At 43.4% G+C, this 265,827-nt stretch overlaps 35 protein-coding genes, 4 non-coding genes and 2 pseudogenes across 43 annotated transcripts; 19 read left to right on the forward strand and 22 right to left on the reverse strand.

Annotated features, from left to right (window-relative positions):
* Positions 1-15,545: 15,545 nt before the first annotated feature.
* On the forward strand, positions 15,546-20,106 carry LOC127778595 (probable trehalose-phosphate phosphatase 3). Its single transcript, XM_052305213.1, has 11 exons — positions 15,546-15,919; positions 16,048-16,188; positions 16,365-16,436; positions 16,921-17,034; positions 17,333-17,386; positions 17,546-17,647; positions 17,732-17,809; positions 18,099-18,168; positions 18,553-18,623; positions 18,740-18,832; positions 19,282-20,106. The coding sequence occupies exons 1-11, from the start codon at positions 15,683-15,685 to the stop codon at positions 19,348-19,350; spliced, it is 1,101 nt and encodes a 366-aa protein (XP_052161173.1). The 5' UTR covers positions 15,546-15,682; the 3' UTR covers positions 19,351-20,106.
* A 6,424-nt stretch (positions 20,107-26,530) lies between these two features.
* On the reverse strand, positions 26,531-30,485 carry LOC127780888 (UMP-CMP kinase 3). 2 transcript variants are annotated; one of them, XM_052307877.1, is made up of 10 exons: positions 30,338-30,483; positions 29,422-29,482; positions 28,923-28,977; positions 28,698-28,815; positions 28,433-28,589; positions 28,193-28,273; positions 28,004-28,111; positions 27,809-27,877; positions 27,545-27,605; positions 26,531-26,835 (listed from the first exon to the last, which is right to left on the reverse strand). In XM_052307877.1, exons 2-9 carry the CDS (start codon positions 29,455-29,457, stop codon positions 27,597-27,599), a joined length of 633 nt encoding a protein of 210 aa, XP_052163837.1. In that variant the 5' UTR covers positions 29,458-29,482; positions 30,338-30,483; the 3' UTR covers positions 26,531-26,835; positions 27,545-27,596. The 2 variants fall into 2 exon arrangements, with proteins under 2 accessions (XP_052163837.1, XP_052163836.1); XM_052307876.1 differs by lacking the exon at positions 26,531-26,835 and having other exon boundaries at positions 27,545-27,877; positions 30,338-30,485.
* A 1,979-nt stretch (positions 30,486-32,464) lies between these two features.
* On the forward strand, positions 32,465-33,368 carry LOC127779853 (SKP1-like protein 11). The gene has a single exon (XM_052306771.1). It carries the CDS (start codon positions 32,486-32,488, stop codon positions 33,071-33,073), a length of 588 nt encoding a protein of 195 aa, XP_052162731.1. The 5' UTR covers positions 32,465-32,485; the 3' UTR covers positions 33,074-33,368.
* A 3,310-nt stretch (positions 33,369-36,678) lies between these two features.
* Positions 36,679-37,407, forward strand: LOC127780309 (SKP1-like protein 1). The gene has a single exon (XM_052307216.1). It carries the CDS (start codon positions 36,679-36,681, stop codon positions 37,156-37,158), a length of 480 nt encoding a protein of 159 aa, XP_052163176.1. The 3' UTR covers positions 37,159-37,407.
* A 9,609-nt stretch (positions 37,408-47,016) lies between these two features.
* Positions 47,017-48,030, forward strand: LOC127780475 (SKP1-like protein 13). The gene has a single exon (XM_052307389.1). It carries the CDS (start codon positions 47,076-47,078, stop codon positions 47,766-47,768), a length of 693 nt encoding a protein of 230 aa, XP_052163349.1. The 5' UTR covers positions 47,017-47,075; the 3' UTR covers positions 47,769-48,030.
* Positions 48,031-51,043: 3,013 nt separating this feature from the next.
* LOC127780310 (uncharacterized) lies at positions 51,044-52,036 on the forward strand. The gene has a single exon (XM_052307217.1). The coding sequence runs from the start codon at positions 51,044-51,046 to the stop codon at positions 51,827-51,829; it is 786 nt and encodes a 261-aa protein (XP_052163177.1). The 3' UTR covers positions 51,830-52,036.
* A 3,561-nt stretch (positions 52,037-55,597) lies between these two features.
* On the forward strand, positions 55,598-56,502 carry LOC127780513 (SKP1-like protein 11). The gene has a single exon (XM_052307433.1). It carries the CDS (start codon positions 55,677-55,679, stop codon positions 56,199-56,201), a length of 525 nt encoding a protein of 174 aa, XP_052163393.1. The 5' UTR covers positions 55,598-55,676; the 3' UTR covers positions 56,202-56,502.
* Positions 56,503-62,627: 6,125 nt separating this feature from the next.
* Positions 62,628-63,488, forward strand: LOC127780495 (SKP1-like protein 11). Its single transcript, XM_052307412.1, has one exon. It carries the CDS (start codon positions 62,695-62,697, stop codon positions 63,304-63,306), a length of 612 nt encoding a protein of 203 aa, XP_052163372.1. The 5' UTR covers positions 62,628-62,694; the 3' UTR covers positions 63,307-63,488.
* A 2,981-nt stretch (positions 63,489-66,469) lies between these two features.
* On the forward strand, positions 66,470-66,964 carry LOC127780949 (SKP1-like protein 1; the record flags this gene model as incomplete). Its single annotated transcript, XM_052307943.1, has 1 exon — positions 66,470-66,964. A coding segment is annotated over one exon (495 nt), but the record flags the coding sequence as incomplete, so codon positions are not given.
* Positions 66,965-68,749: 1,785 nt separating this feature from the next.
* Positions 68,750-70,904, reverse strand: LOC127778884 (non-specific lipid transfer protein-like 1). Its single transcript, XM_052305528.1, has 3 exons — positions 70,371-70,904; positions 69,894-69,923; positions 68,750-69,119 (listed from the first exon to the last, which is right to left on the reverse strand). The coding sequence occupies exons 1-3, from the start codon at positions 70,717-70,719 to the stop codon at positions 68,965-68,967; spliced, it is 534 nt and encodes a 177-aa protein (XP_052161488.1). The 5' UTR covers positions 70,720-70,904; the 3' UTR covers positions 68,750-68,964.
* A 6,959-nt stretch (positions 70,905-77,863) lies between these two features.
* Positions 77,864-78,756, reverse strand: LOC127778732 (uncharacterized). Its single transcript, XM_052305351.1, has one exon. The coding sequence runs from the start codon at positions 78,728-78,730 to the stop codon at positions 78,227-78,229; it is 504 nt and encodes a 167-aa protein (XP_052161311.1). The 5' UTR covers positions 78,731-78,756; the 3' UTR covers positions 77,864-78,226.
* A 271-nt stretch (positions 78,757-79,027) lies between these two features.
* LOC127779655 (uncharacterized) lies at positions 79,028-84,005 on the forward strand. Its single transcript, XM_052306492.1, has 6 exons — positions 79,028-79,310; positions 79,409-79,497; positions 80,211-82,124; positions 82,473-82,667; positions 82,748-82,899; positions 83,118-84,005. The coding sequence occupies exons 3-6, from the start codon at positions 80,216-80,218 to the stop codon at positions 83,580-83,582; spliced, it is 2,721 nt and encodes a 906-aa protein (XP_052162452.1). The 5' UTR covers positions 79,028-79,310; positions 79,409-79,497; positions 80,211-80,215; the 3' UTR covers positions 83,583-84,005.
* A 276-nt stretch (positions 84,006-84,281) lies between these two features.
* LOC127779768 (uncharacterized) lies at positions 84,282-87,791 on the forward strand. The gene is made up of 12 exons (XM_052306666.1): positions 84,282-84,604; positions 84,717-84,804; positions 85,100-85,199; positions 85,282-85,355; positions 85,450-85,518; positions 85,641-85,718; positions 85,940-86,064; positions 86,163-86,235; positions 86,512-86,570; positions 86,654-87,031; positions 87,138-87,240; positions 87,336-87,791. Exons 1-12 carry the CDS (start codon positions 84,501-84,503, stop codon positions 87,546-87,548), a joined length of 1,464 nt encoding a protein of 487 aa, XP_052162626.1. The 5' UTR covers positions 84,282-84,500; the 3' UTR covers positions 87,549-87,791.
* Positions 87,792-88,044: 253 nt separating this feature from the next.
* Positions 88,045-90,595, forward strand: LOC127779769 (uncharacterized). The gene is made up of 5 exons (XM_052306667.1): positions 88,045-88,375; positions 88,727-88,801; positions 89,392-89,531; positions 89,684-89,821; positions 89,902-90,595. Exons 1-5 carry the CDS (start codon positions 88,138-88,140, stop codon positions 90,121-90,123), a joined length of 813 nt encoding a protein of 270 aa, XP_052162627.1. The 5' UTR covers positions 88,045-88,137; the 3' UTR covers positions 90,124-90,595.
* Positions 90,596-93,386: 2,791 nt separating this feature from the next.
* LOC127779603 (probable inactive receptor kinase At5g10020) lies at positions 93,387-97,929 on the reverse strand. Its single transcript, XM_052306418.1, has 3 exons — positions 96,836-97,929; positions 94,353-96,023; positions 93,387-94,146 (listed from the first exon to the last, which is right to left on the reverse strand). The coding sequence occupies exons 1-3, from the start codon at positions 97,761-97,763 to the stop codon at positions 93,566-93,568; spliced, it is 3,180 nt and encodes a 1,059-aa protein (XP_052162378.1). The 5' UTR covers positions 97,764-97,929; the 3' UTR covers positions 93,387-93,565.
* Positions 97,930-106,289: 8,360 nt separating this feature from the next.
* LOC127779485 (putative MYST-like histone acetyltransferase 1) lies at positions 106,290-111,109 on the reverse strand. The gene is made up of 9 exons (XM_052306276.1): positions 110,754-111,109; positions 110,303-110,391; positions 110,063-110,122; positions 109,640-109,852; positions 108,893-108,961; positions 108,535-108,696; positions 108,282-108,375; positions 108,033-108,175; positions 106,290-106,683 (listed from the first exon to the last, which is right to left on the reverse strand). The coding sequence occupies exons 1-9, from the start codon at positions 111,067-111,069 to the stop codon at positions 106,480-106,482; spliced, it is 1,350 nt and encodes a 449-aa protein (XP_052162236.1). The 5' UTR covers positions 111,070-111,109; the 3' UTR covers positions 106,290-106,479.
* A 584-nt stretch (positions 111,110-111,693) lies between these two features.
* Positions 111,694-112,444, reverse strand: LOC127780311 (uncharacterized; annotated as a pseudogene).
* Positions 112,445-112,553: 109 nt separating this feature from the next.
* Positions 112,554-113,249, forward strand: LOC127780312 (peroxidase 47-like). Its single transcript, XM_052307219.1, has 3 exons — positions 112,554-112,591; positions 112,701-112,772; positions 112,898-113,249. The coding sequence occupies exons 1-3, from the start codon at positions 112,554-112,556 to the stop codon at positions 113,247-113,249; spliced, it is 462 nt and encodes a 153-aa protein (XP_052163179.1).
* Positions 113,250-113,566: 317 nt separating this feature from the next.
* LOC127779484 (15-cis-phytoene desaturase, chloroplastic/chromoplastic) lies at positions 113,567-115,336 on the reverse strand. The gene has a single exon (XM_052306274.1). It carries the CDS (start codon positions 115,201-115,203, stop codon positions 113,650-113,652), a length of 1,554 nt encoding a protein of 517 aa, XP_052162234.1. The 5' UTR covers positions 115,204-115,336; the 3' UTR covers positions 113,567-113,649.
* Positions 115,337-119,997: 4,661 nt separating this feature from the next.
* Positions 119,998-127,470, forward strand: LOC127779239 (E3 ubiquitin-protein ligase RKP). The gene is made up of 10 exons (XM_052305975.1): positions 119,998-121,877; positions 122,353-123,174; positions 123,744-123,904; positions 124,296-124,434; positions 124,521-124,604; positions 124,956-125,234; positions 125,359-125,490; positions 125,819-126,018; positions 126,303-126,507; positions 126,627-127,470. Exons 1-10 carry the CDS (start codon positions 120,390-120,392, stop codon positions 126,954-126,956), a joined length of 3,840 nt encoding a protein of 1,279 aa, XP_052161935.1. The 5' UTR covers positions 119,998-120,389; the 3' UTR covers positions 126,957-127,470.
* A 410-nt stretch (positions 127,471-127,880) lies between these two features.
* On the forward strand, positions 127,881-132,152 carry LOC127780598 (4-alpha-glucanotransferase DPE1, chloroplastic/amyloplastic). Its single transcript, XM_052307520.1, has 16 exons — positions 127,881-128,355; positions 128,890-128,952; positions 129,028-129,116; positions 129,190-129,250; positions 129,432-129,510; positions 129,840-129,976; positions 130,066-130,224; positions 130,318-130,394; positions 130,482-130,621; positions 130,719-130,750; positions 130,843-130,917; positions 131,200-131,272; positions 131,391-131,479; positions 131,590-131,634; positions 131,716-131,868; positions 131,959-132,152. Exons 1-16 carry the CDS (start codon positions 127,927-127,929, stop codon positions 132,061-132,063), a joined length of 1,806 nt encoding a protein of 601 aa, XP_052163480.1. The 5' UTR covers positions 127,881-127,926; the 3' UTR covers positions 132,064-132,152.
* A 170-nt stretch (positions 132,153-132,322) lies between these two features.
* On the forward strand, positions 132,323-134,359 carry LOC127780599 (protein FAR-RED IMPAIRED RESPONSE 1-like). Its single transcript, XM_052307521.1, has 2 exons — positions 132,323-132,560; positions 132,640-134,359. Exons 1-2 carry the CDS (start codon positions 132,391-132,393, stop codon positions 134,120-134,122), a joined length of 1,653 nt encoding a protein of 550 aa, XP_052163481.1. The 5' UTR covers positions 132,323-132,390; the 3' UTR covers positions 134,123-134,359.
* Positions 134,360-141,885: 7,526 nt separating this feature from the next.
* LOC127780508 (transcription factor MYB88-like) lies at positions 141,886-146,618 on the forward strand. Its single transcript, XM_052307429.1, has 12 exons — positions 141,886-142,242; positions 143,122-143,168; positions 143,261-143,317; positions 143,442-143,514; positions 144,108-144,163; positions 144,256-144,435; positions 144,663-144,856; positions 144,945-145,084; positions 145,174-145,316; positions 145,396-145,544; positions 145,631-145,995; positions 146,111-146,618. The coding sequence occupies exons 1-12, from the start codon at positions 142,129-142,131 to the stop codon at positions 146,213-146,215; spliced, it is 1,623 nt and encodes a 540-aa protein (XP_052163389.1). The 5' UTR covers positions 141,886-142,128; the 3' UTR covers positions 146,216-146,618.
* A 1,202-nt stretch (positions 146,619-147,820) lies between these two features.
* LOC127778642 (uncharacterized) lies at positions 147,821-151,285 on the forward strand. The gene is made up of 3 exons (XM_052305262.1): positions 147,821-147,966; positions 148,634-149,031; positions 150,546-151,285. The coding sequence occupies exons 2-3, from the start codon at positions 148,657-148,659 to the stop codon at positions 150,879-150,881; spliced, it is 711 nt and encodes a 236-aa protein (XP_052161222.1). The 5' UTR covers positions 147,821-147,966; positions 148,634-148,656; the 3' UTR covers positions 150,882-151,285.
* A 559-nt stretch (positions 151,286-151,844) lies between these two features.
* Positions 151,845-159,615, reverse strand: LOC127778685 (uncharacterized). Of its 2 annotated transcripts, none has more exons than XM_052305306.1 (2): positions 159,148-159,611; positions 151,845-152,349 (listed from the first exon to the last, which is right to left on the reverse strand). In XM_052305306.1, exons 1-2 carry the CDS (start codon positions 159,447-159,449, stop codon positions 152,142-152,144), a joined length of 510 nt encoding a protein of 169 aa, XP_052161266.1. In that variant the 5' UTR covers positions 159,450-159,611; the 3' UTR covers positions 151,845-152,141. The 2 variants fall into 2 exon arrangements, with proteins under 2 accessions (XP_052161266.1, XP_052161267.1); XM_052305307.1 differs by having other exon boundaries at positions 152,212-152,429; positions 159,148-159,615.
* Positions 159,616-161,911: 2,296 nt separating this feature from the next.
* LOC127780453 (uncharacterized) lies at positions 161,912-162,749 on the forward strand. The gene has a single exon (XM_052307359.1). It carries the CDS (start codon positions 161,986-161,988, stop codon positions 162,478-162,480), a length of 495 nt encoding a protein of 164 aa, XP_052163319.1. The 5' UTR covers positions 161,912-161,985; the 3' UTR covers positions 162,481-162,749.
* A 971-nt stretch (positions 162,750-163,720) lies between these two features.
* LOC127779248 (very-long-chain aldehyde decarbonylase GL1-9) lies at positions 163,721-166,848 on the reverse strand. Its single transcript, XM_052305982.1, has 2 exons — positions 166,197-166,848; positions 163,721-164,905 (listed from the first exon to the last, which is right to left on the reverse strand). The coding sequence occupies exons 1-2, from the start codon at positions 166,434-166,436 to the stop codon at positions 164,369-164,371; spliced, it is 777 nt and encodes a 258-aa protein (XP_052161942.1). The 5' UTR covers positions 166,437-166,848; the 3' UTR covers positions 163,721-164,368.
* Positions 166,849-168,443: 1,595 nt separating this feature from the next.
* Positions 168,444-173,808, reverse strand: LOC127779247 (developmentally-regulated G-protein 3). The gene is made up of 10 exons (XM_052305981.1): positions 173,615-173,808; positions 172,421-172,474; positions 171,745-171,921; positions 171,408-171,479; positions 171,269-171,328; positions 170,395-170,504; positions 169,494-169,793; positions 169,206-169,397; positions 169,073-169,124; positions 168,444-168,978 (listed from the first exon to the last, which is right to left on the reverse strand). Exons 1-10 carry the CDS (start codon positions 173,654-173,656, stop codon positions 168,928-168,930), a joined length of 1,110 nt encoding a protein of 369 aa, XP_052161941.1. The 5' UTR covers positions 173,657-173,808; the 3' UTR covers positions 168,444-168,927.
* Positions 173,809-174,012: 204 nt separating this feature from the next.
* On the reverse strand, positions 174,013-174,084 carry TRNAW-CCA (transfer RNA tryptophan (anticodon CCA)). Its single transcript has one exon. It is a non-coding gene; the product is annotated as a tRNA-Trp (tRNA).
* A 4,822-nt stretch (positions 174,085-178,906) lies between these two features.
* On the reverse strand, positions 178,907-180,031 carry LOC127780719 (uncharacterized). The gene is made up of 2 exons (XM_052307677.1): positions 179,598-180,031; positions 178,907-179,474 (listed from the first exon to the last, which is right to left on the reverse strand). Exons 1-2 carry the CDS (start codon positions 179,973-179,975, stop codon positions 179,136-179,138), a joined length of 717 nt encoding a protein of 238 aa, XP_052163637.1. The 5' UTR covers positions 179,976-180,031; the 3' UTR covers positions 178,907-179,135.
* Positions 180,032-181,506: 1,475 nt separating this feature from the next.
* LOC127780313 (uncharacterized) lies at positions 181,507-188,584 on the reverse strand. Its single transcript, XM_052307220.1, has 3 exons — positions 188,151-188,584; positions 184,553-184,610; positions 181,507-181,756 (listed from the first exon to the last, which is right to left on the reverse strand). Exons 1-3 carry the CDS (start codon positions 188,524-188,526, stop codon positions 181,507-181,509), a joined length of 684 nt encoding a protein of 227 aa, XP_052163180.1. The 5' UTR covers positions 188,527-188,584.
* A 637-nt stretch (positions 188,585-189,221) lies between these two features.
* Positions 189,222-192,503, reverse strand: LOC127778717 (40S ribosomal protein S9-1-like; annotated as a pseudogene).
* LOC127781014 (small nucleolar RNA Z162) lies at positions 190,095-190,182 on the reverse strand. The gene has a single exon (XR_008018903.1). It is a non-coding gene; the product is annotated as a small nucleolar RNA Z162 (small nucleolar RNA).
* LOC127781009 (small nucleolar RNA Z161/Z228) lies at positions 190,559-190,651 on the reverse strand. The gene has a single exon (XR_008018899.1). It is a non-coding gene; the product is annotated as a small nucleolar RNA Z161/Z228 (small nucleolar RNA).
* LOC127781011 (small nucleolar RNA Z161/Z228) lies at positions 191,100-191,191 on the reverse strand. The gene has a single exon (XR_008018900.1). It is a non-coding gene; the product is annotated as a small nucleolar RNA Z161/Z228 (small nucleolar RNA).
* Positions 192,504-192,956: 453 nt separating the features above from the next.
* On the reverse strand, positions 192,957-195,476 carry LOC127778781 (transcription factor BHLH062). 2 transcript variants are annotated; one of them, XM_052305402.1, is made up of 5 exons: positions 195,218-195,476; positions 195,060-195,139; positions 194,429-194,547; positions 193,862-193,989; positions 192,958-193,643 (listed from the first exon to the last, which is right to left on the reverse strand). In XM_052305402.1, the coding sequence occupies exons 2-5, from the start codon at positions 195,125-195,127 to the stop codon at positions 193,161-193,163; spliced, it is 798 nt and encodes a 265-aa protein (XP_052161362.1). In that variant the 5' UTR covers positions 195,128-195,139; positions 195,218-195,476; the 3' UTR covers positions 192,958-193,160. The 2 variants fall into 2 exon arrangements, with proteins under 2 accessions (XP_052161361.1, XP_052161362.1); XM_052305401.1 differs by having other exon boundaries at positions 192,957-193,643; positions 195,060-195,476.
* A 1,500-nt stretch (positions 195,477-196,976) lies between these two features.
* On the reverse strand, positions 196,977-200,862 carry LOC127778862 (origin of replication complex subunit 6). The gene is made up of 10 exons (XM_052305503.1): positions 200,604-200,862; positions 200,463-200,509; positions 200,248-200,352; positions 200,066-200,146; positions 199,786-199,897; positions 199,638-199,700; positions 199,398-199,485; positions 199,130-199,221; positions 198,301-198,394; positions 196,977-198,066 (listed from the first exon to the last, which is right to left on the reverse strand). The coding sequence occupies exons 1-10, from the start codon at positions 200,721-200,723 to the stop codon at positions 197,978-197,980; spliced, it is 891 nt and encodes a 296-aa protein (XP_052161463.1). The 5' UTR covers positions 200,724-200,862; the 3' UTR covers positions 196,977-197,977.
* Positions 200,863-205,228: 4,366 nt separating this feature from the next.
* Positions 205,229-209,106, reverse strand: LOC127778241 (cysteine-rich receptor-like protein kinase 6). The gene is made up of 7 exons (XM_052304813.1): positions 208,114-209,106; positions 207,688-207,816; positions 206,994-207,124; positions 206,680-206,890; positions 206,328-206,565; positions 206,086-206,236; positions 205,229-205,998 (listed from the first exon to the last, which is right to left on the reverse strand). Exons 1-7 carry the CDS (start codon positions 208,934-208,936, stop codon positions 205,648-205,650), a joined length of 2,034 nt encoding a protein of 677 aa, XP_052160773.1. The 5' UTR covers positions 208,937-209,106; the 3' UTR covers positions 205,229-205,647.
* Positions 209,107-212,593: 3,487 nt separating this feature from the next.
* On the reverse strand, positions 212,594-216,222 carry LOC127778575 (cysteine-rich receptor-like protein kinase 6). Of its 2 annotated transcripts, none has more exons than XM_052305192.1 (7): positions 215,304-216,222; positions 214,651-214,779; positions 214,387-214,511; positions 214,049-214,274; positions 213,731-213,968; positions 213,447-213,597; positions 212,594-213,217 (listed from the first exon to the last, which is right to left on the reverse strand). In XM_052305192.1, the coding sequence occupies exons 1-7, from the start codon at positions 216,088-216,090 to the stop codon at positions 212,915-212,917; spliced, it is 1,959 nt and encodes a 652-aa protein (XP_052161152.1). In that variant the 5' UTR covers positions 216,091-216,222; the 3' UTR covers positions 212,594-212,914. The 2 variants fall into 2 exon arrangements, with proteins under 2 accessions (XP_052161152.1, XP_052161153.1); XM_052305193.1 differs by having other exon boundaries at positions 214,049-214,259; positions 215,304-216,220.
* Positions 216,223-228,813: 12,591 nt separating this feature from the next.
* On the reverse strand, positions 228,814-230,588 carry LOC127778357 (transcription factor MYB30-like). The gene is made up of 2 exons (XM_052304942.1): positions 230,272-230,588; positions 228,814-230,178 (listed from the first exon to the last, which is right to left on the reverse strand). Exons 1-2 carry the CDS (start codon positions 230,402-230,404, stop codon positions 229,295-229,297), a joined length of 1,017 nt encoding a protein of 338 aa, XP_052160902.1. The 5' UTR covers positions 230,405-230,588; the 3' UTR covers positions 228,814-229,294.
* A 20,745-nt stretch (positions 230,589-251,333) lies between these two features.
* LOC127780845 (ribonuclease 1-like) lies at positions 251,334-252,806 on the forward strand. Its single transcript, XM_052307821.1, has 2 exons — positions 251,334-251,464; positions 252,043-252,806. Exons 1-2 carry the CDS (start codon positions 251,351-251,353, stop codon positions 252,637-252,639), a joined length of 711 nt encoding a protein of 236 aa, XP_052163781.1. The 5' UTR covers positions 251,334-251,350; the 3' UTR covers positions 252,640-252,806.
* The last annotated feature ends 13,021 nt before the right edge of the window (positions 252,807-265,827 follow it).

The raw sequence follows: 265,827 nt of genomic DNA on the forward strand, positions 1-265,827 counted from the left end.
ATTCGACAAACTGATGAACAGAATGGAATGATTGTGTAGACTAGTACCTCTTTCTACCATACTACCAGTATATGGAGCAGGAATTGGTGCAGCAACAGTAGCAGTGAATCAAAGAAGCATTTCGAGAAATCTTGAGACTGGGAGGGTACAGTTATTTTTGCCTCCTGCAGCACTCTTGACCGATGCAGTAATGCACTTGAGTCTGAAGTCCGGGCGTGTGCAGAAGGCATTGCTCTAGCCCTCCAATGGTCTCTGCTCCCCATTGTGCTGGAATCTGACTGTGAAACAGCTTTTAGACTGCTGCAATTAAAGGAAAAGGATCAGTCTGAACTGGCCTACATCATCAGAGAAGCGAAGGATCTCATTTCAGGTGATAGAGAACTAGTTGTCAGGAAAATTCACAGGACACAAAATGGTGTTAGTCATCTGTTAGCTAATAGAGCTAGGTCTGATTCTATTTCAGACTTTTGGTTGGAGGAAAATTGTAATTTAATCTCACAATTAGTCTATGAGGACATTTCTTCGGAGTAATATATTCCCTTCTTCCCCGCAAAAAAAAAAAAAAAAAAAAAAAAAAAAAAGTAGCAGTGAATCAAAGAAGCATTTCGAGAAAATCTTCAGACTGGCAAATGGCCAGACCGGGCTACACATTACATGGGCCTCAGTAGTGGGCCGGGCCGCGTCAGCCATTCGCTCCCTCGCGCCTTTCTGGGCCCATCGTGTTGCGACTTCTCCGATTAATCCAGCCTCCCGCATGGTCCGTCCCGCATGCAGTTCGTCTCATTTTGAGCGCCTCCGTCGCAATTACAATGCTATACATATACAGGAACAATTATTGTCCTCCTGTTCTTGGCACTTTGATGGATTGTTTACTTAAAAAAAACTCTGATCGATTGGCTGCACTACATGTTTTTTTTATTTCTCTTCCTTTTGCCAGAGTTTGGCACTTAACCAGAGGTGTAGAGGTATTTTTTTCTATACACCTCTGGTTGTGATGGCCGTCTGGCTGTGGCATTATGTAAAACTTGCTTTTGCTCTATAATATAATAACGTTTAATCGTTTTACGCGTTAGCTGCACTGCCGATCCATCTAAGACAAAGAAAAGCATTCCACTGCAGTTGCATACTTGCATTGTTGCTGCAATGCTAACCAAGCAATCCTTCCAGGCGACAAGACATAGTGCTAACTTGCTGCATGCCTGCAACAGGCTAAACTTTTATGCATGGTTTGCATTCCCAGGTAATATAGTACTAGCTACTATCCTAGCTTTCCAAACACATCAAACACGTGCGAGTTTCGCCATTGGACCATCTTGGAGAGCAACTGAGTAAGCTGTAGCTAAGCTAATTAGCTAACACCGCTGAATTGAAGGTTGTTAAATATAAGATCCGAATTCAGGTCTACAATATATTCGGATTAGTTTTCTAATAAAACTCCGTGTCTGTTTCTATTGTAAACTGTACGGGAAGAGGTAACATTTCCATTATTATTTTCCTACATTTGTAATCAACTTCTCAATAGTGGTCATTGCTGGTTGACATCCGTGGTTTTCTCTCGTAAGGATTTTTCACGTAAAATTGTGTCTTCGTTGTACATTTATTTTCATAACACAAGTAGAAGAAGATCGAAAACTAGAAAAGCCATGAGAACAATGCTACTATACCCACCTCACCGGCCTCGCTACCACTCTCGTATCGAAATTTAATTAATTTCACACACATCATCTCGCATTCGCATGCATATCGCATCGATCTCACATCAATCTGCTTGTATTAGTTTTCTTTCTGTTAATTAATCTTCTCTCTGATCTCGCATTACGTGCTACATGTTGATGCACGCATCACGCCGGTATCTAGTCAAAGAAACTACAGCTGCTAGCTACTGTGGCTATAGCTCAGCTTTGGTTAGGTTAAGTTTTCTTGCAGGTTGTTGCTTGCTCCACTATTCAATTGCTCAAGCGTGCAACTTTTGGAGTCGGAGATTCCAAAGCTTTGGATCAATTCGTTAGCTAGGAGAGGCCGGAATACTGAACTACCTGTCAATTATACTATGATCGCTTTGATGCTTGGAAGTTGGAACAAGACGAGAGAGATTTTCAGGAATAAAGCGATGCTTGATCGATCGATCTGCCGACCTAGCTAGCTAACCAGGCAAAGCAACCACGTTCTGATTACCAGTTTCTTCAGTGAATTCGCCTTTTCCCGGACTTCGAGCCGCGCAAAGTGAGATCAAATCAGCATATGCAACTAGAATGCGTGAAAGCATGCAGGCCGAATCGAATCATGGGCTGCTAATGAAGCGATTTGTTCGATCTAGAGATGCTATAATTCGAGTCGGTGGTGGAGTCACATGTGAAGGAGGAGCATTCATGCTTTATTAGAGTTTAGAAGCTAATTGAGTGAGATTTTTATGCGGCCCAAATGCAAGAGGCTAGCTTTCCTATTTGGTTAGTTTGCATGCGTGTGTGAAAGAGGATGTAATTTTAGAGAAGCACACTCATTACTGATAAAATGTCGCAGTCGATCATATATTGGCACATGCATCTACAATTATTCATGGCACTAACTAAATTATTCATCTAGAGAGATGCACTCCCAAATTAACCTTGTCGTGACAAAACTGAAGGCCGGCCTCATGCAGTCAGTTCAATCGAAGAGAATCTTGCCAATTACCGTCAGTCTTCAGAAAGAAATTTCACACCGATATTGGAATCGTTAGGTTCCATGCAATCATGCATATATATGCAAGCATTTGATCGAGCTAGTTCTCTTCTGAATACCTAACTATCTAGTGCCTATATAGTAGTGTATGATATACTCCTTAAAAGTAAAAACCTTTAGCTAGAAATCTTCCACACATGTCCAATTAGTAATGAAAAGTAACAACTATGTGTGTGCATGGTCTATATGTATAACAAAGCATGTTCTATTTCACTAGAAAAAATATATATGAAGGAAGAAGCCTAGCCAAAGTGAGCTATAAATTGACAGGCAATTTGGTAGGTGCATCCAGTGCAGAAGTATGCAGGCCCTAGATGTTGCCTTTTGTTATTGACTTTGATGCCTGAAAAAACTAGAGAGACTCTTCAATTCCTTGAAGATTCTTTGAGCAGTTTGATGGTTCCAAGCTAGTGACAAGATCACACTGCCTTTAAGGATGTATAAGTCTACCCCAATAGAATTGTGACATGCTAGCCAAATGGATCGGTTTTCAACCTTCCAAGTGCATAAATTGATTCTGCTTTTTATCCAATTGTACATAACACATACTTTGGCTGACACATGTAATAAACACTGCCACGCACGTCAAAGGTGCATGCATGTATCAAAGCAAGAGACCATATATTTACAGGCCTTAATTCTACTATATTTATTTCTCTTTCCAAAATTAAAGCAAAGAGAATGAATGCAAATAATGTTTGGGAGAAAGGGAAAGCAGATTGCTGCTGGCTGCATATATGCATCATCAAATGCGTATAACTAGCTTTAGTTTGGCATTTTGCCTGACTTGTCTCCTATTGCCAATGGGCTGCAGCTTCTCCGGACGAACAACCTTTAATCTGTCTTTCGCTTCCTCTTTTCTCTTTATTTCCAGTACTGTACTTTCGATAGCATATTGCTTTATTTGCCCACGTGATGTTATACTTATACCTATGTGAGATCCTAGCTAATTATTAGTCAGTCATGTTCGAATCGAAGCATCGATCAGCAGATTAATTAGAGAATACTGTAGTACACATTTATACAGTGTTCATTGCTAGCTAGATTTTTCGCCACCGGCTTTCGAAACTTGGTAGTACAAACACGATTTAATTTTCTGTGGCTACATGCAAATTCAGGTATAATTTGTTGCAAACTACACCGTGGAGGAATTTATGTGCTTACAGTTGAAAAATAAAGCAAAACGTACTGGTGGAATGTAAGTACATGCAAACTGAAAAATAAATTAAGCAAAAAACTTGTCTGAACTTCTGATGTGATTTGAGCAAAAATTAACCAATGAGTGCAACTTTAATCGTTATTGATTCTAGGGCAATACAGAAAGAACCTATCAAACTAAAACTTGTCATTCGAGCTAAGTTAGCTAGCTAGCTGTATCACATGCATGCACGCTCAACCGATCGCTGGATGCACACCTTTTTTTTTCCCCTAAATTATTTAATTTTGTTGTCTAATTTGGGACGTGAACTATACTTATTGGATAAATATATTTGCAAATTAAGTTGTTAAGATCTTATTGGATAAATATAGTTAGCTTTATTAGTTCGTTTCCAAAATGAATGGCTTTAATTTATTTGCATATCGGAGTCATGGGTATATATATGCAATCCAGTTAAGAAGTATATATATATATGTACATTATGCAACCATTTCGGCGAGCGATCAGATTACAGGAATAAAATGATGTATACTTGTGCTTTCTTTGGATTGCTTGCATCATGCATGCATGCTTCTGTCCAGTGTCCATTACAAGACACACTTTGTTACTGTCTAGTTTACGCTAATAATTAAAATATTGTTCAAAGTTGTTAGGATTTGGTTGGGCCGGTGATCGATCGAGCTTTATGTCCAACTGTTTAATTATTAGCACAATACTCTATGACAAAGATGTGCAGACATGTATATTATATTGTTGTTAGCTAAAGTAATGGAACTAACGGTGGCATATGCCATATAAATATACAGATAACACATATAGTTGTGAATTAACCTGGTTCCAATATATGTGTATTAATTAATTCTGCTCTATATCTATGCAAGCGTCGCATCGACACAAACAGCTAACGCTGCATCAATGTAGTCTGATCGATTTGGTGGAATCAAATCTAGCTTCTCGATCTTAATCAATTTGCAGATTATTTAGCCAACAACTAACGCATATGACAAGGTTAAGATCCATCTTTTGGACTAAACATATTGCGGTCTAAGAACACCTGCTCGTGACACATCTCATCACTTAGTGCCGTCCTAGAGAAATTTATGCGTACAAATACGCCCAACTTTTGTCCTGTACGCGTGCAAGCGTATCCAAATTAAAGATACTTGTAGCTAGCCAGATATGAAAGATACTTGCAACCCAAAATAAGGATGTATGTACTCCCTCCATCCCAAAATAAAACCATCTTTACTTCTTCATCCCAAAATAAAATCATCTTTACTTCTTCTTCTTTGTCTCGAAATAAGTTCATCTTTAGATAATCATTGTATTAGATTTTATAAAAGCAGGGCACAAATTAATTGAAATTAAATAACAATTGTATTAGGATTTGAAATGCAAAGGTTATTTTAGTCTTTTTTTAATTGGTATGTGTGCTATGGATAAAATATAAATTTATTCTGAAACGGAGACAATATCTAGTTAGCTAGATTGTCGACCAAACAATCTTCACAGGAACAACAGGATACTATGCGCAATGGTGCTACACGTTTGGAATTGGTAGCCAAGGAACTTTTACTCCAGTTTGGATGACGTAGTACCTACAGAATTTCGTAATAGAATCTATGTGATTTTAAAAAACATGATTTTAGTATATCATATTATCGGCAGAAGTTGGGGGTTTGTCCCATCTCGCCTTTTCTTATGCTCTTTTCTATTCACTTCTAGACTTTTTGGCTATGTGCCTACGGGCAGAGACCGGAGATGTAACCCATTTCCATTATCTAAAAAAAAGATTGTCGACCAAATAATTAATTGGTTCACTTAGATATAAAAATCTTCATCCATGTATCTGATCACTTATGAACTTCATGCTGGCTAGAGATCTACTCATCGATCCATGATATCACTAATTTGTGTGCCTTTGTGGCACCGGCCATGGAGTACTGAACTATGCTTTGCAGCATGCTCTGTTGCGATCAAACTGAGGGATCAGCTTAGCTATAGCATTGTCCTATTCCAAGCACTTGCACGCGATCATGTCCAGATGCCAAAAAGGATATCAATGTACCTAACAATAAAATCGACACTTCAGTTTTGTTTATTATTTATCAAACTTTTGGCATCTGTGAAGAGGCAAAGGCGCGCAGAAAGAAAAGGCACGCCAAGCCATCTATACAAACCAAATTGTCAACAAAAAACAATTGAGTTCCATATCACCAATCATAAAATCTAGTCAGATCCCATTATTTTCTTCGATTTTGTACTTTTTATGCAGCTGCCTTTTAATCATGTCCTTTTGGCAGTTCAAGCCAAAACACCACTGCACTGAAAGCAAATTTATGAAAAGGCACATCCATGCGTGCAGGTATATCTAATCATTAAATCAAATCATGGAAAGTACCAGACATATATAAAATCGACTGAGGAGGGCATTGTGCACATAATTATTTTTCCAGTTTAGTAGTTTGTGTGTGATTCATCAGTTCATTTGGATGTGTTTTTTATTACTTGTTGAGGTGTGCTTGTGATTGAGTGAATTGGTATAATAATTGGTTGTAACTCATTGAACAAAGGCTGGGATTCTATTCCATTATCTAAAAAATATAACTATGTTTCAATTTTCCAACACTCATCGGCTCAACTTATATGTATACCATTTTTTAACAATATATTAATTAATCTTCATAGGATATATTAGACGAAAGTAAAAAAAAGGTTACATCCGACCGCTTTTCTGTTCTTGGTGGTGTCAATGGTGAATCGATCGCCCCACCAAGGCTAGATGGCAACCTTTTCTAAAATTACTGCGCCGTGAAATATAACAGCAAAAACAAACCATATGGCGCCAAATTCAGATAAGTATATATAGCAACTGTGCATATATACGACAAATACTTTTTGAGCAACTATAAAAAAAAACCGCAAATATTAGGGAATGATCTAGTATTAAATAATTAGAATGGGTGAGGCTTTAAACCCAGGTCATCTAGCCCACCACCTTGTGGAGCTAGCCGGAAGATCTCTAGGCGTTTATCTTTTGAGCAATTGTGTGTGTGTTATATATATATATATATATATGGAATGCCATTGATTCAGTTCAGTATCATGGTTTCTTTTTTTATTGTAAAACATATAAACGCCGACATGGAAAATTGTGAGAAAGGGGACAACTAATAATATAATGCACATATAAGTCAACAAAAGAGACTTGTCAGGCCAATTGTTTCATTATTTTTGGCGGTTTGCCAATGGACTGGCTTAAGTAAGAGGAAGCTTCCATCTTAATATAATCACATTGGCGACTTCAGCTAGGTACCTAGCTACCCTCTCCCTCGATCGATATCAAATTAAGGATGCAAATACACTGCAAAGTGGCTCACGAGATGGATTTATATATTATATGCACCTTACCGAGGCAACAAGTGGCAAAATGTTTTAATGGCTAACACGTATGATTGACTTTGATCAATGTTTAATTATATTTGGTATCCCTTTGTCATTGTCTGATCTTGCATTGCTGTTGAGAAACCGGCGAAATTGGTTGTCGCACTCATACTTTCAGTGTTGCAATCGTACTTAATTAACTACTAGATAGTACTACATGTTATTGTATATATGTTTTCTTAGGTAGTTGTTATTGTATAGTATATGTTAAGTAGCTAGCAGTGCGTGTTTCTGTTTTCAACTTGGAACGTGCCAAAAAGCCGTCATTTGGGGTGGTGTGGTATACTTAGTTTGGCAAGGAATGAGCCTAGTAAACTACTGGCATGTACTAGCTTTCTGACCGAGAAAGGCACGCACCATGCACAATACTGTACTTTGCCACACATATATATACTAGTAATACAAATCAAAGTTACTTTATCTGGTATACACAAATTAACCGATTTGCAAAGTACCTTAGCTAGCGCTACAAGAAATATGAATCATGGAAGCACATATGAAGTAGCTAGCACAACACATTAACTATAGTTGAATTTGAATAAACTTGTTTAATTTATTTGGAGCTAATAATATTGTACAAAAAGTTTGAGACATGTCACCTCTACCAAACAGAACTGCTTGGATATCGGGCATGCAGTAGATCAAAATTCTTTTTCAGACATCCAACATTCGGCCGAGCAGTAGCAGGGTTCGTATATATAGCACTACTGTTCCTCCATAATTGATGCTTGACCCTCCTCCCATGAATGAATTTTGGAGTTAAGACCATGGTCTCTCTACCTATACTGGTCCCTCAGCTCGTCTTTGTCCCCTTGTTAATAAATGTGACGGTTAAAGACCGTTGAGATCGACCGACCAGCGCCAGCCGATCCATCCATCCTTCCTTCCTTCCCAGGCAGCCGCGCGCCGCCCGCCGACCGGGCCCCCCCACACACACACCTAGCCTGTGGGCGGCGGCAGCATCAGCATCAGCGGCATCAGCAGCAGCAGCCACAATACAGGGCGCCCGCGCGCGCGGCCGGCCTCGTTTTGTTGTGTTTCGTGTGTACTTGGCTACGTGCAGGGGCGTGGCCGGATCGATCGATCGATCGAGACGTACGCATCGGCCACCGCGCGCGCGCCTCCCGCGCGTACGCGAGGAGGTGTAGCGCGCCATACCGCGGCAGGGGGGAAAGCGCGCGGGTAGGCGGCCCACCGACCGTCCGCCGATCGATCGATGGAATGTGTGTCGTCTCTCGTCTCTCTCTCCCTGTGGCTCGCGCGCGCGCGCGCGAGACGACGGCGGCGGCATGGGCGAGCGGCGCGATGGCGCGTGTCTCCACGTTCTCGGGTGGTGGTGGTGGGGGGTGGGGTTGGTCCTGGTCGTTGGGCGGCGCCCGTGCGTGCGCACATGCGCGCGCGGGGTATAGCTTGGGCTCTCGTCTCGTTGCGTTTGACCGAACCCCTGCACTGCAGGCTAGCTAGCTGCTGCTGGTGGCTGCAGCTAGCTAGCCCTGCACGCCGTGGTGGCCGTTCCGCACGGCGCGCCGACCCGGCCTGCAGGGATGGGGTGATGGGAACCGCAGGGAGACGACGACGCGTACGTGTACGTACGTGACAGCTGCCTCCGACGTCTGATATATGTATCGGCCAATCTCGCCGCTGGTGTGCATGGTTTAATTAGTAGATCGCATGCATGCATGTGCGCTTAGCTCTGGGGCTATGGCATCCGTTCCATGCGTTTCGTCGATGGCTGGATCATCAATAATGTAAGCACATATACATATTCCGTGGTCCATGACGGGGATGATGCGTGGTTCAAATGCTCCAATCAGCAGTGTTGACTTAACTTGAGCTCTATTTTCAAACTCATTCTGGCCTGGATTGATTAATTACCTAGCTCACTCGTTCTAACTACTCCTATAGTACTTAATTTAAGGGATCAAGATCAATATAATGCGTGCGCATGCCCCCAGCTAGCTTTGCTAAGCTAGCCAGAGCGTGTACTATGCTATATATATCGAGTTGTACTTGATTCGGCCGGTTAATTAACTAGCTTAATGATCACGCCTCCTTCGCGTACGTCTGGAATGTTGTGTTTTTCGCTTGGATTCACGCTGGTGGACGTGAGAATATTCCCGTGCCATGCTGCCACGCATGCTAAGCTAAGCTCACGAGAGTGTGAGTGTACGCCTCAAAGTCAAGCTGCAACTTGCAAAGATACATATGAATGCACGCACCACGCAGCATATATGTTTGCCTGTCTTTTCGGGATCCCTACACGATGGGGCCGGCCCTTAGCTACGTGTACACTGTGCATACACACAACTGGATCCTAGTTTGTCACCTCATCACTAATTTTTATTTATATAAGTGAATATCACAAAATATGGAGGCCAGTTTTTTTTTTTTTGAGGGGAGGCCAAAATGGAGGCCAGTTTTTCAACCAGTTCCTTTGTTTCCCCCAAAACATATACTCTCTCTATCTCTAAATATAAGGGATTTTAGTGGGATGTGATGTATCCGAGTACAATAAATCTGAACAAGCAGCCTGTTTAAATTCGTTGTACTAGGATGTGTCACATCTCACCAAAATCTCTTATATTTAGGGATGGATGGAGTAAGTACTAGTATATACTACTCCTAATAGCTACTCGACTCATCTCCAATTCCAATCTTAAAATAGCCAAGCCAGCAATACAAACCACCCTACTGACACTAGAACAAAACAACGGTAAGCTAACTTCTTCGTCAAGAAACCCATGCATGCAATTGTCCTTTTTCTCCTCTGTGTGTGGCTAGTGTGCTATCATGCATGTTCATTGTAAGCTTGCGCCGTGCATAAGAAAACGCCCCGCTTGACCCTTGTTGCAATGTTGCTGTCATTATGCGAGCCGTGAAGATTCCAAAAGCTAAGTACAAATTAAACATGTACGACCCATGCTATAGCACTAGTAAGATTCGTGGCAGTAGCCAGAACAGTATGCGTGCATATCATCATGTGTCCATCAAATTAATCCCTATCAGATCAACGATGACAGGTACACAAACTGGCCGACACGTATATGTATAGTCACTAATTCATTAGTACTTAACGTATACAAGGAAATCAAATTATTTTGAATTAGTTTTGAGAGCAATCTAAATTATATATGTTCAATTAACATAACCAGTTGCAAGCCGCGGCTAAGGCTAAGTTCTTGCCCGAATCTCAAAACTATGACTTTCTCTGTTTTTCATTAGCATGTTTCTCGAACTACTAAACGCTGCATTTTGTGTAAAAATTTTCTATACACAAGTTTTTTAAAAAATAATTAATTCAATACTAGTACTTAACGTATACAAGGAAATCAGAATTTTAAATTAGTTTTAAGAGCAATCTAAATTATATATGTTCAATTAACATAACCAGTTGCAAGCCGGCTAAGGCTAAGTTCTTGCCCGCATCTCAAAACTATAACTTTTTCCGTTTTCCATTAGCATGTTTCCCGAACTACTAAACGCTGCATTGTGTGTAGAAATTTTCTATACACAAGTTTTTTTAAAAAAATTAAACAACTCTATTTTAAAATTTATAATAATTAATACGTAATTAATTGTGTGTTAATATCTGTTATGTTTTCAAGTCGCGAACATCTCCAATCAAATTGCATATTCGCACTGGTCTAACGAGATTCAGTGCATGCAGCACGCGTTACCATATTTTTTGTGAATTGTGATCGATCTGACTTGAGTCATCATCGATGGCCTAGTGTAGGTAGATGTACAAATTAGCGTACGCGCGTACGGAGTACTGCGTACAGTAGCTAGCTAGCAACCGTTGTTGCTAGCTGGACGGTGCGTGCATACTATGCTCCTTCCCTATCTCTAGTGACGAGAAGGATGCTAGCTAGCTTTGGGATTTGGCTGGCTAGCTTTGGGATTTGGCTGGTGCATAATGCCCGAGAAAGAAGACAAGAGAGCGGCTGCTGCTGATTAAAACAAATAGTACAAGGTTGTGTCAGAGCTAGCTAGAACATGAATGCAAAAAACCTGGCCGGTTTGTAGATATTGGCTTGTATTTTTTTTCTTTTTCTTTGTAACCTGTCTAAAAATTTGATCTGTTAATTATTGTGCATTGAGGTGTTGTACGCCTTTTGTTTTTAACCCGTCCACGGTTTTACTCAGACTTATTAAAATACTTACTATTGACAGTTCTCACTCTGCCAATTCATTTTTTTTCTAAAAAGAAAATATTCGATTGCACTCGGCAATCAATTGGCCTTCATGATATCTAATCCTATGCACACACAATGTTGTGCCTGAGCCTAATCGATCGATTATTGCATTGGCTTTAGAGTACATACATGCATGCTTTATCAGATGCTATGTGATGTTTTATCAGAGCTGGCGGATTGATCGATGTGATGATGTCATGCATGACATTTGTTTTGGACTTTTGACTTTTTGAATTTTGATGCATCTTTGCAAACTACGTATATTTTGGCATTTTGGCATTCATGCAGGTATGCATACAAGATGAGTCATGCATGACTAGAGATTGGTACGGTGGGTGGCTGTAACAGGCTGTTAGTTTACATGTCCAGAGCATAATTAAAAAAGATGAACGGCTTCACGTCGTAAAATTAAAGTAGAAAAAAAAAGACTTTTTTTTTTACCTAGCTTGGTTGCCTGACTGCACATTATTCCCTCTGCTGCTCTGCAGATTCAGGAATGCTTTGCAAACACGGACGGGTACTAGCCGTCTAAGAATCTTAAGTACACAAGAAAGTGTCGTCGTCTAATTAATTAAGCACATCTAATTAATTAATGCTACTTGTTTCAACTGCTGGCCGCTAGCTGAAAGTTTAAAGTCATCACAGTGTATATTCTCTGCGTGATCAAGGCCGGAATAGTGGAATATATACTACTAGAGCTTGTAGGCCAATAGAACAATACTAGCAAATGGTTTTTTTGATACCGATCGATTCTCGACGTTATTTTCTTACACACAACTGTTGCTATATATATATTACTATACTGATTTTATTTTTATGCTGATGCAGTTAATTATTCTATATATTTTGGTGCGTGTGGAAGAAAACGGTTTTACTGAAAGAATCAGGAATTAAAAGGCGAGTCAGTTTCTAGACAGCAACTTAAATTGCGATTCTGACGTGCGATCAACATCGTCCATCGAGTCAAGGCATGGAGACAGGAAGCTGGCAGTCAGAGAGACGATCGAGTAGACTTGACTTCTCAAGTGTACTACTCGACCTGCAAATATAAAAGAACAAAAATATAGAGTGACGATCGTGGCCCAACTTCCCAACAACCACGCCAAGACAAACATGGTAGCTTCACATGCGATTTTAATAAATCGCTCGATCTCCCTAGCTCTCTTCTCTGCAAAAGTATAAATTTTTTTGGCACAAATCTCTGGACATACTCATGCACGCCGGGCCGTCGTCGATCGGCGTCGTCGGCGTGGTTCGTGACCAACAGAATTAACAACAACTTTGACGAGAGAATTTTCGAAAATGCAGTCGTTTGAATATGTGCAAGTGTGTGTACTGTTGGTTTGTGTGTGAAACTCCCATATACAAGCATGTTTTGTTGGCATTGGCACTCCATTGATTTTATATATGCAGTGACCCTAGTTTTTACTGAATGAGAAGGGCCATGTGTATGTAGTGAAGAAACCTAGGGGCGTGCAAAGAATTTATTTACAGATGATGTGTGTGCTTGCTTTGGATGCTTTAGTGCTTCTTCTGAGAAATATCACACACGCTAGCTACGTTCCAATGTTCCACTTGTGAATGGCCTGAAGTTGTTTTGGTGTTTTTCTATTTTATCACATTGTTCCTTTTTTTACTTTGAGCTGTATAGCGAGAGACAAGAAACAAGACATACATATATATATGCGCATGCATCAAGAGTAGCTATATTATAGTACAAAAAGGCACAGTCTTTTTCATGTCAATTGTCAATCACACCTTGTGGTGAAATGGCCATATTAGTGAGGAGGTGCCACATCAGTGAGTGTCACATGCATTGCATATACCGGTAGCTGGCTACCATGCAAGCAACAGCCCATAGTTATATGCATTTCCAGGGGGCGGTATACTACTCTACTAACCAGTAGTTGTAGTTGCGGTGTAGGTGTCCCTAGAAAGTGTGGTGACCTTTTGAGGATCATACGTGGCACAGATTAAAGCCACTGGACGTACTAACCCCTTAGGCAGTGGAGAAAAATATCATCATGGATGGAAAAAGGCTAAAGAAAACGTACTCGAGGCCGGGTTTGATCAATTGAGGCATGCCAGCTTATACATGGATTCATGTATTTGGACAAGCTACAGCGATCGCTTAATGGTTTTTGCTGGTTTAGTGAAAGCTTTTGCCATTAGTATGTACCAACTTTTCTATCATCCCAAGTCCTAATGAGTGGAGTACAATGTACCCTTTTTTCTCCTAACTTAGATATTGCTACTCTTGATCTGATTATTAGTTAAGCCCTTCTGTGAGATAGTACAGCTCATCCGCTGTATGGGCATTCTTCTCGATCTCCCGAGGGATGATATCCATGTTTATGTAAATTGGTCACAATAATATACTACTACTACATACAAAATCTATTGAGCGTACCATTGTCTTTGCTTGTTGTCTTATCAGCCAAACCCGAATTTTAAAATTTAATGTTAACTTTTTTATATAGATTAGAGTATTTTTCAACATTGACTTCAATTTAAACCACCAAGAACACTATGATATTTACCGTACGGAAATGTTGGTGTATTTTCCCATTCATCACGGCCTTGGAGTAGGATTTACAAAACCGTGTCGTTATTATTTTTAAATCATCGTATATCTGATGATAATCGCGCGGTTACAGCAGTAATCGTTAAATCGTAGGGTAGCAATAACTCTACTCAAAACGGTCCGAGTAACCGGAACGGCAGCCAGGGTCGGAGGGTCCACCGGCGCCGGCACACGACCGATGCAGCAGCGGCCGTGCCGCCCCACGGCGAACACGTGCCGCCCCCCCGCCCCTCGCCCCTCGCCCCCGCGACCGCCACCGCGGGCCCCACCCCCGCTCGCGCGCCGCGCCCCACGCTTTGCCCCCCCGCAGCAGCTGGCGCCGCTGGGCCCCACCCCCCAACATGTACGGCCTCCCCGCCTCAGCTCCCACTCGCGCTCTTGCCGTCGCGCGTGCGGCGCCCAGCCAAACCTCGTTCGACCGATTCGGCGTCATGCGATGCGAACCCACACAGGCCACAGTACGTGACACCGGCCAAAAAAAGTCGGGTTCGGCCACCGCCGCGCTCGCGTCGCGCGTGTGTGCTGCTGCTTCATTTTTACTTGCGCGCGCGCGTGTGGTGTACGCGTGGTGTACGCGGAGGGTGCGGTAGTATTGGTGTACGCTACGGCGGCTGATGAGATGAATCATCGTCTCGTCGTAGGTATGGTTGCTTTCAAGCCAAATCAAATTAATTCCTAGGTTGATTTCAATAATGGCCGGGAGATTGCTAATAATTGGGAGTGTTTTGGTGGGGGCTTCGATCGATCGATCTCACGATGGTTTTCCTCCGTTGTTTCTCCTGGTGCATTTATTTCTAGAGCTGTGGGTATATCTGGAGCTTTAAATGTACTACATTAACTCTAATTAATCTTGCTGATTCTCCAATAAAAAATAAATCTTACAGATTGTGGTCACATTAATATCAGTAAGGAATTTGGGAATATCACGAAGACGAGGAATAGGGTCCTTTATGTATTTGTTATGTGTTTATTGAGTAGTTAATTTAACAAAATAGCGGCAAACACAACACGTACGTAGGAGATACCGACACGGGAAGTAATTAACTACGATCGATCAAGAATCTAACAAAACGTCAACGCGGGAAACATCAGTAAGAAATGTCGGTTATCGCTTATTGCCACATTATACTTGAGTCTAAGATACGCGACATCGCATTTTCAATACGGACAAACCTTATGTAACCATGTCGGATATCATGCACGCGTTCCACACACACATGTTATCGGAACCAAATAGAAGACCTCATTCCTCCAAAAATAAAATAAATAGAAAAGAAAACATTTCTTTTATTATTGTATAACGTGTTTACCAACCTCAAAAAAAATCTGTGAGAATCTGTCTCTAGAAAACGATGAGGAAAAAAAAAATAAAGGAAACTGCGGTGGTGGGCCATTCCTCTACCTATATAAACCCCCCTCCCCCCACCGCCCAAAGCCCCCACCTTCCCCTGTCATCTCCTCCTCCTCCACCACCACCTCGCCGTCGCCATCACCGCGCCACCGTCTCCTCGATCTCTCACTCCCACAGCTCGCTGGTTGCTTCGGCTTCCGCTGCTCGGTCGCGGTTGATTTTGGGGGATGACGAACCACGCCGGCTTCGCCGCGGACGACGCGGTCACCGCGGCCGTGCCGGTGCAGGCGGCGCAGGGCGGGCGGCATTTCCCGCCGTTCCTGGCGCCGTCGTCCAGGCTCACCGACTGCAAGAAGGCGGCGGCGCACGTGGACCTCGCCGGCGCGGGCGGGGTGGCGACGGTGCCCGGATCTTGGCCGCGCCACGCCAAGCCCGTCTCCGGCGCCGAGCTCGACGACTGGATGGTACGACGCGGCGTACGCTTGATCCCGTCTCTCTCTCTCTCTCTCTCTCTCTCCCTGTTCGTCGTGAAACCGTGGCGTGATCCGGCGGCGCGCGGCGCCGTGTGTGTGTTTTTTGCTCGTGTTTGCAGGAGAAGCACCCGTCGGCATTGGCATGGTTCGAGTCCGTCGCCGCCGCGGCGAAGGGCAAGGAGATCGTCGTGTTCCTCGACTACGACGGCACCCTCTCCCCCATCGTCGCCGACCCCGACCGCGCCTTCATGTCCGACGAAGTCAGTAACAAAAAAAATAAAAATAAAATCTCACCTTTCTTCTCGAAATCCTCTCCCTTCTCCTTCTCCTGCCGCTCTCGAAGCAGAGAGTGACATGCTCTGTTTCGTCGCCGAGCTGTCCCCTTTTTTTTTACCGTGACTAACTCTTGTTTTTTTTTTTTACTGTTTTACCTCAGATGAGAGAGGCGGTGAGAGGCGTGGCGAAGCACTTCCCGACGGCGATCGTGAGCGGGAGGTGCATCGACAAGGTACACCTTCGACACTTCCAACACTAGTACTTTCTCTCATGGTTTTCCATGCCTTCTTTTATTCCTCTTTTCCGCGAAGAAAAAAAGGGGGGAAATAAAACGGTCCCATTTTGTTTCTCTTTTTTTTTAACTGGGCCCCTTGTTTTTTTACTCTTTTTTTCCCCTGATCCACGCGTGACTCGGCATGATGCCATGATGTGTCATGTGTGAGCCAAGGTAAAAAACAAAGGAATCTTCTCCCCGATTCATTCTGGTAAAAATCTCGTGCGATTTCACCGGTTTATGGATGGATGGATGGAACAGTGCTTGCATGCAGTTTCTTGTGCTTCCACAGGAGGCAGCATCGTGTATGCTAAAAAGAACTTTTCTTTTCTTTTTGTTGTGCTGGTCCTGGTCAAGCAGTAGTAATAGTAGTAGTAACAGTAGCTATGTTGTATATGAGCATGACATGGGTGGTGCAACGCATGTGTGTGTACATGTATAGGTGTTCGACTTTGTGAAGCTGGAGGAGCTGTACTACGCCGGGAGCCATGGAATGGACATCAGGGGCCCCACCGCGGCAGCGTCGGAGTACAACCACAACATGAAGGCAAAGCAGGTCAGTAATTATGTTACTCTCTCTCTCTAGATCTCTTTCTCTCTATATCTGCACTTTTGTCTCGAGTTGTTGTGTTGTGCGTGTTTTTTTTTCTCTCTCTCTACGTGTATACCTGTGTGTGTACACTAGGCTCTCGAAAGAGACATGTCTTTTTTGTCTGCTACTACTACGTAGTACTATCTCCGATCCGTTCGTCGTCCACTGTTCGGTTTTAATTTGTGTGTGCTGGCTCATCATCATCATCAGCTGTAGTTAATTTGTCTGATGTGGGCTATACACTTGACTTTCTCTCTCGCAGGGTGATGCTGTTACTTTCCAGCCGGCCGCCGATTTCCTGCCCGTCATCGAGGAGGTACGCACGCACGCAGTAATTTCCCGGAAATTTTTGGCAACTCGCAAGCGTTGGCTGCCACGACGCGTGGCAAAGCAACCTCGCGGTTTTTCCTACTATATCAATATAAAACATCGCACTATCTTATAATAATCGGTGGATGAAATTACATTTATGCAGGTGTATCAGGTGCTGAAGGAGAGGATGGCGAGTATAAGGGGTTCGCTGGTGGAGAACAACAAGTTTTGCCTTTCCGTGCACTACCGCTGCGTCGACGAGGCGGTGAGTTTTATCACGGTAGATATGTGGGTTTTCTCGGTTGATTTGATGATGAACTGATACAACGTTTTGATCCGGTTCATGCAGGAATGGGGCGTGCTGGACGGCAAGGTGAGGGCGGTGATAGAGGGCTACCCGGATCTCCGTCTCAGCAAGGGGAGAAAGGTCGGTGCCAAAGTTAAAACCGCCATTCCATGCGATTAGAACCGGCTAATTATTTGCCACAAACGCCCACGGATTAATTGGCTTTAATTTAAACCTCATGATTCATTTGTCAAGTTGGTTAACATGGAAGGTTTTTAATTTGACTAGCTTAGCTGTACGTTGTTAATTATCTGATGGAAATTTTGTTTTATATATATATATATATATATATATATATATATATATATATATATATATATATATATATATATATATATATATATATATATATATATATATATATTTACAGGTGCTGGAGATCCGCCCTGTCATCGACTGGGACAAAGGCTCCGCACTCCAGTTCCTGCTCAAATCTCTCGGTAAGCACGTAGCTCTAATATGCCAACTAGCCTTTCTTTCTTTCTTTCTTTCTTTTTCTTAGTATGTTAAGCTAGAACTATATCTATTTAATTATAAGTCGATCTACGATAGATAGAAAATTAACCATATTCGTTTTGGAGGTGTAAAGAAAAACAAAAATTGATTTAGATGGTAATAGGTCCAAATTGTATCGTTTTGTACAAAAGTAGGAGTACATTTTGTATTAAAAAAAGTGAGTTACATTTTGTACATAAAATCCAACTCAATATATAGGATGTACGTATCTAGCCCATGCAAAATTACGGGGGAAAATCCGTTACTTATTTTCGGTGTTAATAAATGCGCTAACGACATTTTTTGCACGTCTTTTCTTTCCCTTAAAGGTTATGAGGGGCGCAACGATGTTTTCCCGATATACATTGGAGACGACCGCACCGACGAGGACGCTTTCAAGGTATATAAATGATCCTTTGATGCACTATAGTACTTATTATAGAAAATAAAGAAAACAATGGTTGCTATGTGTAACGATGAAATGACGCTTTTGTCCTCGGTGAAATGAAACTACAGGTGTTGCGCAACATGGGACAGGGCATAGGAATCCTTGTGACCAAGGTCCCAAAGGAGACAGCTGCATCCTACACTCTGCGAGAGCCATCCGAGGTATATATACAGCCACTCACACACCACTTCACTTCTAGCTAGTAGCTGCATCTACTGATATGCATACTGTATCTACAATGTTGTATACTATAGCTAGCTGACTATTTCAATTATGCTTTATAAGAAGTGACAGCTTTCAGAAAACGCTGTGCTAGAGGAGCCATTGTTGGTTACTGGAGAACGTAGGAGTTGCTAGCTATCTATAGGAGAGTTTGGTGCAAGTGCATTTGCAAGCTACTACTAGTACATATATTTTTTTATGCTCTGAAACTGCATGCCACCTGATAGATGGTCATAAAGTGATCGGTCGATCCAATTTGTTGCTGTGGAAAAAGCAGCGAAAGCTAGCAAAGTGTGCGCTTTTAAAATTAGTTCTCTTTAGTTAATCTATTTCTTAATTACTCTCATTGAGTTTTCGTGATCATTGATGTGTGTACATGTGTGTACAGGTGAAGGAGTTCCTGCGCAAGTTGGTGAAGATTAAGATCAACGGGGACAAAGGGCTGATTGGCAAGTAGCTGATCCAAGGCATATAGCTAGCTAGCTAGCTTTTTGTTCCTTAATTTGTCTCTTTCCTTTTGGTCCATTAGAAGAAGAAGAAGAAGAACAACAACAAGAGTTATATGCATGGATGGTAACTGATCATGCATGATCGATGCATGCGGTGGTGAAAACCCGGGCTTTTGGCTTTGAAGGTGTCTATTACCGTATCCTTCTGGCCAAGGTCCTGTAATTAAATTTTGCTGCCGTGACAACAGAAATCTCAGCAAGAGGGACACAAGTGTGGCCCCTTTTCTTTACCTGCTTTGTGCTTCTTGATTGCCTTTTCTTTTTTCCTTTGCTCATGTGTAGGAGCTAGCTAGTAGTACATGTTTTTTTGGTGTAGCTAGTTGCAATTACTTTGGTTGGTGGGCTCACATTCTGATTCTGAGCCGAAGGGAAAAGGGGAAACACACTGCACGGTGCGGGTGTGCAGGATGCAGAATTGCATATGCTGGCTATGGCTTGGGGGAGCAGCTATCTGCTGCAGCAGTAGTTTAGTAAATGCATCATGCATTGCTGCTGGTGGCGGTGGTAACAGATCGATCTCTAATTTCCCGTGCATACATACATACATAGTCATACGGAAACATATTCTCTACAGCACGTACAATCTTGTAATTTTAAGTGGGTGGTATGTGAACCACGTATCTAACGGGTCTACACACCAGCGATCCATGTTAGAGGACAGTACTGCAGAGAAGATGACTCATCCATACACACACCTACATGCTCTTGTATTCCCTCTGTCCCAAAATAAGTGTAGTTTTACACTATTCACGTTCAACGTTTGACCGTTCGTCTTATTTAATTTTTTTTTATGATTAGTATTTTTATTACTATTAGATAATAAAATATTAATAGTACTTTATGTGTGACTAAATATTTTTAAATAATACGGATAGTCAAATATTGGGCACAGATATTCACAGCTACATTTATTTTGGAACGGAGGTAATATTATATATTGCAGGCACATGGATGGATCATCTCTACAAGTGCAAATGAGTTCAGGAGAAAGAAGAGCCTGCTGCTTGCAGCCTGCCTGCCTGCCGGGGAGAAGAGAAAGCTGCAGTCAGCATTGTGTGATGAATTAATGGCGCGATATAGGGCCAAGACGTGGCCACACCGAAAAGGTTCTGGCACACTAGTACTTTGCACCATGCATGCATGCACAGATATTCAGTGTTTGGGCAGCACCCGGCGGGTAGAAAACGGCCGGCGGCCGGCGAGGATCCACACGGCCACATGGGTGGTGGCAGATATAGATCGCCTAGCTAGCTAGTTATTGTTGCGCGCGATCGATCGATCGATCGGCACGCGCGCGAGGCAAGAGGCGAGCTAGCAGCAGCAGACGCGGAGATGGGTGTTGGCGCGCCGGCCTCGGGTGGCCCATGCCGCCGCTATAGATCTTATGTCGTGAAATCAGAGGGATGTTCAGAGGGACGTGAACATGATCAAAGACGATCAAACCCAATGAGGGTGTTGGAAGGACTCGAGTCGCCCCCTATTCCAGCGAAAGAGATCGGGAAGAGAGGAAAAAAAGAGAAGAAAGAGTAGGGGAGCTAGAGGAAAAGGAGATAAGCCCCCTCTATAATTTTATTATGAGTTCGCCCCTGAAAATGATGATGTGATATATAGGCTCTGTTCGGCTGCACTGGCTGCACTTATTTTTAGTGTGTTGCAGCCAATAGCCACAGTGTTTTTTTTTTTTTGCAGCTAGCTACAGCTGTACCAGCGCAGCCGCTAAACATAACAGCCGAACAGGTCCATAAATCCCAACACTCACGGACTCGGTGAGTATGTCACAGGCCGTGTTTAGTTTTAAAGTTTTTCTTCAAACTTACAACTTTTTCATCACATCAAAACTTTTCTACACACACAAACTTTCAACTTTTCCATCAAATCATTCCAATTTCAACCAAACTTCCAATTTTAGCGTGAACTAAACACGGCCACAGTGCATTTTACGTCAGAGAGAATTTGCTTCCCTTCCCGCTGCTGCGGCCGCGCGCGGTCACGATGAAGGTGATGGCTTGAACTTGGAGTCCTGGACTACTCCCTCCGTCCCACAGAAAAACCAATCTAGAATTAGATGGGATGGTCCAGATTCGTTGTATTAGAAAATGTCTAATCTAATTTTAGATTAGTTATTTTTGGACGGAGAGAGTGTTTGGTAGGTTGATGCGCGCGCCGGCCATGGCCACATGGTGGTGGTTTTGGTTCTCCTGACGATGCATCGTTCCCTGCACGCGGGGCATCCTTCCGTCCGTCCATCTCGTCATTTAATAATCCGGCGTATCGGCCGGAGCTAACCGGTGCAGGATCGGCCGGCCTGCGGCTAGCATGTGCCCATGCTAGGTGCCTCTTTAGCTAGCTCTGCACGCGCGCGCGCTTCACAAATCACATCCAACCAGTGATATATATCCTCATGGCTACCTGCTACGTACCTGGTGCCAACATAAAGTCCAATAAATACATATTCATGTTTTTTTTGTTTTAATACTCCATTTACGGTTCCTAAACATATAAGCGTTTCTACATTTTTCAATAGTACTCAGTCTCCAAGAAAAAATAAAAAATTATACCGTAATCTTGTATTTTTTTCCTACTCTATCAATAGAACTTCGTACCGTCTTATGTGAGTCGTTAAAAAAAATAGTACCTGTCTTAAAATAGTAGTAACTCGAAGATGGATTCTATCTTCGTGCTTCCACTTCAACTTTCAACTTCTGTAGGTTTTTTTTTGATGCGTGTCTTAACTCTTCTTCTGTTTTCTCCCCAACTTTGTACAGTTTTCAGTTGTCCTTGGCGGTTTTTGTTCCTTTTAATCTATTCAGGTGGGGAATTTAATTCCTTCCCCTGTTAACCGTTAAAAAAACAGCAGTAAATTTTGGCTATGGGTATGTTTAGATACATTGTTATAATTTGTTACGTCTTGGTGGAGGGAGTAAGTACTAAAAATGAGAGAAACATTTTTGGTCTAGTCACCTTAGTCATTAAATTTTCTATTTTTAAATTGCTTGGATTTTGAATTCATAATTGGGTGAAAATATTTAGATATTCTTGTGCCGTAGAATAAGTGTCCCGAAAATACTTATATTTTAGACAAAATTTGAATAGTAGAATTATAGGAGTATTTGAGAACAGGGGGAGTATAACACTAAAATTGCAGAATATATTTTCTAAGAGATGTAGGGATTAAGAAAATCAATGAAGCATCTGACACAGTATATCTATCCTACTCCTACAGAGCAGCACACTGATTTCTTGGGTTGTTTTAGCAGCAGTGCAGGAGTAGTAGCGGGCTAGATGGGCACCACATTAATTTTGTCGCCGGCCGGCATTGATTCTCTCTTCTTCTTGCATTGTGTTCAACACTACTTCAACTCTCGCAACATGCCGGATTCTGTAATTAATTAATTAATTAATTAATATAACCCTCCTTTCTTTATGCATGGTGGCTATACTTTCTTCGGGGGAACATGCCTGCGGCCTTGCCGATATTCCCAGCGAATCTCAGCGATTTCTTTTTTATTCTCAAGCTATAGCTCCCTTTTGACCCAACCGATCCACGCCACGAGGGAAGCAGCAGCAGCAGCCAGCCACTCACTGCCCCTGGACCAGGGGCATGCATGCCGCACGCACGCATGCGGCCACAGCCATTTTGGACTCGAACCATTTTGGCTAGAGCGATGCTCCGATACACTTTCTCCATCTACTTTTGATAGTCATATTTTTAAATCTAAAAAAGTTATTTTATATGTATATTTGAATCCAATAACCTATCATCTTAATGGTTTTCTCGGATTTAATGCGTGACTCTCCCTTCTTCTACACAAGATTGGCTACATGGGCATCGAGAAATGTAAATATTAATGAATCGCTTGTTTACGAGAAATAACTAATAACATGTTTAAATGGATGATAAGTAGAATTACTTATCTTTGGTATGTGTGCCAAGATGAAATGTGACTATCAAAAGTAGATTGAGAGAGTATTTACTAGTAGTATTATACTATCAGTATTATTAGGGGGAAATTAGCAATTTGCTAATACATTGATTAGAAGTAATTTTAGCATCTATGTTATCGACTAAATTGATAGTATAAATGAACCTGAACTCTTCGATCAAATGAAATCAACGGTTTAGATTTATTGCCTTTTGCTAACAGTAGAGGACTCTTTTGGGTAGGCCTCGCTGATCTTGCCTTAGCGTGGAAGAAGGAGCAAGCTGACAAACTAAACGGCAAACTAGTTTCTACCAGTATGTGTGTGTGCAAAGAATGTGTACTGCTCATCGATCGATCGATCGACCTTTCGTTTTCAGGAACTGGCACTTTCACCAGTTGGACTCCACTTTGAAAGCTCAATCAAACTGTTGTTACTTGTTAGTTCCAAAAATTTGCAGGAGATCTGGGTGTCATTGTATTGAGAACGACGGGGTCCGGGACGTTGTATCTGGATGTATATTAGCGTGTTGTTGGGACCTAAAATAGTATTTTTGGGGCAGAAATTCTGCTTTGTCGGTGACTATATATATGAGTACATGTCCTGGGTGTTCCATTGTTTGTGGCCATTTCAATTTGTATTATAATTTTTTGGGGGTAATAATGTATAATGGTTGGGTTGGGATGGGGGGGACCTTGTGGACTTTACTGGCATTGGCATGCGTGGAAAGAAGCATGCAGTGCAAAGCCCATGCTTTGTGCCCAAAAAAGGGGTAATTAACTTTGCCTTAGCAGTACATAAACAAGGAACCATCTACACACGCACACATGTACTACCGGCCGGCCTTGGGTTGGAATAATTGGAGCCAAAAGATGAGCTTCCGAGCCAACCACTTAACCTCAAACCTATGGGGAAAAGCAAGCCCACTTTTGCAGGTTTTTTGTTATAACATATGATTGGTGTGATTAGTCTACATGATTCTTTAATTAATTAATTGATTATGCACCTATATGTGGACATGGAACCCTAATTTCTAAGCATGTCACTTATCAAGGCTACAAGAGGAGTGATCACACATGCTGGTCACATTCACTGGCTTTTTGTGTGTTAAAGGTTTATAATTTCTTATAGGTCAATTACAATGCAGTGACAAGGCCTTGCACATGCATGATCCCAAAGGTAGCTGGGCTTTAGGTCTTTATCATGCATTAATCCGCGGTGGTCCTCACCGGCGGCCGTCGGCGTGGTGACAGAGAGCTCGTGCTCCGGCGGCCGGCTGCTAACAACGGAGAAAAAGGACATCGATCGCCGTTAAGGAAAGAATAATGGTAAAGAGAGGAGGATTTAATTTGAACTAGTTAATTAATATATGGATCTTTTGGTTCAGAAAGGAGCTATAGTAATGTATATATTATTTGTGTATCTCTAGCTAACTAGCTAGCTGAAAAGCAATTAAAATTAAGAGAGTATTTTGTGGTTGGCTGGCATTTGGATGGATGGCTCTAGCCCTAATCGATTTGCATGGGTGATTATATCTGATATGATCGATCGAGTTAATCGCACGCGAGATCCATGAGAAAATAAATTATTGGATGCGCTATAGCTGCATTCACTTTAACTTGATGTGATCGATGAAATCATCAAACGGAACTGCACACTGCACAGTAGTATATCTGAAGGACGAGATTTGTCCAATTTAGTTTGACCATATTCTGTATGTGTGTACATTCGATAGTTTTCCAGTTCAGCACAAAATGGAGAAACTACTCGCATTAATTTGCTCTACGGTTGATATACAAACAACAAAAAAAAAAGTAAACGAATCAATAAAAAGATATTTTATACTACCTCCGTTTTTTAATATATAACGATGTTGACTTTTTTACATACATTTGACCATTCATATTATTCAATTTTTTTACAAATCAATAAAATTATAAGTCATGCTTAAAAAACATTTAGTGATAAATTAAATTGCAAAAAAAATAAATAATAATTACATAATTTTTTAATTAGGATGAATGGTTAAACGTATCTAAAAAATCAACATCGTCATATATTAGAAAATAAATAAGTATTCCCTCCGTTTCATTTTAAGTGCAGTTGTGGATTTCTGTGTCTCATGTTTGATCGTCCGTCTTATTTTAAATTTTTTTATGTTTAGTATTTTTATTGTTGTTAGATGATAAAATATACTAGTAATTCATGTGTGACTTGTTTTTTAAAATTTTTTATATTTTTTTAAATAAAACGGACAGTTAGATATTGGATATAAAAACCTATGTAACTGCGCTTAAAATTATTTTAAGACGGAAAAAGTATATCCGTAAAAATTGTATATATAGGAGTATGTGCTAGACAAATGAATGTCTCAATAACGTGAAAGTGCTTATAGCACGTCCAATCTGGCAGAGCATGAAACGACAAACGACTGCATGCTGCTGCCCCATCTTTTCAGATGATGAAATATACTTCACGTCCAACAGTGTGGAGGTTAATTCAGCAATGCATGGTCCGATCGATCGCTGTGTGTTTGTGATGCTATCAGGTTAATCGTGCCCCCCCCCCCCCCCCCCCCCCCCTCCTTTAGACAGCATTATTGCGGCTTTATCCCACGCCATGCATATGTTTCTTCTGACAACATATTGACCGGCCGGCCACAAGGCCCCCCCCCCCCCCCCCCCAAAAAAAAAAAAAACTAGGAATCGTGCAGATTCTGCACTACAACTAGATTATGCATGAACATAGGAGTATATAGGAGTGGGTAATGTCATGACCAACAAAGCAGACTCACGCCCAAATGCAGGCTACTATCAGTCTATCACTGTGTAGTAGATCGGCATTCGGGCATTCGGCAAGGCCGAGATCGAGGCACATATAGGGGTGGTAATGTGCTCAACTTTTTAACCTAAAAAAATGTAAAAGCTGGGTTTAAAAAAGATTGGACTGAATTTAGTAGATTTTTGAGCTAAAAATATTTAAGAGCTGAGATGGGTTGTGAAAGAGTTTCATAGGCCCTAGCCCATTACCACTCCTAGGCATAGCCTGCCACAACATGGGCCGCCACCATGCAGCCCATGTAAGTTGGGCCATGCAGCCCGGCCACCCTGCGTGAGGCCCCCAGGGTCCCAAAGTTGAGATTTTTTGTACTAGCAGCTTGAATACTGTTAACTTCAACTTAAAAAGTGAAGATAGTACAGACTGAAATTAACGAATAGCCAATCGCTTATGAAAGAATGTGACAGTTACAGAAGTTTTAAACCCTCTTGTAATGGCACAGCTGATGGGAGGGCATAATGTTTGATCATCCATGAGGTAAATTATACAACAGTACAGCATTACAGAGGACACACGCCGGTACACCATGGGGGCAGCGAGACTCGGATCTACTTATTGCTGGTAACGAAACGAATTGCCTACTGATAATTAGGTAGCTCATGGGAGCCAAGAAAAACTTTTCTTCTATATCAATGGTTCTTAATCACAGATATATAGTCACACTCGAGCAAGGCCTGCAAAAATTTAATGAAGATTTCATGAGTACTCCATGGAATAAAAAGAAGGTTTAGCATACTCACACCTAACTGAATGTTTGTCAACCAAATTGAACGCAAAAAATAGAAAATAAAATGATTCACAAGTTACAGGTATGACACAACCATTTGATTCAGGTATAAAACATCCATAATTCCACAGCATATCAGCCTAACTGTTAGGTAAACAGAACAGATAGAATGCACATTGAAAAGAAAGTTATAATGAAACAAAACCAAGAGTCAGAATGAGAGCACGTTTAACAGATCATTTTCTGATCGAAGTGAAGATGAACACGTGGCTGCTTTGTTTCTGAAAATAAGATTTGTCATTTTCACTTGAGTATTTGCGTTCTCAAACCCTACATCAAGCCCCAAATTTGCCCAGTTTCTTCACATCACGTATAACCAAAGTTTCCAGTGGATGCATTCAGACATCTTAGCTTTCAATCAAAGGAAAGCAATGCACATTATGATCTAACGTACATGATAAGAAACTTTCACTCCTATTATATTAGAGGTGAAGTTCTCATTGCAATTGACAGTTACCCTCGACAACCATTGCTGCTACTAACATATCCAAAATATCAACTATTCAGTACCTAACAATCTTGTTGCTAGACTCACGGAACGAAAAATAAAGAATAGAAAGGAAATGTATCGGGGTGGATAAACAATGAAGGTATACCTTTTCTGACAGCACGCCACCATTTGTGCCCTCCGTGGTCCTTTTTTTATCTCTATTCAACCTGATAAACAAGAATATGATGTTAAATGCGAATGGACCATTCCATAACACGTATCCATGATATTTTGTCAGGTGCAAGTAACTGGATACCTAACTGTAGATGACACACATAAGACGTAACGAACTATTTTGTTTGCAAGATTAGAACAGAAATATAATGTTTGGGCATGTAGGAGTTAAAACAAAGCGAAATCAGTAGATTACCTTAGCATATGGGGCAAAAATGGCTTTGACATCTTCAAACACTTCAGAAATTGGTTTTGCAGCATCAATCTGATCAGAAGATAAGTTAGCCATTAGGGATCAAAGTGAAGATCCCAAAAGAATGGTAATGATAAACAGATGTGAATGACTAACACCAGTCAGTAAATTGTAATGGTCAAGAGAGTGTATCAGTACCTTTTTAACTTTGTCCTTCGCATTGTAGTGCTCAATTACAGGCAAACTTGATTCAACAAAAACTTTGAATCTTTTCCTAATGGTCTCAATGTTGTCATCAACTCTACCCTGCAAAGCAATAAGACATATTAGAAACAAAAAGGTGACAGGGATACATATGCTAAAAAGAGCATACGTTATGAAAGAAACCTGATTGCGTCCCAAAAGACGTCTTTCCATCTCTTCTTCAGAACAGTCAAAAAATAGCACAAATGCAGGGGAAATTTTTGTCTGAAATATGTGAAACAAAATCAGCAATCTTACAAATTCATTTATAAATACATTAAGGGGTAGGGGGAAGAAGCGACTGAAATATCCTGACTTCCTGAGGGTTTGCTGACTAAGAATGGGATTAGCTAAATTTGAAGTGGAAGCAATAGATGGTCTTACAACATTCTCGAAGGCAGCACGATTCTCTTCATTCCTTGGGAACCCATCGATTAGAAACTTATCATTCTCATTTTTAATCATGGCATCTTGCAAGAGCTTTATAGTAACCTCTGACGGAACAATCTTCCCCTCCTTTATCATGTTCTCAATCATAGTTCTGTAAAAACAAAAGGTGTAACAATAAACATATAGGTACATGCAAGTGCTAAATAAAGAAGTGAGGCCAATCTTGTCTCAAAGAAACTTATGGAGGGAAATAAGATACCCATTCTCAGAACCAGATTTTATCTCTGCACGCAAAAGGTCTCCAGCACTTAAGTGGGTGAATCCAAAGTGTTCCACAATGTTGGCACACTGTGTGCCTTTTCCACTTCCAGGACCACCTATGTGCAAATTCTTGGTCAGACACAAAAGTTTATTTACCCTAAGTATTTGTGATGTTTAAGGATGATCAATAGTCAGACATAACTGAGGAATGAAGACGGTTTACCTAGAACAAATACAACTGTAACTTTCTTATCACCCAACATGTTCTCAGCAACCCCCTGAATGAAAAGCACGATTTCACCAGTAAGATGAATGGCCAGTCATGAAAAGCACAATTCTACAAGCCAGGAGTATTTTCTTAATGATGATGCACATTCGGTATATACTCAAGGTGCAAGAATCATATATTGACAATACACGAGGATTCAATTTTTGTAAGTCATGGATCAGACTGCAGTACACTTCATCTGTTCTCAATGGCTAATTAATTTTGCAAAGAAGACAAAACTGATAGGTTCTGGGCACTGATCCTTCATGTCACAGAAACTTATGATTATGATGACTTGTGTGTTAAAAGGTTTTATAAACTGAACCATCTCCTTTAATGGTGAAAAGAGAAGGCTTTCCACATTGTTGATGCAGCAGTAAATTGGAATAATCTGTGATCCAGACTGAAAGGAATATATAACATTAAGCAGCGCAAAGTAATGCGACAAGAATACCTCCACAACCACTGGAGCATCCACAACTGAACCCATGGCTGAGAATTGCAAAATTCAGTCCCTGCAAGTACAAGCCTTAAGTTACAAAGGAGAAGTGTAGAATAAAAGGTAAAAGAACCACTTCAATGGGCAGTGACACACAATTATAACACCTAACACTGATTGGATAGCGAGGACCTAACAACTTTTGTCGACTCGCTCAATTCTGAGATTCAAACCACTCAAAGCCAACTTAAAGTGTGGTTCATTACCGAAAATTTTGTGCACAACAAACCATTGCATACCTATCTATTGATTAATTTTCTACTTCTCATCTTTAATCTGATAAAAAATTATGTGTCTGTGTGCTACCTATTATGGAAGTACCAAAATTAAAAATAGTCATGTCCTATCACCTGCTCAATAAAAGATGGCATCCTAATCCTAAGCAGGATCAAACAATGTTCGATGCCAACGTTATTTCCTTGTTCTATGATTGTATTCCTATTACTAACTGAGAAGTGCTTACAAATAAATTGATTTACTCCAGTATTTAACTACATCACTAGAACTAAGATCCCCTGAATCAAAAGCACAAGGACCGCACGCAACAAACTAATGCATTCGCCCCTTCCAAAAAAAGCAGCAACGAGGAATCTCCAGATGCGGCTCCCGCCGCACCACCCCAGGAGCCCCACCTCGTCAGATCTGCGTCACGAACAGCGACAGCCATCCACCCCAACCCAGAAACGGGATCCCTCCCCCGCCTAATCCCCAAATCACGCAGATCCCAAACCTCCCAACCAAAATCAACCCCGAGAAATGGGGGGAGCAGTAGCACGCGCTCCAGGAAACCAAAAACAAAAATCAGATCTCGCAGGCTCGCAGCAAAGACGCGGGACCAAGATCCCGGGAGTGGGATGGAATCGGCGCTTACCTCTGCTGGATTCCGCGGCGGGGGATCGAGGATTTTGGCACGGAGATCACAGGGGCCGCGTGCTCCTCTCTGCCTGCAGCGTCGTGGTGGTGGTGATGGTGGTGGAGAGATCACAATTCACACGAGGAGAGGGGGAGGGGGGAGGAGAGGTGTCCGTTTATACGCGCGCGCTGGGCGGGGATGAATCCTCCTCTGGCAGGTGGGGCCCACGCGGGGTCGCGCCGCGGGAAGCGCGTTGATTGGTCGTGGGAGGGGGCGCGCGTCGGCGCAGCCACACCAGACACCCGGTGGCGGAGCGAGCGGCCCTGGCTCCTGAGGGAAGCGGAGCCCAGATCGCTAGAATCTGGAGCTGACCACCAACCGGTTTGGCTTTGGATTCGGAGCCGCTTTACCACGAGCGGATGCAGGTCGATCCGTGAATCTGCTTATAAGTAAGCTAGAATTACCTGCTAATTTAATTTATAAGTGGCATGGTTTCCCAAACCACCGGGACCAGGGTTACCGTGTCCCGGTGGTAAGCACGGTTACCATGCGGTAACCGTGGAAAATTGTGCAAAATTTATCAAAAAAATTCAAATTATTTTTTAAATTTATTTAAATTTAAGGAGGTTACCACGATTTTTCTATTACCGTACTCCGTGGTAAGGCCGGTAACCGCGGTAACCGCGCGGTTACCGATGGTAATGTAAACGCTGAGTGGATACGTGGGTCGACCCATTTACATCCCTAGGTGTGGTAAACTGGACCACAACGTAGGAATCCACGGGTTATCCATTTATTTGATTTATAAATGAGTTTGCAGGTCGGTTCATTTACATTCTTCCGGGAGTTGAGCAGGACAAGCTTCTGAAGCTTGTAGTATCCAGATTTTTTTTTTTGAAAGAACAAAATCAAAAAAAAAAAGACCAAGTTGTCAGTCAAAGTAAAAACTGTCCTGAAACTAACTATACAAAGAAGGGGTATAATAGAAGAATATTACATGGATTTGCTTAGCTAGCTAGTTGAGGCAGTATTCCATTTCCACCTAGTTGGTGCTCAATTAGTGGACCTAGCATGTTTGTATATAAACTTGCAATGCTAGTCATAGATGCTTATTTAACTGTTAATAAAAGGTTCAGCTTTAATTTCTTCGCACACACTCTATATGCATACCTAACTTAACAGTTCACAAGTTGTTACATAAAAGAACAGTTGGCATCTCCCCTTCTAGATATCAAATAAAAATGATAAGGTCACTTGCCACAGAATCACAGAAGCTGCCAGTTGACATAATAATTCTCCAATTGTGGATGGAACCTAACAAACATATTAAATGTGTGATACTCTACCTTACAATTTGCAGCTAGAGTGACAGGGAAATGGTGTTACGGATTACATAATATTTTCCAAAATATTCTTAGGCACATTCCTTGGTCACTGTATCGATTTTTCAGTGTTAGTTTTATCCATCCACCTGTTCTTAAAAAGAAATTATGATCGTAAAAAATATCTTAGAACCACATGTTATACCATAGCATAAATTACTCTAGTTCCTAGAAAAAGAATTGCCTTCGGTCATAAATATTAGACGTTGAGAACAAGATTTTATCAAACTCTTTAAACATTGATCATCAATAATTTCTTAAAATTATTTGTTTAAAAGAAAAAAAGTTGCATGTCAATTTGCCTTTTGAAGGGTTATACATTTATACTACCTCCATTCTAAAATATATAGTAACCTATTATCGGACATGACAGGGATCTAGTACTAGGTTGTTATATATTTTATGGCAGAGATAATATATCATAATTTCATAGAACCTAATAAAATTTTATATACTTATTTTAATACGAGACTGATTGTTAAAGTTTTAAAAATTTAATTAAATAATTATTTAATCACGAGCCAGAGATGAGGGAAGATAAATAGACTTCGCCTGAGAAATCCTTGGCCCAACCTACTGGCCCAACTTGGCCTGCGAACAAAAGTGACGGACGCGAAAGCAAAGCACCGGCTCCGCCTCCAGGCTATGCCGCGTAAGCCGGGGGCTATGTATTGGCGGCCCATCTGGCTCGGACCCCGCACCGATCAATCCGGGCTCGTGCCACCGCATCCATCGCCGAGCGCGAGGAGGAGAGCTGGGTTTTTCCCGTGAGCGAGAGCGAGTGATGGCGGCGGGGAAAGGGAAGGAGGGAGAGTGCGACATGGCGGCGGCGGCGGCGGAGGCGGAGAAGAAGGGAGAGGGCTCGACGGTGTCGCGCGGGGCGGCGGGGGAGCGGGTGGTGGAGGACAGCGGCGGCGGCAGGAGGACGATCCACCTCAAGAGCAAGGATGGCAAGCAGCATGATGTGACGGAGGCGTCGGCGAGGCTGTCCAAGACCATCGCCGGGATGATCCTCGCCGGCGGCGGCGCCGACCAGTGCATCCCGACCCCCGACATCGACCACGAGACCCTCCGCGTGGTGATGCAGTACTGCGACAAGCACGCCGCCGACGACGCCGACGAGGAGGATCTCAAGGAGTGGGACGAAGACTTCGTCGACGAGCTGGACCAGGACGCCCTCTTCGATGTCATCGCGGCCGCCAACTACCTCGATATCGATGGCCTCCTCGACCTCACCTGCAAGAGGGTCGCCGACACGATCAAGGGCAAGACCCCCGAGGAGATCCGCAAGGAGTTCAACATCGTCAACGACCTCAGTAAGGAGGAGGAGGAGGAGATCCGCCGGGAGAACCCCTGGGCCTTCGAGCAGTAGTACTCACTTTCTCTCTCTTAACCCGTAGTGTTTCTCGTCGTGTGATGGCGGTTGTCTCGTAGTTGTGTGTGTTGTGTCTCTCTCGTAGATTCAGATCGAATCTGGGAGTTCGTGCATTGCATCCTGTCCAAGAAGAACAGAGTCGATCGGCTGTGTCGTTGAATGCTTTGAACTGCTGGATCGCGATCGCTTGCATGAAGTGAATATTTTGCCACGCAAATTGTTTGCTGCGTGCCTCTCTCCGCTTGGTTTTCATGCAGTTTGAATTCTTTTGTGAATTGAATATGAATAGAGAAGGGAAAAACTTTGTCTGAAATTCTGAATGCTGCATTTCGTTTCAGATGCATGGACTGATCCATCAGTTCTGACGCCTTAGTATTTCAGTATGTTGTTTGGCTAACTAAAGTACTAAACCAACTACCTGCATGTCTGAATTCTTCTACACCTGAAGCATTTCGTTCGAGTCTTTGAAATATGCATGTGGACTGATACCCACCAGTATGTTGCATTCTTCAGCATCTGAAGAATTTCATTTCAGATATGTGTGGACTTACTGAATTGGTGGGTTAAGTTAAACCCAATTCTTCCTTGCATGTGTTCTGCTTTCTTCCGCATCATGTAGCGGATTTATAGCTAGTTGTGTTTGCTCACTCAACTAGTTGTCTAGTGCATCGTGTTTGTAACTTGCAATGCTAGGTGTTTTTAGTTTTTACTGGTTAATTTGGAATGCATGATTTTATATGGTTTTTGTACGTGTGAATTGATTAGTTTCAGTTACCATAAATATCCTGTAAGATTTCTGCATTTCATAAGGGGACTAACTTAAAGATTCTTTTGGGGGGACTATCAACAAATTAATTAAGATCAGTTGCCAACTGAAGATAATAATATTTCCTAGAAAGAAAATTGGTTAAGCTCGGGAAAAACATGGTCTGACATGATCACAATTCACAAACTCTTGCGGCTTTGCATACTCTTGGAGCATATGACAAGCTTTAGCTACAGTCTACTGGTTTTCATGGCTTCTCAGCGTTTTCTGTTGCTGGTTATTTATCGATTCCTTGTAATAATGTAATCTCCTGAACAGTGCGTTGTTTTTTTCTGCTTTCTCATATATCAATAAAATGGCAGAGCTCCTGCCCCTTCACTCGATGAAAAAAATATGGTGTCACAGAATATTTACTAAAATATCCTTATTACTCCTAGTAATTAGGCAAGTTCCTTGGTTGCCCCAGTGATTCCAGTGTGTTAGTTTTATCAACCTATTCTTAGAAGGAAATTAAGACGGTGAAAATTCTCCTAATTATGAACCACTTGTTAGTTGTTACATCGTCAATTATTAGTCCATTCAATTTGCCGGAGCCGGAGTTGATTTAAATCTTATAAGTGGTGATACGATCCTCAACGAACATGGAAGAGAAAAATATATACTGTAGTATAAATAAAGTAGTAGTTTTTAGTATGAGAAAAAACAATTCAAAACATGTAAACATGAAGAGATTTAACAACCGACAAATACTTCTCCCAGGGGAAAAAAGGGAGGAAAATAGGACATTGTCCTCACAAATGGGCCTAATCCCTTACAAATCCTCAGCCCATAAGCCACAACCTTCTGGCCCAACACAGCCTGAAAAAGAGAAAACTCTCGTCCATGCCTAGCTGGCTCAGCCTCCCGGCGACGCCGCTGACCCGAACCCGTACGCCGGCGGCTATATATACCGGCGACTCCGACGTCGCACCAATCAATCCGGCTCGTGCCAAACCATCCACGCGGCGAGCGCTAGCTAGGTAGTCGGTGCAAGGAGAGCTAGGGCTCTGTGAGGAGCGAGAGCAAGTGATGGCGGCGGGGAACGGCGGAGAGGCCGCGGTGGTGGGGGAGGGAGAGGGCGCGACGGCGTCGGAGGTGGTGGAGAAGATGGTGTTGCAGGCGGTTGTGGAGAAGGCGTTGTGGGAGGCGTTCGAGAAGGTGGTGTCGAAGGCGGTGGAGAAGAAGAGCGAGGGCGTGATGGCGTCGGAGGTGGTGGAGACGATGGTGTCGCAGGCGGTGGTGGAGAAGGCTTTGTGGGAGGCGTTCGAGAAGGTGGTGTCGGAGGCGGTGGAGAAGAAGGGAGGCGGCGCGGTGGTGTCAGAGGGGGCAGTGGAGAAGGTGGAGTCGGAGGTGGTGGAGGAGACGGTGTTGGATTCGGCTGGATTTTTCACATTTTGGTCCTTTTGAAAAACTTATTTCGCAAATAGACCTCTGAAAAAACTTATCCCAGAAATGGTCCTTTTTAGGGCGCCAGAGTGGCTGGCGCCGTCATCCAACGGGACGGCGCCAGCCTCTCTGGCGCCGTCCTCCTGCCACCGTGGCGCACGCGAACCGACATGGCAGGATGAGGGCGCCAGCCATGCTGGCGCCGCCCCAGGGAGGAGGGCGCCAGAATGGCTGGCGCCGTCGCCTCAGCCATTTTTATTTCTCTGTATGGAGTTGCAACGGTGTTATTTTTATTTTATTTTTTCGGATTTTTTTTCACACTCAGGATCACGATACAACCAACCACAAAAAAAATTTAAACTCGAACTACCACTTAGCTAAGTCTGAAAATAGCTAGCATACCACTTAGTCTATTTTGCACCTTCACTAAAATTAGACCATAATTCCTTTAGTAAAACCCTTTGATCAGCATGTTAAACATAATGCACTCTACCACTATATGAAATTACTTAATCTAATTCAAAATATAATCACATGAAATGACATATATAAGTTAAACAGTACATAGAGATGCAATTTTTTTATTTTTATTTCATTTTTTTGATATTTTTTTCACACTTAGAAGAACATAGAAACTAACCGTATAAAAAATAAACTCAAACGGACAAAATATGTGACATGTAGAATTTTCCAAAACTCTATCGAAACGGACAAAATATGTAATCTATTAAAACAGGCGTAACTTTATCTTACGGACTCGGAATCAGGCAAATAATATATGCACAGACATCTACAGAAAAAGTTACATCCGATTCTCCCCCGCTTTGCCAGGTTCGGCGATATTAAAACCTCCAAATTCCGCTTGCAAGATTGTGTTTTCGAGGAGAGAAGTTTTTCGGTAGAGCTTTGGAAAATTCCACATGCCACATATTTTGTCTGTTTGAGTTCAATTTTTCTATGGTTGGTTCTTGTGTGTCCCTAAGCGTAAAAAAAATATCAAACAAATAAAACAAAAAAAAATTCAGGGGGGGGGGGGGGGCGCCAGCCACTCTGGCGCCCCAAAAAGGACTATTTTTGGGATAAGTTTTTCTAAGGATCTATTTACGAAATAAGTTTTTTAAAAGGACCAAAATGTGAAAAATCCAGTTGGATTCGGCGGAGAAGGCGTCTGCATTGGCGGGGGAGGAGGAGGAGAAGGAGAACGTCAGGATGTGTTAGAAGTATAGATATGTCGGTTAGAGATAGAATCTACTTTTATTTGTATCCTAGAGATAAGATATAGAAATAAGATATATCCTAAAAATAAAATAGAGATAAATCTACTTTTATTTGTACTGTCTCTAAGTCTCTATCTCCTGTATACTCCTAATATATGAGAAAACATCATAATACAAGAATTAGATTTTTCCACATGATGATCACCCTCAAGAGCTCCGACGGCGAGCCGGTCGAGGTGACAGAGGCGTCGGCGAGGATCTCCAAGGTCATCGGGGACAAGATCGACGCCGGCCGCGGCGGCGAGGCCATCCCGCTCCCACACGTCGACAACAAGACCCTCAAGAAGGTGATCGAGTACTGCGACGAGCACGCCAACGAGAACTCCGACACCGACGAGCAGAAAGAGGAACTCAAGAACTGGGACAAGGCCTTCATCGACGAGCTGGACGAGGACGACGGCTCCTTCCTCTTCTTGGTCCTCCTGGCCTCCAGCTACCTCAAAATCGATGGGCTCCTCGACCTCACCTACCAGAGGGTCGCCGACAATAGCAAGGCCAAGACCACCGAGGAGATCCGCAAGGCCTTCAGTACCATCGAGATCGAACTCAGCGACAAGGAGGAGGAGGAGGAGGAGGAGGAGCAGGAGGAGGAGATCCGCCCGGAGAACGTCTGAATCTTGAAGTATAGTACTCACTTCGATCTCTTAACCCGCAGTGTTTCTCGTCGTGTGATGGCGCCATGGCGGCTGTCTCGTAGTTGTGTGTGTTGTGGCTCTGGTAGATTTAGATCGAATTGGGGAGTTCGTGCATCCTGTCCAAGAAGAACAGAGGTTGTGTCGTTGAATGAGTTGAACTGCTGGATCGCTTGCATGAAGTGAATATTTTGACCCCAAATTGTTTGCTACGTGCCTCTATCCGATTGGTTTTCATGCAGTTTGGATTCTGGTGTGAGTTGAATTTGAATATAGAAAGGAGAACTTTCTCTGAAATTCTGAATGCTGCATTTCGTTTCTGATGCATGGACTGATCCGTCAGTACTGATGCCTTAGTCTGTTGTTTGGTTAACTAAACCAACTACCTGCATGTCTGAATTCTTCTGCATCCGAAGCATTTTCGTTTCAGATATGCATGTGGACTGATACCCAGTATATTGCATTCTTCAGCATCTGTAGAATTTCATTTCAGAGATGTATGGACTTACTGATTTGGTAGATGAAGAAGAAGACGGCCGCGGCGATGATGATCGTGACGCCCCGGCCGACCGTGACGACCGTGCCCACGGCGGGAGAAGAGGTCGCCGGGGGCACAACAACGACCACCCCAGGGCTAATCAAAACTAGCGATGCAGGGATCGAGACGACCACGATCGGGATGAACGGGGACGAGACTTTGGGAGTGGCCGCGGCGAACAACGTGCGATTGATCAAGACTACCGCCGTGAACGCACACGCTCCCCGCGCCAGCGCGACAGGGGAGGGCACAGTCGCCATGGCGGCCGGCGTCATCACGCTGGTGCCACCGACGTGGACAACGTCACCGATCCTGTCTACCTCGAGCCACACCTGGCAGAGATCTCTCTGCCTTCCCGCCAGCAGGAGCTTCACACCGAGGTTTGCAAATTTCGATTGCTGCATGCTTTGCACACTTCCCCGTTCAGGACACAGGAAATCCTGGCGAGCCCTCCGACTTCAACTGGTGATCAGCTGCTTCGCCTCGCGCTTGTCACTGATAAGGCCATGGCTGCGCCACCTCCGACGGCGATGGAGGACCTGGCCATCCGGTCTTCCACTGGGATTGAAGCCTAGTTCAGCGACACGGCATGGAAGCCAATGCCTGTTGCGCGTGTCTTTGTCCGTATCAGGGAGGCCTTGCCGGCCACGCCAGTGGTCGAAACGCCGACAACCTGCCAGCAAATTGAGGAGGCGCTGATGCGCCTTGAGCTGGCTGCCGCTGCAGCTCGCACCCCAGGCGATGACACTCTCCTACCACAACCCATGTCACCGGCACCTCTCGCAGCGTCCCCGCCTCGCCGCTTGGAAGATCTAGCCAGCGACGCTGCGGCCGATAAGATTCTGCCAGCGCCGCTCCCCGGGACGCTGCTTCCCCAAGAGATGACCCCGATGCCAGCCACCCCGCCCCCGTCGGCGCTGGAGCCAGGCTCGCTGCCGGAACGCGCATCCTCGCCATGCGCCATCGCAGGACTGTTCACCTCGCCTCCGCCAGCTATCATTGCGTCGCCGCTGCGCTCGACGCTTCCATGTCTGCGGCCGGTTGTCCTCACAAGGAAGGTGAAGCTCCAGCCGAGGCAGCATAGCCAGGCAACCCGGCGGAGTGAGCGCCTCGCCAAGCAACCTGCAAGACCGACGATGGAGAGGTGCCAGCGCGTCCTATTCAGGAGGTTGGGCATCCTCCATGACGAAGAAGATGCCTCCGTGGAGCGCGTTCTCAGCCAGTACATGGCCATGTTTGATGGGCCCCTGCCGCCGCACGCCATCGCCGCCTTGACGGTTATCTTCGGCCTCGACGACGATGATGAGTGCGCCATGGATGCCGCTTTGCTCCCCCTTGTGGGCGAAGGGATCACTGATGTGGCCGATGAAGTGGAAGAAACGCTCGCTTGAGCAGCGCCTGCGTGCGCTGATTCGGAGCTGTCGTCGCTCCATGTATCGTCGGATTCGGAGCTGTCATCGCTCCATGTATCGTCGCCGTCTTTTCTTTTGCAGCCGGCGTGCCGCCGGTGGCCTGCGTGCCGCCTCCCCAGCATTTCTATGGAACCTCAGCTCTTGGAGCACATGTTGGTCAGAACTTCGTTTGGCTTCACCCTGCCTGCGCTGTCTTTTTTCCCGCTTGCGCCGCGCCTCGTCCGCCGCCGGCGTCTTTGTGTACGTGCGCCGCTGCGACGAAGGCAGAAATGATGACGACGACGCTAGCGGCTCCCCAACCACGGGCCATACCTCTCGCTGGGCCTCGCTTGGGCCTTCGCGCTCTCGCTCGGGCCTCCACGCGCCTTCTAAGGCCGTCCTCCATCTTGGGCCTCGTTGGGCTGCGCGTGCAACGACATTCGAGGCCGATGCCATTATGGCTGCACGGGATCTTCCCGGCCCAAGTCCCCTTCCCCTCCTTCGAGCCAAGCAGGCTGTGCTCCAACCTCGGCTGGGCCTACTCCCCCAATCAAGAGTCCACCTTTGGTTTGCAGATGTCGCACAGTCTAGATTTTATTAGTTGGAATGTGAGGGGGCTCAATTCGCCAGCACGCTGCAACACGGTCCACGAGATGATGTTGGATACGAAGTGCAACCTAGCATGCCTCCAAGAGACGAAACTTCAGAACATCGACGACGGCCTCGTCCGCTTCCTGGGTGGCTACAAATTGGATAGCTTTGCCTTCAAACCGGCCACGGGCACGAGAGGGGGAATTCTCATCCTTTGGAACAGTGCTATCCTCGTCCTACAAGATATTCGAATCGGCCGCTTTTCGATCTCAGCACAAGTGACGGTCCCACTCACAGGGGCTACCTTCCTTATGACCGGGGTGTACGGGCCCACGAGACACCGGCTTAAGGATGCCTTCCTTAGGCACATAAGGCGGCTAAAGCCTAATGCTGGCGAAGGGTGGCTCCTATTCGGGGATTTCAACATGATCTACCGAGCAAGGGACAAAAAAAATGGCAACCTTAATCTAGCTCGCATGAGGCGCTTTCGAGCGACAATCGATCGATGTGAACTCCGCGAGATCCCCTTGCAAAACAGGAGATTCACCTGGAGTAATGAGCGTCAAAGGCCCACTCTAGTGAAGCTTGATCGTTGTTTCTGCAATGAGAACTGGGATCTCGCCTTCCATCACCATGTCCTGCATGCCCTCCCAATATGGCCGTCAGACCACTGCCCTCTCGTTCTTTCAAATCCCGCTGCCCCACGCAAGCCGCGCCCCTTTAGATTTGAGAACTTTTGGACACGCATTCCGGGTTTCAAGGACATGGTCAAGGCTAGTTGGACCCAGCCATCCCCGCACACAGAGCCAATGCACTGCCTAAATCACAAGCTACAACGCACAGCTTCTTGCATTAAAACCTAGGCTAAAAGTCTATTCACGGAGGCGAAAATTCAGTTTCACATGGCACTCGATGTCATTCAGCGGCTTGATGTGGCCCAGGAACACAGAGATCTCTCTGGCCCGGAATTGCGGCTGAGAGCTGCCCTAAAGCGCAAAACTCTGACTCTCGCCACGATAGAGAGGGCAAGGAAAAGACAGGCTTCCAGGTTGACTCATATCCGTGAAGGGGAGGCAAACACAAAGTTTTTTCACCTGAGGGTGAATGCGCGTAGGAGGAAGAATAGCATTCAAAGACTCCGCAAAGAAAATGGCTGGGCAGTCACTCACAATGAGAAAGAAATGACCATCCTTGACCACTTCGCCCATTTAATGGGTCGGCCAGGGCCGAGGCCGAATGAGCTCAACTGGGAAGCTCTAGGCATCCAGCCTTTCGACCTCTCTACCTTGGAAGAGCCTTTCTCGGAGCAGGAGATCCACCGGGCTATCAAAGAGATGCCAGTTGACAAAGCGCCAGGGCCAAATGGTTACATTGGTATCTTCTTTAAAAGTTGTTGGGATATCGTCAAGGAGGATGTTTCCCTTGTCTTCAATTCCATCTTCAACCTCCGTTGCGCCAGCTTGGGCCTCCTTAACTCAGCGAATATTGTGTTGATCCCGAAGAAGGAAGGGGCGGAGAGTGTTTCAGACTACAGGCCGATTAGTCTAATCCATAGCATAGCCAAAATCTTCTCAAAGCTGCTGGCGTTGCGGCTAAGGCCCCACATGCGCTCCTTGGTCTCCATCAACCAAAGCGCCTTCATCAAGGGAAGAAGCATTCATGACAACTTCCTCTTTGTGAGGAACATGGCCAGAAGATTTCACCGTACGAATCGGCCGATGCTCCTCTTCAAGCTCGACATCACGAAAGCATTTGATTCTATTCGTTGGGACTACTTGATGGCCCTTTTACAATGCCTAGGCTTCCCTGTAAAATGGAGAGACTGGCTAGGTGCCCTCCTATACACATCTACCTCGCAAGTTCTTCTCAACGGCATCCCTGGTCAAAGAATCACGCATGGGAGAGGACTTCGGCAGGGAGACCCGCTGTCTCCACTCCTTTTTGTCCTAGCAATTGACCCTCTCCAACGTCTCCTTAAAAAGGCAACAGATCTGGGTTCGCTCTCTAAGCTTCGAAGCAGAATGCCTCGCCTGAGAACATCTATGTATGCAGATGACGCTGCCATTTTCGTCAATCCCACAAGAGGGGATGTCCAAGCGCTCACGGAAATCCTGCAACGTTTCGGCACGACCACTGGACTCGTTACCAACTTCCAAAAATCTCAAGTCGTGGCCATCAAATGCAATAACATTGATTTGGACGACGTCCTAGAGGGAGTCCCAGCAGTGAGAGCATGCTTCCCGATCAAACCTGGGACTAGACCTGATCCTCGGGCGGATGCGAAAGGTGGACATGCAGTACATCTTTGATAAGATCACAGGGCGTATAACAGGATGGAGAGGCAAAAACATGGGACTTGCTGGGAAGTCCACACTTGTAAAATCAGTGCTGACGACGCAGCCAATCTACTTACTGACCGCTCTGAAAACTTCAAAGGAAGCCTTGGAGTGCCTAGACAAGCAGCGGCGACGTTTTCTCTGGGCTGGCACGGGGGACATCACGGGTGGAAAATGCAAAGTCAATTGGACAAAGACGTGTCTGCCAACTAGGCAAGGAGGCCTCGGGGTCCTGAACCTAGAAAAATTCACGAGAGCCCTGTGTCTACGCTGGCCGTGGCATGAATGGAAGGACCCAAACAAGCCATGGGTTGGTCTCGAGATCCCCTGCGACGAAGTAGACAAGAGCTTGTTTGCCGCATCCACTAAGATAACCATTGGTGATGGGACTATAGCGCGATTCTGGGACTCTGCGTGGATTGATGGGAGAAGACCAAAGGACCTCATGCCCTTAGTATACGCAATTTCTAAGAAGAGGAAAAAGACCCTGCGCCAAGGAAAGGAGAATGATGCCTGGGTAGGTGATTTGACACTGGAGACAAACCCAGTAATTACAGTGGCCCTTGTGGAGCAGCTGGTTGCCCTATGGACTGCAGTCCGTAACGTGCAGTTAGAAGAAGAAGAGTCAGACCAAATCGCCTGGAAGTTCACTCCTCATGGGCACTACTCAGCTTCATCGGCCTACAAAGCGCAGTGTGTTGGCGCGCCTGACACAACTTTTGACTCCTTGATCTGGAAGGTCTAGGCGCCCGGAAAATGCAAACTCCACGCTTGGCTTATCATACAGAATAGGGTTTAGACCTCTGACCGGCTTGCGACCAGGGGTTGACAAAATAATGGCAGGTGCCCTCTCTGCAGAAGAGAAGATGAAATGGCTTTGCACCTCGTCGCCGAGTGCAGGTATACGAGACGGATTTGGAACCTCGTTGCGACATGGGTAGGGTTCCACCAGCTAGAACCCCGACGCTGGGGGGTGGCGCAATCGGTCAAAGATTGGTGGGAAATGCTGGCCTCTGTGTCTGGCGTCCCCAAGAAGGGACTCCGCACCCTGATTCTATTCATCGTATGGGAAGTCTGGAAGGAGCGAAATAGGAGGATATTTGATCATAAGGAAGCCGCAACCTCGTATCTCCTTTCAAGGATAAAAGAAGAGGCTGGCATGTGGGCCTTGGCAGGCGCCAAGCGTCTTGGAGAGATCATCCCGCAGTTTGTATAGTGTACAGCTTTCATTGTTTTTTTGCTTTTTTTTTACCCCTAGGGGTTGTATTTTTCTCCTGCTATATTAAATGAATAAGCACATTCTTGTGCTGGTTCCTTTCAAAAAAAAACTGATTTGGTGGGACAAGTTTAACCCAATTCTTCCCTGCATGTGTTCTTCTTTCTTCCGCATCATGTAGCCATTTAGCTAATTGGCGCAGTAGTTGTGTTTGCTCACTCAACTAGTAGTGGTCTAATGCATCATGTTTGTGAATGCTAAGTGTTTTTACCGGTTAATTTGGAATGCATGACTTTATATGGTTTTGTATATATGAATTAATTACTTCAGTTACCATAAAAATCCTGTAAGATTTCTTCATTTCAGAAGGTGGCTAACTACAAAAAATTCTTTGAGGGAACTATCAACAAATTAATTAACCTCAGTTGCCAATTGAAGATAATAGTGTTTCCTTTAAAGAAATTGATTAAGCTCAGTTGAGTTTCTTCGCACAAACTCTGAACACCTTCTTAAAAGTTAGCAGTTTATTTTACAAAAGGAAAAAGTACGAATTACCCCCCTCCCCCCGAACTATCGTGATCGACCGAATTACCCCCCGAACCACAAAACTGGACATTCTTCACCCTCTACTATGCAAACCGGACGAATTACCCCCCTGGACCCAATCCACGGTGGTTTTAGTCTACGTGGCGTACGCGTGGCAGTCCATTCAGCATTCTATTTATTAAAAAATGTGGGACCCACCTGTCATACACTCATACTCTCTCTTCTCTTTCTCACTCTTCCTCTCTCTCTCTTCACTCTCACTCTCTCTCTCTCACAGAGGAGGGGCGGCTGGGCGCCGGTGTCCGGCGGGATGGAGGGTGGGCGGGAGGCAGCAGCCGCGGAGGAGCTGGCCGGCGGTGGAGGTGGGGGCGCCGTCGGAGCGGCGAGGCGGAGGGGGCCTCGAGCCGTCTCCCATCTGGTTGTCCTCCTCCACCACCAGCGCCGACCACGCCGGCTCCTCCCCTGGCCCGATGGGGATCTCGACGTGCGTGAATCGCGTGGCCGGAGGGGCGGGTAGCGGGCGTCGGATCACATCCTGCTACTGCTGCTTCTATGTGTCGGAGAGGAGCATGACGATGGCGACGGGGTTGCGGTCACGGCGGTCCTCGAGCACCTTGGTGGCCTTGCGCAGCGCGTCGCAGACGCAGACGGCCTACCCTGGCCTTGGGCGGCGGCGCAGACGACGAGGCGGTCGACGATCTGGCGGGCAGAGCGCTGGCCCTGGCGCGTCATCCGGCGCAGCGGCAGGAGGCGCCGGAAAAGGCGACGATGGCGAGGCGGTCGGATCGCATCCTGCTCCGAGCTCCGTCCAAGATGGAGGGAGGAAGCCGCGCCGAGCTCCGTCCGCCCGCACGCCGCCGAGAGGGAGGGGGGAAGCCGCGCACGAGCTCCGTCCGCCTGCACGCCGCCGAGAGGGAGGGGGGAAGCCGCGCCAAGCGGCCGCCTCTCTCTTCGTCAGTTAGCGGGCAGTGGCGTGCAGGCCGGCGGCCGGCACGCATGGCGCGGGCGTGCGGGGAAGGGCGGTGGGCAGAGCCACGCGTGCCCGCGGAGGCGGCGACGACGCATGTGCCCGGCGGAGGCGGCGGAGCCGCCCGTGGCCACCATACCCCACGGAGTTCACGCCTTGCATGCTTCTGCTCAAGGACCGTGTACGAGCGCGAGCCGGACCATGCATGCTGCTGGGTGCTGATGTAGTGACGCCTTCATGCATACGAAAGCTGCCTATTCCTCGAAGCTCTCGGAGCGAGGTAGCCCTTTGCCGGCCGCGGAGGCAGCCATGAGCTCGGGACGACCACCGTCTTTTGTGCATCGTCCGCCAGAGGCGGCCGTGGAGGCGTCCATCCGCCGCACGGGGACGACTGGCCATGGTGCTGCTAGTGCGCCTGTCTCGCCACTGCGGGAGGGACTGCGATGCAGTCGTGAGGCTGCGGTGGCGCAGTCGCGGAGGCAACACGAGGGTTGGTCACTTGGTCGTGGCGGCATCACGCGGAGTTGTTGGGAATAGTCCCACATTGCTAATCTAGGGGGAGTTAAACCAACTTAAAAGTGGGGGGAGCCCCTCACCTCTTGAGCTAGCTTTTGGGGTGTAGTAAGGTTTTCTCCCGGTTGGGCCAACGTCTCCCAGTTTTTGGCCAACAAGTGGTATCAGAGCTAAACCCACAATCTCTAGTGCTTGTGCACACTCAGGGTGGTGTAAGCCCAAAGCCCAGTGGACCGCGGGTGTGAGGCCCGTATGTGCCCGTGTGTGGGGCCGGTCGGTGGACCGCGGGTGTGAGGCCTGTATGTGCCTGTGTGTTGGGCCGGTCAAGGCTAAGGGGCACCAATGTATGACGGGGGAGATTGTTGGGAATAGTCCCACATTGCTAATCTAGGGGGAGTTGAACCAACTTAAAAGTGGGGGGAGCCCCTCACCTCTTGAGCTAGCTTTTGGGGTGTAGCAAGGCTTTCTCCTGGTTGGGCCAACCTCTCCCGGTTTTGGGCCAACAGGAGTTGGGGCCGCACGCGGCCGGCACCATAGCGGAGCCGCGTGCGCGCCCACCGCCGGCCCGCCCCTACGCCGCCGCCCATCGCCCTTCCCCGCTCCGCGCCATGCGTGCCAGAGCTAGCTTTTGGGGTGTAGCAAGGCTTTCTCCTGGTTGGGCCAACCTCTCCCGGTTTTGGGCCAACAGGAGTTGGGGCCGCACGCGGCCGGCACCATAGCGGAGCCGCGTGCGCGCCCACCGCCGGCCCGCCCCTACGCCGCCGCCCATCGCCCTTCCCCGCTCCGCGCCATGCGTGCCAGCTGCGTGCGTGCCACTACCCGTTGAACGACGAAGAGAGAGAAAGAGAGATAGAGGAAGAGAGAAAGAGGGGATGATATGTGGGTCCCACCATTAAAAAAATAAAATGCTGACTGGACTGCCACGCGTACGCCACGTAGACCAAAACCACCGTGGATTAGGTCGAGGGGGGTAATTCATCCGGTTTGCATAGTTGGGGTGAAAAATGTCCGGTTTTGTGGTTCAGAGGGGTAATTCGATCGACCGTGATAGTTTAGGGGGTAATTCGTATTTTTTCCTTTACAAAAAGGAATACTCTAGTTGGTACTATCTCCCTTTCTAGAGATGAAAGATGAGTGATGTGGCATCAGTCGCCTAATGATGAAGAGCAGTACTCATATATTGCAGTTTGCAGGTCAAGTAAAAGGAAAAACATGGCGTGACATGGTCACAATTCACAAACTCTTTCGGCTTGCACACTCTTTATCTTGGTGCATATGGCTGCAGAGGAACAATAGAATTTTCAGTGGCAGCTACGAAGTTAGCAGATGTAGTGGACATGATCACAAACCTGTGCAAGGCCTGAGAGGAAGCTTTAGCTACAATGTACTAGTTTTCATGGCTTCTCTGCGTTTCGCTGTTGTTTTTTCTGCTTTCTCGTATCAATGAAATGGCAGAGCTCCTGCCCCTACACTCGATGAAAAAAAAATATGGTGTCACAGAATATTTGCTAAAATATCCATGTTACTCCTAGACGTGGATATTTTTGTTGGCCCAACGTGGCCCGCAAAACGCAGCCGCTCTCATCCAGCTGGCGTGCCAGGTAAGGCTTGCATTGCAGTAGGAAAAAAAAAAACGTAACGGACACGAAAGCGAGCACGCCTCCTGACCCGAACCCGCTCGCCGGCGGCTATATATACCGGCGACTCCGACCTCTCAATCTCTCACCGATCAATCCGTCTCGTGTGCCACACCATCCACGGCAAGAAGAGTTAGGGCTCAGCGAGAGAAAGCGATCGAGCGATGGCGGAGGAGAAGGGGAAGGCGGTGATGCCGATGGAGGTGGAGGAGGTGGAGGTGGAGTTGGAGGTGGATCAGGTGGAGGACGAGAGAGAGGCCGAGACGGTGGTGGAGGCGGTGCAGAAGGCGGTGTCCGATGCTTTGGAGAAGGTGGAGATGATGGAGGAGGAGGGAGAGGCCGCGGTGGCGGAGGCGGCGGATAAGTTGCTAGAGGAGGCGGTGGAGAAGGCGGTGACGGAGGCGTTGGAGGAGGCGGGGTGGGACGCGGCGAAGAAGGCGTTGTCCGATGATTTGGAGAAGGTCTCGCTGGAGGCGGAGAGCGCTAGGATGATCACCCTCGAGAGCTCCGACGGCGAGGCGGTCAAGGTGAAGGAGGCGTCGGCGAGGCTGTCCAAGACCATCGGGAACATCATCGACGACGGCCGCGGCGACGAGGCCATCCCGCTCCCGGACGTCAGCTACAAGACCCTCAAGAAGGTGGTCGAGTACTGCGACAAGCACGCAGACGAGAAGTCCGACACCGACGAGCAGAAAGAGGAGCTCAAGAACTGGGACAAGGCCTTCATCGACGAGCTGGCCGAGGACGACGACTCCCTCGTCAAGGTCATCATGGCCTCCAACTACCTCAAAATCGATGGACTCCACAACCTCGCCTCCCAGTGCAAGACCACCCGCGAGCAGATCGGCAAGGCCTGAAACATCGAGATCGAGCTCGGCGACAAGGAGGAGGAGGAGGAGACCCGCCCGGAGAACGTCTGAGTCTTGAAGTAATACTCACTAATCTGTTAACGCGTAGTGTCCTCGTCGTGTAATGGTGGTTCTCTCGTAGTTGTGTGTTGTGCCTCTGGTAGATTCAGATCGGATCGGGGAGTTCGTGCATCTTGTCCAAGAAGAACAGAGTCGGCTGTGTCGTTGAGTACTTTGTACTGCTGGATCGCTTGCATGAAGTGAATATTTTGCCCCGAAATTGTTTGCTGTGTCTGCTTGGCTTTCATGCAGTTAGTCTTCTTGTTAAATGTTTGCTCTATTTCTAGCTATCTAATCGTTGGCATCTGGTTCGATGTTGGGATTCCAATCCAGGAGATTCGGTTGCAGATTTGCAACATTTCTCAGTGGTCAGTGCTCGATCGATCAGGGGATGTGTTTCCTGCTCTTGAGTTTGTATTGGGTGCAAGTTTGGTGTTGCATTTTGCTTGGATTGTGGTTCGGATTAATTTGAGAAGGGGAAAAAACATCGTTTCATTTTTATCTGGAATTCTGAATGCTGCTTTCGCTTCAGAGATACAGACTGATCTGTTCGAAATGATCCATGCGTGTCTGAATTTTCTTCTGCATCTGAAGCGTTTCGTTTCAGATATGCATATGGACTCCCTAGTATGTTCTGTGTTGCATTCTTGTGCATCTGAAGCATTTGTTTCAGAAATTTGGATTGATCCTCCCTAAGTATGTTATGGGTTTCCGGATCTGAAGCATTTTTCGTCTCAGTGATGCATGGACAGATCTAGCAGAAGAATGTTCTTGGTCGTTTGGTTAAGTTAACCCACTTCATTTCCCTGCATGTGGTCTGCTTTCTCAAGCATTATTAGGATGGTGTCCTACTGTGTTGTTTGGTTCATAAAATTTCTGTACGTGTTCTGAATTCCTGAGCTCTGCTCCAGATTAGTTAGCAAAAATCCAATGCCTGAACTTTTGCCTTTTGTTTTGAGACATTATGAGAGCTACAGCTACAGCACCTTTGCTTCCTTCTTGTGTGTGTTCCATGTAAATTTGCTGTACAATTGTAAATCTTCTTGAGTTGGCGTTGTCTCTGAACTTGTGAACAGGGGATTGCACAGTTTCAGTCGACATGTACATTTCTTAAAATCTGGAACTTAATTTTAGAGAGAAAACTGAAGATAACTAATTACCGTGTGATTCAATGTAATCCGAGTTTAATGCTGTGTCAGCAGAACTCCAGGTCACTAGGCCTTATTTGGGTGCCTGGAAGGATTCCCAGGGCCAGATATCTGTTTGAATTTCATTAAAGGTAGAGGACATGTTCAATTTTGCTTTGATTCTAGTGCAAAATGTACTAAGTGGAAAAAATGCATCGTCGCAGTTTTGTCTGAATGCTGCATTTCGTTTCAGATATACTCAGTACGTTGTCCGTTGTTTGGTTAATTAACCCAACTCCATGCGTATGCCTGAATTTTCTTCTGCATCTGAAGCATTTTGTTTCAGATAGCACTTCTGTATCTGAAGAATTTCGTTTCTGAGATGAGATTCATGGACTTATCTCACAGTATGTTCTGAGTTGTTTGGTCAGGTTAACCCAATTCCCTGCATGTGCTGTGCTTCTAGTTGAGGCAGGATTCCACGTAGTTGTTTTTCTCAACTTGTGCATCATGTTTGCAAGTTGCAATGCTAATTGTGTTTATGGGCTCCTTTAGAATGCTGAATGCATGAATTTTATAAATAATCACTTCAGTTCAGCTCAGTTGCCAATTGAAATCAGTTAAACTTCAGTTGCTAATTGAAAATCACTAACTCCTTTGGGGAGCTATTATATGAATCAGTTAAGCTCAGTTGCCAATTGAAAACGAAAGTGTCCCTATAGAGGAAATTAATTAACCTCAGTTCACATTCTACACACCTAATTTAAAATTTCAGAAGGAATCTCCTTTTCAAGATGTAGTATCAAAGACGAGTGATGTAATAAGTTCAGTACTAAGTTGCCGAATGAAATAATAGTACTGCAGTTTTTTGTGGAACCAAGCAGCATGTGTTATACGGCAACATATCCTATTCACAGGCATTCACGTGTACACACGTGCACACCAACTAAAAAATATCACCAAAAAATCTAGAAAAAATCATACACATACTTTCAATTGTATTACATCTAGGGTTAAAATCTTAACGTCAAATTCATTATATTTTAGCCGTAAGGTTGCAATTTTGTCAGAATTTCATCTTTTTTTTTATTCTCTATGTAGAATGAATTTGAAGATGCGACTTTGCACGTAGATGTATTACTACTGAAAGTACATGTATGAATTTTTCTAGAATTTTTTGTGATAATTTTTAATTGGTGTACACGGTGTGTACACGCGAGGGCCTGTATGCATAGGATACGCTCCTGTGTTATACTCTACCTTGCAATTTGTAGGTTAAGTAACAGGAAAATGGCGTTACATAATATTTGGTAAAATACTCTTGTTAATTAGAGCCGAACTAGAAAAACCCGTGTATGAACAAGCTGAAATTAGGCACATTCCTTGGTTGCTGTGATTTCAGTGTTAGTTTTACCCATCCACCTACTCTAAAAAGAAAATTAAGACGGAAAAATTTCTCTGGAGTCCTAATAACGGACCACTTGTCAGTAGTTCATAAATATGCCGGAGACTTCCACTTAAATAATAATTGGCGATACACGATCGTCAACGATCATTGAAAAGAAAAAAATATATATACTCCAATATACAGCAGGAGTTTTTCAGTACGAGAAAAAAAAAACTCCACAAAACATATAAACGTGAGGAGACTTGACAACCGTACAAAAAACTTTGTACAGTGGTCAGTGGTGTGGTCCTCATAAATGGGCCGATTCCATTACAAATTCTCAGCCCATATACAACAAATCCCCCTTGTTCCAGTCGGCCCAGCAGCCAGCCCAATCTAGCAGCCCAACACGGCCTGGACAAAACAGTAGTCCGTCCAGCTGGCGAGCCAGCTAGGCTTGGAGAAGAGGCTTGAAGCGAAAGCGAGCACGCCTCCACCGCCGGCGAGGCTATATATATCGGCGACCCCTTCTGCCTCCGACCTCGCACCGATCAATCCGGCTCGCGCCACCGCATCGCATTCGCATCCACGGCGAGCGCTTAGGTAGTCACTAGTCAGTGCAAGGAGAGCTAGGGCTCGATCTTTGTGAGCGAGTGATGGCGGAGGAGAAGGGGAAGGGGAAGGGGAAGGAGGAGGGAGAGGGCTCCGCGATGGCGTCGAAGGCGGCGGGGATTCTGGTGGTGCCGGGTGCGGCGGGGGTGGGGAATGCGTTGTTGGAGGCGTTCGCGAAGGTGGCGGTGGAGAAGAAGGGCGAGGTCGCGACGGTGTCGGAGCTGGTGCGGAAGCTGGTGTCGGAGGGGGTGGCGGAGGAGGTGGCGGTGACCGAGGCGTTGGAGCATCCGGTGTTTGATTCGCCGGAGAAGGTGGTGCCCGAGGTGGCGGAGGAGGAGGAGAGCGGCGGCAGGATGATCACCCTCAAGAGCTTGGACGGCAAGACGGTCAAGGTGAAGGAGGCGTCGGCGAGGCTGTCCGAGACCATCGGGAACCTCATCGACGACGGCCGCCGCCGCGGCGACGAGACCATCCCGCGCCTGTTCGTCAGCTACAAGGCCCTCATGAAGGTGATCGAGTACTGCGACGAGCACGCCAACAACAAGGCCGACACCGACGAGCGGAAAGAGGAACTCAAGAACTGGGACAAGGCCTTCATCGACAAGCTGGACGAGGACAACATCCTCTTCGTTGAAGTCCTCGCGGCCTCCAACTACCTCAAAATCACTGGACTCTCCAAACTCACCGACCAAAGGTTCGTCGACCCGTTTAACACCAGCAACAAGACCCCCGACGCCGAGGAGACCCGCGTCAACCTCATCCCGGCGAACACCTCAGCCACAGCCTCGACCTCAAGGCCATCAACATCGACCTCAAGCCCATCAACATCGACCTCAGCCTCACACTCTGCGACTAGGAGGGGGAGGGGGAGGAGGAGACACTGAGACACTACCAGAGAACGTCTGAGTCTTGAAGTAACACTCACTTTCTCTCTTAACCCGTCGTGTAATGGTGGTTCTCTCGTCGTTGCGTGTTGTGTCTCTGCTAGATTCAGATCGAATCGGGGAGTTCGTGCATCCTGTCCAAGAAGAACAGAGTCGGCTGTGTCGTTGAGTACTTTGTACTGCTGGATCGCTTGCATGAAGTGAATATTTCGCCCCAAATTGTTTGCTGTGTCTTGTTGGCTTTCATGCAGTCAGTCTTCTTGTTAAATGCTTGCTCTGTTTCTAACTCTGTCTACTCGTGATGCTTGGGATTCCAAACCAAGCGAATTGGTTTCAGATTTGCAGCATTTCTCAGTACTCGGGGATGTTTTCCTGCTCACAATTTTTATTGGGTGCAAGTTTGTGTTGCGTTTTACTTGGATTCAGGTGCGAATTGAGTTCAGGAGGGTGAAAACATCGTTGTGATTTTCATCTGAATGCTGCATTTCGTTTCAGAGATGCATGTACTGGTCTGTTCGAACTGTAAAATTTTGCCCCAAATTGTTTGCTGTCTCTGCTCGGTTTTCATGGTGCTAGACTACTCGGTCTACTTGTTGGCATGTGGTTCAATTCGTTTGTGGGATTCCAATCCAAGGGTTTGGATGCAGATTAGCAAACATTTCTCCGTGCTCAAACTGACCGGGGATGTTTTCCTGTTCATGAATTTGTGTGGCTTGCGTTTTGCCTGAATTCTGGTGTGAACTGGACAGATAAGGGAAAGTATCTGCTGCAAATTTCGTTTCATAGATGTATTTATTGATTAGTACCGATGACTAACGGATCATCAGTTGTTTAGTTCAGTTCTTAACAGTAACTGATCCTTCTTTGTTGCAAACTGATCCAACTCCCTGCATGTTTTCTAACTTATCAGATAAAGTTTCAGAGATGTTGCAAACTGGTCTTTCTGTTTGTCTGTCTGTATCTGAATTCTTCTGGATATTTCAGAGATGTTTCAGAGATGTATCTGAATTCTTCTGGATATGAAACAATTCGTTTCAGATATGGATGTGGATTCTTCTGCATGTCACAATGTGTTGCATTTTTCTTCATCTATAGCATTCCGTTTCAGAGATGAATGGGCTTATCTGAAGAATCATGCTTGTAACTTGCAGGGCTAATTGTGTTCACGGGCTTGAATACATGACTTTTATATATAGCTTTCGTGTGAACTAATTACTTCAGTTACCATAAATATCCTGCAAGATTTCTTTATTTCAGAAGGGGACTAACTACTCAGAACTCTTTTAGGGGATTATCAACAAATAAATTAAGTTCAGTTGTCAATTGAAAACAACAAAATTCCTAGAAAGAAAATTCACACACTCTGTACGCCTAATTTGAAAGTTCACATGTTTTACAAAAATAATACTGGCTGGTACAATACTCCCTTTCGAGAGATCATAGACGAGTGATATGGGGAAAAAAAGTAAGATGCCGAATCAAATGAACCAAACAACATGAGTGATATATCTTTCAATTAGCAGGCCAAGTAACAGGGAAATGGCGTGACATTTTTCTTCTTTTGATTGTTGTGCCGTTTGGCTGAACCTGTACTGGTATGATCATTTCTAGTAAAAGAAATGGGGGCCTTTGCCCTTGCTCAAAAAAAAAAAACAATATGCTGGAGACTACTTTATCCTCGATTTAAGCATTGAATCGCCATCGTTGAAGAGAAAAAGAATATATTAATACAGTATCCACTACGAGTTTTCAGTATGAGAAGAAAACAACATATACTTCGTATAAATCTAAGGATATCTAACAAACTGTCAAATCTAGCCCACGACCTTCTCCTCTGGGCCGTACCCAGCCCAACCTACTGGCCCAGCAAGGCCTGCAAATCACAGTACTCTCCTACTCTTGGAGAAGAGGAAATGCAACGGCCGCCGCGAAGGCGAAGGCGAACACGTCTCCGTCTCCGGGCTGCGCCTTTAACCAGAACACGTGAGCCGGCGTTTTTTTGGTTTATGAACCGAACAGGCTGCATGTCTGAATTCTTCTGCGTCTGAAGGACTTTTTTTTTTTTAACAACTCGCACGAGATGGTGTGAAGTTTTATTGATAAAACAGGAAAAAATTACAAGATTACAACCATGGAGGGTCGTAACCAGGAAAAAGAAAAAAATATATCACCACTCACACATCGACAGCGCCAACACACAAGCCGAAGAGAAGGCAAGCACTGGACCGGCCGCCGCTAAGCGTGACCGACCGCCGCTAGACCAACAAAAGAACCCAAACGAGATCGCCCCCTAGGGGATGTCAAAACGACATCTTCAAGAAGAGAAGCAACGGAAAGACCGCCGCCGCTGTCCGTCGGAGCTCAAAGGAGCCAAGACTGGGCTTTCGCCCGGCAACCACCCTCTTGCGAATCCACGGCTGGTGCCCCGATGCTCCACCACCATTCAAGCTCTGCCGACATGTGGGACCCTAGCACCGGAATGCGTATGAAGGACTGAAGCATTTCGTTTCTGAATCCTTCTGCGTCTGAAGGACTGAAGCACTTCTTTTCTGAATTCTTCTTCATCTGAAGGACTGACGCATTTCGGTTATGAATTCTTCTGCATCTGAAGGACTGAAGCACTTCGTTTCTGAATTCTTCTGCATCTAAAGGACTGAAGCATTTCGTTTCAGATATGCATATGTGGACTGACACCCAGTATGTTCTAGTATGTTGCATTCTTCAGTATGTTAAACATTTCGCTTCACAGGAGTAGTATGTTTTGAGTTATGAAGTTAGCCCAATTCTTCCCTGATTGCATTATGCTTTCTTGTGCATCATGTAGCCATTTATTTAGCTAGTTGATGCAGTTGTTGTTTCGCTCAATAGAGGATCATGTCTGCAACTTGCAGTTAGGTGTGTTTATGGGCTCCTTTGGAATGCATGGGCTTTTATTACTCCAGTCACCATAAAAATCTTGTGAGTTCAGCAGGGAACTAACTTAGTATTAAACACACTTTTGGGGGAACTATCAACAAATTAATTAAGCTTAGTTGTCAATTTAATCCTAGAAAGAAAATTAATTGGGGAGTAGCTCAATATAGTTTCTTCGCACGCGCTCTCTACAGCTAACTTAAAAGTTCACAAGTTGTTTTACAAACAAATATAGTTGGTCTCTCACTTTCTACTAGAAAGATCAAAGATGAGTGATGTGGTGTGGTCACTAGTCACAGTAAGTTTTGCCGAATGAAATACAGTAATAATACTCCAGTAAGTATGCCGAATGTGCGAAACTCTGTCCTGCAATTTGCAGGTCAGGTAACCGGAAAATGGCGTGGCATAATATTTTCTAAAATATCCTTAATTAGGCACATTTCTTGGTTTCTATAGTGAATTTTCAGTGTTAGTTTTACCCACCACCTTTTCTTAGGAGGAAAAGTTAAGATGGTAAAATTTCTCCTAACTAGCACCAAACCTGAAGAGATTTAACATACACGTTCTTTCCCCAGCATAAAAAAAAAGAATATAGGAGCATGGTTATCAAATATGGGCTGAATCCAATGCAAATTCTCAGCCCATTGAGCAGAAGTCCACAACCTTCTGGCCCAACACAGCCTTCAAACACAGAAGGCTCTCTCGTCCAGCTGGCGAGCCAGCTAGGCTTGGAGAGGAGGAAACGTAGCGGCCGCGAAAGCGAAAGCCAACACGCCTCCGTCTCCGACTCTCCGCCTCCTCCGCGCTATAAAAAGGCGGCCCCCCATAACCCCATTCGACTTGGACCACTCACCGATCAATCCGTCTCGTCTCGTTCCACTGCTTCACCGCGAGCGAAAGGGGAGAGTTGGGGTTTTGCGAGCGAGATCGAGCGATGGCGACGGGGAGCGGAGCAGCGGCGGCGGCGGCGGCGGATGCGGAGGAGAAGGAGAGCGGCAGCAGGATGATCACCCTGACGAGCAACGAGGGCAAGGCGTTCGTTGTGACGGAGGCGTCGGCGAGGCAGTCCGCGACCATCAGGAGCATGGTCGACGACGGCGGCTGCGTCGACAAGGGCTTCCCGCTCCCCAACGTCGACTCCAAGACCCTCGCGAGGGTGATCCAGTACTGCGACGAGCACGGCAACAAGGAGCCCCACACCGTCGACGAGAGAGCGGCGCTCGCCAAGTTCGACAGGGACTTCATCGCCGAGCTGGACGCCGACAAGGCCTTCCTCTACGACGTCACCATGGCCGCCAACTACCTCCACATCCAAGGGCTCCTCGCCCTCACCACCCAGTGCGTCGCCGACACCATCAAGGGCAAGACCCCCGAGGAGATCCGCACGGCCTTCGGCATCGAGTACGACCTCACCGCGCAGGACGAGAAGGAGATCAAGGAGGAGGATACTCACGCATGACGCACCAGCTAGCTGCCCCCGTAAGCCGTAGTGTCCTCGTCGTAACGATTGGTCTCTCGTAGTTGCGCGTTGTGTCTCTGGTGGATTCAGATCCAATCAAGCTTACTGCCTTTGAGTTCGTGCATCCTGTGTCCAAGTAGAAGTGTAGAACTGAGTCGGCTGTGTCGTTGAATGCTTTTGCAACTGCTGGATCGCTTGCATGAAGTGAATATTTTGCCCCGAAATTGTTTTGCTGTGTCCGCTTGGCGTTCATGCAGTTAGTCTTCTTGTTAAATGCTCGCTCTGTCTCTAACTCTGTCTACTCGTGATGCTTGGGATTCCAAACCAACAGATTTGGTTTCAGATTTGCAATGCAACAGTTCTCAGTGCTCAGGGATGTTTTCCTGCTCACAAATTTTTATCAGGTGCAAGTTTGTGTTGCGTTTTGCTTGAACTCAAGTGCGAATTGAATTCAGGAGGGAGAAACACATCGTTGCAATTTTATCTGAATGCTGCATTTCGTTTTAGTGATGCATGGATTGGTCCTGTTCGAACTGTAAATTTTTGCCCCAAATTGTTTGCTGTCGCTCGGTTTTCATGCAGTTAGACTACTCGGTCTACTTGTTGGCATCCAACCCAAGAGTTTGGTTGCAGATTAGCGATATCTCTCAGTGCTCAAACTTACCGGGGATGTTTTCTTGTTTATGAATTTGTATGGGTTGCGTTTTGCCTGAATTTCTGGTGTGAACTGAACAGAGAATGGAAAGCGTTTTGCAAATTTATCTGAATGCTGCATTTCATTTCATATATGTATGTACTGATTAGTAACAATGACCAACTGATCAGTTTTTGGTTCAGTTCTCAACAGTAACTGATCCTTCTGTGTTGCAAACTGATCCAACTCCCTGCATGTTTCATGTTTGCAACCTGATCAGATAAAGTTTCAGAGATGTTACAAACTGATCCTTCAGTATGTCTGTCTGTTTGGTTGATTGACCCAACTCCCTGCATGTATCTGAATTCTTCTGGATATGAAACAATTCGTTTCAGATATGGATGTGGATTATTACCCTAGTATGTCACAATTTGTTGCATTCTTCTGCATCTGTAGCATTCAGTTTCAGAGATGAATGGGCTTATCTGAAGAATCATGCTTGTAACTTGCAGGGACTGTGTTTACAGGCTTGAGTACATGAATTTTATATATAGTTTTCGTATGAACAAATTACTTCAGTTACCATAAAGGTCCTGTAAGGTTTCTTTATTTCAGAAGGGAGCTAACTTTTCAGAGCTCTTTTAGGGAACTATCAACAAATAAATTAAGTTCAGTTGCCAATTGAAAACAACAAAATTTCTAGAAAGAAGATTCACATACTATGTAACCTAATTTAAAAGTTCAGATGTTTTTTTTTAAAAAATTCACGCACTATGCAGTAACCACAAAAGCTCCAATGTTGCGCCGTGAGCCAAGGAAGGGGACGGGACTAGTCCACAAAAGCTCCAATATCGGCATGTCCAGCAACCTCTGAGCTGCTCTGAAGGAAGAAGAAACAACTCTAGCCCATACCAGTTATATTTGTTGTTGAACTCGGAGTGAGGTCATACCACTTTTTTTTAGATAATGGAAGTTTTTATTGAACTCAGTCAATTACATCAAAGTGATACAATTATCCTGAGAACACTTCCGGCCTATGCATAACTAAAATGCACACAGCCGAACAAACAAAACTACACTCGAAAGGAAAAAAGAATGACATGGAGTATTGAGGACCATCAATCTAACGACTAAATTGCCGCTCATAAACAACTCCTTGGCCATCTCCTACAAAAGCACAGAGTTTTAAGGACCACCAATTCTAAGACTAGATCGTCACCTATATCTCTGGGTAAAAAACTCCTTGACCACCTTCTCCAAATGTTGACATGCCGCAACTACCATATCCCGTGAACCAGACTTCTGTAGGATAGCCCATGTACGAAGCCAATGGATAAGAGAATATATAACCTGCAAAGGTGAATATATGACTTTTTTTTTATCAAAAACCACATTATTCCTGCATAGCCAAAGCGACCAACAAGTAGCAGCTGCTCCTAACAGAACATGTGATTTCAAATTATTATGAATTCCATCGAGCCAGCTCCCAAACATATGCGCTACACAATGTGAGGTCATACCACTTGACATAGATGTTCTGATGCATGCCCTCAAAATGAGGCAATTACAGATGTAACTGGTCCAGGATTATTTATATTAATTGTAATCAATCGAGTTGAAACCTCATTTATTATTCATATAACAAAGGTATATAAATTGAACAAGTTTCGAGTTTCTAGTAAAAACAAATAATATCCTAGACTGAATATGATGATCATATATCAAGGTTATAACATATCAACTCCATAATACTCCCTCCGTCCCAAAATAAGTGCAGTTTTACACTATTCATGTTCAACGTTTGACCGTTTGTCTTATTTGAATTTTTTTATGATTAGTATTTTTATTGCTATTAGATGATAAAACATGAATAGTACTTTATGTGTGACTAAATATTTTTAAATTTTTCACAAATTTTTCAAATAAGACGAACGGTCAAACGTTGAACACGGATATCCACGGCTGCACTTATTTTGGGATGAAGGTAGTATATCTTACAATCTTTGTCTACCCCAATGCCGTGCATTGGGCGAGTCAATCTTGTCTAGGACTAGGTATATAGTGTTCCATGTAAGATATATGGCGCCTAGTAATAGACCACAGAATGAGTGTGTCTTGTGATGAGAAAGACGGTGGCTGGCACAGAGATATCCAATCTCCCAAACAACTCTCAATACCAAATCTGCATCCGGATTCCCCCGTCGAGGCATATCCTTTATGACAGTATGTACCTGGAAACACGCAGATCTTAGGGGAAACAACACAACACTCAAAGTTAATTTCATAATTGAAAAGATCAGCACTGAAAAATTCCATCCAAAATACATCAAGGGCAGGCCAAGACGAAGCAATCAAGCAACTCAGAAAGTTTGTAAGTTAATTTGCAACGGTGATCAGGATGTACAAAGAAATTAAACTTTTCCCAAAAAATATTAAAATAAAACTAGTACCAGCAAATAATTAGCTAGCCCATGATTTAGAGAAAGGACCAACGAAATGTAACAAACTTGACATATATCTAGACAAAATTAACTAAAGAAGGTCCTAAAGCTACAACGAAACTAACTAGGGGATACTTGATCAAGGAAATAACTCGACTAGGGAGGAAGATGCCTCCCAGCTCTTAAAAAGAAATTAAAAAAAACTTGACTAGGGAGGAAGACAAATTTCGAATTTTAACTCACATGTTTGTGAAAATATATATAATATATTAATCTATCTTGATAAATTTTTTGATAAATTTTTTAGTGTCATGCATAAAACGGTATATTTACGTCTATGCATGCTGCGTGCGATGCGTTGCACTTGCACGTTGCACGTTGTAACCCCACCCAAGCCGTCGATCAGGCCTCCGGCCCATCCGCCCGCCCGTGGCAGCGTTGGGGAGAGTCGACCGACCGACCGACGCGCCCGCCGATCGATCGAAACCATATCAATTCGTTCGCCCGGCGGGTAAAATGCGGTACATATGTTTCTGTTGCGTGCCACGCTGGGAGTTTCGATATATCGTTCCTGCGCGATCACATGCTACAGTACATAATCACGTTAGCGTCGTACCGCTTCCCGGAAGCTCTAATGGGCGAGTGATCCCCCCCCTCCTCCTAGTTTCCTTTTTTAGCACCGTATTACTTTCCTATTTTAGTAAATTTATACACCTAAAGTTTATACACCTCAAGTTACACATCTAAAGTTTAGAGACCAAAAGTTTATATATCCGATTCAAATTTGAATTTGAATTCAAATATTTTTTTATATATAGTATTTCTATACATCTAAAGTTTATAGACCTAAAGTTTATAAGTCAAAAGTTTATATACCATGTTTCAAATTTGAATTTGAATTATATCTGATTCAAATTTGAATTTGAATTCAAATATTTTCTATATATAGTATTTTCATACATCTAAAGTTTATACACCTAAAGTTTATAGATCCGAAGTTTATAAGTTAAAAGTTTACATACCCGATTTAATTTGAATTTGAATTTAAATTTTTTATATATAGTATTTCTATACATATATAAAGAAACGTGTGTGAAGTGGTATGGACGTGACCGTGGGTCATAAGGTCTGGATCATGTGCGTGGGGCTTTTTCTGTTTTGCCGTTTCTGATCGCGCATGCGTCCGTCCCGCGATCACTCGCGTATCAGGAGGACCCACCGCTTCCTGCCACCGAGTCGGCCGTCGTCGTATTCTTCGGTGTATCTTTTTTTTTTTTCACGGTATATATGCATGTCACTTGTATTGTAAAGGGAGGGGAGGCAATCATTCTAGCAACACAAATACAAAACATCTCTAGTTTCTAGTCTTTGCCGATAGACACCGTAACTTCTTTAATTTGCTCGTAGAAATCTTAAAAGCATGATAATTTGCTGAAATATAGTGTATATATCACCAGTCAGCTGCGTATTCTTTAGGAGTTACAGAAAGGGATTGATCGTCAAAATAAATAGCATTGGGGAGAGATGATTGCCCTGCGTCGTAGCCCACTGCTGTAGTGCCCTGATTTACTCACATGCAGACTACTTAACTATCGTATCCCATGCAGGCCCCACATGTCAGCAGCGAACTCTTTCCTTATCTCTCACACAGTCATCCTCCCTTTGCTCTTCACTATCCTCACTAGCCCGGGAGGCATGCTGCGGGCGGCGTGCACAGGGGTGGTGGCCGATAGTGTCCTAGTGAACTCATTGCAGGATAAAAGGCAAAATCCCTCCTCTCTCTCCTGTCACAGTGGAGGACGACAGTAACAACAGTGAGGCTAAGCTTAGACGGAGAAAGCTTGGGGACGTGCGGAGCTCGAGCTTGATGAGGTACTCCAAGCTTGGGGAAGGTTCCAACAAGGCTTGGGGCAGCTTGGGAGCTCAAGCTCGAGCACCCCTACAACTACTTGCTCTCTCCCACCTCGAACCGGCATCGACAGCGAACCCACGAATCCTTCGTCCCAAGATCTCAATTTAGGCTGTGTTTGTTTGGAGTTATTCTCAACTCTCCCATCTCGTTTTCCGCGCGCACGTTTTTCAAACTACTAAACGGTGTGTTTTTTTTTTTGCAAAAGTCTATATATGAAAGTTGCTTAAAAAAATCATATTGATCCATTTTTGAAAAAAAAATAGCTGATACTTAATAAATCACGCGCTAATGAATCACTCGGTTTTTCGTGCCCAGGAGATGGGTTCCCAACCCCCTCCAACGAACACAGCCTTAGTTTCTTCACACACACTCTACAGCTAACTTAAAAGTTCACAAGTTGTTTTACAAACAAGTATAGTTGGTCTCCCTTTCTAGGTTGTGTTTAGTTCCACGCCAAATTGGAACGATGTGACGGAAAAATTAGAAATTTTTGTGGGTAGGAAAGTTCGATGTGACGGAAAATTTATAAGTTTAAAGAAAAAAGTTGGAATCTAAACAGACCTATTAGAGAGATCAAAGATGAGCGTTGTGGGGTCACTGGTTATAGACTCAGTAAATTTTGCTGAATGAGATACAATATAATAGTACTTCAGTAAGTTCGCCGAACGTGCGATACTCTACATATGTTGCAGTTTGTAGGTCAGGCGTGACGTAGTATTTGCTAAAATATCCTTAATTAGGCATATTTCTTGGTTGTTGTAGGTGAATTTTCAGTGTTAGTTTTACCCATCCACCTGTTCTTAGGAGGCAATCAGGCTGTGTTCTTTATCACCTGCTCCCAATTTATATCCCTTATTTTCTGCACGCACGCTTCCCAATCGGCTAAATGGTGCACTTTTTTAAAGGAAACTATATGAAAATTACTTAAAAAAATTTATACTATTTTATTTTTTGAGTTTGTTTTCGCTAATGCTTAATTAATTATACACTAATGTATCGCTTCATTTTGCGTGTGGGGATGTGAAGTTCCCAACCTTCACCTCAGAACGCAACCTAAGATGGTAAAATTTCTCATAACTAGCACCAATTACTGTCGTTCATCGATACTAAACCTGAGGAGATTTTAACGTACAAATTCTTTTCCCAGCCGAAAAATAAAGGAATATGGGAACATGTACTGTAGGGCAGCATGGTTCTCAACATGGGCCGAGTCCAATACAAATTCTCTGCCCATGGACCACAACCTTCTGGCCCAACACAGTCTGCAAACACAGAAGGTTCTCGTGCAGCTGGCGAGCCAGCTAGGCTTGGAGAGGAGGAAACGTAGCGGCCGCGAAAGCGAAAGCGAGCACGCCTCCGTCTCCGCCTCCTCCGGGCTATAAAAAGGCGCCCCCCCATTTGGCTCGGACCACTCACCTATCTATCCGTCTCGTCTCGTCTCGTGCCAGTGCCACTGCTTCACCGCGAGCGAAAGAAGAGTTGGGGTTTTGCGAGCGAGAGCGAGTGATGGCGAAGGGGAGCGGAGAAGCGGCGGCGGCGGAGGGGAAGGGGGAGGAGCCGGTTGCGGCGGCGGTGGTGGAGATGGAGGGAGAGGACGCGGTGGTGCCGGAGGCGGTGGCGGCGGATGCGGAGAAGGCGGAGGAGAAGGAGAGCGGCAGCAGGATGATCACCCTGAAGAGCAACGAGGGCAAGGCGTTCGTTGTGACGGAGGCGTCGGCGAGGCAGTCCACGACCATCGGGCACATGATCGACGACGACTGCACCAGGGAAGCCGTCCCGCTCCCCAATGTCGACTCCAAGACCCTCGAGAAGGTGATCGAGTACTTCGACGAGCACGCCAACAACAAGGCCGACACCGACGACGAGAAAGCGGCGCTCGACAAGTTTGACAAGGACTTCATCGGCGAGCTGGACGGTGACAAGACCTTCCTCTTCCACGTCACCATGGCCGCCAACTACCTCCACGCCCAAGGACTCCTCGACCTCACCACCCAGTGCATCGCCGACACCATCAAGGGCAAGACTCCCGAGGAGATTCGCACGGCCTTCAACATCGCGTACGACCTCACCGAGGAGGACCAGGAGGAGATCAAGGAGGAGGACGCCTGGGCCTTCTGAGGAGCACGCACCTGCCGCGTAATTGTTCTCGTAGTTGTGTGTTGTGTCTCTGGTGGATTCAGATCTGATCGGCTTACCTTTGAGTTCGTGCATCCTGTCCAAGTAGAAGTGTATAACTGAGTCGGCTGTGTCGTTGAATGCTTTGCAACTGCTGGATCGCTTGCATGAAGTGAAATATTTTGCTCCAAATATTTTGCTGTGTCTGCTTTGGTTTCATGCGGTTATTCTTCTGATGAGATGTCTGCTCTGCTCTGCCTCTAAAAACTACTCTATCTACTCGTTGGCGTGTGGTTCATTGGTGGGATTCGGTTTCAGTTTTGCAACATTTCGGTGCTCGATCGATCGGGGATGTGTTCCTGTTCATGAGTTTGTATCGGGTGCAAGTTTGGGGGTCGCTTTTTTGCTTGGATTCTTGTGTGAGTTGAATAGAGAAGGGGGGAAATGTCACACCATCTGTTTCACTCTGTTCTTCCTTTCTACCGATCTCTGTTCGTAACAAAAAATCGCTGCAACTTTATCTGAATGCTCAATTTCGTTTCAGATATTCATGGACTGACCAGTTAGTAGTGACCCCGTATGCTGTTCTGTTGTTTGGTTGATTATTTGCGCAACTCCATGCATGTGCCTGAATTCTTATGGATCTGAAGCATTTCATTTCATATATGCATGTGGACTGACCCTCCAGAATGTTCTGCGTTGTGTGTTCTTCAGAATCTGAAGCATTTCGCTTCACAGATATATGAACTGATGTCCCAGTGTGTTCTGACTTCTGAGTTGTTTGGTTAAATTAAACCTAATTCCGTGAGTTGTTTGGTTCAATTAAAACCCAATTCCATGAACATGTTCTGCTTTCTTACAGATCATTCAGTTGATATCCCGCTGTGTTTGCTTTATAAAATTTCTCTACGTGTCTGAATTCCTCAGTGCTGATCCAAATGAGTTCGTGTTGCTTTGAGAAATTATGGGCTGTTCGTTGCACCTGTTGCTTTTCCTGCTCTGTGTTTCTGAGTTCCATGTTAAATTCCTGCACAATCGTAAATCTGTTTGAATTGGCATTATTTCTGAACTTGGGATCAGAGGATTTGCACAATTTCAATTTCAGTTGAAACACGTGATTCTTACTATCTGAGACTAATAGGGGGCAAGCTTCTGATAATTAGACAGTGATTTCTGCTATGAATTGAATAGAGAAGAGAAATCCTCGTTTCAACTTTATCTCAGCGCTGCATTTTGTCTCAGAAAACTATATCTCAGCGCTGCATTTTGTCTCAGAGATGCATGGACTGAACCATTAGAGCTGATGCCTTAGTATTCAGTTTGCTGTTTGCTGATAAAACTCCCTGCAAAATTTGTCTGAATTGAATTCTTGTGTATATGAAGCATTTCGTTTGAGACTGATACACAGTATGTTGCATTCTTCAGCATCTGAAGCATTTCGTTTCAGACTTCAGAGATGTATGGACTTACTACTTAAGTGTGTCATGAGTTGTTTGGTTAAATTAAGACAATTCAGAGATGTATGAACTTACTACTTTCTTCCGCATCATGTAGCCATCTGCCCATCTAGCTACTTGAGCAGTATTCCACGTACTAGTTGTTTTGCTCAACTAGTGCACATTTTTGTAAATGCTAGTGTTGTGTTTACGGGCTCCTTTGGAATGCACGCGTTCTGTATGGTTTTCGTATGAATTACTACAGTTACCATGAAAATCTTGTAAGATTTATTCATTTCAAAATGGGAATAACTATTAAAAACTCTTTTGTGCAACTATCAACAAAATGATTAAGTTCAGATGCCAATAGAAAACGATAATATTCCAGGAAAGAAAGTAATTAAGTTCTGTTATTTTTAGAGAAGTTGGCTAATACCCCCGCTGCAAGGCGGTCCTGTGTTGTCGTTTTGTTCTCCTTCTCTCTGTTCTCCCCTGTTCTCTCCCTCGACAGTTTAATGTCGATCTTGTAAAATTGTAACATCTTCCTTTCAGTCTTAATAAATTTAGGTCGGCCGCCTCCTTGGCCGTCCCGGCAAAAAAAAGTTTCTTCGCACACACTCTATACAGATAACTGAAAAGTTCGTTTGTTTTACAGAAAGAATAGTTGGTAACTTGGTATCTCCCTTTCTAGAGATCAAAGACGAGTGATATGGGGGTCACTGGTCACAGTAATTGGCTCATGTCCAGTTGTTGTTGATGGAGCCAAACAACATGTGTGAAATAATAGTAATACTCCAGTAAATTTGCAGGTCAAGTAACAGGAAAAATGGCGTGACATATTTCCTTTGTTACTGTAGTGATGTTTCAGTGTTAGCTTTATCCATCAACGTAATATTAAAAGGAAATTAAGACGATAAATAATTCTCATAACTATGAACCACTTGGTTGTTATTACTAGCATCAATTACTACAGTTCATCAATATGCCCGGAGTTCTTTCTCTTCGATTTAAATCTTAAATAATGGCGATATATCACCAACGATCACCGAAGAGAAAAAAAATACATAATATGCAGTAGGAATTTTCATCATGAGAAAAACACAAAACATATCAACCTGAGGAGATTCAACGACCATACAGATACTCTTCCCAAGGGTGGGAAAAAAGAAAAGAAAATGGGAGCATATGTACTGTACGGTAACATGGTCCTCATAAATGGGCCGAATCCAGTACAAATTTCTCAGCCTATAGACCATAACCGGCCCATCATTATGCTCAGCCAGCTCGGCTTGCAGGAGAGTAAACGTAGCGGACACGAAAGCGAGGCACCGAGCAACGCCTCCGCTACAAGAAATTTCATTTCGGACCCGATACGGTATTGTTTCGGTCGAAATTTTTATTTTTATTTTCTATTGTTTTTATAAATTTGGTAATATTTTGATCAAATTTGATCAACATTTGTTTAAAATTTTGGAAATTTCGGACTTTCAAATTCCGTGACCTCCTGAATCGGTGAAACCGAAAAATTAAACCCCGACCCGAACTCGTAATCCGGCGGCTATATATTGGCGCCCCCCATCGGCCTCCGACCCGATCAATCCGGCTCGTCCCACCTCACCCACGGCGAGCGCTAGGTAGTCAGTGAGAGAAGAGAGCCAAGTTGATCAGTGAGCGCGAGAGCGAGCGATGGCGGCCGCGGCGGAGGATGCGGCGGCGGCGGCGGGGAGGAGGAGGAGGAGAAGGAGAGCGGCAGCAGCAGGATGATCACCCTGAAGAGCAACGACGAGAAGCTGGTCGAGGTGACGGAGGCGTCGGCGAGGCAATCCAGGGCCATCACGAACTTGATCGACGACGGCTGCGCCGATGTCATCCCGCTCCCCAACGTCGACTCCAAGACCCTCGCGAAGGTGATCCCGTACTGCGACGAGCACGGCAGGGCGAACTCCGGCACCGACGAGGAGAGGGCGGCGCTGGGGAGGTTTGACGCGGACTTCGTCGGCGAGCTGGACAAGGACAAGGCGTCCCTCATCGACGTCATCATGGCCGCCAACTACCTCAACATCCAGGGGCTCCTCGACATCACCTGCCAGCGCGTCGCCGACACGATCGGGAGCGCCACCGCCGAGGAGATCCGCGAGGCGTTCGACATCGAGGACGACCTCACCGAGGCGGAGAAGAAGGAGATCCGCGAAGAGAACGCCTGGGCCTTCGACGGCATCCCGTAAGCCGTACTGTGTCCTCGTCGTCATGATTGCTGATCTCTCGTAGAGGCCTAGCTGTGTGTGTTGTGTCTGGTAGATTCAGATCAAATCAGGGAGTTTCGTGCATTTTGTCCAAGAAGAACAGAGTCGGCTGTGTCGATGCATGCTTTGAACTGTTGGATCGCTTGCATGAAGTGAATATTTTGCCCCAAAATTGTTTGTTGTGTCTGCTTGGCTTTCATGCAGTTAGTCTTCTTGTTAAATGTTTGCTCTATCTCTAGCTGTCTACTCGTTGGCATCTGGTTCGATGGTGGGATTCCAATCCAGGAGATTCGGTTGCAGATTTGCAACATTTCTCAGTGGTCAGTGCTCGATCGATCGGGGAATGCGTTTCCTGCTCGTGAGTTTGCATTGGGTGCAAGTTTGGTGTTGCTTGCTTGGATTGTGGTTCGGATGAATTGAGAATGGGAAAAAAACATCGTTGCGATTTTATCTGAATGCTGCTTTCGTTTCAAAGATGCATGGACTGATCGGTTCGAACTGATCCATGCATGTGCCTGAATTTTCTTCTGCATCTGAAGCGTTTCGTTTCAGATATGCATATGGACTCCCTAGTATGTTCTGTGTTGCATTCTTCTGCATCTGAAGCATTTTGTTTCAGAAATGAATTTCACCATTTGGATTGAACCCCTAGTATGCATGTTCTGCGTTGCATCTGAAGCATTTGGTTCAGAATGGTTTCAGATATGCATTTGGGTTGATCCCCCCTATGTTCTGTGTTTCCGGATCCGAAGCATTTTTCGTTTCAGTGATGCATGTACAGATCTAGCAGTATGTTCTTGGTCGTTTGGTTAATTGGCATGGACGCATGGTAGGATTCCAGTCCAAGAGATTTGGTTGCAGGTTTTGCAACATTTCAGTGCTCGATGTTTCCTGTTCATGAATTTGTATCGGGTGCAAATGTGAAAGTTTGGGGTTGCAATTTGCTTGGATTCTGGTGTGATTTGAATAGAGAAGGGAAAACATTAGTGCAAATTTATTTGAATGCCGCATTCGTTGCAACTTTTCCTAGTATACTGCCTTTGGTTGATTAATTGCCCAACTCCCTGTATGTGCCTGAATTCTTCTGCATTCGAAGCATTTCGTTTCAGAGATGTATGTCCCAGTATGTTCTGAGTTGTTTGGTTAAATTAAACCCAATTCCCTGCATGTGTTCTGCTCATGCTTTCTTCCGGATTACTCAGATGGTATCCTACTTTGTTGTTTGATTTACAAAATTTCTGTACATGTTCTGAACTCTTCTGTTTTTGTACATGTTCTGAATTCTTCTGTGCTGATTCAAATGAGTTAGCAACTAGCCAATACTTGGCTCCTGTTGCTTTGAGAAATTATGGCTGTTGATTCACCTGTTGCTTTCTTCTGTTCTGTGTTTCTGTTCCCTGTTAATTGCTGCACAATCGTTAACCGGTTTGAATTGGCACTAATTCTGAATTTGGGGACAGGGGATCACACGGCTACACAATCGCAAATCTATTTGAATTGGCACTGTTTCTAACATTGGGGACAGCGTATTGCACACTTTTAGTCGACATGTACATTTAAAATCTCAGCCTATGGCAAACTGAAGTCACTTGGGTACCTGGAAGTATTCCCAGGCCTGAAATATCTGTTTGAATTTCATAAAGATGAAGGATGTGTTTAGCTTGCAGAACATAAAAGTTTACGATTAGCATCTGCTTCTGTTGTAATTCTAACAAAAAGATAAGATATGCTTTCCTGCATCATTCAGAAATCAGAATAACAACAGCCTGCATGCTTCATTTTTCTACTTTATTCTGAATGAACCATCCCAATATTGTACAAACTAATAACAATCCAGGAAACAGTGAGAAATGGCACCACGGGCACGGCTATAGAAGTCAACAATAGCAGATCTCTCCCTAAAAGAGTCACTAATAAATCACAGCGCAATGCGCATACAAATCACAGCGTTTCAGAAACTAGATCATATGTGGTAAAAATCTTCAGAGGTAATAGTAAGAAAGCAGAGGTGCAGCAACCGTGGCTACAATGAGCATCGCCGAGACCGGAGATTGGGCCGCCGCCGACTTCGGTGAAGATGGCGTGCCGGTGGCCGGTGTTGATCCTGACCCAGAACCGGAAGAAGATGGTGCGGGTGCTGCAACATTGATGCAGAATTGTGAGATGGCCAGATACCACATATCCAAGCAATTATAATTTCTAAAAGATGAATTGGTGAATACATGTCAGCAGGGCAGAATATTTCATTGGGTTCAGAACTCCAGGATCCAAATTTTTTGTTTGTAATTAGTAGAAGAAGTCAGAAAATGTTTATCAACGCAAAGTATCTTCTTATCAGTCATTAGGTCTTCGGAGAGCTTTCACTTTCAGACCTCACATTGATTTCAGAAGTCAGAACTTTCAGATAACTTTAGATAATGAATCCTCATCAATGTGCACTAGATGGTGAGTTGGTGACCCCACAGAAAGTTTGTTCAGTTCTTTTTTAGTGTGCATGATGGATTACAAAATTTGGCTGCCAACTATGCCAGGCACCACAACAACCACAACGCCAGGTAGCAGGTACACCACTTGCATAGAGAACATAATAATGGGAAAATTCTACTAAGATGATCAGATCTACTAGTAGTACTAGTAGCGAGTAGTGACTAATGAGGAGAGGAAGTCATCAGGAAGGACCAGCCATCTACTCTGCTGATGATTTAGAATTTAAATTTTCTTTTGTTTTTTATCTTGTTGTTTTACTTTTTTCATTTTTAAATAAAAATGACCATTCTCTGGGACAAATTTCAGTTATAGGGAGCAAAACTGAGGATAATTAGGCAGGAAATCCTTTATTTGATTCATTTACATCAAAATTGAAATCAGATCGACAAGCACAATCAGACAGGGATTCAGGATTTTGCTTTACCTCCAGTAGGAGAGGCACCGGGAAATTTCTCTGACAAGAAAAAAAAAAGAGATCAAATTATATACATATACAAACTATAAATCGATCTATAACCAAGTACTACTATATAAAGGGAAATGCAAAGTTTTACTAACCATAGTCACCCAAAAAGACACAGAAGAATAAAACGAAAAAATAATTGAAGAAACAAATCGATAAATTGATCTATAACCAAGTACTAAAGGGAAATGTAAAGTTTTACTAACCATAGTCACCCAAAAAGACAGAGAAGAGTAAAACGAAAAAAAAACAGAGATGAAGAAACAAATCGATAAATTGATCTATAACCAAGTACTACGGAGTACTATATAAAGGGAAATGTAAAGTTTTACTAACCATAGTCACCCAAAAAGGCAGAAGAATAAAACGAAGAAAAAATTGAAAAAAAAAAAACAGAGATGAAGAAACAAATCGGAGGAGTGAGTTGGTTGTACTGACTGTTGCACTTGCTCAGGGCGGAGGAGTCGCCGCCGCAGGCGGCGGGGAGGGCGGCGGCGCGGGTGTAGTTGATCTTGATGCCGAAGTCCTGGCCGAGCGCGCCGCAGAGGCAGGCGACGGCGGCCGGGCTGCCCAGCGCGCTCTTCACGCCGGCGCAGCAGTCCTTGGCCGGCCTCGCCTCGGGGCTCCCCGGCGTGATGTACGTCAGGCACCCCGCCAGCGCCGTGATCGACGACCCGCAGTCCGACGCCGGCCCCGCCGCCGCCGCCGGCGCCGGCGACTGCGACGCCGCGCCGCACGCCAGCGCCAGCACGGCCACCACCACCACCACAACTACGGCGCGCGACATAGCTGTGCCGGCCGAGCAATCAAGAATTCAAGATGGTAGCTAGTGGAGTGCGTGCGGCGGGGCGAGATTACAGTGGTGGTGGGTTCGCGGCGAGGACTCCGGCGAGATTAATTATAGGGGAGAAAGAGATAGTTATCGCGGCCGAATGTACAGGGAATCGGTTACGCGCTGGATGGTTGCCGGGACCATCAATGCGGCACGTGGCGGCGGCTGGGGTTAGTATAGTACCTGTTCACTTTTATGAAAAAAAAAATACCTTACTAAATTTTAATATTGCCAAAATTTTAGTATAGTTGTTAAAATTTTGGTAATTTTGGCATGATATTATTATATAAGTTACCAAAATTTGGTAGCAAACTAAATATAGCCACTTTTTTGACAACTTTATTAAAATTTGGTAAGGTTGAAAATAGCATCAAAATGAACAGGCCCTTAATACTAACACCCATTTGAGTTTGACTCGTTTTGAATTAATTTTGGGATAATTAGCCGTGATATTTGGTTTACGAGAATTGTTTAGGTGCATTCAGGTGTAGATAGATGCCCTCTTTTAAAAATAACCGTTCAGAAGAAATCATTACTTCCAAGTTGGTCATGTTAATTCTAGATGGGAATGATACCATGTAGTACTTCCTAAACATTTATATTTAGCTGGGAGGACAGCAGCTGACAGCCAAACTCCGGTGTCCAGTGTGCTACGTGTAACGTTGCATGCAAGCATGTGTTTTTCCAGCGGCGACTGCACATGCCGCAGCATCAAATCGGGCCATGAATTAGCGTGCAATAATTTTTTTCCCTCGAAGTATCTAATTTTATACTCTCATAATATAATAAGGTATTTTAAGTTTTTGCTAGCACTGTTTGATCGCTCATCTTATTTAAAAATTTGTACAAACATAAAAAACGAAAAGTTGTGTTTAAAATACTTTGAATAATAAAGTAAGTCAAAAAAAATAATAATTCCAAATTTTTTAAATAAGACGAGTGGTCAAACAGTTGAAGAAAAAACTCAAAATCCCTTATATTATAGGACGGAGGGAGTAGAAATAGAGTAGTACTAGTAGCCAATTAGAGCAGTGCAATAGCAGACTATTAACCAGATATAAACATATTTTAATAAGATAAAAGATGAGAGAGAAGAGCAGTAATCTACAGATCTGTGGCCAGCTGCAGCACGAATTTATAGACGTAATGTGTATATGGCAAGTGGGACTATATATTAATAGTATAGTAAGCAACTATTGTATAAATTGGCTATTAGATTGGCTATAGATTAATTGAAGCTAGTAGTGAAATATACTATTAAACTTGCTCTTAGGGAAGTGTGAGAGGATCAAATTAGGCTGATGTGCTTATCAACTCGGGGGCTGATAGTCTCCGGCTGAATTTTGCGATACTATGCTTTTGTACATGGTTATTTCTGCTACGGTGACATTATGTGTTCTTAGAATTTTGAACTAAACGAAGCAGCAAATGGAACTGTGCATTACATGATGTTTACTAGTTTTTTTTGCATACGTATCTTATATAGCATATCCGCAACCTGTTACGCCAATATACTATTAAACTTGCTCTAAACCATGTTGCAAAGCTTTAATAAGAAAGTTTCTGGGCATCGGTTCGGAGCTTTCTCCAAAGTAAAATGCGCCCGCTAGCGCTGATCATGTCAGTCTGCTCAATGCCAAAAATCTGAAATGGGCTTCTTAAGTCTTAACATGTGCAGATAAAGTACAGCTACAAAAGGAAAACTCGTTCGTCACACGCTACAGCAGCAAAGGAACCAAATTAAACTTTCGAAAATTTTCCAAATTTTCGAATTTGGCAGGAGTCATTTCCAAGATTTTTTTCCCAAATTTTCGAATTCGGTGGGAGTCTAACCGCCTCCTGACACACACCACCCAAATAACAGCTGGCTTTGGAGGAAGTGGGACGACGAAGAGAAGTGGATTCTTCTCTTCTTTTTCTACAAGCACCTCCTATTTGTCCGCGTAGCTAGCACCAGCCTCCCAACTCTCCTCGCCCTCCTCCTCCGGAACGTGCTCCTCTAACGTAGAGGAATCTACGTTAGAGGGACGTCCAACATTGCATCTCCGTTCATTCAACATCTGACGGTAGAGAGCGGGTATAGCATATGAGAAGCCTGGTTGGCCCACAAACAGGCACACTTTCAGCCCAACTCGCCGCTCGTTGGCCAGCATGTCCTTCACCGCCGGTGCGGCGGCACAATATCCCACGACGGCACCCTCCGCGTGAGGTTGGCGGTTCACGCCCGCGCAGCCGCACTGTCTTCCTCTCCGCCGACCGCGATTCTACAACTTCGTCGCCGGCCCAGCCACCCGAGCGCTATGTCATCCAGAAGGCGTAGGCGAAGCTCGTCGACTACCGTGGCTCTGGCATGAGCATATCATGGAGATGAGCCATCGTGCGAAGGACTTTGATGCCGCTATTAAGAAGGCTGGGGCTGATCTTCACTCGCTCCTCACCGTGCCTGACACCCACGAGGTGCTCTTCATCCAGGGCGGCGCCACCTCACAGTTAGCCGCCGTGTCGCTCAACCTATGCGCGTCACCCTGCCGAAGTCTTCTCCAGCTCATGGAGTGACAAGGCTTTCAAGGAATCCAAGAAGTTCAAGCAGATTATGGAATACATCAACATTTGCAGCATCTACGGAAACGTACACAAACAGTTGGTGATACTTCTAATAAATAGGGAAAAAATATCCAAGGCTCCAAGCCACTAGATTAGATTAAAACAGAAAGCAAAAAAAAAAAAAAAAAACCAAGATATACCAGCCCAAGCAAGAACAAAGCAAAACCACCCTCGACAGTCGACACCATCGGTAAATCAGCAACTAGGAAATTCGCAAGCAAACCAAGATGGGGATCCGGCACCAGGAAGCCTAGCTACCGTTGGATGCTGAATGAACGGAGATGCGACGTGGGATGTCCCTCTAACGTAGAGGAAGAGGAGCTCGTTCCCTACTCCTGCACCACCACCGAGATGGCTCGCCTCAGTAAGGCCTGGTTTAGTTCCATTTTTTTTTTCAAACTTCTAATTTTTCAATCACATCAAAATTTTCCTATACGCATATACTTCCAACTTTTCCGTAACATCGTTCTAATTTCAATCAAACTTCCAATTCTGACGTGAACTAAACACACCCTTAGGGTGTGTTGGAAGTTTGATTTCACGCCAAATTAAAAGTTTGATTGCAATTAGAATGATGTGATGGAAAAGTTAAAAGTTTGTGTGTGTAGGAAAGTTAGGATAACGAGCCGGCTAACGAGCCGAGAGTCCAGCTCGGTTCGGCTCGGCTCGTCTCGTTTAAAAGCTCGAGCCAGCTTGTTAGGCTCGCGAGCCAGAACTAGTATGCTACAGAGAAGTAGAGAACGCAGCAGCAACATGAAATGGCTCCAAAATTATCTGAGAAATTATCAAAAGATATAAGAAAAAGTCTACAATCTCCCATCAAGAAACTCTAACACAACAACACCGAAGTCTTTCACCACGAAAAGCAAAATCAGAAAAGCCTCCTACTGTGACAGAGAAGTAGAGAGCAGAAAGCATCCTTTCGTTTCTTCATGCTCCATCATCCATGGTCATGACTGAAAAGGATGCATGGCCGATGGCAACACAGGATGGAGACAGGGAGCAGCGCTGGTGCGGCACGGAGCGGCGCCGGTGCGGTAGGGCGTGGCAAGGGATGGACGCAGGGAGTAGCAGCGCGGAGGCGTGGAGGCGCGGAGCAGCCGACGGCGACTCGATCTAGTGCAGGGAGCGGCGCCGGTGCGGCAGGGCGTGGCGAGGGATGGACGCAGGGAGTAGCAGCGCGGAGGCGCGGAGGCTCGGAGTGGCCGACGGCGACTCGATCTGGATTGGAGTTTGGAGATAGATGAGAGGAAGGGGAAGCGATACTATTCTGTTCGGTAGACGCATGCACGGGTGACTAATGTACTTGGGCTGTCATGGGGCTTTGTTTATGGGCCATAGGTGTCCTACTGATTTATCTTATCTCTATGTGTAAGCTCGTTAAGCTCGCTCGCGAGCTGGCTGTTATGCCTAACGAGCTGAAACTGTAGCTCGGCTCGTTTCAAAACCGTAACGAGCCGAGTCGAGTCAAGTCGAGCCGAGCTCGTCACGAACCGAACAAGCTAACGAGTCACAGCCTTTTCGTCCAGCCCTATTGGCGTCGTGTTTCTCTTATCCATTGCTACGCGTACTGGTACTGGTGTTGTGTACTTGTGTGGCGGTGTTGTTTTCTTTTTCTCCGTTGTGTGTGGAGACGATTTGATCCGATCTTGGGTGAGTTTCTCCCGTGTTCTCGCGGGCGTGAAAGAACTGATGTTTCTACTGTGTGTATTGGGTTTTACCATGTGGTGTAGTGTGGTGCGCGTGAACGATCTGATGTTGTTGAGCCTGCGCAAGTTTGCTCCCTTCTGTGTGTCTGGTCTGAAGAATCTGGGTGTTTTCTCGATCGCTGATTTTAGTTCGCTCTCCGATGCTGCTCGCTAGGAACTGATCGATTTTAGCCGGCTTTTCTTTACGTCGTTGTTTTCTGCTTCTTTTCACCGTTACTGTTGTTTTCTACTCCCATCTCTCTATACTATATCTATACGGCATGAAGGATTTCTCATTCGCTCATCTTTTTTTTTCTAAACCAAAATCACTAGGTTGTAAGAACGAGGTCCGTTTGCTGGGTAGAGTGGACAGCGTGTTTTCTCCCTCGTTTGTGAGCGCCACCTTTCTCTACGGCATTGTGGTCGGACTCAGTTTGAATGGACGTGGACCTTATTTCCCTTGTCCATCCGATCGAGGCCGGAGTCAGTTGCACACCGGAGAGAGCGTTCGGCATCGGTACTGGGCCAGATAGGTGGAAGACGACCCATCCCGTTGGCCTCGCGAGCATTGCTTTGGAGTTTTTGGGTGTTGCGGGATGTTACCTCATGATTGTGTCGCATCAGTCCATGAGGCGTCTCCCTGATCTATACTCACTCACCCGAGTAGCATCTTGGCTGATGCCACTTGTCTTCCTCGTTTCGATCGAGTCGTATTTTCTGAGGTCGCTACATTCTTCCAGGTACTCCCAAGGAGGCTATCTATATGTTTTTATTTCTTCAATGTTCATCCAAATCTCGAAATGTTGATAGATATGGTGTTCAGAGCATTGAGTGGGTCATCTTCACCGTCATGACGACCGTCGTGCTCATCGGTACACTTGTCATCATTCTCGTGAGTCTCTGTTATATTTCTTTTACTCAGTATTCATATCCGTGAATTCGTGTTGATCCGATTGATTTTTTTTTTCTCTCAGCTTCCTGTTACACAGAAGGGAATGATGGAGGAGGTGCCTCTGCCCCCCAGTATGAAGAGATCAGAGGATATGATACGAGAAAGCCTGCACCTTCTATTTCCATTTGTACAAATGAAGAGATCAGAGGATGATACGAGAACGCCTGCATCTTCTATTTGATCTTGTACAAATTTTAACGGATTATGTTAATTCCCTACTTAGGATGCTGGATGTGGCCGTGGTTAGGAGTTGAGATGGGAGGATTTGGCGCCACAATTGGTCCATCACCATGCGGTCCACTGACATCCTCACCATATGCCGCGAAGCCTTTTGTAGTTCACTTGACGTTGTTTCATTCTTTTGGGTTTTCCCATTTTTTATTAATTTCAGTTGATGTTGTTTCATTCTTTTGGCTTTTGGGTTTTCCCATTTTTTATTAATTTGCTACGTAATTATTTTGGGGCTCCAAGGATTCTTTTCTTCTTTCCAAATATGATTGTACCAAAATTCGGTAGCTGCTTGTGCGATTGTGTACCACCTTACTCTGCTAATGATTTATACAAAGTTTCTCGCGTGGTCCATCTTGTTACTTTCGTTAAAGAAGGCCATTGCCAGAGGCAAATTCACTTGTTGGCTGTCACCTAAACGTGTTGCCTGTTAGCTGCATCCTGTGGCTTTCTTCTGGCTTAGATGTGCCATGTGAATTGCTACACAACCGTTAGTCAGTTTGAATTGGCATTGTTTCTGAATATGGGAAAATGAGACATTTTGAGGGGCAGACTGAAGACAATTAGGCACGATTCGTTTATTTACCCATCAACACGACAACTAATGTTGCCTACTATTGATTTATTTCAGCTCATAGTAGCTTTGTGTGAGATTCAGTCTAGTGCTGTACCAACAGCATCAAGCTGGAGGGATTCCCAGGCCTAAGCCTAAATTATATGTTTGAATTTCATAAAGGTACAGGAAATGCTCAATTTGCAGAACCGAAAGTTCCACTCATATCATTTATTTACTCGTATTATAATCTGCTTCTGTTGTAATTGTGGCCAAAGCTCAAATATGCCTTTCTGCATCATTCAGAACAATAGTCTGCATGCCTGCATTTTTTACTTTATTCTGAAGGGGGCATACCAATATTGTACAAACTATAAATCTGATAGAATCCAGGCAATAGTGAGAAATGGCATCATGGACAGAGCTAAAATCAACAATAAATCAATAGCAGAAAGGTCTCTCCCCAAATGAGTAGCCAATAAATCACAGCGAAACGCGTATACAAATCACAGTATTTCAAAGTGAAAAGGCTTGCACCTGCTCAATTTCCCCAATCCCATCGAAATTCCAATTCAAACAACTCAAGGCACACAAGAACACTGCACCAAAAAAGGCCCAGCTAAGGGATAAGCATTAAATTATCAAAAATTAAAGGGACACAACAATGTTTTGAAGAAACGAGGAGGCAAAAGACGCTTATTGCTTAAGCAGTTTTCACTTTTATTTTTGTCACGGCATATTCATAAAGTAATGTCTGTGGACCAAAATTTTCAGAACTGTCCAAAAAATTCTAGACCTATACTCTATATCCATGGCATCAGAAGTCTTACATTGAAATGAACTAATCATATTTCAATACCCAACAAAACCAGTTAAACAGACAATACATCTCTAGTTTTCTTCAGATGAACAAGTGAAATGTACTATCTAAAACATTAATTCACATGGCAGCTATATGAGCAGATTTAAGCTTTGCCTTCCACAATATGATCACAAGATAGTACTCCAAATAACTGAAGCTAGCATCCTGGTGCACAAGAACAAAGACAGAGGAGGCTTTTCATTCTGGTGACCTTCCAAAGCAACAAATAACTGAAGCTAACCATATGCGAATCACTCGATACAGTAGAGCCAACTACAATTGTATCTTTGTAAGCCCCCCCAGACAAGTCAATTCAGCTAATCAGATATACCATCCAGTGATCCCAGACCACTAAAATAGACATTATTGCGTGATTCAACAAGATAAATCAGTAACTAGGCAAGCTACAACAATGCAATCAAGACCTGCATCTTCTTATACACCTGATCAATTGCCCCAATTGCATCGAATTTCAATCCAAACAAACCAAGGCACCCACAAGCGTAGCATCTTCGATCTAAGGATAACAGTAGGAACCAAAAATAAAAAGGGCGAACCCGTTCTTCCGCTCGGGATCACTCGAGCGCGACGGCGGCGCCGGCGGCCTTGAGCTTGGCGGCGAGCGCCTCGGCCTCCTCCTTGGGAAGCCCGGATCGCACCACGACCGGCGCCTTCTCCACGAGCTCCTTCGCCTCCTTCAGCCCCAGGTCCGTCACCGCGCGCACCTCCTTGATGATCTTTATCTTCGCCGCCGCCTCGTACTTCTCGATCTTGACATCGAACGCCGTCTTCACCGCCGCGGCCTCCTCCGCGCCGGCGGAGCCGGAGGCGGCGTCTCCGGCCGCGCCAGTGGCCGCGGCCCCCGATGCGGCGCTCGACGTGAGCGAGAGGCGGAGCTTGAGCCGCAGGAGCGCCGAGTAGTCGTCGAGCTCGGCAGGGGAGAGTTCCAGGAGCTGGTCCGCTATGCGCGACAGCTTCGGGTCCTCCCCGGCGGCCGTCGCCGTCGCCGCCGCCGCCGCGGTGGAGAGGCGGCGGAGCCGGGGGATCAGCGGCGCGAATTTGGAAGCGAAGAGTGGCATTTCGGTAAATCCCGGGAATTACGTGGTGAGGGGTTAGGGTTTTTTTGGCCCATTCGACACGACCCTTATACGAGAACACAAACACGTAGCCCCAACCATTCCGCCTTCCGATCACGAAAGCGTATTCGTTCTGTCCCGTTTAGGACGAGCCTCGTAGGCTCGAAGGCGGGTTTCAGTTTTTCTCTGCGGCTACCGGAGGCGTATTTTCCGCATACCGTGGCCCACCTGTCATTGAGAGTAGTGGCTGTTCCGCTCCGAGACAAGGACTCGCCATACGACTCCACAACACACTGCCTCCTGACTCCCCCCGAGCGCCAGTCTCTCTCTCTCTCTCCTCTCGCACGCCTCGGCGGAGCGGAGCGGAGAGCAACAAAAGCGCAAAAACCCTCGTAGAGATCGAAACCGCCGCGGCGGGGTGGGATCGCGTGTTCCGATCGTGCGGAGGCCTCCCGCTCTGATCGAGAGGCTTTCGATCCGCTTGCGATTTTTTTTCTGGGATTTTTTTGGTGCATTTTTTTCGGTTTTTTTGTTTTCCATTTCAGGTGGCGCGTGGGGGATCGGTGGATTCCTGGAGTTGCTGGTCGGTGGAAATCGTTTCTCTTCGTGTGCGCGTTTGCGTTTGTTCTGGGGTTTTTGTTTTGGGTGGTGGGTTTTGATCCGGTTGCTGCGGGCTTGTAGGTTGGATTTTGCGGTTTGGGAGAAAGGTGGTGATTCGCTCCGTACACTGTTGAGATTTCTCTGTGACTCTGCGTTGGTGTTGTTGCTAGGTGAGCTGCGAGCTTCCGTCCGTTTGCGATGTGCCGATGTTTAGGGTTTTACTTGAGGGTCCATTTGATATTCCTTATTATGTTTTAGAGCACAATCTAGGGTTCTAGACTGGCATCATTACGCTGCATGTAAATGTATTATCAAGTTGGGGGTTAGGGATTTAGGTGGGGATCACTTGTGATTGGGGTTGAAACCTGAAAGTAATCGGAGACGTCTGCAATTGCGTTATGTGTATATGTGTTTCGGGTATGCTGCTAAAGTGAAGTCTCTAACTGCCTCATGTTGTTTTGCATGTTCCTTGTGTGCGGAAATGTCGTATGTAATGTTTTCATGCTTAATATAGGAATTGTTCTCAGCTGTTTCTCCCTTGTACTTAGCATACAGCTCGTATCAAATGTAAAATTCTGTTTTGACATGGAGCATATCAGTATAGGAATTTTTCACCAGAATCTGGGAGTTGGATCTTTTGAAGAACAAATTTTGTCTGCATATAAACTGCTACTTCATCAGAATTCCTAATGCAAGAATGCATATACATGGCATGACTTAACTATATACATACTTGTGTAGTTTCAACTGAAGATTACAGTTATTCAGTCTGTTCTTGTTTCATTATAACTGTAATTTCCAGTTCTACATGTTAGAAGGCTGCACATTGTTCCTATTTAATTGTTTAGCCACTTTGATTGTGATAAGTGTGAATTTTTGGCAGTCACAATGTCAACGTGTCCTGTGCTGAATGACCGACCAATTGATGAGTGGAAGGTTACTGAATTGAAGGATGAGCTCCGTAGGAGGGATCTATCTATTAAAGGTTTGAAGGATGATCTTGTGAAGAGGCTTGCTGAGGCCCTTCAGGGGGAGGTTATTGATGGCGGGGAAGAAACAGTCAATGGAACTCCCCCTGTGGAGAATCAGACACAAGACGGAGCTCTTGTTTTAGATGATGCATCTGGTTTCCAGGCTTCAGCAGAACAAAATGTTGATGAAGGCCCTGCTGAGGTTGCTGCAAAGAATGAAGGCCTTGTCTCTGTTATAGAAGCTAGTACAGAGGGCGGAACTCTTGTTTTAGATGATGGATCTGGTTTCCAGGCTTCAACGGAACAAAATGTTGATGAAGGTCCTGCTGAGGTTGCTGCAAAGAATGAAGGCCTTGCCTCTGTTACAGAAGCTAGTACAGAAGACGGAACTCTTGTTTTAGCTGATGCATCTGGTATCCAGGCTTCAATGGAACAAAATGTTGATGAAGGTCCTTCTGAGGTTGCTGCAAAGAATGAAGGCCTTGTCTCTGTTACAGAAGCTAGTAAAGATAGTGCAATTGCTACTACAGAAGTTAGTCAGGAAGCAGTTGTTGCCACTGCAGAGGTTAGTCCGGAGGCTCTAGTTGCTGTTACAGAGGTCAGTGAGGCCCCTCTAGTTGATGTGGCCGGAACTAATGAAAATTCTCTAGGTGATGCAGAAGCAACTAAAGAAGGTGATCCAGAATCTGTTCCAAGTGACAGTAATGTGGTGAAGGAAGTATGTTCACATGCTGAAGTTCATTGTGAGGTCATTGCAGAGAAGACTCCAGACAATGGCAGCAGCAAGAAAATGACTGTTGATGACATATCATCTGATGATACCAGTACTAATACCAAGTTGGAGGAATCATCTGCTAAAGGTGAACCATGTGTCAGTATAGGCTGTGAGATTCTAGAACAGGAAACGAAATCATCACATCTTGATGTTATTTTATCACATGCTGACGCTGTTGCAAGTGCAGAGGAAATGATTGCAGAGAGCCTGATTCTTAAGAAAGATTCCAATGAGAATGATTTGATGTATGAGAAGGACCAAAAGGATTCTGACCACATAAGCACTGACTGCAAACCCGTGCAGTCTGGACCAAAGGATCAGGTATCTGAAGTCAACCAAGATCTAGAGTCTCAAATTATGTGTGTGTCAATTTCTCCTGATGATATACTAGTCAATAAAAACGACAATGTAGAAGGCAACATGAACGCTAACAATTTTGATTTAGGACTAGAGTCTAAGCAGGATATTGTCAAGCCATCATCCAGCAATCCCTCCTCCATTGGTGATGATTTGCAGACACCAGATGATGACAAAGAGATACCTCTGATTGACATGTCTCTGCAAGATACTGATATGAGCTTGGAAAAGAAAGAAGGCAGTCCTGATAGTATTTATCCTGAAAAACTAAATTTGGATAGGAGTTCAGGAGATGAATCAATGGAGGAGGATGCGATGGAAACTAAGCACATGGATTCCAAAACAATACCTGATTATCTCGAAGGAAAGAGTGAGGTCACCTTAGAGCATGTGAGTTCAGGAGATGAATCAATGGAGGAGGATGTGATGGAAACTAAGCACGTGGATTCCAATACAAAAGTTGAACATGTGAGTTCAGGAGATGAATCAATGGAGGAGGATGTGATGGAAACTAAGCACGTGGATTCCAATACAAAACCTGATTATCTCGAAGGAAAGAATGATGTCACCTTAGAGCATGTGGTAAAAGAGGTGATCCTCCTTGATACTGTCACTGAGGGTTCATCTGTAGATCAAAAGGAAGCTATAAGTCAAGAGAAGCCAGTAATGCCGACTGAAAAGAGGAAAGCTGAAGGTCTGTCTTCATCCCCTTACAGTGTTCAGTCATTTTTGCAGTGTTATGATGACACCTTTCTGCTTTTGTTTCATTTGTTTTTTTCTATGCTTTGATGCACATTATCTGAGATCTGTAAGTGTCCGGGGTGAAGTGCATTATATCTACTGTTTGATACTAGTATGTTCTATGGAACAATTGTACCCTTTTTTATGCTCTTTTACATTTTCTGTGTATACACTTTTTTAAAATTACTTAAGTAAGATTTCTCATCATAATTTCACATGCTTCAGTCCTCAAGTTGATAATAATTGATATAAGGTTGAAATGGTCTCTATTTTTTGTTTTAACTCACTGTTGAATGCACAGATCAAGAAGTTGTTGCAAATAATGAGCCAATCAAACGTCAGCGCCTATGGAATGTGGATGATGTCAAACCTGAGCAAGCAACTTCCAAACTAAGTGGTTCTGATGCTTCTAAAGTTGTACACCCGCCTGCTCGAAGACGTTCTTTTGGCAGGTCTGATTCAACAGCACGTGGAAATTCTCCGAAGGAGAGGATGGGTGAGGTTTCTCTTCCTTTTTAGTAAAGTATATACTTCACCATTGTTACCAAATTCATCTCTTGCCTATTCATATTTCAGTACCACCGCCTCAGAAACCTGCAACAACTTCCTTGAGAATCGATCGATTTGTGCGCCCGTTCACTTTGAAAGCTGTGCAAGAGCTTCTTGGTAAAACTGGATCTGTTTGTAGCTTTTGGATGGATCCTATCAAGACTCATTGTTATGTCACAGTATGTCCTTAACTTGCAAATATATTATGTTACATCTGCAGAATATTATCAAAAGTGCATTCATGCTTATAAATTACTATGGCATTTCCACACTGCATTCTTTTTCAGTATAATTACTTCAGGCTTCAAAGCATTTCATCATATTGCTGTCTGTACTCTTTGTAATTTGCAACGGTATAATTGTATTGATTTGTCTTCTTGTCCACACTGATTTTCAGTTCTCTTCGGTGGAGGAAGCTCTGGCTACCAGGAATGCTGTTTACAATCTCCAATGGCCTCCAAACAATGGCAGTTCCTTAGTTGCCGAATTCGTTGATCCACATGAGGTGAAGGCCAAACTTGAACCCCCTCCCCCACCTCCAGCACCTATCAACCCCACAGCAGCTACAGCACCTTCCCACCAATCCAAGGCCAACCAAATCATGCCTCCTCATGCTGCTGATACATCAAGGGGGCTATTACCCACACCACCAGCACTTGCTAGGCTTCCAACCTTCAACAACGCACCAGCGAGGGAGATGCTTCCGCCCGCTCCAAAGAACCCAGAACCACCTGTGGTGGTGACTCTTGATGATCTCTTTAGGAAGACAGAGGCCTCTCCGAGGATCTACTACATGCCTGTTTCAGAAGAGGTGGTATCTGCCAAGCTTGCAGCTCGCGGCAAAGGGAAGAAGGCAGCATAGGGTGGCTCAAATTTGCTGCTGCTGCTGCTGCTGCCATGAGTGGTACAATTTGACACTTGAAGAGGCTTTTGCAAGGGTTAGGTCTTGAGAGCCGAGAAGGTCATTTTGGTTGTACATACAACTAGGTGTAGTTTTCTGCATCTCCGAAACTGTTAGCTGTTGCTCGCCCATGCCGATCTGGATTGTATGCTAATTGTGCACCTTTTGATCGATGGAGACGATGCTTACCTTCAATGTTGATGAACTGGGGGAATGCAGATGTGCTAAGTCGCAGCATTTCCCCCCTAAACTCGTCGCGCAAACTATTGGTTCCGTTTGTGAACCTGGCAATGTTTTGTAATCCGTTCTTCTGAACTGGGTGGATGGCTGCATGCTGCTTCATCACAAAAGAAGATAAAAACTAGGTGGTTCTATTTGTGTTTTGTTCTAATAAATCACGGCGTGATTTTGAATGAAAATGCACACAAAAAACTGTAAAAATGAGCCTCTAAATTTGTTCTCGCAAAAACTAAAGTAAAAAACATCTGCATAAATTCTTTGCAAGTTTGCAAGGCTTAAGATAGGCTTCACAAAGAACTCGTCCATGGGCCACAGCCCATGTACTTTTACCGGTTTATCGGCCCAATTCGAACCGTAAAGAGGAACGGGTCTCCGACTCCTCGTAGTTTTCTCTCTCTCTTTTTTCCTAACTCGAGTCTTTTTCTTCTCTCTACGCCAGAATTATCTTTCTCATCTCCTCCCTCACGCAAGCGACTTTGCAGTAACAAACCAACCCTCCTCGCCGCGGCCGCAACGGCGCCTCTCCGCCGCCGCCGCCACCGCGAAGTCGGCGACCCGTATTACGCTGCCGGCAGCGGAAGCCCTCCCTAACCCCTCCCCTCTCCTCCTGCCCCGTCGAATTGGGCGCGGGGCCTCGAGATGATGGCGTCCCGGCGGGGCAGCGGCGGCAACACCAGCAGCTGCTGCGCGCTCTGCGAGGGATCCAACCTCCCGTCCTGCTGCTCGGCCTGCGTGAACTCCAAGTAGGATGTTCTACTTGTGCCCCCCTGATTCGATCAGAGGTTGATTGATGGCCTCCGTGTTTGGATTGATCCTAACTCTGTATGGTGCTGTTGGATTTTGGGGTTTGTGCAGGCTGGCGGAATACCACGCGAAGCTGCGGATGATGAAGAATCTCCGCGACTCCCTCAACGCCCGTATAGCCACGCGCCTCGATGCCAAGGTTGGTGGTGCCCTGAATTCTCCCCCATTCCCCCGAGACTGTAACAAATTAGGTCTCGTTTGGTGGTTAGTTTCCACGTATGATGCCTCAGTTTGGACTCTATGAGACTATGACCTGGGTTTAGTTATAAGTTCTGCATGTGTAAAATATCTTGTTGGGTCGAGAGGCGTAGTGTGTATCTGAAACTAGGATGGCAATGGTTGTATCGATTGTGTCTGAATAGCTGTATGCTGTAAAGTTTTGGTGTTTGGTTAGACCATTATCCTGAAAGACTGCATCTTTGACTTGTTTATAGAGGAAAGGGGACGAGCAGAGAAACTGGAGGGTGAGCAAGGCACACGATATCAAGGAGCTGAGGGATCATCTCGCTGAACTGAAAAGGCGAAATGCGATAGGTTAACACCGTGTACTCATCATATGTGTTAAGATGCCAATAAGTGATACTGAGTTCTGATTATTGAATTGATGTTCTTGCAGAGAAGAAGAAAGCTGAGCAGGCATCACGTGATCTCAGAGAGAGAACGGCATTGTTGAATTTGGCTTTTGTCACGGTATGAGGCTGTCTTTCTTAGTGTTTCCCTTTGATTAAAAAATAAAACCCTGACAGGTTACTTATCTTTCATATATCTTGTTTCTCATTGCCAGCTGAAAAAGAAGCGAAATGATTCATCGGTGATGCACACCAATGCCATGAAAGCAGCACAGATGGGTCTTGTGAGTCATATTTGCTTCTGCTTCTTTACTTGTTTGATTGGTGTAGTAAGACCTCATTTGTTATCCATTATCTATCTGGCCTATTTTCCCTGTTACTGAAGGACTTTATATTTTGTTGGCAGATGGCAACTACCTCAGAGCATTTAAAAATGCAGTCAAAAGCTATGAAGCAACTTTGCAGATTGTTCCCATTGCGACGAGTAAGTTTTATATTGTTTTTAACAGCATGTAGCTTCTACTGAAATTTACATTTTCCACTGTCTAAATTCACATGTTTGTGGTATTATGCTGTTATTTGCCCTCTTCGTCATGTTCAATTATTAAATTTTGTTACCTAAAAAAAATCCTTTTGATAATATTGTTTAAATATTCTCTGGAGTTCCATTAATAAGGATTTGTATGTATTCATTTCAATCTGTAGGTTATTAAGGATGGCGAACAGAATGATGGTTACAATGGTCCATATGATGTAATATGCAACGCTCGTCTACCTCGTGGTCTCGACCCACATTCAGTTCCATCCGAAGAATTATCAGCTTCTTTGGGGTACAGCTTGCGCATAATAATAATATATTGAAATATACTAGTATGTGTATTTGGTTCTCAATTCTGTGGAACTTTACATTTATTTCTTTTTGTTCCAGGTACATGTTACAGCTCCTCAGTATTGCAGTTCCTATCCTAGCCGCACCTGGCCTCCACATATCTGGCTTTGGGGTAAGATGAAATTCAGTGTCATGACTATCAACCCTTGGCTTTAGCATGCTACATTGGGAGATTCAGTTAGCTAGTCATATTTGTCCTGTAGCTGTAGATGTGGATGCATTTACAATCTGTCTGAGACTAGTTAGGATCATGGCATTTTTATGCAAATTCATGCAAATATATTCTGCATGTGATGCTTGTTTAGATTTTTATATGCATATGCTCTCAATCGATTATTCAGTTGGTTGTATGGCTGATATATTCGATTTCTTTATAATGTATTATTAGGCTTCGTGTTCACGTGTATGGCAGCGTAGTTCCTACTGGAGCACACGACAGTCCCAAAGGTAGTATATATGGGAAAGTGCAGCACATCTCTTTCTCTGCAACACACAAACATTCTGATGTGATAATGTTTTCTTCTTTTCAGCAAAGTCTACCCACTTTTTATACCTAGGAAAAATAATTGCTCTGTTGGTGAGGATAATTCATGGACGGAAAGTGGTTCGGGTAACTTTGGTGTTCAATCTGTTGATTCAGACAACAAATCGGTTCTTGACTCCAAGAGAAGCAATAGCTTTAACTTCTCTATTGCATCTTCTCACTCCATGGAGAGGCACCAAGATTTGCAAAGAGGAATATCATTACTAAAGACAAGTGTTACTGCCATTACTACCTATTACTATAACTCATTGGGTATGGATGTGCCATCCAATCTTTCTACTTTTGAAGCATTTGCAAAGTTGCTCCATATGCTATCATCATTAAAGGTCCTTCGCACAACTCTTCAATCGAATGTTGCTTCAAGGTATAATTAACATGTTATTGGATTACAATGCATAAATGTATCTATGATTGCATATTCTTGGTTATCAAAAATAAAACAGAAGTTCAATTCTCTGTTCTGCATGCAGGTCAGAGAAGCAAGGACAACAACTAAATAGATCTATATGGAAAGTGAGCTCCGCTATCTCATCTAACAGCAGCCTGATGGACAGTGTGAACACAGCTATAATGGTAATCTACTAGTAGCCTTTCTTTTTGCTTTTTATACATTGTGTATACTTTCAATGTGGTTACATCACAACTGATAGGATCTCTGCTTTAATCAGCCTAGTTCTCTGGACAACCTCCTGCTGAACTCCAACACGAGCTTCCTGTATAGCGGTAAACCGACGAAGCATGGTGGAGTTCCAGACAACATTTTAGAAGGCTGGGATATGGTAGAGCGCGACGTCCTACCACCACCACCGTCGCGGGTTGAAGACGTTGCGCAATGGGAAAGAGCCCACACCTTCAATCGCACTGGCTCCAAAAAGAAGTGATGGTTAGGCGCTCATGTATTCTCTGAAGCCAGGCTGTTAATTTAGGACACTGCAAGCCTCTGCATAGGCTTTCAGCTGATCATAAGGTTTTTGGTTGATGTACAGAACTGACCATAACCTGTGACAATGAATATGCAGAGAAGAGGGTGTAATTGATCAGCTGGCATCTGTAAAGCACCTTCAATTTGTAATATACATGTAATTGTACAGTACTTCCTATCCAATAAAAAAATATAGTTGAAATGTGCCTGCTCATTCATATGCTCATTCTCCACACCTGCAACTACAAAATGAGCAAAATGAAGAACACCATACTTGTACTTGGCTTGAAAAATTTGCTGTATGTGTGTTCTTTTGCAGCAAGAGTGAAATACACGCTGTAATCAGAAAGGAAATGGTATAAATCGCACCTACATTTTTTTTAATTTGAATTTTAGAGAAGAGAAGTGATCCACGTGTCACCATCGCGAGGCGTTCCCTCCATTTCACCACAAAAAGGAAAAAAAAAAGACGGAAAAACTGCGCCTCCAAGCTCCGACCTCTCTCCCCTCCTCCGCGCCCTAACCCTAGGCCCTCCGCGTCGCCGGCGATGAGCGGCCTCCGAGCCATCTCCACCCTACTCCACACCTGCGCCGCCGCCGCCGCGGGAGGCTCCAGTCGGCGGGTCTCTCTCGCGCCGCCGCTCGGTCGGAGCTTCCGCGTCCCGTGGAGGGCGCCCTCCGCGTTCGTCTTCGACGAGGTCGCGAGGGCCGCGGGGGGCGAGCGGAGGAGGGTGTCTACGCGCGCAGCGAGCTGGGATTCGGAGAAATCACCGTACGAGACGCTCGGTATGATGACACTATTGCCCCCCCCTGCTGGTGAGAGCGAGTGGATATGCAGTTGGAATCAGGATTGGTACCTGGGGATTTTGTTGTGTGGAAGTGTGGAACATTATCGATTTTGTTATCACTGCCTTCGATACGATGGAGCTTCAATGGTGATCAGTATTGGGGATTGGTTGCCAGAATCTGATCGTTTGATCTAGCTGTTTGATGCCAAAATTGTGGATTGGTTGCTAGTTTCTTATCGTTTCAGTGTGCCCTAGTTTATTTTAGTTTGATATGTACTGTGTAGTGTGGACATGGAATTAGCCGTGAAACTTATGGGTGCGTCTTTTTGGTGCGGTGTATGGTTCGAAGAGCTGGACAGGGATGCAGATGAGGAGACAATAAAGACGGCATACAGGCGATTGGCCAAGTTCTATCACCCTGATGGTATGCTCTTTACAGTTATTTCTACTTTTCCTATCAAGCAATCTTCTGTTCCTGTTTATTGCTATCTTGCCAAGTTTTGGTTGTAAGCCTGTAAAAAATCCGATCTCTTGCCTGGCATACTTTGCGCAGCATAAAGCTATTTCTGCATGTGTAAGTGTGCATATCTCTAGCATGAGATTTTAGTGGAATGGACAATTATACAAAATTATGGTAGTGTAGAGTTGCAGAATATGTACTCTAACATTATGATTCATCCATTCATAAGCATCAAAATTAAGTGGTCCTCTTCAAGCCTATTAAAAAGCCAAAAGGGAATATGCACCGATAAATAAATTCAAGACTAACCAAAGTATGTCTAGCAAAGCCCGGCAAAAAAAAATATGTCTAGCAAAGAGAAGTGATAGGTTGGTAGTTTACCTGCTGATAAATAAGTGAAGTGTGCAATAAACTGGTGCATGGCAATACAGGAGGGCACTTTTTAGTTGATTAGTGCTATTTGGTATTCATGGCCAATTAATGTTATTTGGTATGCATGGCCCAATAGTTTATTTTTTTTCTGTTCATTCCATCTGATTATTTTGTCCTCTTAGTTTATGATGGTAAGGGAACCCTTGAGGAAGGGGAAACTGCCGAAGCCCGCTTCATCAAAATCCAAGCAGCATATGAGCTACTGATTGATGACCAAAGGAGAAAGTCATATGACAGAGAGCATCATGTGAATCCAATGAAGGTCTGGGTTTCTTTGGCCACTTATTGATTATTGTGTCAAATTTCTATATAATTTTGATAATTTGAAATTGCGAGTGTTGAAATGTATTGCAGAGAAATTTTAGTCAATAGAGGCTTTTCTGTTCTGAAAGCTTCTTTTTGTCCATTCATCAGGCTTCTCAGGCATGGATGGAGTGGGTGATGAAAAAGCGAAAAGCTTTTGATCAACGTGGTGACATGGCAGTAGCTGCTTGGGCTGAGCAACAGCATCGGGAAATGACATTACGTGCTCGCCGTCTCTCACGATCAAAGGTAATATTAGAACATTTCTTTGTCATTGTTATCTTCATGCTTTTTATATCTAGGTCTGATTTTATAAGCACTGGATCCAGATTGATCCTGAGGAGGAGAGGAAACTGTTTGCCAAGGAAAAGAAGGCATCCATGGAATTCTACAGCACCACTCTAAAGAGGCATACCCTTGTCCTGCGGAAGAGGGATATTATGCGCAAGAAGGCAGAGGAAGACAAGAAGAAAGAGATCAGTAGACTTCTAGCTCTTGAGGGGCTTGAGCTAGATACAGATGAAGATGACAACATAAATTTCCTAAAGTAACTACGCAAATGTTCTTTCACAAATTCCATCCACCTCTCCCAGCATATACTAGAAGGTTTCGCCAAAGTTCCATTTAGTGAATATATATTGACGCAAGAAAAAATGAGCTCAAGGGAAACATTGGATCATAACTGTTGGAAATCCAGAATTCTCCCATGGAGCAGAAAGATGTGGCCAACGGCGAAATCCATCTGGGCCAACTGCTGCAACCTGCAGCCCAGTGATTCAATCAAAGTTCTTTATGCAGATCCTCTATTCATTGTTTCCAGCAGATGGACTGTATTGCAAGGGATATGACTATCAGATATGTATACTTGTTACATGCGAAATTGTAATTATGCTAGGGTAATTTTGTAACCTTCTTGTTTGTCCGAGCAAAACAAAGTGCATTCTCTGTGTGGTGCCTCTAGCTCTGACACTTTGTAAATACTACAGAAAACATCCAAAGCTATTGTTTACTGGGCATGAATAATGTTGTTTCAAATCATCCATACTCCCTTCGTACTCGTAAAGAAAGTCGTTTAGGACAATGTTTAAGTCAAACCTTAGGAATATAAATCATGAATGACTCTCAAGTTGTTGAGTTTGAAAATGTAAAATTTATATGAATAGATTTGTCTTAAAAAAATACTTTCATAAAAGTATACATATATCACTTTTCAATAAATATTTTTATAGAAACAATAAGTCAAAGTTGTGTTTTTGGAAACCGTGTCGCTGTCCAAAACGACTTTCTTCCAAACCTCTGAAAATCCCACATGCAGAAGATGGAAAATATGATGGTGATGGCATGGTTCTAATTTTATAAAATTTAAATGACATCGTTACAAATATACGAATGAATTATAATGGTATATCTGAGTAAGTATATTTACAATGGCACATATAAAATTAACCCAAATTTGTTTCACTGGCCTTTGCTGGTAGAGCCTCCGGCTTCAGCATCGCAGTCATGGCGTTTGCAGTAGCTTACGAATTCGTAAATTGCCAATGAAAAATCCAAGTTTCCTCTACCTGACTACCTCTCGACGGCGTAACAAATCTTGAGGAGAAGCCTGCTATTTTGTACAAATGGGGGGTTTTATATGCAAAAGCTCCATCCATCGGCCAATCTGGGACGCTGAGGTCCGATCCAACGGTCATGAATGGCCCAGTGCTGGACCGCGCCATCTCACTGACATCTGGGGGTCAGGCAGTCAACGGCGCCACGTGACGTCACTCGCCCTCCCCGTCGCCGGGGATAGACGGTTCGGCGCCGCACCATCATCTCCGGCGAGCTTGGCCTCCTCGAGCTCGTGAGCGCAGGCAAGCCTCCACGATCGCAGCAACTAGTGCCACTTCCCTATCCCAGCTGTTGTTGGAATATGAAGTAAATTGCTCCTCTTTTCTTATTAGGTACTCCCTCCGTTTAAAAAAACTTAATCTAATATGTGATGAGACATAATTTAGTATAATGAATCTGAATAGGAGTGACCAGATTCGAAATACGATTATGTCCAATTCCATACTAGGTTATGTTTTTTTTTTTTGGATTAACCTCTCACACTGGCCATTCATGGCTGGTCCAATTACCAGCCTCGTCATGACGTCATCCGGCCGCCATGGCGGCGTGGGGCAGCTTTCATCAAGGCAACGACGCCATTGGGCTCACTCCTGGAGAATTAAATCGATTTAATTCTTCATTTCTCAGCTCCGACACAATTTCAATTAGCCAAAGCTACGCCATCAGATTGGCAATCTATTTACAGCGGATTCAGCAGCGTGGTCGGATGAATGCTGAAGAAAAATCCAGCTTCAGAACCTGCTCTTGGATGCGCAGAATGGTACAATTGGAGAAGCTGATCTGTTTTTCTTTTAACTGTTTGCATTCATTCATGGAGGCCAGTATCACTGATGCTGACGACGATGGCTGCCTCGCCATTCATTTCGTCTCGCTGCGACGAACCAGGGACACATTCAGAACAGCTTGCTTAGCCATCAAGAGCTAGTAGCCCCTAGTCTACTACTAGTCCATTGGCTGGGACCTACTATGAGATCTTGGAACTTCTGCAAACACTAACCAGGCAACCAGCATGAGAAGATTTGGATTCAGGGTGTGTTTAGTTCCACGCTAAAATTGGAGGTTTGAAGAAATTGGAACGACGTGATGGAAAAGTTAAAAGTTTGTGTATGTAGGAAAGTTTGATGTGACGGAAAAATTAGAAGTTTGAAGAAAAAAGTTGGAATGTAAATAGGGCCTCAGTTTGGACTAGGCCTCCTTTGGATTGGAGGATGTTCAAATCCTTAGGATAGCGCCCTTTGGATTGAAGGAATGCAATTTTGAAACTCTTATCCTGAATTCCTTTGAGAAGTCAAATGCACTCTCTACATTCTCTCTTAACCTGACAAACTTCCTCCAAAACTCATACTACGTTTTATTTCTTGTGAACCATCCATGGGCATTATTTCTTATATTCATTCATCTGTTTTGAAATCCTATTTAAATTGATGCGATTTTCATGTTCCCACGTCTTGAGCGCTTTCAAAAGAAAAAAAATAAAAGGTTTGGTTTAGCGAAATTCGGAATGGTGAGATGATGGGTGGTGACTACGGACAGGAGAAGCTGTACACTCATGTGATGACAGATGTGTCGATACAGAAAACTGCTTCAGACAAGGACCACAGTGAGTGAGTGAGGCGAAAAAATCATAATGGCTCCATGACCCATATGTTCTCTGCTCCTGCAACCAAACGACTGCCCCCAGATGCTTGTCTGGTAACCAAACCTGGGACCCTCACCAACGTGCTCACATCTCTCCCTGCCAGGTGGGCCCGACCCGGCCCGGGCCCAGCCGCCAGTCGCAGCGAGCCGTTGCCGCGATCGCCGCCGTCCACCTGGCTCGGCATCTGATACAATGCCAATCAACGGCCAAGATGGGGGGGTGGAGGAAGCAGCTTGAGGTTGGGGGATCATGGCCAATGCCTGTCTCTCCACAGCAAACATTGAAGGCTACAGCAAAATGGACCGGCTCAATGAACGCCTCCTCCTGGGGGTGTTCATTCATTCAATAAATCCTGAGCCATACTGCAATGCAAAGCAGCTGCTCCAGAAGATCAGAAACTGCATGTGCCCTGTTGTAAAAGCCAGCAATGGCCAGGCCAAATCGGAGTAACTTCAGAATTGCATGTTACAGCTACAGTATTTTTCCAAATTTCGACAAGGAAGCACAACTGAGAACAGTTCAGAACAGGGAAATTTTTTGATGAGTTGGAACCTCTTGAACTCATGAAGAAAGATGGCAATGGTATCAATCAATCAATGGGATGGATGGGATCAAATCCTCTTTACACTACTCGAGTTACCAACCAAACAAACCCTGGCTACAAGGCTCTGGAAAACCCACAGAAAAAATTGGGATGAACGAAAAATCGGTTACATGTACACGGGAAATTAAAACGAAACTCACACGGTTATGGAACACAGATCGTCACAGACCGTCTTCATGTTAGGCCTCTCATTTACAGGAAGAATACACCTAAGAGAGATCGCAAGCAGCTCGTCCATCACCCTTGGAGATTCTTCCAAGCCCGTGATGTCTCGATCGAAACAATCAGTTCCCCGTCCTTCCCTGTTGCACATTTGAACCCAGTCGGTCAGATCAACGGCCCCAGATTGACCCGAAATTATGTCCCCGGCACTCTTCCGCGTCAACATCTCCATAACAATCACCCCAAACGCGTAAACGTCAGCTTTAAATGATGGCATTGGCTTGGCTGTGTTTGCCAGTTCTGGGGCTCTGTACCCCAATGCCCCTAAGTTCAGTATTTGCTCAGCAGTGCCACTTGGAGTCATGAACCGATGCAGGCCGTAATCGACTAGCTTCGGGGAGAGATCAGGACCCGTCAAGAATATATTGGTCGGCTTTAGGTTGCCATGAGGCAGACCCTTCTCATGGTGCAAGAACTGGAGGCAGCGTGCCAGGTCAATGGCAATTTTGAGCCGTTGAGAAACTGACAAGCGGGAGTATCTTCTTGGAGTTGACTCTGCAGCACATGCGAGGAGATCAAAATTTCAGCAATGGAAGAAACAAATGTTGACATGAATGACCCAGCAAATATATGGAACAAATAAGATAGTAATAATCAAGCAGACAATGTAAATATTAGGTATTCCATTGTAAATTAGGAATGCATGTCAACCAAACAAGGAAAAAATCCATTGCCGATTCAAGTGAGCATGGGATAGTTACCATAAAGATAAAGAGCCAAGCTGTCGCCATTGACGTAGTCAGAAATAATGAGTCTTTCTTGCTCCTTAGGACCCCAGTAGAAAGCTCTCCACGAAATTATATTTGGATGCCTGATGGTCCCAATCCTCTTTATCTCCTTAGTGAAGTCCTTTTTATGCTTTACGAGGCCAACACGCAGCCACTTCACTGTCAGGACATGGCCGCTTTGTAGTGCAGCTTTGTATGTCGTGCCATGACTGCTCCTTCCAAGAACCTCTGCTGGTGCTCGGGACAGGTCTTCAGCTGTGAAAACCAAAGTGCTGTCTAGGAAAATCAATTCTCCGACCAACCGATCGGGTGAGTACACTTCAAATGCCACAGGTTCCTCATGGAATCTACTATCAATAAAATGTGGTGATGTTGGTAGCACAGCCCGTGGAGAGGGCTCCATAGCAGGGACTGCAGCAGAGGTCTCAGCCATACCTGAACTCGAGGGTTCAGTGACTTCTTTTGGATCAGCATAGCCGTACTCAACAGCAGCTTCAGCTAATAGCTCTTTCTGAGCAGACATTGATCTAGCTGCAGCTGTTAAGAGATGGTCATTTGAGAAACTTGTTTTAGTTGGTATAACATTATCTTTCGGAGGCTTGAAAAGATTTGGTCGGCTTAACCTCCCCAGTTTTAGATCTCTAATAGTAATCTGACCTCTAAATCCATTTCTTCCGCAAAGCTCTTGAGACCTGACCACATAGATTGCCAATGCTATGAAGATCACAAGCAATGCAGCTCCAATGCAGCCAACAATAAGAGCGACTCGAACGCCAGCCTTATGTCCATGAGACGATTGACTCTGAGCAACTCCAGTATCATCATAATTTCCAGCAGGAAGGCCATCTGGAAAAACTAATAGGTCATTTCCAGGTCTAAAGCAGGTTATGGGGAATTTTTCAACACTTTTAGGAACAGTTCCTTGTAGATCATTGTAGGACACATTGAATATCTTCAAACTAGCCTGGGGCATATCAGGAATTCTGCCAGTAAAGTGATTATGTGATAGATCAAGATACTCCAATCCTTGAAGTTTGCTTATCTCACTTGGAATCTCCCCAGACAACTCATTCATTGCGAGAGTAAGGAACTCAACTCTTTGCAAGTTAGAAATATCTGGTGGCAACGGACCGGACAAAGAATTACTTGACAGATCAACGATCCTGAGGACAGGCTGAATTAGTGCAATCGACTCTGTTGAATGTGTGCTCTGAAATGGAATAGTCCCAGTGAAGTTGTTTCCGGAAAGATTTAACACTGTCAAAGTGGGCGACAGAAAGAAGAAAGGCAAAACAGGTCCGCCAAGAGCATTTAGACTGAGATCGAGGAATTGTAACTTCTGATAGGTTCCCAACACGGAAGGAATAGATCCTGATAACAAATTGTTCCGCAGCTTCAGGGAGACTAAGTTCTGAAACTGTGAAGCATCATTTGGGTAGCTTCCCTCCAGTTTGTTTGAACTCAAGTCAATCGTCTCCACGGTACCATCCCAAGCACGCAATATAGCTAGCTCCCCAGAAAGCTGGTTCCCACTCAGATCAACTGAGCTACACTTGCCAACAGTGGATGGTAAGGAACCTGAGAACGTATTTGAAGAGAGATTCAGCAGCTTCAAAGTCGTCGAGTTCACAACTGGAACCGATCCTGCAAAATTACAAGCGTGCACGAATCATTTAGAGCTGTAGACAAATGAAAATGACATTTATGAATAACTGTACAAGAAGAGAGTAGACATAGCAAGGCAGCAAACTATAAACAGATACATATATTTTTCAATAGTAGATCTCATGCCATAGCATATTAGCATAGGAATAGTTTGTTACAGTCTTAATTGAATAATTTCTGTGTAAAAGTCATGTTAGATGGCAAGGATCCATCAGCAAGTTCTATGGTAGAAGAAATATGTGGCAACATGACAGCTGGTTCAGAATAAAAGGTTTATTTGACTGAGTTTATCAATGAGCACCAAAAATGTTAACTACTTAAGACTATGTTTAGGTCTATAAATAAATAACTATCGTTTATACAAACTATTACAGAAGCAACAAACATGAATTACAAAGAAAGATGCTAAAATCAGTTATAAGCCAACAATGCAGCTTCACCGCGAGTCACAAGAGACAACTATGCAAGAAGAGTCAATTGTTCCATATGCTCATCAAATCCTCAATGCAAATGAACTCAACAAGATTCAAGATGCATTGAATATATTTTTGCCAACGAAGTCTAGAAACATTCGTGTCGCGTTACAAATCTCATTTGATTCGCAGGTTGTAATTTAGGCATCGCCACTCCACATTTGCCAACGCGTCCAAGCACAACAACAATCAATCACAAGAACAAAATCAACCACTTCAGCTTACGCTGGGGGGTTCCTAGTGACTTGCTACTAGCAGATCAAGGCATTTTTGACAAAGATAGCAGAACCATTTGACTAGCAAAAGGAAGATATATACCTGAGAAGCCATTCCTGCTGAGATCAACCTCGACAAGCCGCATCGAGTTCTGCAGCAGCGCCTCCGGCATCACACCGGAAAGCGCATTGCCGGCGACCCTGAAAACCGCCAGAGAGAACCACGCGTCGATCTGCGGCACCATCCCAGCAATCCCACTGTTGCTCAAATCAAGAACCTCCAGGTTCTTGAAGGCCCCCACCGTCTCGTTCCGGAAGAACCCGCCCTGCAGCTTGTTGTGGCTGAGGTTGAGGTACTTGACGGTGTTCCCGATGCTGGACAAGCTCTCGAGCTCCAAATCGACAGCGCCGGTGAAGAGGTTGTCACTGAGGTCAATGTACTCGGCGTTGCGGAGCTCGGCGAGCAGATCGCCGGCATTGCCCCAGAAGGAGTTGCTGCGGAGGTCGATGCGGCGGAGGTTCTGCAGCTGCCGGATCCCGTCGGTGGGGAAGCCCGAGGAGAAGTTGTTGTGGGAGAGGTTGAGGTGGACGAGGCCGGAGAGGTCGGCGAGGCGGCCGGGGATGGGGCCGTAGAAGCGGTTCCCGGAGAGGTCGAGGTGGCGGAGCGAGGAGAGGTAGCCGATGCCGGGGGGGAGGCGGCCGGAGAACGCGTTCCCGGCGAGGGACAGGTTCTGGAGCGCGCGCATGCCGGAGAGCGTCACCAGCTTGAGCTCCCCGGCGAGGCCGAGCCCGTCGAGCGCGACGCCGACCACCGCGCCGCCGTCGCACACGACCCCTCTCCACCCAGACGGGCACCCGCCGCCTCCCCCGCCGGCGTCGGGCGTCGCCGGCGGCGACCAGGATCCCAGCACGGGGTCCCTCCCCCTGTCCGAAATCCCCTTCTTGAACTCCAGCAGCGCCGCCACGTCGTCGCCCGCCGCGCCGCCGCCTCCCAACACCACCAAAACCACCAGCACGAGGAGCGCGGCCATGGATGCGGGTGCGGGGGTGGCCACAGCTAGGTTTCGGCGCGGGAGCAGGTGGTGGCGGCGGCGGCGGCGGCTGCCATTGGAGGGGGGTGGGAAGCTTAGCTGAGAGAGAGAGAAGGGGAAGAGATGTGTGAGAGAAAGAAATGCAAATTTTTGGAAATGCGAGGGGTGGAGTGTAATAATAGCAAGCACCAGCTGGGGAAGAGAGAGAGAGAGAGAGAGAGAGAGTAGTGTATGCCAGTACAGACTGGAAAGTTACAAGTGGTGGTCTTGTGCTGTAGAAGTTGTAGATTGGTGTGCTGTTAAGCTTAGCTTAACTGTGGCTCTGTGACTTTGGGCGTGTTTAGATCGTAGCTAAAATAAACCTTACTAAATTTTGGGGGTGTGTTTAGTTCTTGAAAAAAAGTTGAAAGTTTGAAGAAAGTTAAAAGTTTGGAAAAAAAGTTGGAAGTTTATGTGTGTAGAAAAGTTTTAGATGTGATGTGATGTGATGGAAAGTTGGAAGTTTGGGGGTAGTTGATGGTGAATTAAACACGGCTTTGGTATTACCAAAATTTTAGTAATATTATCAATTTTTGGCAGGATTTCTTATTTATTTATCAGAGTTCGGTAAGAAACTAAATGGATGCACATATTTGTTAACTTTGCCAGAAAAAAATTGTATGGTTTGAAATGTCATCAATCTGAAGAAGCCCTTTGTTTACTTCCATAAGTGTTACTGTGTTACTTCATCGTTCCATAAAAAACCAACCTAATATTAGATGTTACACATATTAGAACTATGAATATGGACATACCTATGTACAAATTTATTATACTAGAATGTGTCACGTATAATTTTAGATTCGTTTTTTTAAACAGAGGGAGTTCTGTTTTGTGTCATTGTGTGAGTACTTGGGTTACGGAGCATATTGTGTGACAATGTGAGAGTAAAAACAATGTTGTCTTTAGGGTGGTTATACTTATAACTTTTTCATGGTTTCATGTACCTGGTCTTGGAAGTTTGCTTTTGTTTATTGGTTGGTTTGTGCTTTTGTTATATTGTAGATATGTTTTGGGAAAGGTTGTTTGTGCAAAAGAAAATTATGTAACTCTTACCAAGGCTAACGTAGCATGTTGCGGGTAAATCTAGATTTCCTGTAACTCCTAGCTAGTAAAATCAAACAGTCGAGAGTTTTGTATTTAAGAGTTTTTGTAAGTTTTCCATAGTTGAGTGTGAGCAATTTGGTAAGCGCAAGAAATGACCGCTTAGAATGCAAGTTGAATCTTTCACCATTGTAGATCTTTTTTTTCCCTTTGTACTGTAGATGTGTTCTAGTGTAGTACTAGTAGCGTTTTGTTGCTCATCCTAAAGTGCTTTATAACTATATTCTTTAAAAAAAGAAGAAGAAAAAACATGTTACTCACGTTATTCCTGAAAAGACAAACTCAATTTAACTACGGAAATATTTAATGTCAAAATATTTATTGTTACAGCAACTTCTTGACATCTCAAGGTCAAGGAAGAGAATTAGGGAACATGCAATAAAAAATAACAAAAGCTACATTCATTTATACATTAGTTAGATTATTAGAGTGCCACCCATTGGGGACAATCAGTAATTCAAAATAAATAAATAAACCTCTCAAATGTGTGCAGACACTGGGCACTGGTAGAAAAGCAAGAGCCCCCACATGACCCAAGGCTGTTTCAGGCTTTGACCCCTTTCCTCCAGCTCAGTTGAGCTGCCTGCCCTCTTGCTTTCCATTCTTTCCTCCCTTTTCCTTACCTCCAATGCTCTCTTTCTTCATGCCACTCAACAACACATTAGACTATAATTTTTTTTAGAAAAAAAATCCAAACAGAACTGGAAAAAAATCGACAGTTTATAAAGTATACAATTTTTGTCATGGACAAGTGTCATGAGGTGATATTCTTCTAGTTTGTGCAAGGTTGATGTGATGTAGTGGTAGTAGTAAATGGAGTGTAGTATTTATTTCAGTAGCTCACAGAGGTTTAGAGAGACATGAAGACCTTAGATTCAGGAGCCTGTCACATGTCCAATTATATATTTCTGGTACCAGGTAGATCAAGAGAAAATTTCTACCTCTCCAGATAATTTCAGTGCTTCATATTGACAGTTTACAAGATATTTTATATTGTGATCTTCCTCTGTTCATCCAATTATTCGATTTCTGTCAAAATTGGTGTTAGTCCTTTCATGAATTTGGCTGATCCAGGATCTGTGCAGTTTTTGCTTCTGAATCTTGCCAACATTTCAACATGCCATTTCTGAAGTTTAAGGTTAAGGATGTGATGACTGAAAGGACGGTAAAACAGTCGGTGCATAGTGGAATTAGAGGATATATATTCATATCCTAATCCAGATGCTTGCTGTTAGGAGGAAATATAGGCTCTGAAAATGACATGGTGTAGAGGAGTACTAATCAATCGGAGAGATTGATGGGCTCTGGAGTTTGGAGTTTCTTGACATCAAAATCCAGAGTTGTCTGTGATAGAGACGGTAGTGCTAACAAGAATTAACTAGCAGGATAAGTTGAAAAGTGTGTCATGTTTGGATGACACTTAATTAAGGTTGCAATATTTTTAGATTAAGAGGGGCCAAGCATGATTGGAGTTCCATAAGTCAAATATTCTTCCATTTCTTTCCTCTCGTTTGGATGTGTATGAGGGTGACAGTGTGTGTCCTGACTGGTCCTGAGCTGGATGTAATTCCTGCACGAAATGCCTAATTGGTGCAACAAACGGGTTTAAATTACAGTCAATATCCAGCCATGTGTTAGAAGCAGATGTTTTCTGATTACTTTAATTAAGGTCATGATCACACTATAAACCATATGCGGAAACTCGAAAGATTGTAATTAAGTTCTACTAGCAATTAGACAGACTATTATATATGAGTCGTATACAATTTTTTTAGATAATGATATGAATCATATGTACAATTATAATTTATATATCTTTTATAGATAATTGCAACAGATGTCCTTTTGCAGTCGTTATGAAGTGATTAGGAAGTTTCTTAACTTGATTAGGTGCGGGATTATCAGTACTGCATAATCATGCCGTGTTTGCTCTGAATTGCGGTTTCTTGGGGAAATGCAAATGCTAATCAGTAACTGGATCAGAACATGCTGCAGGTACTAATTTATTCAGGGAATTAAGTAATGTTTCACACCGAAGACTCAAATAGCACCGAGTAGATTAGTTGAGGCTACCAAACCCTGAGCTGTAACCGAGTAGAAGAACCTTGACGTCTTAAAACACACTAAAAAAAATAGAAGAAGAAAGTGTCCATGTCGAATGCTGTTTTTATTTTCTGAACCTCCCAACACTCTTTCAACAACCAACCTGAAGAAATTCCAAAAGGAATACTGGATTTTGGATTTTTCATTTACATGCTTCATAAACTGGTGCATTTTGTGTAAAAAAAAATTCTATATGCTTTTTTGGAAAAACTTTTCTAAACCATTTTTTGAACTTTATAGTAGTTAATTTATTTATTCATACCCTTAAATAGCTATAAAAATCATATTATCCATTAATTCATCAGTTTAAACTATCTCAAACAGGGTAAAAATTTTCAGTGGTACTTTTTTTTAAAAAATACTACAGTGGTACTGGATGGGAGAATTATTGTTGCTGATTGCAGGAAAAGGACTGCAAAGAAAGATATGGGCAGTACAAAAGGTGAGGATTAACCAGGACACTTTCACTGTAAAAGAGAGTAACCAAAAGACTATCAGTGTGGCAGTTAAAGCTGCTCAGTTGGCTAGTTGTCCCGGGGCTTTGCTTGAATTTGAAACCATCTGAAGAAAAAAAATGTTGCCGCTGCTGCTCCATGAGATGATGTTTTTTTCATGCGTCTTTTGCAGCTAAACCTGGGACCTGAGCTAGATTAACTCCACTGTCATGCATCATGGATTCACTGTGCAATGGTACACGTTTGTAGTACTGATTAAGGGTAAACTAAAGCAATCAATCTGGAGGCTTGAGAACCAAGCTTAACCTGAATAATGATTAGTATTGGTAATCATACTTAAACTGAAGAACATTTTTCAGACTGGCACAGTAGTAGTATTGGTAATACTGGTACGGTTTTGCCATTGAGCGATCTTTGTTGGTGGGCCCCAGTGACTGACAGTCCGTTCTGTCCGTGAAAGGCTGTATGGACCCGTGCTGTCAGAAGGATAAGGGTTAGATTGACTGGACTGGCTAAAGACTCGTCTTTCAGAAAGTCTTCTATGCACATATACAGAGACAAACAGATCTCTAAACAAAACAAGAGGCTGGCAGGCAGACAGAGTGAGTGAGTGCATGATTTTAATCTAAGTAAAAGTGGTTAGTAGCGTTATTAGTTAAAGAAAGCATGGAGGAGCATCACCAGCAGGACACAATAGAATATGTGGAAGTGAGCGAAGGCGAGGACGAAGTACGAAGACCACCGCCCTAGAGCTCATGCTCACCGAACTGTTTCCGAGCTAAAAACCGGTGATAATTGGTTTTTTAATTCGGTTTTCATGGAAACCGTTGAATCCCGATAAAATCCGATCAAATTTTGTTGAACTTGAAAACAAACCGAGTGGAAAATCCGGTTTTCGCGAACATCGATCTGTTTTCGTCGGTTTTGTGAATCTGGCCACCTGGGAAATGCAATGTGCATGCACCAGGCAGGTAGCGTGCTGGCGGTCTGGGCGCGTGCTGGGTGGTGTTGTGTTCCATGCTTCCATTACATGGCGCCATATGCTTTACAGGAGTAATCCTCGCGGATTACAGCGCATGCGATGCATCTTCTTGTCGTTCCATCCATCGTCGCCGCGACGCCGCCCGTCACATCCCCACCACCATCACCACCACCACTAGTCGCTCTAGTGCTAATTAATTCTGATTAAGCTGGTGTAATTGATAGTGTCATGAATATAATCTGGTCGAAGTTGAGTAGTAGGCGAAATGTGATGTTTTTTTTAGATAATGAGGCGAAATGTGATGTGTATCCCCTCACGTGTTTAGAACAGGGTCATATCTGCTGGTCAAAGATCTAGCGCCCTCACAGTTCACCGGTTACGGCTGATTGGCGGATTTCAGATTGTGATAGATGATGGTAGATCAGAACATGGGAATCAGCAAGTAGTGCTTGGCGAAAATTCTTCAGCCATGATAGAGGACTTAACTGAACTAACTGAAATCGAATTGCACGGTCATAATCATGATGTGTAGGGATAGTTAATCAGGCGGACCAAACCAAACTGAACTGAAGATTAGAGAGGACATAATTACGAAAATAGGCAATTGCACGAGCGACAGGGAGGAGCGAGAGCAGAGGTCGACGATGGGGTGGAAGAAGAAGAAAGAAGAAGAAGCCGTGCGTGTCAACATGCGTACATGCAGGCATGTCTGCTACGACAAGTCTACAATACTGTACTACGTACTACTTCTGAAAAAAAAATTATAACATATGCTCTTTCTTACGAAGATATAGATTTTATCTCGGTTTTTTTAGCACGTTTTCTAAACTACTAAACAGTAATGTTCCGCGTAAAAAACTTTTTATATGAAAGTTGCTTTAAAAATATCAAATATATACATTTGTTAAGTTTATAATAACTAGAAAAAATACACGTGCGTCGCAACGGGTGATACTATTTTAATATTATTATTATTATACGGTTCAGTTAGAATGAAATTCACTGTGAGAATTCGCTTGGATATATTTTTAGAAAATCATGAGCTATAATTAGAAGTCTGACTTTCATATTAAGTTAGCAAGTTTTAAAAAAGAAAATTCTTATACGACTTCTTCTGTATCCAAAAGCAAATGAACTTAAAATCCGATTCAAATACGGATATGTATTTCAAAAAAGAAATTTAAAAACCGACTCAAATACGAATAACATACTAAAATACCAACGAAAACATTTTCAATTTTTATAATAGTAGAGATTAAAACTTAATTAATCATATTCTAATAGCTTTTTTGTTTTACGTGTGCTAACTTTAATTTTATGCATTAACTTAACTTAAAATATGAGAATATATTTTTATCTAAACAATAAATTTTTTTTATATTTTGGGACGAGGTCGGTATATCAATCCTGAGCGTGTCCATGTGCGACCAGGATGCCATTTAAGACGACGAACTGTAGGAAGGACACATATATATACGGCCCCGCGCGCCGTCGGGGGGCCCCTTGTTTGATCGATCTTTCATTTCGGTGTGTCCATGCATGCATGATGCGTCCACGCATGTGTCCATGTGATCGCCGAAGCAAAAACAGAGTGGACCATCTCCCTTGTCTCCTCCCCCAGCTTCACACTCCTCCCGCTGCTACTGCTCGTGCAAGTGATCGAGCTTCCGTCCATGTATACGTGCGAGGTGATGGTCGAGATTATCCGGTATAAGAGACAGGGCAATAGTACAGATACCTGTTAAGCTGTAAAATCTTCCATCTTAGACCGAGTTTAGTTTTAAACTTTTTCTTTAAACTTCTAACTTTTTCGTCATATCGTTTCAATTTTAACCAAACTTTTAATTCTGGTGTGAACTAAACACGCTCTTAGTAAAATGGAAGATAATATGTACGATAGTGAGCTGTAAGTAGTTCAATGTATTGTCCTCTAGCGCATATATATACTATTTATTCGTTTAATCTAACAAGTACCTAGTGTGTCGTCACTGTAAACTCTCTCTAGAGTGAGCAGCGTCGCATGGAAGCATATGAGGTCGTGTTGCAGCCGGCGCTTTTATCTCTCTTTACCATCGTTTTTCTTTCAGCTCAGCTCATATCTGACGTATTTGTTGTTGGAGCCGGTTAAGTTAACCTACTCTATTTGTTCTATACTGTGGTAAAGTTATACGTTTATATCCATATCCATCGTCTAGAACAAGTATGAAGTATTCTCTCCATGAAAAAAAAAAGTTAAATAGGAATGTGGCATAACCTAGTATAACGAAACATGTAAAAAGACCTAATCTAGCGAATTTAGGTTTCGTTGTACAGTACTAAGTATTAAGTCGTATCACATCTTCATTTGTATTGAACTTTTTTATAACAAATAAAGTACTAATGAAATACTACATCTATCCCAAATAGAGACGAGAAAGGAGTAAGCCCTTGTTTAGTTCCAAATTTTTTCTTTAAACTTTTAACTTTTTCATCACATCAAAACTTTCCTATACACAAACTTTCAATTTTTTCATCACATCGATACAATTTTAACCAAACTTTCAATTTTGACGTAAAAACATACCCTAAAATAAAATCATGGCGCCGCCGTGGCGTGGGGGCGCGTGGCGGTGGCGTGCGTGCCACCGGACAACCGGAGAGCGGAGACCAATTGCAGTTAGCGTAGGCAACATCACCTGTGTGCACGATGATTAGCTAGGGCCGGCCGGGCTGTGTGTGGGCTGTGGCTGGCACGGTGGGAAAAGAAAAGCGGCGGGACGGAAGAGAGCATCGGAATTCGCGTAAAGCGAGAGAGGCACGCCGTGGCGTGGCGTGGCGTGGAGCCGTGGAAGTGTGGAGCACCGGCACCAATCATGCGCCGCCTCGGTGTCCGCGTACGGCGCGCCATCCGCCCCCCCCCCCCCCCCCCCCCTCCCCAATGCTTGTTGCTTCCCCTCCCAAACAACCCCTTTTTTCTTTTCTTTTCGCCCTTTTTGTTGGGCAACAAACAGTAACACGCGTCCGTGTCGCATCGCAGCTCGATCGGATTCCGTTGAATTCTACCAATTTCTGTCATATTGTTTCGCACCGCACCCCCATTTCGACATGTTCTCCCAGCAAGCGTCCCTGCCTGGCTGTTTAATTAACGTCAATTCCATTCCCCCTCATATGAGTACGTACTCATGGCAACAGATACCGACTCTCGGTATGGAGCAAAAGCACGCAAGCAAAGCCATACAGTAGCAGCATCCCAGCGGCGTTTGCTTCTGTACGCCCCATCATCCGCTGGGACCGGACCGGGACGGCCATGCCATGCTGCAGGAGCAGGAAGGAGAGGCAACTCTGATCGTGATTGCAGATGCAGGAGATAGCAGTAGTAGATCTCACACATCTCATATCAAATATGAGTCTCGTCTCTTGCAATCCTAATCCCCAGCCGCATCATGTGTCGCCTTCCTCCCCGTCCCCTTGCTATTTGCCACTACCACCACTAACCACAGTTTGTCTCCCCCCCTCGCACTTGAACGTGCCTCCCCTGCCCCACCCATATGGGCGTACAGGTGTACCCAGTGCAAGCAAAGCAATGCTGCTGCTACTGCCAAATGTACAACTACGTACTACTAGTACAGACAGGCTCTCCCTTCGAAGGGAGTGAAGAGTGCCCGAGTGGCTGCCCTGGAATCTGGATAGGATCTGCTTGCCTCCGGTGAGAGAGATGAGAGATCAGATCAGCACACACATTCACAGCTGAATGAATAATGAGACGAGGAAGACGAGTCCCGGTTTTGCTGCTGGTTTCGTTGTCTTCCTCTTCGTGTAAATCGGAGGATGTTCAGATATATACATGTGTCCAGGAGCAAAATGTAGGGAAGCGAGAGCTATTGTTTCTTTCATGGATTACTGCAACACAAATAACAATGTCGATGTTTACAACACTACAGTTACGGTACACAAGTGAGGGAGAAAGAGAGGGGGAGATCCTAAGTGGGAAATGTACAGGATTGAGCTGGTCAGATTTTCTTTTTATCTAATTCGTTTGGCACGAGAGCTTAGCTTAGCCTTGTTCCTTGTAGGGTGTCCAGATCAGCTTGCTAACGTCGACCTCGAGGCCACCCCGGCCGGCGGCCTTGAGGTGGCGGTCGAGAACCTTGGGGTCAGCGCAGATGACGTGCTGACCTTTCCGGTACTGGATCAGGTCCAGACTCTGAAGCGTGCTCAAGATGTCGTCCGCTTTTATTGCCGTCATATCGCTAAGCTCCTGCATTCAAGCGCGACAACCTGTTAGGAACAGTTTAGGGCTGCGTAATTGGATAATGCAAATCGAAGCTAATTGATGATAGAAAATGATGGATCTGTGGTGGAGTTATGGGCTATGGATTCAGCTACAGAGGAACTCAATGTGTGTGTTTCTTCATGATTTGAAAAAAAAAATTAGTATGGAAAGTAAAATTATACAGTAGTTAGTACAACACAGCCTATTGACTTTTCCTACAGATCTGTTTGCACCAGTGACTGTACTAGTGCATCAGGGAGCAAGGATGCAGGAACAATTATCTTTCAGAATCCAATTGTTCTTGTGTGTCGTCAAAAGGTTTGATTTGCATACATCCAAAAGTTTTAGAGGGCCGGGGCAAGATGAACAGGAAGGCACAGGCTGACAAGCCAGAGAACACATGGATCTATGTCCTTCCGTAGAGGAAGTTTCTGCAGATTACACTAGTTGCATGTGATCCTGTCTAAATATATTTGAGTTCAAAAGAAAAGGATATACAGCTCTTCTTCAGAATGGTTTAAGGATATAATGCAGCTTGGAGAATCTAATTGTTGATTTATTCTTTCATGCAATCTTTAAGAGCTAGAACAATGGTTCTAATGCCAGAAGTAAGTTGAGTGAAGATTTTTATTAGTTATTATAGCTGTCCATGAAACTGCAGTGGGCTATATCTACATGAATGATTATTTAGATGTGGACAAATATTGACTGATGACACATGAATTTCAGCTTGGTTTGTTGGATTTAATATTTTATTGTAATTTGTAAGAAGTAAACTGGGTGTAAGAATCTACAGCCTCCCTTCAGACTACTGAACTGCACATATCTACTGTATCCATGAAAAGTAGCACATTAGATTTGAGTTGGTAATCAAGATCTCATGGATATCCACAAACATCCAAACTGTGAAGTGTAGCATCAAATGGTCTGTCTCACATAATCCAAAAGTTTTCAGGCCCCAGGGCAAACGAACAGGAAGATGTAAGGTGAAAAGCCTATTAATATGCAAACCAATGTCCTTGTGTGGGCAAGCATGATCTTACTGTTCACTCAACTGGCTACTCCTGACCTGACCATTTTAGCCTATATTAATCTGACCATTTACACACTAGAAATTAACCTGATGACACTTTATCCTACATATGATTGTAAGTAATAGATTGGCTGAGATCATCAATGAACAGGATCAGATAGGGATAAAAAAAAGTCTGAGTATTTGATGCAATGCCAAAAAAGAAAATGACGCCTGTTTTTATCATGATTTATTCAAATGATAAAATGGAGAGAGAAAAAAACTATAGTGTTAGATAGAGGGGAAGGAATGTGGTGATTACCTTAATGGATATGTTGCTCTTATGTTTCTTTAAAATCTCTAGAAGCACTCTAGTCCAATAACCTCTATAACTGAGCAGACCAAGATCAGAAAGAGGGCGCTCCGGTGTCCCTACTTTACCTTCCTTCTTAGAAAGCTCATAGGCTGCAATTAAAAAAAAAATCTTGAACAAAATGCTACGATACAGTTATGATTCGGTGTGCATGGGAACTAAAATTTATCAGGCATAATACAGAGCATAAGATCTTACAGAAGGCAATCAGGAACTTCCCATATCCTTTTCTTTGATATGGAGGGAGAGTGAGGATGCAAGCCAAATTGTAAGATTCCTCAGAGTGTTTCTCCTGGATAATGATAACAACCAATATGAAACATCAAATGATTCACTACTACTAATAAGAAATACATCTTGCAAACAGAAACAGCGCCACAAATATAAATTTCAGTTCATTAAAACAAAGAAATAAGTAATATTCATTACAGAGAAGCATTGTGAACTTTACCTTGGAGAAATACCCCACCATATGACACCCCCGATCATCACATTCACACAGGACGTAGAACAAAAACAAATCAACATCGTAATAAAGTGTCTTGTGATCAAGAAATAGTTTGGCAAGATAACAAAGGTTCTGCCCATAAACTTTGTTCTTCTTGCCATCAACCTGCAATTATGCAAACATTTTTCTTATTAAAATATTAAGATAACTAAACGAAAAGGAGAAGTTGCATGATTTCCATTCTGCTTTTCTTAAAACTTTTTAAGGCATTATGCCGACAGCAGAGAACTGGTTTCAGAAACTTGATCAACATAGCATGCAAGCTGCCATTACAGGAAGCTAAAATGGATATCGAACTAACCTCAAACATAGACAGGGTTCCACTTCTGTATATTTCATCACCAGGGGGATGTTTAAGATCACATTTTTTCTGTATAGTAAAGAGAATGGAATTAATCATTGATTATGACTTATGATAATTTAACATGGAATATCAGAATGCTATAAATGAAACATGTGCACAACAAACAAGATATAAAATGCATTCAAAGATGATCATAGATCAAGTGATCAACTCAGGAACAGAATATGCTGCACATGCAGCGAGGTTGATCTGATTTATGGTATTTGTAATGTCAATAAGTACCAGCCATGACTTGAGGACATTTAAGGAGATTTTTCTGAGATGCCAGAAACATAAGTAGTGGGGCAGAGGGGTTGCATTTTACTTATGATGTTCGTTGTACTAATTATTAAATGGCTGGCGACACACAACAGTTGCAATCAATTCAGAGCTAGGGACCACTAGAATGGCAAAACAGGCATTTTTTAGAACCCACAAAATTCACAGTAAACAGTATAATTACTGCAGCTTTATGAGGAAATTCCTGCAATACAAACAGGGCCTTTTAAAAAAATAAAGATTAAGAGAACATGTTTGGCACCTAATGGTACAATGAACAAAAAGTTAAGATAGATGGGCCGAAAAAGCACAGGAGGAGCTAAACAAGTGCAGGCAGATTTGAGCTCATACTCCCAAATTTGCATTAGCAGAGCCTGGCTGAAAAGATAGTAACCCTCCATATGGGAACAAATAACTAAATCTCACCATGTGCCTCTGAAGCTGTTCCTTGCGCTTCATGAAGTTGAGGCAAAACTCACAGAAGAACAGCTTTGGAGAGTCATTATACTCCGGTGGGAAAGGAGAGAAATACCACGTATCTATCTCATATCTCCCAAGTTCTATCTTCGCTATATTTTTCACCTTTGTGAACTCTTCATGTTCCCGCAAACTAGCAGCATCAAGCTCCTCATGACCTTGCTATAATGGAAATGGACACAAAGCTAGATTAGTTTCAGGATACTAATTCAAACGGGAAACCACAATTACAGTACAACGTGAAGAAGGAACCAACATGTGTTTCATCAATTTTTGTAGCCAGTGCATAGCAAACTAACATCCTTACAGATAATAAATCTTCAAGAACAAATGATAATCGAATTATCCACAGTGATACAATCTATTCCATACCTCCACATGGGTTTCATCAATTTTACGCTTCTGGTGCCGTGTCATCTTCAAGCTTGTTGCCTGAGTACATATTAAAATGGAGTTGTATGAGTATTCTTTTGAAATAACAGAGGGCTATTTATGTCTTAGGATGATCATCTCAGGTTTTCAACCGTCACCTGGACGGTATAGCGGCCAATATAAGGAAAAAGCAAATTCTACTGGTATGATTGACAATTGAACAACATGAATTTATGTTACCTTATCTTCTACCTTCTCATCAACATCGGTCTCAACAGTCTCAAGATCAAGTTGTTCAAGTTTAACCCACTCATCGAGCCTCCTATTGACTGCAAGTTCATTACATTTAAATACGATTGGTAAGCATAAATATGTCAACATGAAAGAACTCCACAAACCCACAACAGAATACGCTGCAGCTGTTATGAAGCACTAACTCCTATTTCAGCTAACGAAATCGGGTAAAAGTTTGTGATTGTACTGAAACTATTGAGACACGAGACTAGAACGGCCATTTCCGGCCCCAGCGAAAAGCAATCCTATATTCCCATATACAAATTCATCACTATATCACCTCGAATTTCATAACCCCTAAACTAATTGACCATTTAAGCCCCAGATTTCCTCAATCTGAAGCACCCTAAACCTAACCCTAGAAACGAAGCATCCTGTTGAGGGCGAGGTCGCTTACACTCGGTGTAGTGGACGTAGTACTCGTAATCGGCGGGGGAGGAGGAGGTGGAGGACTTCCGGCGCTCGATGACCTTGACGGGGTGGAGCTTCTGGTCGCGCCACCGGCACATCACGCGCGTGCCCACCTCCAGCGGCAGATGCGACGCCCACGACGCGGACGCGGCGGAGGACCTCAGCCTCCTCTCTACCCCGCCGCCGTTCGAGGCGGCGGCGCCGCCGCCGCCGCCCGCGCCGTTGCACGCCGTCGAGGCCGCGGCCGCCGCCGCGGCGGCGGTGCCGTTCTCCGGCGCGGTGGACGCCTCCATCGAGCCCATCTCGTCGTCGGAGTTGGATCGGAAGTTGTGCGGTTTTGGGGCTGGGCCTCTTGCCCCGGATTTGGGCTTTGGGTTAGATCTTTATCATCTCCGTCGTGTGGTCCGGTTGGGACGCATGGTTTATTCCATGGGGCCCACATGTAAGTGACAGAATGATACCGTCTCGGTTGTATTTGGTCTGTTTGATCCTCCCCAAATTTGAATTGGGTCAACGGATTTGAAGGCCCAGCTCTGTTTTAACTTTAAACTAATTTAGTTTTATTGCCGATTTTTTTAAAAAAAAATACTCCCTCTATTTTATTTTATAAGTTGCTTTAATTTTTTACTAGTCAATTTTTTTTTGAGTTTGATCAAATTTATCAAAAAATTTAGCAACATCTAAACCACCAAATTAGTTCCATTAAATTAGTTTATAATTTTATAGTTTTTAAAAAGTTCTATCAAAACATAGAATGAAACGGCCTACTTTTCCAATTTGGTGTTTGGGCTAACACACTGACTTGCCAATTTGTGAAGCAGATCAATAACTATTTTCAAATCCAAACGATGTTCTCATTCCTAATGATGTTCTATTTCTTCATTGGGATTTACAATTTGAAAAGAGTAAAGAAATTTACAAAAATTTTAACGATGTACACTGCTGGATCGAAACCATTTAGGATAAGTTCACTGTGGGTCCCTCTATTTGTCGTCCAGTCTTATTTTCGTCTCTCGATCGCAAAACCAGGTACAACAGGTCCTCTAACTTACGAAACCGTTTAAATAAGGTCCCTCAGCAGTATTTGACCCCGGTTTTGGCTGAGGTGGCGCCTACGTGGCTAATTTGACTCGGTCTTCATCTGACGTGGCATTGACGTGGCGCTTACGTGGCAATTCGATCCGAAAAATAAAAACCCTATGGGACCCATATGTCAGTTTCATACACATAATTAAAAAAAATGGTGGGCCCCACGTGGACCCCACTTGTCATCCTCACTACCCCTTCTCTCATCCCCTCTCTCTCTCTCTATCCTCTCTCTCTCCCTCTTCTCTCTATCTCTCTCTCCCGTGAGAATGGCGGGCGGCGCATAGGGGCGGCGGCGAGCGGCGGTTGGAGCACTGTCGCCGGAGCCGGGGATACCGCCGCCGCAACTTCCGCGTCGGCCACCACGTTGCTCCCATCCACCTCGCGGAGATGGAACATGCGCCGCTCCTTGACCCCGTCGAGCTGCTCCGGGGAACGCCTAGCGGTCGCTCCCCCACGTCTTCAGCGACGGGAACGACGGGAGGAGCGTGGCCTGGTGGCGAGCGCTCGACGCCGCTGCCTCCACCGCGGCGGCGCCATCCGCGACGGGATCCGGGGTCGAGGCGGGGGCGGCTCGGCGGAGATCACCATGGCCGCGGGAAAAGCCGCGATGATGAACACGCGCGTGGAGGCCGCCGTCACCTAGACCTCCACCGACTCCGACTCCGGTGGCGGCGGCGGCGGGAGAGTCGGCCGAGCGATGAGGGTCAGCGCGCGGCGGCCGGCCGAGGAGGGCCGGCCATGCGTGCTCTAATCACAATTTTTTTGATGGTTAATTTGCTAGTATTTATCAGTCGCCTGATTGATTTTTTATGTGCTGTGTTTAATTTGATGGTTAATTTGCTAGTATCGAGGCTGCGTGCCCCGGCGTCATCTCCTGCGCGGACATCGTCGCGTTCACTGGCCACGACGCATCGAGGTACATGAGCAACGGCGGCGTCAAATTCAATGTCCCGGTCGGCCGCCTCGACGGCATTGTCTCGTCCTCCGAGGTCGCCCAAAATATGCTCCCTGACTCCAAGGCCGACTTGGACAAGCTCACAGCGCCAACTTCGCGGCGAAGGGATTCACCCCGGAGGAGCTGGTGATCCTCTCTGGCGCGTACTCCATAGGCAAGGCGCACTGCTTCTCCTTCAACGACCGCCTCACCGAGCCGAACTCTGAGATCAATGCCGACTACCACGACAACGTCCTGAACAAGACCTGCTACGCCGCCCCGAACGAGACGACGTTGGCGAACAACATCCGCGACATCGACGTGGCGACGCTGGGGCCCCGGCGCCAGCGCTCCACCCGCCGCTCCACCCGCGGCCTGCCGCCTCACAGCTCCGTCGCCGCCCCTCTGCGCCGCCCGCCGCTGCTCGCCATTCTCAGGGGAGATAGAGAGAGGGGATAGAGAGGAGAGAGAGAAGGGGTAAGGAGGATGACAGGTGGGGTCCACGTGGGCCCCACCATTTTATTATTATTATGTGTGTGAAACTGACCTGTGGTTTCCATAGGTTTTATTATTTTTCGGATCGAATTGCCACATAAGCGCCACGTTAACGCCACGTCAAATGAAGACCAAGTCAAACTAGCCATGTAGGCGCCACCTTAGCCAAAACCGGGGTCAAATACTACCGAGGTACCTTATTTAAAAGGTTTCGTAAGTTGGGGGGCCTGTCGTACCTGTTTTACGATCAAGGGCGAAAATCAGACTGGGCGACGAATACAGGAACCCAAAGTGAACTTATTCCAACCATTTACAAATGGAAGGCCTAAAATAAACAAGGCCGATATGGCCCACTCAGCTCAAATCAGGCTAAGGATAATCCCCTGTCCTTAGCCAGAGCTTCGGCCGCTCTCCTCCCGGACACCAGCGCGCCGTCGAACGTCGCGTAGCACCAGTGGTCGCCGCACATGTACAGCCCGTCGCCGACCCTCGGGTCGCGCCCCGCCGGCGACGTCGGCGGCGTCTGGTCCGGCTGCGCGAAGCCGATGCGGTACGTCCTCAGGTGCGTCCACGACGCGACCTCCCCGGCGCCGAACCACCCGGCGAGCTCGGTGACCACCTCGCCGGCGAGGTCGGCGTCGGACCGCCCGGCGAAGGAGCCGACGAGGGATACGGACACCAGCGACCTCCCCGGCGGCGCGTACGACGGCGCCACGTTGGTGGCGAATAACATGTTGTTGACGATCCCTTTGCCTGAGCCGTTGAGGAGCAGGATGGGGTCTTGGACCGCCGCCTTGTCGGCGGCGAAGTAGAGGCAGACGGTGCTCCGCTCGGAGTTCTTCTTGGGTTTCGCCGGAATCGTTGGTAGCTGCGGTAGGAGCTTCTCGGCCTCCGGCTGCTCGACGGCGACGATGACGCCGAGCTCGCCGGAGACGGTCTCGCCGGTGTCGAGCGTCACGCTGGACTGGCCGATGGCCGCGGCGCGGGAGTTGAGGCGGACGGAGCCCGCCGGCAGGCGGTCCGCGAGCTGCGACGCGATGGCGCCGATGCCGGCCTCCGGCAGCGCGTTGTCCCCGAGGGCGAGGCGCTTGAACACGAGCTCGAAGAGGCGCGACGACGTGTCGAGCGCCGGGTCGAAGAATATCCCAGCCAGGAACGGCCGCAGGAACCGCTCCACGATGGACGGCGAGAACCCGAGCTTCTCCAGGTGCGCCGCCGTGGTCGTCTCCGGCGACGAGAGGATGACGTCGTCCGGGGTGGACGCCGCGCGGAGCCGGGCGAGGCCGACGAGGAGCTTATCAGCGAGCGTTCCGACGGGGGAGAACACGGCGGAGAGGGAACGCAGAGGAAGCCGGAACGGGTCAGACAACAGGTAGAACGGCTCGCCGGCGCCGAGGAAGACGAGCGCTCCAGGATAAAACGGCCGGAGCCGCAACGCCGGGAAGTCAAGGAGACGCCGGCACTCCGGGTAGGCGGTGAGGAAGATCTGGAACCCCCTATCCAACCGATACCCATCGACCTCGTCGGTGGCGACACGGCCGCCGAGGCGGTCCGACGCCTCGAGCAGCGTGAACGGCACCGACATGGACGCCAGGTGGTTCGCCGCGGCGAGGCCCGCTAGCCCGCCACCGACAATGACGGCCTTATTACCGCCGCCGCCGCCGCCGGTGGCGTCGCTCCCCGGCGCGGCGGCGCGGGTGACGGTGAGGCGGAGGGCGGCGGCATGGTGGCGGCGGAGCTTGGGTGGCGTGGCGGGGAGGACGGGGCGCGCGGCGTGGACGTGCATGGGCGTCGCGGCGGGCGACAGCGAGTGGCGGGAAGCAAGCGCGCGCGAGGGAGGGAGAAGACGAGTTTGGGGTTTGGGTGGTGTTCCTGATTTGTCCATGGACCGGCTGTGGATATGGTGGTTTCGGTGCATGGACCCGGCGTTTGGATGGGGAGCTATGGGTTGACGAGACTGCGTGGTGGGGTTGGGTGTAGGTGTTCTGTGTGGACGTCCGTAGACTGGGTTCAGGGAAGATTCGTCATGGAGCAAAGCGTTATCCTCTCTCTCTGAACTCTGATTCATGAGATGAAGAACAGAAGAGGAACGCTCTGATAGAATAATGGTTCAATCCTGGAATGCTATTTTCTCGAACCCTCTTTTACCTCAACATTTGTAATGGTTTGCCTCTGGCAATGCCCGCTCCCTGTAACCCCAAGATCTTTCTCTTAAATGCAATGGAAGATTCAAGTGGAGAACCTTTCCTCTCCGGTGATTATTAAAAAAAAATAGAAGAGAAACAGGGTAAGTCTAGTTTTTCTCATTCGAACACATAGTATATAGACAATTACGTACCCACGCACATTTGTATGGGCGCATGTACACATGTAGCTAGCCAAAATTTAAGATTGATGAAATTACCCTAAATCCCTAAATGTCGCGTCGCTAATAAGTGTCGCCTACCACTAAAATCATGATTAGCTATGGATATAAACATCCGTTGTCGACTTATATCTAGGTGGGTAGATGTTAATAAGTGTCGCCTTCCACTAAAATCATGATTAGCTATGAATATAAACATCTGTTGTTGACTTATATCTAGGTGAGTAGATTCTACTGCAGGTAACCTAAACTGGCTATCTTAGGCTCACAGTTTGTTTAGGTTGGTTCCAGTGGTACCGAAATTAAACTTGTGAATCTCAGACAAAATTTGTTAAAAACAATAGATTTTTGTAAACTTGGTTGTTCCACGCGATCAATACCATTTGCCACGTAAGCAATACTTTTGCCACATCATCATTCACGTAATAAAATCATTTCGGTCATTTGTAGCATTTCTTATACTTTAGGCTTGTGTTTGGTTTGGAGATGAGATAAGATGTGTTAGGTTTATTTGTATTTTGGGGATATGATGGACCTAGTTTCTATTTGGTTCTAGGAATAGAACGGACCTAGTTTTCTGTTTGGTTTGAGGGATATGATGAGTTGGAATGATCCTATCTCTTGTGTTGGTTGGAGGGATGTAGATGGATTGCTTAGATATAGTTACCTCTTCACATTAGTTGGTAAGGTCATACACAACACAAAATATTGAACATGAAGACCACATCATTTGAAAAAAAAAACATTCATATGACTATATTTGGAAATAAAATACAATCATATCATATAGCCAACCAAAAACCAAAGCAAAATACCGATAATTAGCATACATCAATCCTTATATCAATGCAAGCATAGGAAGTTCAAGCCACACATAATAAGGAGTTCCTTACTTTGGCTATAGAGGATGATGGAGGATGCGAGGAGCAGTAGCAGACGAGAGAGAGGATGGCACTAGGACGCTGTAGTAGGTTCCCGCAATCGGTTTTTGCTTCTCGCCACCACCACCACCGTCTTCCCTTCCTGCCGTCGCCGCCAACTATGAGATGAGGAGGGGGAGTGGCGAGAGAGAGATGGGAGGAAGGAGGACAGAGAAGGGAGGATGGCACGGGCGCCGCTGGCCCCGTCGCACGACACCGGCGTTGCCGGCTGTTGCGCGCGATGGCGCCGCCATCACCCTCTTTTTTCTCTCAATCTAGATGGTGATACGGTGAAGGGGGAGAAAAAAGAGATAGGGTTACCCTATCCCACACACGCGTAACACACGTGATGCGCGACTCCGAAGGTGAGATGGAGTGATCCGCTACTTTTTTTCACGGGCCAAACCACCCCGAATATAGGGAGAATATTCCTTTTTGACCCAACTCAACTCATGAAGTCCTTCAACTAAACACCATTAAATATAGGATGGCCCCAGTCCAACTCACCAAAACCTTGCAGCTAAACACATGCTAAGAGTGTAATTAATTCAGGGCTAAACTATGTCATTCATGCATAGGGTTATAATATGAAAACTTCAAACCTAATAGAGGGTTCTAATATAATTTAATGTCTTGTTCTAATAAATCCTTATAAATAATACGTGACGGAAGGAAAGTAAATTGGACTTATGTTAGCAATTGGCAACGGCAGTCACACACTCGCACACACTTTGAATTGACGAAGATGAATAATAAGTTGGCGCACGTAAAACGAGAAAGCTACTAGCACATAATTAATTAAATTTAATTATTACGACTTAACAATTTGATATATTTGATATTTTAAAATAACTTCTAGTCTCTCCGGTTTCAAAATTATTGACGTTTCGAACATGATCTCACATACCAAGCAGTGATTTATTAAGATATCAATTTACTATTTTACCCATATTAAATATAGTATTGTGCTCCATTATCTTAAATATATATATAAATATATATATATATATATATATATATATATATATATATATATATATATATTTGTGCTAATGGTAATCACTACCGTTGGTTTGAACCAATCACCTGCATCGGTGCGAGCTAAAGATCCAATTCCCTAGCTTTTTTGCTTGGTTTTTATTTGCATGCATGCAGGGCAAAGCAGTCCAATATAACATACTAATACAAAAGGCGTCAACAATTATCAATCACTGTTTAGCCCGAAATTTTTGGGCTGATACGACTTATCGTATTAGATAATAGTGAGATCAAAATTTAGAATATTTAATTATAAATTATTTTTAAAATATTTGTCTTTTAAATATGATGACTATATGTATAGATTAGTCTAAAAAGTACTTTAATAAAATCAAATATTTATTAACACTTTATACATATTATAATGAAAAATAACGGTTAAAGTTATTTTTTAGAGATCGTGGCCTTATTCAAAACAATAAGTATTATCAATTTAGAAGGAGTACCAGACTAATTTTTTGATTGAAGAAAGTATATAAAAAGTTTTAGCACGAAATTCACATCTAGTAATTTGAAAAATGTGGGCACAGGAAAAGAACAGGACATCCGCAGCACACGAACCCGCCCGCCGCGGCGCGCACGCGTGTCGGTCTTTCCGCGCGCCACACGCGCGTTGCTCTGCTATTACACGGTTACACCCCGCCGAACGTCGCTGTCTCTCCTCTAATCATGGACAAGCGAAACGTTAAGCAACAACACGCATCACGGATTAACGGGCCCTAAAACAAAAATCAAACGAAACAAGAGGGCTCATCATCAAAACTAAAAGGAAGAAAATAAAAGGTGAAGAGGAAATTTCTTGAAAAGTTTTTCGTTGCACGACGATCATCAGTAAAGTAATAGAGTATCTCGTCCGTTTATGGTGATGGACGAGAATATCGTACAGGTTGGCTACGTGCCTACTACGTCGCGTAGACGTCTCCAGAGCATCTTTCCTTTCTTTCATCCTCCAGAATATGATTCTGCTCAAAACTTTCTACGATCATTTCGTTTTGAAGCATCCAACACCGCTGTTTTTTTTATATATATTTTGCTTTTTTGTACTCGTGGCTATTCATATCCATGAGCACAAGGCTTGTTTTTTATATTTCTTTTTCTTATCTTCCTTTTGATCGGTTGGTATTGGTAATGATTGTACATCATTTTTGCGGTTTTACATGGAGACCCATCTATCTGTTCTGATTTGTATGGCTTATATTTTTACTTCTGATTGCGAAGTAGTCTCTTTCGTGGATCAATTTCTTTGAACTAGTAAGAACTTTTCTTTAGAGAAAAATAGTTGATTGTACTCTAATAACTACTTCCTCCGTTTCATATTAAAAGACTTTTTAGTATTGTCCACATTCATATGCATGGTAATGAATCTAGACGTACATGTGTGCCTAAATTCATTAACATCAATATGAATGTGAGTAATGTTATAAAGTTTTATAATCTGAAACATCTTTGATGTCATAATGTTAGTATTGATTTATTGTCGATGTGCATCCCTTGCATCTAATTTTGCTCAATCAACAACTTTGGTTTTAACTCGCACAATGCTTGATTCAAGAAAGAGATTAACAAATAGAAAATGCTTTTGTAAAAGGTTAATGCTAGCATCCTCTATTTACCAGGAGGAGTATCACTAGAGGTGCTATATTTAATTGAAATGAACAAGTCAGCCATACTATCATGCGAATCCAGTTGAAGTTGACTCCTCCAAAAATTATTCCATTAGATAAAGGAAGAATTAATCCATCAAAACAAATTGCATGCCGTACAAGAAAAGGTCAATTGAAAGAGGTCATTTTAATCAATCCATTTGTCCTCTTTCCATGTTCAATGGCCATCCCCGATTCCCCTCTTTTAACTAATGTTTGAATAATTTCTTATTTACACTTTTACATAAAATAATATTCCATTTTCTCTATTATTATAATTCTAAAAATACCTCCAACAACACAAGTAATCAGAATTACATACATCGTCCCTTAACTCAACGGGAGACGATAAAAAGATCAACAATAACAAGAGAAAAGATGTTTACTGCAATGCTTACAGTCAGCGTTGGATTTAAATTTTAGAATCTAATATCGAAGAAAAGTTACTAGATAAACTATTAACCCATAACCTCATCGATATTTACTCTCTTATTATACGGTATTAATACAATCTTAATTCATCATACCGAGTTATCCAAAAAAAAAATCATCATACGGTAGAAGATCATCATCATTTTATAATTCTTAAAAGACACACACAGACAAAAAAAAAAAAAAGGATAAACAGAGAAAATAAAAGTTATCCAAACTCGACAGGGAAAATTTGCAAATAGGTCCCACAACTTTTTTCAAAATTTCCTCGTGCGCGAAAAAAACCTCACCAAACACAAAAAATACTCCCTCGCTCCATTTCCAGCACTACGGCACTACCCATTTCTATTCCTCTTCACCTCGCGGCGGCGGCGGCGGCGGCGCGGCGAGCAATCGGCGCCTCTCCTCTCGGTCTACTCTCCTCCGGCCATCCCCGTTCATCTCTACTCTTCACTCCATCCTCCTCCACTCCACCGTACTGCCCTGGGGTGCAGATCAATCGAGACTTGGGGCTGATTTCTCGAGTTGGTGACGAACCCTAATTTCGTTTGGATTGTTGCAAGAGGTTTGTCCCGCCCTCTCTCTTAGCTGCGAGCGATCAAATTGGCATCGTTATCACTGGGATGAGCGCACCGATCCATCGAGTTCGTCGCGGATTTGATTGGTTCGCGGCGGAGCACGAGTAGCAGTTCATTTCCCCCACGTTATGTCCAGCCCTGGAAGGAGTGGGTTCTCCCCTGGGTTGGCGCAGTTGTTATCATCTAGAGATAAAGCGAAGGTTAGTTCCCAGAAGTCGCACTTGGTATCGTACCATGACGAGATTGGGCACCAGGATATTGAGAGGACGCTAGAGCATATATTTGATCTCCCTCACAAGTCGGTGGTCCGGCCTCCGGGTCCGATTGATGTGGGATTTGTGCGCTCGGTATTGCGGAATCAGGCAAGGAAGTTTGATCTTGGCGGGAAAGATAGCCGTAAATATGATGATGGTGTTCTGATTGTGGATAAAGGTGCTGGGCAAACTAAGGTTGTTCTTGATGATTCGAGCATTTGTGGCAAGTTCAAGAGCATTTGGGGACCTTTGCTTGTTGAGAGCTCGGCATCATTCAGCAGCGCTAGGGCTAACGCCTGCGTGTGGAATGGCAAGTGGATGTATGAGGTTACCCTGGAGACGTCCGGAGTGCAGCAGCTTGGATGGGCTACTCTCTCGTGCCCCTTCACTGATCAGAAAGGAGTTGGTGATTCTGATGATTCATATGCATTTGATGGCCGGCGGGTGACCAAATGGAACAACGATCCAGAACAATATGGGCAGATGTGGGCAGTAGGAGATGTGATTGGTTGCTGCATCAACTTGGATGCTGGGGAGATCAGTTTCTACAGGAATGGGAATTTTCTTGGTGTTGCCTTTGATGGGATTCGCAAAGTGGGACCTAGGAAAGGCTACTATCCTGCAATTTCTCTCTCAGAAGGTGAGCGTTGCCATCTGAACTTCGGCTCACATCCATTCAGGTATCCTGTAGATGGGTTCAATTCAATTGAGGCACCGCCACATTTTTGTATGTTTGCGGCATATCTTCTTAGATGTTTGTTCCGTCTACTAGAAGTTCAAAATCTGGAAAAATCTGAATCTGCATACTTCGAGAAACTAAGGAGGGTCAAGAAATTTGCACCTTTACGTGAACTATTTCGACCAATTTCGGAAGGGATATGTGCAGAATTTTTCGGTGCCGCTGAAGGAAGCCAAGGGTGTTCTGAATATATCACCTGGGGATCTTTCATCACCCTTCTTACAGATGTTTTCAGGGTACGGGAGCCGCATGATTTCTTATGCCTTGACCAGGTTCTTGAACTTTTTCTACAGTTCCCGGGGTGCAGTTCATTACTGCAGGAGCTCATTGTGGCTCTTTCTTGTATGTGCAAAGCTGCTCCACTTGTGTTGACAGAATGCCCATTTTCTGGACCATATCCATTTTTAGCGCTGGCTTGCCACATTCTTAGGCATAAAGATGTAATGCATCTGTGGTGGAAGTCAGAAGATTTTGCATTCTCATTTGAAGGATTTCTTACGATGAAGATTCCAAACAAGCAGGACTTGCAGTACCTTGTACCTTCTGTTTGGTGGCCTGGGTCTTCTGAAGATGAGGTTAGCATGACATTATCGATGACAACACTCTCTGATGCAATTAAGAAGGTGAACTTTCTTTCTCTTCCTTAGTTGCGCAGAGAAATTCTACTGATAGATGATATCTTGAATTAATTATGCCACTGTTATAACTTATTCTAGCATATGCAATTTTCTGCTATTTTATGTTGTTGGCTTGGATTTTTATTATTCTTCTCAACTCTTGGATGTGCATGCTATGCTATTTGGTGATTAAAATTTGTATTACCCTGTAACTAGCCCAGTTTGAAATCCAGACTGCCTTTTCCTTTAGTTTTCTCAGCGTGTTGCTTCCTTGCTTTTGTGCACTTGTGTACTACCTATTATTCTCCTTACTTATATGTTCAATTCATCCAAAGTTTATGCTCTGTTCTATTAGAGATTAATGTTTTAAAATTTTAACTACAAACATGATCGCTTGCAAATAGATAAAACTCTCTCCCTCCATTTCTAACTCTTAAATCTTTGTTTGTTTGTTATGGTTTGCACTGTTTTTCTTCTACAGATTGAGGATAAGCACCGTGAGCTTTGCAGCTTGGTGATATGCTTTGTACCACCAACGTCTCCCCCTCTGCTTCCTGGATCTGTGTTTCGGTCATTTGTACAAAGTTCAATACTAAAGGCTAGAGGTGGAGATCATAGGATGGCTTCCAGTGGGACTTTCAATGACACGGTGCTTGTCTCACTGTACACTGTAATCCTCCATTTGTTGTCTGAAGGATTTTCTATGGATTCTTCTGGACCTGCATCATCCTCTAGAATAAATTATGGAACTGGTGTTGGATTTCTCCACAAAGGTGGAAAGCGGAGGTTTCCTACACAGTTATTATTGAGGAATGATGCCTATTACAATGTAATTCCTAGACTTGGTGGATCACTAAATCACCTGTTGATGTTTCACCAAATTGATGCCAATGAAGATGAGGTGCAGTGGGATGAAGGTTGCATGAATGATGAAGAAACACGGATAACACACACTACAGCACAAAAACCTTGCTGCTGTTCAATCACAGATGTCACTGTTGGCCTGAGATTTAAAGAAAATGCCAAGTACATACCATCAACTTCGAAAGGCCCATGCAAGTCCATGCATGAAAAATCTGCACATATTGCCTCTGAATGCAGTGTGAGAAGTCTTAGTAATGAGATTGAAGACAAACCTATCACAAGTGCTCAATCAGAAATTGAATATGGCTATCAAGCACTACATCATTTAGAAAGCATGTCGATGACAAACCAATTTTCATCAGAAGCACTAAGAGAAGAAGAGTTGCTTGATTTTATGCTGCTGTTATATCATCTGGGTGTCTCACCAAATTTTAGGCAGGCAAGTGATATTATTTAATTTTTTCTTGAATTAGGTGAACAAATACAATGCTGCAGCAAGGATCCACCACTTTGCTTACATAGAGATCCTCAGGATCCGTAAACATTACGTCATGTACTGTTCTTAATTCATAATCTATAGGGAGTTGTCCTTAATTTATGCCCTTGCACATGTACCCAAGAGTTTAGACACCATGTGCTTTCCTTATGTATGTGAGCTGCATGGCCAGTATGTGTAGCCATTTTCTAGATAATGGCATCACTTTCTGCAATACTATTTAGGGTGATTTGAGGATTAGCCACTCCCTGATCATGAAAGCCACTATTGGGGAGTGGCAAACCATTAGTCATCTATACTGTTTAAGAACAGGTCCAGATGTGCTAAGTACTTCGGTTGTTCATTAGCTTATTTATTTCTCTTAGAAAAAAAATGAAGCACACCAACCTGGCCAGTCCATGAGGGTATATTCCAATGCCACTTATCCATTGATGCCTGCCAGTGCACTAGGATACTTAATACTTTCATATTCTGCTTTACATTATGGTTCTGATTAAGTTTGTTCTGTTCAGGCATTCTATTTTGTGTCCCAGCAATCACAATCCATTTCTTTACTAGAAGAAACTGATAGGCAGATAAGAGAAAAATCATGCATGGAGCAAGTAAGACGCTTGAAGGAAGCCCGCAATAGTTATCATGAGGAGTTGGTGGATTGTGTCAGGCATTGTGTTTGGTATGATTTCTGAAAGGACAAATTATTATGTCTTCACATATTGCATGACAATATGAAAACACTACACTTCTGCCGTATACAATATAATTTAGATCATATTTTCTTCTGAATGATTATACGAACATATTCACAAACATATTCCTGTTTCAGTAATTTATTATGTCGAAATGGATAAAAATATCCTTGAAGCTGGAGCTTCTTGGAAATATATTTACCTTGCATAATTTAGGAGCCACCTTCTAACTCTTATAGGTGTTTATAATGCTTGTTCTTTTGCTTTCCTTGGTGTGAGTAAGATTTTCCCACAGGATAATTTGTACAGACTAAAGTTGATGAAACCATTTTGCAGACTAGAGAGCTAATTTGTTGACTCGATATATGGTACATGCAGGTATCGTGCCACTGTTTTTTCTTCATGGAAGCAAAGGGGAATGTATGCAACTTGCATGTGGGTTGTGGAGCTTCTTTTGGTGCTCAGTGATTCTTCTTCCATTTTCCACTATATTCCTGAATTCTATGTGGAATCATTGGTAGGTTTGAAGCGCCCATTTACAGCCAACTTGGTTATTTGCATTGAAACAATATACTGAAGCCTGCACTTTTGTTGTTTGTACAGGTAGACTGTTTCCATGCCCTGCGGCGGAGTGATCCTCCTTTTGTCTCTCCTGCAGTATTTCTTAAGCATGGGCTAGCTTCATTTGTATGTACAGAAGCGTCTTAATGATTTTTGACTCATTAATTATGGCCATTCTTTCTTGATAAGGCACCTAACCACACCCATCATTCAGAACCTTTAAATCCTGCATTACTAATGTTCTTGCTGGTTTACTTTAGTAGCAAAAATTGTGAGGTCGAATGCGTATAACAGGAAGTTTGATGGATTCAGTGTTTTTATGTTTATTTTATTTCACAATAAGCAACACCCTATTGCACAGAACAAAATAAAACTAGCTCACTGGTAGCTGGCCAAATTGTGGGCAAGTTTCTTGTTTATGTTTAGCATTATTCAGTGTTGCAGTATCAACTAAGAGCTCTATTTTCTTATCATTAGGTCACTCTTGTTGTCAAACACTTTGATGATCCAAGGATAGTGAGTCCAGACTTGAAAGATCATCTTCTTCAAACAATATCGATTCTTGTACAGTATAAAGAATTCATGTTTGTATTTGAGAACAATCGGGAGGCTATAAACAGAATGCCAAGATCACTTCTGTCAGCTTTTGATAATAGATCATGGATACCTGTTACCAACATACTTTTCCAACTCTGCAAAGGTTTTGGCTTTGCTTCATCTAAGAATGTTGAACCTTCATCATCTGCAATTTTCCAGGTTTATTTTAATATTACAATCACTTCTGTTATTATATTCAGTCTTCTATTTCTGCTGTGCATATCTTACTGTGTGATTGTGTGAGAACTATCTATTTGATCTTACATTGTTTTTCTTTATGAAGGTCCTACTCAGGGAGACATGTATTCATGAAGAAGAACTGTTTTTATCCTTTCTCAATCGACTTTTCAACACATTAAGTTGGACTATGACCGAGTCCTCTATGTCCATCCGTGAGATGCAAGAGAAGCGCCAGGTGGATTTTGTTTTGTTTTTTTATTCCCCTTTGTGCAGAACTTCAACTCTTTGCTGATTGATGCTTTAGTGTCGGGTTACATTTTCAGTTCAGTAACACCAAGCTCTTTTCTCATGTGTCAAAATGCATTAAAAAACTGAAATATATCTAGATCTGCGATGAAGGTGTACACTAATAGGATCTCTTGACAACAATCAGTTCCAGTCATTAGGTTTCCAGTTAATTGCTTTTTAAATATTTTATGCCAAGGGGGGGAAATCTGTGTCATTCCTGTGGTATAACCATGCATGTGGAGCTAAATAATGGTAATCAATGTCCTATTTTTCAGGTTGCAGATTTGCAGCAAAGAAAGTGCAGTGTTATTTTTGACATATCATGTAGTCTTGCAAGGATTTTGGAATTCTTCACCAGAGAGATTCCTCATGCATTCCTGATGGGGCCAGATATGAATCTGCGGAGGTTGGCTGAATTAGTTGTCTTTATTCTGAACCACATCATATTAGCAGCCGATGCAGAGTTCTTTGACATGTAAGTCCACATCTTAATCTGAAGTCTGAAAACTAGCAGAGTTGTACTTCTTTTTAGTTGAGACAGTGATCTTTAAAGGCTGTTTAATTTAGTGTCAGAATCTAAAACGCATTGCTTCATTGTTGATTTGAGCTGACTCAAGTGTGAACCAATATTGTTATATCCTGGTAATATTTGTTCACAGTAAACCCAGATGCTTCCTCATTTGCTTATTCAGCTAGTAATATTGTTCCTGAAAATATAAATGGACATTGTGTTAACCAGTTAAAAATTTGTGTCTGCAGGACTCTAAGACGGCCAGGGCAACATCAAGAAAAAACAAATTGCACTATGATCTTGGCTCCTCTTGTTGGCATTATCCTCAATCTTATGGAAAGCAGCAGTACTTCAGGCCATAGGGAGTTAAATGATGTGATTACAGTGTTCACAAGCATGGATTGCCCTGCCACAATCCATTTTGGGTTGCAGTACCTACTGAGCTACAATTGGGTTAGATTTCTCTCTTGTACTTTCAGTATCCGTAGGTTTACTTGGTCATTACTAAAAATCTAGTTAGACTGCTTATTTGCGATTAATTTTTCGTTGTATGCTCATTTTTCGTTGTACAGAGCAATGTTCTCCGAGGTGACGCTTCCCTTGCAAAGCTAGCTCAGCTTGAAGAATTCTCCCATTACTTTATGCACATCACTATGTCAGCGGATGGCAATGAAGAGCAAGGTTTCAGCACTGCCAGTAACGAAGAGGAGGACAACTGCTGCATATGCTACAATTCCGATTCGGATACCACATTCGAGCCATGCCATCACAGGTCCTGCTACGGCTGCATAACCAGGCACCTCCTCAACAGCCAAAGGTGCTTCTTCTGCAATGCAGTGGTGACTTCAGTTACCAGGATAGCTGATTCGCGCATCGAATCTCGGTCACCTTTGGCACCGTAAACCCGAAGAGAAGAAAGATAGATCATGCCGTATGTCTTATCCATTTTTGCTCGATTTGGAGGCGCAGACAGCTCGGAGCCTCGGAGTTCTTCCCTTCTGCTTTCCTGGAAGACTGCATCGCCATGGTGGTGAAGTCAGAAAGGTTAATCTTTTCCCTTGTGTAAAGATCAGGTAATAGTTAAAACAAAAAAAGATTCAATAACAGGATTGCAGAAGGAGGCTTCTGCACAAGGTGGGAAGCCAGTACCACCCAAAGAAGGATTCACAGAATCGTGAAATTTTTGTAGGTTGTAGGGAAAAATTCCATTGTAAATACGAGATATGAAACAGAAAGGAGGTGTCAGATCTACATCAACCTTTTGTAATTATGTAGTTAAAATAAAGAAAAACTAGATGGTTTATATTGGAGGGACCTCTAGTTTTTTCCCCCTCATACATGTTGAATAAGAGCCTCACTATTTTTCTTATGCTTACAAGGCAAATTTTATATTTTAAAACTTAATTTTATAGTTGATTTTGTGAGTTTTTTCATCTTAGTTTACTTTACAATATTTGCCTTTAAATCGCTAAAGACATATAATAAAAATTGCTTTTAAATTGCTAATGAACGGGTTTGCATGAACATAAGCGAAACAAACGAGACCTCATGCTTTAAAATGGGTGTATTCTAAAATGCGTAAACGGCTAGCCTCGTGCAGGGGCCCACGTGCCAGAGGAGGGCCGCACACCTACGTGCGGACCCCACCATCCCACGGCACCGTCCACGTGTAGCCGTGCAAGGGACGAGACGGGAGGCAAGGGGGGGGGGGTCCCTGTCCCGTGATCCGACGCCTCGTTTCCCGGGTCGCCCGCCCGACAGGTGGGCCCCACGTGTCAGCCCCCCACACGCGCGGCCCATATCTCTCTCCTCTCCTCCATTCCCCCCATTCCTCCGCTCCCCCACCGCCTCTGCCTCCCCCACCCCCCGGCGATGGCCACCCTCTCCTTCCCTCTCCCGCATCTCACCCAGGCCATCCCCGCGCGAGCGCGAGCGCGTCCGCGACCGCGACCGCGACCGCTTCGTGGGATCCCCGCGCGGCTCCTCTCCTGCCGCGCCGCGATGGCGGTGGCGCCCGACAAGGAGGAGGCGGCGGCGGCAGTTGCTCTGGACAAGGCGGTGAAGGTGGCGGTAAAGGTGGCGGCTCCCGACAGGGCGGCGGTGGCCGCGGTGGGCGTCGGGGAGGAGCTCCCCGAGGGGTACGACCAGATGATGCCGGCCGTGGAGGAGGCGCGGCGGCGGCGAGCCGGGGTGCTGCTGCACCCGACCTCGCTCCGCGGCCCCCACGGCATCGGCGACCTCGGCGACGAGGCGGTCGCCTTCCTCGCCTGGCTCCGCGACGCCGGCTGCACGCTCTGGCAGGTGAGTGGAGCTTCGCATTATCGCGCCCATGGCTAATCGAATCTGCTCGCCGATTAAGCCGCGATTAGCGTCTGATTAGCGAGCTTAATTGCGTTTTTGCATTCCATTTGCGGGACCCACCACGGCCAGGGATGGTGGGCCATGGAATGCGCTCTGGGCCCTGGTGGGCCGGGGAACGAGACAAAATACGGGGGCCCAGCAAGTGGGCTGCGAGTGCAGCCGGGCCTACTGTCCCAGTACGTGGAGCAAAGCATTATCGTCCATTCTCGCTGAAACATACCGATTGTTGTTTGGTACTGAGAATCTGCGCGACCGCGACTGTTGTTGTTTGCTGATTGAAATGCTCACATCTTATCTGCTGCTGTCATGGCATGTGTCCGTTCTGATTGTCACAGCAACGGATGGGAATGAGCACCAAATCACAAGATTGTTAAATCAGTAGCAAACAGGAAGAAGAGTCAGGAGTGTACAGTGTTAAAACATGTATTACTGTGTGGTAGAAAAGGAATTCATTGGTTCTGGCCATGTTTACAGGTTCTTCCGCTTGTTCCGCCGGGAAGGAAGTCTGGGGAGGATGGCTCTCCATATTCAGGACAGGTGAAACTATATCCAGCTAATCTTGCATATTATGTGGCAATCATCGAATGGAACTTATACGGGTACGCGTTGCAGGATGCAAACTGTGGTAATACCCTCTTGATTTCACTTGAAGAGCTTGTAAAAGATGGGTTGTTGATGGAGAATGAACTACCTGACCCCTTGTAAGTTTGAACTCCTTAATGAATATTACAGTAATGTCGGCGTCAAGCATTTACATTTTTAAATTGATGGTAGGGATATGGAGTATGTTGAATTTGACACCGTCGCCAATCTGAAAGAACCTCTTATTGCAAAGGTTAGTTTTTCATGACTGTTTGTTCACTTCAGCATATCTTTCTGTTTCCTCCGACTGGATTGATTGTTCTACCCTTCTACTGAGCTCAAACAATTGAAATGTGTACAGTAATATTAATACTACTGAATTGATGGAATGAATCATTGCATAATTAAAATTTTAGATAAATCTTTTCTTCTAGGCTGCAGAGAGGCTCCTACAGAGCCATGGAGAGCTCAGAACGCAATATGACTGCTTCAAGAAAAATCCAAATATTTCAGGCAAGAAATCTTGATTTGCTAATTTCAAACCATGCTTAGTCTTAGTCTTCCATACTCTTAATGAGAATAGCAGATACAATAATGTCAGCAAAAAAACAGGGTAATACATCAAGTACAAAACTGCAACCTATTAAACCTCTGGTATATGCATCAATAAATAGCTAGGTGTTGCTATGTTACAAAGACCATCAGATAGATAACCGGCTCAAATCAGGGGTCAGGTGGTCTGCCTTTACAAATATCCATCTAAAAAGAAAATAGCAATGATCCTGAAATGTATGCCTGAAGAATATACACAGTACAGTGCCTTAGTCGCTCTTTTCTGCCAGGTTGGCTTGAAGATGCTGCACTTTTTGCTGCTATTGACAGAAGTATTGATGCATTATCCTGGTATGAGTGGCCTGAACCTCTGAAAAATCGACATCTTGGGGCCTTGGAAGACATATATCAAAAACAGAAGGATTTCGTAAGCATTTCAAGCTATAATATTTTCATTGCAATGAATTATTAGAGAAAAAAATGCCAGTGGACTCATCTACTTAACTTGCTATGCAGATAGAGATATTTATGGCTCAACAATTCTTATTTCAAAGGCAATGGCAGCGAATTCGTAAACATGCAAAGAAGTTGGGTATCAGCATAATGGGTGACATGCCCATATATGTTGGCTACCATAGTGCAGATGTTTGGGCAAACAGGAAATCGTTTTTGCTGGTACACCTCAATAATTTTCCCTCGTAGTCATGTGTCATCGAATTCTTGAAATGCTATACATTCTGTTTCTTGATTGTCTTTTCCGGTGTAAAGGACAAGAATGGTTTTCCGACTTTTGTTAGTGGTGTTCCACCTGATGCATTTAGTGAAACTGGTCAGCTTTGGAACAGGTAATCCTTTGCTCCCTGTCAATGTGATCAGGAAAAAAGTTGAATACAATTAACAGCATTTCCTTTGTGAAACTTGCAACTTTACAGTCCATTGTACGACTGGAAAGCTATGGAAGCAGGTGGATTTGAATGGTGGATAAAAAGGATTAATCGTGCCCTTGATTTGTATGATGAGTTCCGTATAGACCATTTCCGGGGGCTTGCAGGTTTTTGGGCAGTTCCTTCTGGTAAACCAAATACATCCAGCTAGCCTGTCTACATAATAGGAGTACATATTTTTGGGTAAATAGATTCAAATTTCTAATTTGTTACCGGTGCATGTAGAGTCAAAAGTAGCGCTGGTCGGAAGCTGGAGGGTGAGCATTGACTTGATGTACATGGTATCCCCCTTATTTTTTCAGAAATATTTGTTGCTGATGTACGCTTTTCTGTTTTTCTTTGGCAGTAGGCTGGACCGAGGAATGCATTTTTTGATGCACTATTCAAAGCTGTCGGTAGAATAAACATAATAGCAGAAGACCTGGTAAGCATTCTATTTTTTTTACATTTATCTAATAAAACCATGATTGGTTTTTCTTTTGTGGACCAATATGGAAGTAGAAATTCACATAATTTCTCCATCAAAGTCTTATTCGAGTCAGCTACACAAGTTTTATCTGCAACCAGACATTCATAAGCTACTCAGCATCAGCTGTAGATTGTCAAAAATGTGATTTAACATAGAATTCCTCATAATAATCATGGGTTAATATAGTCGAGCATAGTTCTACTCATGCTTTATCTGATCATCTCATACTATTTGTAGGGGGTGATAACAGAAGATGTTGTTGACCTAAGGAAGTCTATTGAGGCTCCTGGAATGGCAGTTCTTCAGTTTGGTAATAATGTTCCAAAGCCAGATTATGTGTATATTCTCTTTTGAGAAGGCACTGTGAGCATATTTGAATATATTGCGTCGATGTTTAAATGTTCCTACTCCCACTTTTATGTGGTCAGCTTTTGGCGGTGGTTCTGACAATCCACACTTGCCCCATAACCATGAATTTGATCAAGTAGTATACACAGGAACACACGACAATGACACGGTTAGTTTCTAAATTATTCCAAAGCTGTCTATTTTCAATATCTTGTCAAGGACTGCTAGCGACACAAGCATACAAAGAATGCTGACGCTCTTCAACCATGTATTCCTCAGGTTATTGGTTGGTGGCAAACTTTACCAGAGGAAGAGAAGCAGACTGTTAGTGTCTCCCAACTTTCTTAAATAGGCATATTACACTACCTTCAACCATATTGTCGTATTCACGCCTTCTTGTTTCAGGTGTTCAAGTATCTGCCTGAGGCTAATAGGACTGAAATCTCATGGGCACTGATCACTGCGGCCCTCTCTTCAGTTGCAAGGACATCCATGGTAACCATGCAGGACATTCTTGGCCTCGACAGTTCTGCTAGAATGAATACTCCAGCTACACAGGTTATCAGCTGCATCCAATCACCTTGTATAATTCACATATACTGCTAAAGCAGTAATTCTAAAAACATCATTTTTTTTTTACATCCACAGAAAGGGAACTGGAGATGGATGATGCCGAGCTCTGTCAGCTTCGACAGCCTCAGCCCTGAAGCGGCGAAGCTGAAGGAATTGCTTGGACTGTACAACCGGCTCTAAATATATTTCAGCGCTCTTTTTCTGTCGCTTGAACTTACAGAAATCTCTGTCATAAAAATAATTGAGCAATGCAAACATTTTGGCTGCAAGTATTGTTCTGAGACTCTGGTATACCTGTCATATAATAAAGCGTTGTACTATGTTTGTGTCATGCTGAATGGTGAGAGTCGCTGGCTGATTTCGCGATACTCCAAAAGCGAGGTAAATACAAATGAATGGCTACTACTCCAAAAGCGGATTTAAAACAAAATTTTAAAGAAAATTCATATCTAGAATGTTGCTCCGAAAATCACCGTGTAGAAATCCTAGCAAGTGTGCCGCTATAAAATGGAATGGTTTTCTACTTGGAAAGGAACACAGATGCAATGGGAAATGGTGAGTACCACTCCATATGTTAACTACTCCCATGATTTTAGACTTGTCGTTTCGAATACCCTCGATATTCCGTTATATATCTCGCCTTCTTCCACCTCCACGCCGTCGTCGACCATCGAGAGGTGCGGCCTCCTTTTCCCCGATCTATCTCATCTCATGCGGTCATGCCTCAATTCACTCGACTAACCTGTGGTGGCGCAGGCTCCATGAGATGCCGCTGATGGAGAGCGAGGAAGCCCGCGAGATTCTCGCGGCGCTGCGCGAGAAAGACGACGACCCTGAGGGATTCTACGACCACAAGGTCGCCGCCGCCGATGGCCGGATGGAGGGGATCTTCTGGGCGAGCTCCGGCCTGGGCTGGGACTACGTCTACTACGGCGAGGTCGTCGTCTTCGACACCACGTTCCGGACGAACAGGTGCGGCGCGGCGTTCGTCCCGTTCCTCGGGATGAGCCGCCACCGCCGCCCCGCCTTGTTCGGCTGCGGCGTCGTCGCGGACGGCTCCGTCGACTCGTGCATCTGGCTGCTGCGCGCGTTCAAGGAGTCGATCCAGGGGGATGTGCCCAAGTCCGTCATCACCGACGGCGGCGACGCGGTGATCGCCGCCGTCAAGGCCGTGTTCCCGGAGTCCAACCACCGCGTGTGCGCGTGGCACGTGGAGCGGTGGGCCGGGGAGCACCTCGTCGATGGCCCGGCGCGGGATGATTTCATGTCGCTGGCGCGCGACGCGTGCTCGCCCGCGGCGTTCGACGAGCGGTGGAGCAGGTTCATGGCGATGCACGGGACCGCCGAGAACGAGGGCTGGCTGGCGACGATGCACGCGAGGAGGGAGCTCTGGGCCGCCGCGTTCACCCGCCACAAGCTCTTCCTCGGCATGGCGAGCGACCAGCGGACGGAGTGCCTCGCCACGGGCCTCCACACGGGCCTCGCCGACGACATGTCGCTGCACGACCTGCTGCGCCACGCCGACTACTGGACCTGGCGCCTGCGCGCCGACGACGCCGAGCTCGACGACGCGGCCTCCATGTCCCGGCTGCCGCTGACCACCAATCACCAGTTCCTCGAGGCGCACGCCGCGCGGCGCTTCACCCCGGCCAACTTCCACCTCGTCCGCGAGGAGATCGAGAAGATGGACGGCTTCGCCGTCGTCGACACGCTGCCCACCATGTCCAGCCCCGACGTAAAGATCTACCTGCTCGCGCCCAAGCAGGAAGCCGCCGCCGCCGCCGGCGGCGGTGTCGCACCCTTCGTCGTGCAATGGTGCGACCGCGGCGGCGCCCTCGGCACCGACGACATCGACGACGGGAAGATGGCCGTGACGTGCAGCTGCCGGAAGATGGAGAGCGATCGCCTCCCGTGCCGCCACATCCTCCGCGTGATCACCCACCGCGGCGTGTCGCGGATGCCGGACTGCTTCGTGCCGCGGCGGCAGCGGCGGAATTCCAAAGCTAAGATGGAGAGGGTGGAGGAGATGAAGCAGCTGTCGAGCAAGGTGTTCGACCTGGCGTCGGAGGACGCGGGAGAGTTCGAGGATGTCATGGGGTTCATGGAGCGATTCCTTCAAGAGCGGCGCGCCTGGCTTGACGCTGCATGGGAGCCGAAGCGCAGAGGCCATGTCGGCGTCGACGACGACGACGAGGGCGACTCGCCGTCGATCAAGAAGATCAAGATGTCCGACGAGTGAGCATTTCACTGTCAAACTCTATCTACTAAGTGTGGTTTTATTTATTTATTTATTTACTAGAAAACATCTTCAGTTAATCTTATTATTCACTGTGGGAATTCACTTTGTTATATATATTTTTAGAAAATCATAAGCTTCAGTTAGAAGTCCGATTGTCTCGGGTTAGCATGCGAGTTTTTTTATAGAGAGACTTCTTATATGACTCCTTCTGTATTTTCAAAAGTGGACAAATTAAAAACTGACTCAAAACACAGAAGACATACCAAAGTACCGGCAAAAACTTCTTCAATTTTTATAATACTAGTAGAGAAGAGATTGGCTGTTCAGTGTGTCGATTTGATAATGCCGATGGGGAAAGTATTCAAAACTCTTAAAGGACGTCCTGTCGTTGTTTTATGTCTCTTAAATGGTTATACATTTTTTAAAAAAAAATCGACTAGATAGATTATTAGTATGTGATAGATCAGTTCACAAAATCAAATTTAATTTCTACAGCAACGGAAAAAATAAATTTGACTGTGAATATACGTTTACTAGTTTTTTTTTGCAACTCGTAGAAATTCAAATTTAACTTGCATTTTTATGGAGTGATATATCACATGTTAATACATATTCTCTTTTTTTCAAATTTTTTTATAACTATTTGAGTAAGATGAAAAAAAGGTATCTCCTTGAGAATTTTGAATCCACCCCTAATGTTGAGTCCTTTTGTACCGCTGAAAAATATATTTGTTGAGATTCGTGCTAGTCTTGTTGAGATATCCATTGTAGTATGGGTGGAATGGTTGCGGGAAGATGTGTGGTGGCAATAGGGATGGCACGGGCGCAGCGACGGGTCGATCTCGTGGAGGAGGGCTGTGGGAACCCCCCCCCCCTCCCCTCAATGGTGGTCCATAATGGCGGCAGCCCGCGCCTTGCCAACGCCCTAGCCTCTACCCACCTACCCCCATGGTCCACACGCACGCCTGCACGCCGTCTCCCCGTCATCTGGTCGCTCCTTAACTGAGCCATCTCTCTCTCTCTCTCCCCCATCTCCACCTCCCTCGCATGGAGGCCGGGCAAGCTCGACCTCATACAGGCTCGCTAGCTGCCTACCCCTCCCTTTCCTACCTTCCCTCCCTTGGCCACCTGCCCCCGCTAGCCACTGTGGTTCACACACACCTTGTCCGCGCGCACATCGCCCCCTGTCATACGGTTGTTCCTCAATGACGCTATCCCACTCCCTCACACATCGGTCTGGTGAGCTCGAGCTCCGACGGGTTTGCCCGCCACCCTTTCCCACCCTCAATTCACTCGACTACTCCCCGTGGCGGCCTAGCACGGCAAGAGCCCGTGCCATCTTCTCTGAGCACCCATCACGACTGGGCACCGTTGTCTATGTGCACCTCGCCCACCTAGAGTGAAATAAGCGAAACGCTTGGCAAGGTCGGGCACAGCGGCGGCATGCGCCGATGACAACGAAGAAAGGAAAGAGAGGAGGAAGGGAGAGAAGATGGGAAAGAGAGAGGGTGATGATGTGGGTCCCATTGTAATTTTTTTATTTTTAACCGAATACTCATTGAGTTGTGGGTCTGACTTTAAATGCCACGTCAACGTCACATTAGCCGAAATCGCCATCCAAACCGCCTTGGGAGCTTATTTGTACTGGTTTTGTGAGTTGAGTGATGTGTTATATATGGTATTACGGTTTGAGGGATAAATTTAAGACTCGGCGACAAATTGAGGGACGTAAAGTGAACTTATTCACCCCTAAAAGAGGTGTTACCTTATTCCTGAATATGGGCTTTCCTGCTCCATAGTGACTGCAATCGGCACATCAATCTGCAAAAGCCCAGGAAGTTTCAGCCCGTATCCACCCAAATTCGCAAATAAATAGGTCGTCTTCTTCCTCCCGACTCCCTCCAAGAACTCCAACTCGCTCGCCCTCCCCTCTGCTTCTCTCTCCAAGAAATCAACAACCAGTAGCCTCTCCACCAAGATCACGAAGAACCTCCTCCACCCTGACCGAGCGATTCTTTCTCCCTCCCTGTCCTTCTCCGCGTCCGCCTCTATGGACAGCGCGATCTTGAGTGCCGTCACAGATTCTGAAATCTCTATCTTGAGTGCCAGTGGTTTGGTATTGAAGATGTGCAATCCAGATTCTGAATCCTTACCGTTTATCTCAGTAAGGAGTAGTCGCAAGCTTTGAAATACTCAAATACAAGCAGCAGATTCTAATCGCTAGTTATAATGAAATCAAGTAGGAGGCCAAAACGTGATGGCACAGGCTACACCTACTGGAGGACGGATACCGGCGAGCACTTACGGGTGACGGAGGCCCCATCGTCTCCTCCATACGGCATCAGCCACGGTCAAAATTTGAACTTTCAAATCTGATTTTGAAGTTGATTTAAAAATTTTTAACTTTATTTTTTACATTGATATTTAAGTTGCTAAGAACTCATATATAAAAGTCTTACTTATAAATTATTATTATTTTGCTAATACGCTGAATGACGTATTATCTATATTTGGCCAAACGACGATGGGGGCGACCAAGATCCGCGCAAGAAGAGATATGACGATGGGATGATCCAACATATGATGTCTCAACTTGATCATTTTTTTTTCCTTAGATCAAACAGGTCACATGTTTTAATTTCTTGGACAAAATGGGACTACCTATACATTTGTCGACAAATTTTTCCTCAAATTTGTAACTATAGTACAATCGTAGTTTAATTACACTGTAACTTACATGTAACTACACTGTAACTTATATGTAAGTTTCACATAATTTTGAATCGTTAGATCTATTACAAGATTTATTTTGGTGAGGAAGAAAACAAATCATAGCACACACATATATGAAAGAATTTGATCCCATGATCTCCATTTTACGGAAATAATATGTTACGGAGAGATTTTTGAAAGTTACATACAAGTTACACTATAGTTACTGTTTAATTACATGCAAGTTACAGTGTAATTATACTACGATTGTACTGTAATTACATCTGTCAAATTTTTGAGGAAAAATTTGTCGACAAATATCTAGCAAAATCGTTCTGGAAATCAAGTGTTTGGGAACCAAATGATGGGCTTGGTTGGGAAAGGCCTGATATTTCGGCCCAGTTAACCACGGCCACCGCCGCCGCCGCAGCTGTGTCTGGATGAAACGAATGGGCCTAAATCAAACCCAGAAAAAGTCCATGTTTTCTCTGCTCCTCTGCTCTGACGATGCCTGAAGCTGTAGGTTGTAGCAGAGACGGATGCACACAAACACAGCATCGCATTTGCATAGCATATATCCTCATAGCTGCTAGTAGTATGTTATTTTTCGGTGACTCAAAGCTGCTGTGTTTGAAAATCTTTGTAAACAGTATCGAGAGAGACATATACAGGCGCTATTTTTTGACAGGTGCTTCCCTTCTTTGTAATTCGCAGGGGCGAACAAAATGGAAGCTTCGTACTTTTCTCTATTTCCTAATAAATATAAACTTTTTCTACCATTTAAATTCTATACATAAATATAAGTACTTTTGAAAACTACTTCCCTTACCAAAGCACCACTCATTTAATTTTTTATTTACCTAATCTTATCCTCAATCACCCCACATTTGTTTGGGAACATATCATATACACACAAGTCTTCACGTATACACACCGTACACACTAACTAACAAATATTATTAAAAATTTTAGAAAAAATTGTACATATAATTTCAATAATATTTCATCTACATGTAAAGCCACATCTTCACATTCACTCTACATAAAGAGCGAAAAAATACAAAATTCTAATAAATTAATTGTCTTAAAATTGTCATAATTTTGTTTTTTTTACAGCTAAAATATAATAGTATTGAAAGTATATACACAATTTTTTATTAAGTTCTTATATAGTTCAAGTTCTAAATTTGTAGCTTACAAGTTCTTATAATACCTCTATTTTTTTAATTCAAGTTCTTATATAGTTTTCTAATTCGTTTTTAGCTTACAAAACAAATCTCGAATGAGAAAATTCTATCACATTTAAACCCTTGCCCCCTTGGTTATTTTTCCCTCTTAGGGCTTATTCAGATTGTAGCTAAAATAAATCTTACCAAATTTTGGCAAATGCTAAAATTTTGGCAAGATGATGATATTGTCAAAATTTTGGCAGAACTTTGTATGTATTGATCAAATTTGGCAACAAACTAAACGGCATCAAAGTGAACATGCCCTTACTTCTGACTCTCGATGAGTTCCAAGCGAAGGCAAAACCTTGTTGCCGCGGCCTTTACTTCTTCTGTCACTAGACACTCTATAGTGTTCTCCTTCCGTCGCTGAATCGTTGTGCCGCTCTCAAGATCAAGCCCACTCCTCCTTGATCTTGAGCACCAACGACACACGTTCCTTCCTTCTTGTCATTAGAAGCCGCATCGCACCGCTTCTCCATGCCAATGGTTGAATCAATGGGAGCTCTTTCTACACGCTCTATGCAAGCCATCGTCGAGCATAGAGGTCGTCGCCACCAAATATGGTCACATACTCACATGGCACCGCCGCCATCTAGATCTACTCGTCGTCTCCTTGGTCGGTGATGGCAATGTCCTCCCATCATGCCCCCTAGCTACGACCATCCCACCCTTAAGATCTAGCCACATCGTCCCCTCGTCTTCCTTCCTTAGCTCCATCTATCCGATCCCTGTTCTCTAGCCGCTACTCCTCCAACCTCCACTCTCTACATCTGACCATAAGAGGGGTATCACATTGTGTGGCAGAACGACACGTTCTCCCAACACGAACCCTGAGACATTGTCACCACTTATTCCAGTTAATATTCCACCGTTTCTCGCAGAATACATGATCATCATGATAGACCACTCTTCTCTACGCGCGCACGTGCGCTCTCTCTCTCCCCCTGCATGACAGCATATTTTCTAACAATGGGGATTGTCTGCAGTACTACAGATACAGTAGCTACCGCTGACATATGATACCGAAACCACCTGTTAGCTACTGCTGCTGCATATACTGCATCTGCAGAGTGAGTGAGTGACCATGATCCTCTCATAGTGGTGAGCCCGAAGCCACCTGCGAGTTCATCGTGTAGTTCCACTCACATACTACATGTACATACACTCGCAGTTACTACTACCATGTACTCACTCCTAGTACGATCTTCTCTATTCTTTTTTTTTTTTTTGACTTCGCTATTCATCTACTGCTGCTATATGCACTTGATCTGCAAGACTGCAACATGTCCGCAGAAGCCGAGGTGAAGACTGAAGAGTGATTAGTGAAGACCACTGCAAGACCAGCTGGGACAACCAAGAACCGAGGTGGGGACTGACCCCAGTCTTTGCATAGGATTCTATGTGGTTAATGGTTTCGTTGGACACTTTCGGTCCTGACAGGATCTGACAGGCGTAAAGGCCCTCCCAAAAAAGATGACCACTGCTCTACTCCTCATCAGAAAAACAGATTCACAGCAAGGGAAAAAAAAAGCAGATGCAGTTCGTCACCTCGCAAAAAATGCACATCAGATCAGCACATGCGCGGCACTGCTTGCCTGCCCATCAGAGTTGCAACTGATGAGCAGCAACAGTAGAAGTAGTACATGTACAGCTCTTGCCATTACCAAAGCCTCTTTGCGATTGCAATGACCATGCACGAAGGTGTAGAGTTGGGTGAGACCGGGCTTTTTGTTCTTTTTCCGAGAGGTTAGAGGGGGACACCTGGCTTTTCGCAAGGATACTTGTTTTAGCTTTTCAAGATGCCTAATCTCTTTGAGCCTTTGATCAGCACCGGTTAACTGAGATGGAATAGTTAACTGCTCTATCCATCCTAAAATAATTTTATTTTTCATTCATCTCACATATATCAATAAAAAAATTAGAATATTTCTACTTTATCAAATCTCAATGTAATTATTTCACATTTTATCTACTCATAATGATAATGTATTATTCACTACTTTTATCAACTTTGATGCAATGATTATTGTAAAATGAATTTATTTTGGAACAAATGGAAGAGGTAAAAAATAAAGTTATTTTGAAAGTGAGGGAACAGGAATTCGGTTGGTTGGCCCGGTTTGTTTCAGAATTCAGCTCAGTTTTTCAATGCTACCTGTTGCCAAGTTCTCTCAAGCCTGATACTGATGGTAGTGCCGAGTAGTTTTCATGAAGCTTGGACTTTCGAAATTAGCCGTTGGCATCGACTATGAAAATGAGTAATATAGCTAGAGGTCACTATCACGTAGTATAGTGGATAAATGGCAACTTTCACTAACTAGAAGGTTGCCTAACTACAGATGCTCAGTTCAAACCATCTTAATTATTTACTGCTAGACCTTCATGGAGTATATTTATTCAAAACCTGAAGATTATATTTATTCAGAACCTAAAGACCTGAGAACCGTCTTATTCAAACCTTGCTCTGAAGACTGCTCTCTGTCTCTCTAACTCATCGGTTTTTTATTTTGTTGTTGAAAAAAAAAATCGCACACGCAACCTGAAAGTTACACGGCGGTGAGCTTACCAATTAAATACAGGGATAAGAACAGTATATAGTTTCAAAGTAATCCTAACTCGCGCCGAAATGGAAACGAAGGCATCTGCTAGCTACACTCAGAATTCGAAAAATGAAAACTCAAAAATTTCAATTCAGTGCGCTTACCAATTTCACAAGATTCGTATGCTTAGATCGACCATTTCGCCCTCCAAACAGCCGAACAAAACGTAGTGGGAGCGTAGCACCATAAACCAAGTCACAAGAGCTCACCATATATAGCCCCCGTTGCATGACACGCATGATGCAACTCATGAACACAATTCACCAGAGGTACCAAAAAAGAAAATAAGTAGTAGAAGAAGAGAGAAATATGTGTGCACCTACCGGTATATTAAATATGATACAATCTAATTCAAACATATGAACGTTACGATACATTTTAACTTTGGTCAAAGTCAAACTGCTTTAAGTTTGATTAAGTTTGTAGAAAAAATATAGTAATATTTTCAACCCAAGACAAATTTATTATGAAAATATATTCAATTATTAGTTTGATGAAACTAATTCAGTATTATAAATATTACTATATTTGTCTATGAATTTAGTCAAACTTGAAACAGTTTGATTTTGATCAAAGTCAAAACGTCTTATATAACCTAAAACGGAGGAAGTAAGAAAGATGTAATTCTAATAGATATTGAGGTGGAGTATACAAGGAATACAACTATAGCCTCCTTTTATACGGCTTGAATATATTAGTAGGGGTTTAGGATATCATTATTTGACTATCGGTATGAATCTCATGAGTATCTCTCAAATGACAAAAGACTATTGGGTCTCTTCGCTGCAGCTAAATTGCAGCTGCTGTGCAGCAGCTGTGCTACAGTGCATGATAGAGAAAATATATAAGGCTTGCTGTACAGCGCAACCGTTACAGCTGCATAGCAGCGTTGTCGAACAGATCCATTATTAACCTTTCTGAAAAAATTAAAATCATTACTACATATTCTTAAGATATTCACCTACTCCATATACAAATCATTTTAGGAAGCAATCCATTGTTGCCTATCAGAAACGTGATTTTACAAACCGTAACCTGGTTTTACAAACCAGTACAACTGCCATTCTTTACCGTTCCCTTTGCCGCATCGTCGAAAACCTGCACGTGCCGGTGCCGGTGCCGCCATTCCGTAGGGAGTCGAGTCGTCGTCATCATCTTCCCCCCAAAACAGCCATATGGCATGGCCCCCCACCAACTTTAAAAACCCCTCCACCTCCGCTTCCGCACAAAAAATTCCCTTTACCCCATCTCACACTCCACCCCCCCTCTCTCTCTCGTTTCCTCCTCTCCACCCAACTCGGTGGTCGTCGTCGCCTTCCTCTCGAATCCACGGTTCAAAAATTCCCTCCACTCGCGCCCATTTCCCCAAACCCTAGCCGGCCCCGGCTCGCCGCCGCCCGCCGCCCGCCGGCTGCCTACCTCGGCCTGCCGGGATCCGTGCGCGGAACATGCGGGATCCCGGACCATGGCGACCGGACCCGATCTGACCCCACCCGCCGCCGCCGCCGCCGCCTCCGCCGAAGCGCCGTCGGCGTCGGCGGCCAAGAAGGACCGCCACATCGTGAGTTGGAGCGCCGAGGTGCGTACGAGTTGTCGTGGTCTATCGAGTCGTGTGTTTCTGGATTTTGGGAGTTTTTTTTTTTTTGGGTGCGTTTGCGCTTTCCTGCTCGATTTGGTTGCCTGAAATTTTGGGGTTCCACTCCTGTAGCAATTATTCCCCTTCTTTATTTTTTTTGGGGCTAATATGCAGTGGATTTTTCACGTAATTAGGCACGACCTATCGAAATGGATTTTGGTTGGGCTCCTCTCGCCTAATTTTTGTGGTTTTAGGCGATGTTCGTGAGGATTGAGAATAATTGGAGTTTGAATTTGTGTCTATTTTTCAAGATTTTGGTTGGGCTCCTCTCACCTAATTCTGTGGTTTAAGGCAATATTCTTCGTGAGCATTGAGGATAATTGAAATTTGAATCTGTGTACGTTTTTAGACAATGGAAAAGTGCATCACACTTCCTGGAATTTGTGTCTTTCCCGCTCGATTTCGATGCCTAGAACATGGGGGTCGAATTAGTTCTCGACGCCTCTAGCAATTATTCCCCTTCTTTTTGCCTAACGAACAGTAGATTTTTCACATAGTTAGGCGTAATCTATCTAAATGGACTTTGGTTTGATTCGACTCCTGCCTATTTTTTCTGGTCTAAGGTGATATTTGTGAGCATCGAGAATAGTCGAAGTTTGAATATGTGTCCCTTTTTTCTTTTTGAAAAGTGTATTGCATTTCCAAGAACTTGTGCCTACATATTTATAATTAATCATAATTATAATTAATTATAATTATAATTATAATGATAATTGTTAGCTTCAGATGCTGTCGAACCTTTCCTTGGGAGTGCGTCTGCGATTTTTTTTTAACTTTTAGACCAAATTGTTTTTCTGATGTTTGCACCTTTCTTCCTGTTAGGAGGATGATGTGCTTCGTACTCAAATTGCGCTTCATGGAACTGATAAGTATGAATTCTTCCCACTTCCCATCTCAATTGACTTTTTTTTCTGGATTTAATCACCATATTTTACACTGTTTTTCCTTTTCCTTTCGGTAGCTGGACAATTATAGCGGCACAATTCAAGGACAAGACGGCCAGACAGTGCAGGAGAAGGTGTGTACAGTGTACCTCGCCATCCTCTGACTAAAAGAGTGGTTTTATTGGAATTTCGTTCGAATTTCTTACGAAATATGCATGCCGCCCTGTTCATTTTTTCTTTGCTTGGTTACTGCTGCAGATGGTACAATTATTTGAACTCAGAGTGCAAGAAAGGAGGGTGGTCCAGAGAAGAGGACTTGCTATTGTGTGAGGTGGGATATTGATATTGTGACATTTTAATCATTTGGTCCAGACACTGAATTTCCCTGAAGTTAGGAATTGCTGCATAAAACACTTAGATTTCTGAATTGGCAAATATGCGTCAGTTCCATGAATTTGGGAATTTTGGCAGACACTTTGATTTTATTATTAGGAACCATTTGTGATGTAACTTTTGGGCCAAACTTTAGATTTCTGAATTGGCAAATATGCGGTCGGTTACTTCCTCAGTGAGACAACAGGCCAGGCATATTGCTATGACCATGGAATTGAGCGTGTACGTATGCAGCTTTTCAGACTTTTGGGAAAAGAATGGGATTTTGTAAATAGCAGGAGATAGGATTTATATTTTTGTATATATAAGAGAAGTCTAGATGGGCTTGTTCATTGATTAGTTTTGCAATGCCATATTTTTGTTCTTATTTTGGCTGCAAGTTTTGTGCTCTGACAGACTTGAACTCCGCATACTAGAAACCCTAAACTACCTGTTCTGCATAGATTTGTGGTTGTTTTCATAATTATTTGTTTCTACCATGGATTCCTTAACAAGATTGAATCATGTATTCTACTTGGAATTGTCATGCAGGCTCAAAAAGTTCTTGGGAACAAATGGACTGAAATAGCAAAGGTTGTCTCAGGCAGGTGGGTTTCTTGTATTATGCAGTTTACCGCAAGATGAAAAAATACATGTAATAAAATATCTGACATGTTTTTTGTTTGTTTGTCCACAACAGAACTGATAATGCAGTGAAGAATCGGTTTTCTACTCTATGCAAAAGGCGGGCCAAGGATGACGAGCTATTCAAGGAAAATGGATCATTATGTTCCAGTGCAAGTGCAAAGAGGGCATTGGCACAAACCGAGTGTCTCACATCTGGTGCAAGTGGCTCTGCACCACCTATTAAGCAGATGAGGTACACATAACACTAGCATCACTATTTTCTACTTCCTCCATTTCAGGTTATAAGACTTTCTAGCATTGCTCACATTCATATAGATGTTAATGAATCTAGGCACACATATATGTCTGGATTCATTAACATATATATGAATGTGGGCAATGCTAGAAAGTCTTATAACCTGAAACGGAGGTAGTATTAAGCATGCGAAGCAGCTTACACGTTTTTTCTTCTGCAACTAGGCCATGTAATTCTGATTTCAAAGAGAATATGACACCAAATATGAGATTAGTTGGACAAGACAAGAGCACACAAGATTCTCGACAGCCTCTTGCAATTGTTTATCAAAACAATCAAGATAATATGAATACGATGGACACCCAAAATCTTGTTGCTAAAACTGCAGCAAAACAATTATTTGCGGGGGAACATGATTGTAAGTCTGTTTTCCTCTATAATGTGCGTTTGAGTTTGATGTATTTGTCTTGTCCCAGCTTTAATCACAGCCATGTGCATAATTGCAGGCGTTAAGCATGAGGGTAATTTTTTGAACAAGGATGATCCAAAAATTGTTACTTTATTGCAGCGAGCTGATTTGCTTTGCTCCCTAGCAACAAAAATAAATACTGAAAATACGAGCCAAAGCATGGACGAAGCCTGGCAGGTATGACAGCACCAACATGTTCTGAATTTGGAACTTAGGCTTGCAGCCTTATACTTTACTTGAAATAAACTGCGTTGTGCCTGTTTCAGCAACTACAACATCATTTGGATAAGAAAGATGATAATGACATGTCAGAGAGCAGTATGTCGGGAATGGCTTCACTTCTAGAGGATCTTGACGATTTAATTGTAGACCCCTATGAGAATGAAGAGGAAGAAGACCAGAATTTAAGGTAATAATCATCTGGTCATCATTTTGGTTAAATCTATTTTCTCAGTTGTTGACCCTACCTACTATTACTGTGCAAACAGGGAGCAGAACGAACAGATTGATATGGAGAACAAGCAAAATTCTTCACAAACTAGCATGGAAGTTACATCACAAATGGTTCCTGACAATAAAATGGAGGACTGCCCAAATGATAAGAGCACAGAAGACAATAATATGGAACCTTGCCCTGGTAACCTATGCTCTTACTTATTACTTTGGTAAAATGCTCTTTAAACCACATAAAGAAAATGAACTAAATTCTTTAAGCTAAACCAGGTGAAGACATACCAACATCTGAAAACTTGACTGAGGCTGCTATCGAAGATAGCTTGCTTCAATGTGTGGAATACAGCTCTCCTGTACACACAGTTATTCAAGCTAAAACAGATGCAGAAATAGCAGCATCAGAGAACCTTAGCGAGGTTCTCGAACATAACAGGCTTCAGTGTATTAAATTAGCCTCCCCTGCTCAGACAACTACCCCAGTTGAAGCAAATGCAGAAACACCAGCTTCTGAGAAGTTAAGCGAGGTTGTCAAATGTAAAAATCCTCCACGCATGGGATTCACTTCACCTGCTCATACAGTCCCAACATTCCTGCCATATGCAGATGACATGCCGACTCCAAAATTTACTGCTAGTGTAAGCTTTCAACTGCTTGACATATGATATGGCTGGTTCATATCGAACATATAATACTTACCTGAAACAAACATATGACAAATATATTTACATTTTTATTTGTTTGAATTTCCAGGAGAGGAATTTTTTGCTGTCTGTGCTTGAGTTGACCTCGCCAGGGTCGAGGCCAGACACTTCTCAGCAGCCTTCTTGCAAAAGGGCTCTCCTTAATAGCCTATGAAGCTGTTATAAGTATATTTCAGTTTTTTTTCCTGCATTATTGGTGTGCATGGGATCTAAACCCAAGCCTGCCATGCATGCCCCCTCAGCATGCCTACTATTCAGCGTGTGTTAGGAGGTTCTTTGACATACTCCTATTTGCATCAAGTTTGGATATCTCATATCCAAGTTTAGCTGTTTGTATATGAGATATCAATTGTTGTAAGAGTCTCATAGTTTGTTTGGTTGTACATATTGCATTGGCGGTGTTGTAGTATCATCATACAGGAATTAAAAGGGGCGATGGTGTACCAAAGAGTTTACAGCTTGTATCCAAAATATAGAATAAGTACTATTCTTTGTGTAATTAACTCTTGTAACCTTTCTATGTGGTACGGAATATATTGGTTTGGTGTGTAGTGTGATTTAACAGTTTCCTTCTGACTGAACAAATGTGGCTGATCCTATAGTAGTATTGTACTATATGCTCCCTGATGTTGGGAACTTACCTTAGAGCAAGTTCAATAGTACAGCTCACTACTAGCTCCAATTCATCTATAGTTAATTTAATAGCTCATTCATACAATAGTTATATAATGCACTATTAATATCTGGTCCCACCAGTCATACACACACTGTGTCTTGGAGTTTATGTTACAGCTGGTTACAAATCTGTAGCCCGCTACCCTTCTCTCTCCTTAGTTATCTCCTTAAAATATGTTTGCAGCTGGCTTATAGCTTGCTATTGTACTTGCTCTTATTGATGCTCACTTTGTTGTCCAGTACTCCAGTTTCAATATACATTCTTCTATTTGACACTTGTCCAGGGATGTGCATCCATCCTTTTCCACGGTGCAATATAATAGTATGAGCTGCATCTGATTAAGCCCAAGGATTATTAAAATGAATTATCTGTTCTTCAATTTTTTTTAAAAAAATGTATTTTAAAAACAATAAATTTTCTTTTACTAGTATATTATATGAACCGCTTGTCTTTAAAAAAAAACCCACTTGTCTTAAGCTACTTTCTCCATTTCACAATGTAAACCATTCTAGCATTTCCCACATTTATTTTATGGGTAATGAATCTAGATAGATATATATGTATAGATTCATTAACATCAATATGGATGTGGGAAATGCTAGAATGACTTACATTGTGAAACGGAGGGAGTATTTGTTAATTTTATTTATTAAAATATTTAATTCATTTTTATAATCAAGTAAATAATCTGTGACAACAATCTACCCAATAAATCGAAATCAAATAGGGCCTAAGCCAACAACTGACGTACGAAGAAATTGTCAGTGATGTTTTCGGATGAACTCAAGTATATCCTCCTTTTCAAACCGTCAAATCTATCCTCTTATGATAATCTTTATGTCCATATTCATTGTATTACTAGTTGGCTTTTTTGGACGGAAGGAGTACAGTTAAAGGAAAAAGAGAGAGAGAAAGGAAAGAAAAGGCCGAAAACAAAGGAAGACCAACCAGCCCAAACCAACCGAGAGATGGGCTCGGCCCAACCAATGCTTCCAGGCCCAAAACAGCGGACCACTACTGCCTTGGTCCAAAATAACGGAATCCGAGGAGACGTAGGGGCCACGTGTACATATCCTCTACCCCCACCTCGCTCTCCTCCTTTCTCCTTCGTATTTTCCTCCTAGTTCGTCTTCACTTCCCGCCCGAGCGAGCAAGCAGGCAGCAATGGTGGCGTTACCGTGACCTTCCGGCCGCGAGCGCCACCGGAGGAAGCTTCCACGACCGCAAAGGTGAGCCGACCTCTCCGCCTCGGTCCCTCGGATCGAGTAAGTCTCTCTCCGTCGAGTTTTGAAATTTTGAATCTCTTCCGCGACTTCTCGAATAGTATTATAACGATTTTTTTTGAGAGGGTGGGGATTTTTTTTCGGTGCCTGTCTAATCAAAGCTTGATTCACTGGATGTTTCTGTATGGGATTGTTGCTTTTTTTTTTCTTTGTTAGATTTATGATCCCTTTTGTGTGGGAGAGGTTCGAACGTGTCCGGAATTTTATCGTTTCTGAAGTTTTTTTTTTGTTTTTTAGATCCTGATCTGTTGTTCGAGGTTCTGGATTTTAAGAATAGTATATGGGTGCTTTCTTTGTGGTATCCTGATGTGATGACGCATTCCGCTGACGATTTGTGCCGTTTTTTTAATTTTTTTTATTCGATTCCCCAATCGAAGAAATCCACACAAACCAATATTATTTGGGCTCGCGTATTAATCGCGAGCTAGTAACCGCCTGATTGGCCGCATGCGCCATCGAGAGAAAAATGGGGATTATTTTTTCAAGTTTTTTTTAACACTAGTGCCCCTAATTTTCGGCTTGATATTTGAAATTTCCCCGTCCGAAATTTTCTCTTCCTTAAATTTCGCCGTCTCGAGGATTTAACACTAGAGACCCTAATTTTGCTGCTCAGGCGAAGAATTGGGGGGCGTCGTGATGGACCTCGATTTCGTCGCCGCCTCGCCGGCCGGAAGCAGGTGGATGGCTGAGTCGGCGGCGCGGCGGCGGCAGCAGCGCCGCTTCTCGTCGCCGTCGCTGAGGGCCTACCTCACGCCGGCCTTCGACGCCGTCGCCGCCGGCGCGGACGGCGTCTCCCCGTACTCCGCCTCCGCGTCGTCGTCGGGCGGGATGGACCTCGGGCTCGACGACTCCCTCCTCCGCTACCGCCGCGCCTGCTTCTCCTCCGCGGCCACCACCGACCGGGACCACCGCCTCCTCGTCTACTCGCCGCAGTCCGCGCCGGTGTACCCGGCGCCGCCGGCCGGCGACGTGGTGGTTGCTGGAGGTAGCCGGTATGACTCCAAGCGACAGGTACGCACTGTATTTGCTCTCGAGATCCAGTTTCACTTGCATTTCGGGTCAATCGGATAAAAATATGACGATCTGATTTGGTTGAAAAAAAATCATGACTGATCACTGATGTACTCTAGTATCTTGGTTAATGCCATGATTTGGCATTGCAGTAACTTGATTCCATGATTCGGATATTTCATTCCTTCTATCTTAAAAGGGAGGAAAAGAGAAAAAAACCTGGTGCAGAACTCTGGATTATTAGAAACTTAGGATAGAAGTGCATATGCTTCTGCAGGCAATTCATGCTTCATTACAGATGTAGTACGATTTTAAGTCTAACTGTGAAGTAGTGATTGATGAGATAGAAAACAGGAAACAGATTACTATAGTACATCAGGTCAACTAATTTTAGTACTGTTCTACATAAATGTTGTATGGTACATGCAGGCCACACCCTTAATGGCATTTGTGTCTCCAATACATCTTTTGCATCAGATTAATTAACATGTAAACTGTTTATGTTTAATTATGGCGTTGATAGATTAATTAAAGTAGATGTTGTTGTTTTCATTATTCTGTATGATGGGATTTGATTATGTATTTAAGAAGGCGATAACCAGTTAGCATACATAACATTCATTCTAGGTGGTGCATCCCTTTGTGAGATGTGTGTTTGTAATGTCCTGTTAACATTTTCAGTCATTTCAGATATATAGTGTACTGCTAGAATTTTTAGAAAAAGAGTGCGAGAATTCTGTTTGTGCTTCAGTAACCCTCTGTTTCAGTAGTGATAAATAGTGCATAACTGTCATGCTACCTTTTGTAATCTTTCTTGCTATCCAGATAGGGATCGGAATCAGACAGTCATGATTTATCCTATAGACGTGTGTTGTCTAATCTTCTTGAAGTGGATAAACAATTTTCAATCCAGTTTTCTGTTAGCTTGTGCACTTGCATGTCTTGTTCATCACTATAGACGTGTTGTCTAATCTTCTTGAAGTGAAGGAACAATTTTCAATCCAGTTTTCTTTTAGCTTCCTTGTGCACTTGCATACTTGCTCACCACTAGTTGTCCTTGTTGCTGACCAGAGAACATTACAATTATACAAATAAAACTACTACTACAGTTTTCGACAGATATGTGTAATGACGACTTGCCAGTTTTTAAATCTAGCCCTGCTGTTAAGCTTCACCGTGGGATTTTTCCTTCTCATTTTTCTTAACGGATGCCTTTTGTTTTACGAGCTTAGAAACAATTTCTTTTTCAGTGTAATTGATAAGTCGGGATTTATTATACAGGACACATTATCTCCAGTAATTTATACTATGCTATTCTTTTCATCATCCATTACCTGATTTGTTCTATGAAATGGTTGGCATGTTTCTTCAGCTTCATTGTTCAATTAAATCTATCGGTAGCACTCTATATGGTTTACTCACATCATTGTTTCAGTGCACTTGTATTGCTGACACCATTCTTTTGCACGCTGTTGACAATAAATGGCTTTTTACCATGTTTCCCTTCTGAATAGGCGGGCGGGCAGACAGGTGCTCCAGGTTATCAGGACTTCAACGACATCAGTTCTCTCTTCTCCCCATGGCAGCCAAGTGCCGATCATCCTACTGCCACAGCTCGAGGCATCCCCAACAAGCCAGCTGCTGACATTCGATCACGGGAAGATACTGTCATCCAAGCAGCCAGGGCAGAGCTTTCAACACCAAAACCTGAAGCAACAACACCTTCAGCTCAGCCAGCATCTGCGCAGGCAGAACCAATTGAGGAGGATGAAGAGTTGATAATTCAAACTCTTTATGGTCAAAGCAATGGACGCAGGCTGCCCATTTTCAGAAGCATCTGCCCGGAATGAGTGGTGGCCATTCCCAAGATCTCATCATCTCAACATTATCAAATTTGTTCTGTATATTCTCCTGTGTCTCACCTGTATGCATACTTACTAGTAGTAGTAAGCAGTAATTACTCCCAGAAGAGTTTTTCTAGTTTCCTAGGAGAGAATCTCTCTCTCTCTACATATTTAGGTGAGGAAATTAGGAAATTATGCTGTAGTTAAGCCGCATCTGAACCATTTGCTTGCCGCTGGTTAGCCTGGTTTGAAGTTAAAACCTTTGCTATGCATTGGAAGACAACTGTACTGGTATGTACTGCAATACCTGTTCCTCTGCTTTAGAAATGCTCCTATAGTACAATACGTCATAATTATATTGTACTATATTATCCTTCAAAAAATAGTATAATACGTCATTTCTGTCACTTTTTTGGGTACATACACGCCATAATTAGGGTCCGTTTAGTTACCCAAATTTTTTTTTAAAAACATCACATCGAATCTTTGGACACATGCATGAAGCATTAAATATAGATAAAAAGAAAAACTAATTGTACAGTTATGGGAGAAATCACGAGAGGAATCTTTTAAGCCTAATTAGTCCGTGATTAGCCATAAGTGCTACTCAAAAGATTCGTCTCGCGATTTCCAGGTGAGTTCTGAAATTAGTTTTTTCATTCGTGTCCAAAAACCCCTTCCGACATCCGGTCAAACGTTCGATGTAACACTCAAAAATTTCCTTTTCCCCAACTAAACACACCCTTATATTGTTAGTCGGTTGATTAGCACCCATCACCATTCAAGACTAAACAATGCGTTTGTTCCTGTATGGCTATGTTTAGATCCAAATTGTTGATTAGCACCCATCACCATTCAAGACTAAACAATGCGTTTGTTCCTGTATGGCTATGTTTAGATCCAAAATTTGGATCCAAACTTCAGTTCTTTTTCATCACATCAATCTATCATACACATAACTTTTCAGTCACATCATCTCTAATTTTAACCAAAATCCAAACTTTGGATCCAACTAAACACAGCCTATACTAATTTTTATTATGCTTGCTTTTGCAGATTGTAAACCAAAGGACTGAAGCCGAATACTCCCAATCCACCTTCCAACTTCCAAGCATCATCATCCATCACAAGACGCTAAACACATCTCGTACTGTAATTCACAAGGGTACAGAAAACGAAATGGTAGAGCACACACATGCACATTTTCAACACGTCACACTTACAGTACACCGTCTCCTTTTGACAGTACAGAACACAGGGTCACACTCACAGGTCTCCGTCTAGGCGCCCCCCCGCCGGCGACGACGTCGACGGCGGCGGCGACAACTTCCTCTTGAGCTTCACCGTGGTCTTCCCCAGCGTCTCCTCCGCCGCCGTCGCCGCCGACTCCGCGGCGTGCTCCACCGCCACCTTGCCCATCTCCAGGGCCTCCTTCGCCGCCGCCTTCACCGCCGCCGGGCTGCGCAGATCGTACCTTGGCACACACGCGCCGCCGTGAGAAAACACACCTCCACCGCCGCGCCGTTCCTCGAACAGCACCACGCCACTTTCTCACTGGCCCAAAAAAACACACAAGCAACACAACATGTATATACATGTACTAGTTGCAAAATATATACATAATCCCTTCGTTTTTTTATCACGTTTAAACCAATTTATCTTATTTAAAAATTTTGTGTAAGTACGTTTAAAATATTTTAATAATAAAACAATTACAATAAAATAATTAATAATTACATAAACTTTTTATATGACGAATGATTAAACATGTTTTAAGAAATAAAAACCAATAATGCTATTTATTATTACTTCCTCCGTTTTATAATTTTTATATTATAAGATTTTTTTTAGTATTGCTCACATTCATATATATATATATATATATATATATATATATATATATATATATATATATATATATATATATATTAATGAATCTAGATATATGTATGTATAAATGTATATGTATGGAAAAAGTACGAATTACCCCCCCCGAACTTTTGTGGTCGTCCGAATTACCCCCTGAACCACAAAACCGGATATTTTTCACCTCCAACTATGCATACCGGACGAAATACCCCCTCCAATCCAATCCGCGGTGGTTTTGATCTACGTGGCGTACACGTGGCAGTCCAGTCAGCATTCTATTTAAAAAAATTTGTGGGACCCGCATGTCATACGCCTCCTCCACTCTTCCCCTCTCTCTCTTCCTCTCTCTCACTCTGTCTCAGCGGCAGGTAGGGGACGGTGACGCGGGGGCCACGAGGGCGGTGGGGCGGCGGGCGGCGGCCTCGGCGCAGAGCTGCGGCGCCGCCGTGCTGGTCACTCACGACCCAGTGCTCCGGCCCCGCGCCAAGATGGAGCTCGGCTGCCTCGTGCGCGCCAACATTGCCGCCAACAACGACGCCCACGCCTGCGCTGCAGCGGGAGGACGACGACGGTAGCGGCGGACGGTGAGGCAGGGGCGGCGGCTGAGGGCGGCGGCGTCGGCGTGGAGCTGCGCGTTGGCGAGGCGGACGAGGCCCACGCGGCCGCGGGCGGCGTGCCCGCGCGCCGCGAGCGCGCGGTTGCAGCGCTGGAGCTCGTCGGCGTCGGCGTCGGCCTCCCTCTCCGATGGTTGCGCGCGTGCGGAGCTCGTCGGCGTCGGCGTCGGCCTCCCTCTTCGGCGGCTGGGTCGTCATCGCAAGGTCGTCATCTCACACACACACACACACACACACACACTCTCTCTCTCTCTCTCTCTCTCTCTCTCTCTTCTCCCATCGGTGGAGGAGGTGGGGCAGGGCGGCGCAGAGGCAGGGGGGACACGGAGCGTCGGCGTGCTGGTCTCGTCTCGTGTCGCCGCCCTCCCCCGCACGCCGCCTGCCCACCACCCGCCCCTGTGCACCGCCTCCACCTTGCTCGCGCCGCCGCCTCCGCCTCGCTCACGCCGCCGCCTCCTTATCTCACGCCGCCGCCCACCGCGCACCTCCGCACGCCGCATCCGCCTCGTCTCGCGTCGCCGCCTCGCTTGTGCCGTAGCCCACCGCCCTGCCCCGCGCGCCGCAGCCCACCGCCCGCCTCCGCGCGCCGCTACCTCCTCATCTCTTGCCGCTGCTCACCGCCCCGCCCCCGCGCACCGCAACCACCTCGCTCGCCGTGAGACGGTGATAGAGAGAGAGGAAGAGTGACAGAGAGAAGTGAGAGTGAGAGAGAGTAGTGTATGACATGCGGGTCCCACAATTTTTTTTAAGAGTAAAGTCCATCACCGGTCCCTAAACTTATACCGATGTGTCATCCCGGTCCCTAAACTCGCAAATCGACCGTTCAGATCCTCAAACTTGTTCGACTGTGTCATCCCGGTCCCTAAACTTGCGGATCACTCGTTTAGGTCCTCCAACTTGTTCAGTTGTATCACCCCGGTCCTAAACAGGACGGTTTAAAAACTTTATATCAAAAAGTAATTCATAACTTTTTCATGTGAACTCTAATGAAGACAAACTTTATATCAAAATGGTAGCCCTCGACGCGACCTACAACTTTGTAGTTGATAAGTTTTTGAATTAAAACTGTTTAGGGTCCCAAAATATTGTTGCATGTTTATAGATTTTGAAATTTTAATTTTAAAATTACATTTTGGGACAAAAAATGACTTAAAATAAAAAAAAAATTCAACTACAAAGTTGTAGATCGCGTCGAGAGCTACAAGTTTGATATAAAGTTTGTCTTCATTAGAGTTCACATGAAAAAGTTATGAATTATTTTTAAATATAAAGTCTTTAGACCGTCCTATTTGACCCAGATGATATTCAAATCCAAGTTTAGAGACCGGGGTGACACAACTGAACAAGTTGGAGGACCTAAACGAGTGATCTGTAAGTTTAGGGACCGGGATGTCACAATTGAACAAGTTTGAGGACCTGAACGGTCGATTTGCGAGTTTAGGGACCGGTGATGGACTTTACTCTTTTTTTAAATAGAATGCTGACTGGACTGCCACGTGTACGCCACGTAGACCAAAACCACCGCGGATTGGATTGAGGGGGGTATTTCGTCCGGTATGCATAGTTGGGGGTGAAGAATATCCGGTTTTGTGGTTCAGGGGGTAATTCGGACGACCGTGAAGGTTCGGGGGGTAATTCGTACTTTTTCATATATATATATATATACACAACACACACACTAGCAAAAATGCCCGTGCGTTGCAACGGGTGAAAAAATTCCAATGATAATATACGCTTTCCATGTATAATGTTTGTATCGATCGTTGTTGGCTAAGACATATCATAAATAAAATTGGAACATTTTCAATGTAATGTTCTAACCTCGACGATGGCAACCTCCCAATGATCTTTCAATCTCATTCTTGCAACTAATAATAGGATCAATCAAATTCTACACTATCTCACACGGTCAAGTCTAGACAAAATAAAGTCACCATGACTCTTCTCATAATAACAATTAAAAATTTATTTATTATTTTTTTATATGATACGCTACCAAGAATATTAGCTATACTTATCAAAGTAGTCTGATAATTGCATACAGAATTATAAAGAGTCTCCAATACAGGAGCAACATAAGCTATGTAGGAGATGGAAAAAATCAAGGATCCTATCCGACCCAAGCCTTAGATCAATTTGATCTTGTTCTGATAAAACCAAGCCCAAGCCCAAGCATCCGCACGGAAGAACATTCACATAACGCTTTGGAAAAACCAAACCAATGTGGTAGACGATGGACGATACGAACCTTTCTCATGGAATAGGATGTTTTTTTTCTCTAAAGTTGGACAATTTTTTTTTTGCATTGCATAGTGCGAACCATATTTTTTTTATAATCTTAGATATTTTCTCACGTTGGGTTGGATAAACACCGACAATTTTTTATAATAAACGGATGCTAGCTCCCGGAAGCAGTATTTTTTTTTATAATAAACGGTGTTTTTTCTCGGAAAGAGTCGGATAATTTTTTTCAGTTCGATTTTTCTCGCGTGGATTCAGCCGTTTTTTCCGATTCGCTTTTTTATAAACAACATTTTTTTGGACGGTTTTATTTCAGAGGTTTTTTATTTCGCATTGAGTCGAACTTTTTCAAACCGTTTTTTTATAAAAATATGTTTTTTTCTCGTGTTGTGTCGGGTGGTACGTTATTTTCTCGTGTTGAGTTAGGTGGTTTCTTGAACCGGATTTTTTATAAACGATGTTTTTCTCGTTTTTTATTTTTTTACTGGAGTCAGACTATTTCTCTTTCTTTACGGGAGTCAGATTTTTTTTTACGGACGGAATTTTTTTCCCTTTTTTATCAGAGTCGGGCGTGGGAGGGGGTTTTTTTTTTGAGTCGGACATTTTTTTTTTGACGGACGAGACTTTTTTTTTTTATCTATCTAGTACGACAGTAGTTGTTTTTCTTGGCTTTGATTTTGAGTCGGACTTAAAGATTCTGGCATGCGTGCATGCGCCGTGGAAGAAGGAGCAATGGGATTAATTCCGCATGCCATTTAATTAGGGGTGTATTAGTAGTATCTTTATGGATAACTTATGAGTACCTGGTTTCTTTTAAGGAAAAAAAAAATCGCCCGTGAAAGCGTGGACCCTACTGAGGCTAGAGAGCGGCGCCCGTCTCGATCCTTCCGCCCGCCCTTATCTCTTCTTTTTTCCAAGCGTCATTTTTCCTCTCGGTCTTCTCTACTCTCGGTCTTCTCTCCTCGCTCGCCTGTATCTCCTCTCCACCGCTGCGCATCTCCACAGCCGCAACGCCCTCCCTCTCCGCCGCTCCCCCTCCCCCTCCCCCCACCGGCGGCACCCCTCCCTCTCCGCCCCCTTCCTCCTTAGCCACGGCCCAAGGCGGCGAGCAGCGCCCTCGCTCGGCGGCAGCGCCCTCCTTCTGCAGGCGACGCCCTCCCCCCAGCCGGCGGCGCCCTCTCCTCGGCGACATCATTGTCTTCTCCGGCACAGTGGAGGCAACCCCTTCCGTTAGTGCCTCGTCGACAACATCCTCCTTGCAGCGCACGGTGGGGCGCTCGCCAAGCCGCCACGACCTCGGGGCAGCGGGTGCTTGCCTCTGCTGTGAGCAGTGGCGCCGTTTTTTTTTTGTTTTCTGGGATGATTTTGATTCAGTGTTGTTGAATTTGTGAATTTGTGATTCTCTTGTTTCTTTGTGTAATTCTTGGATCGGATCGGATTTGATCTCTTGTTCAATAATCTGTATTGCCCGTACAGGACGGGTGCGAGCTGGTCGGAGTGAGATGCAATCTCGCATACTGATACGGATGAAAAAATTCCTAGGAAAATAAAAAAAATGGATTGAAGCGGACTTTCCTCCTTTTGTTTTATTTTTTTCGTCTTTTTGGTTATTATTACGGACGATATTTTTTGGAATCCGACAGATCTTTTTTTTTTCCACCCGATTGAATCGGATCGATTTTTTTATGTTTTGTTACCGCGTACAAAATCGGATCGACCTTTTTTTTTCGCCCCTCATTTTTTTTTCACACGGACGACGGAAACATCTCATACTTTTTAAAGTAGTACTAGCAAAATGCCAATGCGTTACCATAGGTGAAGAAAAAAAGTAATTAGTGTGTGGGAGCATAAAGCCACCGGGTTAATTGAGGTCTATATAGTCAAATCGTATCTTTCCCATGCAAATACGCTAACATGATATAATTATTTGCCGCTCTTAATCCACTGACATGGATACTAAATTTTGAAACCACGAAAAATATTTTTTTTGTCATGTATTATTTATGAATCAATTGCAATACATGATTGTTTTTTTACTCGGTATTGATAAACTTTTTTTTTCATATTGGAAAGAGTAGCCATAGTACAAGATATATTATTCGCTAGCTATCAGATCAACCTCACTGCACTCCAATTGCATAATCACTCACTCAAAAAATCAGAAAGAAATGGTACAATCAATGGAAAGAAAAAAAAAGTGGTGTATCACATAATAACTTTCACTCTAAACAATAGAATAAATCATACAATGAATGAAAAAAAAAATGATGTGATTAGATGTCCTACGGCGAATGAGAAATTGATGAGGGAAAAAAAATTCAGATGTAAACACGATTCATTTTGTTGGTGATTACATGTTTTTTAAAAAGAAAGACACATGTGAATGTTTTTTATTTTTTAAAAATAATTTATTTTGTCAGTAAATAGTTCATTTTGGGGTGATTACATGTTTTTAAGTTATAAAATTGCTTTTTTCTAATTTGATACTGGTAGGTATGAGTCCAAAGTTTATTCCTGCTTGATTGCTACATTATCATGCAGTATTGTGCTGGGCTGTAGCTCCTCTGCTCTGTGGGTTCGCTGGTGGGCTGCGACCGTTTTTTTCTGGGCCGGCCTGCTGTTGCTTTGGATGGGCTGCAATATTTCTCCACTAATCCACAAGTCCGGGCTGCTTTGGATGGGCTTTCTCTTTTTTTTTCTCTTTTATTTACGGCTTAAGAGATCGCTGTCAGCTTCCGAATCGTGATTAGCGACTAAATATCATGTGAGCCCACGCTTAATGACGTACGAAAATATTTACAGAAGCCTTACTTATTTATTTTTTAAGTAGGTATAGATAGTAGATAGAAGTGTGTGTGTGTATATATATATATATATATATATATATATATATATATATATATATATATATGTATATATATAGAGGACACTCATATGGGGCACATTAACAAGTAGTTAATGTTAATATTAAGTAATTGAAAAAGTTTCATACTCATTTGAATTGGGTATATACTCAATTTCAACCATGGTGCCTGGGTACTATGGTATCTAATGCACAAAATCACTCAAAATTTTCAAAATTTTTAAATTGTGAGTATATACCTAGTTATAATAATTCGATTCATACCTATACTTATCAACAAAACAACTCAAATTTAACTTTATTTCACAATCCATGATTACATACCTAACTAACTAATTATATGTATGGATGCTATATACCTAGAATCAAAATCTAACAAAAACAAGTTCAAATTCAATTCAAACTTGCTTTGAACTAGTTAGTAAAGTGGTTAATGTTAATACCTAAGTAATTGAAAAAGATTCATACTCATTTGAATTGGGTATATACTCAATTTTAACAATGGTGCCCGGGCACTATGGAGTACCAAACAAATTTAATATATATATATATATATATATATATATATATATATATATATATATATATATATATATATATATATATATATATAAAACGGAGGTAGTAAAAGAGGTAGTATGTGCATCAGGATTGATATGGCAGTGGATGATGAGAAGTGACTTACCGCGGCTCCGGCGGCCGGAGTTTCAGGCAGGCCAGCTTCGCCCAGGCGCGGACGGCGTCGAGCCAGCTCTCGTGTCCGGCGAGCCCGATGGCCAGCTCCACCGGCTCGCGGCGGGGGCCGCCGTCGCCGTGACGGCCGATCCGCGTCGCTGCCGGCGTCGGCGGCGACAGCAAGAACACGACGGCCGACGCGGCGACGAGGAGGAGCACGAGCGCCACGACGGTGTTGGCCGTGCCGCTCGCCGGCGCCGGCGCCGCCTCCGCCGTTCTCCCGCCATTATTGTTCCTGCTTGATCCGCCCATGGCTGCACTACTCGATCGATCGGTGATGGAGATCGAGAGGAGAAGAGGAGAACTAGAGCATGGATTGGCTGCGAGTTTTCTTCGCGGCGGTTGTACACGTCGGGCGACACGTGTGGGTCTCCCGGAGGAACGGTCGCCGGAGCAGGGAGCGAGGCAGCCGGCGACGACGCCACGTGCCAGGCCACGTAGGCAGCAGCTGCCTGATTAAAATTTATAAAAACATACCACGAGTCACAACGTGCGTGCACACGTCTAATTAAATCAGACTCTTTAATTAATTAATCAGCAAATTAATAATCGAATATAATAAGCATGGTAACTTTACGCGTGGCAGTTCGATCGACATGTTTAGTGTCGTAACAAATTTTTGAATAATTAATTTATGTGCCTTTGATTATGCGTCCAAGTGTAATATGGACGATGAGTTGATTGCACGCAAACTGACGATGTAACGCGCGAATGATGGTATGGTATACCTCTTCCAGCTGAAGTTAACAGATTCCAAAATCCAAATGGACAACACGTAGCTAGAGACTGGTTCTGTCTGAAGTAAATATGGTTCGACTTCGACATTTCGTTCGATTTTGCACCAAACATGCATGTTGAAAATTACCGTTAACTAGTTACCCTAATTATATATATAACCTCTCGTTCTGTCGTCCACCAAACATTTTGGAATTTGAGCGGGTCTCCTTTTGGCCTAATTACCTCATTCCGAGGAGCCTATTTTCCGGCTAACAACCACTTTCTGATGTTAATTTGCTCGTGTACTAATCCTTAAGCTAATCAAGTTATGGGGAGCAGTAGATTACAAGAAGAATACTTCCTAAATTATTGGACACCCTTTTTAAGAAAAAATTAAACTCGATAGATTTAACTAATAATCATATTATATATCTATACTAAGTACTGTATATATTATATCACTAAATTTATTTTGAACTACTTTCATATGATGTTAATTTTATATTTATCAGGATCATAGAATAAAATAAAATATTGATCCAAATATATTACTAAAGACCATGTATAAAAAATATGTCTTATAATTTACTCCCTCCATCCCACAATATAAGAGATTTTAAGTTTTTGCTTGCAACGTTTGAACACTCGTCTTATTTAAATTTTTTTTTGCAAATATAGAAAACGAAAAGTTGTGCTTAAAGTACTGTAGATAATAAAGTAAGTCACAAATAAAATAAATAATAATTTCAAGATTTTTTGAATAAGACGAGTGTTCAATCGTTGTAAGAAAAACTCAAAATCACTTATATTATGGGACGGAGGAAGCAGGAGATAGGGAGTACTAGATCAGTGCGGTGATTAGTGGTTGTCTAACCGAGCCATTGCTACTTCAGTATTCTTGCACATGGCGCCAACATCTAATGAACACACACAACCTACGTGTCCGGTTGATGGCACCAAGGCCACTGTAGCATTTCATGAACAGTACCAGTTTGTTGCAAACACCTGTTCTAAACAATGAAATCTCTTTAAAGATCGAGAACTTATTTTGCAAATGACGCATGAATTGAGCCGATACCTGTAAATTAGCTTTGAATGATTTGTTTTGTTTCAAAGTAGGGTTAGGTGGAAATACTTTTTTGTTAGCGAAGCATGTTTGAAATGCACGATTTTTTTACAAAGTGCTTTATACTAGTAGTTTTTATTCGTGTTGAAAAATGCAGAAAAATCAGGGAAAAGAAGCACTACAAGCGTGGCGTTGGAATCATATTTGTATAACTTCACCCACTGAAATTTAGATCTTACGACACAAAATTACACTCACATGGATGCACTCATGTTAGAAATACATCACAAACCTTGAAGCATATATAATAGTTGATACCTTCGGTTCCAACACGAATCTTAGAGAGTTGAAAATCTAAAAGTTTTGTAGAAAAAATGTCGAAAGTTTTGTACTACATTCATCTCAAAATATTATTACCTATGTCAGATTCGTAGAATCAAAGATACATCATTATCCGGTACTAAATAGTACTTCCTCTGTCCCAAATTATAAGGCCTATATTTTTTTACACGGTTTTTAATAACATACTTTAATCGATATTTTATTCTATTTTATGATACAAATAAATATGAAATTAGCATCACATGAAAGTGGTTCAAAAATATGAATCTAATGATATAACATGCATAATACTAAGTATAGATATACTTAGTAAGATTATTAGTCAAAACTATTGAGTTTATTTTTTCTTAAAAAAGGGACGTCATGTAATTTGGAACGGAGGGAGGTAGTAATAAATTCAAAAAAACAAAAGAACAAAAAGCACACTACAATCAAGGCCAAGGTAAGGGAAAAAGAAACCAAAAATCACATGATCCAATATGGAACGAGGGAGGAAACCGAGCTGCCCCGTAAGCCGACCGTTAGTTCCAAACCCACTGCATAAAAAAGCTCCCCACCCCAAGAAAAAGAAAAGAAGCACACACCCGCCCACACAAACACCACCACCACCACAAAGCAATCGCTTCGCTCCTCCCGCAAGCCACGAAACCCGCCGAATCGGCGATGCCCCACCACCACCGCCGCCGCCACGGCCACGCCGCCGCGGCCGAGGAGGCCGAGGAGGAGGCCCCGTCGCCGCGTCCGTCCTCCGCCGGCTGCTACACCTTCCTCCGCTCCGCGTCCCGCCGCGGCGGCGGAGGGTACCGGCGCCTCGACTCCTCCGCCTCCGCCTCCGCCTCCGCGGCGGAGGATGTGATTAGGGTGGAGGTGGGGACGACGAAAGGGGAGAGAAGCGTGTTCCACGTGGACCCGGCCGTGCTGGAGGCCGGGCCGGTGCGGCGCCTCCTCGCGGCGGCCGGGCGGCGGACCCGCGGCGGCGCGGTGGCGGTCGCCGTGGACGCGATGCTGTTCGAGCACCTGCTGTGGCTGCAGGCGGCCGGAAGCAAGGGGATGCTGGGCTACGACGACGACGAATCAGCCGCCGCCGACCTGTCGGAGATCGTCGAGTTCTACTCGCAGGATGACGACGTCGACGACTCCGGCCACCGCGGGTTCTAGCGCCAACTCGATCTCTCTCCCTCTCTAAAATCTCATCATTTAGCTATGTACATAGGATCATAATCCCTCCCAAAATAGAAATAAGGTGGTGTTCTTCTACACATAAATTAATTACTTCACTTCTATCATCTATGAGTTTACTATTGAGTTACAAATTTGCATCTGGGATTAAATCACAAATTCCAAATCTGGTTGTATGTGTTAAAGTTCTTATCAATATAGTAAATAATCAAAATACTGCAGCCTACTATGGTTGATTAATGAGAAGATGAGATGCAAATGCTATAATATTTTGCTTAATCATCATTTCGGTGTAGTGTTCTCTTGATTTTTTTTTGCCGACAAAGAATTTGCCGGTAGAAATAGAAGAACACCTGGGCTCATCTAAGCTTCGCAGGTGAGCTGATGCTTTCTGCGATGACTCGCTGTTACTTACCACTCGTATAGAGTCGTAGTAGTAATTAATTTATCTTAATAAATTGAGACGACGCGGGTCGACGTGCCAACTGCCGACGCGTGACGTGGCATCCAATGATGGCACAAATCACTCGCGGGGATCACATCGCCGCCGGTGTGATGTCCCCTTCGTCCGTTCGTCGCCCGCCGCCGCCTCCGCTTCTCCGGCGACGTCGCCGTCAGTCCACGGCGCCCCGCTCCGCTGCTGCTACTGGTTTTGGGCTTTTTTTGGGGGGCTTCGTGGGTTGGAAGAAGCCTTGAGAATTTGAGATTTTGGGCCTCCAAATGCAACGAGCCAATTTGCATTTTGGCCCCTATTTTGGCCGCTAATAGCTAGAGGTCCCATGCTTTGCGTTTTAATCCCCCATTAAACCGTCTGCAACGATAAGAGATGGATGAGATTAGGGATGACAGTGATGTTGATTAGGGATGCAAGCGGGCTAACATGCAAGCTCGCTTATAAGCAAAATTAGCGGGTACTCACCAACTGACTTGTGAGTTACCTACTAATTTAATCTAAAAATGGGTTTATGGGTTGACCCACTTGCATCCTGAGGCATGGTAAGTCAGGCCACGGCACGAAAACCCGTGGGTTATCACTTATTTAACCTTTAAGTGAGCTCGTGGGTCAACCCGCTTGCATCCCTAAGATGATGTACTGTCCCAAGGGCATATACTCCTTCAGAAGGGAGTAGTGGTAGCCGTGAGTACTGAATCTATATGCAAGAAAATAATGATTGGACATGATAATTATCTTTAATTAAAATCCTGTTGCAAAACACTAATATTATGATAGTAAACACAAACATTCTCAAGTCTCAAGTGAAATGAACTCCAGATCAACCAATATGTAACCCAACATGCAAGCTTAAGCTTCAGGAGGTCTTTGGTTTTCAACAGCTGTAAAAGCTACACTTAGAAATGGAAACATGAGTACCATCAAAGTTGATCTGTAATTGATCAAACAAACTACTATACAGTAGTAGATAAAGATTGGTTTGAACTTTGAAGTTACCAACCATGCCCAGATATTCAGTTACATAAATAATTGGGGGTACATACAGAAGTGTGATTCCAAATACACTATCTGCACAGCAATGTAAATGCCAGCTCTGCACAAAAAATAGCCATGACAAGGAGAAAAGCCATCAAGACAAACCATACAGTACCACACACATTCCAGGTGACCGATCTAACTAGATTAACAGCAGGTGTAAGAACAAGCATCTCGCAAGAGCTTCAGTGTCTTCCCAAATCCCGACTAGCGTATTGCTTCCAGCAAGACGCAAAAAAGAAAATCTGGGAGTACTTGAACAGCTTCAACATCTTCGAAGTTAGATTGGTCCCTATGAGCTTCTAAACATATGAAAGGGAGGTAGAGCATTGTATCTCACTGAGTTGCCGGAGTTCTATACACTTCCATCGGTTCAAGCTAGTCTCGCAGTGGTCTTGCTTCAAAACCGCCTTCCTTCCGTCTTACTAAGTTGTAGGGCATGTGGGTCCCCAGTATTCTGTCCCAGATTGAGAAAAAAGGCTGAGAGTAATTGTACTTTGAGCCTTGAAGCTGATGGTGAACATCATGATAGGCAGTATTGTTTTGGAACAAGGACTGGAAGATGTTATACGGTAACCAAAGTCCACAGTGATCATCAACCGTCTTGAGGACAGCAAAACAGAAGAAGAACACGGAAGTCCTTGGTGTCATGCCAGAGACCAAGAAGGAGATAGCACCACCCACGGTGTCCAGAAGGAGTCCCTCCAATGGATGGTTGTAGAGAGCCCCAATGGCGTAGGGAACTATCAGCCGATGATGTTGTGAATGGATATGCCGATAGAGGAATTTGTTCTGGTGCATGTAGCGGTGCACAAAATACTGCCATGAATCCATGACAAGCATTGCAACCAAAAACTGGAAAGCTTGAATGATGATAGGTGGCTGAACTACAATTGCTGAACTATCTGAAGTAACCTGCAAATAATTCATAACTGGGTAAGAAAGGGCGCATGATGGATTAGTTACGCATTGAAAAACAAACCACAGCTTTAGCTTATTGAAACTCCTCAACATCCTAGGAAAATAGCGCTAATGTAATATAAACATAAGCACAATGACATTACACAGTGCATAGGGAAATGGGAGGTAGGCTATAGAAGTCAGTTTCTCCCAATCTGTAACATCACATGGTAATATGTACATGGCCTAGGGCTTAATTACAACAAAAACAAAAAAAAAAAGGTGCACACCTATACATACAATAGGTGTTGTATATATGACACAAAATATAACCTCCAGGCTCTCATGATGCCAGGGACCTGAATCGGGCAGTACTCAACAGGCGTTAACTTATTTTGCAGCAGGAACAGCTTGCAGTATTGGTGGTGCTGGATGCCAGGCCAAAGCGACGCCTACGGCTTATAGGGATCCAGCCCTAGGATCAAAGGGCCACGTAAGTTTCATTATGAAATTAGAGAATAGGCCAAATATTTGTGAGCACTGAAAAATGAAGGGGCATGCTGGCTGTTAAATCGCACCACAACAAGACAGCGATGGGTACAGCTCTCAGGAGTATCAAGTGTAGTCCCTTAACTAAAGGGTTCATTAATAAAGAGTTGTCTAACACGAATTCTGTAATTCAATTTCAGGACATATTGTTCAATGGCTTTATTATGCACAACGCGAAAAACAAGAAATGTTGTATGCAGGTAAAATAGCTAAGAGCCTACAAGCCAAATGACCACCCTAAGGATATTCCGGAGATTGCGCACAAACACCATAATGTGCTGCTGTCCATTAGTCAAGCTTCAGAAGTCATGGAACATATACGCACACCATAGGAAGGATAGCTGAGATAATGTCTGCAAATGAACTGCCCATGCACAAAATTGCCTGGAAATAAAATTTACTATATCATCTACCAGTAAATGTGCAAAAGGGTATTTCTCCTTGACATGCCTACAGCTCTGGCAAATCCTAGAACACGCATCTAAACAGTGGAATATCATCAATTTTCCTAATCTAAGAATCAAAACCAGAAAGACAGCAAAATAACGGTTTTCCACTGAAGATAGTAATGGTAGCAAGGAGCCCAATGGGTTGCAAACCAATTCAATGAATGGCTCGACCTAGATAAAAAAAGAATGCGTGAAATTCCAACACTGATCATTGCTGTGTTATATCTGAAACTTCTAAAATCAGTTTCATCTCCACGGCAGCGTCATTCGAATTAGAAGCTGAAACATCACCACACAACATCCCTTACCACGAAGAGGATCATGGCGACGATGGCCTGCACGAGCTGCTGCAGGAGCACGCCGCGGACGACGGCGGGGAGGGCGACGAGGTTCTTCTCCTCCTCCTCCGCCCGCGTGTGGAGCCTGTACCGCTCCAGCGGCCGCCGGTGCAGCGCCAGCTGGTAGCCGCCGGCGTACACCCAGTACAGCGCGATGGGCGCGAACGTCCCCATCGTCTCGTCGCTCACATACCCTTCCCACGGCACCATCTCCGGCCACCGGAAGCACCGCCGGCAGCTACCAAGATTGGAATTAGACGGCGCTCCGGGGTATCAGCCACAAGCCCCTTGTGCCGGATTGAGGTTTTTCTCGCCGCCTCCACGCAGATCTAGGGGACAGGAACAGCGTCGTGTTCCTGTTCTTGGGGAGAATTGGGGGATTTTTGTTGGGACAACCAAACAGAAATTGCAGAATCGAGGAGAGTACAAGAGATTTTTTTCTTTCTTTTCTGATTTTTTTTTTCCCAGGAGAATGCCAAGGAAGACTGGAAGAGATGGATGATGAATTGATGGTTTGGAAGCAGATTCAAGAGCAAATCCCAATCAAAAGGTAGGCCTTCATCTCACCTCCTTCCCCTTTATTGCTTGCGGATATTCCTTGTTAATTAGGGAGGAACATTTTTGCTCCCAGTAATTAACATTGTGGTTTTTTTTTTCCTAAAGAAAGTAACCGGAGGAAGAGATGTGTAATTCCTTTTCTTTTATTATTTATTAGTATTATTACACAAAAAAAATCATGTTCTATTAACTTGTTGAGTGAAATTGCTTAGAATTTCACCACCACGTCAAATGTGCTTCCTACGAAAACAACAATTAGTATGTTGATTAGTTAGACGGTACCAAACATATTATATGATCCTATTATCTTTAATAAGTTTTTTTATATCTTCTTTGAAGTTTTAACGAGATTCTATTCTATTAGAGCAAGTATAATACTAGAAGATTATGAACTAGCTATAAGTATAATGGTATTTTTCGCCAATCAACAAGAAGCTGGTCAACTGAGGTGACACCACCAAAGTGATATGGTAAAATCACACAAGCATAAATAAATAAACAAGTATTTGCTCCGTTTTTTATATTATAAATCACTTTATTTTTTTAGTTAAACTTTTTTAAGCTTGTAAAAGAAATATAGTAATAATTCCAACAAAAAAAATAAACATATTACCAAAATATATGCAATGTTATATTTAATGAAATGAAACTAATTTAGTGTTATAGATGTTGCTAAATTTTTCTATAAACTTGATCAAAACTAAATAAATTTAACTAAAATAAAACTTGAAAAGGCTTGTACTCGTAACATACAAAGCACTACTCCTGGTGGCAATAAAGGCACATGTGACAGTGGTGGCAACAATGGCACAAGTAATTTCAGATTTAGTTTAGGAGACTCTAAATTGTGGTGTAGCCATGTAATCCTCCTATTAGCTTCTTACGCAGTTCTTTTTCTTTGATAGTTAAAATCAATCCAGCCTCTACATCCAAAATTAACCTTCTACGCAATTGACAATAGATTTATAGCAAGTCAACTGCTCCAGAACTGTATTTATGTCCAAGGATCACATGAGCTGTAAGATCATTACCAATGCTCTAACTAGTGAGGGTCACTTGAATTAAGAGGAGAAAGGAAGACCTGGATCACATGCAAGAGCCACCAATACGCTAAGTCACATGGATGGTAAGAGAGGGATGCTATTAAATTAACCTGTTGATTTTTTTATAAAAAAGTAATTAGTCTATTTATTGAAATAGTACTGTGTGGCTGTGTGCCTTGGAGGAGTTGATCTTGTACTAAAGATGATGTGAATGATAAATAGACACTATACCAATTATGTCTACACTAGGACTGCCCTAACTTCCAATCTTCCATGATCTCAGGGGACATCGACAGGTTAAAGTCAGCTGGCAGATGAAACTGATCGAAATAAGGAGCATTACAGGAATATATCTCGCCAAGCAAGCGGTAAACAATAAGAGATCTACACGCAGTGGCCGTCATGTTTCGCAAGCCAAATAATTAAAGGAGGACATGCTGGAACAGCCCGTTTCGCCAATCAGCTGCTCGCAATATGACAGCATTGTCACATGCAACGGAAAAGCGATGTTCCGTACACCCTTCCAGTTTGTTGGATACTTGCTGTAATACAGATCATCGCCTCCGTTGCAGATAAGATTCGTGCATTTATAATGACAAATATATTACAGATAACATTGCGACAATGGCATCAACAGCCAAGTCATCTTTATACGATTCGATATAATAATCGTCGAACAATTAATATCCAAGTCGCCCTCACGTTCTTCGTCATTAAAAAAAAATGAATTTGTTATTGGCCATCTCAATATAATGGCTAATAGCAATCATAACTGGGACACTTGTAGCATGGGAATCATCTTTCATCTTTCTGAAGATAAGCAAAGCATCTTTCCACGTGTTCAACTGCTGTGTTCATCGGTGACTCACCATATATATAGCAACAGGGAGATCAGACAAAGATCACAATTACAAGGCTAACTTGACAGAAGGAAAATCTGTCCGTCTACATTTGATTGCATTGAAACGTTCATGTGAACAGCCAATCATCTATGGGCATCATAGCTAGCAAAATAACATGCAGTAAAAGTGACTGCTTCTCAAAATTCTCGTAGCTCATACCTCCTTCCAGGTTTGCAGAACGTGACCACTACAATATACCTAAACTTTCTTGATGATCTGGACAACGTCCTCATCCTCAAGCTCATGTTCCTGCACAAAGCCTCCCAAATTAATATTTGGGGATATCCCCTAAAAAAAGATAGATCATGGCAGCGAAACATGGTAGTAGTTGAAGAATGCCTACCTTGCCAACTCTCTGAGGCTTATGCTTCACGCTAGAACCCCACACCAATGCACTGCAGGTTTTGTGAAGTTAGCCACACAGATGGATAACAGGGACAAAAATATTCAGACAAGATACAAATGAAGATACTCACTATTTAAATTGTTTCACCATGTCCTTGTGGATTCTGTTGCAGAAGTCTTCCACTGTTTTCTTCTTAGAGGATACGATTACAGGGTCCTCATAATCTGGGTTTAAACCTTTCGGTTTTGTGTATATCCTAACCAAATCCAGGTATTCCCAGATCATCTCTAGAAGACCATCGAGATTCCACTCAAGATGAGCACTGTGGAAAAATAAAAGGAAAGGGAGAGTCTGCTTTACTTGTTGGAGCAAAATGAATGGAATAAAGCACAACAAAAGATGTCAATTAAATTCTCACCTAATTGGGCAGTAGTGGGGAAGTTTATCCAAGATTTCCAGCTCTTCGAGTGTTATCTGATCAATCTTATTAACAACATAGATGCAAGGCATGTAAATTCTGCTTCCCTCGATCACATCTATGAGATCATCTGCTGTTGCATCATATCTAAGGGAGACGTCAGCATTGTGTATCCTGTACTCACTGCAGATTGCTTTTACTGTTTCAAGATCCAAGTTTGTGTTCGTCACAGTTGATGTAAAATTGATGCCACCCTTGTCCTTTCTTCTAAATGTCAAATTGGGGGGTGCCTTGTTCAACCTATCATTTGATACAGGGTTCATGAAGATTAAACATCAGCCTTCTTTCAGCAGGCAAGATAGCATGGCCTAAAAGAACTCTTGAGAGTGAAATGAACTAGTAGTGAGCAAGGGTGGACATAGCATCTTGACTTCTTGAGTTTCCCATGATCCAGTAGGCGCAGTTACTCTTCAAAAAATTGGATGAATGACACACCGACGAAAACTAAGATGAATGGTGCCATATAAATTTGTTTGATTCTATTTGTGCATGGTGACAGAGGCGAGCAGACAAGAATGAAAAAACAAAAGCTATTTAGGTTGGCAAGATTCCCAACATTGCCTCCCAGCACGGAAAACTAAGCGAAGGATTATTAGCACATAATTAATTGAGTTTCAGCTTAAAAATGCTTTAAAAATAGATTAATATGATTTTTTAAAGCAACTTTCCTACATATTTTTTTTGCAAAGAACACACCGTTTAGCAGTTCGAGAAACGTGCGCGCTGAAAACGAGAGAGTAAAGTTGGGAACTCTCACTGCTGAACGCACCCTTAGCAAGTTTTGTATAGTATGGCAAACACCGCTGAAACATCTTCTACCCAAAAGGAAGTCAAAACATACCTAATGCCAAATCCCTCAAGCTCCTTCTCAATAAGCCGCTTATGGGTTATTGGCTTAATGGCATCAAGAACAATCAGAATGACATTGCATGTCCTTGCTGTGCTGATAACCTGAAAAACATGTAAGCTATCTATCAGACTAGAAGGAGAAACAGCATAACTTCCTGACAAACAACAAAAATATGCTTAATTATTGCATATAATATTAATATTTGATATAGGGAGAGAAGTCCTTGGGTTCGATGTGACGATATCTAAAGCATGTGAGATTTGACTCCTAAAAAAATACTGATTTTTTCTTAGTGAAACACGGTATCATTAAATTAAAAGGATAAATAGAACCTTGCTGCCACATTGTTAGGCGTGCAAAAGTTAGATAACTTCAACATGCATGGTACAGATAATGTTCACTTAAATTGCAGTATTGCATGTTCAAGATGAAAAGCTCATTCAGCCTTCAAAACATTCAAGAGCATATCTAACAACTAGTCTGATTTCCATCACATATACATTTAAGGAAGTTCTGCATTGTTAACCAGAAAGTGGAAATCACATACCAATTGATAAAATGCCACTATTATACAGAATACATTTCCTTCTTTTTAAACAAATATTATCATGAGAAGTGACAGTGCACTTCTGTGAGTACATACAGCTGCCTAGATGATTTATACAAGAGACAAGTGCTAGTCAGGTGATTCCTATAAAGGTTGCATAAGAAATCTTGCAAACAATAAATTGTTCATATATACCACATGACTCATGGCAATTTTAAACAAAGAGAGTCAGAAAAACAAATGTTACACAGTGCAAAAGAATATACAATTCCAATAGCATTAGTACCAATTCAAAACTGAGAGAGAAGAACATATTACCTGCCTTCCTCTACCCTTTCCATCTTTAGCACCCTCAATGATTCCTGGAAGATCTAAAAGCTGAAAAAGAAATGCTAGTTATCAACCAAGAGCGGATAAGCTCAGGCATGTATCTTACTTTATGAGAGTAAATAATTACCTGGATTTTAGCCCCTTTGTACATTATAACTCCAGGAATACATGTTAAAGTTGTGAATTCGTAGGCTGCAACCTGTTGAATCAACAACAGGGACAGGTTCGTAAGACCACGCCATTATAGTATACAAACTCGGCAATAGTTGTAGGAAAAACCGACTTGGCCACTTGGAATATCCAAATATGAAAACTACTTAAACATATCCATGAAATTGATGAATAAAAGACGGACACAGTAGAGGCATAAAAATGTGTGCGTGTGTTTATCTAATACAAAGGGTGCTCAGCTAAGTGGGGGAAGATCCTCGTAAATGAATATGTAGATAGCATTCGTACAGCACCTCTGAAAATGTTCCTGTCAGCTTGTTCAACAATGTTGATTTTCCAACTGAAGGAAAGCCCACCAAACCAACACGTGCATCTCCACTTTTTGTCACATCAAATCCCTCGCCAGCACCGCCACCACCACCTTTGGATGTAGGAGTCAGCAACTCACGGCGTAATTTTGCAAGTTTAGCCTGATAAGAGGAGAACAGTTAGGAAAAAGACAAGAATTTGTAGAAGTGGCAGATTAAACTAAACAAAAAGTACACAGGTTCTAGTAGCAAGCATATGTGAAATTAACACACAGAACAATGAAATAATTTGTCTAGGTCCTGAGGATGGAACTTATGACCATCCTTTCAAGCACTTTTTACCTTAAATGCAAAAAACTCTTACCAAAGTGTCATATATTATTGTGGAATGGCATAGAACCTCATACAGCAGTTTTATACTAAGGTTCATGCACAGGGAAAGGTAATATAACCATGCTACTGATTTAATTGAACTAACGGAATTCAGCAGATGCATAAGTTTGATCATGAAGTAGGCAAGATATACTCAGAAGCATGAAGGCATAACTTATTGTGAACCGGAAATAGCTAAACTGCCCATGGGCCAATTTCTTAGGATTTTAATACAACAGCAGACATACTACTAGCATTTTAAATTAAAGATGGATGGAGTTCACATTACCTTCAGAAGACCAAGATGGTGTGCAGTGGCCTTGTTCTTCTGCGTCCTTGCCATCTATCAAGTCAAAGAAAAGCCACGAACATCAGCAAAGGGATTAGAAAGTGGACGCACCAGCTGTTTCGTTTACTATTAGACATGTTCCTATCCATTTTTCCAGTCATTCAATTCTCAGTTTCTCAAATGGCATAACACTTATGGTAGTGTTGCTCATGATAAAAAAATGTTATTGCTGCTAATTATGAACCAAGATAACAACTATATGTATAACTAGAAAGGTACCATGGTACTAAATCATCACCATGCAAATGCAAGATGCAACTAAAGCAATCTATGCACTTGCACCTGTAGTATGCAGCCTTTGACAAAAGACCACTGAATCACAACAGAAAAATGACTCAGATCAAGTCTAGTGAATAAGTGAAATATCATCGATTTCCTGTACCCTTACCATTATTGACCACACAAAACATTCAATACCCTAGCCCTAGCTACATTCCAACAACAGTTACGGAATCTCTGAAATTCTCAATCATAATTAATGAAGAAACAGAACTATCCCCAAATCACAGACAACACTGCATCTCACAGATATACAGGGTTCCAGCATCATATACAAATGACGACACAACCACCTCCAACATTTCAAATCACTACTACCCTCAAAATGTGTCTATTAGATCTAGCAATACTCCAAATTACAACCAATAATTCCCCAAACCATACGAATATAAACTAGGTAAGAAAATGATATAGCCCAGCCTCGAGACTGGAATGCTGCCCCAAGTCTAACTTGTCTCCGACCTTCACCAAGCACAAGTGTATGAACAGTAACATTTCATTGAATTAGAGCAGCTCAAAGCCACAAGCCCACTACATCGCATGCCGCTCGCAGTTAAAACCTAAGTACCTAACAGTTCTGGACTAATACTAATACTAAAAAAAATCATGATATGCTGCTTCCAATCCACGAGCCATAACTTCCCTGACCTAATCTACCGTCCAAACCACCAAAACTAGCACACATCACGCCAGCACAAAACAGCATCAAACCAATTCAGCTCGAGACGAAGCAACCAAAACCGCAACCCCAACCACTACTACCCTCGAGAGCAGCAAATCTATCCGCGACAGCTACGGATCGTCGGAGGGCGGCGGGGCGGGGCACGCTGGCCCTAAAGAAGGGGAGCTCGTTACCTCGTCCTCGATGTCCTTGATCTTCTGCATGACGGTCGCCATGGCTGCGGCTCGCGGAGGAGGAGGCCCGCCCGAGCAATCGAAGGTTCTAGAAGGCTCGCCTGGGGATTCGCCGGTGCGGAAGAGAGGAGACGGAGGTGGGGAGGAAGAGAGGAGAGGCGGAGAAGGTTCGAGAAGTGGGTTAAGGGTTTTGGTCTGGAGGCGGTCGATGTGGTGGGCCTCCTGGGCTTTATAAAGAATAGACCTCAGGTTGTCGGCTTCCTGGGCTTTGTGAATAATGGGCCTTCAATGGAATATAAGGTAAAATTGGACCTTTATTGGGCCTCTATAAAATTGGGCCCAAAAAGAGTTAATACGGAACAGAAAGAAAAAAAAGGGATCCGAAAGGATCGGGGTATTGAACCCGACGTGAATCGAACACGCAACCTTCTGATCTGGAGTCAGACGCGCTACCATTGCGCCACGGATCCTGTTGGTACCAAAGAGGACATAAAACTAATCCTAAACGGAGAATCCATTTGTGGATTTCAAATTTCAAAATTTAGGTTTAAAAATTGAACTTTAGCGATCACACGGGAAACACATAATAAGAACGTTTTCAACACCCCAGAATAGCTACTGGCATCCCCAATCTCCAGCACACTGCCTCACTCGTCGGACAACTTCATCTTCTTGGTCGACGGCAAGAGATAAAGTGATTTTAGAATCTGGGATAGTTCATGTTCAACACCAAACCACTGGCACTCAGGATAGAGATTTTCAGAATCTTTGATGGCACTCAAGATGGAGATTTCAGAATTTGTGATCACACAAGTACACAACAGGAAGCGCTCCCGGAAGGATCATGACAAGATTTTAAGGCGTCCAAATTCCACCGATCATTGAGGTAACGCTGCACCTTCAAGTTTCTCTTCTTTTTCCCCCTTTCATTTCAGTTAGTACAACAGATTGTCTCAAATCATCATCTTTACTGAAAGTCTGAAACTACTTCTGTGATGAGTACTATTTTCACATTTTTCACAGCCTACACACAACATACAGACACATTACAATCTGTAACCATCACGCTCACGCATGAACATTAAGTAACAACTGTACCACACATCTTTACCGGAAATCTGAAAATACTTCGGGTGATGAGTATCATTTCCCAATTTTGAAGCCTACACACCACAAACACACACTGCAATATGTAACCATCAGGCATGAACATCAGGTAGAACTGTACTACAATACACACAAACATAAACTGCAATCTGTAACTATCAAGCATGAACATAGAACTGTACTACTGTTTAAACACTGATTTTCAGAATGTCATTGCAGAAGCAAAAAAAATTGCAGCAATTGAGTCTGAAAGTTTCATTTCTTTCCTTTTCTTTTTCTTTCAGCAAGTTGCACTGCAAGGGACAATATGGTTACAGTAGCAGCAACACAAAGCTAGTACAAAACTTTGCAACCACAGAGCACACTCAATCGATCATCAAAAGTGCTGTTCAGAGACAGATATGATCATATCAGGATCAAAGAACCCGAATGAATGAACGAATGAATGAATGAACATAACCAAAGGCTGAAACCTACAGTTGCACACACACCGGTCTACTCTAAGGAGGGAGGACATAATTGGCCGGAATCAGAGGCTGGGCGTCTTCATGAGCTAGTGGGTCGTCTACCCTCAGCATGGTATACTGGAGCAGAAGCAGATAGTCCACCACCTGATCGTCTCGCGGCGTATCCCGGCTGCGACCATCCGCCATGGGCGTCCTCAGTGCTCTGGCTGCAGCTTCTGGGGTGGAGAAGATGACCAGAGCCGCCCTCTTGGCCATGTACACGACGCAGCTCTCGACGTCACCGAAGTATTGCATCAGGTAATCCTCTGTCATGTCTTGGTGTAAGCCCAGCAGGATGAAGCCCCGGCGTGCGAGGTTGCCCTGACGAACAGATGAAGATGGCCGGAGTGATTCGAGCTCGACCAATCCCCGGCCTAATCCATGGAGATCATCCAGTGTGCACCGATCCATCCTTCTGTGGGCGCGAGCGACCGCCAAGTTCACCACCTCCGGGTACAACAATGGCCGAGGCATGAACGCCGGGGACGGGTCGTCGATGAGCTGGGCAGTGATCGGATGCGGCCCGCAGGCGCGCCTCCAGAACTCGCCGGACTCCGCCATCAGCGCGCGGGCGTCGCCGCGGCTGCGCACCACGACCACCGCGAGCCGGTCGCCGCGGTGCACCAGGAGCGCCTCCACCGGGTGGAGCTCCTCCACGCGACGGCACGCCTCGCCGGCGTCGAGCTCGGCGATGCCGGGTCCCCGGAGAAGGACGACGCGGCCGAGGAAGTCCGGCGAGAGGCAGAACAGCGGGAGGAGGTCCCGCGTCACCACGCCATGGCCGCCGGCGCCGTCCGCGACCAAGGGGAAGAGCCCCGAATCGTAGAGGCCGAGGTGGAAGGCGACCAGCTCCGCGGACCTGCTGCCGCATCGCTCGATGTCCCTGGACTCGTCGAACACCACCATGGCCATCCTGCTCGAGTAGTAAGCCACCACCGCGCACGCTCTGCCGCTCGCTGCCAACTCTGACCTCGCGACGCCGTACAGATATCCGGGTGTAGCCGTGCTCCTTGCCCCCATCCTCAGCAGCAGGCACCGCAAGTTGATGTCCTCCTGGGCGTCTGCCTCCAGATATCGCCAGGGAACCATTCGGCGGAATGCCTCGGCGGTGGAGCTCCGCCGGCTCTGCTGGTCGGCTGCATCCTTCACAAGCTCTACCGAATTATGCAGAATCTCGTCATCAACCTACAAGAACAACAGATTCAGAGCACCAGAAGTGGAAAGAAGCAAGAGAAACATGAAGATTCACCTGCAGCAACTAATCGAGAACCAATTCAGAGAATCAAGAAAACGAACAATTTGGGAGAAACAATGAACAGGCACCTGCTGCAACTGATTGAGAACCAATACAAAGAATTTGGACATGCACAATGTGGGAGAAACATGAACAGGCACCTGCAGCAACTAATTGAGGACCAATACAAAGAATTTGGACATGAACAAAGCGGGAGAAAACATGAACATTCGCCTGTACAGACCAATCCAGAACCAGAACGAAAGAATTTGGCCATGAACAAAGCGGGAGAAAACATGAGCATTCGCCTGTACAAACCAATCCAGAACCAGAACGGAAAGAATTTGGACATGAAGAAAGCGGGAGAAACATGAACATTCACCTGCAGAAGCCAATCCAGATCCAAAATACAGAGAATTTGGACATGAACAAAGCGCAGAGACCGATTCAGAACCAGAACAGAGAATCGGAGATGAATAAATCGAGGGAACTCAAACTCAAAAGAAACATCAATTTCATGGCCCAGAGTTTCCAAGAACCAAAAATTCACGCAAGAATCGCACCAAGAACACCGCTGCGACCAATATCTCGCACCCAAGAAATGCTTCGGCAAGAACGGATGGGGGAAGAAAAGCAGAGGAGCGGTGTCTGTACCCTGGAAATCGTCCGGTATGCGCCTGGACGAGCCGCCTCCGACTCCGCCGCCTCCAAGCAATCGCTCTCTGCGAAAAACACCAGCATGCCGATGCGCTCGCCTCTGGCAGCATCTCGTAGCAGGACAGTCGCCATGACAGCTCCATAGCGGGTGAAGAACGACTCCAGGTGCACCGGCGATATGAGGGAGTTTACACCTCCGACCACCAGCGCTCGACGCAAGAAAGTGGAGTCCTCGGCGAGAATCGGTTGAGACTCCACGAGCGCCTCGATGAGGTCGCGCACGCGCGCCATGTCCATAGCGGCGGACGCGAAGAAGAGAGGGGAGAAAGAATCGCTCGGTCAGGGCGGCGGATGCGAAGAAGAGAGGGGAGAAAGAATCACTCGGTGGTGGAAGAGGTTCTTCGTGATCTTGGTGGAGAGGCTACTGGTTCTTGCTTTCTTGGAGAGAGAGGCTGAGGGGATGGCGAGCGAGTTCTTGGAGGGAGTCGGAAGGAAGAAGACAACCTATTTATTTGCGAGTTGGGTGGAAATGGGCCGAAACTTTATAGGCCGTTCGTAGCTAAATGGGCCGGTTCAGTCATTTTGGGGCGGCTGGCGGCAAAGCCCATATTCAGAAATAACACTTATTTTCAGAGAGTTCAGTCAACTTTGACTACTTTGAAGTACAATATGATTCATATCCCTTAACCATATTAAGGTATATATCTTGAATCCTTAAGGCCTTAAACAACCAAAAATCGGCTGATTTTGAGGGTGGTTTTCATTGATGTGGCTCGTACCTGGTCTAGCCGGCTGAATCAACACGTGAGACCCACGTGTCAGTGACTTTTCCCTCTTTCTCCTCTCTTTCTTTCTTCCCTCTCCTTTCCCCACACGGGAGCATGGCGACTCAAATGAAATGATATATTGTTCTAAGCATACAAAAGGAACATTCTAAGAACCACACAAGTAATCTAAACTACATATACGGGAAAATTTACTATATGACATTGTGGATTTGCTCCATTGTCCTATAAAAAACATAGTACGAAATGTGGCACACACTAATGCTATGAGTTATGGACTCTGAATATATTGTTAACGATAGTGCTCGAATTCTAGTTGTGGCAAGACTTTCCTAGAGAAGGAGGTGAGGCTGGAAATACCTATTAAACTTCCGCCCTCCCCTCCTCCATCTCCTCCTCAGCCTATCATCTCCTACCACTCTTCGTCAATGCCAAGATATGAATATCTCAAGTATAGAGCTCAATTCAAAGTTAGCACTATGCTAATGCAATTTTTTTGTCAGGTGTGGGGCTTGAGCCTAAGCTGCCTCGCACCTGGCTCCGCCCAATCTTGGCATATCATCAGGATCAAGTACACCAATGAATAAAAAGACTTGAACACTTACAAGTATAGATACTGATCCAAACTGGCAACAACCACAATCCATGATAGGCATGAAGTACGTGTTCATAGTGAAGTGAGATAGCTAGTAATATTACCGTACCCTCCCACTGTTTAGAGTTTGAACTTGCATGTTTGTGAAGTGATATATTACACATTAATATATCTTGTAATTTTTTTTGAATTTTTTTCAAAATCATTTAGTTGGTATAAAAAAATGGGTGGACGTCCACCCGAGATATTAGAATCCATCTTCTTTTTCTAGTTGTTTTTTCTTTCCTTTATCTAGTTGCAGCTTTTATTTTTTTTTCTTTCTTTCTCTCTTTCTGTTGGGCATAGGTCTGATTGGCTGATTGCATTGCGTAACATTTTTTTCTCATTCTGATATATTGATGCGAAAAAAGTAATGTTATTGAAGCAAAACACATACACACATCAGACAAACACAAAAACTGACTGAATGAAATGCATGAAACATAGTAATTTCTATCGAAGAAAAGAAGCGGCTGTCTAATTGATGCTGGGAGAGGAATGAATCAAATGATCATAAAATCATATCCCACGATTTTATTTTTCATACCAGCTTAGTATACCAAGCATTAGCTTGTCCTTTTGAGGGATAAATAAATGATTAATCAAACCAGTATTGGTAAGGCCATATCTTGTGAGGTATCTTGTGCGGATCGCGGAGATCGTCGGTTCGCCGGGACGCGTCCTCCATGCAGAAGAACTCGGTGTCGTCCGTCCTCCAGTAGGTGTAGCTGGTGCCGTAGTACCGCGGCTCGCCGCCGTCCGCTCCTCCCGGCGTCGGCCCTTCCCTCCGCGACGCCAGGGACGCGACGAACGCCGTCGTGGCCTTCACCGGCCGCCCTCTCCTGTCGCCCTCCAGCATGCTGAACCACGACACGCGCATCGCCTCCTCGCCGTCGCCGCTCTCGTGCGGCGGAGCCCTCCTCGGATGCAGCGCCAACTGTGTTCTTCCATCGGATTAATTAGTCTAGTCACTCAATTCAAATCAAAATCGGATCGGATCGGATCTGATCTTTGATGACCTGCAGGGTCCGTTCAATTCGAATTTTCAAATTAGACTCACCTTGATGTCCATGGCGGCGGCGAGGACGAGCGGCGGGCCGAGGTGGAGAGGTGGGACGGGCTCGAAGAACCCCGCCCCTGTGCGGAGCACTGCCGCGCTCATGCAGTCCGCGACGGCGACCCCGAAGACGACGACGGCCATGCCCAGGCCGCCGGAGACGGCGATGGCCTCGATGGAGGCGAACATGTCGAACATGTCGCACAGTTCACCTGGGACGGTGCAGGAGAGGAGGCAGCGGACGAGGATGCAGCGGCGGTGGAGCTCCGACGGGTGGCCGCGCAGCGTGCCGGCGACGGGGGCGAGGATGTTGCGCGCCATGGTGGCCCTGGCGTAGTAGGCGCCGTACCGGCTTGTCAGCGTCGCCTCCGTCGCCGGCATCGTCTCGACCGCCGCCGCCGACGAACGATTTCCGAGACTCGAGACTGACGATGCGATGCGAGATAGATTATAATTCACACGGGCCTTGCCTGGGCTTGATTTTTCGGAGGCCCATTCGTTTCGTCTCGTTGTCATTTCTGATTTTCTTTTGGTTATTGTTGTTTTTATGTTCTGCTTCTGGCAAGCGGCTAGCTACAGTCTAGATGTCATCTAAGCTTTTCATATTGATCGAATTGTGATAATCTCCTTTGTCAGTAATTTTGTACAGAATTGCTATTTGGTTGATAGAAAAATTGGGGCCTATATCTTCGTCATTCATACTCCAACGACCTTAGTTCCTCCTCTAGACCCTTTTCGTACCTAGCTCCAGCAAAGCTTCAATGACAGGAAATAGTCTAACGTGTTAGGGTTTAGGGTTAGAGTTGAGAGGAGGGGGTGGAGATCGCTAAGCTTACATGCATGACCGTAGGAGGTAGCGGTGAACGCGGATGACGAGTATGGCGCTGGAGTCACAAGGATGGAGGAGGATGGTGGGCCGGAGTTGCTAGTAGGTCCATTGGAGCTTATAGTTAGAAGACGATAGTCAGTAGTGGCGGATTGATCGGAGGAGAGAAGGGGAAGGGTGAGTGGGAGGAGGCTCAATAAGGTTAGGCGATAGAGGTAAGACATCGAGCGCTTGCTCGATCGAGTTGTAGCGATGGCGTTAAGACTATGGTCTGAAATTTGCAGGATTTTCTAAGTGTTATTTGTCTAGTATCAAATAAACAATGAGTTGTCTTGTATCAAATTTATGAATCTATTTCCATGTGTTGGGCGTTGGGTTATATGAATTCTTTGTTTTCCTCTTCTGTTTGAAGCTGCTTCGCAAGGGAGCTTGGTTTTGTCGGGCCCCTAAATATTAATATTAGTAATGTTCATGTCACATATACATTTTTGCACAGATAAAAAAGAGAAAAACTCAGTAATACTCCATAATCGGGGTTTCAAAAGTAATACTCCATAATCCAAGCAAGACAAGCATCAAACATCCAATAAAAAAATTCTAAGAAATTAAAGCAGGTGAGTTGTTTGATCTATAAATCATCCTTCATCCTCGTTCACCAAACAAGCGAATCGTCGTGGTTGACGTCGGTGGTTCACCTGGACGTGTTCTGCTGCAGCTGCGGTAAGTCACATATACCACATAGTCACGTACCGGCACCGTGGTATTTGATGGGAGATGGATTTTAATACGGGTGGTCCACCTGTTTTTTACATGTCAATTACATGGTTATGAAAATAAATTAAAAACTATACAAATATGTAAGTTCAAATTTGATTTCTGTAAGTTGTAACGAAAACAACAAATTAAACTGTAACTAGTTTATATATATTTGCAAATAAATTTGTTATTTTTTTCTAACTTATAAAATACGATTTTGAACTATGGAATGATATATTCCTTATTATTCTATCTTATTATTTTTTTGAGATTTTTTCATAACCATTTAGTTGACATAAAAGAAATGGGTACACATCTATATCCAATTGTTTAAAAGAGGTTCCCAAAGTCGTATTTGTTGCAGCTGCGGCCGCCGACGTCGAGGCGAGGGAGCCCAGGACTACCATTCATATCGATCGGCCACCCCGACAACGATGGGATGGACACCGGCGACGCCGTGGCTAACACCGGCGGCCACCGTATCTCGTCTCCGAACGACGACACCACGTCCTTCCCTCCCGGCGAAGCAGCAGCAGGCTTCTTCGGATGGAGCGCCACCTGCAGTTTGCAGATCGATAATCTTCTTAGATAACCCATTAAACAAGATTAAATAAAAGAAGAAATAAAAATAAGACAAAGTGATAAGACAAATTATCAACTCACTTTATTATCTATCTATCTGTCTACCTATTATTATATTATTAAAACAGCTTTGAAAGGAGGTACCACGTTCGCTGTGGAGGCTAAAAATTCCCACATTAATCGAATAAAAAAGAAAAAAAAGAAAAGGAGAGTCCAAATAGAAATACAATTTAAAAACAGCTGAAATTCAGAATTAAAAATAAATAATATTGAAAGAAGTTTTCATATAAGATCCCAATACCAGATTAATCAAAACTCGAAACAAAAATAAAATAAAATCTAAAATTAGAAAACAAAAAGGAGAGTCCAAGTAGAAATACAATTTTAAAAATAACTGAAATTCGAAATTAAAAATAAGTAATATTGAAAGAAGTTTCCATATAAGAACCTAATACGAGATTAATTAAAATTCGAAATAAAAATAAAATAAAATCCAAAATTAGAAAAGAAAAGGATAGTTAAGTAGGAATACAATTTAAAAATAGCTTAAATTCGGAATTCAAAATAAGGATATTAAAAGAAGAGTCCATATAAGAACCCAATATGAGATTAATTAAAATTCGGAATAAAAATAAAAATAAAATCCGAAATTAGCCAAAAAAAAATAAAAGAAGAGTCATTTTAAAATTAGTGAAATTCGAAATTAAAAATAAGCAATATTGAAAGAAAAATCCATATAAGAACCCAATACGAGATTAATTAAAATTCAGAGTAAAAAATGAAATAATATCTAAAATTGGAAAAACTAAAAGAGAGTTCAAGTAGGAATACAATTTTGAAACAACTAGAATTGAAAATAAATAATAAAAATATTAAAAGAACACAATACGATATTAATTAAAATTTGAGAAAAGAATAAATTTGAAACTAGAAAACAAAAGGTAAGATTTTAATTAGAATACAATTTATAAATAACTAAAAATTGTGATAAAAATAAAGACTATTGAAAGAAAAGACCATCTAAAACTGTAACGCCCTGACATTCATTAGCCATTAACACAGCTAACTCACACCGGGGTGTTATGCATTACCTGTGATATAGTACCAGTCCCAGGATACACTAGCTGGTACACACAGAATAAATGTGGAATCAAAGTAAACTGCTTTATTACATCACTGGGTAGTAGTCCTTGCATAAGTTGCTATCATGGACAGGCCCATAGATGAGCAACACAACATTACAGAAAACCATAAAAGCGACGGCGCAGAAGCGAACAGCGCGGAGCACTAAGCGACTATGCAACTATGCACTAAGCGAAGAACCTAGGCATCTATCTTATTCCACAGGCGAGGCTTGGGGCTAGGCACGAAACATCTAGAAGTCTTCATACTCGGCTTGCTCTTGGAGATACTCCTCGGCGGTCGGGTCGACGTCTTCATCTTCATACTCTATATATTAATATAAGGGGCAAGGGTGAGTACTTAACGTACTCAGCAAGCTAGGGGAAACATGACATGTTTGGTTTAAACAAGGAGGCTAAGGTTTTATTTGCGAAAGCTGCCTTTTTGGCAAAGTGATTTATTTCACAAAACTCCTAGTGAGTGAGTCAAGTTTTAGTTGTCGGGAGGAGGCTCACGCCTCGACCCATTCCACAAGTTGCTTTGCAACAACTTGTCACGATTAACGAACAACAATTAATTTGTTCCTCTATTAGTTTCTTCTCACAACAACACATAGTCCACACAGATATCTCAGCACAACAACGCCATCATCATGGCCCTAACAACACCTCGGTGTCGGACGACACCCCAGGTCACACAGACCCGTTCCTAACCACCTAGGTTAGCCGTCTGCAACACAGGAGGACTCTGGCAACGTTACCCTTCCCAATAATAACTTCTTCACAAACATTTTTCAAACAAATCTACGTTATGAGAAACACCTTACACTCGCCCTTGACCGTGGGCACGGCTGTTCGAACATTTCATTAATCTCTGCAGAGGTTGCACGCTTTACCCACACGACACGAAACTGACATCGTTTACCCGTCGGCAACGTAAGTTCGTGATAAGGCCTTTCCAAAGCTAACCCAAGAAAATCGCATGCCACCTAGTTGGGCTAAGATCCATAGCCAAGTATCAGGCAATGACAACCGTCATCCACTCAGGAAATACCGAGGATGCCTCCTACTCCTACCGGTACCACGCCACAATAGAGGCAAAAAGACACCCATGATGGGCAAAAATGTGTAACACTTCGTCTCCTCATCCTCGGCATTCCACAACCATTGGTACACCAACTCCCATGTGAAAACAATTTACTTAGCCAGAGGCATCCCATAAATACCCGTGTGGTCGCACTGTAACGTGTTGGGATGGATTTCCCAAAGGAATCGGTCCTTAACGACAATACGTAGCCAAACCACAAAGGCATGACTCCGCATCATCACCACTTTCACAACACATTTTATTTCATAACTCCTCAATACAACGTACCGGATTTTTAAACATGGATTTGGAATAACCCAAGTTTCCCACATGGCAACAACGTAAGCATGGCTAAGCGAAACTACCTCGGTAATCGAATAATGATACCGGCGCAAATATTTGTGGAGCTATCAAAGGTATGGAAACATCAACCTATGTAATATAAGTGCGACTACTGGGTTGGTCCGTCGGTTGTATAAACAATCCGAGGCCTAAACATGTTAATCGTGTAAACTAAACAATGCATTTTTCAATCAACATATCTTTGCAAATATAGGGGCAATATGATCAAAGAGGCTTGCCTTACACAGGGTTGGGGTCTTCTCCTTCGAAAGCGGCGTCCGGAGCTTCCTCGTACTCGGGTTCTAAACGCGAAAACAAATCTAATTAACAAAAGGCAATAAAACTAACTCAAATCAGAGAAACAATGGTGCCACTGTGTAGATCTCAATTTTAGAAAAATTTAGGAACTTGAACGGGGTCAATCGGAGTTACGGTTGATTTACTATGAATTTTCAAAGGATAAATGGTTTTTCCTGGAATATTTGGAAATCAAAATTATTAACGGAAGGGAGGGGCCCACCTGTCAGCGATGGATGGAGGAAAAAGGGGCTGGGGCCTGGCCGTCAGTGACTTGGGAGGAAAAGGAGACGCTGGGCCCGGCTTGGCAGAGGCTTGAGGAGGCCTGCTTCTTCCTCCTCTCGCTCTTTTGCTCGGCTCGGCCTGGGACAGGGATGCGTCGCGGCGATGGGGCGCGGCGAGGCGATCGGCGGCTGAGGGAGGGCGGCGGCGAATTCCGGCGAGGCTCCGCCAGCGACGGCGGCGCCGGGAGAATAGCGCGGCGGCTCTGGCTGGCAGCAACAGAGAGCAAAATGAGAGAAAGAGAGAGGAGAGAGATGGGTTGGGATGGTGATAGTGTGGGGAGAAGGAGCTCGGGCTGCTTCCCCTTTTATAGGCGAGCGACGCGGTGGCGAGCTGGCGGTCTAGGCGCGGTATTCCGGGGGTAGTAGGCTAGCAGCTAGGGCGGGATTCCGGGACGGAGAGGATGGCGACGCGACAGAGTGGCGTCATGCACCGGTGGCAATGCGACGGCGAAACGACGGCGACGCGACACGAAGTGACGTGCGGAGAGCGGGAACGGCGGCGAGACGGGGGTGACGCACGGCCGACGACGGCTATGGCCGGGATTTGGGGCGGTGGGGCTAGAGAGGGGTGACGCAAGCGACGGTGGCGACTCGACGCAAGAGAGAGGGAGAGACGCGGCTCGGCGGCTTCCCGGGAGGAGACAGACGACAAGACGACGAGGCGACGGCGAAGGGACGCGCGTCCGCGGGAGCTCGGGATGGGACGGCGCGGCGTCAACGGTGGTGGCGACGCGACATGGCGATGGAACGGGGATGACGAGGGGTGGCGTGGCGGCCGTTATCCGTTGGCGTCGACGCGACGGCGACGGGATGGCGACTCGATGGATGGAATGGACGGCGACGGGACGGGGGTGACGCGGGGCGACGTGGCTCCCGGAGAGGGCGCGGCGGTTTTCGTGGAGTTTGGCGCGATGCGGCTTTGGCGTGGCTCGGGGGTGGCGCGACGCGGGTGTTGGCACGACGTGCGTGCACGGGAGGGCGGCTAGGTGCGACGCGGTGCTGCCACGACTCGGCGTCCTGGGTCGACATATCGTCGAACACCTTGTGTGCATGCTTGGCTGGTCTGAGGAGGAAGAAGGTGAATAGTAGCGGGCTGGGCTGGGCCAGCCTGCTTAGGGGAAAGAGAGAAGAGAGGAGAGGTGGAGGGGAGCTGGGCCGAGAGAGAGAGAAGGGAAGGAGGCCCAAAATGAACAGTGACAATTCACATTTTCTCAAGGATTTAGGAATTGAATTTTGAGAAGGATTTGAAAGGAACTCGAATTTTAATTTGATCTAGGATATCACAGGTATTTGAAGGAAATTTCTAGGAGAGGATTTGAGATCCATTTGGCACAAAATCAACTAAGAACCAAATTAACTCCAATTTTTAAATGACAAACTTTTTAAATAAAAGCACATAAAATACGGGTGCTACAAAAACACATGATGAGATAAATTAATTAATATTCCTATAAAGTAGTAGAGTGGTGGCGGTTGATACGACATATAAAAACTGTTAATAAAACATCAAATAGAGTCCTGATGACGATTAAAAGGAGGGACGACAGGCATGCCGTGAAGCAAACGAGCAAGGCAGTTGCTGCGACTTCTAGAAAATAAAAAAAATAAACCCCATTGAAAATCATATTGGATTTTTAAAATCTCAATGAAAATAAAAAGGAGAAGCAGCGGGCAAGGTGTATAGGAGTATAGTTGCAAAGCCGCCAACGGTTGATGGGACTTCTAGAAAATAAAGAATGAATTCCAACGATAATTATGTTCGGTTTTTTGAATCACAATGACAATAAGAGTAAGTGGCGGACGGATCGTAGAGGAGCATAGTGACATCACATCGTTTCGATTTTTAAAATCTCAATGAAAATAAAAGGGAGAAGCAGCGAGCGGGGTGTATAGGAGTATAGTTGTAGAGCCGCCGACGGTTGACGGGACTTCTAGAAAATAAAAAATGAATTCCAACGATAATTATGTTCGATTTTTAGAACCACAATGACAATAAAAAGTAGGCGGCGGACGGGTTGTATAGGAGCATAGTGACATCTTTTGACGGAACTTCTAAAAATTATAAAAAATGAAACCTAACAAGACAATAAACTCTAAAAACTATAAGGTCCAATTTTTAAAGGTTCGGAACTTCTAAAAAGTAAAAAAAAATAATGATAATCATGCTCGATTTTAAAATCTCAATGACAATAAAGAAGGGAGGCATTGGACGAGCCGTAGAGTATAACGGCGACATTTGACGAGACATCTAGAAATTATAAAAACGAAACCAAACGTGACAATAAACTCTAAAAACTATAAGATCCAATTTTTAAAGGTTCCAGAATAAATAAAAATAGTGGTAGATCGAGCAAGCAAATAAAGAAGAAGATGACATAGGGGGTAGCAATTGGTGTGACTTTTAAAAACTATATAATGAGAAACAGGGGATGATAAGGTTTGTTATTTCAAAGTCTTAAGACAATGAGATAGCTATTTAATAAATTTTAAGTAAAATCATACTAAAAATATATATAATTTTCTTTAGGTGCTAGCCGCGCAATTGCATGGCCATTCAGCTAGTTTTAATTACTAGAGACTGAGTGTAGCTCATATGGCATCGTGCAGCTGTTGTGCTCTCTGCGACCGCGTTCGACTCTAGCCGGATGTACTCATCCTTTTTCTTAATAAATTTGATATTGGGTCTTTTTGCAGTGGCCATCTTTTTTTTTATTTACTAACATTAAACCACATAGAATTTTTTTTGCCAACAATTCTAATGAAATACCTATGATCAAATAAGATATTCTTACCTATCGATTTCAAGAGTATAGCACCATTACACATATTGTGATGCTCTCTTTGTGAAAGCATTGGTACATATCAATATATCAGGATTCAAAATTCTAGAACGAAATTTCCGAAATTCTGGTCATTTCGAAACCCCCCTCTCCTACGATATTATTTCGGCCAAAATTTGTAATTTTTTTTGTGAATTTGATAATATTTTGTTTAAATTGGATCAACATTTATTCAAAATTTCAGTGTCTCAATGACCTCCGATAGGACCAGCCAAACCGAAAATTTGAAACATGTCAATAAACAATAATTACTTCTAAAATACCGTGCACCAATTCGACTCGATCTATTCCCTTAAAAAAAAATCCGACTCGATCTGTGATCGATACTGCAATCTAATCTGATGAGCTAGATATGATCAAATAGATCAGATCTATTCAAGATCGAGATGATGAACGGGGAATAGGACGCGCACGTACGCACCTTGATGTCTCGGCCGTCGACGAGGACGATAGGAGGGCCGAAGTAGAGGGGAGGGACGGTGTCGCAGCTCGCGCTCAGCGTCGCCGCCGCCGCCGCCCGCCACCCGGCGACGGTCTCGAAGACGACGACGGCCGTGCGGAGGGCGCCGGAGACGGCGACCGCCTCGACGGGCGGCCGAGAACCGCTCGCACAGGTCGGCCGTAGTGCCGGTGTTCCGGCTGCTGCTGAGGCGGCGGAGCAGGATGCAGCGGCGGTGGAGCTCCGACGGGTGGCCGCTCAGCCGGCCGGCGACGGGGGCGAGGATGTTGCGCGCCAGGGTGGCCTTGGCGGCGGCCGCGCCGTACCGGGTGCATAGCCTCGCCTCCGTCTCCGCCATGTTCGCCGACGAGAGGATTCGCCGCCGCCGGCGGCTACCAGGTTTTGAGCTAGCGAAAACGAACTCTCCACATAATCTTCCACGGATCGCGCGCGTCCCCGTATAAATACGCACGCGTGGGTAGTACCAGCACGAATCTCAACAACTAGCACACCACGTGGAACACATCCGCACGAATCTCAACTAGTCGTGGAACTCATCGAATGGTGATGAGGATGCCATCTTTTCATCTAACACTCTCTCCATGCCAAAATAAGGTTGTGATTGAGGAGAGGAGATAGAGGAGATTGGAAAGATACGTAAAACGAGATGAGCCATTAGCACATGATTAATTGACTATTAAGTATTTTAAACTTCAAAAATAGATTAATATGATTTTTTGAAGCATCTTTCCTATGGAATTTTTTTTGCAAAAAACGCACCCGTTTAGTATTTCGGGAAGCGTGCGCGCGAAAAACGAAGCAAAACTTACTCACAATCACCCAGGAAAGAACACAGCCTAAATCAACCTCACACCGTATAAGGTTGTCGCTCCGTCCCAAAATAAATCAACCTTATAAGGTTGTCGCTCCGTCCCAAAATAAATCAACCTTATACAGGATGTGACACCATAGGATGTGACACCATATGACGTCATAAAATAAATCAACCTTATACAAGATGTGTAACAACACGTGCACGTGATGACCTCTTTTAGACTTTTAATGATAGAGCCCTCACCAGGTTGACCTTTTCTATCGTGTTAGATTACAAGCACCAACGGTACGACATTTTAGGGAAAATTTGGATCAAATTGTACTGTATCAAATTTGAATTATCAAAAACCAATAAAAGTTTCAGTTGGAATATACTCTCGTCTCACGTCAAAACCTCGAAATTTCACGATTTTCGTCAAAAACGTAAACCCTGGTTCCAATCACCATCAACGACAACGTACATTTGATCAAGTTCTGGAGATGCCACAAGGCTTGAAATTAAACATGTGTCAATCACATGTTTCACCCGGTGAGGGATAAAGCGACGGTTTCAAAACTGTCTCCCAAAGCAGGGCGCTGAATTAGGACAACAAAATTCTCTCAACGACAAACTCCCCATTGCCACCATCTAAAGTTTCTGTAAAGCTCAATTCACCTTCCAATCAATTCATGTTGCTTAAGTTCCTATGGCCGAGCTAAGCTTACTCTTCCTCGTCCTCGCCGTCGCCACCGCCACCGCCACCCGAGGCCTTCTTCTGGTTCTTCCTCTTCACTCTTCCAGCAGGGCCGCCGCCCAGCGGGCTGGTGAGGGAGAAGTCGATGTGCTTCTCAGACTCAAGCCTCACCATGAATGATGGAATGTTGACGAGCTGCCTTCCCATCCTGAGAAAGTGTAACATACAAAGTTGTTAGATCCAAGGATAAAACAGCAGCTCAAACTGTGAAGACCATAGGATTCAAAGAAGTTGGATGTATCGCGCTAGAACTACATCCATACTGTAATGTACTCAGTTAGGAGGAGCGGAAAAGATGGCGAACCAATGGAAGTAAACAGGAAATCGATAACATATCTTTCCATTTTCAGAATAAAATAAGGCACTCAGAATGAAAAGGACATAGGAGTCATTGGCCTTCAGACCTCAGAGATACATTAGCTAAATTACCTCCTCATTGTGCCAAACAAAATACATACAAATTCAAATTCGCATCAAGTGCTCTCCAGAAAAAAAAAGTAGGAACACATAAAAGTAGCAAAAGAATGCACGCTTAGTACTAACACAGGAGAAAACACCCTGAACATTTGATCCAGAAAAAGGGACCTGAATAAGATTTATTCAACAAAATCAACCTTTGCAAACAAAGGAAGAACAGAAAACAAATTATGCAAGAGGAAATGACAGCGTATACACTAGAACAAATATTCAAATTTCAGGTTGCACTGTTTTTCCAGGAATAAACTAAATGCATGAAGATAAGAATAATCCACATTAGTTAGTTGCACAGAGAATTCATCAAGGATAAGAATCTCAGAATTGAACCATGTTACACAGAGAAAGGGGCATCAGAGAATAATATGACTGCAACATGACACACTAAGTGTATCAGACGACCGTCGTGAGTATTGCATATGGATTCTCATCACATGGCCCGTAGAAAGAAACAAGCCACTCTTGTCGTTTCAATTTGAATAGAACTAGCAGATGGAGGCTATAACAGACTGGAGCAAAAAGGGGGAAAACTATGGACTGTTTTTTGGGGAACTGTCAATAATATGTTTTCCAAGTACAAGGGATGGCACATTCCAAAGTACAGATTCACAAATGATATTTTCTGCAAGGACTCACTAGCATATTGCTCTAGGAGCATATGTTATAATTATATTAGAGAACAGATCATACAAGAGAAAAGGACATGATGTGTATACACTTGAGCAAATGTTCAAAAATCAGATTGAATCATGTTTCCTGGATTAATCTAAATGCATAGACATGTAGAAACCACATTACAGTTACATAAGTAAACTTAAAACACCGAACAGGGTTACAGAAAAGAATCATCAAAGATAAAAAATCTCAGAACTGAACAAATTGCAACAAAGGGCATCAGAGAATATATGACTGCAACATGACACACTAAGTGTATCAGATGACCGTCGTGAGTATTGCATATGGATTCTCATCACATGGCCCATATAAGGAAACAAGCCATTCTTGTTGGTTTACAGTTTGCATAGAACTAGCGGTAGCAGAGTATAACACACCGAAGCAAGAAAGAGAGGAAAACTTTGCATAAGCTCATGAACTTGTATCCCACAATTTTTTCGATATATATGTACTACAGTTTTAGGGGAAACTGTCAACTACACATGATTCAAGTACACAGAATGGCATATACTGAGCTACAAGATTCACCGGTGATATTTTGCAACAGGATTAACAAGCACAGTACCGTAGGAGTATTGTAGGTGAGAGATGAAGCGTGGATTACTAACCTGATGTGGCGCTGCCTGATAAGGACACGTGCATGGTGGACTGACTTGGCCATGCCATTCTTGAAGACAATGGTCTGGAGGTGGCGCTAGAGGAAGTTCTCAACAGTGAGTGCAAGCACGTAATCAAGCTTGTTCAGACCCTCGCCAAGGAGACCATAGTGGTTCATGCGGCGGAGGAGCGCCTCACCCTCGAAGATACGACGGGGTTCTTCTCATCCAGGGTGAGCAGTTCCATATTGTCCCACCAGCTTCAGCTCAGCATCAAGACGCTCCTTCTCATATGGACGCCTTGGCTCCTTGAAAGTCTTACCATCTACAGCACGTTAACAGCATAAGCTACACATTACAGTAAGTAAAATCACCAGTGATATTACAGATAACACCAAAATGTGTAGGCAGAAGTACATTACTCTTGCACCAAAATGTCAAGCGACAGAAATAAAGAGCCTAGTCTTAAAATCACAGCAACGGCAATAATCTACCAATAAACGTCACACACATCAGTAAGTGATGTATTTTCCAAGCAAAATCTATATTCTCTTCAGGCTGGTATCAAATTCTTGACTAAAGCACATAGCTCGGAGGTCTCACCCAACCCACCCAATCTGATCTGAGCATTTGCCATACTAACTCGCGTAGAAAAAGAAACTGCATTGGCCCAAGCTTAGGGTTTTGAGGATCAGAACATAGCCAAATTCTTTCGTTTCAGTACCAAATTATCCACTCGTTTACATGGCTAAGAAATCATACTACTACTCTTAAACACAGCGCGTCTAGCTCATCAAGTTCAAAACAAGCGGAGAGAACGAACGCGAAGCATTTCTATGTTGCAGAATAGAACAGGCAACACACATTACAAGAGCAGAGGAGAAGGAGGGGGAGCTTACAGTTGCGGTAGAAGCTCACGTGCGCCATGGCTGCCGCGGCAAGGTGCCGTGGATCGCCGAGCCGCGCGCCACCGCCGGAGGAGGAGAAGAAGAAGAAGGTGTGGAGGGGGGACGTCCGTGGAGGGGAGGGTGGTAGAGGCGGCGCACTCAAACAAGAGCTTCGTTATATAGCAGAGCAAACCCTAGTACTGATTTACTGGGCCGGGCTACGTGAGACTTCACTAAGCAGGCCCAATCTACACGGGCCTGATAATTGTAGGCCCAAATTACACAGATTTTTTTGAAATAAGTCTACCTAGCATCCCTTATGATTGAGTCATCAACCCCTCAATTGCAAAACCGAGTACAAAGACTTGCCCATCTCGGAAAAACGGTGAGAAAGAACAGAATGACTTTATACCTGATTTTGCGGTTGAAAAACGATTCAATTAGAAACTAGAGATGAGGGAGATAAAATAGACTTATTCCTCTCATTTTTCTAACAAGAGTTTATGCGTGGTTTGTGTGCTGCCCGCGCGGCCACCGTGGGAGCATCACGGGGACCGATTTTGCCAAGAGTCCTTAATGAAAAGAAATCATACAGAATAATCAAAGCATTTCAAACTTTTCTGAATGTGACCTATTTGACCACTTAAAACTGAGATTCAGATATACAGATTAGGTGCTACCCATGAGCACAGTCGCAGATCTCTGTTTCACATTTGCTAAACTTCCAAAGTTAAAAGTTGAAACTAAAGGAATTCTCAAATCGTTGTGTGGACCTCTCGTTATGTAGTGTACCTAAGATCTACCTATACGGTCTTCCTCGTTAGTGCCAGAAGTACCACTGCTACATTGTTGATCTTGTCTTCCTGGAAACACTGGAAACAGGTTTACTGGCAAAGTGGCCGTTGGTGTTGGGTACCTTGCCTGGGGCCGTGTTACATGGTCAGAAATCCCGTGTTCTTGTGACGGTTCGCTGTCTTCGCTGGTCGCAGACTCAGGGAAGAGCTGAAGTTCTCTTGGCATGGCGGCATAGTGCTGCTCGATGATAACCGGTTGCTGCTGAGGAAATGCTGCCGTCGTGGTGACTGGTAAATGTGGCAGGTGCTGTACTGGGAACACTCCGGTTGTCGGATAAGGTACCCTGAGAGCTGGTCTGGTGTTTACATGACTCCAAACAGGATTGCCTTCCATCCGCGTCCTAAGCTCGTTTTGAAGCTCCAAGATTTCAGTACGAAGCATGCTGTTATCGTCGTGCAGTTCATTTCTCTCCAATGCAACCTGTTTTGCAGCATGGAAAGTGGTAAGGTGGCTTTGTTTTCTAAGTAATGATAATTGGAGCCCTATTCCAATAAACTCTTATCATGAGAATATGTACTACCTTTTTCATATCCATGGTATTATCTCTAACCAGACCATGGCCATCAAATTAATTGGAGAACAATTGAACTACTAATTTGCAATAAGACAAATAGGACATTCAATTCGGAAGAGCTTACATAATGAGATTCATTCTTCAGTGAACTATTCTCCTTCCGGAGAGATTCCACTTGTGAAAGTAAATCTTTTAGTAATCGTGTAGTTTCACCCAGTACACATGCCTTCCCATTGTTCTGCCTGTCTGGTTCTGGAAAGGAGTTTGCACATTGCTTAGGAAAATATAATTATGCATGCAAAAATAATGCAGTTTTGAAACTGAGACAACTAAAAATTAATCACAGACAAATGATACTTGCACTCACTATCACTGCTACATTTTTTTCCTTTTTTGTATTTTACGTAAAGGGAAAAGTTAGGTTGTGGCAGATGAAAATGTAAATACTGCTAAATCCATTTCAGCTGCTATATTTCTAGTAGTAACTCGTCCAGAGAGTTTGTACTATCCATCTTAAAATTTAGTAATAGATAAGAACAAACTACTCCTACAAGATTATAAATGGATGTCTCTAGCAGTATTGGAATGACATAAAATAAGCATATTTCAGAAAGGAAAATCCAAATGTTGCAATGCAATTGTGCAATCTGAATCATGTTTATAGATTCGCAATTATGAAACAAACACATACCTAGCAAGTTTCCCAGCTCATTAAAGAGGTCATTCTGCTTGTCCCGCTTAAGTTTCTCCCTCTCTGATTTATGGATTCTCTTTGGAGCCTTCTTATCACACTTCTTGTTCACTATACCGCTGCATAGAAAGTTCAAACATCAGTGTGATTGTAAAGCAGTTTGGACAAAAAATATTCCTTCGTGGAACACCTCAAGATGAAGTAAGGAATTGCTTTTCGATTTGTAGTAGTTCTGGTAGTTAACCCCATTGCAGCAATTAAAATTTGCAGTGCTACAAGAATATAAAAGGTCTAAACACAACAACAACAACAACAACATCTCCAGTAGCTTTTAACTTGCTAATACAAAAGACGAGAATTCTGTAATCCGTATGGCAGAAACTCAAATTGGACGCAAATGATACACATCAACAGGGCCTAAAAGCACTATACGCATATCACGGTTTACATCTCTCATAAAACCAACTCATAATATGTCAAAAAAAAAAAACACTAATTTTTCCACTTCGTCCCAAAACCAAGAGAGCTAAGAGCAACCCAATCCATCCATCCAGTTCATACTTTTTCCCCCCTCATCCTAACAAAGCGACGAAGCCATACACGCCCCCCTAGGAAAGCAACAACGACTCACCTCTGGACCAGCCTCCCCTCGCCGCCGCCACCAGCGGCAGCGGCATTCACCCTGTCCCTGGGCACCATCTCGACCTCCCCCTGAAACTTCCCAATCAATCGATCAATCAAACAACCTCTGGTCAATTTCCCCCCACCGCGCGGCGCAGCTCCGGTTACCTCCCAGATCGGAGCCGCGGCGGCCTCCCGGTTCGAGGGTTCCTTGCGCTACTTATCTTCGTCGTCTTCCTCCTCGGCCTCGGCTTCCTCGGCTCGTGGCTGGCTGCAGTGGTTGGGTGGTTGCACGAGGAGGAGGGGGAAAGAATGGGAGAAAACGATGGGAGGGCGGCGTGCGACGCGCCCGCAGTTTGGGCGAGCGACGGTGACGCGCGTGGGGTGGGCGCGTGGACGCCACCCTCCTCCGCCCACGGGGCCCCGTGTGCCACCAACCCAACCAAACCCGTCACCTCTCACGCCGCCGTCTATTTCTCCAGAGAATCCATTTCTTTAAGGGATTTTAATCCATTTCCGATATTTATTACACTTGGAAGAAAATTTGTAGTACTGGTTGAGATATTTTAGGAGATATAATCGGATTTATAATAATGGGTGTGTTTCATCGTATATTATGTTTGGATGTATCTTTTCATCCGTTTGGCATAATTTTATCTTCAACTTTACTTCTACTTGAGCTGAAGCCCAGAAAAATAATTTCAGCTTCACTTAAAATAGTGTCAAAGCTGAGTTGAGCGCTCTCACGAAATAAATTAGAGATAGAACTGGACTTAGGCTACTCTACATCTCTATTCCAAACCTAACTTCTAAACTTAAATTTAAATAATTTAAAGGTTAGAAATATCTACCAAAAAGATCCTGGTTATTATTATGTATTTGGACCGAGGAAGTTTCTTTCTTTCCTTTTTCTTTGAAATCTGAGTTTCGCTGTGGATCATGTGACATGTCTGCGGCCAAAACTGATAAATTTTTCAAATATATTTTGTTTTTTTCCTTTTTGACTCTATCAGGGGAGTGAAGTGAGTTCCTTGAACTTGACGGAGCGGTGAAACGCAACCAGGCGGCTGCGTCAAACTCAAACGGTGGGGGGTCAAGTCCAGCAGCGGCGCGTGGTTGGCACGGGAGTCCAGGTGGCGCCGGCCGGCCCGCGACTGGTTTAATCCAACTTGGCGAATTTTGCGATGCTTCCCACGGGTTTTGCTCCTCTTTTGCCCTTTTGAGGTCGCTTGAGGTCACGTCTGAGTCTCACCTTCACACTGCCCCCAAGGGGCAGCCAAGCCAACTACGAAATGGAGGCGTCATGCTGACTGCTACTGTACTCCAGATCTGCGTTTGCTAATTAAAATTAAATTAAGGGATGGTTAGGTTACATTAGATTGATTTTTTATAATTATTATGGTTTGGTTGAGTATGTACTTCTTTCCTTTTTTTAAGAAAGAAAAGAAGGTATTTTTCTGGCTATTTTTAAAGTAGCTTATTTCGCTTGTGATTCTTGGATTGGGTTGCCGCACGTTGCGTGGACTTTCTTAGAGTTTCAATTTCTAAATTTAACTTCAGGAGTTGGATGTGAAATAGAGTTATGAAGTAACATAAACTTAACTTTGAACTTTCAAGTTTATTTTGTGAGAACGTTTCACCCAACTCTGTTTCTATTTCAAGTAGCTCTGAAATTGTTTGTCTGCTCTAACTCTATGAGAAATGAAGGCGGAGCTAGAGCTTGTCAAACATTCCCTAAGTCCAACGTTGTGAGATGATACAAATATATTGATTCTTCAATTTCGTTTATGCGTTGTCACTATATAGTGAGTTTTTTTTTTCTTCTGTTTCTTGGTATGTTTGTGATTTGACGTAGACTTTGGAGTACCAACGTTGGACTTGGAGCATGGAATGCAACAAGAAACGGACAAATCATGCGTCACTGTGATTAAGAAAGAAAACAAATCTTTATTTCTCCACAATTGCACTAATATTAATCAAAATCGACTAAAATATCTTCGGACTTCAGCAGAAGATACTAATGCCTCTTCACCCACCGGCCGCCTGGCTACGCATGCCTAACGCCATTACGCCAGGGATTAAGAGTTGATCTCCATCCCCATGGCAGCATGAAAATGGACGTCTCATAGATTCATCATCATTAAGTAAGCAATTGACCTACATGATATTTTGCAAAGACAATCGCTATGTTAGCAGCTATGGAATGAGAAGGTCAAAAGCCTGCAGCCCTGCACTACTTCAATTATACTACTTTAGATTAAGAAGCATATTAAGCTTGCACTTTCCAAACCAAACAAAATAAATCTATTGGTAGTGGAGGGTATATCATTGTCTCATTGCCAGGCATTTGACTGTCAAACAACCTTGAACCGTGTTACCATGGCGTCAAAGACAGAGCACAAAGTGCTGTCCTTGTTATTCATGATTCATCTCATCTCCATAACGCTGGTTTCAACAGAAAAATCTGGCCAAATTTAACTAAGAAATTTTCAGGCAGTACAAAATGTTACCAGCATCTGTAGAACTCATTATAAATTAAACAAGGATACAGAGTGCACTTGGGTAGTCTGCATTAGAAGATAACAGCGACACATGCAGCATGCACCTTGAAATATCTTGGCAACTGGCAACTGAGGATATAAAATAAGAGAGCACTTGGCTTAAGACTGATGGTCGATGACAGCATGAAAATAGAACAATTCAATGAATTCCTCGTGTACATTTAAAAAAGTCACTTTTTTTTTGAAAAAACAAATATGTCATGTCATCATTTACACAAGAATGTCGCGAGAAAGTAACTTTTTTTTTGTTGATACCATTATGTCAGCATCTTAGAACAAATGAGAAAGGGGGGCAACGATTTCCTTCATGCATTCAGGAGGAACTTCTATGATGCTAAGAGCATTTTTTGCCTCCGTTGAGAAAAATTTAGTTGGCTGCCGATGATACTTCTAGGGCCATGTCTGACGGCTTCTTCTTGAAGTTAAGCTGAGCTTGTTTCCTTGGTTTTGCAGGGTCTGCAACAATACAGCACGATAAGCTCATCGGCTAGATCGTTAAAACTCACTAAGGCCATGTTTAGTTTCCCCCTATTCCCAACTTTCCATCACATAATATCACATCAAAAAATTTCCTACACACATAAACTTCCAACTTTTTTTCCAAACTCTTAACTTTCTTCAAACTTCTAACTTTTTTCAGGAACTAAACACACCCTAAGTGGACGAGGTAGAACAGTTCAGAGTCCAAACCTGGTTTGGTTTGCTTGTTGGAGGAGAGAACCGATGACTTCCAGTCATTGTAAGCTTCCTTTTCCATTTTCTTGTGTCTTTTGTAAGTCGGCAGCTGAGATTGGAAGAAACAGGAACAGCTGCATCAGTCAGTTGTCCAGAAGAATGCACATATCATTTGACTACAAAAATCTGTGACGCCAAAAAGAACCCAAATGAACGTAAAAGGAATATGATCAGAAACATTCTAAAGGTGCTACAGGTTCAATAAATTAGAAACTACTCGGAAATATGCACAATCATATTCACTTTGGAGTCTTTACCCTTGAAATTTTTACAAGCTCCTCTCTAAAAGTTTAGTACATAATTAAGGAATCAGTATTCATAAGTGGCACACTGGCACCATGCATTTGTATCGGCTTTTGCAGCCATTCATTGTGTAGATTAAACTATATGTTATCATATTTCAACAAGCTAAAATCACCAAACTAGAAGGTTATGCCTTTGTAACCAGAAAACCTTACTGCCAAAATCAAAAGGTTCTTTACAGGTTAAACAAATGCAGCATGCAATTTTTTTCCAAACAACGTTTACAGAACCAACCAAACTTATATGTTGTTCTTTTTTTTCTCGCTCTCATCTTACAAAATGCAAGTGACCAAGTGAACGTTTGAAACTACACCATTGTTAGCCTAATGTTGCAGAAAAAAATTCATATATAGTATCAATACCAAGCATCTTAGGCAGTTTCATACTCTGCAAGTTACAAAATAAGGCAAGCTTATCCCTAAAGTTTTATGACATGAATTATCAATACTCTGCAAGTAAGCCATATTAAAGTGGTGCATACGTCTAGTTCATCTTGGTCATCCCCTGAGGATTCACCAGATGAATCACTGTCGTCATCATGTTTCCTTTTGCTAGGCAAAACATCCAGCAGTTCTGCGTCAAAGGTTACAAATTATGAGTATACTGCACAAGATTCCAAGCAAATTATGCACTTCAACACTGCTAGTTGTCATGTGTATAATTCTGAAATGAATAGTCAATCCTGTATATGAAGAAAGGATGCTGAGAAATTAAGGAAAAAAAGGATGGATCCTGCAGAACACAGATACCTCTACTCCCTTTTATGGACTTTGCATCCTTCTTCTCTTTGGCAATCCCAAAAACATCAAAGCAAAGGTCTGCCATGGATGTTGAAACCTGCAGCCACCACAAATTAACAGTCAAAACAGGATGATCCATAGCATAAATCCAATCATGCACATGCATACTCCCATTGTCTAGACATGGGTGCTAGGATAAGATATATGCACTAGCAATTCACGTGAATATATGAGACTGTTAATCATTACAGTTGTAAATTCAGAACTAGATGTTCCGCATAAATCAATCAACTTCAGCTTGTCAACTTTAAGCTGCAAAATAAATAGGGGAAAACATCAGCATACAAGATGCAAATTATCTATATAAAAAAATCATTGCTACTGATTCTGCTAGCACCTTATGCCTCTTTGCACATAAATAGAATGCAGCTGCAGTGAACACTGGTCGACCAAAGTCAGTGCTTGCCCGGCGAGAAGGTGGCAGTGCCACCAAAAAACGCTCCTTGTAGCTGAAAGAAAAACACATTAGGTACAGTTCGAAGGCATCAAATAATTTGTATGCAACACTCGACTACAGCTTAATCAAACAAAATTGCACAGCTCATAATGAACAATTGGACTCAAATACAAGATTTCAGTACAAACGAGCTTCCACGGCCACAAGAGAGCAAACTTACAGCGACAATCCCTTCTGCACGAAAGGTATCAGCCTGACACAGCCGAACTGGATGCCCAATTCACGCACATCCAATGTAGTCCTGCAAGAGGAATTAGGCAATTCCATTGTATTAGTCAAGAGCGAAGACGAGGCATAGTTTATACGCATCGATTGGTAGAACAGAAGAGGAAAGAAGCGTACTTGACACCAAGACCATTCTGCAGCGCGTTGAATGATCTGATATACGCCTTCTCAGACATGCCACTCATCCGCACCGCCTCTGCCCGGTCGAATATCACCTGGAACCTGCGCAAACCACCAGATTAGCAAACCAGGTCACGCCACTGAGCAACACGATTCCCCCTCTAGGCGGGCAATTCGTCGAACACTTGTAAGGCAGTTCGTCGAACACTCACTTGGACGCCGCGATCTCGAGGCAGATGATCGCCTTGCACACCTCCCCCTGCGCGAAGCCAAAAGATCTCTCAGAGACACGAACCACGAGCCAAGCCAACCAAAAAGAAACAGCATAGGAGGAAAAAGCCCCGGTTGCTCACGATGCCGAGGACGGAGGAGTCGAAGGTGACGTCGCAGAGGCGGCGGAGCTCGGCGGCCTTGCGGACGACGGGGCGGGAGCCGGAGAGGCCGAGGCGGGAGGCGATCGACGACATGTCCATGGCCGCCGCAGCCGCCGCCGGTGGATCGATGGGAATTGGCGCGGAGCGGGAGGCGGTTTGGGCATTTGGAGCGGGAGAAAATGGTGGGCAGATTTATGAGGTTGGATTTGCGGATTTGGGGATTCTTTTGGCGGGCGAGGGGGATGGCGGGAGACGGGAATTCGCATGCCTTTCGCGCCCTTTATGCTTTTGTGGGCACCTGCAACTGCAAGTTGCGGCGAATTTCTTCTGTTGACTCGTTGACTGGGCTTCGGACGATGGCTTGATGGACCGTTTACCTACGGATTCCTTTGTGTGTGGGCCTCAATCTCGGCCCACAGATGTAGTATATGTTCTTTTTAGCACTTTTTCCTTGCATGAAAATAGAGTTGCTATTTGGCACACGTCTATTCCCAGAACATGCTTTTTCATATGAAAGTCTTCATATAAAAGTTTACGGGTGAAAGTTTTTCGGGCAAAAGTTTTTTTGATGAAAATTCTTAGGGAAAAAAAGGTGTGCGCTAAATAGCAGCCCTCACAAGAAAATGATGTCATGTTGGACAAACACGAAAATTATGCATTAAATATTCTAAAAAAAATTGGTTGATGTGTATAAAATATTGTGTTAGATTTTTTTTAACGCGCAAAAGAATTGCACGCCAATATATTAGAAGAAGAAAGCAGAGTTTAGTTATACAACGCAAATAGCCAGAAGTCCATTGCCATGGGACAAGGAAAAAAGAAGAAAAAAAAACAAGTAACAAGAAAGAAAAGGTTAGCTGCTGAAGAGAAACGCTCCTATCGTGAGGGAGGGTGGGGTGGGGAACCCCACTAACTCCCAACAGGCCCCCAAAAAGCAGTGGCGCCAGGAGAAGATCACATACGGTTTTACTGGAGAATGAAGTCCAGTTGTAACATCCTTAAATTTTAAACTAAAATTTGACTGCATCATGCTGACTTTTGATTAAATTTGTTTGGTTCAAAAATCTATTTGATTTTTATTTAAAATTGGTTCAAGTATTAGAACCCTTCCAATTTACTATAACCTATTTCCTTTATTCTAAATCCTAGTGAATTTTGGGCAAATTCTCTCAAATTCAAACCATAGATTATTTTCTTAGTTCATCCTAATATTAGTGAGGATTTGCTATACTTTAAACCCTAGTGAAACCCTTCCAAACTCCTAGTTTAAATTCAAATCTTTCTAGGGAAAATATTCAAAATTTTTTACTGTTCATTGCACTCAAGGTGCTCGACAAAATGCCCAGCCCAACTAGAGCAGCCCACCTTCAACCTAATCTTGTGCAAAGTTTAGATTTGGTCATAGGGGACCACATCCCACTGAAAAACCGTAGCTTTCTTTGCCTCTTCCTCCCCTTGCGCGCGCCGCCCGGGCATCCGACTTTGTCGCGCGTCGGCCTCGGGGCTGCTTGCGCGTGCCCGACCGCCTTGGCGCGCCGTCGCCCATCCGATGCCCTCAGCCCACCATCGCCGCACCAATCTTGACGACGAAAAAGCCAGGACGACGACCGCCGCACGAAATCACCGCTCGACGCCGTGCGCTCCCGTCCAAGCCGCCGCCGAGTATGATTTCGCTTCTACCCGGGGTGAATCGCGCCAATTCTTACCGCACGGTTGGATTGGAGATAGACGGTGGTATCCCCTCTCATAATTCAAACCATTCACCCCCAAGCCGGCCGTTTTCACCCTCGCCGCCGCCGCGCGTCGCGCCCGGATTGGCGCCAACACGTCGCCAGCCGAATTCACACGCGGTCAAGCCAATCCTTCGCCGGTAAGTATTCAAACGTGGCCTCCCGCCACTCAATTTGATCTTGCCCGCCCTCTCTCAGCCCCTGCCACCTTTGCCTCATCCAAATCCCGAGCTCATCCATGGCGATGACGGTGCCCGAGCTCATCCGCTCCTTCTAGCCCTATAAATAGGACCCCAATCCCTTCCTTGTCCATCATCCATCATCAACAATCAAAGCCCTACAACCCCGAAGCTCTGCTTCGCCAACCCACTCCATTAACCAACATCGCCCGTCGGTCGAACACCTTGTGCGCGATCGACTCCACCCCTCTCCATCCATCCTCCACCCTAAATAACCCTTAGAACACTTATATCCTACCATGTTCTAGCATAGTAAGCCCTAACTGAAGCCCTACGTCGAGTTTTACCTCGCCGCACCAAGCCGAGCATCGCCGCCCCCGCGCTGCTCTGTTCTTCGCCGCCGCGAAGTTTTTCCGGCCGCAATCCATCGTTTCAACTGATCTCGGTGAGTTCTTCCGTTTCAACCATCTACATACTATCTAGATTCCATTTTAGCAATCCCTTTGCACTATCATGTCACCCTCTGAGCTGCCGACGTGAGCACGGCCGCCGCCTATGGAGGCGCTCGTCGGCAACTATGCTCCGCGCCTTGCCAAAGGTTGGCAAGCTGCCGGAATCCCTCTAGGCACCTCGTAGATGCTCTAGAACCCCTCCCCTAGCCATGTCTAACTCATATTGCCTCGATCGCCATCTCGGCCTAACCGTGCCACCGCCGCCCTAGCCGCTAGTCCGTCCACGCATCAAATTAACTCCTCCACCGCCGCTCGCCGTCGCCGGAGATCCCTAGCTCCCTCCCCTCCTCGGCCGCAACCACTTTCCCCCTCCATCGCCGCCGCAATCACCAACCCTAGCGCCGCCAGCTTGAATTGGGGAACGGCTGGAGGTTGAAGAAGAGAAGAGAGAGAGAGAGAGAGAGAGAGACAGGTGGGACCCACACACAGTGCCATCTCACTTTTATTTGATTTTCAAACTTTAGAAACCCATATCTTTTAAAATATAGATCCAATTCCAATGAAACTTGGACCAATATTCTTCTAAAATCATTCTCTATCTTTTGAGCCTCTTTTTGCTATTTTTGTATTTCATTTTACTTTCTCTATTTTTCTTATTTTTGGATTTTATTTAAACTCCTTTTTGAATTTAAATTTTATATGTCTAACCCTAGGTCTTGAGGATTCCTCTGACACTTTAGATAATATCAATCAATCTCAAGACATCGAGCAAAGCAAGTTACCATATACTTGTTGATCATTTAAGCCTATATTTTACAAATTATTTATTTATAGCCTTCTATTCAATATTCTATTTTCTATGCATAAATTAATCATAGAAACCCAGATAATTTAGTATTGCTTATTTTGCTTACAATCTGGTTAAAATACCCTATACTTAGATTGGGACAATACGTAAGATTTGGATGATTTCCGGGTGGCTAGTATTGTCTCAATCGATATAAGTTTTACCAGGTACTTATGTCGAACGAACGGGTACGACCGCAGTTTCTAGAATGGGGACAGACCTAGTTATTAGGTTAATTGACAATATGGCACCTCTGTATAGTGGTTCTTATTTTTAAGTCCTCGCGCAGGAGGCAACTATAGCCGCGAAGGGCAACTTTTAACCATTACCATGTACAGGTAAATGGTTTGTGATACTCGAGTATAAACTATATGGTATATTTCTAAACCCTGATCGAGATGACGTGGTGTCATACGATCAGTTCCCCTTAAATACCTCGGGAACGCCAGAACTCCTCTTGCTGCTGTTAACATTACGTTCAGAGCATATGAGGATATAAGTTTATGGAACTGGTGCCATAATTGTTAATGACTTAATACTAGGCCATGACTAAAGCCGATGATTATCAGCAAGTCATGGACTGCGGGTAAAGCGTACATCTGCTGCAGTAGAATATCTTTGAAACTATTCGAATAGCCGTACTCATGGAGTTGAGTACCGGGACTCATATGGTACCCTGGTTAGAAAGCTAAATTTATATGTTTTTATAAATTCTGCTATAACTTTTTCAGATTGTCCAATACTGCTTTTTGCAAAGAACCCTATTATATGTCAATGCATTACATAATTCTGTGATAACTTGCTGAGTATGGTGAATACTCATCCTTGCTCTTATGACCCCTTTTTCAGATCTGGGTCAAGAGGAGGACCCTTATGACTATTACTACGAAGACCCCGATAACTTAGAAAATCCCTAAAGGTTATACCTCACTAGTCAGAATGTATAGAAACTTCCGCTGTATATTAATTAGATAGGTGAGTACCTATTATTGTAAAACTCTTAGTATTGTAAGACTTTAACGTATGCAATGAAGAACCAGTTATATTGTATGTATCAATTTTTACTGATCCAGGGATTGATACATTAATCTCAGTCGGATCCAAGTTGTTAGTTTTGGGCTCCGACACCAGTACTACTGAAAAAGAACATTCTGGAGTTCCGCCCCTTCCACAAATGCCAGGAGACCTGAAGAACAAGGGAGTCGAAGCCTTGCGAAGATGCTTTGGCAGGCAGTCCCGAGCAATCGACCACCAAACCTAAAGTGAGCAACCACGGGAATGAGCGAGGTCAGGCCAACCAGGAGAAGATAGAACATGGTGCCAGACCTAACGAGCGAACACACAAATAAGTAGGATGTGGTTCACCGTCTCCAATTCTTGAGTGCGGAAAGTACAGGGCAAGTGGTTATCAATACCACGCTTTTGCAGGAGGTCAGCCGTCCAGCAACGCTGTTGGAGCACAAGCCAAAGAAAAAGCTTGCACTTAGCATGGCCTTTAGCCAGCCAGAGCAGATCAGCACAAGCAAATGAGTGCTGACTGATGAAGAAGGCTTGATAGGCCGAGCGGGTCGAGTAACGCTGATTGCTCATCCAACGTCAGACAAGTCGGTCCTCCGTGAGTTGCTTTTATACGTCTTCATAATATAATACAGATATTATCTCTCAAGACAAGTAGTTTGTCTTACAATTAAGTACTACATATGTCCTGAAAATACAATAAATACACAACCATGGAGTCATCTAACTCGAATTACAGATCACATAGTTATTTCCTCGTGCATCAACATATTCATACAAACAAGGAATGCGTATGACTTATCTTGGTTCAGGCTCTGTTACTGTCACATCATTTAGTGACATGGCCGTCGAGTGCTTGGCCGTGGAGTCGGTTACAGGGTATGGTTGGGAATACATGCTTGAACCAATATTAATATTGCCCAACATTTCTGTGAAAAATGCAGGTCTCGATGGAGCTTTAGCTGAAACTGTATTGCCGTCAAGCATGATATTGATCATTGACAGAGTTGGCCTATCCATAGGGTCCTCTTGGACACATACAAGTCCAACATGAATGCACCTCAAAATCTCATCTAGAGAGGAAGAATCACTCCTCAAATATGGGTCAACCATCTCCGTGATAGTTTTCATTGCCCAATGTTCCCATACCTGCATCAATATAATCATGCTTGTTAGATTAAATTGTCGTTGCCACTAGAAGTAGCTAGCGATTGTGAGGTAAGGTAAGATACTCACGAGGCTCAGAAGATCAACAGCTTGTTCAGAGTTGTAGGAGTCACTGTTTTTTCTTCCTGTGATGATCTCCAAAAGCAACACACCGAAGCTGTATACGTCAGACTTTATTGAATATTGCCCACGTAAAGCGTATTCTGGTGCCATGTATCCACTACAAGAGACAAAATATCGTCAAATGTAAATATGTAATCATTTAATCATTTGGAGCATGCTACTAATATAGTAATATTTATGATACTTACTAAGTTCCAACAACGCGGTTAGTTGTTTCTTGTGACTGATCATCTCCAAAAAGCCTTGCCAAGCCAAAGTCTGAAATCTTAGGGTTCATATTTGCGTCCAGTAGAACGTTGCTTGCTTTTAGATCACGGTGAATTATCTTCAATTGAGAATCTTCATGCAGATATTGCAATCCTCCAGTGATTCCTTTTATTATCATGAACCTCTTTGCCCAATCGATTTGTTTGCGTTTCTCAGGGTCTGCAGTTCAGTAAAAAACATCATCATCATGTGAACATTATAATTCTATTTTCAATCTTATAGGAACAAATCAATATATTTTAATTGAATGCATTCCAATAAAGATGATTATACCAAAAAGAAATGTGTCTAGACTTTTGTTAGGCATGTATTCATAGACAAGTAGCTTCTCTTCTTGTTCCAAACAAACTCCAACGAGCCTCACGAGATTCTTGTGCTGGAGCTTGGCAATTAAAACCAGTTCATTTTTAAGCTCTCCTATGCCTTGTCCAGAACTCTGAGAGAGCCTTTTCACAGCTATGGTTTGGCCACCGGGAAAGGATCCCTGTACAAATTAACATGTTATTGACTAAAACCTTATGCTACAACCGAAGAAACTTAATAAATTAATCCACAATCATATGTGCCAGAAATTCATGTCCATATACCCTGTAAACTGCACCAAATCCTCCTTCACCTAGTTTGTTGTTTTCAGCAAAGTTATCTGTGGCAATCCGTAGTGTCGGTAGATCCATAATAAGAGATTCGATGTTTTGAATGTCCTCAGAACGAGAAGAATCTGTGTCATGGTACGTAAGAGCAAACAACTCATCAGTTTAAAATATATACTCTCTCCGGAGAAAAAAATATATTTGATGACAAGGACAAGATTTGTTTAAACTTTAAAGTTTTGATCATCAAATTTGTATTAGAACGGTGTTATAAAACCTAGCAAGTTTATGATATTTTGATAGTACTTTTGAATACAAATCTACACATATAATTATCTTTTTTTAAAAAAAAAGACATTTTGAGTAATTATTGATGACCAACTTTCAAAATTGTCCGAAATGTCAAATATTTAAGAGATGAATATTTTTGTACTTCATGGAGGAGACATGGCATAAAAAGCACAAATTTAGGAATATATCTAAGAACACAATTAGACTCTTTTTTTTAAAAAAAGAAGATAGTATGTAAGCTGGATTATTAAAGTATTTAAACCAAACTAGTGAATCCTTCGTATATTAATATATCTTCCATGTTACATATGCTCTCTGTGATTCCTGAACTCATTGCAAAGAAAGGCGACCAATGATATTTTTGATAAAATTTCAACAATTTCGGTCTCTTGTAACTTACATGATAGTGACAGCTTAGTAGCTTTTGTTCTCCTCCTCCAGCAACAAAAGCAGATCATAGCGCTAGCAAGTAGAGCTGCCACTATCGGTAGTACAATTGCAAGAATCTTACCAGTTTTACTCTTTTTCCCTGAAAACAAACACAATATTTCAAATAATGGAATTTCTAGCAAAATAGTACTATTAGTTTGAACTAAAAAAGAATTCAAAATAACGGTCCTAACTAATACACAAAGTTTGAATTGAACTAATACAAATGTTTAAGACATGTGTATTGTGTTTATCTCTAAAATAGAAAACAACTAAACTATGCTCTTCTAATTCTAATATATTAGCGTGCAATTATTTTTCGCGTTCGTGAATAAAATAGAAAACAAAGAATTTCCAAAGCCATAATAAAGTAGGAGTAGCAAAGGCAAGAACGCACCGGGAGTTCCCGGCACCGCCGGCGGCCGGCTCACCGGCACCTGCACCATGCCGCGGCCGGTGTAGAACGGGTAAATCTCGTACCGCGCGGCGCACCGCACGCCGACGAGCCTGGCGCCCTGCGCGTTCGGGTTGAAGTAGGCGTGCATCTGGGCGATGGTGTCCGCCAGGCACGCCCGGCAGCGCCCCGGCGCCATGTCCGGCGTGCACCACGCCATGCTGTAGATGACCGGGTAGGTCGGGTCGAAGCTGATCTCGCCGGTGCCGAACCTCCTCGCCGCGGCGGCGGTGTAGTCCGCCGTGGCGTTGAGGACCTCGTAGATGGCCCCGTTGAACTCGCCGACGTCAGAGACGGTGACGTTCTCGGTGTTCCGGAGCTTCCTCTCCATGTCCGCCGGGTTGGTGGCGGCGCCGAGGAAGTCCCGGCCGGAGAAGGTGAGGACGCAGCCGTCGTAGATGATGTGTGCGCCCCTGTTGTTCGGGCACAGGCTCCGCGCGTCCGCGAAGGCGCTGGCGACGCAGGCGCGGCAGCCGGAGGCGTTCTGGTTGTCGATCGGCGGGCAGAACGCGAGGGCGTAGACCGTGTCGGGCGCGCCGCCGACGGTGGCGTTGGCGAGGAGGTCCGGCGAGGTGGAGGCGTTGCTGGGCAGGGCGGCGGCCAGGACGCCGAGGTTTCGCTGGAACGCGCTGTTCGCCGTGTAGTTGCTGCTCCCGTTGCAGGCCTGCCATGGGTACGAGGCGGCGAGGGGCGCGAGGGTCAGCACGGCGGCGGCGATGGCGAGGACATGGACGGCGCGCAGCATGTTGCCACTACAGCTCAACATTGTGCGTCGAGCTAACACGCGAGTGGCTACCTATTCTAGTAGGAGTACATCGGAGGGAGTGACAAGGTGAGAGCAAAGCATGTTTGGATCCTCAGCTCTTGCCTGGCTAGGCTACGTGTTTGGAACTTAAAAAATAAACTGCTAGAGGAAAGCTAGCCTTTTTATTTAACGACTCGCACCAGAAAGTGCGAAGCTCATATTGATAGAGCAGAAAAAATTATAATATTACAACCTTGGGAGGTCGTAACCAGGAAAAAAACAAAGATTTTCCACCTCCCACGCAAGAAAAGCACCAAACACAAACCCAGAATAAAACTAGCACCGAAGCGGTCGTCGCTAGACCTCCAAAGGAACTACAGTCGAGGTCGCACAAACCTATCCCTAACAACTGACACTAAACCCCAACTCTAGCCACATATTTGGGATTGAGAGAGAGAGAGGGGGGTGAGAGAGATGGAACCGATCTCCCCCGTAGGCCCTATGACATGGCCAACTTGCATAAGCTAGGATGCTGAGAGAAGAGGACATGCATCTAGAGAGCGATATTGCACCAAAAGTCTGGGAGGATTCAGCCAAGGTTGCCTAGACGACGTCTCCAAAGAAATAAACGACGGAAAAACCACCGCCGTCATCCGTAAAGGTCTCAAAGAGAGCTAAGACTAGGTTTTCACTCAGCAGTTCCACTGGAGAAGGTGAGATAACTCGACAACGCCCTCAGGAGGGGAGGACACTCGAAATGTCGTCGTTACCGGCCCAGCTAAAGACGGGCTAGGTTCTCACCCACCGCCCTCTACTTGCGAGTCCACGGCTGACGCATCAATGCTCCGCCACCGTCAAACCTCTACCGACATGTGGGACCACTGCACCGGTGCCCCCGCTGGCCAGCCTTTGTGCGCCGCAGACCGCACCACGCCCACCGCAGTTCCTTCTTGCACCATGCCCACCTCCGCCACTGCCGGCCACGCCTCCTCGCGCCGTGCCGGCCTTCGACCCCTCCTCCAGTCACTGCCGCGCCGGCCAGATGCGGTTGTCTACCATGCCTCCCCAGCTAGCGGTCCGCGGCTGCCCGTGCCTCCTTTCGCAGTCGCCATCGCCCACTTCCCACCATCAACGCCGCGCCCGCGCCCACATTCGGTCTCCTTCTCCGCCGCTCGACTCCTTCCCCACCTCCACATGCTACTGCCGGCAACGGCCTACCGCCGACCATTGTGTCGCCAGCCGCCATCCGGCCAGATCCAGCCGAGGCGGCGCGGATCTAGAGGGACTTCGTTGTTGTTGCCGCTACATCCGCCACCGTCAGTCCCTATCACCAGCGACCCCCCTCCTCGGCCAGATTTGGTCGGCACGGCCCGGATCTGGCCATCGGTGCTGCTGCCCCGGCAACTCCCCCGGCCGCCGAGCGCCGGATGGGCAAGACGAGGCCCCGTCGCCGCCATCTTTGTGGCTGCACGGCTTTGTCGGCGCCCTCTCAGGCGGCGGCGGCGAGGCGAAGGAGGAAGGCGGCGGTCGTGTCGCCTCCCGAGCCGCCGGGGGAGGGCGACGTGAGAGGAGTAGGACTATTCAATGGCAAAATTCACTTTCCACGGTAAGTACACAAGGAAAGTAAACCAACCAAAATATGGGGTTGGCAAACCAAGCAATCAGGCAAAGAATTGGTTTGCCCTTGCCGAGCGAATTAAATTTGAAAATATACTGTTCATTCAATTTTTTCTCAAAAATATTCGAGATGTAAAAACTCGTGCAGAAAGATACCATCGGTGTCACACTTCTGTTGCGCGAAAATGACGTGGGGATTACGTCACGGGCGGTATCGCGCGGCGAAAACCCGAGACCGCACGGTCTCACGCGTGCGGTCTCGCGGAATTGAAGAGCGAGACCGAACGGTCTCGCAGAAGCAATCAGCGACACTGTCCAATGGGATCCATTTCATTAGTGATTAATTACTTAATTAACAATTAACTAATAATATTTAGTGATTAATTATCCTGATTAGCGATTAATTAATTATTAATTAATCACTAATCAGGATAATTAACTGCTAATTAAATCGGCAAGTCACGGTATCGCTATTTGCTTGGGCGATAGCGTTGGTTGCTTGATCGGTATCGCTGTTTCCTTGAGCGAGACCGCGCGGTCTCGCGCCTTCACTGCACGATACCGGTCGCGACGTCATTTCCACATTATTTTCGCGCAATGGTTGTGCGAGACCGATGGTATATTTGTGCAAAAGATTTTGCATCCTGAATATTTCTAACAAAAAAAAATTGAATGAACGGTATATTTTCAAATTTAATTCCTTGCCGAGCTAGGATAGCTGGGCAGTGGACCACTTTTGAAATTGAAAAACAATTGGACTAGAAAAGAAAATGAGAATGCGAATCCAAATATAGGAGATATATCTAATCCATACACTGATAAAATTAAATATGGAAGAAACCATATCTAGACAAAAAACAGTCCATACATGGAGAAACAATCTATCTAGATGGGACCTGAGATCTCGCTGTCAGAGCCAGCCAAGAAATTCTTGAAACCAAATGACAGGGGGAACATGATGAGACCCAATATGGAGACAACCGTGGTTGAGGGAGACATGTGTGAACAAGGTTGCATTTGACTTGGCTAGTGTCTGATCTGCGACGGAAGGGGTACTATACCGGGCCCCATGAAAGGTTTAGTCTTCACAAGAGTCAATGTTCTTTAGGCCATCATATATGGTGATTGGTGGGTATGCAGTCGAGCATCGCATCATACACTTAGATATTTGTGGAATTTACTCGGTGATATCCACAGTTTTTATCACTTTCTTTGCTAACATTGTTGCAAAAACATAAATACTTGAGAAATAATCACAAACTTAAGCCGTAGGCGTACTTTGAAAATTGGTCATGACAAAATGAGTAATATTTTGCAATTTGCATGGCTTAATTTTGTATTTGCGAGATGATAACTCTCTAGCAGCCGTACGTAGGCTGATCACATAAACTTTTCTGAAATGAACCTATGCAGTTTGAATTGGTTGTGAAATCATGAGTTGAATCTTAGAGCATGTTCAATGTGAGAGGAATAAAGTTTGTCATTTCATTGCCACGGTACACATGTGCTACTTTTTGTTCTTTCTTGCAATATTTAGCAACTAAAAAACAATTAAAACATGACAATCCCTTTCATCTCTCCATTGCTGCTCTTTTCTCTCGCCTTTTTTTTTTCTGTTTCACTAGTAAAGCCGTTCCTTGAACATGAAATTGCTCTAGTTAGCAATCTTATAGCATTAGCATCTAGTTATGTCTAGTATCTGTAGTTTTGTACTCTAGGAGCTAAAATATCTTTCTTGTTCTTGGCGAACATTGCACATGGCCTTTTAGTTGTTACAATTAGATTTGGTGCAATGAAATTGTGAGGATAAATGTTGAGAAACTGCCAATGGTTGAATGAGACAAGGGAGAACATGATTGGATTGGCGGTGCAAATGCAAAATGACTTAATTGTTGGTTAGTGCCTGTCCCATAGGGAAAGCTAGATGCATACTAAATGCTCCTGGTCCTCAAAAGGCTCAAATATGGCTCTCGTAGCACCGAGCATCACATCGTATATCTGTTGATTTATAAAATATGAGGTACCTTTTGTGATAATGCCGTGACAAGAAGAGTTTTTGACTAGTTGCTATAGATTTACAGAGTTAAGTCTTCAGTAGAAAAGTACATTTGACAAAAGAGTACACTTCTAATAGAACATTTGGCAAAGTCTATCATACATTAATACCTCTCCCCGTTGGTAATCGTACGTCATCGTACGAGACCTGCACCTAGTGCTTTGATGACTTCACGCAGGTTGTCGTTGATGCTCTAACAGAGAGTAAGATGGTCGCGCATGTAACCGCTAATTTTCAACTAAAGACGTGACACTTAACTAGATTGAGACAACGGGTACCGATGAATTCCAACCCCATCCATTTCTATCGTTAGATGACCAATGACTTTATCTAGGTTCAAGCTCAGTGATCGACGAATGAGGCCCCGAAGGTAATGGAACGTCCATTGTTTCCGTGTAGCTCCTGTTCCTGCCAAAGATATATGCCGGCCTGTAGGGTGCTTGCAGAGTGACGGTGCCACTACTGAGCATAAGGATGATCGCTGACATCGGCGGTCGGTCCACTGGGTTTTGCTGGACGCACAGAAGCCCAATGTTGATGCATTTCAGGATATCTCCTCTAGGGTAGTGGTTGCCCAGAGAAGGATCCACAATCTCTGTAACTGTTCCCTCATTCCAGTGCCTCCACACCTATCATACCAGTTGCTGATTAGCATTGAGAAAAGCTACTACTTCTTCCGTTTCACAATGTAAAACTTTCTAGCATTGCCTACATTCATTTAGATGTTAATGAATCTAGACATGTATATGTGTTTAGATTCATTAACATCTATATGTATGTGGGCAATGCTAGAAAGTCTTACATTGTGAAATGGAGGGAGTACAAAATACTAATTGCATGCGAGGAGTGTTTGCTTACAAGACTGAAGAGATCTTCGCAATGTTCAGAGACCACCGCATAACTGTTCCTTCGCCCTGTCACGATCTCCAAGACCAGGACGCCGAAGCTGAAGACATCCAGCTTCGTTGAGTACTGCCCCCGCATAGCGTATTCCGGAGACATGTAACCACTGTGACAAGATTCAGTTGAAAGTTAGCTTATAGAAGTACTAGGAGGTACCACTTTTTTTAACGTAAAATTTGGTACTCATGATAATTCCATGACAAGTGAAACGAATTAGAGCAAGTGTACAGATCAATTACAGCGTTCCAACAACGCGGCTTGTGGCATTCCTGGTTTGATCATCTCCAAAGATCTTTGCCATCCCAAAATCTGCAATCTTGGGTTTCATGTCTGAATCAAGTAAAATGTTGCTTGCTTTCAAATCCCTATGGATTATCTTCAATTGAGAATGTTCATGCAAATATTGTAGGCCTCGAGCAATTCCATATAGAATATTGTATCGCTTTCCCCAGTCAAGTTGTTTGCTTTTCTCTGGATCTAGTGCCAAATGACAAAAATTTCAGTTTAAATAACAATTTATTCACAATGTTAGATAAAATTCAAGTGAAGACAAGTACCGAAAAGAACAGTATCCAAGCTCTTGTTGGGCATGTACTCATAAACAAGCACCTTCTCTCCTTCTTCCAAGCAGACACCAATAAGCCTAACAAGATTCTTATGCTGCAACTTGGCTACCAAAGACAGTTCATTCTTCAATTGTCCTAGTCCTTGATTGGAGCAATTGGAAAGCCTCTTTACTGCTACTTCTTGTCCATCAGGGAAGACACCCTGAGCAATCAAACGCTAGATCTTATTAAATGATTTGACAGAAGATACGTCTTTTTTTAGTGTGCGAATAAATTAACATTGGTTCTCCTCGTGTCAAAGGGGGAAAATTTGGCACAAGAATATATACCTTAAAAACAACACCAAATCCTCCTTCACCAAGCCTATTGCTTTCATCAAAGTTGGATGTTGCTGATTGCAATGTTGAAAGATCAATAAAGATAGATTCAAAATCTTCGAGGTCCTCTGTATTTTCTGCACCATTGAAGTGGAATAGCCGTAAAAATATATTTTATTAGCACTATTCCATTTTGTGTGGCTTCACATTCTTTCTGTTAATGTTTTTCTTCCAAAACAGATAAGAATAGTGTTATATCATGCTGTAGTGTCTTACCGATGAGTGGTGTTTTGGTCGGCAATCTTTTCTTCCTCCAAATATAAAAACTAACTATTATGATTGTGAGTAATCCAGCAAATACTATCGGAAGTACAATTGCAAGAACCGGGGTTGATTTCTTTTTGCCTGGAATACAATGATAGATAAATCTCAGTTTAGTATTTCATATTTGTTGAGGAAAAAAAAAGGGAATAGCCAGGAGGTGCTAAACAGAAATATTTATAACTGAAGGGAGTAATGATATTCTTCATATCTTTTGTGTAGCAGGTTCGATATTCATTCACTATTACATTGATGAAAACATATGCCCATCATCTTGAGAAAAAAAAAATCATAGCGTATGCCTGATAAGTCCATCATGTAAAAGATCATACGTCTTAAAATATACTATTCCCTCCGTTTCTAAATATTTGATGTCATTGGTTTTTTAAACATGTTTGACCGTTCATCTTATTAAAAGAATTTAAGTAATTATTAATTCTTTTTCTATCATTTGATTTATTGTTAAATATACTTATAAATATATATATTTATATATTTCACAAAAGTTTTTGAATAAGATGAACGGTTAAGCATGTACCAAAAAATCAACTGTGTCAAATATTTAGAAACAGAGAGAGTATATTTTAGGGCGGACGGAGTGGACTCACCTTCCATGGCAACCTGCAGGTGCACCATGGCGTCGACGGTGTAGAAGGAGAAGACCTCAAACCGGAGGCCGCAGCGCTCGCCGATGACCTTCCCTCCCGGCGAACTGGCGGCGAAGACCTGCCGGGTCATCTCCTCCATGGCCGACGCTAGGCACGCGCGGCACTGCGCCGGTGTCAGGTCCGGCGTGCACTGAGCCAAGGCGTAGATCTTGGAGAACGGCTCGCCGTCGAAGTAGCCGCCGACGCCGACGTCGCCGGTGGCGAACCGCGCCGTCGAGTTGGCCACCGCGTAGTCCGCGGTGGCGTCGAGGAGCTCGCCGACCAGGCGGTAGAAGCGGCCGGCGGCGGAGGGGACCAGCTTCTGCGACTGCGAGCCGGCCACGACGAGCTTCTCCGGCGAGTTGGTGGTGGCCGCGAGGAAGTCCCGGTCGGAGAAGCGGACGGTGCAGATGTCGTCGTACATGGCGACGTCGGCGTCGCCGGCGCAGGCGTGCTCCCCGTCGCGCATGGTCTGCGCGACGCAGAAGTTGCAGGAGCCCGCGCTCGTGCCGCCCTGGCAGAGCGCGAGCGCGTACGCCTCGCCGGCGACGGCGAGCGTCGCGAAGAGGAGCGGGGAGGAGGAGGCGTTGCCGGGGAGGGTGCGGGCGACCTGCTGGAGGCTGGCATCGAAGCTGCTGTTCGCCGCGTAGCGCCGGCCGCTGCAGACCACCTCGGACGCCGCCGGCGCCGCCGCGAGGAGGGCCAGCACGAACGCCGCCGCGAGCGCACGGGCGCCGCCGCCGTGCATGGCTTAATAATCGTCACTAGCTACTGCTCAATCCTGTGTTACTTACGTTCACAAGATAAAATTGCAGAATAAATAGAGATATTTTACAGGCTTACACGGCCACGCCGCGCTACCTATAGCTGTTCCTTCCTGACGTGAGAATTTTACCAAAGCCTACGAAAATTAAACTGATTTATTTATAATTTCTTCGTGTGAAAATTCCCTCTGTGAGATAGGATGCCCAAATTAAAGTGTTTCATGGAAATATCTTGTACTCCCTCTATATATGACCGGAGAGAGTACTTCGTAGGTGTCGCCTAGATATAGGAGAATTGACATCAGATAAAATAGCGGCCAGTTATATATGTTGTGTCTAGTGGGACTTATTTCGTAATCCATTCGTCTTGAAATATAAATAATTTTATTAAAAAAATACAGTATTAAGATATATATTTTTTTCTTAGAATTATTTAGTATTACATGTGCAATTTTGCTATATATTTATCGATAATTTTTTTTCTAAAAATTTAGCCCGGGGGTATTATGTTTAGAGGGAGGAGGCTGCCCCCCAATGCCACGTGGTCCTCCCCCAAGGGGAGTCAGGCCTGAGGTGGGGTGGCGGCCACTCCTTCCCAAAAACTAGTCGGAGAAGGCTGTCCCCCGATGCCACGTGGCCCTCCCCCAAGGGGAGTCATGTCCGAGGTGGGGTGGCGGCCACTCCTTCCCAAAGACTAGTCGGAGGAGGCTGCCCCCCAATGCCACGTGACCCTCCCCCAAGGGGAGTCGGGCCTGAGGTAGGGCGGCGGCCACTCTCTGGCCGAGACTAGAGGGAGAAGGTTGCCCCCCAATGACACGTGGCCCTCCCCCAAGGGGAGTCAGGCCCAAGGTAGGGTGGCGGCCACTCCTTCCCAAAGACTAGTCGGAAGAGGCTGCCCCCCGATGCCACGTGACCCTCCCCCAAGGGGAGTCAGGCCCGAGGTGGGGTGGCAGCCACTCCTTCCCAAAGACTAGTCGGAGGAGGCTGCCCCCCAATGCCACGTGGCCCTCCCCCAAGGGGAGTCGGGCCCGAGATAGGGCGGCGGCCACTCTCTGGCCGAGACTAGAGGGAGAGGGTTGCCCCAGGCGCCACGTGGCCCTCCCTCGAGGAGGGATCGGGCCCGAGGTCGGGCGGCGACCGTCCCCTCCTGTGACTAGGGGTCGGGATCCCCCAACCCTCTCTCTAGGTCACCACGTACGGTGGGTTAGGTGTCCGCCTACAGGTGCCTACCTACCCGCATTTATGGCGACCCGAGTGGTCGCGAATGCGGCGTGCAGTGTACTCAACCGATCTGTGACCGGTCGAATGACCGATGGGACTGGCTAGTGCGCCCGTGCGCTGCTCGTGTGTCAGGCGGCGTGCAACCTGACATGTCCCATCAAATAATGATGGTGAGAGGTTCTCATCCTCTTATACCAGCCGGAGTCGGTCCTCCCGCTCTGGTCAAAGCTAAGCTCCCGTTTCCCGGTATAATAGAAGCCCAGAAGTCTTCACCCATTAAATGTTGAATGACATGGGCGCCCCCCGTGTCAGGCGGCATGGTTTGGTAGGCCCCACGACCGAGGCGACGTGTATGCGGCTTCCAAGTTAAGGAACAAGACATGCATTTAATGCAAAGATTGTAATACTTCTCGACAAAGTTAGGTTGTTGAGCCTATGTGGTAACCCCTTGAGGTATAAAAGGAGGTCCAGGCCTAGTGAGAGGGGGGGGGGGGGACTTCCAAGCGAACTGGCGCTTGGGTCTCGCAACCCCAAGCACTTGTGTTCTACACTCAATCAACCAAGCACAGGAGTAGGGTATTACGCTTCTTAGCGGCCCGAACCTGTATAAACCCCTTTGGTCTCATCGTCTTTGGGGGATTGAATCCCCTCAAAATCACACAGCTTCGCTCACCAAGCCCTCGAATCTCACCCGCTGCCCCCGGCCGAACTCACAAAGGGGGGCCTCACGGTTCCCTGGTGGAGGAGTTCATTCTCCGACATAATTATAATATAATCGTAGTGTAATTATATTGTAGATTGTATGTAATTATAATGTAACTTGTTTCACATAATTTTGAACTATTATATTGTTTTTAAGATTTGTGTAAGCAAGGAATGAAAAATATCACAGCGCGCACGCACGCATGAAAAAGGATTCAGTCCCACGACCTCCGTTTTATGGAAATATCATGTTACAAAGGGATTTTTAGAAGTTACATGTAAGTTATATTGTAGCTACATACAGATTATAATATAATTACATCATGATTATATTGTAATTATATATGTTGAATTTTTAGAAAAAAATTGTTGATAAATATATAGTTAGTCTCTATACGTGTGGGAAAACTTTTGAGCAGGAGAAATCATTTATCTTTGAGACCAACCCACTCATAGAGAATAGCGATGGCCTTCCTTTTACTGTCTATGCAACGATTTTTTTCCGAGTGTCGCCTTCAAGCGATCAATATCTGTGTTTTTATGTCGCTCATTTATCATATACAAATCAACGATGGCGCTTGCGTGTGACAGAGATACCGGATCCAACCAGATAGAACTTGAAGAAAAATTGATATTTAAGAATGGTTTTAGTTTTTTTACTTATATGGTTTTAGTTTTTTTTACTTATCCTTTTAAGCAATCGTAGAGATGTGTGCAATGAAAGTGCCGAATGATCTCTTAGCTTTTTCATTCGTTTCAAAATATAAGAGTTTTTAGTTGGATGAGACATCCTAGTGATAGGAATCTAAATAGAGAGCCTCTTCAGAATTTTAGTACTAGAATATATTTCATCCAACTAAAATCTTTTATATTTTTGGATGGATGGAGTAGAATTAATCTTGTTATGGAACAAGAAGATAAGAAGCTGGATAATAGCAAGGACTTTCTTGTATTGAGGTACATTAATCGCAGTTCCCTTCTCAAACTTATACGGTGCAACATCAAGCTATCTGACGCTCCCTTTAACCGGGAGGTTCTCATGCACAACCATTGTCTTCTTGGAGACCTGGAGTGCTAACTAGCTATAGCACCGTGAGTTGTGCTTGACCTACTAACTTTGCCTGGAAAGACAACAAATTGGTGTAAAAAAAATTAAACGCGGAGACTGAACAACTGCCCGCTCTAGCCGGGCGGTAAATCCGCCACTAAGTACCCGTTATTGATAGAGAAGAAAATCGTGATATGACATGGCTAGGCCGTTGCTTTGCTTCCGGTAAATAAATCCTTGCCAGCTGAGTGTATAAGCTCAGCTGCGTTCGGCAGACCAAGTTCTCAACTTCTCCTCCTCGTTTTATGTGTATACGTTTTTTAAACTACTAAACGGTGCGTTTTTTTCAAAAAATTTCTACATACAAAAGTTGCTTAAAAAAATCAAATTAATCCATTTTTTTTAAAATAGCAAATAATTAATTAATCACGCTCTAATCGCTGCTCCGTTTTGCGTGCCAGGCTCCCGAACACAAGGCTGTGTTCTCCACGGCATGCAAAACGAAGCAGTGTTTAGCGCGTGATTAATTAAGTTTTAGCTAATTTTTTTTAAAAAATGGATCAATATGATTTTTTTAAGCAACTTTCGTATAGAAACTTTTTATAAAAAACACACCGTTTAGCAATTTGAAAAGCGTGCACGCGAAAAACGTAGAGGAGTTGGGAACTACTACTAAGAGCAAGTCTAATAGTACAGCCCACTACTCGCTCCAATTCATCTATAGCCAATCTAATAGTCAATTCATACAATAGTTGCTTACTATACTATTAATATATGGTCCCACCTGTCATACACACTGTGTGTCTTGTAGTCCGTACTGCAGCTGGCTACAGATCTGTAGCCCGCTGCTCTTCTCTCTCATCGTTTATCTCATTAAAATATATTTATAGCTGGCTAATAGCATGCTATTGTACCTGCTCTAACTAACGCAGTCAAGCTGCCTACCAACTTGTCTTGTTTGGAAGCCCACAATTACACCGGGACGCCGTAATCCAGGGGGAGCAAACGCACGGTAGGAACATCACAGCCCAATTTGAGGGCACATTTGGATTCCCACGGGGCACGGCCCAATTAATATTAATAGGGCTTTACCGGCCCAATTGACTTCTTTTCTACGGGATGTCAGGCTATGGTTGGATTTTCTTTTATGGGCCGATGGGCTTCAGAATCAGATGATCAGCCGTCTGTCTGGCCCGACTTTCTCATCTCTCCTAAAAACGACTAGAGAGACATGATTTGTTTTTTTTTTTCTTAAGAGTAAGTGATGATAGGCTTCACGTGAAAATTTTAACTGACGTGCTTAAATGTTTCACTTTGGTCTAAGATGTCGATTATGTGGAAACAGATTTACGGTGAACAACAACATTGAGAATTTGAAATCGCTTTGCCATGGAGTAGTACACGTATGGGCACTTGGATTCTGTCTCAATTTCATTTTCAATAGGTTATGGGATTTTATTTAATCTTCGCCGGAGCTCAGACATCTGAGGAGATCAAGCACTCCACTCTCACATAGTATCATGTTAGTAACTTCTACAAAGAAAAAAAAAGAAGTTAGGCCCTCTTTAGATTCCAACTTCTTTTCTTCAAACTTTCAACTTTTCCGTCATATTAAACTTTTCTACACATACAAACTTTTATTTTTTTCTATCACATCATCTCTATTTATTCAAACTTTTGATTTTAACGTCGAACTAAACAGCCTTAGTACGTAGTAACTCTTAGTACGTTGTAACTTGATGTGCTGTGTGAACGGACGGAGACGGACGCCGGCCATCCCGTCGCCAAGATATATACCGGTGGAGAAATGCTCATTACTTCCGATTTAGAACCCTTTATAGTCCCGGTTTTCCAACCGGGACTACGAATTCGGGACTAAAGATCGTTATCTTTAGTCCCGGTTTAAATAACCGGGACTAAAGATCGATCTTTAGTCTCACACCAACCGGGAGTAAAGAGGGGAAATCTTAGTACCGGTTGGCTAAAGAGGGCAAGCGACAGTTCCTCGAGATTTTTTTTTATTTTGTTGTTGATTTGCTTAATGGCTAGGGTTAATCCATGTATTTTCTCCCGAATCGAATGGGATGCACATCCCCAAATCAACATCCTAAATATTAAGTCACTTATACACACAAATCAAATACATCACAAATCCTAAAAAACTACACACAAATTAAATACATCACAGATTATACAAATTATATATATATATATATATATATATATATATATATATATATATATATATATATATATATAAACAAACAAACAAACGAGCCGGCACCCGGCCGCGCGCAGCCGCGGCCGCCGCCCGCCGCCCGCCTCCACGTGAGCGGCCGCGCCGCCACCCGCCTCCACGCGCGCGGCCGTGCCGCGCCGCCGCCTGCCTCCCCACGCGCGGCCGCGCCGCCGCCGGCCTCCTGCCCGCTGTCGCCTCCCCCTTCATGGCCGCACCGCCGCCACCCGCCTGCCGGCCGGCTGATGGAAGACGGAGTAGAGGGGAGGAGAAGGAAGGAGAGGGGAGGAGAAGAGGAAGAGAGGGGAGGGGAGGAGGAAGAGGATTGGATCCGAGAAGAGGAAGAGATGGGATGTTCCAATCTTATCTAAATATCTGTCTGGGACTTAACCGATCAGATGTGGGAGAGAAATATTTACTCCGGTTGATAACTCCAACCGGGACTAAAGAGATCTATCTTTAGTCCCGGTTGGTAATACCAACTAGGAGTAAAAATCAATCGATCAACCGGGACTAAAGTGATAATCTTTAGTCCCGGTTGGTAGTATCAACCGGGAATAAAGATCCTCGACCCCCTGACATACATCTGACAGGGATGAACCGGGACTAAAAATCGTTTTTAGTCCCGGTTTTTAATGAAATCGGGACTATTGTGAAATTTGGTCGACCGAATAAAGATGATTTCTCCAGTATATCGCGGGAGGATTTTACATGGAATATATATGTACCGTCAGATTGTCGGCGCATCGCATGTTACCCTGCCACGCACGGTGACTACGTATTATTTGTACGTACCTCGCCTAAAGCAGAGGACGGCACGTGTTCACCCATCAAAATCCATCGGCTCCGTGCGCCCCCGGCCGTCCGCTACCTCCTCGGCTCCGTTGCACATGCGTCCATTCTTTTTTTTTTTTAAAAAAAAAGCTTTTTGACAGCTCAAACTCCTTTCAAAAATAGAAAATAATGAGATGCTGGAAACTATAGAAAACTTAACTAAAATACGGAGTATACATTACGTATTACTCTCTCTGTATTTTAATGTATAGCGCCGTTGATTTTTTGACAAGCGTTTGACATTTCGTCTTATTTAAAAAATTTATATAATTATAATTTATTTTATTGTAACTTGATTTATCATCAAATATTCTTTAAGTATGATATAAGTACTTTTATATTTACATAAAAAATTGAATAAGACGAGTGATCAAACGTGGATTAAAAAGTCAACGGCGTCATACATTAAAATACGAAGGAACTACTTCACATTGCAACGTGTAGGTGTGGTCTCGTGGAGGAGGCCTGCACTCACTTGTTCAGCACATGCATCGTCTTCATCATTCACGTCTAGGGTCTTGGTTGTGTTATCGGTGTGATGATCATGTCCTACAGGCTTTTCAAAGGAGGGCGATGTCTTTGCTTGGTGAATTGCCTGATAACTGTGTCCTGGCAGATTAATTTACAAGAAACGAAACACGTACATCTTCCAAGCGATGGCGCACTCACCTTCTGAAGTTCTTAAGGTCATTTGGTGGGGTTCTTTTCTCCTCTTTTCTAACTTATAATCTCTTGTGTGCATGCTTTGCAAACTGCTAAACACTAATTTTTTAAAAAACTTTTTGTATATGAGAGTTACTAAAAATTTATATTAATCTATTTTCCAATATTGTTTTTAATATTTTACGTGATGGGGGAAAGGATTCCAATAAAAAAATAAAGCCCTGGAAAGTACTCCATCCATCCCTAAATATTTAATTCTATTGAATTTTTTAAATATGTTTGACCGTTCATCTTATTAAAAAAATTTAAGTAATTATTAATTATTTCCTATCATTTGATTCATTGTTAAATATACTTTTATGTATACATATAGTTTTACATATTTCACAAAAGCTTTTGAATAAGACGATTAGTCAAACATGTTTAAAAAAGTCAACAGTGCCAAATATTTATGGATAGAGAGAGTATAAAGTAGAAACCTACGGATCTGGGCTCTACAGATCTTGAAGAAGCTTCTATTCTAGTAGCTACAATTTCTCCTTGAATTAGAAACTCTCCCAAACAATTTAATTTTTCATTTAAATTTTGAAAATTATAGTTATAGAATTTAGAAAATGGAAGCTGTAAAATCTAGCTTCTATAATTTTTATAACAAAAACTAGTTACCAATCGTCCGTTTCTGATAATTTTAAGCTCATTGGATCTTGGTGGCTTAGGACGTACTTCGTGCCAACACACTGGCCACGTCGGTGCATGGGCTGCTGAGTGTGAAGTGTGAAACGACGGGATTAACCGGCACCACACAAACGAACACACAGCAGCCGATCGGTCGCCACAGGCATAAATTCTGGGTTGACTTGAGTCGCATTTGCAGGTACTCCTGCTACTGTTAATTATTGTTACGGCTATATATTCTTACTTCACGGCATGGCTAAACGGCTGTTTTTATGGCGACGAGAAGGATGTTTGAGCTGACTTTATTCACCATCCATGCATCGATCGATCGATATCTTTCGTATCTCCATCATCCCGGCCGCAATATCCCTGGCTACTGTTGCACCGCTATCTGAGCACTGCTACTTGCCTGGACAAAATTAATCCTGCCTGTGTTTCTACCACTCACTCATCATCCTCATCCTAGTTTCTCGCCGATTAAGACGTACTCGTTTCATTCTCTAATACTATAAAATCACATATTTCTATGATTCAAGTTTATACCACGCAATATGAGTGTTTCCATGAATGATTCTAATGCAGAGAAATCCAATCATTTTCAGCCAATCAGATGCGTAACATAGAAATCCAAGAAATTTAAAATCTAACCAATAAAATAGCCGAAAGAAAATATTTTCTATTAACTTTATATTGTTTAATTAACAAAAAAAATGCTTGTATTTAGAGGTGGAGATAGTACCTATATCCTGTGCAGCTGTGCTAAGTACATGTGATTATGTAGGGGCGGAACTAAAACAAAATGAAGGGTTTCACTCGCTTGCTTTACTCTGATTTAAATTAAATTTAGCTTGATACGGGTGCCTATAAATTTAAACTGACGGGATATATATATGGTGAAAATAGATAAAATATAGGTAAAAAATTTTTTGAACCAAGTTCTTGGGCACCTCCTAGCTATATTAGCTCCGCCCCTGTGGTCATGGATTTTATTTTAATAAAAAAATTGAGTGCAATTTTCAGTACCTGCACGGCTAGTCGGCTACACGGACTGATCGATGGATGCTAAAGTTGCCAGTCTTGGAGAGGAGGAGGAGGAGGAGCAGTAAATGAAGAAACATGACATGTCGGCCGAGCCAGCTGGGCCTCATGGCCCATGGGCGACTAGGATACACGTTCCACTGTACGCGTGGGCCCCATCCCTTGCCACATTGGCTGGCTGGCCATTGCATTTTTCATGAACTTTCTTACTGTATTTCTTTTTCTTTCTTTTTTCCAGTTCTTCTTCTTTTCTTTTGTCCTCGGGTGTACTATATGCAAACTCAAACTGCTTCGTTAACCTTTTTAATCTGTGCAATCACGAGCTGTAACTTTCATAGCATTCTTTGATTTTTTTTTTCCCTCTTCTTTTCCAATGTTTCTTTCCTTTTGAAGTCATCTCATCCCCGTTTTTGTAATTAAAATGCTTTCAACCTTTACAGACAAACTGACATTTTTTTGGAGTAAAAGAAAAAGAAAAGGAGAGGGCATGATGAATTAGCACAGTAAACATGTACGAGCCGTAATTAAACTGCACCTGCACGACATTAGCACAGTGACATGGCACTAGTTAGTGCGATTTGTCTTCGTCTGTTCATCAGCTGGTGATGATATCAGTTCCAAATGGGGGAACCCTTGAATCAATGCAAAAACATGCATGTTTGGAATAAATTTTGCATGCATGGGACCTCATGGTGTGTACTGCATACAGTGTCTCCCATCCAGCAAATTATGGGTTGGGGGAGAAAAAATGGGTTGTCATGCATGTAAACAATATGGCATGGACATTTCCATGCATGGTGTCATTATCAAATAGCAAGAAAAACCAAATGCAAAGCATATGGTGTGCATTAATATGATGGCTTTGTGGACTTTCCATTGTGATAACTTTAAGTAAATTTGTATTCTTGAGTCTTGACACCTCTCACTACAAGTTCAACCATAAAACCTTGATTCCAAATTTCCAATTCCTAATTTGTTTACATAGACTTCTACAATTATATTGTATACCATTTGAGCCATATGGTAGGCTCTAACAATTACTCCATATCAATTTTATATTCCCCTTCTTTGTTTCTTTCTTTCTTTCTTTCAATATACTTGAGTTTACCATCAATGGTTGACTCTAACAATTACTCCATATAAATTGTGTATGAACGCTGCATACAATACACTTAAAAGTCCATATTAATGGAAGAGTCGACTCTTTCCTCTTCTCACGCCTCTCTCTCTCCCCTCCATGTCTACATGGCAACATTATGGGTCAGCTCGTTTTACATTACGAATTAATCGTGTGCCCATTAACGTAGGTTGGAAAAAAATTATTATTAAAAAGTTTGTTTTGTATATGCGCGCGCCCTAAACTCACGAAAATGATAAGGAAAATTGTAATACATAACAATCTCTCATATCAACTGTAACTATTTTTTTTCTTAATTTAGGGGAATAGTTTCAACTCCAGGGCAAATGGGGTCATGTGGATTGAATGGACTCTGCCAATACTTTTAGAGCATTCAAAGCCATGGATGCAAAAGCTCTCCCTGCTTGCCTGGCTACCTCAGGCCCCAGAGACCCTTTGAAACAACAAGAGAAGTAAAAGAACTAGGGCCATACAACAGATGCAAGGCTTGCAACATGTCCATCCATTTGGCAATTTGGGTACAAATAAGCTAGCATGAATGGTAGCCTCCTTTTGGGTCCTTTTCGCCATTTTTTACAGCTTGGAAACGATGTGCAATGCATGCATTGCAGGGGCAAAGCAGTAGCATGATTGACTTGGTCGATCGATCGATGGATCATGGATGCGTTGGGTTGGCCAAAGGTTGGCGATCAAGACGATCCAACGCTTTGTCTCTGTTAAGAGTCAAGGAACTCACATGTCCTGTATTTAAGGTGTGACAAAGCTAGCTAGCTGCTGTGTTTTTTCAAAAAGGAATAATAATAATGATGGTGAATTAGCATGATTATATCTGCTTATACTGGTAATGCTTGTGCTACTTGTCGTATGATGGTTCAGTCATTTGGGCTAAGATTGTGCAATTGAGTAGTAGTAGACGGGCAAGTCGTAGCTAATAATGAGAGTCACAATCATCAGGCAATGAAGCCCCAAATGACAGGTCTCCTGCATTTGAGGCAAAGTATAATAACATAGGATACTATTTCAGGCAAGGGAAAAGGGCTTATCCCTTTCTTTTACGGTATAAGTGCACATATTTTTTTTCTCTAAATCGCTTCTTATAGTAAATTTTATTTAATAAACATGATCATGGTTTATTTGTATTTTGTACTCCATCCGTATAAAAATATACGACATATTTGTTTTGTTAGGATAATGTTTTGACTAACCATCGTACTTTATTAGGATACAGTTTTTTTTTTACACAAAGTTGAATATACTAATTAGAGCCATATTTGAAAGTATTTACTTATAAATATGTTTTTACATACATAATAGAGGAGCCGTTGGTCAAAGCGTTACTTAAAAAAATATGCCTTATATTGTAAAAACGAGTATTTAAATTCTTTGAGAACGTCTCTCTTAGCGATGTAACAAGATACTAGCATATATACTTGGACTCTTCGAGACAGTACTACTAGCGATGTTACACGGTAGCAATACCGCTGCGCCACCAGCCCACCACCGGCCATGGCATGGCAACAAAATACCACCATACACCATTGCCAACGGCATGGCAAGAGCGTTTTGTGCCACGCCACAGGAGGTGTAGGTTTATATAAAAAAAATATTCTATTAGCTGGTTTATTTTGGATTTGTAATAATAATTATCCCTAAAGACATGAAGATTAGAAAATGATCTAATATCAAATAAACAGAAGGGGTGAGGTTTCGAACCCAGATCGGCTAGCCCACCACTTTGTGGAGCTAGCCGGAAAACCCCTATACGTTTCTCATAATAAGTAACCCTGATTCCATGAACGACCAACCCCCCTCCAAATCCCAAAAAAAATGTTTGTACTACCTCTACAAAAAGTATTTTCATGAACTTTAACTATACCATTTTGTATATATATCTAAACAATGGTAAGTTACATAAAAATCACTGTAATGTACTTTGTTTATCCTCTTTTATGAAAAGGGGAGGTTGAAGGGGAAGCACCGGTTGTGTATTGCTCTACCCACCAGGGTTCAAATTTTGATGTCCACGAAAGTTACGCATGTGCAGGTGGGCTTTCAACAGGACTTTAATAAGATCAGGGAAGCGCCGCTGGTTTTCATCTCTTAGAGCATGCATTAGAGGACATGCATGTGTGTGTGTGCGCGCCTTGTAATCTAAAAATGAAGTTTGAAAAAGGCCGATCATGTTAGCTTTGGAGGCTTAGGAATTTCTAACTTAACTAAGGGCGAGTTTAGTTTTAAAGTTTTTCTTCAAACTTCCAACTTTTTCATCACATCCAAACTTTTCTACATACACAAACTTTCAACTTTTCCGTCGCATCGTTCCAATTTCAATCAAACTTTTAATTTTGGCGTAAACTAAACACACCCTAAAGGAAATGAAAAAGATATGTACTGTTATATCATTGTGCACATGTTTGTATTAACGGTGTAAATTGATCGGTGTAGTTGTCTGCAAAATAGAATTAATTCTGTGAAAATAGATGCTAACAATTATATATCAAATCCAATTATACTTTTACCATCTGTTGGACTGAAAAGCTATTTTATCTTAAAAACATAAGATGAGAGTTGCACGTCAAAATCTATTTTTTAAAAAGTACATATATATAACTCCGTAAAAAATTGGGCAGGAAAATCTGCTATTTTTTTTTCATAGCAGGAGGCAACATATAGCCCCTTTTTTTTTTCATAGCAGTGCACACTTTTAATAGCTTCACTACCTTGCAAATTGTAACTATAGCTGATGTTGGACAAACAACTTTATTTTCCAACAGAAAGGGAAATAAATGCGGAAATACGCTAGTAGTACTAGCTGCTAAACAAATGGCAAACCTGGCGTTTGCAGTATTTCCCATGTGAACCGCGGGTATATTTTTAATTTTTATACAAGCAGATGCTCACGTAACTTGTTCATCCATGATCCATCACGAGCTATAAATTTCTTTTAATTAATGTTATTTTTCTCAGGCAGATCTAGTGCTAGATGTGCAAACGCAAGTGACGAAAGTTAACTCCATAAATTTTTTTTGGTTCCTTTTTTCCGATGCCAATTCCTGGCAGGGTATTTATACTCCACATTTGAGTATTTTATTCACAGGCAAATTATTACATTAACCTCTTCTTTTTACTACAAATTTTTAGACAAACAGATATATATGTACTCCCACCTTTTGAGTATTTGACAAACACCTAAAAAGGAAAATTAAAAATTTGACAAAGCCCACTGATTAAATTATCTACTGACTAGAGTTAGTGATACAGCAGTATATGACATACTCACGTTATTCTCTCTCACACTCGCTGCATCTTGCAAACGTGTGGAGATCTACTTCATTAGTAAACCTTGTTACTAGTGATTTGATTAATCCAAGCTAAAAACCAAAATTACCATGACCATATTCAGTCGCAGTAACAACAATTAACAGTAGAGCAACGCCTCTAATCCCCTTCTTTTTTTTCCTAAGCGAAAACTACGCAGATCCCAAGTGATTAATCAAGAGAGAAATCAAGATCAAGAGGACTTCAGGATCTGTGTAGTTTTCGATTTTTCTTTTTTCAGGTTGGGCTAGTGATGAACTCGCTGCTCACTCTCGCTTACGCTACGATTCTTGCATGGTTTGGTGGTGGTGTGGATTAGAAGGTGTAATCCATGGCCGCGTCGAGCAAGCTGCCGCTCTCGATGCCGTCGGCGTCGGCGAACAGCCACGACTCGATGGCGGAGAGCTGCGTCTCGTCGCCGGCGTCGGCGGCGGTGACGGTCGGCTTTGTCTCGTACTCGAAGGCGGACGCGGGCGCCGCCGCTGCGGACAAGGCCGTGCCGCCGTAGGACACCTCGGAGGCTTCCGACGAGCCGGACGCGCTCTCGGTGGCGCCGGGGGTGGCCGGCCCGCTGCCGGCGGCGCGCCTGCCGCCGCCGCCGCCCTTCTTCCGGGCCCACCCGTCGAGCATCCGGGAGATGTTCTCGGTGGTGAGGACGTAGCCGGCGGATGACGGGGAGCACTGCGACGCCCCCGACGTGCTCGACGCGGCGGGGCTATCGGCGCCGGCGGACGCTGCTGCTCCGGTGGTGGCGCCGCCTCCCCCCGCGGCGGCGTTGGCGGCGTCGGGCTGATGCGGTGGCTTGACGTCGTCGAGCGACGTGAGCGCCTCGCGGAGCGCGCGGCGCGCCATGTCGATGTCGGTCTGCAGGCGCCGCTCCCACTGCCCCTTGGACGACGACGCGGGCCTCTGCGCGGCGGGCTTCGGGGAGACCGCGTCGCCGGCGGCGCCACCGTCTCCGTCACCGCCGGCGCCGCCGCCCTGCAGCTTGCGCTTGAGGTGGGTGTTCCAGTAGTTCTTGATGTCGTTGTCCGTGCGCTCGGGGAGGTACGACGCGATGGCCGCCCAGCGGTTGCCGAGGAGCGCCTGGAGGTGGACGATGAGCTTCTCCTCCTGGTCGGTGAAGTTCCCCCGCTTGATCCCGGGCCTCAGGTAGTTGGTCCACCGGAGCCTACAGCTCTTGCTGCACCGCATCAGCCCTGCAAGCAACCATTTCGACAAACACCTCGCACGCCTCAGAATCAAGAAGAAGAAGAAGCCATCCTAGCTCAGGCGGTACAAGTGATCGTCACCTGTTCTGGTCGGGACGGCGCGCCAGTTGCCGGGGCCGTGCTCCTGGACGTAGGAGACGAGGACGAGGTCCTCCTCCGGCGTCCACGGGCCCTTCTTGACGCCGTCCTTGTCGCAGCACGGCGGCCTCACCATGGTCGATGGAGAGATCCAAGAACTGGAAAGCTGGATTTCTCAGATCGATGGATGGATGGATGAGTTTGATGTTGCAAGAGAGGAGGAGGAGAGTTTGGTGGTGGAGTGAGAGGAAGACAAGGGTCCAAGGGGGAAGAGGGTGTAGGTGAGTTTATATACAGAGAGAGGGGGGGCCGAAGGAGATGCACAGTGGCGCTGACCTTATTATGTGTGCAGTCTTAAGCCTAATCTGCAAGGTTAAGAGAGAGAGGGGCATTGTATTGGCTTCCTTCCTGGAAGAGTCAAATAGGAGGAGAGGTGAGGTGAGGACGTGAGGTTGTGAGGCAGTGAAGAGAAAGAGAGTTGAGGGGTGCATTTACGGCTGGCTCGTGGCAAAGTCAGCCTGGTGGTGGGGCGCTACTACCAGTACTCCAAGGCTAGGAGTACAACACAACACTGCAAGGCTAGCTGGGGCGGTTTAGACGAGGCTAAATTTTTTTTCTCTGTTATATTACTTCCACCTGTATAATATAAGGGATTTTATCCCTTTTATTTGTACTGTTTGACCACTCGTCTTATTCAAAAAAATTTTGGAATTATTATTTTTGACTTACTTTATTATCTAAAGTATTTTAAGCACAACTTTTCGTATTTTATATTTGCACAAACTTTTTGAATAAGACGAGTGGTCAAACAATGCAAACAAAAACTCAAAATCTCTTATATTATGGGACGGAGGGATTAGATGTTTGCATGCTAATTTGGATTATTAAACATAGACTAATAAAAATACTAATTTCATAAATAAGAGCTAATCTGTGAGACGAATTTTGTAAGCCTAATTAATCCATAATTATCAAAAGTTTACTATAACATCACATTGTCAAATCATGGCGTAATTAGGCTCAAAAGATTCGTCTCGTAAATTAGTCCAAGGTTATGGAATGGGTTATGTAATTAGTCTATATTTAATACTTCAAATTAGTATCCAAACATCCGATATGATAGGGAATAAGCGCACGTCGGTGCATGGGAATTTTACAAAGCTTTGAGCAAGTTTAGGCCTTGTTTAGTTCCCATACAAAAATTTTACAACATGTCCTATTGAACGTTTAAAGCCTAATTGCTCTATGATTTGACAATGTGGTGCTACAGTAAACATTTGCTAATGACAGATTAATTAGGCTTAATAAATTCGTCTCGTTGTTTACTGACGGATTCTGTAATTTTTTATTAATGCCCGAGCACCCCTGCGACACCCTATATAATACCCGATGTGACATGCCAAAACTTTACATGCCTGTATCTAAACACCCCCTTACTCGTATGGCTCTCATCTTTTTCTTATACTCATGTTTATAAGCCAATATATATTTTATTTTAATTTTAAATTTGAAGTTAATTTTAGGACTTTTTTATCATGGTACTTTTAGTATTTGTTTTTATTGTTAAGAATACGTACATAAAAGTTTTATTCGTAAATTATTTTTCATTTGCAAATATGATGTTTTGCTTATTTCTAGAATAAGCCAAATGATAGGGTTGTCAGTTGCTACCTCTAAAATTAACACATCATCCATAGCTAAATTTATAATCTACACATATAATAGTTTCATATAAATATAAATATAGTATAATACATCATCAATAGCTCATCTCTTAGAGCACCCAGAATGGTAAAGTAAGGTGCTCTATATAAAACATGTACATCTCAGCAATAGACTAGATTAATGGTAAATCACCTCAATAGTATGTCTACATGGGTATCTATAGCTCTCTAGCTCTCTAATACATTGTCTCGTTTTTCTCTATAGACTATCTCCAGTTTAGTAGATAGCTTTGCTCTCTCTCTTCATGTAATCTCTTCTAAATAGGAAAATATGCTGATATGGATTTCTTATAGAGAGCCTATAACCATTGCGGGTGCCCCTATACACTAGTTATTTTATAGCTCGTGTTGTAGTTGTAGCTTATTACAAATCTGTCGTCAGTTTTTTTTCTCTCTTTTTCATCTGTGCTGATGTAGTACTACCTTTAACATTTCACTCCAGAGTAGTGTACTTGCTCTATGCACAAAGCTACACACACGGACACACCAGACTAGGAGTACTCCTCGTGTACTGTGGCCGACCCCGACCGGGCCCCGCCTCCGCCTCCTCTGCGTTGCCGCGTGCATTTATCGCGGCCGTCGCGTGGCCTGGCCGCATATGCCGTGTTGCGACGCTGCCTGGCCCCGGCCGGCGAGAGGCCTCCATGCATGCTGCCCGTGTTCCGCATCCCCCCTTGCTACTCCCTCTCCCTAGTGCACAGTGTGGCAATGGCATGCACAAATTCCGTTTGGATTTTCTTAATACAAACAGTTTAATTTTCGTGAAATGTACAGGGAAGAAATTAGCTAGCCAGGTGCGACAGATGACATGTTTGCCGGTCCAAGCTGAGAAGCAAAAAGGTCTTGGCTTTAGCTAGCTTCCCTTTGCTAAGCAAATTTGTCTCACATCCTCGATGTGTTTTCCAGCATTGATTTTGCACCTGTCAGGTTCTGAATAAGAATAACCACAAGGTGATCTCGGTCACCGCTTGCGGCTGGCTGACGTTCTTCACTGCTGATCGATCGATTCTCCACGTTTGTTTTGTTTTTTGGGGTTCTTTTTTTACTCCACTTTCACCTCTTCTCTGACGAACAGTTAGCCCTCCAGGTCGCCGTCAGTTTTTGGCTGAATTTTTCTTTTCCTGACGGTGATAGTATGGCTGTGTTTAGATCTAAATTTTAGTCCTTTTTCATCACATCAACATATCATACAAACACAACTTTTCAGTTACATCATCTTTAATTTCAACCAAAATCTAAACTTTGGATCCAACTAAATATAGCCTATACTTGTACACACGCTCGCACTGATCACAGTTCACAGTTCGATCAAAGTGGTTATGAATATATTTTAAAGAAATAAAAGAGAAAAGAGAAGAGTAGTGGGTTGTAAGATTTGTAGCCATCTGTATTACGGACTCAAAGACACAATATGTATATATGACAGATGGTCCAGATATTAATAATGTAGTAAGTAACTATTATATAAATTAGCTATTAAATTGACTATATTTGGCTATATATTAAATCTACTCTAAGCAAAGCAGTAATGCAGTATACTTTTATATGAGCTTTTCGGCTCGACGACGTCACGCTCTTCGGGTGCAATAAAAGAGACCTTTTAGCCTGTGCCGCCCTACCTCTCCTGTGAAACAAAAGAGGAAGCAGCCGAGCAGGAGACGAGACGCAACTCGCAAGCTATATCTAGGCGACGCATGCAGGAGATATGAATAAAGTGGTAGCTACAGCAGCAGCAGCAGATGAGTAATTGCCCGTCTCCATCTTTTACTCTACCTCTACTACCTCGCCTTGGTACTTTAAGCGCCATGGATATCTTCACCTCATGCTCATGCATGCCCCCACAATCAATGCTCATGTACATATATACACGTTGGAGTACACTCCAGTATGTATCCATGTTCATCTTGTTCGTTGACATGTAAATTTCCTGAATGGTGGGGTCTACATGTCACCCATTATGGCTGTATTTAGTTCAACGTAAAGCTTAGATTTTAGTTGAAATTAGAGATGATGTGACTGAAAAGTTGTGTGTGTATGACATATTGATGTGATGAAAAATGGCTAAAGTTTGGATCCAAACTTTAAATCTAAAGACAGCATATGTCTACATGACTTTAGAACAGAAGAATCTACTGGCCGATATCTATCTATACTTCTGAAAACATGCGAGATGACTGATCGGTCGATGGGAAAACGAATACATGACTGACATATCCTACATATCCTATTATAATGTATGTCTAGATTCATTAGCATAACTTTGGTTTTTTATGAGTCGGACAAAGTACTAGTATATTACTCCCTCCGTTTTACAATGATAGATATCTATCTAAATTTATTAATATCAATATGAATAACTTAAATTGTGAAACTGAGGAAACACGACTGAAGTAGCTATGAAGTAGGTGTAGGCGTAGATAGCACAAGGAGCTAGCACATGTGCGGAGAGAGAAGGGAGAGCATGGGTGTCTAGAAGGTCAACCGAGTGGAGTAAAGAGAGTGACCCCAAAGTCAACACACACTGACTGTACACGGGACAGGGGTACAAGGCCAGCTGCTGTCCATGGACTGATGGAGTCGCTTGCATTGTTTCGCTTGGACTAGTATTGGGATTGCATGTCGTCTCCGGCTAGGCAAAAATGGTTGGCTCCCATCGGATGGTCCAATCAGAAAAAAAAACTAAATTTTAAATTTTCAAGCTTAATTTTAATATTGATTTTGAGATATTTTCAACGTAGTTTCTTTTTTAACATTGTCTTTTTAAGTCACCAAGAACACATTTATAAAAGTTTTAGCTACAAATTCATTTTTATTTCCTAATAAACCGTTTTGGCTTAAGGGCATCCACAATGTACTACAAAAGTAGTCCATAGATAATAAACTATTCCATTCAGCTACTTAGTAACATTGTGCAACTAGTCCATATAAAGAAAATAGCAAAAGGTATCCATATGCATATGGACTACCCATATGACATAAATAATATTATCTATCTCTACTTCTCTCTTTTCTCCTAATGTTGCATTGTATCCATATACATTGTGAAGATTGATATAGTTAAAGTTTGTTTATATGGGTCCCATCTATATAGACCACTTTTGCCATATACATTGGTGATGCCCTTAGGAAATAAGACAAACGATGGGGACCGTTTTCTCGATGAGTGCACTTCTACTACTCTCTGTATTTTAGTATATTATAAACCGTTTGACTTTTTATTAGTTAATTTTTTTAATTAAATTAAATTTATAGATAGATATAAATTATTTTTAATACAAAATAATATAAAAATATATTTAATATTAAATTTAATGATGTAGATATTACTATTTTTTTCTATAAATTTGATAAAAGTTCTAAAATCTTTTATTAAGAAACAAACGAATTATAATAGCACGTCGCGGACGAAATTTTTCAACGGATGTGTATACCTACCAGCAGCGTTGTCGTCTTCTGGATTGAAAGCTCCCGTTCATGATCCTTTTACGAGTTTCTTCCTAAGGAGTATATTAGTAATTCAAAGGTTTTTATTTCACAGCTTTCTAACTTTTTTTCAATTTTGTATTCTGTATCCATTAGAGTAGATAAATAATCGTTTTTCCTTGTCTCGGGCACGCGCCTGTGTTTGTTTTATAAGCCGCAAGCGAGAAAATGACTTCCAAGCAAAGCCTCTTATTGGACGTACTCTACTACACACGTACACAAATTTATCATCTTAGTCATATGCCTTATTATTTTTGGTGGTGTTTGAATCTCCCGAAGATGAAGATGAAGATAAAGATTAAGTGTTTCGCGTAAAACAAGTTGGTAATAATGTATGATTAATTAAGTTTTAATTATTATAAATGTGAAAAATGGATTAATATGATATTTTAGAACATCTTTCATATATAAAGTTTTCGCACGAAACGCACCGTTTAACAGTTTGAAAAACGTGCCACGAAAATCCAAAACATAATCCATCCTTTTCAGAGGAAACAAAAGGCGCCCTTCTATCTACAAAAATATAATTAAACATTCCCACTTTTTAAGAATTCATACACAATTATATAAGCATTTCTAGGGTATTTTTTACCGTCTTTCTCCTCCGCACTTCATTAAGGTCTGGTTTAGTTCCCAACTTTTTCTTCAAACTTTCAACTTTTCCATCACATCAAAACTTTTCTACACACACAATCTTCTAACTTTTTCGTCACATCGTTCCGGTTTCAATCAAACTTTCAATTTTGGCGTGAATTAAACACATCCTAACTGTGTGAACTTCTCACCCCTGTAGTGTCTCATTTAGTGAGGGGTATTATTATTGTTAGAAAAACAGAATTTGGTAGATTTTCTTCAACCTCAAACCGAATGACATTCATACGAATTAATCCTTAGGAATCCAAATCCTTTGTTTTTTCTACAAAACGAGCAAGGCCTAAAAGATAAAAGTGCATAATTATATTTGCATACGAGGAAGTAAAAGCCCTACTGACAGATACCCCCTCCTTCCCTAAATGTTTGACACCGTTGACTTTTTTAAACATGTTTGACCGTTCATTTTATTCAAAAACTTTTATGAAATATGTAAAACTATATGTATACATGAAAGTATATTTAACAATAAATCAAATGATACGAAAAGAATTAATAATTACTTAAATTTTTTAAATAAGACGAACGGTCAAACATTTTTAAAAAAGTCAACAGCGTCAAATATTTTGGGATGGAGGGAGTATTTCAATATTTTCAACACAAGTTCAGATAAAGAGGCAGATGGGCTTATCTTTAAACACAGCACTACTACTTTGATAAAACACACACACACACACACACACCAATTTGCAAATAACATAACAACATGATCCGGGTTCATCTCCCCTAATAATTAACCAGCTGCAGTGACCATGAGGAGCCCATCGTCTAGCTCTAGGGCATGGCTGCCGCCTGGAGGAGTACTATGCATGAGCATGAGATGCATCCATCCTGGACGACTCGGACTCCGGCATGGCCGTAACTGCCAAGCGAGACGACTTGGTCGTCGTCTTCATCCACAATTCATCATCAAACCCGTGGGAATCAATGTGATCTCTGCTGCGCCATAGTCGTTGCCATCAACTGGCCGGCCGGCCATGGCTGCTAAAAAATGCCTGCAGATTCCGCGAAACGGAGCCATGATATCGATCGATCTAGGGTCATGTTTAGTTCACATCAAACTTTCCTCAAACTCTCAACTTCACATCACATGTAAAACCTTTCTACTCATGTAAACTCTTAACTTTTTTTTCAAACTTTCAACTTTTTCTAAACTTCTCTCTAATTTCAGCAACTAAATACAGCCTAGAGCAGCAGTAGTACACAAAACCAACAGTGCACCACGCGCGTGTGCTGCTGTAGCTGGCACCAGTAGTCCAGTACACTGCAATTTATGTGCGTGTGTGCTGCCTGACTAGCTAGCTGCCTGCGTCTCGTTTCTCTTGTCTTGAGTCTTGACCAATGCATGATACTGGAAATGGAAATGGATTCTAATCCTTCGGGTATATCTCCTCGTAAAGCCTTTTCTACAAAATTTGGTGTAATATAGTTGTAAACTATTTTGAAAAAAAAATGATGGTGCAAGGTATAGTGTCATCCATCACCTCACCTGAAATCTATATGATAGTAAAAAACCTTTCTCACCCCAAAAACTAGCTAATGAGGTGAGACTATATATTAGTTTCTTTATCCTTCTATAATTAGTGCGAGACTATTTTGCAAAATCAGTCTTAGAATTAACCTACACATGAGGCTAAAAAAATGACAAATCGAGTGTGAGTGGCATCATTACATTTCATAAGTTGGATTTGTCCTTTTTTTACATTTTTCGATATGCGAGTTGAATTCAGGCTTAAATAGTTTGTAGATTTATATTTGTATGATGTACGAATGTTATTAATCTTTTGATAATTTTTTATAATTATTTAGATGGTGTTCGAGCAAAAGATTTCCTGCTATGTGTTGAATTCTCGCCTGCTTTTGCTGATATACCGATGGATTTAACAGAAAAATAATACAAGGCTCGGTCGAGTACCGATCAGTATTGGTCGCATGCAGGACAGACAGCAGAGTGGTTGGTGCATCGATTCAGTTGCTTTTTTCTGAACAATGCACATGACGTTGCCCGTCTTAATTCTGAAATAAAGCAAGAAAACGTGCTTGTATATATCGTGTGTGATTTTGATTTTTGATTGACAGATGGCTTCAGCTTTGGTAGGGTACCATCGTATTTAGGCTGAGATAAGTACAGCCGGAGGCTGGAGTCCGAGAGACATTGTGGAGATGTTCTTATCGGCCATTGAAAGAACGGTCCAGATCTGATTGAGAGCACGACGATGACACTGCCTCCATTTTCAGATCGATCAGTCAATCTGTCTTCCACTGCTTTCAATTGGTGTGTTGTCTGTACCCTGTTTCAGAATGTTAACATTTGCACTCGGTACAAACCAACTAGCATAAAAGTCATAGAAAAATCTATAAAAAAATTTCTAATTTTTCTTTTTTACATTTGCTAATTGTTGTGCACAGAAAAACTTGTGTGCATATGATATGTTCCTAGATTGTTTAGCAAAGATTAATACTAAAAAAATGATTTAACTTTATTCATTTTTATTGGTTAAAATTTAAATTTTGAATTGCTTATATTCATTTCTTGAAAATTTCCGTGCATTATATTGAAATCAATGCTCTACAAATATTTATATTACGCTATAAATTTTAAACTTAAAATTTCTTATATTTTTAAACAAAGGAGTAGTACTCGTTGGGAGAGTACTTCCAAGTTAATACTCGATTAGAAAGCTAGTGATATGTACGCAGAACTCCATGAAAACGGGAAGGGAGCCCATACAGATTTTCTTTGTCGTACTCTGCACTGTTCAACCTAGCAATATATGTCAGTCATTGCATTAACAGAAGAAAATTAAGTCTAACCAGATCCAAAAGTAGATGGATGGCACGCATGATCCAAATTACACTGTTTAATATAAAGCTATTGATTGATTTGGTGCTTAATATAGCATCACACATTAATTAATCCCTCGGAAAAAAAAACTCAAGCATGTGTGTGACAACAACAAAAAAATAAGGCTCAGATAGCTTTTCTCTATAGAATTGGCATGATTATTTATTTATCCACATGATAAATTACCATTTAAAAAATGATTGGTGGTCTAATCAATGCAGTAGAGAAAATATTTTAAGGAATCGTATTTTTTTTCTAGTGGGAGTAAATAATTAATCAGTGGGAAAAATAAAACCCGAAAAGTCGTATAGAGTACTGGTATTAATTATGATCCAAACTAAATAATTCCAAACGATGCAGCAGCAAACCGCATAGGGCATGTTCAGACAAAAAACACAGCTGAAAGCCTGAAAATTGAGAGGAAAAAAACGCAGGCCGCCGAAACAATGGATAGCTGATGAACTAGGGTTTTTCTCAGTTCTCACGGCGATCTCTGGATCGAATTAAACAATTTGGAAACGGGACGGGATGACCTAACCTGATGGCGATTAACCAACGGCAGCTGATAGGTTTAATTCGCTGATAAGGCTGTCATCCTGACGAAGGATTCAACTTAAGTCAAGGTGATGGTCTCGCCTGACGTTAATAGTCCAACTGAAAGCCATGAATTCTGTCCTTGCTGCTGGTACGGGTCCGCGTGGCCGGATTAATTTGGGATTTGATCGGTTTGATGCCGATCGACGGCAAAACGGAATGGTCAAAATTAGTCAGCGATCGATGCTGCTAGTTAATTAACTTCGACCTGGTGTGTAATTGGTCCGGTTACATCGTATCCGTCCGGTACTGTTTCAACGGCCTTGGTATCAGAATAAATTAACTTCTTCACTCTTATCTACGAATTGATATAAACACATTAACACACGATTAACTAAGTATTAGTAAAAAATACAAACGGTTTAATATGATTTTTACATCAACTTTTTAATAGCTAGCAATTGATCATGCTATTAAACTTGCTCTAATAGTCCAGCCATATAATACTATATTCGTCTCAGGACAAGCTAATATAGTACTTTTTATAGAATTAGGATATGTCACATATAATATTAAATTAATTTATTCTGGGACAGAGGGAGTAGTTATTTGCATAATTAATTCTCTGATCACCTTATTTTGTCACGAAGTTTGGCCCTATTTAGTTCCAAAGTTTTTTTTTTTCTAAACTTCCAACTTTCCATCACATCAAATATTTCATACACACACATTTTTTTATCACATCGTATCAATTTCAACCAAACTTCTAAACTTCAGTGTGAACTAAACACAGCCTTTGTTGAAGTCCTGCTACACCTAGCTAGCCCACGTCTCCTTTTTCTCATTACTTAAGCACAAATATCATACGATAACTTTTATAGCTCATTTGATTATATCAAATACCTGCACATTATCCTGGACTCTCAAATCTACCCTGGACTTTTTAGAGGATGTATGGTTGAGTGAGGCTTTTTCTTAAGAGCCAAATTAATTTTTAAAATTTGAAAATATATATTAAGAAGAATCTTACTTGGTTAGATTTTTTAAATTTTAGGCCGCTTTTTATCCACAGCGACTGGAGGAAGAAGAGAAGAAGCATCCAGACCGTACTGATGATCCACAACGGTACAAAGCTATAGATATCAAAAAGAAAGAAAAGGAGAGAACTGCAAGATGGCCGGAGCTAATACTACCATGCCCGCGCCATGCGTGACGCACTCAGTGATGCTAGCTGGTGCATAACTGCTCATGTGTAGTTTTTGGCCACCTCCTATTTATTTGGACAAAACACATAGACTTGGTTAAGGGGGTGTTTGGATCCAGAGACTAAACTTTAGGCTCTGGCATATCGGATGAATTTGGAGTATTAAATATAGACTACTTATAAAACTAATTACATAAATAAGAGCTAATTCGCGTGATAAATTTTTTAAGCCTAATTAATCCATAATTAGCGCAAGTTTACTGTAGCATCATATAGGCTAATCATGGATTAATTAGGCTCAATAGATTCGTCTCGCGAATTAGTCCAGGGTTATAGAATGGGTTTTATCAATAGTATACGTTTAATATTTATAATTAGTGTCCAAACATCCGATGTGATAGGGACTAAAAAGTTTTTTAGTCCTATCTAAACAGGGCCTTAGTTCCTAACTTTTTCTTCAAACTTTCAATTTTTTTCATCACATCAAAACTTTTCCACACATACAAACTTCCAACTTTACATCATAAAGTTTCAATTTCAATCAAACTTCCCATTTCAACGTGAACTAAACACACCCATAACAGCATGGCCTTTATAATCAGTACGGGAGCAACGTCACTGGGAGATACCTAGGCCGTCCATGCACGCATGTCCCGTTCTCTGGGACGCCTGGCCTCAAAACTCTACCTTACTAGCTTCCTTGGCACGCACAAGCAGCGGCACACGACCAAACTCAACTCCCAAAATGCTAAATGATACTTTTTATTTAAAAAAACTATATAAAAGTTACTTTTAAAAAATTATATTAATCTAATTTTTAAAAAATAATAGCTAATACTTATTTAATTATGTGCTAATGAGTCATGTCGTTTTGCGGGTCGGAGGGATTAGTTCCCAACTTGAGGAAACGAACACGGTTTAGCACATGATCAATTAAGTATTAGTTTTTTTGAAAAATAAATTAACATGATTTTTTAAAACAACTTTTGTATAGAAAAAAATTTTGCGAAAAAAATACCGTTTAGAAAATTGAAAAGCGTGCATGTGAAAAACGAGGAAAGTAAGTTGGGAACACAGCCCAAGTGACGAACACCATGGCAGAAACACATCGTTTGCATAGACCTTTTTCGAATGGAACCCATACAAAAATATTTAGACCTTGTCACATTGGATGTTTGGACATTAATTAGAAGTATTAAACGTAGACTAATGATAAAATCTATTCCATTACCCTGGACTAATTCACGAGATAAATCTATTGAGCCTAATTAATCCATGATTAGCCCATATGATGCTATAATAAATATGTGCTAATTATAGATTAATTAAGCTTAAAAAATTTGTCTCGTGAATTAGCTCTCATTTATACAATTAGTTTGTAATTAGTCTATGTTTAAAACTCCGAATGAGCGTCAAGTCCAAACATCTGATGTAACTCCAAACACCACCTTAGTACAAACAAAGTTCTTGATTGTTTGATTTGATTACTTTAAAGGTTAGAGAAAATTAAAAATCAACCGTGGTGTGCCATAGCGATGCTAAAAGCATAAAGAGCTTATAATGATTTACTTTTTTATATACATCTTACCCTTTCGTCCGTGTTTACACATTTTTATTACGGCAGTTGTTTTATGTTTACACAATTTCTCCACTTCAAAATAACTATCGTATTTAGACACCAACCAAACAACCTCTTTAGCTAGACAATCGTACACTGCTACGTCGGCCGAATCCTCCAAACTATTCCCATTTGGATGGGTGCACCGCCGCGGACACGCGCACCCATCGTCGTCGTCGTCGGCCGGGCACGTCGAGGTCGGCTCGTGCCATGACGCGTTTCCGGCCATTTCCCCTCGCCGCGTGGGGGCCAGCGACGCCATGGACGACGGCCAAGCCAAGCCGAGGTTTTATTTTTATATTTTTTTTCCCATTCTGTCTTACACATGGACGTGGCTCCCATGGCTGGGCCGGGCCGGGCCGGGTTTTGTGAGCCCTATGACATCCGGGGCCCACGCAATAATGGCTCCTCCAAATGGGCCCCCGGCCCGACATGGCGACGGCAATAAATTCGGTTCGTGGTTTCGCCTGAGCCAAGTCAAACCTTGCTAGGTTTTGGACAGATCAGATGAGATGCTTCTACAGACAATGGCAAAATGTCAAACGCTCGTACGTACGTGTCCCCGTCTACAGTATTGTCTAAGGAAAAAAAATACGAACGAAAAACATACTAAAAATGGTTGGTTTTTGGAAGCATTTTTGGGATTCCTGGGTGGTCCAAGAGAATTATAATCAAGCTGGCTGATTTTGATATTCTGTATGGTTCATACTTGGACACGGTTTTATATTATTGCAGATGCTATCTAAGCCCATATGTGACATACTATTGATGCGAATTATCTACTTGACATAAATATTTTGAGAAATAAACTTAACATATGACTTAAAAATAGTGGTCTAGATGCAGAGAAGGAAAGTTCTTAAGAACGTATTTTTTAAAAGCATTGGACAAATAATCCAGTGAAATAAGCTGAAAATAACAGGACTGTAGCTGCTTAGCTAGTGTCAGTGTGTAACAGGAGGGAAGAACAAATTGCTCTTGAGAGTTGAGAGCTGAGCCTCCTCGACTACAGGAACGGGACAGTATCACCTGAGCCCACTGGACACATGTGGCGCCAAAACTTCAACACTTGGGTAGGCAAGAGCTTAAATGCACTGAAAGAGAGAGGGTCAAGATGAGAATTTGTCTCTCGCCAGGCAAGTCAAATTGATTTGATGATCATTTGATGGGTGAGATTGGATTCTTTTCACTGATTAAATAGTGTGTACACTTGGCTGAAAGATGATGGTTCCGTTTCAGATTGCAACCAACTGTTGCCTGTTTCAGAATATTTTGAGCTGATCTCAATTCAGGAAAAAAAAAGGATCTTCTTTGTAAACGAATTGTTATTTCAGAGAAGTAATCTTATCTATGATTCTGAAGAACAGATACTGATTGATAATTTTTTTCCTCGATCAGTAGTAGCATTCAATTCAGTAAGACCAAACTCTTCAGAAAGTCATCAGTGTCATCTTCATTTAAGAATGTATGATCGATACAGCACATTGCTCCAAAAAATTTTTCTTAATCGCTATAAATTTAGTGTTAATTAATGGGCATATGACCAAGGCCAGAAGGCAACTCGGGCACTCCTCTTAGTTGGAATAATTCCATCTCTCGGTCTATCCAAACAGGTCTGAAACTGGATTCAGAGTTGCAGGCCCAGGTAGTTAGTTAGTGACAGAAGTGTCTGAAGTTTTTTATTGGGCTAGCAACTTGATACGGCTCCAAGAATTGACTGACAAACTGATTCAGTTAATGGATACAGTCATACAATCAGGCACTCTACTATAATAGTAGTATCAATTTACTAGTAGTGTCAAACAAGTGTGCATTTCTTCAGAGTATCTAATAATTGATACAGCAATAAAACCAAGGACAGCAGCCATGGTATTTGATGAGGGTCGATCGAACAGAGAATGTACTAGCAAATGCCATGAATGCTGCAAGATACTTAATCAGATAAGCAAGTTTGCTGTGTGAAAACAGGCAACTGACAAGGTTGTCATTTGCCATTGCAGATTCAATGTTGGTAGATCACAAGCCTGCAAGGAATGGCAAATCAAAGTCTGCTTCCTACAGGATGAACTCTCACTGTCTCATTGCTCTCGCATTTAGGGCCTGTTATTTCAGAGGTAAACTTCAGTCAAAAGAATGAACCAACTTTGGATGACTTGGTTCAACTCATCTTCTGGAACACCAGGAGAGTCACTTGAAAATGACTCTCATAATGTGAGAAGGTATAGACCTAACCTAATCTAGCAGAAGCAGTAGCGGCAACAATAACAGGTTAAGGAGAATACTCCAGTAGGAACAAAAGCTGGAACTGAAGAAAATGTGGCAGAAGATCATAAGTGGTAGTTAGCATGATGATCACTCTGGCACCACTGTTGCTGCTCTGCTGGATCATTGAATGGAAAAACAGGCCTAATTACTTGTAAAGTGATCAGCATGTAGTACTAAGATCTTTGTGGACCTTTGGCACCTCTCTCCTTGCTAAGTCCGAAAGTGACAGGGAATTCTCATCTAAACTAGAAACTGCAGAGTTGGAAGCCCCTACTATGGGTTCAACTCGACGAGCTGGCATTAGGCCAATGCTGTATTATTTTTCGGTTTAAGGAGTTCTGCTAGTTTGCATGAAGGTATCGGTCATGTATAACCTATTCCATGGAATCAGAGGGGTTTTAATTCAGAGTAGAGTTCTCTCACATATTTGCGTTCATGGGCCTCTTTGCCTTGAAGGCATCCAAGAAGACCAAGATATATACTATAGGAATTTGGTTAAAGTCTCCTACGTAGTATATGCTAATCTTATCGTGTGTTCTTAATAACCTCAATAATTAGTCATTTAGTGTGCACAAACACGTCTGCTCCGACAGGTAGTACCCAGTTGGTTTAGTCTGTTTCACTTGTTTAGAACATTAGCACCGTGTTCAGTACACACATTTTAATCATATTTTATACTCCCCTATTCTAAATATACTAACAACTTCTATCGTTTAAAACTTTTCCCAAAATATAACGATTTCTCTACAAACATATTTTTATTAACCAATCACAACCTTTCACCATTCAATTTACACATCCACCTTCACTTCTCAACTAATCATAATTTTCTCCCATATAATTTTACATACACATGTTCAGTTCTAAAGCCGGCGGTTGTGTTGGCATTCGATTGGCCCACGTGGCGGGATAATTTGCGCGCAAATTAGAGAACGCGCTCCGTCGTTAGTAAACCTCTCGACCAATCCAGGAAACGCGTGTTAGGCAAGTATTAAAAAAAAAAGAAGGGAAAATCAGGCGCTCTGAGTTCGTAAATGGGCTGCACAGCCCAGTCGTGGGCCTGCTCGCCTGGTGGCTGTCACGGTGTTCAGCTACGGTCTGCATGACAGCACGAGTAAACAGAAATGCTAGGAGACAAGCAAAAGGAGAGGAAGACATAAGAGCAGATACGATAGCAGGCTATAAGTCAGCTACAAATATATTTTAAGAAGATAAAAAAGGAGAGAGAAGGGCAGCGGACTACAGATTTGTAGCCAGCTGTAGCACGGACTTTAAGACACAGTGTGTGTATGATAGGTGGGATCAAGTATTAATAGTGTAATATGTAACTATTGTATGAATGAACTATTAGATTGGCTACAGATGAATTGGAGCTAGTAGTTGGCTATACTACTGAACTTGCTCTAATGGAAAAAGAAAAAGGAGAAGTGAAAATAAAATCCAACCATTCATCCATCCATCCATCAATCTATCTAAAAAAAAGTAAAATTAAAATTTATAGAATCCATCTATCTGGATGGTCTTTCGAGTTTCGACAGTTGATTGGACCATATGATGTAGTTAATGTTAAGATAAATCTTGAAAAATTACATAGGGTAAAAATACATAAATCCAGACAGTAACATTTCTATATTCTATATAATTTCAAACTCTGTGCCCCACTAATCTATAAAATTAACTTCATATAGATTCGGGAGGTTTACAAATTTTTTAACCCTTGCAATCAAAGAAATGCTTCATATCTTCAAATCAAAACAAAATGAAGACCAAAGCCATAGAAAGAAGATGTCTTCACTTCTTAGCCTTCTATTAATAAAAACTGAAAAAAAAAAGAATAGATATTGAAGCGTGAATAGAATAGGTCACCACTTCATCTTCTTCAATCGATTAAAATTGAAGAAAATAACAAAGATTAAAGTGTGAAAAGGATTAAAAAAGAAAGGAAAAAAACAAAGAAAAGCATTCCTCGAACTACCGATTGCAACTTCTCAATGGCTACCACCCCATAACCCTATAGATTAGAGGAGCCGCTCAAACCCATGTTGTTCATAAGAGCAGGTATAATAGCAGGTTATTAGTCAGTTATAAATATATTTTAATAAGATAAACGATGAGAGAGAATAGCAGTGGGCTACAGATTTGTAGCCAGGCAGTATGTACTCCAAGACGCAATGTGTATATAATAGGTGGGACCATATATTAATAGTATAGTAAGCAACTATTGTATGAATTGGCTATTTGATTGGCTATAGATGAATTAGAGCTAGTAGTGGGCTATACTATTAAACTTGCTCTAATAGTGCGCTCTCCTGTTGGATCTAAATTTTCTTGTGCACTAAAAACAAGGCAAACGAGCAATAAACATAGCAAGTGGGTTACAAAATTTAAAGTACGCCAACCGGCTCACATATTTTCTAGTCTTAACCAGTGTTGATGGTATTCTTGAGACGATTGTTCATAGTCTTTGGTACATATGCCAAGTGTCAGTCTTATTTTTCTCTTTAAATAATGGATAAGCTGGTCGCTATGTCAAAGATATAGAAAGCCCATGTACCTAGTGAACTGTAACATATGGATTGCTGCAGTTTTCAACTTAAAAAAAAAACGATGCAGTTTTGGTCTCCTGGCTTTACCTCATTGCTTTTCTTGACTTTAGAACAAGCAACATTTTTCTATTGAATTCTAATGACAATTCAAGAAAACAACCATACAGTGTCTCATACAACTGCAATAATTTGCTCGGATTTGGGCCTGTTTAGTTCGCGAAAATTTTTTTTGTGTCACATCAGATGTTTGACCGGATGTCGGAAGGGCTTTTCGGATACGAATGACAAAAATATTTTCATAACTCGCCTGGAAACCGCGAGACGAATCTTTTGAGCCTAATTAATCCGTCATTAGCACATATGGGTTACTGTAGCATTTATGGCTAATCATGGACTAATTAGGCTTAAAAGATTCGTCTCGCGATTTCCTTCATAACTGTGCAATTAGTTTTTCATTTATCTATATTTAATGCTTTATGCATGTGTTTAAAGATTTGATGTGATATTTTTGGGAAAAAAATTTGGGGAACTAAACGAGGCTTTTGTTGTCCTCAAACGACCTAATTTTCTCAAATCTGCGAGTCCGATGTGATAGTGAAATCAATCCAATGTGAACACACCGGCATACATCATGCAACGGCTAGAGATTTACCTTACATTTTCTTTTAAAAAATGGAATAGCCAATGGCATCTTCTGTACTGAGCGTCAGTCACCTGTTCTCTGACTTTATCTTTAGACATAGAAATGGTCTTTGGTGCGTGCCAAAATTACCAATCTTATATTAAACAATTACTGATAATATATATGTTCCTATAGTTTTATCCTCCTGGCTCACACCTTATCGCTTGGTTGTCATATGGAACATCTACTTTGACCTTCGGCTCGAAGTTATTGAAATATGCACAAGAAGCGCCACGCCTTCTTGTGGACGGGCTCGGACTCGGTTCATGGGGGGCAGTGCCGGGCTTTTGGAGAGTTGGGAATTCCCGACCTCAGGATGGCAGGGTTTGCTCTCCGTGTTCGGTGGCTTTGGTTTCAGCGCTCAGGACATCCATATACTAGGATGGCCTAAAGACCCCAGTCGAGCAGACCGTCTCCGACATGTTCGAAGCGTCCACCTTCTTCGTGCCAGGGGATGGTGAGTCGATACTCTTCTAGGTTGACCAATGGATCGGCAGCCGCTCGGTGGCCTCCTTGGCTCTAGATCTCCTCTTTGTCGTGCCCCAGCACCTCTGAGGTTCACGCACGGTTACTTCTGGCTTGGCGAGCAATTTCTGGGTTTCTGACATCCGTGGTGCACTCACTGTCGCGATTATCTCTTAGTTTCTTCTTGTTTGGGATGCGGTGCTTCACATTCAGCTCTCGCAGGGTGTCAGGGATTGTCTTGTTTGGCATTGGAAGAGTGACAAGCACTACTCGGTGCGTTTGGCATACCAGACGTTCTTCTATGGCCAACACACCTTTGCCTGTGATGATCTTATCTGGCACGCGAATGGTCCTGCTAAATGTAAGTCCTTCCTCTGGTTTGCATTTCAGCAACATTGCTGGATGACCAATCTCCTCCAAAAGCGTGGCATCGATAGCCACTCAGTCTGCCCCTTTTGCGCTCAGGAGCTTGAGACGGGGAACCACATCCTCCTTGGCTACGTGTTCGCTCAGCAGGTCTGACTCCGTGTGCTGTTGCTTTCTGATTGGGCTGCCCTCTCTCCTCCTCATGGCAGCTAGCTCCAGGACTGGTGGCCATCTTCTAGGGCATGCTTACCTAAGCATCTTCATGCCGGCTTCAACTCCTGAGTTCTCCTGGTATCTTGGCAACCGCGGAAGGAGTGAAACTCCAAGGTTTTCAACTCTGCTCTCTTCGGTCTCAGTGGTTCTAGAGTCCATCCTCACTGAGGGCCATCTATGGTCGTTAGTTGGCGTTGCTTCTTTTGGAGTTTTCTTGGGAGGGTAGTGTGGCTCTGCCCCCTTCCCGCTGATTGGAGTTGCGTTTAACAGTCGTAGTAGTCTCTTCCTTTTTCCTTTGTTTTTTTTTGTCGTTTCTCTCTTCCCTTGGCATAAGCCGGTTTGGCTGATTGCGTTGTGTAAACAAACTCTCTTTTATTCTAATATATTGACGTGCAATCTTTTTGCGCGTTCGCGAAAGAAAAAGAAGAAAGGGAAAAAATAATATGAAAGAGAGGTTGAGACCCTCAAGCAAATGGATTAGGATTAGCGTTCTATTTATTGGGGATTGTTATTGAGCAAACTAGATGATTAATTTCCCGCACATTGCAGCAGGATGATTGTGCATACAAATAAAAGTAATGAACGTAAAAAAAATGATGTTGAGTACCTAGAAATAAAACAATGTTTAATTTTTGATTACCTGTGCTATTAAAATAATCAAAACACTATTTATAATATTTAGAATATGAATTTGCTTATGGTAGTTTTACTTCTTCTTTGTATTTTTAAATGGATCGGATGGTTAGGACAAAATTTGTTGATGATTAGTCACGCAAATGCTTTAATATTCAGATTAAAGCCTGAGAAAGATCCAAAGACTATAGATCTGTGCGTTCCCAGTCAAACTCCCTTTTCCCAAAAACTTCCGTTCAAACAACTTTATAGGAAACACAACTTAATATGAAAGCTTCCGTACGAGAAAAAAGTGTGCGTTGGGAACAAAGTTACGCTAAATAGCAGTTATGGTACTTCCCGTTCAAAAATATAAGGTAAAACTAACTTAATGCAAAGACCAAAAACTATTATTATTATTTAGTCTCGTTTGTATCATCCTAATAAATAGAATGCATGCATATAATAAAATTAGATATTTAAAGGGTGTAGGATTTTAAAAATAATAATTCCGATGAAAAGAGGTACTAATTAATTGCTTTCATACATGCATATGCCTTATATTATAAAACATGTGAAAAACAATAGCTGTATTTTATATTTTAGAATGGAAGGAGTTTTTGTACTTTTTTTTTCCAGACCCCAAATGGCCACATGGGCTGGCTAGCTCTCCTACACTTCACTCATTCATTGAATGACCTTTTTTTTAAGATCAGTACAAACGCAAACTCAAACGTTCATAACATGCGTATAGTCATCCCTAATAATACACATTCGCACACCTCATTCCCTATAAGGATCTCTAAAAAACTAGACCGACATATCTCGTGATCGGCGAAATTACTATGGGCGTCTCAACATCGACGGGTATGTCACCTACCACTGAAAGAATAATTATCGTTTATTTGACATATATGTATATATATTTGATGTGGGAAAATGTTTTGATTTTTCGAGATGATGCCTATCGGTTGTATAAAAATAATCTAAATGATTATAAAGATTCTCAAAAGAATTAGAAAGAAGTTTATTTTATCAGAACACTTAACTCCCTAAACTATTTTTGGCTCATTTTACACCCTCAACTATTGAAAACAGTTGCCTTCACCATTCTAACGCTATTTTTCTTTTTTGTTTCTCTCTATATAAGACATATTTTGCATTGAAATTTGTTAGGGCCATAGATGGCTACATGATCAAAGTTCAAAAGAATTTTCATCGTTGTTTGTTTGAACTTTTAAATTTGATGATTAAATCAGTCTCAAGTGTTTTCAACCAGTGTAACAGTGTTCTTTTTTAGAAAAAAAAAGGTGAGATGTGTAAGTTGTGAACGCATCTATATTCTAACAACATTCGCACAAATTGTTTTGTTCCCTCGAAGGATATATAGATGTCCCTAGTTGACATGCATATGCTGCAACTTGTTTCAATGAAGTCTGATGGATCGTACATCTAGTAGCATATAAAAGTCCCATATTCCTATGGGTTTGTGCATATATTATATGATGCACGTAAGTACATGCATGACCCCACGTTGTTATGGGATCAAATACAGTTGCTACTAGGATTGCACAATAACTACTGCACACAATCTGAGCCCTCTATGTCTGATCTAACGACTAAAAAAGATTCAGCACAGTAAAATCAGAACAGTAAATTGCTACAGTGTTTTGTCACAGTAAATCGCTACAGTGTTCAGATGTACCTTGGGTGTCCATTTTGAATCATGCCATGCTAGTGTGGACTGCTAATCTTGCAGTAACACTAGCTACTGCACCTGAATCGAAAGTTGTTACGTTGTGCTATATATACTGAACGGTCGCGCCACTGCAAGGCATATAGAGGATCGAATTTATATCGAGTATATTAGGATAATGGCCGTGAAGAAGACGATGAAGGTCGTGTTCTCCCTTGTGCTCTTGCTGCTCCCTCTCGCCTCTACCTCGGCGGTGGAGGTGAAATTCGACTTCATGTATTTTGTTCAGCAGGTAATGTGGACCGATACCAATGATCAGCTTAATTGTGAATTAATCCTATATATTTATATAGTTCATCTCCTCACTAATTAAGTATAGTTAATGATATTTCTCTCTTCTCTCATGAAGCCATATCATACTAATTATTTTTAGCTTTTGATAATAGATCTATGGTACAAATGGTCTCTTCTTTTCTTCTCTCGTAAAACCATACAATCCCAATGTTTTTTAGTTCAAAATTCATAAGTATCAATTACATAGAATATGTTCACCTTACATTATATTTGCGATCATGTGTAAATTATATAAAACATAGGATGTCATTTTGTTTTGGTTTACAAAATATATTATAGCTTATTTGTACAAACTATACAACATAAAAGAGCCTTGAAGAGGGTGAAAACCCATCTCCATATACAAGTTATTCCCTTCGCTAAAAAATATAACAATATACTAAATTAGACATAATATAGTATTACGAATTTAGACAAGTCTAATCCAAAACCACTGTCGCTATATTTTTAAACGGAGGGAGTGAATGATTAATTATTTGTGCTTTGGTTATTTTCCTCTCTTTTTTTTTATTACAGTGGGCTCCATCGTACTGCTCCACTGCCCCGCACGAGTGCGAGTACGAGCCCCGGCCACCCCCAAATAACTTCACCATCCGTGGCCTATGGCCGAGCTACGAGGAATGGCGGCCGGAGTACTGCAACATCAGCGACCGCCTCGACCCGGGGCAGATCGAGGACCTGGTGAATCCGCTGAACCAGTCATGGCCGTCGCTGCTTCGCAACGAGACCAACCTCGAGCTGTGGAGCCACGAGTGGGAGAAGCACGGCACCTGCTCCAACCTCAGCCAGCACGGCTACTTCGCCGCCGCGCTCGCGCTGGACACGCTCACCAACCTCACCGGGATCCTCGCCGACGGCGGCGTCGTGCCGTCCGACGAGAAGACCTACACGCTCGGCGAGATCAGCGACGCACTCGCCAAGGGCACTGGGTTCAGCACCTACCTCCGGTGTAGCCAGAACGAGCTCAAGTACGGGGAGACGCTGCTGTACGAGGTTTTGCAGTGCGTCGACCGCTCCGGCGAGAAGCTCGTCAACTGCACGACGCCGTACTGGGTGACCCGCTGCCTTGACCCTGACAAGATCAAGATACCGGCTTGGTTCTATGGACAGTAGCAGCACTAGCTATAATCTAGATTAATGCTGCCGAACGATTATAATCTTCCAATATAATCTAGGCGTCATGCATATTAATTTGTTTCCTGCAGGAGTGTCAAGTTCAGAGTTTGCTAGCTAATTAGGTAAATAAGCTGTCAAGAAAGTTGTTGTCCGCGCTTGTGCGAATCCGTTCGAGTCAGAGTTTGTTACAGAATGATCTTCTGCTGTTCTGCATACAATAAGAGAGAACCAGTAAATGGTCTGAGGTTCACAACTCACACGCAACTGTTTTTTCCACAATCATTTTGTGGCTGTGTTCTTCCCCACATTTTCCCAACCAATCTCTCTCGTTTTCCGTACGCACGCTTTTCAAACTGCTAAAACGGTGTGATTTATGCAAAAACTTTCTATATGAAAGTTGTTTAAAAAAATCATATTAATCCATTTTTTTAAAAAAAGTTAGTTAATACTTAATTAATCATGCAATAAAATAAACTTCGTTTTGTGTGCTGGAGAGGAGGGGTTCTCAACCCCCTCCTCCGAACACAGCCTAAAATTTTGCATGCCCGGTGCCCGGAGTAACTAAAACACGTACTCTAATAGTATAGTTTTTTTTTTTGCTGCGAGATTTATATCGTCCTAAAAAGCTTCGTAGTAAAAATTTTACTAATAGAAAAAATAAGTACTCCATTTGTCCCAAAATATACTCCCTCCGTTTCTAAATATTTGATACTGTTGATTTTTTAGCACATGTTTGACCGTTCGTCTTATTCAAAAACTTTTGTGAAATATGTAAAACTATATGTATACATATAAGTATATTTGACAATAAATCAAATGATAGAAAAAGAATTAATAATTACTTAAATTTTTTGAGTAAGACGAACGATCAAACATATTTCAAAAAATCAACGGCGTAAAATATTTAGAAACGGAGGGAGTAGCAAACTAGGAAGAAATTAGATACAACCTAATACATCTGGATAGGATTGCTACCGCAATAAAAATTTTACTGCCTAGACTTGTATAATACTTCTGTATATATACTAAATAGGTATTTCCTCCGTCCCAAAATATATATACAAAGTTATATCACACAAAATTTATTATTTGATCTAGGTTTCGCTGAGTTTGCTGAGAACATTTAGTACTCGAAAATAGTATAGTACAAAGCCTGAAGCCTTGTTAGGCTGGATCAGAAATCACGGCCCATGCAGCAGATGGCTGAGAATGTGAACCCATTAGGCTTTGTTAAATGGGCCTCATTTTGGCACATCTACGTATATAAGGGTTGGTCTGGTTTAAGGCCTAAATTAGGCTTACCAATATTTGACAATTTTAATAGTGTTTAGTGTCTATTTGGTTTGAAACCAAATTTTGGCATGCCTAAGAAAATAGGCCATTTCAATAGTAAACTTAGGCTATTTTGGTTTCAATCCAAACACAACTTTATCTTACCAAAAAAAGTCATGCAAAACTTGCTAAAATTTGCCATTGTTTAGTAAGGCCTATTTAGGCCACAAATCAAACCAACCCTAACTTCTCACCTCAAACTCTCAGCCAAAGTAATTAAACTTCAATCACAGAGCGACTTCTTCAGGACAGGAGCTATGCGAGTTCCTATTTGTGGAGGACTTGCTGGATCATTTGTTGAAAAGAACATCTCTAATCACTCTCCAAAAGCGACGGCCGTGTCTCACCATGATAATTATGAAAATGCTGAAAGTGACAGGGAATCGCAATTTAAGCGACAGATTGCAGAGTTTAGATGCGTGCTAGCTATGGATTCATAACGAAGAGTTGACATTATAGACCTGCCGTTCAGTGTGCCTGTACGGCAGCGGGAAAAAAGGAGATATTCGTCAGAGGTATAAAAGTAACTTGATCTGCCATGCGTTTGGTGAAATTCATGGGAAGGGTAAAGAACAGTTCAAGATTTTGCCTGCCTTTTGGTTGTGATTTGGTGAAATTCATGGAAAGGGTGAAGAACAATTAAAGATTTTGCTGTGATACACGTGTGCTACACAAAAAAAATCAATTCAAGATTTTGCCTGCCTTTTGGCTGTGATTTGGTGAAATTCATGGAAAGGGTAAAGAACAATTCAAGATTGTGCTGTGTTTTACGAGTGCTATAAAAAAACAATTCAAGATTTTAGGGTGCCACACAATTTTTTTTCAAGATTTTGCAAAAAAAATATTTTAGAGTGCTATAAAAAAAATCAAGATTTTGCAAAAAAAAAAGTATTGTCAATAATGGGATTCGAACCGGTAGCTGAAACTGGCGCCAACTCGGCCATCTTGACTTGATACCTTATTTGCCTACTTTTAAAACTGGGAGAATCTACTTCGTACCATTGATTTTCTCATAGTTCAACAATTTGCCATCGATATTGTCTCTTTCTATAATATATCGATGACTTTATCAATTGTTCTATAATGCACCATTGCTTCGACATTTTTTTAAAAGAATACCCACAATATCCTTAGAGACATACTACAAGATTTACAATTAATTTATCTCAATAAAAGTTTTAAAAAAATATGAAAATTTTTATGTGGCCTCTTTACACAACATAAAAACTTGTATATAAGATTCATTTTCATTTGGAAGAATCGACTGGACGCGGATTTTTCGTCAACAACAGTGGAGTCATAGAAAGGATAACAACATTGTTCCTCAAATCTTGGTTCAATGGTCATCCGACGGATGAGCCCACTTATACATACCACCTCTCTTGCTCCCCATTCGATGGGCGAGCCCATTTACACATACCACCTCTCTTACTCTTTTATCATTGTTTCGTGTAAAAGGGTTAACCCAGGAGTGACATGATTAGAGGAACAAGTCCTTATAAGTTGGTTCCGCTCTTGCTAAATGTCGGGTCCCAAAACTAATAACTTGGATCCGACTGAAATTAATGTATCAATCCCTGGATCAGTAAATATTGATACATGTAATACAGCTGGTTCTTCATTGCATACGTTAAAGTTTACAATACTAGAGGTTTTACAAGGGTAGGTACTCACCTATATAGGTGCTAATATTACACAACGGAAGTTCTAGTATATTCTGACTAGGAAGGTATAACCTCTAGGGATTTTCTAAGTTATCAGAGTCATCGTAGTAATAATCACAGGGGTCCTCCTCTTGACCCAAATCTGAAAAAGGGTTAATAAGAGCAAGGGTGAGTATTCGCAATACTCAGCAAGTTATCACGGAAATATGTTATGCATTGACATATAATAGGGTTCTTTGCAAAAAGCAGTATTGAACAATCTGGAAAAGTTATAGCAGAATTTATAAAACATATAAACTTTAGATTTCTAACCAGGGTACCATATGAGTCCCGGTACTCAACTCCATGAGTACGGCTATTCGAATAGTTTCAAAGATATTCTACTGCAACAGATGTACGCTTTACCCGCAGTCCACGACTTGCTGATAATCATCGGCTTTAGTCATGGCCCAGTATTAAGTTATTAACAATTATGGCACCTGTTCCATGAACTTATATCCTCATATGCTCTGAACGTAATGTTAACAACAGCGAGAGAAGTTCTGGCATTCCCGAGGTATTTAAGGGGAATTGATCGTATGACACCACGTCATCTCGATCAGGGTTTAGAAATATACCATATAATTTATACTCGAGTATCACAAACCATTCACCTGTACATGGTAATGGTTAAATTTTCCCTTCGCGACTATAGTTGTCTCCTGCGCGAGGAGCGCACTTAAAAATAAGAACCACTATACAGAGGTGCCATATTGCTAATTAACATAATAACTAGGTCTGTCCCCATTCTAGAAACTGCGGTCGTACCCGTTCGTTCGACATAAGTACCTGGTAAAACTTATATCGATTGAGACAATACTAGCCACCCGGAAATCAACCAAATCTTACGTATTGTCTCAATCTAAGTATGAGGTATTTTAACCAGATTGTAAGCAAAATAAGCAATACTAAATTGTCTGGGTTTCTATGATTGATTTATGCATAGAAAATAGAATATTGAATAGAAGGCTATAAATAAATAATTTGTAAAATATAGGCTTAAATGATCAAAAGGTGTATAGTAACTTGCCTTGCTCGATGTCCTGAGATTGAATGATATTATCTAGTGTGTCAGAAGAATCCTCGAGACCTAGGGTTAGATATATAAAATTCAGATTCAAAAGGAATTCGAATAAAATCCAAAAATAGGCAAAAATGAAATAAAATGAGAAAATAGCAAAAATAGCCTCAAAGGATAGAGAAAGATTTTAGAAGAATTTTAGTCCAAGTTTCACTGGAATTGGGTTTATATTTTAGAAGATATGGGCTTCTAAAGAATAGGATTTGAATTAAATCTAGAAAATATAAAAGGTTACTATTCATGGGCCCACCTGTCAGCTTCCTTTTTCTTTTGCTTCTTCTTCTTCCGTCTCTTCTTTTCTCTGCCTCACAGTGAGCCGAGAGAAGAGAGAGGAGAGGGTAAGCGGGGCGTCGGCTCTCCGGTGGCCGGAAGGCGGCGACGTCGGCGGCGAAACGTGTTCCCGAGCGACCCGCATCCGGAGAAGCTGTCGGCTAGCGAAGGAAACAAAGGAGGAGGCCGGAACGGCGACGGCAGGAGCTCAACTCCGGCGATAAAAGAAGTGGCTGTGGTGGTTTATTTCAAGGTGGAGGGAGAGGGGAAAGGGGAAAAATGGAATTACCTCGTCGAGGCGAAGCTAATGGCGCGAGGATTTGGTTAGTGGAGCTCTGGTGAGGGAGATTGGGCGGTGGCGGCAATAGCCGGTCATGGCTGAGAGAGAGAAGAGAAAGAGCTTTTAGCTCGATGGGGGGGAAAGATGGGGTAGTGCCGGCTATATATAGGCGGGGAGAGGCGGTTCGGAAGAGAAGGATGACGATGTCACGGCTGTGGCGACGTGAAGGAAAGAATGACGGCGCCGACTTCGTTTCCTTAGCGGCGACGTTTGCGGCGGCGTGCGCCGTGCGCAACACGCGCACGGGAGGAGGAGGCGGCTCGGCTGGGGTGTGGGCTGATTTGGGCCGGCTCGGCTTAGCTGGGCCGGCAGCCCAAGAGGAAGGAGGAAAATAGAAAGAAAAAGGATTGGGCCAAAAGGAAGAAAGAACAGAGTTTCGGCCCGATGACAAAAAGAAAGAAGTCTAATTGTATACTTGATTTGGATAACTAGGTTTTGCGAAGAATTTGAATTCGGAGAGAATTAACAAAGGAGATTTCCTAATTTATTTGAGTGCAATATTTTGAGGTGGAGTTTGAGGGAATTTATTTGGAAGCACTCAAATGAGAGAGAAATTAACAATATAATTCCTCAAAATATTTTTGGGAATGAGGCAAGCAAACTAAGAGGAAGATAAATAGGATTTTTAACCCCCAAAATATATGGCATGGATTTTAGAGAAGTATTTGAGGCTAATAGGAATTTGGATTTGTGGAAGGGAAGGATAAAATATATTTTCTTAGCACAAGAGCAATTATTCACAATATTTGTAATAATATTATTCTTGTGCCGAAGAGGAAATCAAGCCACATGAATTAAAGTGGCGGCTAGATCAAAAGAAGAAATTTAGATATTTGGCGATAAATAAGAATAGGTTTGGAATTTGAAGGATATTTGCTGAATTCACTAAGGTTTAGGATAGGGCAACAATTTATGGTTTATTGGTAAACTAGGTTAAGGGAATTCTAGGGGTAATACTTGAACCAAAATCAAGAATAAAAAGAGAACTTTTAAAGGGAATTTTGATTTTGCTAATCTAAGATTAAAACCAGCATGATGCAGTCAAATTTTAGTTTAAAATTTGAGGATGTTACACTAAACTACCAATGTGGTACTAAATATACGCACATAGCTCTCATGGACCACACAGGCCTCATTCTAATTGGGCCAGGATGTCCCAATTGGCAACTTGGTGGCGACGGTCGCAGCGGCTGAATCATGTTGGATTGGAGCAAGTTATCGAATTGGTTGCCATAATCTCGCATGGGTTCTTCCATTTTCCTCTTTCGGTTGCTGGCTGGATCTCGTTCGAATTAGCTGCCAACATTACTCTTCGATTAGTTCCACAAAAAAGGTCACCACGACTGGGCGCCAGGGCATCGCTCGGCTGGCCGTCGTCCATGGGATTGCGATTTGTGGCGGCGCTTGCGTCGAACACACCGAACTCCCAATCCTACCATGATCAACACGCGGAAGTCTGATTCTACGTACCCTCCCACCGATCAGTACCTATCGAACGAGAAAATTACATATCTACTATCGCAAAAGATTGGATTCGCTGAAATGCTATCACTTAAATGGCGTGTACGCTGAAATGCCATCCTGGACCGATTTACTCTCGGGCTTCTTCTTCCTCCCTCCAACTCCTCATCTTCCTCGCCACTGGTGGCCATGGCGGTGGTGAGGAGAACCGAGGGAGCAAGCTCAGCGGCCGACGGCGGCAAGGAGAACCGAGTGAGCGAGCTTAGCAACTGGCGGTGGGAGTGCGTGGGCAGCGGCGGTCGCGTCTGACGAGAGCACGTTCGCTGCCGCCGCCGTCCTCGCCAACCCCACCGCGCTCCGCGCTGCTATGCTTGACTTAAATATTTACTTATTAGTTTGTTTGTATTCTAATAAAGAACCATAGTTAAAAATATTTTGAAAGAACCATAGTTAAAAATATAATTTAGAGATATTGTTATTATTGTCTAAAACGTGAAGAATTATGAACCGGAGGAAGTAGCAGGTGTTTCGGATATGTACTATACAAATTTCAAAGCTTATGTACCAGTTATCAATCCCAAAGTGAAGCCATGACGTATGGTTGCTGCTAGTTTTCATCTGTAAAAATTGACGCGGTTTTGGTCTCCTGGCTTTTTACCTCGTTGCTTCTTGACTTTAGAACAAGCAGCATTTTTCTTTCTTGAATTGTATTGACAAATAAAGAAAACAATCATACAGAATCTCATACATGTATTGTCCTCAAACGTCCTAAATTTCTCAAATCTGCGAGTAAGATGTGATATATAGTGGAATTAACCCAATGTAAACGCAATGCCTCCAAAATACTATAGGCCAGATTGGGTCGTGTAATCAAAACTTGTATTACTTGGTAAGAGAGATTAGAGCCTGGTAACTTTGCGTAAGAGAGATGAGAGAGGAGAGAGAGAGAGAGTAGATGATTATTCGTTCTGTGCGGCCCTCCAAGATACCATAGGCCAAATTGGGTCATGTAATCAAAACTTGTATTACCTGGTAAGAGAGATGAGAGAGAGAGAGAGAGAGAGTAGATGATTATTCGTTCTGTGTGGCCCGGCCAGATGAAAGATGTGTAATCAAAACATGTATTACCTGGTAAGAGAGATGAGAAAGGAGAGAGAGGCCAGATCAAAGATTGGGTCGTGTAATCAAAACTTGTATTACCTAGTAAGAGAGATGAGAGGAGAGAGGCCAGATCAAAGATTGGGTCGTGTAATCAAAACTTGTATTGCAATAAACTTAAATAAAACTTGTATTGCTTGGTAACTTTGCATAGGAGAGATGAGAGAGGTGTAACAGCCCTCCCTTCAGAACTACGTAGCCAGCCCATTCGACGGGCGGGCCCACTTACACATTCCACCCCTCTTACTGTTTTGTCCTTGTTTCGTGTAAATGGGTGTTAACAGTGAGATTTGGTAAGCCAGTAAGAGAATTATCACGTCGCCAATAGTTGGATTCCTTCTATATTCGGTTAAGGAAATTAATATGTTAATGGAAGCTTATTCGGAAGTGACCGAGTTCAAGGAGGATGCGACGTGGCAGTTTATCTATTAATTAGGCAGTATTTGTTAGTTTCCTTTTATCTATAGAAAAGTGTGTTTAGTGTCTTATAAGGACTTTATGTTTTCCTTCTATCTTTAGGTAAGTTTGTTTCTTGTCCTACAAGGACCAGTACCTCCCCATGGATATAAATATGTACACCCGGGGTCATTGTAAAACATCTCCATGATCAATACAATTCGGTGCATCGCCAACTTTTACCTTTTCTACCTTTTTATTATCCGGCGAAACTTGGTACCTGACGTGGGGCTGCATCGGCGTTCAATCTCCGGCAAAGGGGTAAGTCCAATGTTCTGCCGGCCCAGGCAATTGTATCGTCTACGTCGGTGTCATTCAAGGCTGCATCAATACATTCAACCTCTTGGATTGCTCCGGTTTGAATGATATATTTGCTTGCCTATTTATCATATGTCTTAGTTAATCTATCGGCTAAATTGTTTTACTAGATTAGATTGGCTAAGGTATCTACCACCCTAAAAATCAGTCAAGGGTTTGATTGTCTAGATATTATGTTTATTTTCATACTTAGTGCTGCATCAGTTAAATTTGATCTACTAAAGTCGTGTTTAGAACCATATTTCCTAGTATGCTTTTTGATTGCCAAAAATCAGTCAAGGGTTTGATTGTCTAGATATTATGTTTCTTTTCATACTTAGTGCTGCATCAGTTAAGTTTGATCTACTAAATTCGTGTTTAGAACTATATTTCCTAGCCTGCTTTTTAATTGTCAATAAGGGTTTCATCTGGATTTCAGCCGATGAGTTGTCCCTAGCCTGGTTTCAGCCGATGAGTTATCTGGATGTTGCATCATCCCTAGCCTGCTTTTTGATTGCCAATAAGTGAGTTGTCCCTAGCCTGGTTTTAGTCGATGAGTTATCTGGATGTTGCATCGTCCCTAGCCTGCTTTTTGATTTCATCGGTGTTTCAGCCGATGAGTTATCTGGATGTTGCATTGGCTTACAAGGATTACATACAAGTTGGATTCAACATCGGCTTACAAGGAATACATACAAGCTTTTTGATTGCCAATAAGTGAGTTGTCCCTAGCATGGTTTCAGTCGATGAGTTATCTAGATGTTGTATCGTCCCTAGCCTGCTTTTTGATTTCATCGGTGTTTCAGCCGATGAGTTATCTGGATGTTGCATTGGCTTACAAGGATTACATACTAGCCTGCTTGATGTTGCATTGGCTTACAAGGATTACATACTAGCCTGCCTTTTGATTTCATCGGTGTTTCAGCCGATGAGTTATTTGGATGTGATGAGTTATCTGGATGCTGCATTGGCTTACAAGGATTACATACAAGTTGGATTCAACATCGGCGCATTGGCTTACAAGGATTACATACTAGCCTGCCTTTTGATTTCATCGGTGTTTTAGCCGATGAGTTATTTGGATGTGATGAGTTATTTGGATGTTGCATTGGCTTACAAGGATTACATACAAGTTGGATTCAACATTGGCTTACAAGGATTACATACAAGTTGGATTTAGCCGATGGATTCAACATCAGGATTACATACAAGTTGGATTTAGCTGATGGATTCAACATCGGCTTACAAGGATTACATACAAGTTGGATTTAGCCGATGGAAATAATGATTTCACTGTTTAATCGAATCTTGTGGTCCAGCCGATGATGATCTCCCAGGCCAGTGTGTGTTATTTTCATCAACAAAGGGTTAACTCAGGAGTGACATGATTGGAGGAACAAGTCCTTATAAGTTGGTTCCGTTCTTGCTAAACTACCAATATGGTACTAAATATGTGCACATAGCTCTCATGGCCCGCACAGACCTCATCCTAATTGGGCCAGGATGTCACAGTTGGCAACTTGGTTGCGACGGTCGCAATGGCTCAATCATGTTGGATTGGAGCAAGTTATCGAATTGGTTGCCATAATCTCGCATGGGTTCTTCCATTTTCCTCTTTTGATTGCTTCATGGATCTCGTTCGAATTAGCTGTCAACATTACTCTTCGATTAATTCCGCAAAAATGGTCACCACGACTGGGTGCCAGGGCATCGCTCGGCTGGCCGTCGTCCATGGGATTGCGATTTGCGGCGGCGCTTGCATCGAACACACCGAACTCCCAATCCTACCGTGATCAACACGCGAAAGTCTGATTCTAGCCTCCCACCGATCAGTACCTACCGAACGAGAAAACTACATATCTACCATCACAAAAGATTGGATTCGCTGGAATACCATCACTTAAACGGGCTTCACTAGAATACCACTCCCAACCAAATCGTGTATGCTGAAATGCCATCCTGGACCGATTTACCCTCCGGCTTCTTCTTCCTCCCTCCAACTCCTCATCTTCCTCGCCACTGGTGGCCATGGCGGTGGCGAGGAGAACCGAGGGAGCAAGCTCAGCGGCCGACGGCAGCAAGGAGAACCGAGTGAGCGAGCTTAACAACTGGCGGCGGGAGCGCGTGGGCGGCGGCGGTCGCGTCTAACGAGAGCACGTTCGCCGCCGCCGCCGTCCTCGCCAACCCCACCGCGCTCCCCGCTGCTATGCTTGACTTAAATATTTACTTATTAATTTGTTTGCATTCTAATAAAGAACCATAGTTAAAAATATTTTGAAAGAACCATAGTTAAAAATATGATTTAGAGATATTGTTATTATTGTCTAAAACGTGAAGAATTATGAACCGGAGGAAGTAGCAGGTGTTTCAGATATGTACTATACAAATTTCAAAGCTTATGTACCAGTCTTATATCAATCCCAAAATGAAGCCATAACGTATGGTTGCTGCTAGTTTTCATCTGTAAAAATTGACGCGGTTTTGGTCTCCTAGCTTTTTACCTCGTTGCTTCTTGACTTTAGAACAAGCAGCATTTTTCTTTCTTGAATTCTAATGACAAATAAAGAAAACAATCATACAGAGTCTCATACATGTATTGTCCTCAAACGTCCTAAATTTCTCAAATCTGCGAGTAAGATGTGATATATAGTGGAATTAACCCAATGCATGTAAACGCAATGCCATACATCATGCAACGGCTAGGGATTTATCTTACATGTTCTTTAGAAAAATGGAATAGCCAGCGGTATCTTCTGTGTGCTGAGCGCCAGTCACCACTTTTGTGACTTTGTCTTGAACACGTAGAAATGGTCTTTGACGCGTACAAAATTACTAATCTTAGTATCAAAAAAGTAATGATAATATACATATCTGTTCCTACAGTTTTATACTCCTAGCTCATAGCCTCATACCTTATCGCTTGGTTGTCGGATCGAACATGTACGACCTTGACCTTTTGCTCGAACTTGTTTAAAAAAAGGATGACAGAGCTAGGTAGTGAGAGTGAGACCCTTAAGAAAATGGATTTGGATTATTGTTGTACTAGTTGTTGGAGATTGCTATTTAGCGAACGCTTTTTCTTAAATCTTTCATCTGAAAATTTCCATTCGAAAAACTTTAATACTGTGAAAACTTTCATCTGAAAAGGTTTGCACTAATAGTACAGCTACGCTATATATAGCGATTCTGCCACTTCTTTCCATATGTGGTGTGTGTGTGTGTCTATATATATATATATATATATATATATATATATATATATATATATATATATATATATATATATATATATATATATATATATATATATATAGGCCATTTTACTCAGACTCCAAATTGCCATATCGAATGGCTAGCTAGCTCTCCTACGCTGGCCAATGGCCATTGCGTCTAGTATATTATGTATATAGTCGCTCGTTGATTTGACGGTTGTATATATATAGTTGACTCTTGCAGTTGTTTCTATGGAGCCCGATGGATCATACGCGTCTAGCTAGCTAGCTAGCTACAGATACAAAGCATGCTTTATCCGTTCCAAAATTTAAGCATTTTTGGACGCTGACACGGTTTCTGATATGCTACTTTGACCAACAATATCTATAAAAGTAAGATGTTTTAAGTAAAAAGAGCTGTATATTATAATAATTTGTTTCATGATAAATCTAGTAACATCAATTTTACATGATTAATCTTTTTTATTTTTTGCTATTAATGGCCAAGTTAAAAAATGTTTGACTTATCACTATGCTAAAAATGCTTATGTTTTGGGACGGAGGGAGTATATAATTAAGGCGTATATTCCTATGGGTAGTATGTGTACGTACGTATATTAGATGATTCACGGTGGGCTACTCGGTGGCGGTGGCGGTGGCGGAGGCGTTGGAGATGGTGGTAGGGCAGACAGGGCGGTGGGGCAGAGGACGTGGAGACGGCACCGGAGCTGGTGGTGGCTGAGCGCAGGAGGTGGTGGCGGCAGCAAGGCAGCAGGGTGGCAGGCGGCGGGGAGAGCCGCCGGATTTGTGTCTCCCCGGCGTGGGAGACCGGATCTTGGGCTTGGAGCGGCAGCGGGGGCGGCCAGATCTGGCGCCTCCAAGTCTGTCCCCAAGCCCGTTGGTCAGCGTGGGTTGCGTACACGGCAGATGCGTAGGGCGGAGGTGGCGTGAGGCGCAGGGATTGGGGGCGAGGTGGCCAGATCCACCTTCCCCTAGCCGAATCCGATGCCCGGTGGTGCCCTCCGCAGTGGCGGCGAGGTGGTGGGGTGTGGCTGCATGGAGGTGGCGGGGTGATACCCAGCATGGTAAGCCGGCTCCCAAGTCGCCGACGGCAGTGAGGTGACGGGGTGCGGCTACGTGGAGGTAGCGGCGCGGAAGGCCGGTATGGGTTGCGCCAGCAGTTGAGGAAGGCAATTGCGGACGGCACTGGGAGGTTGGCGTGGCAACGGCAGGGAGGCCGGTCTAGCTGACGGCATGGGAGGTCGATGCGGCGACGCAAGGTGGTCGGCACGCGGCGGTAGCCGGGAGGCCGATTATGGCGGTTTGTGTCTCATGGCATGCTGAGGCTGACTGACGGGAGGCACTGGTACTGTAGTGATTGCGTGCCGACAGGGGTTGGCCGGTGGTGGAGCAATGGAACTATGTCTTCAGATCGGTAGGGGGCGGGCAATAGGTATAATACCTAGCTCGGTCTGGTCGGACGGTAGCGACGTCGTTTTCTCTCCTGGGGGTGTTGTGGAGCCATCCCTCTCCATCGGGTGGGCTTTCGGGTGAAAACCATATCTTGTCCTTTGTGACCTCAACAGACAGCGACGTCGGTGTTCATTGTTGCTCTTCTCCTTATCTTCTCCTTAGAGACGTCATCTAGGAGATCCCCTTGCCAAATCCTCTCTCAGGCAGCTTGTGCATGCTCGCTCGGCGCCCTAGTCAATGCAAGCTGACTATGTTAGTGGACATTGTGGGGAGAGAGGTTCCATCCTTCTCTCTTTCCCTCTCCCTTTGATAGAGTCGAGTGCGGTGCTCGCTGTTAAGTTTTAGTTTTGGGCGGTTCGGCGGTAGCTTCTTTGCTAGTCTAACGGCGGGCAATCACGCTTA

Source organism: Oryza glaberrima, chromosome 7, assembly GCF_000147395.1.
Source record: "Oryza glaberrima chromosome 7, OglaRS2, whole genome shotgun sequence".
NCBI classification, from domain to species: Eukaryota; Viridiplantae; Streptophyta; class Magnoliopsida; order Poales; family Poaceae; genus Oryza; species Oryza glaberrima.

Excerpts from the sequence above, each read along its gene's own strand:
- LOC127778241 (XM_052304813.1), bottom strand. The coding sequence starts at position 208,936 with ATGTTGAGCTGTAGTGGCAACATGCTGCGCGCCGTCCATGTCCTCGCC. Across the intron at positions 207,817-208,113 it reads GGCGGTGCCGGGAACTCCCG|GGAAAAAGAGTAAAACTGGT; the intron begins GTGCGTTCTTGC and ends GTTTGTTTTCAG. Across the intron at positions 206,237-206,327 it reads AACCGCGTTGTTGGAACTTA|TGGATACATGGCACCAGAAT; the intron begins GTAAGTATCATA and ends TGTCTCTTGTAG.
- LOC127780312 (XM_052307219.1), top strand. The coding sequence starts at position 112,554 with ATGAGGGTCAGCGCGCGGCGGCCGGCCGAGGAGGGCCG. Across the intron at positions 112,592-112,700 it reads CGGCCGGCCGAGGAGGGCCG|TATCGAGGCTGCGTGCCCCG; the intron begins GCCATGCGTGCT and ends TTAATTTGCTAG. Across the intron at positions 112,773-112,897 it reads ACTGGCCACGACGCATCGAG|CGCCAACTTCGCGGCGAAGG; the intron begins GTACATGAGCAA and ends ACAAGCTCACAG.
- LOC127778685 (XM_052305306.1), bottom strand. The coding sequence starts at position 159,449 with ATGGGCGGATCAAGCAGGAACAATAATGGCGGGAGAACGGCGGAGGCG. Across the intron at positions 152,350-159,147 it reads CTCCGGCCGCCGGAGCCGCG|GTACGATCTGCGCAGCCCGG; the intron begins GTAAGTCACTTC and ends GTGTGTGCCAAG.
- LOC127778732 (XM_052305351.1), bottom strand. The coding sequence starts at position 78,730 with ATGCCACTCTTCGCTTCCAAATTCGCGCCGCTGATCCCCCGGCTCCGC.
- LOC127779485 (XM_052306276.1), bottom strand. The coding sequence starts at position 111,069 with ATGGGCTCGATGGAGGCGTCCACCGCGCCGGAGAACGGCACCGCCGCC. Across the intron at positions 110,392-110,753 it reads CTACGTCCACTACACCGAGT|TCAATAGGAGGCTCGATGAG; the intron begins GTAAGCGACCTC and ends ATGAACTTGCAG. Across the intron at positions 109,853-110,062 it reads TTGATGAAACCCATGTGGAG|CAAGGTCATGAGGAGCTTGA; the intron begins GTATGGAATAGA and ends TTTCCATTATAG.
- LOC127780598 (XM_052307520.1), top strand. The coding sequence starts at position 127,927 with ATGGCCACCCTCTCCTTCCCTCTCCCGCATCTCACCCAGGCCATCCCC. Across the intron at positions 129,251-129,431 it reads AAGAACCTCTTATTGCAAAG|GCTGCAGAGAGGCTCCTACA; the intron begins GTTAGTTTTTCA and ends CTTTTCTTCTAG. Across the intron at positions 130,918-131,199 it reads ACATAATAGCAGAAGACCTG|GGGGTGATAACAGAAGATGT; the intron begins GTAAGCATTCTA and ends TACTATTTGTAG.
- LOC127779247 (XM_052305981.1), bottom strand. The coding sequence starts at position 173,656 with ATGGCGACCGTCATGCAGAAGATCAAGGACATCGAGGACGAG. Across the intron at positions 171,480-171,744 it reads TGACAGGAACATTTTCAGAG|GTTGCAGCCTACGAATTCAC; the intron begins GTGCTGTACGAA and ends TTGATTCAACAG. Across the intron at positions 169,398-169,493 it reads CCCCACTACTGCCCAATTAG|TGCTCATCTTGAGTGGAATC; the intron begins GTGAGAATTTAA and ends ATTTTTCCACAG.
- LOC127778884 (XM_052305528.1), bottom strand. The coding sequence starts at position 70,719 with ATGTCGCGCGCCGTAGTTGTGGTGGTGGTGGTGGCCGTGCTGGCGCTG. Across the intron at positions 69,924-70,370 it reads CGCCCTGAGCAAGTGCAACA|AGAAATTTCCCGGTGCCTCT; the intron begins GTCAGTACAACC and ends TTTTCTTGTCAG. Across the intron at positions 69,120-69,893 it reads CGGTGCCTCTCCTACTGGAG|CACCCGCACCATCTTCTTCC; the intron begins GTAAAGCAAAAT and ends TCAATGTTGCAG.
- LOC127779484 (XM_052306274.1), bottom strand. The coding sequence starts at position 115,203 with ATGCACCGAAACCACCATATCCACAGCCGGTCCATGGACAAATCAGGA.
- LOC127780313 (XM_052307220.1), bottom strand. The coding sequence starts at position 188,526 with ATGGCGGAGACGGAGGCGAGGCTATGCACCCGGTACGGCGCGGCCGCC. Across the intron at positions 184,611-188,150 it reads TCGACGGCCGAGACATCAAG|AACCCGAGTACGAGGAAGCT; the intron begins GTGCGTACGTGC and ends TTTCGCGTTTAG. Across the intron at positions 181,757-184,552 it reads GGAGAAGACCCCAACCCTGT|ATTATCGATCTGCAAACTGC; the intron begins GTAAGGCAAGCC and ends TTATCTAAGAAG.
- LOC127780719 (XM_052307677.1), bottom strand. The coding sequence starts at position 179,975 with ATGCCGGCGACGGAGGCGACGCTGACAAGCCGGTACGGCGCCTACTAC. Across the intron at positions 179,475-179,597 it reads CCGCCGCCATGGACATCAAG|TTGGCGCTGCATCCGAGGAG; the intron begins GTGAGTCTAATT and ends GGAAGAACACAG.
- LOC127780599 (XM_052307521.1), top strand. The coding sequence starts at position 132,391 with ATGGAATGGTTTTCTACTTGGAAAGGAACACAGATGCAATGGGAAATG. Across the intron at positions 132,561-132,639 it reads CCGTCGTCGACCATCGAGAG|GCTCCATGAGATGCCGCTGA; the intron begins GTGCGGCCTCCT and ends GTGGTGGCGCAG.
- LOC127780508 (XM_052307429.1), top strand. The coding sequence starts at position 142,129 with ATGGCGACCGGACCCGATCTGACCCCACCCGCCGCCGCCGCCGCCGCC. Across the intron at positions 143,169-143,260 it reads GCGCTTCATGGAACTGATAA|CTGGACAATTATAGCGGCAC; the intron begins GTATGAATTCTT and ends TCCTTTCGGTAG. Across the intron at positions 144,857-144,944 it reads ATTTGCGGGGGAACATGATT|GCGTTAAGCATGAGGGTAAT; the intron begins GTAAGTCTGTTT and ends GCATAATTGCAG.
- LOC127778575 (XM_052305192.1), bottom strand. The coding sequence starts at position 216,090 with ATGCACGGCGGCGGCGCCCGTGCGCTCGCGGCGGCGTTCGTGCTGGCC. Across the intron at positions 213,598-213,730 it reads AGCCGCGTTGTTGGAACGCT|TGGTTACATGTCTCCGGAAT; the intron begins GTAATTGATCTG and ends ATCTTGTCACAG. Across the intron at positions 213,218-213,446 it reads GCGAAGATCTCTTCAGTCTT|GTGTGGAGGCACTGGAATGA; the intron begins GTAAGCAAACAC and ends CTGGTATGATAG.
- LOC127778642 (XM_052305262.1), top strand. The coding sequence starts at position 148,657 with ATGGACCTCGATTTCGTCGCCGCCTCGCCGGCCGGAAGCAGGTGGATG. Across the intron at positions 149,032-150,545 it reads GGTATGACTCCAAGCGACAG|GCGGGCGGGCAGACAGGTGC; the intron begins GTACGCACTGTA and ends CCTTCTGAATAG.
- LOC127779768 (XM_052306666.1), top strand. The coding sequence starts at position 84,501 with ATGATGGCGTCCCGGCGGGGCAGCGGCGGCAACACCAGCAGCTGCTGC. Across the intron at positions 86,571-86,653 it reads AGCACACGACAGTCCCAAAG|CAAAGTCTACCCACTTTTTA; the intron begins GTAGTATATATG and ends TCTTCTTTTCAG. Across the intron at positions 87,241-87,335 it reads GTGTGAACACAGCTATAATG|CCTAGTTCTCTGGACAACCT; the intron begins GTAATCTACTAG and ends TGCTTTAATCAG.
- LOC127778862 (XM_052305503.1), bottom strand. The coding sequence starts at position 200,723 with ATGGACATGTCGTCGATCGCCTCCCGCCTCGGCCTCTCCGGCTCCCGC. Across the intron at positions 199,486-199,637 it reads CTAGTTCTGAATTTACAACT|GTTTCAACATCCATGGCAGA; the intron begins GTAATGATTAAC and ends TGGTGGCTGCAG. Across the intron at positions 199,222-199,397 it reads GTCCATAAAAGGGAGTAGAG|AACTGCTGGATGTTTTGCCT; the intron begins GTATCTGTGTTC and ends CCTTTGACGCAG.
- LOC127780888 (XM_052307876.1), bottom strand. The coding sequence starts at position 29,457 with ATGGGTTCAGTTGTGGATGCTCCAGTGGTTGTGGAG. Across the intron at positions 28,816-28,922 it reads TACAGTTGTATTTGTTCTAG|GTGGTCCTGGAAGTGGAAAA; the intron begins GTAAACCGTCTT and ends ATTTGCACATAG. Across the intron at positions 28,590-28,697 it reads AAATCTGGTTCTGAGAATGG|AACTATGATTGAGAACATGA; the intron begins GTATCTTATTTC and ends TTGTTTTTACAG.
- LOC127778595 (XM_052305213.1), top strand. The coding sequence starts at position 15,683 with ATGACGAACCACGCCGGCTTCGCCGCGGACGACGCGGTCACCGCGGCC. Across the intron at positions 15,920-16,047 it reads CCGAGCTCGACGACTGGATG|GAGAAGCACCCGTCGGCATT; the intron begins GTACGACGCGGC and ends TCGTGTTTGCAG. Across the intron at positions 16,437-16,920 it reads GCGGGAGGTGCATCGACAAG|GTGTTCGACTTTGTGAAGCT; the intron begins GTACACCTTCGA and ends GTACATGTATAG.
- LOC127779239 (XM_052305975.1), top strand. The coding sequence starts at position 120,390 with ATGTCCAGCCCTGGAAGGAGTGGGTTCTCCCCTGGGTTGGCGCAGTTG. Across the intron at positions 125,235-125,358 it reads CATCATCTGCAATTTTCCAG|GTCCTACTCAGGGAGACATG; the intron begins GTTTATTTTAAT and ends TTCTTTATGAAG. Across the intron at positions 126,508-126,626 it reads ACCTACTGAGCTACAATTGG|AGCAATGTTCTCCGAGGTGA; the intron begins GTTAGATTTCTC and ends TTCGTTGTACAG.
- LOC127780309 (XM_052307216.1), top strand. The coding sequence starts at position 36,679 with ATGATGATCACCCTCAAGAGCTCCGACGGCGAGCCGGTCGAGGTGACA.
- LOC127779655 (XM_052306492.1), top strand. The coding sequence starts at position 80,216 with ATGTCAACGTGTCCTGTGCTGAATGACCGACCAATTGATGAGTGGAAG. Across the intron at positions 82,668-82,747 it reads TTCTCCGAAGGAGAGGATGG|TACCACCGCCTCAGAAACCT; the intron begins GTGAGGTTTCTC and ends TTCATATTTCAG. Across the intron at positions 82,900-83,117 it reads AGACTCATTGTTATGTCACA|TTCTCTTCGGTGGAGGAAGC; the intron begins GTATGTCCTTAA and ends ACTGATTTTCAG.
- LOC127780453 (XM_052307359.1), top strand. The coding sequence starts at position 161,986 with ATGCCCCACCACCACCGCCGCCGCCACGGCCACGCCGCCGCGGCCGAG.
- LOC127780310 (XM_052307217.1), top strand. The coding sequence starts at position 51,044 with ATGGCGTCGAAGGCGGCGGGGATTCTGGTGGTGCCGGGTGCGGCGGGG.
- LOC127778781 (XM_052305401.1), bottom strand. The coding sequence starts at position 195,127 with ATGGTGCCCAGGGACAGGGTGAATGCCGCTGCCGCTGGTGGCGGCGGC. Across the intron at positions 194,548-195,059 it reads GAGGGGAGGCTGGTCCAGAG|CGGTATAGTGAACAAGAAGT; the intron begins GTGAGTCGTTGT and ends CTTTCTATGCAG. Across the intron at positions 193,990-194,428 it reads TGAGCTGGGAAACTTGCTAG|AACCAGACAGGCAGAACAAT; the intron begins GTATGTGTTTGT and ends ACTCCTTTCCAG.
- LOC127780495 (XM_052307412.1), top strand. The coding sequence starts at position 62,695 with ATGGCGAAGGGGAGCGGAGAAGCGGCGGCGGCGGAGGGGAAGGGGGAG.
- LOC127778357 (XM_052304942.1), bottom strand. The coding sequence starts at position 230,404 with ATGGTGAGGCCGCCGTGCTGCGACAAGGACGGCGTCAAGAAGGGCCCG. Across the intron at positions 230,179-230,271 it reads CGCCGTCCCGACCAGAACAG|GGCTGATGCGGTGCAGCAAG; the intron begins GTGACGATCACT and ends GGTTGCTTGCAG.
- LOC127779248 (XM_052305982.1), bottom strand. The coding sequence starts at position 166,436 with ATGGTGCCGTGGGAAGGGTATGTGAGCGACGAGACGATGGGGACGTTC. Across the intron at positions 164,906-166,196 it reads TCGCCATGATCCTCTTCGTG|GTTACTTCAGATAGTTCAGC; the intron begins GTAAGGGATGTT and ends AATTATTTGCAG.
- LOC127780475 (XM_052307389.1), top strand. The coding sequence starts at position 47,076 with ATGGCGGAGGAGAAGGGGAAGGCGGTGATGCCGATGGAGGTGGAGGAG.
- LOC127779769 (XM_052306667.1), top strand. The coding sequence starts at position 88,138 with ATGAGCGGCCTCCGAGCCATCTCCACCCTACTCCACACCTGCGCCGCC. Across the intron at positions 88,802-89,391 it reads CAAGTTCTATCACCCTGATG|TTTATGATGGTAAGGGAACC; the intron begins GTATGCTCTTTA and ends TTGTCCTCTTAG. Across the intron at positions 89,532-89,683 it reads ATCATGTGAATCCAATGAAG|GCTTCTCAGGCATGGATGGA; the intron begins GTCTGGGTTTCT and ends TCCATTCATCAG.
- LOC127780845 (XM_052307821.1), top strand. The coding sequence starts at position 251,351 with ATGGCCGTGAAGAAGACGATGAAGGTCGTGTTCTCCCTTGTGCTCTTG. Across the intron at positions 251,465-252,042 it reads TCATGTATTTTGTTCAGCAG|TGGGCTCCATCGTACTGCTC; the intron begins GTAATGTGGACC and ends TTTTTATTACAG.
- LOC127780513 (XM_052307433.1), top strand. The coding sequence starts at position 55,677 with ATGGCGACGGGGAGCGGAGCAGCGGCGGCGGCGGCGGCGGATGCGGAG.
- LOC127779853 (XM_052306771.1), top strand. The coding sequence starts at position 32,486 with ATGGCGGCGGGGAAAGGGAAGGAGGGAGAGTGCGACATGGCGGCGGCG.
- LOC127779603 (XM_052306418.1), bottom strand. The coding sequence starts at position 97,763 with ATGGCCGCGCTCCTCGTGCTGGTGGTTTTGGTGGTGTTGGGAGGCGGC. Across the intron at positions 96,024-96,835 it reads CAGCAGGAATGGCTTCTCAG|GATCGGTTCCAGTTGTGAAC; the intron begins GTATATATCTTC and ends GTAATTTTGCAG. Across the intron at positions 94,147-94,352 it reads CTTGGCTCTTTATCTTTATG|AGTCAACTCCAAGAAGATAC; the intron begins GTAACTATCCCA and ends CATGTGCTGCAG.